This window comes from Electrona antarctica, assembly GCF_951216825.1.
Source record: "Electrona antarctica genome assembly, chromosome: 11".
In the NCBI taxonomy this organism is placed as follows: domain Eukaryota; kingdom Metazoa; phylum Chordata; class Actinopteri; order Myctophiformes; family Myctophidae; genus Electrona; species Electrona antarctica.
The window spans coordinates 16,388,408-16,611,060 of record NC_136792.1 but is presented as its reverse complement, the minus strand read 5'-3'; the positions used below and the strand labels follow the sequence as shown (position 1 = coordinate 16,611,060).

Below are 222,653 nucleotides of genomic sequence, written 5' to 3'. Positions count from 1 at the left end.
GTAGGGACTTTGACGGTACATTTAGGTCTAAAAACTGTTTTATTGAAATGGACAGGTGGTTCTATGGTCAATATTGCCCTGATGATTATGATGATGTTGTTGTCATATTTGATGTTGAGGGTTGTGTTGCCGCTCATGACTGTGAGGTGAGGCTGGGGCTCCGAGAACACAGGAGATGCATGCAGACAGAGGAGAGGAGCGAAAGAAGATGGGAGAGCTCAAGAAAGAAACAGATCAAAGACACCTGCAAGCAGGTCTCATCACCCCCCTCAAAGTAGGCCTAGCACACATCGTAACTTTAATCACTGACTGTCGGCATCCAGTAGCGCTAAAAGCATACAGACTGATTCCTCTCTAAGGGCCATAACTGGTCCTTAGAGAGAAATCAGAGAGATTAATTAAAAATACACACAAGAACAAATTAAAGCTGTCTGAAGCCACAATACTTTCACTCTATGACATCATATCTCCTTTCAAATATGTTCCCATTCATTTGTTAATATATTAACTTCAAATCATGGTCAGAAAAATAATCCTCAGAGCTGCTCCATGGGCTGTGTCTTAGACAAATGGCATATTGACAAAATGAATCGCAATAAACTATAACTACAACCTAATGAATACTTGAAAGGAGAGCGTCTACAGTAGTTACAGTAAGTCTACGGTATAGCAACATAGTAATATCTATGCGCAGTGGTGTAAAGTAAGTAAGTACATTAACATTTACTTAAGTATTGTACAATTTTGAGGTATTTCCACTTTACTTGAATATTTCCAATTTCCAATACTTTTACTTCTACTCCACTACATCTCTGAGGAGAATATTGTACTTTTACTCCACTACATTTATTTGAAAACTTAAGTTGATTATTATTACAAAACTCTTCATAGCCCTATATACATTTCGGCCATTTGAAAATAGCCGATCTACAAGTTCACAATGTTAGATTTGTTATTTTCAAAGATTTGTATTTGAAAACTTGAAAATGGCACATTCTGCATATAGTGAGTACTTTCTACTTTTGGTACTTTAAGTACATTTTGATGCCAATACTTTTGTACTTTTAATCAAGTACATTTTTAATTCCTTCTACTTGTAACAGAGGAGTTCTACATTGCAGTATTGATACTTTTACTTTTTACTTTTACTTTGTACTCAATTGTAAAACAATTGAGTACTTTTTCAACCACTGTCTATGGGGCGACTCACACCTTTGCATCTAGCATACAACATTGATGCATGCTAGATGTATACAAAGGGTGTGATACATCTTGCCCCAATGCATTTCCAATGGAAGTCACATGGTTTGACACAACATTTGTGTTGTACGGCTTTCGGCTGTGTTTCGACTGCCCCCCTCCCCCTCATACAACACAAATGTTGTGTCAAACCATGTGACTCCCATTGGAAATGCATTGCGAGCTTGCATCAGCTATACATCTCATACAACAAGCATACATCAATCTGTTGCGACCGTGTGAGTCGCCCCTATGCGCGCACGTGTGTGTGTGTGTGTGTGTGTGTGTGTGTGTGTGTGTGTGTGTGTGTGTGTGTGTGTGTGTGTGTTTGATTGATTGAAGTATTTATTAAAGCATTACACTTGTTTACAAGAGGGTCCACCGTTTTCAATTCATCATAACATTTAGAGACATACAAATATACACTTCTATATAGCCAAAAACAGGAAATCATCATAAAGTAGGTAAAAAAGGGGAAAAACATATACAGTGAGGGGGAAAAAGGGGTGGGTGGGGGATTTAGATTTTACGGAATCTTGTATCGAATGTGTATCGAATCTTGTGGACCAGACCCATTGCAAGATGCTGTACTCTGTCGCCACCCTAAGCCATTCCAGCCTGTCAAAGTGGGCAGGGGTGAGGTGGGTTCGGGGGGTGAGGCCCAGTAGTAGCCTGACCAGTTTGTTTTGGGAAGTCTGGAGCCTTGTTTTAAGGGCCTTTGCGGTGCTGTGGAACCAAGAGGTGCATGCATAGTCGAAGAAATCTTGTACGAGGGCTCCTGTCCTGTTAGGGTCTTCAAGGTGTTTTTGTTGACCAGTGAGGAGATCCTGTATAGGAATCTTGTTCTTTGGTTGACTACGTTGAGTACGTTGGTGGCCATTTTATCACCAGAAAGATTTGCCTCCAGGATGGAACCTAGGTAGGTAAATTTATCTTTTCGTGTGATAATATTGTCACCCACTCTAACCAAGAAGCCATATGCCTTGCTGAGATTACTATTTGATCCAAAAATAATGGATTCAGTTTTTCCCATGTGTAAAGATAGTTTGTTATCAGCGAGCCAGGTGCAGATTCTACTGAGTTCAGAGCCGAGGGCCTTTTCAACCTGCAGTTTGTTCCTGTCCGAGACCAGCAGTGCTGAGTCATCTGTGAACAGGAACAAGTTTCAGTCACAAGCTGATGTCATGTCTCACTGATGTGCTATCAAAACCAATTGCTTTTAGCTTAACCTGTATGGAGTGGTTCACGGTATCAAAAGCCATTTGGAGGTCCATCATGACCATGCCGCAGTATTTGCCAGCATACACCTCGTGTTTGATGTGGTCGCTCAAATAGAGGAGGCATGTGTCAGTGGAGTGGGATGTTCTGAAGCCGGATTGAAATTCGTACATGATTTTTCTTTGTGGTTTGTGGTAAGATACTTTTCAACCTGTTCTTTCCATTACTTTCGAGATGGAGCTAAGAATAGAAATAAGGCGGTAGTTGCCGGGGTCTAATTTGCTCCCTTTCTTGTGCTTTCTTGTGTGTGTGTGTGTGTGTGTGTGTGTGTGTGTGTGTGTGTGTGTGTGTGTGTGTGTGTGTGTGTGTGTGTGTGTGTGTGTGTGTGTGTGTGTGTGTGTGTGTGTGTGTGTGTGTGTGTGTAATGTGTATAATGATAAGAAAGTGTGATGGAATCAAATCTAGAAACCACCAGATAGGTGGTCATGAAGGTCCTCTGATATAGCTTGATTACAAGTCTCCAGAGATAATGCGCACCAATTTGTGTGAGTTTTGGAGAACAGTCTCAGGCCTTCGGCCATCCGGCCATACGATCGACACAATAAAGCTAGTTTGCAACAGCCATTTTAAAATGACTACTGTATACTGTCAATGTTTTGACAGTATACAACTGACTGACTGTTTTTTTATGTCTTTATGTAATGAGCCTACTTCTACATTTAAAAAGTGCAAGATGCTTGTGGTTCAAGTATTTTAATCTGAAGTCAAATGCCTTTCATTCCGGTTTGAGTTCAAGCTATCTGAATCTATGTGATCTGCTAGAGGGGAAATGTCTGGGGTCACAGTACAGTAATTAGTGTGGTAATTTGTTCATCAGGATATTTTTTGGATAACCATAGCAACACTGTCCTAGTTTTAACAAAATCATGTCACTAATTCATATGCAAATGTGCCTTAACCCAAATAAGTCTTAACCCTGGGCAGTGTTTTAGGCTGAATGAGCATGAGGATTCTTGTATTCTTGTATTGGCTCTTGGCAAATTTGGTGTAACATCTTCAATTACATTTTTGTTTCTTAAAGCTTCCATCTATTATTGCTGCATTGTTAACCCCTAATACTCCGAAGTCCTTCTGGTACTTTTAATTCATATTAAAGTGCACGGACAAACACAGCAAACATGGACACGTTTCGGCATCAAGCCATCTTCAGCTAGCCTGGCTAATAAGCCAGACCGAATCACACACTGTTGTGCCGGCACAACAGTGTGATTTGAGTCTGGCTTATTAGCCAGGCTAATCTTCAGCATGTATGACAATGTCAACATTTGTTTTATAGGGGGGTGCAACACTGAAATCGTCTGTCAAAAAAAGGCCTCCACAAATAACTACACAATATGTATGCCCACAAACCCCTTTTGACTAGAGGACTCATAGAAACATTACACATAAATACAAAATACCAGTAGAAAAGTTAACAAGCCCAAAATGCACGCACGCACGCAACACACGCACGCACGCACGCACGCACGCACGCACACACACGTACTGTCTGCAATGCTATCCCATTGGCTGCAATGCTATCTCATTGGCTGAGAGGCAAAGTGTCTGGTTGTCTAGAGACGAGGCAGCCAATCAGGATGATAGGTAGTCACTACGGCAGACAATGAGAAAGATAGGTCGCTACAGCAAGTGGGCGTGAAAGCCAAGCAGAGAAAACATAGACCAGTTGTTCTTACACAGCAGCTGGTAACCAGTTTATGTAAGTATGCATTCCCTTAAAGGAGCATTCAGTGATTTGGGTGATTTGGAAAACCCCCCGGTCCCCCCCGGTAACAAGATGTGCACATGCACGCACTACAGTGGGGGGACGCAACAGGCCAACAGCACACACACCAAGGCCCGCCCCCACTCGATCATGATTGGCGGAAGGCCCCTCTCTATCCTGATTGGATGAAGGCTGGGCCACCTAGCCAAAAACGAAAGGTTTTTTGACCCCCCAGGGGTTAACTGGGGACAGGGAGGAACTCCTTATATGGTCAGCACACTATAGTAGGGAGGGTTATCACAACAAAACAAAAAAAGAAGTGATATTTTTTTCTTTTTTTAATGCAATTGTGAACAATAGCCAAGTAAGATAAGATACATAACATATCCATTGGCCAATCAAATCGTTCACTGCAGCTCAACAGTCAGTGTGAGGGGTGGTCAGGAGATGTCTATGAACTCTGTGTTTAAAGGCTTAAAGACCATTGTCTGTGATGGAGTCCACTACATGCTCTGGCAGGCTGTTCCATTGTCTGTGATGGAGTCCACTACATGCTCTGGTAGGCTGTTCCATTGTCTGTGATGGAGTCCACTACATGCTCTGGTAGGCTGTTCCATTGTCTGTGATGGAGTCCACTACATGCTCTGGCAGGCTGTTCCATTGTCTGTGATGGAGTCCACTACATCCTCTGGCAGGCTGTTCCATTGTCTGTGATGGAGTCCACTACATGCTCTGGCAGGCTGTTCCATTGTCTGTGATGGAGTCCATTACATGCTCTGGTAGGCTGTTCCATTGTCTGTGATGGAGTCCACTACATGCTCTGGCAGGCTGTTCCATTGTCTGTGATGGAGTCCACTACATGCTCTGGTAGGCTGTTCCATTGTCTGTGATGGAGTCCACTACATGCTCTGGCAGGCTGTTCCATTGTCTGTGATGGAGTCCACTACATGCTCTGGTAGGCTGTTCCATTGTCTGTGATGGAGTCCACTACATGCTCTGGCAGGCTGTTCCATTGTCTGTGATGGAGTCCATTACATGCTCTGGTAGGCTGTTCCATTGTCTGTGATTTTGTACAGGACTGTAGCGGCGGCAACGTGTCTTCTGTGGCTAAGGCTGTCGATGGAGTGTTGGCCAGCAGACCAAGATGTGTTGGTGGGGCACTCATCCAAGTGAGTGAGGCGTACTCCATAACACTGCGGACCTGTAGCTTGTAGACCGTAGCTCGGCTCTCTGTGGTGAGTTTACTGGCCACTCTCCTCAGTGCTGCCAACTTCTGACCTGATCTGGTCAGGTGTTTCGACCAGGACAGCTTGGGGTCTATTTTGACACCCACGACGTCAAGCTCATTTGTGGAGGTCAGCCGGTGCCCATTGAATTGCAGGTCCAGTTGTGATGGATCTTCTTTCGTGAGATTGTCATGAACTTGCACTTCGATGGTTCAAAGGTGGTCTTCCATCGATCTCCCCAGATGGATATTTGTTGGAGATCCCGGTTCAGGCTAGCCTTCACTTCAGCCCTATGTGCTGGAGATCTTAGGCGTGCATAAAGGGTTGAGTCGTCGGCGTACATCAAGGGGCCAGTGAGGCTATTCAACGTTGAAGCTCTGGGCCCTAGTGGTAGGAGGAGGGACTACAGGCGGACCTGTGTATTCATGACCGGGAAACCCTGTGCAGCTGGGCTTTAACATGTAGGACCATCACTCCCTACGTCACCCCGGACCTCAATTTGAGGTCCGGAGGAGGTACTTCCGGCAGTCTTCCGGGTGCTTCAAAACGCCACTGAGCAACTTCCACTGACATGAATAGCTGGGGGGGCGGAGCTTCGCGCCAGTTCAGTCTCTATCCTTTTATATACTCTATGGCGTACATGTACAGTTCATCCTCACACAATTCAACCAGGTCATCGATGAAGATGGAGAATAGGAAGGGACCAAGGATTGAACCCTGTGGTACTGAGGCATTGATGGAACAAGGTTCTGAGGCCTGGTCTGACAGGACAACTCTGATGGATCTGTTCGATAGGTAGCTTTGGAGCCATTGGAGCAGCTTTCCTGACCGTGATGCCACACCTTATAGAATGCCCCCTGTATGTCCAGGGCTATGACACAGACTTCCTCACTCTTGTCCAGGTAGTTGTTCCACGTCTGGCCTAAGATGTTCAGGAGGTCAGCAGTACTGTGTCCTGGTCTGAATACAAACTGTCTGTGCGATATGAGGTTGTTCCTAAACCTCTGTTGTTCATAAACCTCTGTAGCTGTTGGTTCACAACTGCTTCCATAACCTTGCTGATGACTGAAAGCAGGGATATGGGGCGGTATTTGGACGGGTCAGCTTTGGAGTCTTTCTTGTGCATTGGTGTAACAGAGGCCATCTTCCATTGGCTTGGGAAGATTCAAAGCTCGGCACTACATTCCTTAAGGACTCTGGTGGGGATTTGATCTGGTCCCGAGGCTTTGTCTGGTTTGAGGCCTTTCAAGAGCCTTTTGATGTCCTTTGGCTTGAATGTGATGTTTCCAATTATTGTGCAGGAAGAAGATTGTTTGATGTGGGGTGCCAGCGCAGATGCATCTTGGAGATGGCATTTTTGAGCAAAAGCCGTGCAGAACACTTCTGCCTTTTCTCGGGCTGTAATGTGGGCTGTGTCATTGTGTATGATGACAGGTATGTCAGAGATAGCAGCTCGCTAAGGGAGTTAACAAGCTTCTACCATCTCTTGCCGGAGAGAGTATTGTCCGTGAGTTCCTTTGTGAGTTTGGCGTTATGGTTCCTTTTTGCTTGCTTCTCAGCCTGGTTGAATGTGTGTCTGGCCTCTGCAAACTTCTGCTTGTTGGTTGGGTTGTTGTTGTTTTTCAGCTGTCGGAAGAGACGCCGCTTCTTTCTTGCAGTTTACTGCACTTCTCATCAAACCATGGATTATCTCCTGGCTTCTTGATGACAGTTTTACTGGGGATGAATTGTGCCATGGCGGTCTGGATGATCTCTGTGATCTGGACACATTATGTTCTCAGGATCTTCCTCAGAGAAAACCTTCCGCCAGTCGATGCGTGAGATGAAGCCTCGCATTCCCCAGTAGTTGGCTTTGTCATACTGCCACACTTGCAGGGAAGGCTCCAGGGGGGGGCAAGGGGGGGCTTTAGCCCCCTCTGGTGGAGGCTTAGCCCCCCCCTAAGCTCCCCCTCAAAACAAGCCCAATTGACTGACTTCTATGTAAACCAAGATTGTTTAGCCCCCCCTCTAAATAGCCCCCCCCCCCCCCCCCCCAAAGCACCCCCAGTCACAATTTTCTGGAGCCGTCACTGCGGCTTGTCTCTGTATGCGGGCAGGTTAAGTCTTACTAGGACTGGATTATGGTCAGAAGTTCCCAGGTTGGCAGATGTAGTGGCAACAGCTGGAAGGTCAGTCATGATGAGGTCTAGAATTTGGTCACCTCTGGTTGGAGTAACCACAATCTGTTCAAGGCCTAGACAGCTTGCAAGCTGATGGGCCCGGCGACAAGCTGCATCCGTTGTTAATTTGAATTAAGTGAAATCACTGAATATATACCTTTAACATATACTGTCATAAGCAGGAATGCAGTAACAACAATAACCCAAATAACACAAATAAATACACCAAGTGGTAAACTTGCAACACTCTGAATACACAACAGCAGACTCTTAACTCCAAACTACATTTTAATTATAATTATTCATAATTAGTCTATAAAAAAATCACACCTGTGTGAACTGAGTGGTGCAAGGTCTTATATAGCCTGATCAGCTGTGGTCTGACGTAATGTCAGTGACCATAGTAACCATGCTCATTCTTTTGGGCCCCACGTACAGGTACACACAAACACGGATACAAACAAAGCTGGTTGTTGGAGTGGTTTGCACCACTCAAAAAACAGCCCAATAGCAGTTCCTTGTTTAACCCTTTGGTGTGTTCCATCTGTAGGTTGTGTATCCAACAAGCTTCTCTTTGTAGGAGAAGCTTTACTATACGGCCTCTCTAAAGGTTGTACCAACCTCGATGCCTTGGAATCTCAAAGAACACACCTCATGCCCTGCTGATTTAAAGTGTCTCGCCACAGGGGATTTGTCAGCCCTATTTCTAATGGATTTGTGTTCATCTATTCTTGTCTTAACTCTCTCTCTTTGTTTTGGCAACATAGCAGAGTCCGCATGGACATTTTAACAGATAGTCAACATATTTTGTTTTGCATGCAATTGACAGATTCGGATCCAATCACTTTAGTTGCTAGTTTCTGCTATGGCAGATTGCACTTTTTGAATGATTTATTGAAAATTCTCTGTTGTGAATGTGCAACAACGAAATGCCTTCAGAGAAAGCTTGACTTGACTTGATAAAATGTTTAGTTTTTGTGTTGGAAGCAATCTTAAACAGCCTGCATTTTCAGTTTTGTACTGTTTCTATATGATTAGTTCAGAGATAAATGCATTTGAAGTTTTATTTTCCATTTAACTTTTTTTCTGCTGGGCGTACATACCCATGCCATATATCCTCTGCTGATTGGCCGGGCCCAAAAACCTGCCCTCTGCTGATTGGCTGGGCCCAAAAACCTACCCTCTTCTGTTGGCCGGGCCCTAAACCTGCCCTCTTTTGATTGGCTGTGCCCTGAACCTGCCCTCTTCTGATTGGCCGGGCCCAAAAACCTGCCCTCTTCTCATTGGCTGGGCCCAAAAACCTGCCCTTTTCTGATTGGCCGGGCCCAAAAACCTGCCCTCTTCTCATTGGCTGGGCCCAAAAACCTGCCCTTTTCTGATTGGCCGGGCCCAAAAACCTGCCCTCTTCTAATTGGCCGGGCCCTAAACCTTAACCTGACTCCGCCAGATGGGGCAGCAGAGAGTACACTGGGTTCCCCCCTCCTGCTCCCATCTGGGAACTATCAGGCAGACTTGATACTCCGGCCACCAATCAGCGGCAGCTAGAGGCGGGATCAAGGCATACACAGTGCTGCCTTGATCTCTATAGGCCATACATGGGCAATTGGCGGCCCGCGGGCCACATGCGGCCCCCACCTTCACTTAATGCGGCCCGCAGGTTAATATCACAATACTGATATATTATTGATTTCAGCTGTTACAATTCCAAACATGACCCACTTGAATTACTTGTACTAGTATTAGAATGCTATAGTTTTTTTTATGTTCATAAAGTTAACATAAATAACCTAACTAAATGCATTTGAAATTAAATAAACATGTTACTTTTCAGGATTTCAATTCAAATATAGCAAAACTAGCAGATCTACAAGCTCAATGCGACGCGTTTTGAGCTTGTAGATCTGCTAGTTTTGATAAGACATTATATATGCAATGTGGCCCTCTGGAGTGAGTTTGGAAGTATAGTGGCCCTCTCCATCTTCAAAGTTGCCCACCCCTGCTATAGGCCATGCTTGTTTTCCTTTATTTTAGAGTAAGGCTTGTAAGTAAGGCTGCATCAACAATTATATGTTTGAAATTTGATAATATCCATCTGGAAATCCATATACTGTACATCATTATTCTTTCAGCCTTAGAATCGCTGACTCCAGGGAAGAAATTTCTACACCCAGAACAGGTTAAAAATTAAAGACCTGGTGAAGAATATTTGATTTTGTGGATCACTGGAAGACAAAAAGGTGGAAATGGGTCATTTCCACTCTTGAGCTCCAAAATGGGTCAATGTGGTCAAATAGGCAGAGCACAATACTCAATATTTTTCCAGAGAGAGTACAATAGACAAGATAAAAAGGAGCAATATTTCACTTAGAGGGTAGAGAAGCACGCTCAGGTCACGCTCAGGTACCATCAGACCAGTGCAGACCATATTTACATGAGTCTTAGTGAACTCTAGAGTCTATTATGGTTATGTCCGAGTCATAATGAACGCTATATGGTTATGTCTGAGTCATAGTGGCAGGGGCCCCACACACCACCTAGGCATTATACGGTAGGCAATTTAATATAGGGTGGTCACTGGGAACAGCTGATAACCGGGCAATTTTATGAAGTGGGCACGGGTAAACTGGGCTTATCAAGTGGACAGAATTGGGCATTTTAATCACATGGACCCTATAGAATACTATTATTATTGTAGGCCTATCTATGACTATATTTTCTCTAACTGTTGTTTGTGTGATGAGAACAGCAACGCAGAATGTTAATATTATGCACTTCACTGCTCATGAGCATGAGAAAGTCTTTGAATCTTGAATCTGCATATTGTATTGTCCAAAAGCACCTTTTTCCTACAAAGAAGCATTGATGTTGGTATAGGCCACTCAAAATTGAGTGGTGAGGCACTCGACTGAATTTGGATAACTGCCCCACCAGTCTTGTGTGAATGACCCAGTTTAGCAGTAGTTAGCAGTAGGTAATAAATACCTATTATGGAAACAAACTCATTTTTGATTACTTATTTTGCTCAAGTTTGGTTAGTAAAGAATTAACTACATCAAACATACATTATTTGACCAAAGGTGTATTTTGAGCTGAGAAAATGTGCAAATCATGCCTGTCCATCCGTCTGTCTGTTATTATTACACTGACTAAAAGCTTGACCGTCGAGCTCTAGCACCATGCCAAAAAAAGTCTGTACATTATTATTATTAACTGATTAAGCTACAACAATGCCTCCATTGTTAATGAGTGAATAGAAATGGGTTTTATAATGTAAAACATGCCACAGCTCTCCCAGAATAGTGCCCATGCAGTTCTCCCTCAAATATGCCCATGCAGTTCTCCCCCAAATAGTGGCCAGTTCCCCCCAAATAGTGGGTTCCATCAAAATAGTGTAGTGTAGATTAGAAAATAGTGTTCTCCATCCATCATCCATTTTCAACCGCTTATCCATAGTTGGGTCACGGGGGCAACAGCTCCACCAGTGAGCTCCAGACTCTCACATTAGCAACTTCATTCTGGGGGCCCCTGAGGCGTTCCCAGACCATTTTGTAGATATATGGGGCTATATCTTGCGCCACCCCTTAACCCTTATCCCTAAACTAATTTGCCATTTTTTACTATTTTAAAATAGTTCAAATAGCCGATCTACAAGCTCACAATGTCTCGATGTAGATCGGCTAGTTGAACTATTTACTTGCGCAAGCAGAGCGTGCAAGTAATGTTTTTTGTCCGGTGCTCCGATGCGTATGTCCCGTGGCAGCGTATGATGTAATGATTAATTTGTGCTTGATATGGCATTCGTGTCAGATAACATACATGTATACATAGGGGCATTACCTTTAATCCACTCGACACGGAAACATATCATTATTACGTCACCATCGAGAGACAGTTATACCCTGGCATTGGTACATATCTTCAACATGTCATATGCTGCTACGGGACATACGCATCAAACAACCCAAGTAACCACAGTATACTGCTAATCAACTTACACATTACATATACTGTACAAGTGTACATATATACATAGAGGCATTTCCTTTAATCCACCCGACACTGAAACATATCTTTATTACGTCATCATTGAAACCCATGCAGCCATTATTATTATTCCAGGAGGAAAGGAGGAAGGAGGAAGAGGAATACATAATCATGGTGAGTGGATTGCCTAATAGATTACCACCTAAAATAATTCAATTTCCGTTAATTTGATTGATTTCATAGGGGGGGGGGGTCTTAATTTGCAGTTCTAATCAAGTATAGCATGAGAAGCCTGATGAAATTCGTTTATTCTATTAGTTTCACTAGTTTTCTCACTAAATCAAGTATATTTACTCACTTTCTGTTGATGGTTGTCACCTGTATTTGGCGCCTCATCTGCCTATATATATCTTGCTCATATACACATGGAGCTATGGTTGGCCATTACTACAGAGAATTCACATGAAACAGTTCAGTCATCTGATATTCCCATCCATTATTCATCCTGCTTGGGGACACATAAATGATGGGCTCGTCTTCTCGGAGAGACCAAGGAACCCTACTATTCTCATGAGCAAAGAAAATGCCATGCAGTGAAACACCGACACAGCAAAATTGAAGGAGAGCAAACAACAAAAGTTAAGATAGTTAAGATAGGGTATCAACAGTAATTGTTGAAATAGTCTATACCTTAAGTGCTGCGACTTGTAGGCTACACTTCAAGTAGCTACAACCCATGTGGAAAAGCAATGAAGTGGGGAATATAACAGAATATTGGCTATCAATTTGGGTTTCTTCCAGAAGTCGTCAAATTTGACACTGCACAATTAAAGTAACCTGACTGGTTGTGTTTGTGGAGACACTGCATAAGTGGCAGGCAGAACTGGAGAACTGCCACAGGTAATAACGTCAGAAACAAATGTGATGTGTGGAATTCAAGCTGTAGTGTTATAGGATTTAGGAATAGCTGCACCATTTTAGTGAACTCCTATAAATGCTATCTACTGATGAGGACTGACATGAATTCTCAGAAAATAGATTGTGCCATTAGCAGCAGTGCTGCTTTGACACATAGAAAGGAAAGTAGATTTAAGTGTGCACACTTAATTGTGACACTGGCTATTTCAGATAGTAGACCTACTGCCTTTACCAGTTGGAGATCAGGTATAGACTACGCTTACAGGAACACGAAGAGAAATTGCTGATCTTGTCCAGACTATAGTCAAAGTTTCAACACATTAAAGTATATAGTCTGAATGGTGTTGAGACGAGAAGTTGGCTATCCTATATCAACACTAACTGAATTGCACTGTCGTGCCTCATTCCATGATTAGAGGGCGCTGTAAACATTACAATCGTTTTACAGCTTTTATAGCATATTGTTTCTGACAAACTTCACTTCTTCTTTTTAACCTTTCATACATATAGGATAACAAAACAACACAAAAATAAGGTGTGGTCAACCACAATGAATGAATGAATGGCTGTTGCATATATATAGGTCATTATTATTATTATTATTATTATTATTATTATTATTATTAATAGTATTATTTGTTAAGTATGGCCACATATAGGCTATATATGCTAATAGCCACAGTCAGATTTGGTAATTTACTGTAGGCTATTATAGGTATAGGCAGTAGGCTAACTAAGTACAAAATAAAATAAAATAAAATAGGCCTAAATAATGTACAAATAATTGATTTGAGAACATCCTGTTTCTTAAACTTACCTTCAGACTAGGCTAGAAAATGGATTATAGGCCTAGATGTCACTCAGTCACTGTAAAACGACACAGTCTAATATGATCGAAAGGTTCCCTATTGAGCCCTCCCTCCGCCTCTCTACATTTTCATCCCATGGCCATCTCTAGGTGATTTAGCGCCGCCAGTCTCAAGCAGGTGTCCAACATGGCGATCACGGGGAGCGGATCTCTCACTATTTATATGTCTGTTTTCGTGATTTCAGCGGCGTTTCTTCTGAAAGGTAAGTGTTTTGTTGTGCATATAGTTGCTATATCAACAGCAAAAGCTCCAAAACAGGACCAAGGAGAAGTTGTGGAGCGTTTGCGCGCGGGATGCGCACCAGCTTCTCTCAAATCACAGCATCACTTTCTTGGCTCTGATAGGCTATATATGCCTGCCTTACTTAAACATATCTGTAGTATGTTATTACTCCATAGTATTGTATTGGCTAGATAGTTAGGGCACTTGTAGCTATACTGCCGTTTTGGTATCGGTATCGGTACCGTGGAAGCCTGGAAGGGCGAACGATCTTAATGCAATAAATGACGGACATAGAACTGCTATAAAAAGTAGCGTAAACTAGGCAGAGAGTGCAGCACATTTGCACAAGTAACAAAGTGTTGCAAGTAGCCTAATAGTATGGATAAATCGACGGCATGCAGACCGTTGGATACATTTGGCGGTTGAGGTGTTGTTTGTGTCCAACATGCAAAAGCTAAATAAGCTCTTTGGAACCGGTTTATGATGTTACACGGATTTCGCTTGAGGGCTCCTATCTCATGGTTTACAGTTACAATTCGATCGGTAGACAAATCTCTGAAGTCTGACTGACTGCACTTCAGGTGCGCTGTAGAAAAACACGCAATGCAGCTATGGTCTCACACAGTGTCCTCTGCCCGCGGTGAGCGGAATTAGCCCCAGAACTGCAGCATCTAATGCCAGTGTAGCCTACAACCCGCAGTCTTCACTTCTGTTGTCAGTAGCCTATATAAGCTTGTGTTGATTCGGACTGACTGGACGAAAGGGCTTGCTATACTACTGTAACAACTGCCATGAACCGCAGAACCGGTGGCAATAACGTCGTGGCCGATGTATGCATTTCATAGTCCGACAATCCTGTCTTTTGACTGTACAGTGAATAGTATAGTTGCATGCTCCATAATGTTTTAGATGAAAACTGACAATAACGAAACACCAGGCAGAAGCTGCTAAAATGTCAGTCAGCACTCGCGTTAAATTCGGCTCTGTGATGCTCCTCGGGATTCTCCAGTTTAAAAAATAAGAATACTTGCAACAGTTGTTTTATAGCACGTTTAAGACTGGCATTGGAAATTCGACACGATTTACTTTTCTGTTTGATTATTTATTTATTTGCGTAGCTATGGCCCAGCCAATTTCATCTGCATAGCCTATCAACAGGTCTGCATAAATAATGTGTGCATCTGTCTGGCACGCGCGCGCGCTTGTTGTGATTGCGTGCGCCTTGTGATTGCGTGCGCCTTGGCGCGCGCATGTTAGAGCCTGTGCGGTCTACACTTAAAACACGTTTCAGACATTGGAATTGATTTTGTATGGCTCACTGCATACAAGGATTCGTTTCTCAGTTTCTCAGTTGTTGAATTGATGGTTTTGTTGAAAAGCAGATGAATGACATTTTCTCTAGCTTATCCCTGTCACCATTAATTTAATTAAGCTCTCACTCAAATAAAACGCCTTCAGGACTGCACAATATAGCTTACTACTGTACAATATACAGAATGCAGCACTTCAAGGCTGATGCAGTGTCGGCAGGTGCAATTTCAAGCCAAGAATGGCATGGTCTGACTGCAGATCTTTCATGTGTTGCCATTGGGAGCAGGGCTATATAGTTCTAGAAATAACTGACAAACCACTCGTTGGCAACTCCCCCATATTGTTTTGTTGCTTGTTATTGTTGTCAATCCTGACACAATTAACTTTGTTTCAGTGCTGTGATGAAAGAAGAACCTACAATAAAATGACCTTTCTGCACAGGATCTGTTGTACAATACCATGTGTCACCAAATAAATGAGGATGAAAGAGATGAGGAGAGAGACACGAAGAAAAGATAGGATTTATTGAACATTTCAAGAAAAGACACGTGCATGTCGGCTCATTCTTGTGCAACATTCAGCATGCGCAACGCATTGTCTGCCAAAGTGATGGGCTGTGTATAATAATACAGCTGTATTTCTGTCCTCTCTCTTGTGGCAAGGCATGTTAAAACATACGAGCTGTGATCTGATGGTAGGATTTCAGGAGGTTGCATAATGCTGCTTACTGTCTCTTCAAACTCATTCATCAGGAGTGAGTGATGGTGATGCGGATCAATACAACCTGCCATGAAGCGGTAAGACACTGCTGAAAGACTGATGCTCAAAGAAAAACACACTTGTTACGGTGTTTGTGGTTGACAGTCAGTACGTGACAGTATTAGCTGATGATGACTGGTGAGGTGCTTACTGCTCATTATTGTGTTGAGCTTTGAAACAGTTAGGTTATTTGATTGCTAAGAGATCATCATGTGTTTTTAATCCGGTCTCTTTGCCAGAGGTGCCTATTGAGGGTTACTGTGTATGTGTACACTCACTCACTCCTTCATATCTGGTGGTGCTGAATGCAGAAGATTCTGCTGTAATGAGGGCCAGGGTACCATAAATATATAAATGGTGCTACTCTACTGCAAACTGAACATCTCTTCCCTACATCTTTATAGAATTGTTCTGTTTCAAGTTGGATTTAAAGCTCTTATTTAATGACCCACTGATGCAGTTGTGAAGTGTTTCATTGCCTATACGTGGTGTTCACCATAGTGTCATTTGTAACAATAATATTCTCTTCCATTTAAAGAAATTGAAATTATTGCTCATTAAGTTTACATTAAACTGCAGTTTAATAGGCCTCACCATAATTGCTAGATAATGTATGGTACTACTTTATGTGGTGGCAGCTAATCTCCCAGTTATGGAAGGGCTGACGGAAAACTGGCATTTCTTTTCAATACACCCGAATGCATGTAAGGAAATGACCCATTGAGATTTTTATTTTATTTTATTGTTATTTTACTGAATGGGTTCCCATCTGGGGCTACATGTCAGAGTCTGCACAAAGCACATTAAAGGGGCTGTTAGTGATATTATTTGGTTAATTTTTTTATAATATAAAGTTAAAGGAGCATTCAGTGATTTGGGTGATTTGGAAAAAAACCCGGTCCACCCGGTAACAAGATGTGCACATGCACACGCTCTACAGTGGGGGAAGTACAACAGACCAACAGCACGCGCACCAATGCCAGCCACACTCGATCATGATTGGAGGAAGGCACCTCTCACCCTGATTGGATGAAAGCTTTGCCACCCAAAGCCCAAAGCGAAACTAGGGTTTTTTGACCCCAGGGGCTCACTGGGGACAGGGAGGAACTCCTTATATGGTCAGCACACTTTATAGTAGGGAGGATTATCCAAAAAATAAGAAAAAATAAGTGATAGTTGAATTAAGTGAAATCACTGAATGTACCTTTAAAGCTCTATATTCTGATAGTAAACATTAGTCATGTTTTTTTTGTTTGTAACAGGGGTGTTTTTTTTGTAGTAACAGGGGTGTCCCCGTCTCTCCAGCAGAGACCACATTTATCAGCTTCATTTATCACAGTGTTCCAATTCCAATTTTGTCTGCAATTGTTTTTGTTCCATCACTTCCAATTTCACTTGTTTATCATGTATCCTGTTTGAGTTCTCTCTCCTGATTCAAGGAAATTGGTACCCCAATCTGAAAATGTATGTTCTGTTTAGAGAGCTGGAGACACAGGGAGACCCTGTTATTGGTGTGGGTGGCCATAGTTGAGTAGGTAGAGAGGCTGCCTGGGAAACAGAAGGACCCCGGTTCATGTACCGGCCCAGTCTATGTGTCGAATGTGTCCCTGAGCAAGACATTTCGCCTCTAACTGCTGCCTGAGTAAAGACCATGCAAGTAGTAGGAGAAACTAGAAAAAGTGCCCTTCAGGGCACAGGTCTCCACCATGGATAAGAGCATTTTTGGAAAAATGTCAAGTGGCACTTCTTCCTCAGCCTAGTGGGAATATGCGCAGTTTCACTGACGCTGTGTTCATGATTTGCGGCCACTCCTGAAAACGTTGAAAGCCAATCGTAGCCAATCAGGATGGAATATGAGAAATCATTTTCAAAGGGCATTTCTTCCTCTGCCTAGTGGGAATGTGTATGACAAATTACCCTCAAATTGCATTCTGCGTTCATGATTTGAGGCATTTTGTTCTAAACGGACCAATCTTGCAAACTTTGGAAGGCAATCTTAGCCAATGGGGATGGAATATGGGGAAGCGGACAGGTCCGTGTTGATCACATGACCATAGAGATGGTGTATACCGATTTGCGTGATGTATGAATATTGAATACAGTGTGTACGAGTAATATAAAGAAATGTGTTTTGCAAAAATCTGCCTCATGGTGGCGCTATAACAGGCCATTGTGGAAAGATTGGAGCAGAGGTTTGTCGTTGGCATCCCGGGACAGGGAGTGTGTGTGCATAGTCTGGCATCGACCGGGCCAACGGTGCTAGAGATTAGCTGCACTGACGGACAGACACACGGACGTGCAAAACATACTCTCCCCGCCATGCGTTCGGCCTGGTGGAGACAATAAGGAGATACAGAGTGCTTCCTGACTACTGTACCACTCACTGCTCCTATAGTAGTAATAGGTTGGGTTTTGCACAGGACAAATTTCACATATATGCAAACATACAGTCTGTCTGTAGCCTACACTTCCTTATATTAACCTGACTCCGCCAGATGGGGAAGTAGAGAGTACTCTCTACTGCCCGATCTGGCGAACATCATTTGCTGTTCATATATTCAGAACGGGTAAGGACTAGTATTTATAAATGTATAAATTATAATTACCAAATTAGTAAGACGATATATCGCAATGATTGTTATGGGAATATCACAACACCTTTAACACGAGGGTTTTACAGTGTAGTCTAGTGCGTGCGTGCGTGCGTGCGTGCGTGCGTGCGTGCGTGCGTGCGTGCGTGCGTGCGTGCGACACAGATGCACATATCTTCAGTCCATGGTTATGTAGATGTGTGGATCTTTGTTCACATGTTTTGTGAAACTTTCCCACTTTTTCACAGAGAAACCAGAAACGCCATGAAAAATATTTGAGCACACAAGGACCTTGCGGTAGTCATTTTAGGACTGCAAATAAATAGGACATTTTATTTATTTACATTGTATTTGGTCTTCTAAGCCAGCAAAGTTTAAGGCTGACTGACATTGTATATTGGTTATAGAGAGCAACACTATTATTATAGAGTTTGTAGAGAGCGATGCTGGAGGAGGCATAGAGAGATCTTTTCTATCACTGGCCTTCAATTCTTTTCATTTGAAAGACCCCAATCTCTCTTAGAAGCCCCACCTACAGAAAGTGCAAGGTCTCTGTCCACAGAGTGGCTTTCAAATGAAATAAGTTGTTATGTCAAGGTTAAATGAGAGCTATTGTTGAAATAGTACATTATCATTCATGGAGCAACAAGTTTTCTTCTGAAATAACATTGAATGACAAAATACATGACAAAAATTGCTGTGTTAAAATGTAGCAGTCAATTAGTAGCGATAGACTGATGACAGCCTCTTTTATAATCGTGAGGACAGAAGCCTCCATTCATGGCAGTGTTGTGTTAATGAGGAGGAGAGCTGCTGTCTCCCTGTTATGAATTTGGCATTGTTCTCTCCGTTCCCTAGATCTGAGAGACCTCACTCTATTAGCCACGTTGCCTGGGTTATGACAATCAAGTCCACGATGAGAAAAAGTGGAAATACATTGGTTTTTGTTTTGAGAAGGGGCATAGAGTGCACATTAGCATGGCTGATGGAGCAATCATAAGCCATCATTAATGAATGTTGCAGAGCTGCCGCAACACGGCACCTTCTAGACGAAGACATAGGCCAACTTCACAGCACAGATTGTGTCAACGACAAGTATCATAACATTCTAGAATATTAATACTAAATATATATATTTGTAATATTCTTCCATATTGCTACAGTAAGAAATTGTAGTTAATCCATTCAGCTACTGAGAGCAACCTCAGCCATTATGAGCAAATCACTCAGTTTCAGCCCAGAACCTACAACCTGAGGGCCCTCAGTTTCCCAATCGTGACAGAATCTCTAATCATTTCTCTTAACAAGCCCCTATTGATCAATAACTTTGTATCAATGTTAAGGGATTTGCCCTTCATGCAACTAGGTTGGTAAATACATATAGATACCATACTGTATTGTCACATTTGCTTAAAATCACATTCCATATACTGCCCTCCTGTTGGCATGCTGTAGTAGCAACAATATGAATATATGAGCCCTTCCAAAATACTTTTGTGACCCCCCCGAGGGGTCTTGACCCAGGTTGAGAACCCCTGCACTACATCATAGTACACATTTTATGACATAGTAGTTAGTGCTCTAACATGGTAGTTACTAGTTACATGGTAGTTCCTGTTGTCTGATGGAAGTACATGCTGTAATATGGTAGGAACATAGTATTATGTCAAAGCATGTAATTGATTAGCATTAGCATGTCTGAGTGTGCATTCACTGTTGCTCTCTCCTGACAGACAGACAGACAGACAGACAGACAGACAGACAGACAGACAGACAGACAGACAGACAGACAGACAGTATTTAACATTTAGTTTATGTTCTTTTTAAGTTTAATAATAATTGAATATATTTATATATACTTAATTAAAGTTCAGTCAGACAACTCTTCGAGTGAATTTAGAATATCTATTTATTGAGCATAATTGAGCATAGATATATGAAGCATAGATTGGCGTCAGGGCTCTGTCCCTATTCATTCCCTGTAACATTAACATTTAGTTAAGTTATAAGCCAAATAGAATTACGGGGAATGAATAAGACCCCCATGCAGGTGGATCTAGAAACAGAGCCTACAGGTGGATGCTGGGGAGGTGGTGGGATTTGCAAAAACTTCATGAGCAGCAGGTTAGCAGCAAGCGAGGCAGGGAGACAGCAGCAGCAGCAGTGGCGCACGTCCGCACAGCAGGAGAGAAGCCAGGAATGAGCAGGTAGGCAGATATGTTTAAATAGCCGCTCTGATCAGGTAAAGAGTGCATGAGACTAGTCACCTGATCAGGTAGGCGCGCTCACAAGTTGTCTGCCTTGAACTATCTACGCAAGCTTCGCATCATGTTCAGTGATTGTTTTTTAAATAATCCTCCCTACTATAGAGTGTGCTGACCATATAAGGAGTTCCTCCCTGTCCCCAGTTAACCCCTGGGGTAAAAAAATACTTTAGGTTTTTGGCTAGAGGCCCAGCCTTCATCCAATGAGGATGAGAGGGGCCTTCCTCCAATCATGATCGAGTGGGGGCGGGCCTTGGTGCACGTGCTGTTGGCCTGTTGTACTGTACGTCCCCCCACTGTAGAGCGTGTGCATGTGCATATCTTGTTACCGGGACGGACCGGGGGGTTTTCCAAATCACCCAAATCACTGAATGCTCCTTTAAACATTGTATTTGGGCTGTACAGTTCCTAATGCAAGAAGTTGCACTTAGGAAGATTCATATCGGACAGCAACAAGCATTTATGTGAGAGAAGCTGGATTCACATGTTTATGTTGATCTAAATGTGTCTCCCGCATCAGTAGAGAATAGGCCCGTACCAAACTTCATCATCTTTGTGGCAGATTGATGTCAACAAAGTTGCAAAGGAAGTTTGCTTTTAGTTTATGTAAAAGACATCACAGGAGTGATGATCTGTGCGTTTCATGACTCACTTGCTGTGTCGGGCAATGGCAGTGAAAAGAACAACTTTCTTAATGCTTTCTCTTTTGTCCTAAAATAACTCAATTTCAATGCTTGAAAATGTCACTCAAAGATAGTCTAATAGCATAGCTCTTCTAAAACATGTGCCATCACCACTAGTGTGTTGGAGTGCCAGATGTTAGCAGTTTGATTTGGGTAACATGTGGCGATGTGTACAGAGAATAAGATTCTCCTATTTCAGAATTCTGAAGTGAGTGCGCGTTTAAAAAACAAATATGTTTCTTCATATTATATTTGATCAATGTTCAGAATTGTTCAATGGGCCATTTCACGTTTTCCTGTGGGCCACCAGTTGAATAGCCCCGTTTACATCCTTTACACATTTGGTAGTTTTACAATAATGTACTGTATATCAAGGCTCATATAGCGACAGAAGATACGTTATTCCTGCCTGAATTAGCAGCTGGTGCAGGCATAACCTTGCAACACTTCTCAAGGTCACACATGAGAAAATTCTGATCCTGTTTACACGAGAGAGAGCTGTTGTTTGACAGGATGTCGCTGCTCACCTTGGAGGCATCAAGCACGTGAGTTATTATCCTGACGATAGACCTATCTTAATTACTCTCAAATACAGTGCTATCATCTGTCATTGTCAGTCTGATCAAGACTGTGCAACCCAAGCACTAATACCCATTCAACCAAACCAGAAGCGTATTGATTACTTCTCATACTTGAGTCATTGCATTGCAGAGGGACATGGGAGGCAATAGAGCTAATGGAAGTGGGAAAGTCAAAGTCACATTGCTTACATCTAAGATGACAGGTAAATGTATTTGAGAGGAAATATGGGTCTGATCCATGGGCTTCCTAATAGCAGTCTGTCTGTACTTAACAAGGAAAGTGAGCTTACTGCCAAACCATCAACTGGCCCAAGGTCCAGTTGTCATGTTGTAATGTTTAAGCTGCTCTACCTATACAGTAAATCACATCCAGTGGTCTCTTTGACTTTGGTACACACAACTGAGATCTTTTATGTAAAACATAATTTTTCTGACATGCCAAGGCAGTGGACAGTGGTCAGGTCACCGTGCAGTGGCCAAAGAGGGGAAAACCCTCTCGCAGGATTCTGTGTGTGTATCCTGCTTTAATATCCGTTTGTTGTGACCGCAGGTCGCAGTCAACTATATGAAATTGTGCATTTCCCGTTAGTCAGCTGGTCACGCCCCATATATGGTCATGCCTCGTGAAATCACGTGATGTCATCAATATTAAGCCCATATATGGAGATCCCTGATGTCATCAATATTGGCCAGCAACTCTACATCTCACCTCAAACCTCAAACCCTTAATCTCCATATACTGTATGGAGCTGACCTGTTCTGACATTCCATATGTTGATCCTTCCCCATCCATCCTTCCTCTTTGATGTCTCCCTTTTGACTGATACCTGTCCATTTAAACTCTAGACGGGCCTGCCCCAGAGTTATTAGTGCAGCCGCCACACCTGGCAGCCGGCGAAAACTAGAGTTCAGTCAGATAACTCACGAATAGATTTAACCAATATTTTCCAGTAAGATGCCTGAGGGCGATAAGCGACCTCGCCCTAAAAGGCGAGGTCACGTGCACGCATCTGCCTGGGGGACAGCAGACTGCTGGGTGAGCGCTGGTGCTTTGGAATGGGGGGTCAGATCAACATATCTGCCTGGGAGACAGCAGACTGCTGGGTGAGCGCTGGCACTTTGGTATTGGTAAATTGGTACATTTTCGGGCCTGTTAAGAACTCTAGTTTTTGCTAATAACTGGTCAGCTCCATATATAGAGATCTAGGGGTTAGACGTTTGAGGTCAGATGTAGAGTTGGCCAATACTGATGACATCAGGGATCTCCATATATGGGCTTAACCCATTCAGGACGGGAACCCTTTTTGGTGTTTAAAGCATTATGTCATACTTTAGCTCACTGAGACAACATGTAGTCCAGGAAGGAAGTGAGTCCAGTGTCCATGACATCATAGACCCTTTGAAATACTACAATATCTACAAACACATTTTATTACCAACATAAAAACCCCAGGAAAGTGTTTCTTGTCTCCCAAACATCATTACCCCATTCAGGCCTGATGTCGAAATCTAAAAAAAATCTTCTAAATCATGACAATTTTCTGAAAATGTCAGTGGTGCTCAATATTTTATGTCAAGGACCCCAAAAAATATCTGTAATTGGCCGCCGACCCCATCAGAAAATATGTTATTCCAGGAACCCCCCAGATGCATGTTTCTTCATATTATATTTGATCAATGTTCAGAATTGTTCAATGGGCCATTTCACGTTTTCCTGTGGGCCACCAGTTGAATAGCCTCGTTTACATCCTTTACACATTTGGTAGTTTTACAATAATGTACTGTATATCAAGGCTCATATAGCGACAGAAGATAAGTTATTCCTGCCTGAATTAGCAGCTGGTGCAGGCATAACCTTGCAACACTTCTCAAGGTGTACAATATCTACAAACACATTTTATTAACATAAACACCCCAGGAAAGTGTTTCTTGTCTCCCAAACATCATTAGTATTGATGACAAACAGGGATCTCCATCGCTGATGATGTCACGTAATGTCACATGCTCCATCCCTGATGATGTCACGTGATGGCACGTGCTCCATCCCTAATGATGTCATGTGATGTCACATGCTCTCTCACCCGACCAACACACAAACTGACGGGAAATGCACGATTCTATAGTTAACTGCGACCTTCAGGCGCAATTATAGAATATTATAGAATATAATATTTTCTTTATCTTGGCGTTCGGCTCTACTACATTTTACTCCTTGCTCGAACACAATTAAACATCATCATTGAACATTAAGAGCAAGATAGATAGATGTACAATAACAACCCCCCATGGGGAACAGAAATAGCAGAGCCCACCGGTGGTGCTGGGGTGGTGGTCGGAGCAAACATCACATAACAACCAGGAACCATATGCAGAAGGAAGGCAGGAAGAAAGCATGCAGTCTAGGTGAGCTTAATTACCGCGCCCAATTGGTCAGCTGACTGCCACATCAGCATGCGTGGATGCGTGCACGCAAAGTTAGCTTCTTGCCCTCAGGCGTCTTACTGGTATTAATGTGTTTGGTATTGTTGATGACATTCTTATTGCAGCTAATCTCATTATCTGTACAGCAGTGTGTGGAATTCTTGAAAGTGATGTTCCCAAAGGGCACCAAATTATGTGGAGAGAGGACAGTGCCAGTGCAAGCTACAGTACCACCACAATCACACAGTAAAATCAAGTGTTCATTTAACTGTGAGAGTATAGAAATGTAACCATGTCCATTTGTTTCCATCTGTACATTCTCACTTAAATTAACACAAACAGAATGTTATACTGTACACAAGCTTAGATAACTTTAATAGTACAGTACAGTGACAGTCCGGGGTGCTTTTGCCTGCAATATGTTGATAAAGTAGAGCACAAAGCTGTCACAAAGGCATCTCTATGCCTACACACAACTTAACAGTGATTAAGAATATTTATGAGATAATACAGATACTGGCTGGGGTGTACCTCCCCATCCCACGCAAACGGCAGGTCAGAGGAAGGTGAAAAGCTAAAGTCTCACATTATAATCGAAGTGTTCCTTTCTGTGTTAAGGAAATACAGTACATTTCAGAGATGATGGGAATATATGCTGGTGCTGCAGTTTCATTCTGTGGTCTAAACTTAAACCAAATAAGAGGGTGCATTTTTGTCTGCATAAGCAAAACATAGGTCTGTGCAGCGTGTCTCTGAGGAAGACTAACTAGGGATGTCATTAAAAAGAATAGCATGTCTAGACCTCATAAAACCAAAACATATTGTTATTGGGGGAGTTGCAGGAGTTATTGCCTGTGAGTACTACAGTGACATCCATCAATTTAGGGTTTTATTGGAAAATGCAGATACGCTGCTGTGGGAGATGTAAATGATTTTGTTTAGCATAAAGTTTTGCCTGAACAGCCAGGAAGATGGTGTGTAGTTAGTGAGGGCAGGGATGTGTCTGTGCGACAAAGGGCACGCTGAAAGCCAAAGCTGATTTACTGAGCCTGAGAGCATGGTTATCTAAGCATGAGAAATAGGTTGGAACTGAGGAAGGTGGATTATTCTGGTTTGGATGTAATTAGACTTAAGAAATGGAATGTCCCTGTAACAAGAGTGTCATACAAAATGCTATTCTCCAATCTTCAGTACAAATGTCATAGCTGATACTGCTATAGTTTGAGACCAATTAATTTGGGCAAAGGGTGTATTCTTTGTTTCCATTCTGTGCTCATATACCCAGGCTCATATACCCAGGATATACAGCAGGATACCACTGCATATTACTATAGATACATTCTGACATAATATCTGATTATGACGGCACCATTATTATTCAAGTCTCTATATTTTCCACTACTAATAAAACCCATTTAGACTTGAGACCGATTCTAAAAACACCTTCTAAATCCTGACCTGGGTTTACTGATTAACAAAAATGTTTATTTTTTTGCTTTTAATGTTACAAAAAGGGGTTACCGGATTGAATGTTATAACAACGAATTGGTGTTCCATGTATATAACACGTTTAGGAGTTTGTGTATATGTTATAATAATTATTATAAATTGAATGTAAATTATTTCAATTTCAGCACCAATGCACCGACAATGTTCAGTGCTGAATCAACTGAAGCCACTGGAGAATATTTGGTGCATGGACTTTTGTAATCTTCCAAGTCCTAATTTTTTCCAAAGTTCCAAAGTTGTAAAATATTGTGCATTTGCATGTAGTTGTGTATCATTTTGACATGCTGCCTCATCTTACAGTAAATCCCAAATCTACATTTATTCAAATGTGCTTAGTGCAGTGAAGGTTGACACTGTATAATTCATTAAAATGCTTTTTTTAAAGGATGCTGGTGTGCACAAATTGGAAGGATCAGAAAGAAAGTTTTTCAACTGATCTTTCAACCTCATCTCACACCTAAATCTATCTAATCACCTATAAGTTAAAAAAAATCTATGTTGAGACTACCCTACGGAATATCCATAAGACAACATGATTATAATGATATATTGTCATAAAATAAATGAGGTACAGTAATAATATGAATTAGTTCATTTATGCTGCCATAGTTGATGATCAATCAGGGATTTATTTTTCTGTAATAAAAAAATACTATATTAACCACTCCCCCCCCCCCCCCCCGCCCAGTCATTTCCCTCTACACCAAATAGCTGAACATCTCTACTTAAAGAAGCAGAACAGGGACGTTAGGGTTCATGTGCTTAATATTTCTGTGTCGTGGCATTTGTTTTGATTATGATTATTTCTTTATTGAAATCAGAGCGAATGAGCAAGCTTTTGCTTGAACCGATTGCTTGCCACATGTGGTCTGAAACGCTGCAAAATGAGATTTTTATTGGTACAAATTTGGCACGTTTCTCACTCCCTACGCAATAAAACCCTCTCAGTGTTGATTTAATTCTCTGGGAGTGTAAAAGTCAATCCAAGTGGACCTGTAAGGGTCCTTGAGGATTTTACTGTGTACCGTTCTGCTTCTGTCCTAAGTCATCATTTATACAGAAGGCACAGATTTTTGCAACATGAATATGAGGATTTAGTTCTGTGCAGGTTTTCTTCTCCAACAATAACCTGATTGTGGCATATATTAACACATTTTGGGGCGGGAACCCCTTTTGGTGTTTTAAACATTATGTTATAATTTAGCTATTGAAAAATAGCAGATCTACAAGCTCATAGCGCGCCACCGAGTGGCGCGCTATGAGCTTGTAGGTCTGCTATTTTTGAAAAATCGAAAAAATGTGGCGCAAATCTTTGAATATATATTCTTTCAAAGTGAATGTTTTTAACTCGGGTCTAAATGGGTTAATTTACAGTGTGATTTGGATGCTGATCTTTGCCTCCTTTAAGTCCTTAAAGTGTTTCTGTTACACCTGTCATTGTCTGTGTGCATGGCAGGACTGTTGATGGGGCCTTCACTCGTTGGAGGGTTTATTCAACGTCTTGACCTCTTTTTGCCATCTCATCAGGATGATGGAAAGCCTGGCTATGGATTCATCTCATTTTTCATTTCTTGCCATTGAGTCCATTCCTTTCGTGTTCCCTTAAAGATGATTTATACGTAGTTGAGTTTTGGTGTTGTGTGCCAAAAATAGCAGATCTACAAGCTCACAATGTGTTGCATTGTGATCTTGTAGACCTTTAATTTTACTTAATTCATCTGAAACCATTAACTGTACGTTCAGCTGACGATTATGTGCAGTTAGGAGAGTGCCAGACTTGTCAATCCATTATAATTCATACAAATCTTCATACAAATCCTTTCCTTGTTGTCAACGTTAATGGTAATATAAGATCACACAATCTATTAGGCTGTGTTTACTGTTGTACACAGATGTCTGTTTTAAATGTTATCTCAATTTATGATACAGTAGCTACAGTAGCTATGCATACTCAATACTCAATATTCAAAAATACTAGCCTTGCAAAGTTATTCATTAGACAGTAAAGACTTTAAAAATACATGAAAAAATACATTTCAGTATAAAATATAAATCTAATAATAATGTAACATCTTGCCTATTTCATTACATAAAAATAAAGAGTTGCACACAGAATTTGTAGTACTACTAGAAGTGCCACGCCACGCCACGCGTCTATGTGGCAGTGCGATCTGAGTGAGACACACACACAAACCATACATTTTTAACGAATGCAGACAGCGCTGGGTAGGTTTTGTTGTTGTTGTTCCATGTTGTTGTTGATTCTCTGTGAATATCATGTGTCCACTGTCCGTGTATCTTGTTTTAAGCGCGGGGTGCCGCGTTATGGATCTCAACGTAGTTCTAGGAAAGCCCCGCTGTGATTGGCCAGCAGTCGAACAGCCACAAAGCTGGGTTGAAAACGCAGAGGTAAAGTCATTAAAGTCAGTGACGTATCATGGCCACAAAGCACAGGCATAAACGGCACTTCCACATACTCCACATACGTCACAGTCTATGACTTGGCCAACCGAACCACGCTCAGAGCGAAGTTCTGCTGTTCTCAATTGTATACTGTATAGATAAGACATGGGACACAACATCTTAACTGGCAGGAGGCTCCTTTTCCTTGTGTATATTTCATAATTGGAATGCACAGAGAGGTACATGTGGAAAATTTGAATCAAGCGTCATTTCATGGTGCTTAAGTGAAGGTCTCACATTTTCCCTGAACACCACTCATGCTGCCATGTTTTCTTATTGATCCCAAGTCATTTCTCTTGATTAGATACAGTTTCTGTGGCATTGAAGCAAAAGCAATCACCTTTTCTGCTAGTTTGGTTCTAGAGTGCTATCTTGTATTTACATTGTCAGCTTACTTGAAGCTTTGTACAGTACTTTAACAAAGCTCCAGGTGGAATGAATGAAGTAGGCAATGATTATGCCTCAATTTAGTTACTTTTGTTTTGTCGCTGAACACCTGCAGCTAGAGATTACTAGAGCATGGATTACAATATGTGGCCTAGAGGAGGCAGGATTCACGCAGCACTTATCTTCCAGGTGTGTAGAATGTCCCACAGGGATATATTCAAGCCATGATAGCAAATATGTACTGTACGAATTGATTAATTTAACTAACAATGCCCCAGACCCTTAACAGAAAAACCAGTATAAAGTAGTGCTTTATTTGTCACTCTGATAACATCATAGAAGTGCGGATTGTCATGATGATGTGAATATTATAACACCTCCAGCCCATGGCTGACTAACTATTGAATGACAGTTTGCGGTCCCCTATCGAGGCACCTGCCTGTCAAAGTATAGGGTAATTCTAAGTGACATTATTATGAAAACATTGTTGCCATGCGCTGCTGTAAATCCTATCACAAGTGATAGATTCACAGTAAACAAACTATTAGAAGTGATGGATGGCATGTTTGGATGGCAAGGTATTCCTTGTCCACTGACTGTGTATAATTGTACCTAATGACTCCCTAGACACATAAGGACGTCAGCCACAGACTAAATACATGTTTGTTTTTGCCTCCTGCCATTACTCTTTGTGTTGAGTAGGTCACGTCAGAATATTCATCACTTCTCGCATGTCATCAACACTGTCGCAATCTGTGGCAAAAACATCTGTCCTCTTTAGACTGCTGTGTATTACCAGCCATGCCAGGCTCGCTATAAGACATTTACAATAGCGTAACTTTGGAGCATAAAGTCATCACAATGACATATCAGTCTGACAAGATACTTGTTTTACTCTTTAAGAGTTTCAGAATTGCCTGTAAGTGTTGATGGGTGATTTTGGAGGAGGATGAAATTATTAGAATCGGTATTTATGGGACCAATCAAGCTTCTAGTCAAGAGGCTCGTTTGAAGGTGACTCAGGGATGCAGCACGCCATATAGCAGCCACTGAAAAAGCCTTTTAGACAAGCTGTCTCCTCTCCACACAGCATTTTAAATCATCATCAGTCTACTCTAGACAAAGGCGCGCTAGTCCGCCTGGCATGTCACCGTTTTATAGTTGCAGCGACACCCGCAGAGAGACCTACAGCTAGTGATGTTGAGTCTGACAAGTGGTCTCTAGTTTCAAACACCACGGTGGCATATTTATGCCACTGCTTCTCCTTATTAACCTGTCTATGTGATGCTGCTGTATTAAAAGTATGCACTTTGTGCTGTCACTGAGCTTTTTAAAGCTATCTCCCTTATCCCCCTCTATTCCCCCCACGCATCAGTGCTGCGGAGGGTTGAAACCTTTGCACGGTGCCGTGTTTCTTTCAGCTATTCAGAAGAACTGCTTGTTAGAATGTAGTTTCTGATTCCGCCGCTGCTTCTAGACGGCTCTCCCAACAGACAGATGCCATTCAGCGCTCACAGTCCTCCCTAGCCTGTCATAATGTCGAAGAAGGAATGATGAGGAATATGCCGGAACATTCCATTAATACGCAGACAGCGTCCTGCGTTCTCCCTTCGTCTGCTTCCATTCCTACACAGCAAGATCTTGAGTGTTAATTACCTCTTGAGAGTTAAATTAGCACTCCAGGTTTTGCTGTGGATTTCACTTTCCATTCACTTTCTCTTTTTTCATGCACGACAGAAAAGGCCCCAGAGCCCACTGTTAGAGGACAGCTGTGTCATGCGTGTCTGGCCCCATCTGGGTGCTATACTGGCCCAGATTGTCCTTGGAACCCAATATCTCTGTTTTTACCCTGGCTGTTACTGTAATGAACCCATGCATCATCATCAGTTATTCTTAAAGCTTCTTCTCAAAATGATTAATCCAGTCTTGATTCAGAAATACTCAAAGGCAAAACATCAAAGCATTTTAAAGGGGTAATTACACACTCAATTATAGCTATATGTATGACAAGGATATTTGCCCTTTTGGCATTAGAAAGAACTCAATTAATCATAAACAGGTATGTCACCAAAGGCGATGATGAAATATATATCTTGTCTTCTTGACAATCTGTGAGATTATTGATGAGAATAGAACCAAGCTGTCACCAAATAGCACAATCTCCTCTTGATATATGGTAGCCTGGAATATGTTTTGGGTCATCTTTACTAAGACCATATTTCTTCCCATGGCCTGTGTTGAAGTCATCATTATTAATCCATGACCTGGTGTGGAATATCTTCCCTCTAACCCCCCCGATGTCAACGCATACAGCTTGTTATCAGCAAAACAATCGAAACAAATGATCTCACCGGTGCACTAAACATGTTATTCCCCAACATATTATGAAGACGGCTCTCCCGCCCCTCCCTCTCTCCCTCTCGGCCCTCCCCGCACCCACACTTCTCTTCTCCCATCTTCTTGGGTGATCTCCCCAGGCTGTGAGGACACGACAGCAGAGGAGAGGATAAATTACAGCCACACAGCACCGAGCTCTCTCTCTCCGATGCTTTCATTTGCACCAGCAATTAATCAGCCATCACTGGAGAGCGCCTGCATGTCAGCCTGAGCATTTTATTAGGGATGTCCTTTATGGGCCTTAATGAGACTTACGTCTTCCTTGAGTATTTCATGCGCAGCACACAGCCAGGCTGCTTGTAACCTTGAGGTGAGGAGCTTTCCACAACGGTGGGGCTCAGCTGTCCCCTCTCTGAAAATTACCATTGCTTTTCGACATTTTGCAATTAAAGTCGCTATAAGACCTGATTCATTTAACGTTTGTTAGGAATGAGAGAGAGGGAGAGGGGGAGAGACAGAGAGAGAGAGAGAGAGAGAGGAGAGAGAGGGAGAGGTGTGGAGAGAGAGAGAGAGAGAGACAGGCAGACAGAGAGAGAGAGAGAGAGAGAGAGAGAGAGAGATCCAAAACCAACCAGAGAAGCGGTATTAGTTCTACCTGCAGCAATGCGTTGCAGGGTATCGTCATTTTTTTATGGCAATGATAAATAGGCTGGCCCAAAGACATTGTTTACCTTTGAAAGGTCAAAGTTCAAGGTCATAATAGAGGTTATGATTAGCCGACATAATCGATCGTAGTCGTAACTATACACCAAAATATGTTGGTGTAGGCAACGTTTATTTCTTTTTTTGCTTTTGGCTGCTTTTGGCTGCCATATACAGCACCTGTATACAAATGTAGGAAAGGATCCACTCTGATCAATTACTTAACCTCCACAGCCATCGTTAGCTTATAGAATGGACAGTGCTTAGTTTTCTGAAAACCCAGAATAGGAAATGCTGATTGTTCTCCCCCTTTTTGTAGTTTAGTATTAAGGTGTGGGATATACTGTATGACTCTAAAGTCTAGTACTGTACTGTTTGGTGTGCCCCCAAACAGCAATAATTACAACTAGAAAAAGTGACCTTCTGGGCACAGGTCTCCACCAGGAGGATAGGAGTGTGTGTGTGATGTTTGGCAAAATGTTTAGGAGCAATATAAACGTGTGTGTGTCTGTGTGTGTGTGTGTGTGTGTGTGTGTGTGTGTGTGTGTGTGTGTGTGTGTGAGACGCGGCTTGGCCTGTTGTAGCGCCACCATGAGGCTGATTTGAAAACTGTCAAGTGGCATTTCTTCCAAAGCCTAGTGGGAATATGCATGCACAGTTTCACCACAATCGGACGCTGCATTGAGTAGTTGTGGCGATTTGTACAAAACGGGTACGGGCCACTCCTGAAAAGTTTAGAAGCCAATCGTAGCCAATGAGGGTGGATTATGAGAAATCAAACAAACCCGTCTTGATCACATGACTATGGAGAGCATGTGTACCGATTTGCGTGAAATTTGGATAAAATCTGAAGGAGTAATATTAGAAAATGTGTTTTACATATGTCGGCCTCCTGGTGGCGCTATAAAGAGCAGATGTGAAAAATTCCAGGCAAAGGTTTTTCCTTGGCCTCTAGGGAGTTGGCATACAAAGTTATCCACAGATCCATGCAGTTAGAGGTAAAAACACTTTTCGGCCAGTTATAGCGCCACCATGAGGCTGAGTTGAAAATGTTCATGTGGCATTTCTTCCTCGGCCTAGTGGGAATGTGCGTGCACAATTTCACGGAAATCACACGATGTGTTCATGATTTGCAGCATTTTGTTTGAAACTGAGCACTCCTGCAAACTTTGGAAGCCAATCTTAGCCAATCAGGATGGAGTCTGAGAAATCTGAAAGACCCGTTTCGTTGAATGGCTCTAGAGAGACTGTGTACCAATTTGCGTGATGTTTGGACAAAATCTGTAGGTGTACTGTCCAAAAACTGGTTTTCCACAAAGCGGCCTCCTGGTGGCGCTATAACAGGCCGTTCTGGAAATTTTGGGGCAGAGGTTCATCGTTGGCATCCAGGGAGTGTGTGTGCAAAATTTGGCATGGACCGGGTTAACGGTGCCGGAGATTAGCTGTTCACAGACGGAAGGACGGACGGACGGACGGACGGACGGACGGACACACGGACACACGGACGGACGGACGGAGTGCAAAACATACTCTCTCCCCATGCCTTCGGCCTGGTGGAGACAATAACAGAAAAACAAATACTTGGAAAAGGAGTGTCCGTTAACCAGTCTCGAACCCTTAACCACAGTGGCAGCGAGTGAGAGGATATGGAAACCATCTGTTTGCATTTTTTACAGTATGGTGCAGCAGTTTGCCCATGTGTGCAGCAGAAAGGGTCATACGACGGTCATAAAAGTCTGCGAGTCAGCCTCTGAGGACAACGATATGAATATTCTCATTCTATTTCCATGCAGGGTCAAATATAGGCTACTAATACAAAGTGCAGGACCACATCTGTCATCTGGTTGAGCAGTACTATGACCTTTAAGAACATTTTAAGGTTTTTATAAGTTGACTTTGCAAACTACACCAATTCTAGCAGTGAAATCAGGGGGTTTGTACAGGCTTTGTACAGTAGCAATTGCAGTGATCTTGTTTTAGTTGTATAAGGCCTCATTATGTAGGCTAATACCAGTCTTAGAGAGTATTTAAAAACATTTGTAAAATTAGAAAATGGAGCATATACTGTACCTACAGTACAGTATATTCCTATTATATTCCTAAATACAGTAGCCTATATTCCTATAATGTTGATACAAACAAAAACAGGGATAGCAACACTAAATACCAGGGGCTGCACTGGCATTGAAAAACAAGGGACAACCATAAATTAAATCAAAATGGCAACTTGTTATAGGCTAGTTATGTCAAGTGGAACAGAACATTAACACCATGGAGGCCCGGGGCGGAGATCTCCGTCAAGTTCAAGGTCATGGTCAAGTGCCCAAGCCGGAGATTGATAAATAGGACTGAGATTAATGATATCAAAACCGATCGCTTCGCTCCACAGCCTAGGAGCGCTTGTTGCCCAATCCGATCACGTGTCAAACAGTGACACGTCATCGAAAATGTTCCCTGCTTGTTTAGCTGACGAAAACGAAAATCTTAAAACGATCATAACTCCCGATCTAAATCATCCCGTCTAATTCTGAAAAAATATCCTGTGTTAGACGGCGCTCCGCGGTCCAGTCGCTAGTCGCGATAGATTTATTCTTACCTCCCCTTGTTGTCGATCGACTCTAGAGTGGTGTGGCTATTGTTAGCTGCTACACAGACATGCACACCAACTTCCGGTGCGCCGGTAAAAGTGGTCCGGGCGCTATAAATGATGGGCACATGGATTAAATGGATTAAATAGTTCCGGGCAAGCAAGGTGTTTTAATCAGTCCTCAAATACAATACATAGACCTACAGTACAAAGAGCTCACCTTGACAAATGGAGTATAGTCTGAAACTGAGTCATAAATATTCTACTGCAAAGGCAAGTAACTTAAACGTTATTTTTATTCAAATAGATCCAACATACTCTGTTCTTGTAATTAGGAAAATATCACTCAACTTTCATACGCCAAAAGTCCAGTTACTGTTTTTTTGGGGGTTTTTTTTGCATGCGCAACCCAGATCCCACCCAAAGCCAGAAACCAGAGAACTAATAGTTACACACTGATGGCATCAATGTGTACCATCTGTTGCTCCACCACACTAAAGGGCAAGTGACTTTGAGACCCCACTGAAGTTTTTAGTCCTAAACCAACTTTATAATCATGATGCTGATGATGAAGTTTATAACCAGAAAAGAAACCCCTGAAATGTCTGAGTGCTTCCATAGGTCACATTTAACAAGTCAGTAAAATACAGTACAAATCAATGTGTTTCCATCAACTACTTTTATGCAAATATAGAGGCACAACACAATTGCATAATCATAAGAGCACCAGCCAGACGGATATTCCATTTGATTTACAGTCTATATGCACTTAACTCGCTCTTGGAAGAATTAGCACAACAGCCCTCTATCAGGTATCCATCAATCATTTTTTATCACATACCCAGCCTTTATTTGCCCTGGGTGATGGAGAGGGATGAAAGGGGTAATAATAACCGAGGGGTTATAAGTCATATTAGCCCTTGGGATTATAATTGTTATCAGCCCTTGGACCGATACAGCAGTATCTGACCAATACGAAATAATGTGTCATATGTGTGCTGAAATGTCACTGTGAGTGACCTTGTTGCGGAACTCAACATGTCAAACATTGACGAAAATCAGCTGCCAAACATGGACATGGACATGTGGTGGAATTCGTAGTCATTGGTTGAGGGGACACTTTAGTCAATATGGGCGAAAGAGAACCAATACACAAAGCAGAAAACAACTAGTGACCAGTCACAGAATGGCTTCATAACCAGGGTGAGGCCCACCAGTTGCACCTACTGTGTCAAATTATTAATTAAACAAATAATTCAAATAATTCGTCATTTCCCTATGTATGTATCTTAGGCGCCACTAAAAGTCTAAACCTGAGACCTGAGCATGTTTTGATCCACGTTTCTGAATTTATTTTTATAAATAAATTACATTTTAAACTGTCCTTCACCTCTGCATCATACTGAGATGGTTGAGTGCCTGCCTACAGCTTGTATACTGTACTTCTCGATGCTGCAATCAGCATACGTACTGTATGTCATTCAGCCAATCATGACTAAACTAAACTAAAATGTATGGGGGAGAAATTGTAGTGAAAGGAAAATACTGAGGCATAGCTAATCAGGATGTATGCATTTCTTTTCTCTAGCGATATTAAATGCAAATTGCAAGAGATGGAATATAGTGAGCAAAGGCCAACAGGTGCATCATCAGTGTGGGGTCCATTTTTGGAACAAAGTTTAACTTTTTGGATTTGTGAAGACCTCTGTACCTAAGGCAACGGGTAATACTATTATCTATATACAGCATCGCTTGCTGCAGACCATATCAGACAGGCAGAGAGGGCATGCAGTGGCCTATTTAATGAGGACTGAAATGTCTATTGCATTGTGGTGTAATAGTAGTAGCCTAGCTTTGGCCAGACATAGCGTGGATTCACTCACCCCTCCCCGGTATGAGGAAGCGTTAGTGAATCCACGTTATACGTCTGGCCAAAGCCAGGCTATAATAGTAGATCCCCAGAACATCATAATTCAATGAGATAATTCCCTGTGATTTATTAAGCTCAAATGTGTTAATTTTGGCTGTGACTGAAGTAACATCTGAACATCATAATTGTGGTGTGCAATTAAGCTACTGTTGTGTGCTGCCTAATATTGCACTCTACGGTAACTGCAGAGTGGATACTGCATTCCATCCCTCCTCAAGGGGAGGAATTTAGAATTCATCCACTTACTTGGCAACAATAGTTTATGGTAAAAAGATCTTAAATTTGTATAATTAAATATTCCAATGAAAATTGTTGCAACATGAATATTTCAGCCAAAAGACAAACGGTACAATGTCTAATGGCTGGCTTGTATTTCTAGATCCCTGTTTAAAAAAAGGGAGAATTGGGAGTCAAGAGCCAATATTATAGGTGTGCTATTTAATATGGTTTTAAATGTCTGGGTTCTGTTTAATTTGTCTGCAGGGTAAATATATGAGCTTTCGCCTCCATTATTGAGCTGCAACAGGGCCCAATCTAAAACCTAAAAGGTTGGAAAAGGATTTCAACCATTTTTGAGGGGTGCTGGCTATAGCCCCTCCTATGTCCAGCTTTGAGGGTGTGTGTAAACACAAACATTGTCCTAACACAAACATGAAAAGCCATTGACAATGAATGGCCAGCTTTGAGTGTTTGTGTAAACACAAACATTGCGTAAACACAAACATTGAAGACGAAGGTGAGGACACAAATTCTAATTGGCCGGACTGAGATGTATTATCCGTGTATGATGATAAGAGCGCCCCTCACTTCACACAGATGACAGAAAAACACTAAATGGACACATGTCTATAGCAAATATTAATATAGTGAGCCATGCCTTTTACTCAAGTATTCTCCTTCACTGTGTCATTTCTGCCCTTCCCATTAAAGCAAGTAAAGGAATTTATAACTTACTGTAAGTAACAGAGACATTCTTATAAAAGGGAACCATGCAATGTCTTACAAGATTCAGAGTGAAAATGAAGGATGCAGAACGAGTGAGTTTTTCAGCCCAGCCGCCCACCAGCTGCCTGAACAGAAATAGTAGTATATCATTATGGCTGTGCCGAGGGGAAACACCCTGTGTTTTAGTTCTCTGTGGAGGTCGTGTGGTAAACAGTGGGTGTGCTCATATGGCTCTCGCTTACAAAAACATTCTAAATTAGACCTTTATGATAGAGCCACACAAACCCCCTGGATCTTACAAGTCCAGTCATGGTGATTTTGGGTTTATTCCAATGCCTTCTTCCTTTGATTTTGAGAGTATTTTTTGTTGGGTGAGGTTGATTGCATTGCCACTGGATTCTGATGAAGTTCACCCTGATTTATGTACTGGTTATTTATTTTTCCATGAATATAAAAGAGGTGAAACTGTTGAAACCAAAGTGATTGTTGGGGTAAAGATGAATAAGTCTTTTTTGTTTCCTTGCATATGTGCTGTTGCAGGTTTGTCTGCAATGGGCTCCATGATCATTCAGTCGCATGCCCTCAAATGATGCAATGTACCGCAACTCTATATTCTTTTGATCTTTGGCTTTCATGTCAGTCTACCAAATGTTTCTATTTTTGTCATTGTTTTGATACCTTCCTTTGCGTCTTTAGTTTAGAAGTTGACTCAATAGAGTGTCAATTGGGTATTATTGGGAAAAACAAATACGAATACAGCAAATAGGATATGGCCGTGCATCTGTAGCGGCTGTTGACCCTGAATATTATTGTGCTGTAGTTTTGATAATTACATCTGATGAAATTTTAATGACTTTATACTGCAGAGTATCATCACGATCTGAACGAAGACACAGAATATCACATGTTTCATTTGACTGCATCTCTACTATTGTTAATTAAGTGTCAGAGGAGAGGAGGGTAGTATTGATTTTACAAGGCGATGGTGCTAAGAGTGAAACTGGAATAAGAGGTTTGAGGTGATCAAGTTCAGGTTTAGGGTTTCTTCCACAAATATAGTATAATGTAGTTTTTAGACCTGTGCCTGTGTTCTAAACCAGTCTTCAGAAATACTGTATGGTTCCGCAATATGATTGTTTTTACAACTAAATATAAAAAGCAGCACTCAACACAGTGAATAATAACTGGTGCTGATCTGTAATGTAAAGCATGCACGCACGCACACAGTACAGTATTACTGTACTGATGAATACTGTATCTGATTCATTATTTAACTCAAAATCAGTATGCTGGCTGAATAAAATGACCCTGACTTTTTGGATCATGCCCTTCTTCACATTTTGCAAATCTCTGATATTTTGTAGGCCACATTTAAATCTTCATAGATTCTCAAGTACACCAATCCTCAAGTCTCCAAGTGTCACTAATTTATTGGGATTATATCAGGAATAGTTGGTGGTATATACGGTATTCCTTGACAGAATGCTGAGACATTCCTGAAATGCTGTGGGAGCACTGGTAAAATATGCAAGGCTGAGAATGATATATTCTCTCTAAATGAAACTGTGTGGAAAATGGTGATGAGGTGTTTTTGAGAGACTTCTCTTAAGAATGTTTTTGGAAGTCTGTTTTCCGCTGGTAGCTTGATCAGTTTTGAAGGTGCTTCTCAAACCATCCAGTTTTCCTGCTTACAGTGGCTTACTGCCAGGGTTCATTTAAAAAAAAGCTATTGGATAGCTATTTTAGGCATTTTTGAGTGGAAAATAAATAAAAGAAAGTGTGTGCCCAAAATAGGGACACCAGGGTTATTTTATACTTTTGGATATTCAAAACTAGCAGATATATAAGCTCATAGTGTGTAATTTTGTGCCAGGCTATGTGCTTGTAGATCTGCTATTTCTGAAAAAACGTTTGAAATCTTTGAATTTATATACTTTTTAAAGCGAACATTTTAACTCAAATCTTTGCTTCTGGGGGGGCAAATACATATCATCTGGAGGATCATTGACATGAAAACGTTTGAGTGCCACTGATTTAGCAACATACGTTTTTCAAAAAACCGAAAGACATTTGTAGAATAGGCCTCAGGTCTTAATGGGTTAAACAAACATAAATATGAAATACTCCAGTAAGTCCAACCACACCATGTCAGTGAATGCAAAAGGTTCCTCAATCCTCATAATGTTCATGTAATAGTCAGATGTGTTGATATAATAATAATTCCATTGAGCTGCTGAATGCTCCATATAGTGGCAATACCAGAGATTGTGACCCTAGTAGCGAATGACCATGTGACTGACTGTCGTCCAACCAGCAAAGTCTAGTGATTTACTCTCTCCCTCTCATTCTGCCAAATTCTGTGCAGTAGTCTTTAACGACCTCCCTGAACCTCTAATGGCCTGTAGGGCCATTCTGAGCAAGCCTTTAAATCTGACTGTTGTCCACTACAGCCTCATATCGACCCCTCCTGAAATGAAATGAGCATGTTCATAGAGTGTGTTTCATCTCTCTTCAGGTTTATGTTTATCTTAGCACCGGTCCTTCTTTCCAGACCCACATTAGACTCTGCTGTAGGGCTGCATTTATATTATTAAAAGCGCTTATTGTTCATAATCGATTAAATCAATTAGTCTTATGTACCGTCCATCCGTCTGTGTACAGCTAATCTCCGGCACAGTTGGCCCGGTCGATGCCAAACTGTGCACACACTCCATTGGATGCCAACGACGAACCTCTGCCCCAAATTTTGCACAACAGCCTGTTATAGCGCCACCATGAGGCCGATTTGTAAAGCACACACCACACACACACACACACACACACACACACACACACACACACACACACACACAGATCTTCATTGTCATAGAGAGAGAGTTTTTGTCTGGCCCTCGCCTCGTTCTCAGCGCGAAAGTACAGTAGTTGAAATAATGAATAATGTATTTATTGACCCGCAGTGAGATCATATATTAGACGACACGCTGCTCCGTGAATGAGTAAACATTGTATACGCTAGAGCTATTAGCATCGGGTGCATGTGTTTGGTCCGACGTAGCTCTGGTCCATAGCCTTAAGGACTTTTCCTTATTAAGGCTATGTTACTCTAGACTTCCTGCTGCCGCATGAAAACTGCACAGCCTGTCGACTTTTTGTCCAGAAAAAAAAAAAATCACCGGAAGAATGAAAAACTAAAATTGTCAATAGAAAATCCCATTGACAAGATTTTTCCTTCCAGTGAAATATTTTCTTTTCTGACCAAAAAGTGCATTTTATACATGTGGTGGGGGGCTCAGAGTGCGTCCACTAGAGAAAGTAGGCTTTCACCGCCAAAAAAACGTCTTTGTATTGGTGAGTAGCGAAATCTTTCTTTTTCTTTTTGTCGACAGGTTGTGCAGTCTTCATGTGGCGGCAGGAAGTCGAGAGTAATAGCCTTAAGGTGAAGTCCTTAAGGCTATGGACCAGAGCTAGGTCCGACGTACTAACAGTCCAACAGGCATTAGTCCGACACCCTACCCAAAACCCAAACCATAAACCTAACCTCACAGGAAGCCACGGGTTAGTTTGAACCTGCCACGGGTTAGTTTGAACCTTCCACACATGTCAGGAGCCACAGGTTAGTTTGAACCTGCCACGGGTTAGTTTGAACCTTCCACGCATGTCGGGAGCCACAGGTTAGTTTGAACCTGCCACAGGTTAGTTTTACCCTGCCACGCATGTCGGGAGCCACAGGTTAGTTTGAACCTGCCACGGGTTAGTTTTACCCTGCCACGCATGTAGGGAGCCACAGGTTAGTTTGAACCTGCCACGGGTTAGTTTTACCCTGCCACGCATGTCGGGAGCCAGTGCCACGGGTGAGTTTTAACCAGCCACGGGTTAGTTGGAACCGGCCAAACATGTTGGGAGTGACGGTGTTGTCAGACTAATGCCTATCGGACTGTTAGTATGTCTAACCAACGTATGCACCCCATTAGCATCAAGATCTAACACAATGTGGATTGGAACAGTGCACGTGTCAATGTGCCACTGTCTGTCGGTATAGCAGGGTGGTGGGGGAGGGGGTGGGGGGGTAAAGGTAGCCTGGGATAAGGAGTAAGACTGATTCACTACGTTCGGCAGATTTTTTTTTGCTCACTTCGAAAACAAAATCAGCCGAATGTAGCAATCAGTCTGGATCCCAGGCTAGGGTCAAAACTAGAGAAGCAGACCTCTCGTCTGCTTCTGATGCAGGAGCAAGCCTAGATACATTTGAAATAGAGATAACATATTCTCAACTTTCAATTCCTATAAGATTGGCCACATTGGCAAAAGACAGTCCACTTATTATTTTTGAACACCAAGAACAAGCTGTAGAAATCTTCATATTTCCCCTTCTTTTTTGTAAATTATTGCCCTACTTTGCCATACTAGAGTCTCCATGCAGTGCCACACGAAAGTAGCAAAAATAGCCAATCTACAAGATCACAACGTGTTGCGATGCGAAGCATTGTGAGCTTGCGGATCAGACATTTCTGTTATTTTGAATTTGTCTAAAGTGAATGTGGGATCTGGGAGTTTTATAAATATTGATCCAATGAAAAGTATAACAAGAACTTATCGCTATAACTGCATTGGATCTATTAGAACACAGGTTCGTTTTCCATTTTCTGAAAAGTATCAGTTTTGGACATGTTTGCCACGATAACCTTGACGATACACAGAAAACAGAACTATAAGCCAAATCTGTGAGAGACATCAATAAAACAGATACCTGAACCTCCAGTGCCTCCACCATAGATGATGATTGAAGTAGGAAGGAGAGCTGCTGGCTATATAACACGCTGTTGCAGCAGAGTTACTGCGTTTCATCATGAAAATAAATCTGGCAGCCTGGCAGAACTGATTAATACATTTAGCATGGCAGTGATTGCCATGACCGCTGTCTGTTCTGAACAGTGTGGCGAGCAATAGCCAATGAAATTTGTATGCTAATGAATGAAGTGTTGTTCATTTAGTAACAGTACTGCCTGTTCACGCCTGGGCGCGAGGGTCAGTGGAGTGGACCGCATTGACATACTGGAATATTATAGAATGCCAAAATTCTCACTCAGAGAATCTGTTTAGATAGAGCAGGACTTCCCAGGTTTTTTCAGCTCGAGACCCAAAAGAGAGATTTGGAGTTTTGCAAGGACCCAAACTGACAAAAATACATTATAAACTCACCCATTTGTGCCCACATTGACGCCTGGTGCAACCTATACGTTGTTCTACCTTCGATGCCGGCGCACCCTCTGTGTCTGTCAGCTATTTCTATAGACGCCTTAACAGACGACGTCACACTGATAAGCAACAGCATGCGTGCGCATATTGCATAACGGCAGCAGAAGAACCCTTCCTCTCATAAGATGCAATGGAAAAGTTCAAATTTTCTGCACTCACGTGTAGAAAATGCCCCATCAAACTTTCAGATGCTGTTTTTATCATCCCAGTGTGGAGGAAGAATGATTAGGATTTTTATTGTGATCTCTCGCCCTTGAAATGAACAATAATAGCAATTCAAAGCAGTTGTCCTTAAAACCACACCTCCAGATCTGTGGAGAATTGATTACATGAAACAGTCACCCGTGCGCCCAGTCCCAATGTTTGTAAACAAATAATTGGTCTATACATGTAGCAACATAACTATTTAAAAATGTTGAATAAGAATTTGTAGGTTTTCAGAAACCTTAGGCCAGGCCCTAAAAGGCGTTCCCAGATTCGGCCTCAGGCATCAATGGTTAAAGAAAAGTGAAAATGTGCCGATCTAACTCACAATGCAGCACATATTTTCGCTAATTTCATAAAGCTGTGAAACTTTGCACGCACATTTCCACTATGTGGAGGAACAAATGCCACCCTTTTAACCCTATTAACTGCTACTAATATGATCACTCGATGCCAAACAATGCACGCCCACGTTCCTGACCTGGAGTGCTGTGCTCTGAGGAGCACTTGGTTCATGGTTGCCCTAACAAGGCAACCAGACTATTGTTGTTGTAAATGAGCGATACTTTGCCGCGCTACTCCTCCCACAGTTTTTTCCGCACACACTCGAGCCATATGTCAAATCGACCGGCTTCGTGTGCTTGTATTTTGCTAAGAGATCCGTTGTATAGTTTAATTGATATTAATTAATTCGTTCTCCATAGACTTACAATGGGAAGATCGAAGACTAATTAAGGCTCCAATTTAAGTATTTTTTCCCTCGGAGACCGTAAGACTTGTCGGGGAGGTTCATAATAATTATGAAAATTAATTGGAAAGGAATTACATCAGTCGGCCTGATGGTGGTGCTATAACAGCCCACTTTACGTTTTTCCCTATAACTCTTGAACCGTAAGTCGTAAAATCAAATTTTATTTTTCCATGGATTCCTTGGGTCATGACACATCTCCCCATATAGGGCACCAAATTTGAATTTGAACACACTCTTTGCTCCTCCTCCTTTTTGATTTTGTCCAAATCTCTCAAAAATTGGTACACATGATCTACGGACCTATCCGATTAAAACACCACAGGCAGAATTTTGATAGTGCGTAATTGCGTATCGTTCGGCCGTAATCGGCTTCCGAAGTTAGTGGGAGGGGCTTATTTTTCAAAACATGCCACAAATCATGAACCAAACGTCCAATCCACCCCGCATTTGAATCAGATTTCGTGGATGGTTTAATCAACCAAAGAGCTAAAAGCAATTCCATTTCCATCCATAGGGGAGTAAGTTTTGGGGGATAAATCCCCTCCGAATTACTTACACATGATCACAGGGGTGACTTGCCATTGTAATTGGCTAGCAAAATGAGTGGGAGGGGCCTATGTAAGCGATTGCGGCAACCACACTTTGCAATGTTTGCGACCTTTCTAGTTTTGTAATTCTACAAAGTAACTAGTAACTAAAGTTTTCTTTTTTTTTCAATTTACTTTTTATTGAATTGTAATCAAACATACATGAAAAGTAACTAAAGTTTTCAAATAAATGTAGTGGAGTGAAAGTACGATAATTGCCTCTGATATGTAGTGGAGTAGAAGTAAAAGTATTGGAAATTGGAAATAGTCAAGTAAACCTACAAATACCTCAAAATTGCACGTAGGTACAGTACTTACTTTACACCACTGTCGATCGGCTATATTCAGCGAAAGATTTCCCCACAATAAGGACGCTGGGCTTTAAGTGGTTAATGTGCAGAAAAAAAGGAAATACAGTTGTTTGACTGTTAGGCTACTAAGTGTAACATTGTAAAGTACTCAAATAGGCTACTGTACTAAAGAACAAGTTTTAGGTATTTTTTTAAATTTCTTCTGTATTCAATACTTTTACTTCACTTTACTTGTAGAATTAAGATTTTGAGTATCATTACAAAACATGCTATAACCACTTCAGCCGTATACATATTTCGGCCATTTGAAAATAGCAGATCGGCTAATTTCAAAATATTTTTTTAATACATTTTGACAATTATGAAATGGGACACAATGAGTACTTTTACTTTTGGTACTTTAGGTATATTTTTTGCACTTTAGTACTTGTAGTCAAGGTTCGACTCCCGATCCCGACAGCCTTTACTGCATGTCAAAAATATAAATATATTTTTTTTGCGGCGAAAGCCGCAAAGAATCATTCTTCATCTTGATAATCTAATTGGTGGTTGCTCAGGTGGAGGTTATGTAACTCGATGGAGAACACCAGATTGATCCATTTTAAAAACAGATTCTTCATCTTGATAATCTAATTGGTTTAAGAAGCATAAAGGAAGGGAATTTGCCATTAGTGTCTCTTTGCCAATGAACAAATAGTACTCTACCCTCGAACTGGCCCCGTCCAATCACGCCGGTCACCGTGTCCAATTTCCTGTAAACAGACTTCGCAGTGGTAGACGGTAGACGGTAACTAAAGTGCATTTACTTGAGTACTCTTTTGAATACTTACGTTGTTGTTTTTTTAGCATGCACTTCTATAACAAAAAACATCGCATGGATGCACCTGGGACGTATCCTCAGTGATGTATCCCAATGTCATCAGGGTTTCGGGTCTGTCGAACATCATACCCCTCGCTCAGGCGACCCAGCCAGCGGTGATCAAGTCCCGACTTACGTCCCAGTAGCTACTGTACCCTCGATCAGTCCCATTAGGGAAAGACCAGGGCCACACAATCCGTTGGAACTACTCCAGAACTACTCTGCCAGGGCTGGGAGGTACGCTTCTGGCGCATGGAAGGACTAGGCTCTGTGGGTTGACTCCTGTCCAGGCCCCTCCTACGTCTCACCAGGTCCACTCCTGCTCTCACCAAGCCCAGGACCTGTGCGTTGCACCAGAGTCCCAGCACCAGGCACTTCATTCAGGAGTGGTGGATTCCTAAGCCACAATGTAACATGTAAGCGATTGCGGCAACCACACTTGGCAATTTTTCCAAAATTGCGACTTTTCTAGTTATTATTTATTCTTTTATGTATAAATATTTTTGAAAGACTTATATATCCCTATCCTGCGCCACCCCTTACCCCTTATCCCTAAACTTATTTGCAATTGTTGTACTATTTTAAAACATTTTAAAATTGTACAACAACGTTGTGAGCTTGTAGATAAGCTATTTGAACAATATTTAAATGTTTTAGAATTGTAAAAAAAACAACTTTATGGATAAGGTGTACAGGGTGGCACAAGATATAGCTGATCATTTTGTTTGTAGGAAAGCATAAAGAAATGGATATTTACTAAACAAACTGATAACAAATGCCCATACAATATCCTGCAACATACTGTAATCTGAAAGCAGGTGATATTTTATTCACTGCTGTACAGTATATCACTGTTTTGCTGCTTACCCTACATACTGTAAATCACATCGATAATATAAAAAACATTCTATGGATTTAGGAACAGAAAAAAAACAGATTCTTCATCTTGATAATCTAATTGGTGGTCGCTCAGGTGGAGGTTATGTAACTCAATGGAGAACACCAGATTGATCCATTTTAAAAACAGTTTCTTCATCTTGATAATCTAATTGGTTTAAGAAGCATAAGCGATAATATCAAAAAAACATTCTATGGATTTAGGAACAGAAAAAAAACCTTGTTCATAGATTACCATCTACTCTACACCATGGGTATAGGCAAGTGTTTTTCCTTGGGCTAATTTAATTCTAAGCCATTAGATCAGGGGTTCTCAACACGTGGGTCGCGACCCCTCGAGGGGTCGCCAAATTATTTTGGGGGGTCCCCAAATTATTTTTTTACCAACTGAATGGCTGTAAAGTGGAAATGAAGAGTTTACATATAGTACACATAGTACATGCATACACCTTCCCTAATGATTATGGTTTCAGTCTTTATTTATGGTGTATTGTCTCTATTATTAAGGTTATTGTAGCAGTCAATTTATATTGGGGGTCAGGAGGGGGCGGGGCGGGGGTCCCGAGACGTTGCCAAAGCATTTTCGGGGGTCCCCGGCCAAAAAGGTTGAGAACCCCTGCATTAGATGACTGGTCAGAACACAAATTTAGGAACTGGAACATTCAACAAAGTAATATATTGGTGTAAAAAATAATCGATTCGGTGTCAACAATAATCGATTCAGCAATGCATCGCGATTCAACCATGCAGCAATGCAATGTAGCAATTTCTCCAAAATTGCGACTTTTCTAGTTTTTATTAACCATGCAGCAATGCAATGTAGCAATGTGACATAATAGATAATCAAAGCCTAAATATATAATACATAATATAATAACCAGTAAGACGCCTGAGGGTAGGGCGAGGTCACGTGCATGCATACGCCTGGGTGACCGCTGGCGCTTTGGAATGAGGGGTCAGATCAACCTATCCGCCTGGGTGACAGCAGACTGCAGGGCCGGGTTTGAGGGTTTCTAAGGGTTTGAGGTTTGAGGCCAGGGGCTCCATTTTCGTCACCGCTAAAGCCCTTATCCCTAAACTTCTTTGCCTTTTTTTTTTTACTATTTGTAAAAACATTTTTGAATAGTTCAACTAGCCAATCTACATTGACACGTTGTGAGCTTGTAGACTGGCCATTTTAACTATTCAAAAATGTTTTGCAAAATTGTTTAAAAAAAAAAGGCAAAGAAGTTTAGGGATAAGGGCTTTAGCGGTGACGAAAATGGAGCCCCAGATGTAGAGTTGCTGGCCAATATTGATGACATCAGGGATGTCACGAGGCATGACCATACTGTATATGGTCATGCCTGGGGGTGATGAACTAACTAACTAATTGACTGACGGGAATTGCACGTTTTCATAGTAATGACTGATGAAACATTTGCCATGTTGTGCAGAAATATAGAAAAGTGCGATGCATTGCAATGCATCGTAGAATCTAATCGAATCCTAGCAGTGCCAATGAATGCACACCTAATAACTATATAAGTTCATTAATAAAGATGTGTGTGGTACGTATAACTGCATACCGAACTAAAACGTTTGGGAACCACTTCTGTTCTTGCCCATGAGCCGCCTGTTGCCTACCACTATTCTACACAGTAAAATCCTCAGTGTTAATTCATTTATCCTATCGTGGGTGCACAAATGTAACCAAATGGACCCGTCCCGTATGGGTTCATTTGGTTACATTAGTACACTGTCATAGTAGTTAAATGAACACAGAGGATGTTACTGTGTACCGTTATTGTTTCAGCAGCATGATAACCCCTGCTGGTTGTAATGAATAACCTCTTTTATGGCTGTATTTGGCTGAACTTTAACATTAGAATAAGCTATATTCAACCTATCCATCTCCAATTCATTCCCAGTGGAGCTTATACATGTATCTGACATTGATAGATTACATGAAAACACACACACACACACACACACACACACACACACACACACACACACACACACACACACACACACACACACACACACACACACACACACACACACACACACACACACACATTGTACAAATGTAACCAAATGCACCTGTATGGGTATGATTGTGCACTCTCTGAGTTACACATGGATGAATTAACACTGAGGAAGGGTTTTATGTAACGACATCTCCAAGGGCTTGAAGTTTGCTTCACTGTGAGACACCTCATCTCATATTCAGCATGTATCTTCCCTGGGATTATAAATAAAATAATCATTGTTTGCTCAATGAAATTTCTACCTCACTTCCCTCCACTGATGATTATCGTGTTGGAAAATATATCGGCTGGAAAATACACTGTAATTTGAATAGCAATGATTCCACCAAACGCGTCGCATACTTTTGTTTGCTTTTATTGCATTTGTATCTTTTGAAATGCCTTCACAGTTTCCATTCAGAGTTTAGAGACTGTTTGAAATGTTCAATTAGGGAATACGTGCACCTTTGAATATGACCTTTATTTAACACGTTTTGACTGTGTGATGTGAAAGTGCATGTTTATTTAAAGTGTGAAAATGGGTTAGTAACAAAAATATAGAAATTCTGTGAATGATTACCTGTGGTTGGTTCTAGGTTGTAGATCTGCTATTTTCAAAAGACATTCTCCATAATAATAGAGTACTTTTACATTCCAGCATTGATACTTTTACTTAAGTACAACATGATATTGATATTGTTTGATAGATATCATTTGATATTTTAGATAACACCATAATATGGGCTAGTTGTTAACAATCAGAAACATTAGTATGCCTGAATTATATTACTGAAATATTAATTAAATAAACCTGTACCTGTGGCGTAATATTGATAATTAATTTCAGACCAAAAAGGAAAGAAAATAATAATAAGAATAAATAATAAGAATAAGAATTACTTTTGAAATTGTTTTTTTTATCATCTAAACAAATTCATCATTCAATTCAAGTAATTAATTGACATCTAATTTACAAATTAAATTTTCGGTGGATCCTTCAAAATAAGGGTTTAACTGAAAAATCCTGGCAGTTAACAGATAATTATTTTATTAATAGCTGGCAGTGAGTGTGTTAACACAATGCTGTGTTAAACCCCATTTGACACTTGCTTTGGTAATGTAAACGTATTTTTACTCATGCCAATAAAGCTCCTTTGAATTGAATTGATATTTGATATTCCCCAGGTTGGTGTCTACCTGTACATGTTACCTACAGTATGTGTATAGATCGTCGCAGTCTCGCACCCTCGAGAGACTCGGAAAAGAATTCCCCGTTCATTTTCCTCATAGACTTTTCAAAAAGTATTTATTTAAAGACGTTTACGCCGCAGACAAAGCCAACTCTTGTCGTGACAAATCATGACAATAAACACAATGTTTTGGGCCGAACAAATAATTAGAAAGAAGAAAAAAACGGCAGGTTACAACCCTTTTTTTTTCATAGACTTTTCAAAAAGTATTTATTTAAAGACGTTTACACCGCAGACAAAGCCAACTCTTGTCGTGACAAATCATGACAATAAACACAATGTTTTGGGCCGAACAAATAATTAGAAAGAAGAAAAAAACGGCAGGTTACAACTTTTTTTTTTCTTCTTTGTAATTATTGTCACGACTCGAGTTGGCTTCGTACGACGCTTAGAAGGTATTTAAATAAAACCTTTTTACAGTATATTGTATGTGTGGGGGAGTATTGACACTCGTTTGCTCTCTCTCATTCACTCATTCCCTGTATTTTGCGAAACAAAACAAATTGACGGAATAAATTAAGTAACAGCCTTTACTTGTTTCAATGGTTGGTTAGGACCGTTAATAAATTACTGTGCATGTAAACAATCAATCAAAATCAATTCCTTCAAAATTAAGTGACCTTAACTCAAAACCAATATCAAAATATGACAAAAAGGGCACAATGGACAAACACGTGATTTGTTTGCAATACATGCTTAATGCATTTTATTGGACAAAACAAAGTCTCTTACCAACCAAGTCTCTTGGAACCAATTTTGTCTTAAAAATAAACCTAAATATTCTGTCTCTGACTAGGAAAAGTCTTTAGAGATACAGATATATTTATGCACAAATGTGGCTATTCTTGACAGACAGATCTGCCATCACAGGGATACCAAGTGTTCAGCAGAGCTTAAAAACCTTTTTTTATTTTTCCGTTTAGTCTAAATAGATCTGTAACCATATTAGTAATCATGTCATTTCAAGCTACATTTCACTTAAATGTCAGAGCTTAACTCGGCATGTAAACATGACATAATTGTATTAATGTCTAAGTGTAATGCTACTGTATGAAGGTAAACGGGGAAATGTCTGCCCTTAACTACCTATCGACACGAGTCACGCTATTCTTTACCGTAAATAAGTACAATCCAAATAAACATTACGGAATGGTGGCCTCAGCAGCCAGAGATTGGCTAATGCCGTATGTACTAGGGCTGACCTCGATTAGTTGAATAGTCGACTAATCGATCGGAACGGGTCTCAGTCGACTGACAACCTCTCAGTCGATGTTCACAAAAAAAAACAAAAAACAAAACAGTCGGGACGCATTTTTTCTTTTGGGCCGGGTGGAAAACCCCTCCGTTATAATGGTATGCTCCCAGTCCCCGCACCGCAGCATCGGGGAACACTCTGGCAGCCAGAGTAAAGGCTGGGAGGGACCAAGCCGAGGGAGGCTACTGTACTGTAGCCTACATGTTGTTTATGCTCCGGAGTCCAGACCCATGCAGTTTAATAATATACAGTCACAACAGAATGCACACTGCTGTCTCGTGTCTCATCACAATCCCAATGCGCCACCCGTGAAGTCGGGGGGAAAATAAAAAACAGGCTGCTAGTGTTAGTGTAGGGTCGGGGATCGTTATCTTAGCGCGTAGCTACTGATTCAACCCACTGATTGAACTTCATCTCCGCCTGTAATCTAGGTTATTTTTTTATTGACAACGTGAACGAACCCCGACACCAGCGCTGCAAAAATAGACAGATCTACAAGCTCTCAACGCGTAGCGAACGGCGCTGCAAAAACAGGCAGGACGCGATGCCTTGAGAGCTTGTGGATCAGCCTCCCCGACGGTGCGGGGAGGCAAGAGTTCTCCGGGGAGGAGGAGAAGTTACCAGGGCAGGCTACATGTTGCTGCGGCTAACAACACTGTCACCAGCCAGTGGTTGTGATGTTAGCTTGTGCAGCTGCTTGTCCGTTCCAACTTCACTTCATCTCCACCTGTAACTTATTTTTTATTTTGTTACCCTGGCTGCGCAGCTGCGCTGCAAAAATAGACGGATCTACAAGCTCTCAACGCGTAGCGAACGGCGCTGCAAAAACAGGCAGGACGCGGCGCCTTGAGAGCTTATCGCCCAACCTTAATGCAAATGTGTTTTTTTTGGGGGGGGGGGGGGGGGGGGGGTGCAGGGGGGTGTTCAGTCGACTATCAGTCGACTAACAGCAAATTTATTCATATTAATTTCGACTATACAAATCCTTAGTCGGGGACAGCCCTAGTATGTACTGTACTGTACTGTACTGTACTGTACTGTACTGTACTGTACTGTACTGTACTGTACTGTACTGTACTGTACTGTACTTCACACACATTGTGAAGCAGGTAGGTGCGAAAGTATACTATGTAGACTTGTAGAGATGGACGGAGTGACGGACGGACTATATGTGTGCGGGTGCGTGTGTGTGTGTGTGTGTGTGTGTGCGTGTGTGTGCGTGGCCGTCTGGAGAGAGAAAGTCGTGTGTCCTTCTGGACACGCAACTTCTGGACACGCAACTACGCGATAAGTGTGTGGTCCAGTTATGGAGTATACAGTTTAAGGTGGATGTCGTGCGGAGTGAGTATAGCGTTGGGTCCCGGACTGACTCATTTGCGATGCGCGAAGGCTGGTCAGAAGTTAAGGCAGAGACGCTGGCAGTGGTAGTGTGGTGTGGGGTGGGACCATCCTGATTCTGAGCAGCAAGGTACGCTGTTGACGGCGCCAGGAGCGTAGGTGCGTAACACCGTTACGGTGTGTTGTATTAGTTTCGGTCTGTTGTATTGGTTGCGTAGACTGCGCCATGAACGTAAGTGCGTGATTCCGTTACGGCCTGTTCTCAGTTGTATATAATAAGTAAATAATTACACACAATGACAGTGTAGGCTACAAATGGAACCAAATGGACCCATTTGGGGTATTTTTTGGCATGTAAGGTACAGTAAATGGCAGTTGTGATCTTCACTTTTATAATAATAATGCTGCACGAATAGCAGCATTTTTATAATTTAGGCTATACTAATACCCTGACCCCAGAATGAAATAGGCTGAGCCATATCTCAAAAACTAGTGGGTCAAACTGCACAACCAATATGTCAATTTGAAGCTATGATTCCCTTCACGAAAATGAATAATTGCACAATGACTTAGCCTCGGTCAGAAACGGTCACAAATGCACGCACGCACGCACGCACGCACGCACGCACGCACGCACGCACGCACACACGCACACACGCACACACGCACACACGCACACACGCACACACGCACACACACACACACACACACACACACACACACACACACACACACACACACACACACGTTAGCATCATTATTCCGACGGCAAGTTGGTCCGACTCGCCCCATTAATAACCCTGTCCCTAACCCTAACCGCACGCGAAGCCACGTTGTCAGACTAATGCCCCATCGGAATTACGAGTGGATCCCCCCCAACCCCCACACATACACGTGTAGCTCAAGTCGAAAGATGTTTTTCAGTAAGCCGTGAGTCATGGACCCCCAGCGAATTCCCCCCTCCCCCAGGTGTGATGTGTGTGTGACAATCTGATGTGGCATAGGCCCAGATTCCAGAGGACGCGGGGCTGTAACCATGACGACAGATAATCCCAATAGGCTGAACTGCCAATCTCTGCTGATTATACAAAAACGCTAATAAACAGCTCACATTTTGGAGCATATGCTAACAATCAATGCCTGTGTGCAAGTTGAGATCAATTGCTCAAGCCACGGAGGAGAAACATGTGGGACAGAAGGTCTTTCCATGTGTGTGTGTGTGTGTGTGTTGTGCGTGCGTGCGCGCGTGCGTGCGTGCGTGTGACTGACTGACTGACTGACTGTCACACAAAGTGTACTGTATACACTTTGTACCACCATGCCTCTCCTACTCTTCTTACAAAGGCACTTTTGTCTGTGCCAGGGATCCACAGCACACGCACTGGAGTACCTACATCTTGTTGTCTCAATGTCTGTGCAATATAAAGGATTGGCACAGAATTTATCCTATTAAAAATGTACATACATGCATGCAGTATAACTAAACAATAAGTCACAATAATGGACATTATGTTCATTATCTTATCTTATAGCACACAACAATGGACAGCAGGCAACCTGTCTTGATATGAGTGCCAGTTGTTCTCATGTCTAAACAATCCAACATCATGATGATGATGAGATTTCATTTGAGTAACGAGGTGTCTATAATGTTAATGGAGTGGAGTAAAAGTATAATTTTCTTATTTTAAATGTGTTACACCACTGGTATTTCTGCATGAACTAAATCAGGGCACACATGCACGGGCACATTGACGACCACTGTGCAACAGAGGTCAGGAATCCAACTGGGGACGTTGCAGGGACGTGTCCAGCTAGCAATGCCTCTGCCTGACCTTCCTCCAGAAATAGGTTTTTAAGTGCAGATATCAAATAATGTTTGTCACCTTTTTGGACACCAGATGTGTTTGTACCTGTGTTTGACTGTCAGGCTCCGGCTGAACTGTATATAAAGTCATATTTCCTATAGTCTTATTTCTAAATCATTTAAAGTGTTCCCAAGCATTAAGCAATAGTAATTACAGTACTCACCAAACCCCTCCAGTACTTTAAATATAGTCTGCTGTAACATTCACCTCTACAATGTATTGTTTGGTACCTACTTTCAAGATAATTATATAATAGAAATATTGAGTTAAGACAACTTACAGTACTTCAGTTCTGCAATGAGAACCCTGATAACTGCCCTGAATCATCTACTGCATAAGCTCCTATTTTAATCCATTCTGTCACTGGGCCGGTTGGCTTGAGTTTCCGGAGTGAATTAGACAGATGGTTATTCCTGGGTTTTCAAAGTGAAGATTGAAACTAACGCTTGCCTTCGCCAACTCCCATTCTTTAATCCCAGTGAGTTGCACTTAACGAAAGCAGTCCTTGGTTGTCTTAATGGAAGTGCACAACAAAAACAATGTGCTGACTGTCACTACTCAGCACATCAGCCTGCTTGGGTGCAACACCATGCTGAGCAGAGCCAAGTGAAGCAGCCTTCTGTACTCTGCTGCTTCTGCCTTCGGGCTGGAGGAGCCTAGAGTCCTGAGAGGTAAATGGATGAATGGAGGCTTTATGGAGATGAGGGAAGTGTAATGGCACTCTCTTCCCAATCTCGGCAGCCGGAACAGTAGCTCTCTGCGTCTTTTATCAGAGACATGAAAGGAAGACAATAAGCTGCACTCCTATCAACAATATGGTGTCATTTGAACCAGATTATGCCACTGTTGAAGAGACGAAAAACAAAAGACAGGGAAGACAAAGGATGAGAGTTGAGAGCCAACGTTTCTCCTCCCCTGAGGAAATCCTTCATGGAGCCTTATCTTATTTCAAAAATCTAATTTGCCAAAGTGCCCACTCATTTTTATATGAGGGAGAGCTTATAGCTTTCATTTGTCACATAAATGCAAAAAATTACTTATTTCAGGAACATCTCATGAGTACCTTAATGCCCACCCCGTTAGTTACTGTCACTGAATCAGATTTGTTCGTAATGGTTCTGCTAATGCCCAATCAGTGTTCTCCATGCCTGATAATACTGATGTACAGTATCGTAATAACTAAGTAGGTTGAATGTTGTTAAACTGCTGAGAGTATGGAGAGGAAATCACAGCTATCTTTGGAAAAAAGCAGACTGTATGTAGGCTGTAGCAATGCTGGACGGAGTGTGCATGGCACTGTGCCTAGATGAGTGCATCGTATAGCAGTGATTCTCAAATGTTGTGGTGAGGTATAGCCGTAGGTGCAATGTGAATGAGTTTACAGTAGTACATTTATTAATTTTACAAAATGATGAGAAACTCAATGTCAAACACATTTCTTGTGTAAGACTCTAACCTATTTGCATACAGGATGTATATATATATATATATATATATATATATATAATATAATAAGTTTCAGCAATGTTTTCAAGTTGATGCAATGTTTTCTACTGCCGCCTGCCTCTACTGACTGGAGATGACATTTGTCATGGCTCATGTGGGTCATCGAATATACGGAAAATGACTGATTTGGTGTTGAATGAAAATGTGCATGAGGAACAGTTTGTCTGTACAGACTGTACACACCTGTGTGAATTAATGATAGTAAGGGAGAGGGTGGGAGAGAGTGAGAAATAAAGACGACGGAGAACTAACTGTTGGGATCAAGCCAGATGCTTCAGTCTCCATAGAAACTCCAGACTTCACTCTTCTCTATTTTCCCTCTATTTATTTCCTTGTCAGTTCTAGTATATAACTTAATTAAAGCTGAGGCAGGCTAGCATGCTGTGTGAGATGACAGGAGGCCTGAAATGATTTGTGATGGATTACTGCATATTTATCTTCTCTTTATTTACTCAGCTGAAACACACTGGAGCTTGTTGTAATGGCTAAATGAATATGTGATAGTGTTTTTGTGTTTGCTCAGAGTGAACCGAATCTCTGCAAATATGAGCCTCTTCTATTTTATTGTATGCATAGTCTGTTTTTGTTTTGAACTGGTGTCCTGCTGTCTGCGTGGATGGAAGCACTGGCAGTGGTAGCTAGGGTACCTGGGAAAACACCACAGCAGAGCTCCACTGACAAACACAACTCCTTAATTGGATCAGATCATAACGTACATAAGAACATTGCCTGGATTATCAACAATAATTTAGTCATCCTTCCATAACTCCAAATTTGTTTAAGCCGGTGTTATATACTTACTCCAACATGTAAGACTCTTAGTAAGTGGACAAATGTTTGCAGTCGTTGAACTGCTGCAGTAAGTTGTTGCGAGTGACACTTTTGTTTCACTGTTGCATATTAAAGGACCACTTCACCACTTTTCAACCTATCTTCATATAATAGGTCCTCGCTAATAATCATGATAAAATGGCACAATTTTTTCTACTCAGTCTGTGTCTCATAGGAGGGCTGTGGGCAGTTCAGAAACCCGTCCACCATCATCGTTAGGCAGATTTCTTTTAAACAAGATTTTTTTACAAAAATGTTTAGATTTTTATTATCGTGAGAACGATGGCTTCCATTTTCGGACTAGAAAGCCTGCAGTTTCTATTAGCTTGGATTCCCCATCGATGATGTCACTGGTGGACGGGTTTCTGAATTGCCCACAGCCCTCCTATGAGACACAGACCGAGTAGAAAATAATTGTGCCATTTTATCATGATTATTAGTGAGGGCCTATTATATGAAGATAGGTTGAAAAGTGGTGAAGTGGTCCTTTAAGTAAATGGACCTTTTGACACTTGACAACATAAACATCCAAGTCCAAGTTTATTTCCTGTTTCAGTGTTTGTGAATATCAGTAGCTGTCTGACAGGAAATAAACTTGAACCCATGGCTGTTGTTCCCTAGCAAAGCAATTCAACTGACAAGCTTATACTTGTTAATGTCTGAGATGTTCATGTTTGTGACCTTTAGTTGGATTTCAATTCATTATATATGCACTTTCTATCCCCTCCTCTGACTGCTGCTCTGGAGTCAGTTGGCTACTTAAAATAGTAGAGTCGTTTTGCTTTAGTTGATCTTTAGCCTCTGCGTTTTTATTGAGCAGCTCTCTCCAAGCTTGGGATTCCATCATCAGAAACCATGTGGGGTACAGAGATGGCTAACTAGGTCATTTCCGCGCAAATTTGGCCCAGACCAGCCCACCACAACCAGCGCGCAGATAGCAGAAACTATACCGCCCGCTCCGTCGAGGCACACACAAACAAACAAGCCCTAATACCACCACTTTTACAGAACAACATAAATGATACAAACCAACAGACAACTACACAACCCTTTGTTGCTTTCACAAGAATGACGCTGGCAAAAGGATTCAAGATAGAAGAGGGTGTATTTGTCACTCACTGATACAGGTACAGTGAAATTATCTTGATGGCACTGGCAGAATGGCTGCAGGCCTGGACCTTTCCTGGTGGCCTGCCGCCTATTGGCCTGCCTGCCTGTCAATATATATACACGTATATATTTTTTTATATCATGGCGGCCCACCGGGAAAATGCCTGGTACGTCCTATAGTCAGTCCAGCTCTGTTTTCTTTGGTAATATAGCATACAGGGCTGCCACTCCTACAGAATAGCACTTAAGACAGCGTAGTGGAGCTAGGGCTTTGTGGTTTTCTCTTCCTGCTAATGGACTGTTCTCAGCCAGGGGTGCTATCCATCACATGCACTACCTGAGGTCTGGCGCTTCCATAAAGATTAGAACTGTTAAGAGAAGATGGATGGCCCTTGTCAGTGCTAAGCATCATCCCCAAATGCCCAAATTAAATCTCGAAATTCTCGTGGGGAGTTTTTAGATTAACCCAGTAATAGTATATGTGGCAGAGAACACCCAGAGTCCAGATATCATGACGGTGGCACATTGTGAAATATTTATGATAATTGTGCCTTAAAGAACGTCTTTAAGGTTATTGAAAGGGGGCATAGAGGTGGGGTGAAAATGTCACCTTGGTTAAACTCCCAGTGGGTGCTGGGTGGTGTAAGACGTTTCCTCAATAGACAGAAGAAAAGAGGTGAAGAGTCCACTACACATAGCTAACTGGCTGTTTCCTTACCCCTGCCCACCCCCTATCGTTCTGCCTCTGGGAATTAGTCAAAGAGCGAAGCAATCGTTGAAGAAAGTCTATATTTGATTGACCTTTGTTCCTTCGCTAACACCTCTTTTGGTCTTCTAAAAGGTTTGTTGGTCTCGTGGCCTTTTAAAGCCAGTGGTTATGGATTTGTTTCCCTTCATTGAAATGGTGAGACGAAGGTTTTGCCTGAGGAGAGGCCTTTTTTAAATCTTCATTTAACACACAGCATTTTGTAGACTGAATGAGACCATGCAATTTGTATGTGTTCTGCTTCTGCGTAATGTCCTGTGTTGTATTCACTTTCATCCATTTAGTAAGTGCGCCCTGCATTTTAGTAGCTAGTCTGCATTGGCTTACTATATATTAAAAATAAACACTGGAGCTGCATTGTTATCAAATGCTATCATGGAATGGTGTTTGTGCACAGATGAGGCAGATTTTACTCTGAAAATCCCGCCTTCCATTTCCCCGCAAAACCGGGAGGTATAATGTTCCATTACTACCTCGCGCTAATAAGTCTGATCTCTCTTTAGAAGCCTTAATATTCCAAACGAGATGCTTGGTTAAGTCAGAAATTAGGACAGAACATCGGCATTCAGATCAAAACCATGGTGAGCGCCGTAGATTCAGAGATAATAAGGAAGATTGCTGGCCTGTTAACACTAGCACGTCTAAGCGGTCCGTCTGACCGATTTTGAGATTTTGAATTGGATTGGATTTGGATTTGGATTGGATTTTCTTTGCCCATGAAGTTCTGAGAAAGTTCCCCTTGCATGACTTTTTCTAAATATTCGATTCAAATCATCTCTGTTTTTTTTTCTCCATCTGAAACGTTTTGTAAATATGATTTTAGGCATACTTATACTTACTAAATCTGCTCTTTTTCGCCCAAATGACCGCCGTCACCCTTTCTCCCCCGCAAGCAGTGAAGTTCACACCTCCCTCCCAGCTGGAGACGAGCTGCCACGGGCATTGTTCAAGCTAATGGGTCATTTGCATTCCAACTACTTCCACATGTAGGCAAACTTACATTACGAATGTAGGCTACTCACAACATAGACTAAATGTTGTTTTAGAGGTTATATTTGTTATATGCGGTTTGCAGAAATAACAATGTCTGAAAAAATACATGGTGAAATATGGTGTGTTGACTGACTGGTGTATTGTTTCCACCAAGGCTGTTTCAGGCTGTTTTCAATATACCCTGCAGAAGGAAACCTGTTTGCCGAAACGTTGGAATAATAAAGTTTAAAGCATCGTGACTACGAGCTGTGCATGGTCGGTTTGACCCGAACAAAACATTTCCTTTCCTTGGAACGAGAATGCTTGCCGATGCGATTCCAAATAAAAATGACAGTGTTTGAAATCATTCCACCCCGATGGACCTACCGAACCTCTAAATGTTTTGTCAGTCAAAAGATAACAGTTGTGTCCGTCCTTCTTTGTCTGTAGACTTTTCTGCAAGCGACCAGTGGAACTGATTTGCCTGCACGCACGCACGCACAGCTCTTTCCTTTTTTTTCTCTCTCCCTCTCTCACGGATCGAGGCATGAATCCAAGTAACTGACCTCACCGTCACCGTATGCGGAAGTGCATTTTAGATAACGCTGTAGCACTATTTGTGGCGGTGATGCGTCACATGACTTGATCTATCCTATGGTATATAAACCTGCTGCTGCTGCTGAGATGCGGACCTCTGGCGCTGGCACAATCAATCAAATATATATTAATTACATCGATGCGCCCTTGCCCTTTACCCATACACGTGTAGCCTATGTTTCCCCCTCTATATAAAAATGACAATACTGTAGCCTATATAACTCTAATGTCGTATTTCGTCTGACTGAGCAATGCGCCCCTACCTCCTGACCGAGCTGACGCACCCCAACGCCCAGTATTGTATTTGTTATTTGGTCTAAAAGGATTTATAATCCGTTAATCACACAATCAAAGACCAAATAATTTGCAGGCAGTTGGCGTTAATTACCTCGCGCTGCGCAAGGGTATTCAATATAGCGCTCACACCGTCACTATAATTATAGTTTCAAGGTAAACTGAAATGAAAAAGGAAAAATAAGTCGAGTTGTCCTGTCGAGTTGAAACGCTCGTCAACCCCCCGCCGCGGGTGGGAGAGGTGTGAATTAGAAGAGATGCAGGGAGAGAGTGGCCAATGGAATTGCACGAAAAACACGGTCATCCTGACCGTTAGCCGTCAGTATATGAGTTGAGTTGAGTTCAGACATGAACTCAACCTGGGCCTCCAACGGGTGTAATTAAAGATGTCTGGGGACGTCTTGGGCAAAAATAGTGTTAATGGAGTGGGCGTGTTCTATGATTCATTTTATGCAACTGTCAGGTTTCTCTACCTATTTGGCCATGGGGAGTGTTGCGCTGTCAGTCATTTTCTAATTAAGAGGAATTTATCTTACACTATTCCTGCAGTTTGTTTACAGTACTTGTAAGTTGCCTTCTCAGAGTCATTAATATATACTTTAAACATGCATTTATTTAGATATTTATTTATTTTTAAGCCAGCTGTGTAAGACCCCTTTGTGCACTGTCTGGATGCTACAGTACAAGGTTGGTGACAGGTAGTACACGGAGCCATAAAACACCCTGTTTGCCCCTGTCCAAATGAGAGATGTTTCTGCTCAGCTCACCACTGCAGGTGTTTCCTAGAGTCCGGCGGTGATACAGCACACAGAAATATTGGAACTGATTCTCTCCGGTGTTCTCTTTAGTCCTTCTAGAACAGTCTCATTATTGTCATTGTGCCTCAGACTCTTTACCTGTTGCCTTCTATTTAAAACTGTGACGAATGCATATAGAATGTTTATGGTGGTTTTTACTTGCAGATATATAGCATATAAAGTTGAGTAGTGGCAACGAAGTTGGGCAGCGCCAGTAGGGGGTAACAGGCCAAGATGTGTCGGGGAGCATACTGTTATTATCTGTGATGAAAATCTATGCTATGCTGACGGCTACAATTAGTGTCAGCTGGAGTATTGAGTCTTTAAAAAGGACTCCTGGCCTTTTGGCTCCCAGCCTGTCTGGCTATAGATGTCTCTAATGAGTCATTAGCCGCATGGCCTCTCCTCTCACGAGTCCAACCCATAATGGCACACCTTTCATCTATTTTACAGAGAGGCTGTCGTCGGTCATTAGTACAGCTCTGAAGTCCTATTACCTTTACGTCAATGATGAATGGATGGAATACGGCTGCCAAGCACAATATCTCTTCATATCCTGTGGTCAGCCTCAACTCTTTTATAATTCAATTTCTCTTCTACCATTAAGTTTAATAGGTAATTGATGTGGTATCTCTCAGTTGTTTGATAATTCTGAGAGCAGCAATATCATCATATCTACTGTGTACTACCGGGTCTACTGACTCTGGCTATCTCCTCAGCAGTTGTTAAATGATGACTCCACATGATTGTCCTCTGTAGGGATCCATAGTTATTGCACACCTCCTACATCTTACTTACACCTCCTACATCTTACTTACAGTCTGTGCGTTGCGATTGCAGCTGAAACACAATTTGGCTTGAATCCTAGCATCCCTATTCTGGAGCTAATGGTAAATAAATGGTGCATTTATATAGCGCCTTTATCCAAGGCGCTTTACATAGATTGTGCATTACATTCACCCATTCACACACACATTCATACACCGATTGCGGCGGAAGCCATGCAAGGTACCAACCAGCACATCGGGAGCTTTTTTGGGTTCAGTGTCTTGCCCAAGGACACTTCGACATGTAGACAGGAGGAGCCGGGATTCGAACCGCCGACCCATGGATCATTGGACGACCTGCTCTACCTCTTGAGCCACAGTCGCCAACGTTTGGATAAAATAGCAGATCTACAAGCTCACAGCACATACAACATGTTGTGAGCTTGTAGAATGTGAATAGGTGGATTGCTATGACCTGCAAAGATAGAGCAAAAACTGGAAGGGTCCTAGTATGGGGCCCTCAGGAGTTTGGTCATCTAAGTATAGGGTTTAAGTTGTTATCTTAGCAGTATTGACCGACTAGCTGCACTCTGTTCTCTGTGAAAGAGCCCGGCTGACATGTCAATGTGGCCTGACATCCCTATGTTGGGCATGGGCATTACATGACCACTTGGGATAAATTGAAGTTGACTATTACATTGGGATCAGCATCTGACCCAAAAATCTGCCATCGGTCGTGATCTACAAATGATCCAGCTTTTAATAAATGTTTTTCATTCTCTCCATCTCTTTGTGTTTGATGCAGGTGTATTAGGCCTATGTTGCATAAAGTGCTCCTGTAGAAAAGTGAATGACTCAATGACTCCACACCCACCTCTGATGTGACATTTAGATCACAGTTTAATTTCTGCAGGTTGTGTAGGCATGTGTGTAGGCAGTACAAGAAATGAGAAAATAAACAGCATATTTATAGACCGGTAATCAGTATACAATCAAATGTATAAGCACTGATCTACAAGATCTCACATAATAGGCTTTGAGTGGTAAAACTCTAGCAGGCATTTAGATCGAACATATATGAAAACATCACCTTTTGCATAACCAAACACACTTACTGTCAATGGACGCACAACCTCTCACAACAACTCTGCAGTGAAGAATGAACTGATCACTTGCATACTGTGTGGCTTGATTAACTGAATGAAATACACCTGCTGGTGTCATAGTGACCTAATTAACTCAATAAACTTCACCTGCTTGTGAAAGCAACCAGTCTAGGAGGGGGGAGGGGTGAGTGTGGACTAAACTAACTGGCCTTTTTAACAGCCGCCCCAAGATTCCTTTATGGAATATGTACAGTATGACAAAAAACAAAGGCCAGCAACAATACTCATAACAGTCTCAAGAGTCTGTAGGTTTGCAGTGTCCGAACAACACTTCTGTCGTGTCTGATACCCAGGTAGGTAGAATTGAAGCTCCTCCATAAGTGGTCAGTCAGGAGTTGGCTGTGGTGCCACCATTGTCTGCTGAGGAGTTGTGACTCTGGGTCCACCACTTGTGACAGTGATGCATCCCGCCGCCCCATCAGCAGGATGTGGGGTGTAATGGAATCGGATGACTCCTGTATCTCTCGCCCCCCTCCCTTGAAGTTTGTGCCTTGGGCGAACACTGGGGGATGGACAAGGATCGTAGTGGGGCGTAAACGCCCTCCTAATGAGCTGAGCATCCTTGTCAAACCCTGGGGTGAGAGTAACAAGACTACTCAGTAGTGGCTTGTCCGCCTTCAGCAGCTGCCAGTCAGTGGGGAAACCCTCCTGCTGCTCACGCTTGAGCAGGATATTTGCGGCGTCAGCTGACAATGGATGGTCAGCCGTCCCGTGCAGGGACTGGGCAGTGTCCTCAGTCAGCTCTCTCCAGGTATTGAACTGCTCTGTGTCAGGAATAGTGGGGAGTTCCGGTGCTACAGTGAGACCACAGAACGATGCCTTACTTACTTCTTCGCAGTCTGCAGCTATGGCGGTCATGTGCGGCTGCTGTGGCCACTGGTCTGAGCTCTTCTCAGTGGCCCTGAGTTTAGAGAGGACTGTCTCATTTGGGGTCAGGGCCCTGAGTTTGGGCATGTTCTTGACCAGCAAGAGTGGGGTAGCGTATCGCTGGACACCTTCCCTCTCCACTCCTGTTGTCCTGTTCTCCAACATGGCTATGATATCTTTATCCTGGTGAGACCTGGTACAGGCCTTTTCTCTTTGCCATGGTTTCTCTACGTGGCCGTAGATATCGGCTGGTAGTGACGAAATGGAAGTGAACAAACACTGCTGCTCTGACAGACAATGTCTCAGCCTCTGTGTTGGGCCCTGCAGTGTCCATCCAAGTCGAGTCCTCACCGCAGCTGGGCTGGGAGAGGATGAATGAAGCGACGAAAGCTGGAGCGCAGGTCATCGTGACACATGGGAGCCACACTCAAGTTCAACGTTGCCTTTTCTACCCAACTGCTCCAACATGCCCACTAAGGAGCGCACACGAAGGGCAAACATCCGGAATGCTTGGATGTCGCCACTTGTAACATTGGGACCATCCATTAATTCAGCGATCCTCTGCAAGGCCAGCTGATGAAGCTGTCCATATTGCAGGGTGAGAGCTGCCATGGTGTCAGAAAAGGGATGACGTGAGTGGCTGTAAGAGTCAGCGATTAATCATGTCTATTCTGCTTTGAGATGGTCAACAAGGGAGAAGGTTGTCTAGAGCAATTCTTAGACAGTGGAACTCTCTGGGGTTTGGGTGGCTCATGTCAGGAATTGTTGGTGTTGGGCCCCTGTAGAACCGCTCCTGTCCACCTACTGGGCTTGGCGTTCGGTGATGGGAGTGACGGTACCGGTGGGTTTGTTCACACCTCCTATAGGGTGTGTAGGATGGGTGACAATTTCCAAATGTACTTTGTCAATGAATTTAGCTTTCTCTCTCCATTCTGTCATAAACTATAGTAAAACCAAACCAAAACAGGGCGGCGGTGGCTCAGGGGGTAGAGTGGCTGGATGGTAACTGCAAGGTTGCCAGTTCGAACCCGGGCTCCCCCAGAGTTGGTGTCGAAGTGTCCTTGCACTATATATTTCTAAAACTATGAAACATTTCAAAGATTTCTTTTCAGGCAAACATGTCCACCGTAAGATGAACCTAAATAGGTTTGAATGGGGTTTCTAGGTGTAAGTATGTAGGACAAGTAGCATGCCAAAGTTTGTGTAATTGCCATTGAGAATGCATTGGGCGTTTAAGTTAAATAACTCCGAAACTACAAATCATTTCAAAGTAAAAAGTTCCAGCATGTGTCTCCACAGTAAGCTGAATTATAAAATGTGTGAATGGAGTTTCTAGGTGAAAGTGATGTTTTGACGTGCCATAGAGCTGCCATTGAGCCCCATTATAAATTTCTCAAATTTGAAAGCACTATATTTCTAAAACTATGAAACATTTCAAAGATTTATTTTCAGGCAAACATGTCCACCGTAAGATGAACCTAAATTGAATGGGGTTTCTAGGTGTAAGTATGTAGGACTAGTAGCATGCCAAAGTTTGTGCTATTGCCATTGAGAATGCATTGGGCGTTTAAGTTAAATACGGGGGGGGACATATTTTGACAGCAGAAACTGCCTGTCATAATTTCTCCCTATTCCAAAAGCCCCCCCAGGTACATTATATATTTAAACTATTTTCAGCAATGGTACACCTATTTTTTCAGTGGGTAGATCTTGTTGAGCTGGTCATTTTGAAAGTAGATCTCACGTCATAAATGTGTGGGCACCCCTGTCCTAAATGAATCATCGAGCCCATGCGACCGTGAGGTTTGACTTCGATATGATGCTGACCTGTAATGGCGGTAATCAAAATCATCACGTGACAGTGCGAGGTCGGGAGGGGTGAGTGTGGACTAAACTAACTGGCCTTTTTAACAGCTCCATTCAAAACAGAGGGCAGTAGCACCAGAGGCATAGCCTACTTTGCATAACATTGCCAGTGAAAAATATCCAACCAGGTCCTTAAAAACATTTGCAGCTTCACACTATAGGTTCAGTGGTTCTCAAAGTTGGCTATATATATACCATATACACTGTAGCATCAAAACCAGTTCAAGCATTTTAAACCTACAGTATATACACCGGCTATTTGAACATTGAAAAATATATAATAATTTAACCATGTAACCATGTAATGTTGGGAAAAGGTTGAAAAAGTTTGATTGTAGGTTCCCTATAGAGTTACATGTCAGCCTTCCTACAGTACAAAGTTAACCACATGCCTAACATCTGGGGTGAATCTTTGGCAAATATAGTTGCTCTACACACTCACAACGTGCTGCGAGAGTGTAGATTGGCTGTTTTTGCCAAAGACGATTAGTATAGACGCCTAGTATAGACCCCTGGGGGACTGCGGTCAACTAAGTAAATCACTGTTAACAGTGATCATTAACATTTAACACTATCATTAACAATGTTCATTTACTGCAGCTCATCGTTAAAAGCATAGTCTTACCACAGCTGTGCATTATCACGTCTGGAGGTACTTATCTGCAATCATATATAGCCACTGTTTTAGGGTTTTTAGGGAACTATTTCATTAGATTACTATAGTTAATGAGCTGCTGCTGCTGCAGTAAAGGTGTTAGCAGACAGAGTCTATAGTTGCCATCTAATTTCTTCATTTTGTAAGAATTATTATACACTACAGCATTGGTTCCCAAACGTTTTCACATCAAGGACCCCCAAATTGACACTTAATTAGCCCGCGGACCCCCATTTGAAGAGATATGCTAGTGACCCCCATAAGAGAAGATTTTTACGGCTCTCAGGATCATCAGTTTGACATGCATTAGGCTACGGACCCCCATGTAATGCCATTTCTATCTCTGAGACAGTTGAGATTGTAAAATCAATGTTAATTTAACTCTGAGAGTGTCTGTTTGGTTCCATTTGTACACCCTCAGAGTTACAGACCCATAAGGGCCCATTTGGTTCCAAACTATCATTTTGCTGGGGATCCCCTGAAAGCCTCAAGGACCCATGGGGGTCCCTGGACCCCACTTTGAGAACCACTGCACTACAGGGCAAAAAACTACATGTCTACAAAAATAGAACTTTGATAAGTTATGGTAAGGTGGTTAGTTTGCATAGCAGCATGTTCATAATAATGTAAAAAATAATAATAATAATAATGTTGAAATGATCGTTAAGATCTGCAAGACAACTAAAATAGTTCCTACATTTGAATTACTACTGAAACAGTAATACCACTATAAATATTACAGTATCAGAATAAAGAATTATCATTAGTGTAATCATAGTGAGTGATTGCTATTATTATTATTTTTTTAAATGTTTTTTTTTGTGGCTTTCGCCTTTATTTTATACTTTTTATGGAGGGACAGACAGTAGCCTGACAGGAAATGGGGGGAGAGAGATGGGGGATCGCGTGATTGCTATTATATCTGATGAAGGTATAAAAAGCTTGTGTCCAACTGCTCTCTTTCCATATTCATGGTTTATAGTATTTTATTTTTTATTTTTTTTGTAATGTTCCATAAGTCTGTAAGTAGTTTGACCTCAATAGGCTGTGGCAGAACGCCATGGCTCCGTGCCACATCCCACTCTGCTTAGGACTGCTCCACATTGGACATTTAGTTGGTGGTTCTTCACTTTAGGTTGTTTCAGAAAACCACCAAGTCAAAGATTTGGGTTTATGTTTAGGATTTTAGTCTGTTCATAATATTACAGTAGTAAAACGTTTGATTGCTTATAATTTAGCCATTTTCAACGATCAAGACAAAGCAAGATAATTGCCATGAAAAAAATCGAATGTGATTTATTATCCGCATTTGAGCACAAAACACTTTAAACAAAAAAATATGTACCCATCAGGACAGCCGTCAGGAAGCTGCAGGGGGAAATAGTTCTTAAATTTAAGTGTAGGAAGGTTTTTGAGGTACGCTATATAAAGGCCCCTCAACATAAGGATGTTGGATGTTACGTTATGCAAAGGTTTAAAAAAAATGAGATAAGAAATAGGCCCTGCCCTGCAGTGCCCACACATTTGTGAAGGCAATTCCAGGCAAACGATATGTAATTTAAATAGCATGTTGTGTAGTAAGATGCCAGGTCATTATTGATCTGGCATTCTATAGCATTCTATAGTGTCTATAGTTTCAATGTACAGATATTCTACTGTTAGATGGATGATAGTTTACTTATGGCCCTAGATGACTATTTCGATGCATTTGATGAAAATACCTTGTGTTGTCCTTGCTTATTGTAAGTTATGTCTAAATTGTAAATAATGGCATCAAAAAAGTCATTGTCACGTGACTCACAAGGTCATGTGTGCTTTTCTCAGAATCATAAACAATCGGAATTGTATTATTACATCAGTTTACAGGTGTAAATAAGTGGGTGAATTTTTTGTTTGTTTGAATGCCATCATAATTTTGGGGGGAAAAACAGTTTCAGCAACAAACAGTGACATTTGTAGCAGTGCCACTCCCTATGGATGGAAGTTTAATCACTTTTGGTGTGTCTAGAAGCCCTTCGATGTGTGATTCAAATTTGGGTTAGATTGGACGCTGCATTCAAGATTTGTGCAACACAGGCCCCTTTGCAAACTTTGATTGGCCAGTCACCTCGTAGCCAATTGGAACAGAATCTGACATATCTAACTGACGCATGTTGATCACACGACTCGAGAGATACATTTTGTGTTTTGAAGAAACCTCTAAATGGCGGAACATCTTGACAGGCGGAAATGGTGGCCTGCATTGCCTCAAGATCCAAGGAATCCAGAGGATTTTGTTTAATTTTATTATATGACCTGTCCTATAGGCTAAAATGTGATGAGGCCTTTGAGCGCCACCATGAGGCTGACTTGGGCTGCTGGGAGTATGTGTGCAGAGTTTCATGCAGATCGGTCCAGCAGTGACTGAGATTAGCTGCAGGCACGTGCACGCACGCATGCACGCACGCACGCACGCACGCACGCACGCACGCACGCACGCACACATTTGAGAAACACAAAACTTGTGTGCAGTCTGTGTTTTTATTTCTTTATTGCACAGCTGCCCCCCTTTGCATTGTTCTTAATTAACTTTTAATCTGCTTAATCAATGACCTCTTCCATACAGGAAAGGATTCCAAATAAGCCAGCTGGCTTCTTCCTTTCCTTGCATTGTATTTTTGTTCTTTGATATGTATTGTCTATTTTTTATACTATGTGCTAAATAAATAAACCTAAACCTAAATGATAAGAGAATCAAATAAATAAGTTCAAAGTTGGACTTTGGAAATGTCATCAACATGCCATCAACCGGAACCCTCTCGATAGGGTGGTTAGGATCAGTGGCAAGATCATTGGGAGGGACCAGGAGTGAGGAGTCACTCAGCAGCATCCATAAAAAACTGACAATAAAGAAGGCCTCACAAATAGTTGAGGACAACACACACACCCTCCAGAACCACTACGAACTAATGCCCTCAGGCCGGCGATACAGAGCATCAAAACTCACTAAAAGGGGCTCAGCTAGCTTTGTGCCCACCTCCATCAGACTCTTGAACGCCTAGGCTGAACCCCCCCCCCCCCCCCCCCCCCCTCTCGTTGGAATCTCTAACAAACAACCCCCCCCTTTCCACCTGATTGAATATAGTGGACGCATAGGTTGCATACAGTATATATTAGATTATTAACTATTAGTATTTATATAACAGATTTTTAATATATTATGCTTTTAAGTAGTTTTTTCTTAAAAAGTCGTTTTTTATGATCTTTTATATAGTAACTGTGTATGTGTGTACTGTGATTTCTTGTTGTCTTTACCACTGCACAAAAGGAAAAATAAAGTTATTTGAAGTTGAAAGGACTATTGGACAGTTGGCATGGCCAAATCCAGACAACATCTAACTGCTACTAGTGATGGTTGGCCTGCAATGTGCTTAGACTCATTATCAATAGCAGCATGGATGCATTTGATTTTTATTCTTAGTACCACTTGGGTCTCTAATTCAAATTTCAATGATGCACCTGGAACAGCAAACTGGGAGGGACACAGGTGTTGTTTTTGTCCCTGCCATATAGCTCACAGCTTCGCTGGTTTTGTCCCTCTACTCAGCCCTGCCCTCAGCTTGTTACGACTGAGATAGATTCCTCTCATCTTTCTATTGTTTTTTGGTGAACAGCCTTGTTCACCTCACCCTTGAATTCACTTTTATTTGTTGCTGTTCTAGTTGTTGTGTTTTTTCACTTTGCCACCTTGTGTTAATGACTTGAATAATTTATGGAATCAAATGGCTAAATCCAGTTTCTCTCCTTTGTTTCTGTTAAGCATAATGGGTAGCTTTTCTGTGGTTTCTGACAGATTCCTCTGGATTTAAGTAGCAGATGTGGCATTACCAAAGTTTAACACATACAGTAGTATCCTATATAATATATACAGTATATGGCCTGGTATTGTCATTGCTTTTCATAATTCAGGGTTGTGAGGTCCTTGATTTTGAAAATGTACAGTCTAAGAAATGATTGAGATAGTAAGAAGTCAAACTGTGTTGATAATAAAAATGTAAATATTGGGAGATATATAGGCTACCATTTCACTTTCACTGTTGATCACAAACCACTTGATGCTTTGTATACAATACGATTATTTTGGTCAGGCAGACAGCCTGACAGCCTTATATTCTGCAAATATTAAGACTGAGAATGCAGAATCTGAATATTTAACCGCAGTTTCCTGTAATTAGTTACAGTATAGTTCCCCCTAAATAACATTTTGACATGCGCACATTAGTATATCATTTGCACTGCTGTTGGTAATCACCATTTGTTTTTCTCAGAATGTCTCATATGTAGTGAGCTCCCTCTTTCCCCATACTTAGACACATGAAAAAATGCTGAGCACCCGAATGTATACGGGATAAAATCCACTCTCTATTTCAATTGAAGTTTGAGAGGGTAAAACTCTCTGTGGCAGTATACTGTGCAGAGGGGAGATTGGCTAATCTGTGAAAGTGAGTCCGCTGCTCACTAGAATATTATATTCACTGATTTAATGCCCTCTATGTCTTTTCTCCTAGGTAAGCACTTTCTGGCGCCTGTGTAAGGCATGGGGGTTGGTTCTCTAGTTGTGACGGCTGCCTATGAGGGCTTGGATGACTGATTGAGGTGATGTACTCTACCGATTCACAAACAGACCTGCTTGTAACATTGTTTTCATCACCATGACCATGAAGCATATAGACCTCTGGCCTGCACTGTAGCATCGGAGGTCAAATTCAAGAAATGCAAACCCTTACACTGACTACAAGTCGTAAACCCCCTTAAACTGTAGGCCTACTTGTCCCACCATAATCCACACATCCTTCTTTTGCAGTTACTTTAAATTTGAAGCAGTCACATTTTATTTAGCATAATGTAGATGACAATGAGACTTATATGCTTTATATAAGTCAGTTAAATACTAATATTTATAGATTATAGTACATTACATGTATTTTTTTTACTATACAACACAACAAAAAACAAACAAATTCAAAAAGTAACAGTGTGCAGTGTGCAGTCATCCTGTAGCCATGTGTCCTATTATATAGTCACATATGCTGTGTTGATGCTGAGATACAAATAGAGGTTCTCCTGCATCAATGTGGTGGTGAGGTTGTACTGAAGTGTGCTGACTGAGCCTCCATTATGCATGAGGCCTGACCACCCATCACCAGCTGTCACCGAGCTGACCACTGAATCCCATCTGGACCCTGTGGGACGTCACCGTTTTCCATCAGGGAGGCTGTAAGATGAGCCCGCTGACACGGAAACTCCCACCCTTGGATCCCACTTACTCTATCCATGCCTCCCTCGAGTTTATACCCACACTCCGGGGCTGCATCTCTGTAGCCTTTGGCGTCATGATGGGAGAGGATAACTGCTGCTAATCATCACAAACAAACTCAAATCACAGCTACAGGGTATACCACTGTGCAGATTCCTGCTTGTGATTTGATGCAAAGCCACCTAGTTTTATGTAACAGATTACGGAAGATGTAATGCTTTGACGTAGATCACTTTGGATGAGCATGTCATCTGGCAAAATCCCCTGGTCTTGAAACAGTTTCACCGACCATGAAATAATGTAAAACATTTCGCGGCTCCTACTGCGATAGAGCTAAATGTTATAGCTAAGTGTCTCTGATGTCATGATGGTGACATACTGTACACTGTGGGCAGTTGATTAGACGTACAGATGGGAGGCGACTCTGCCTAAAGGGACTTAACGGTCCCTCTGCTTGGCCTGTATTGATGATGTAACGGCAGTGATAATCCCAGTCAGTCAGTGTGGCCAGTATTGTCTATTCAGCACGTCTAAAAGTGGCCCTTTGGAGCAGATGGTGCCGGAGGCAGGAGACCGGCCCTACTCTCACCTCAATCTGGATAGCGCCACAGAGTCGTCACTCCAAGCCTGGATGGGCTGTGAAAGAGTTGACTGAGGCCAGAATTACCGGCAACACACTTAATTGCAAGACTAGCATGCTAGGCAGGTACAAGAAAGGTGAATACACAGAGTTTTTTTTTTAAAAATGTGAATATAATGAGAAGTATTATCGTTTTATAATTTATTATAAGCCTCAGCCTCGGGTTTCTATTTTTCGTTTTTGTTTTTAACAAGTACACCCTGCCATATGTTAACCCATTCAGGCCTGACGTCGAAATAAAAAAAAAAAGTTTTCTAAATCATGACAATTTTCGGAAAGATTTGAGGCACATTTTAACGATTTTTCAAAAATAGCAGACCTACAAGTTCATAGCGCGCCACTCGGTGGCGCGCTATGAGCTTGTAGATCTGCTATTTTTCAATAGCTAAATTATAACATTTAATAATTAACCAAAATGGGTTAATGGTTAATGTGGTTAAACGCTAACGTGACATGGATGCGTTCCAGGTCTCAATGGCTTAAGGGACACACCACTTCCATAAGGTCCTTGGAGGTCTCCTTATGTAGAGAGGTGTGAAATAATAATATACTCACACACAGACACATCACTAGTAACCTGTCATCATGGAACTGCCTGAGGATTAGCTAAGCCTTATCAGACCCTTTGTGTTCCAATGTCTGATTAAAGCAAACTGAAGGGACTCTTTGTTACCGCTGAACTGCAGCTGTACGGCTAATTAGAAACGTGAACAATTCTTACCAAACAATGTCTCCATTGCATTTGGAACATTAAGGTCATTCAGGATTTGTGTGTGTGTATGGGTGTATGTGTATGAATGTGCATGCGTGCGTGTGTGCCGTGTACGTACGTACGTGCGTCCGCGCGTGCGCACGCGCTTGTGTGTGTGTGTGTGTGTGTGTGTGTGTGTGTGTGTGTGTGTGTGTGTGGGTGTATGTGTATGAATGTGCATGCGTGCGTGTGTGCGTCCGTGCGCGCGCGCGCGCGTGTGTGTGTGTGTGTGTGTGTGTGCTACTGCAAATTGGGGTATATAAAACTGTGATGTAAAAGTGACAAATTTTTTCAACCAGGCCAACTTCAATTAATCTACACAGACTGACTGCTGTAGGTCACCATCGAGTGTTAAAATATGTTTCATGTCTGCAAGCTATTGAATTCAAATCTCATTCATAATTTTGTTTCTGATATCAAAGGTTACATTAGCATTTCTGTTGATAAGCAATTGGTATTCAGGGCTACAGAGGAGATGGTGCTGCAGTTGTTACTGGGTAGAATAATGTTATAAAAGCTTGATGCTGAGGTTCTTGGGAAAAAAAGATCAATTCACTTATATTATAATTATATAAAATATGTGTTTTTATTTCAAGTAACATTGATTACATTTTCAGACTAAATCTCCACATAATGTATAGCCCCCCCCCCCCCCGGTTGATTTTGTGTATAACCAGCATGTTATTTCGAATTTACTGTTGCCATCATCGGGTTGGAGAAACCTTTCGCTTGGATATTGAGTTGCTGTCTCAGAGTTTAGTTGACATTCAACACTTGACATTCCTTGAAAATAATTTCACCCCATGTGATTCATGACATTCCAGCCAATGTATTGAGAAGCTGTTTTTAAATGCATGTACTGTATCGACAATGTATGTTGACCTATGTCAATTAAAAAAAGAAAAAGTGTAATGCATGGAGAGTTAATAATATCTAGAGTTAATAATATCTAATACTTTTAGAAGAATTAAGAATAAAGTATTGTTAGAAACAATAGCTGAATGTGAATTAAACTTCTAATATGTTCATTCTCAATGGTAGCTGTCGTAGACATTCCTCATCAATGATGTATCTGTCCTGCACCTGCATGCTGAATGAACACTAATCCTTTACCCTTTATCTTCTAGTACAATAGATCTGGTACTTTACATTAAGATCATGTCTGCCTCACTTGTTAATAAACCTGCGCTTCTGGAAAGAGGGGACTGTGTACCTTAGCAGTAGTGCAGTATTGCTTGCACTGGGTAAAATACTTTTACAGGTATAAACTTAAAACATATTCTATAAAATGTGTGCATGCACTAGAGCGTGGGCTTGCACTGTGCGTGCCTTTGTGCATGTGTGCATGCATGTGCGACGTGTGTGCAAGTGTTCATGTACAGTAAGCAATGCTGTCACACTGGTTTGTGTTCATGCATATCTTTGTTTTTATAACCCGCAAGCCCATTTCCGTTAGTTGTCGACAGCACTAACAGTAGTGTCAGCAGCAGTTGATGGAGCTCTACTCTGCTGTATAGGGCTCTCTGATCTATCAGCCGTGACGTAATGCTGTCCTCAATCACCAGCCCTGGGAACAGTAAATCACAATGCCGCTACTCTGCACGGAGCTCAGATAATGCTTCCCACTGAGCTCATCTGCAGTCCAAACACTCAGAGAACAGTGGGATGATTGCTAGAGATTTTAATCATTACTAATGACCTCACCAATCAATACCACATTAAAAACACTTACAGTCAATGTAATAGCCCGAGCGCATGCTCAGAAACACCCACACTGAAGAACTGATGAAAATGAATTCTTAAAAAAAAAAAAAAAGACGCTGTTTCTTCATCTCCCTCATCATGTCTAATCACATCTATCTTTGATTTATGTTGGCAGCAACCGCAGCTATTACCTTGTTATAGCAATATATACATATTTAGATTATCCAAATCATTCTTAGATTTAATAGGATTTGGATGAACCTTACTGTACTGGCCTGGTACTAATCCCTAACTAAACACTGGGAAAAATATTGTTAGCTCAAATGATCTTGTTATGATATTAAACCAACACGTGAATAAGTATACAAGCCGGCAGCAACAAACTGTGATTACTTTTGGCATAATAGATAATACCAAATTATAGACAGCTTTGAGAACACATTACATTTGAATTGTCACACAAAAAAACAACCAAGAAATATCCAGTTTTGTCAAGCGGCTGCTTTAGCAGTTATGGTGATAGCATAGTGACAGAAACATCCTATATGTAGTGCAATAAAAGGAGGCAGGCAAATAGGTGTTTGCTGCCACTACAATAGCAAGCATACTGTAGAATTGTAACATGCTGCATTCTCTGGGTTTCACCAAATGCAACACAAAAAATGCCATAGGAAATCTGATGTTATATTATATAACCATAATTCTCATTTAAGAAACATTATCTTTGTGAAACAATCTATCAACACTCCTTCTCAGGGCAGTAAGGTCAGATGCATCCTCGCAGTTCAGAGAATAAAATGATTTTCAATGCCATATGTAGTTCAGAGCCTACACTGCCAGCAGCCACATAAACACAGGCTTTCAGCCCTTAAACACAGGGTGCTCGGTCTAGTGAGGCTTGTCAAAACACAAAATGTCCCCTAGCAAAGACAGTGGTTAGACATGATCGATAGCAACTGGAGAGGGCATTATGCTAGATTCTCATGAGTGACCTACACATGTTCATCATGCTTGCCTTGTGGGCTACAACATTTTTATTTTAGATTGGAATAGAATATTCCCTATGGTAATGTTGATTCCAACAGAGATGTTGCTTAGCTGTTTTGCAGGAGAGAGATTTGGTTGTTTATTGTAAAAATCCTGCTTGCATTCACCACATGACGTGTGGACAAATTTGCACATCAGAGAATGACTTTAAGCAGGATATATACAGTGTAGCTTCATATTATTTTCGCCATGGTTCTAAAAGGATATCAGCAGCTGAATAATACTCCCCCCATGTGTCTGCAACCATTTGACTTGTTATTGCAACAGGTGTCTCTGACAGATAAAGAATGTGGAGTGAGAAATATGATTTCAGGTGAAGAATGGACACTTCTTATCTCAGATAACCACTTTACTCCTGTCATAACCTATCCCCCATAACATGTTTTATATTTTTATTTATACAACATTGTGTGTGTGTGTGTGTGTGTGTGTGTGTGTGTGTGTGTGTGTGTGTGTGTGTGTGTGTGTGTGTGTGTGTGTGTGTGCGCGTGCGTGTGTGCGTGTGCACACGTGCATGCATGTGTGTTCATAAATGCTTCTTTCTTATACAACCTTTTCTAATGCTCAGATTCTATACATGTCAGCAAATTAGCAGGCCATTTGGTGACCCACATCTTGAGACTGTGAGAGATATTCAAACCAAGAGGTATTGTGTTGTTGTTGTTATTATCACGACTGAGTGTCTGTAACAGATTTATGTGGAAGCATCAGTAAACTACCTCTACGCAACTAGGTCTCCTGTCTCGCTGTTTCCTACTCCACAACATTATCATTTAAAATCTTATTTATGTTTTTTACTTGTTTTACTTCAATTTTGTGCAACTTATTATTATTTAACATGATGAAAATAGCTTGTTTAGGGAAACTTATAAGCCTATGGTAGGCTATGCTAACATCAGTAATAGTTGGTGCCACATAGACTACTGTACACTATTGTATACATTACTATAGTACCACAATGTGTTTGAGTTTTAGTACCTTTTCTACACTACCTAATGGCAGTGTTAATGTGTAGTAGGGGGAACCCTATAGGCAAAGATTCAACTTTTAACTCGTAAAATATGAGCTTGTAGATTAAGCTATCTTTGAGGGGCGCTACCCGGGCCCCTCATATATATTCAGCTATTAGTGTAGATTTTCGTCTTACACAAACATTAAATTCCCATTGACAATGAACAAGTATTTACGTCATATGTCATGCATGCAATATGTGGACGAGGTATTTTTGTCCTACACAAAGAATGGCATCTATCTATAGGCTTATTATAGCTTTTAAAACGCACAAAACCTCGGCAAAATCTCGCAATCCGCAACCACCCACAATCCGCAGGTGGTTGCAGATTTATAAATTGGAATAATTAATTAATGCGGTCGGATAACTGGCGGATTATAAATATGCACAAGCGGATTCGGGTGACACTCATCCACAGGTCTCTAATACATATTATTTTCTAATTTTCTAAGTAACCTTTCACGGACCGGTCAGAGTCAGCCAAAGGGCCACATTTGGCCCTCGGGCCGTGTAATGCCCAGGTCTGCCCTATATGAACATCATACACAAGAACCCCACACTAACAACAACATATACGTTACTGTAGGTATATTCAATATTTTAACCAAAATGGCCAAAATATAAATTAGATTTTTTTTCTTCTTCTTTTATTACCATTGAAATATATCTATCTATAAATGGACCAAGTCTCGTACGTCTGTCTGTGTGTAATCCACGTAACTCGAGAACCGTTCGCCCCACCGGCTTCAAATTCAACACACGTGCCACACACCACCGCAGGCGGTGCATTGCCCGGTGTCGAGTTGGTCGGACCCACGGTTGTCCAGAACCACCCCAAAAAGGCCTCTGCCCAGGGTCCATAATGGAGCTGGGCTGTTCTGACATCATTCTGACGTCTGCATAGACTCCATATTTGGGCATGCCTGACAAAGAACTCCATATATGGGCATAAAAGGGACACAGACTTAATATCTGGGTGGGGCATCCATTTCCAACTTGCATCGTTCCGAGTAGGCCAGTGCCCAACGGGCATCTGAGTGGGGCATGCATTTCCAACTTGCATCGTTCCAAGTAGGCCAGTGCCCAACGGGCACCGCTGTAGAGGCCCCACGGGCACCGCTCTAGTTTTCATAATGTACAGTATATTAATATTTTGAAATACAATGTCTTATATTGTAGGCTGCTGGACAAACATGTAAAGATTAAGAGACCTCTCAGTAAGACAGGTGCAGTAGGACGTCTTGTTCTGCATCACTAGTCTGCTGCTAATATCCAGAATAATAGCGTCAGTTTCTCTCTGTTTACGAAGTTGGCAGGCATGCAACAGGGCACAGTAGAGGCAGTGGAGATCTCTGATACTTGGCAAAGTAAACAGTACTTACAGGAAGACTCTTCATCATGGTCACAGTCACTGTCAGGTACCTGGGATATTGCCAGCTTTTCAATTTCTCCTGGCCCTTCTGCAGAGAAACAGCAATTATATTGCTAACTCTGTGTAATATTATTTGTTAAATACAGTTAATATCACACATTATTTAAGTCTTCAAAGATGTTATCCCATTTACCTGTAAGAGGTTACCAGATGGCACGAAAGCCACCAGCCAAATGGGGACTAACGTCGTTTTCGATGCGTTTCCCAGTTTGGCGGGTGCCATAAACTGATGCTACAGTACCCTTGGTTGGTGATGCCTGGCATCACCCTAGGACACCCTCAGATGGCAGTGTGTCAGGATGAGTGCAGCTCACTTGGAGCATGTCAAACGGCAACTCTGGGCTAATGGATTTCCTCTGTAGCCCTTGAGGGTAGCAGGGATGTGTCACTGTCGATAGGAAAGTGGCTGATGTCCTGCCATTCACAAACTGGGGAGCTGATAACATGGAGACTGGGAGTTGACATCGCCACGGTTCACCTGTCACTCTGGCTACGCTTCCGAATGGCCGTTGTTGATTTAGATGATTGGACACAGGCCCACTTAAACAAAGCGGGTTCACAGGTGTTCCGGTGAGACTATCACACAGGTAAAATACGTTAGTGTAACGCGCCTCTTGTTGACTCTAACATGGCAGGCATGACCTTTTGTGAGTATTTCAAATAACCTGCCGGGACCTCAGAGGAACTGGCTTAGGACTATAGGCTGCTGACATTAGTGGCCATCTGCTTTTAGCAGGCTGGACGGGAGAGCAACACTGTAGCCATCAGGGCTACTTTTGACAAGCCGTTTTACCTTTATCTCGGCAGACTTTGAACTAAAAAGGATGAAAATCCACAGTAGATAGCAGACAGAGACAGCAAGAGGAGAACGTCATGAAACACTTTCCCTCAGCCAAATCAAACCCAGCATATTTGACACAATTGATGAGCTGCCTCCATTGTATTCCTGTTATTGTTATTGTGTGAACTCAATTTTCTTGTGACAGATAAGATGCCATTCAGAACTCTCACTGACAAATTGTGTAGCCTATTAGTTTTGGTTTTCTACTTTCTAGTAACTTGTACCAAGTGACCCTGGACTTGGGAGTGAAAGTGACATTTGACAGGCATGTATTGTACAGTACAGTGTGCCATTCAAGCCAATATGGTAAAGTGTATGTATCTAAGCTAAAGACACATTCAAACAGTTTGAAGCTCTCCTTTCTAATTCCTTTAAATTCCATTGCAGATCACATCTACTGTATGCATCATTAAACCACCCCTAAGAGCGTGCGTGCGTGCGTGCGTGCGTGCGTGCGTGCGTGCGACCGTGCATGCGTGTTTGTGCATGCTTGCAGTGTGTGTGAGAGTGTGTGTGCGTGCCTGCGCACGTGTGCCTTTTATGGCTGTGTGTAATCAGGCTGCTGGCCTCCACTGGATTAATAATAGCTGTGATTTCACTGGGTGCTACTGTATCACCATGGCTGTGTTCCAAGATGTCATTTGGCCAGAGAGCATGAACCAGTAGCAGAATGAATGACTGCATATCCCATTACCCCCAGTGCTGGGGTTTGCATTTTGTCCTCTCACTTGGAGCCAAAATGAATGGCATTTCCAGAAAAATGCATCTAGGCTAGAGGTTCTTTAGAGTGCAAGCAAATAATGCAATATCCCCTCATAACCACCAATCCCCCTGCTTTCCAGCTCCTCTTCCTATACTTAAATGAGAATGACAGCTTATGAAATTGTGGTTATTGCCGGGTGCGTGGCTTGCAGCTGGAATAATGTAATGACATGTTCAGGTTCTGAGCTAAGAGTTTTGACCGGCGGGACAGCAGGAGTGACCCTTCCAGCTAGTCTCAGCTTCACACCATCTGCCTATTGTGTTCGCCCTTGGCAACCAAACATAGTTGCTGGTGGTGGAGAGTTAATGAGGACTGTGGAAAGGTTAAGTAAACAGGAGGGGCCAGCCTAACGGGAAAATTACTACTGTCATCATCACAGGCCGTCACTGTGCAGAGCAGCTAGGGCTGCTCTCATCATTATGTCATTTATCAGTTATGATTTTAATGATGCGCGTTATGCGGTAATGTTGAAGTGGTACAGTACAGCAGCATGCGCATGCCTGTAACTCTGGCTGGTAAAGCTTTGAATTCTAATTGGATTCCACATATCCAAGGGAAATGCGATGGTATACAGTGTGTTATTCTCCTTGGACGAACATTCTTTTCTATATACAGGTATGTAGGCAGCAGAGGGAGAGGAAGTCTGAACATTCTTATTCTGGTGGTGTTATCAGTGGCCCGTTTTCAATCCTTAGGGCTCTGTTTTGCACCACCCTTACCCCTTATCCCTAACTTATTTGCAAATCTTTACTATTTTGAAAAACATTTTAAAATAGTTCAACTAGCCATGTTGTGAGACACATTGTGAGCAGCTATTTGAAGTTTTTTTAAAGGTTTTTCAAAATAGTAAAAAATGGCAAATAAGTTTAGAGATAACTGAACATTTTTCAGCCAAAGCATAAATTAGGCTTTGGTCTTCCCATCCCTCCTAGTTTTGAACTGCTCCTTGGAACTCCTCCTCAGGACGACCACGGCCTGCCGACTCCCCACATGCTATGATGGATGGCTGGATTGTTATTCAGCATTCCTAGGCTCCGCTCTGCTGCCAAGCTGCTGTCTCCTCCGATGGCCATTGTTCTCCGGTCGGCTGGAAGAGTCACCTTTATCCGATTGAAATAAATGAGATATACTCAAACTGAGACATTAATTACAAAGTTTATCTCCCGGCTAAAGTACACTAATAAAGGACTCTAATAAGGCATCCATCATAGCTACTGTATACTCTGTGGATGTGCGGCTAAGGGCATTGGCCAGAGGTCACTCAATGTGATGAACGACAGTCATAGATACAACTATGATATTAAGAGACTTGTCCAACCTCCAGTCTTACCAAATTAGCACACGCACGCACGCATGCACGCACGCACGCACGCACGCACCACATACTAGACACAAACAACTGTATGCGTGGGCTCAGGCACATGGCGTTTGACAGATAGAGGGCGGCAGTGGCTCAGGAGGTAGACACAGGTAGTCTGGTAATCGTAAAGTTCCCTGGGTGCTACTGTATTCAGGAGGTAGACAGGTAATCTGGGAATCGGAAGGTTCCCAGTTTGAGCCTTGCATAATTTGAAGTGTCCTTGAGCAGGACACTGAACCCCTGACTGTTCTCTGCGAGCAGGTTGGTACCTTGCATGGCTGCCTCTGCCGTCGGTGTGTGTGAATGGGTCAATTTGACACAGATAAGGATAAGTTTGCATTCAAGTATAACATTGGATTTAGTCCATTTCCTTTTATTGAGTGAAAGCCAAAGTTACAGTATTTAGTTTTAGCGCATATGGTGGGTTTATACATAACTTGCCCAGAATGGTTGTTCGCGGTGGCAGGTTTGTAGCAGGACAATGGGCCATATTGATGCCCGTTGCCCGCAGGTCCCGCGGGTTGACCCGCGGGGTGGGCGGACTGGTCATGGTTTTCAGCACAATTATCGCGGGGCAGGTGCTGCGGGTCTCCCTCTCCTATTCTGTCTCTCTCTCTCTCCCTCTCTCCTGACCTCCGTCTCTCTCCTCCTGAAATCATTTAGCTTGTTCAATGTGTTGCTTATTTGATCAAGTATGCACAGCTGCCAATGATATCCTCATTAGTCATTATCCTGATATCCCGACCCTGGCCGCTGCACGCCAACTTTATATGTCCCATGTAGGCTAATGTTGTAGGACAGGAAACTCACTATAGTCATCGTTCAATGTGCTCTCATGTATTGTAAACAATTATAAAAGACATGGAAAATCTAAATATGAATTGTCTATCCTAAAACCGAACCATATGCATGGGGCTGATCGTGCTGATCATGGTTTTGGTTCGCTCCCATTTCATCAACTGATTGTAAACGCAACGCGCTCTCTGTCTCGCCCTAGTACCCTAGTATCCTATAGTCCTGGCTGTTCGGCTGTTGGAGAAGCCATGTGAAATGTAGCCTATATCTTTTGGTTATTTCAGTGTTTTGAATATAGTTAAACTCAAAAGTAAAGGAAGCGCTGTGTCAAAAATCACCACGTAACGACAAGCGCAGGGCATGATCCGTTGATCATTTCATTAATAAACAGCCTATTATTTAGCTTACTACAATATGACTTGGACAGATGTAAATTGATGGGAAAACGGCCCAGTCCTCACCCCCCCCTCTCTCTCTCGAAAGCGATAAATGGACTGGACTTGCTGTGGGTGTTGAAAAGCCGGTCGGTAGGATACTTTTCATTTTAGTGCATGGGTTGCGGGGCGGGTTGGCTCTCGTGGCGGGGTGGGACGGGTGGGTCATGAAAGAAAGCCGGCCCACGCATCACTAATGGACCAGTACATGAAGTGCAGCAGCAGGTTTCAGTTGTCCCGCAGACACATAAACAACATTAACCTCTGGCGAGTCTGGCGTGTCCACCTTGAGGCACCTCACCAATGTGATGCCTGCACACAAACCAGAGCAGTGGTCAACCAAGTAGGACAGCTGGATGTGAGATGGCCGGGGTTTTGATGCGGTGGTGTCAAATGTCATGTTGAACTTGACAACCTGGTCGGTGCAGCACCACTTCTTCAGCACCTTGCATGTCAGCTACTAGGCAATGATCTCTTCTTCAGCACCTTGCATGTCAGCTACTAGGCAATGATCTCTTTCTTCAGCACCTTGCATGTCAGCTACTAGGCAATGATCTCTTTCTTCAGCACCTTGCATGTCAGCTACTAGGCAATGATCTCTCCGGAAACCTTGTGATTCCCCTATGTATACAGAGAGCATTTTGAGCCGCTCCTCCAACTTTCTGTTCCAGTTCCAGAGCACTGTATTCTTGTTGTGAATGACGACCTCAAGTCTCATTCATTCATGGTGAAATAGTATGTTAATTGAGAGCAGCGTATGGCCATGGCTGCGAGAGGGAGAGCATGCCAAGCGTTTTTTTTATCATGTTGGGGGCTGCAGTGGACCCCTTTCAGGCTGAACGTAAATGGAAAACTCCCAAAGTTATTTTGAATCACAATGTCATGAAGACCATTTTAAATGAATTGAACAACACAAAGATCAAAATATTTCGCCGTAACCCCCATAACATAAATTAGCACCATCAACTCTGTTATACTGTACATCATGCTTCCAACTACAGTGAAATAATCTCCACTGAAAGTTCTTTTTAGACAAGGTCTAAAGGGTGAGCATTAGAGCCCAAATAATGCCTTCTTTGTGCACTTTACCACACAGGGAGGTATGTCAAAACTTAAATTCCTTTTTTCCAATTTCCCAGTCTGACCTTTTGAATATAATCAACAGCATGAAATCCTCCTCTACCCCGCAGACGCTCTACGCACCATATTTTTAAGAGATTCCCCCCCCTTTTTTTAATCTCCAGACATTTTAGAAATATTTAATAACTTAAGTCACTATCCTCCGGTGTATTTATTCAGTCAGCTGTAGTACAACCTCTGTTGAAAAAAATCAAACCTTGATATCTACAATTTTAGACCAATTTCAAAACTATCTTTTCTTTCAAAAGCACTAGAGAAAGTGGTTTATTCAGAATAAACCATAGTCCTTGGGCCAAGACCCCAGATTCCACATATCGGTACCACCTGGGGCGGCAAATTATAGTTGTGATTTTTTTATTACTATACATCCCTAGATTAGGTTTTGATATGATAGACCTTGCTGACTGGTAGCTTTATAGTATTTTTCACCTCAAAACCCCCTTTTTGGTATATGGCTCTGGCGAAATTGTGTAAAGACAAATATTAATTCACTAACATTACATAAATCGACATGGTAGTCTGAAATGTGTCATGGAGTATCCTGACACATAGGGGTAAGTAGCAGAATAGGATTTTGGGGCTTGCTACCATTGTATTTTTAAATATGACCTACATCATCCCCAGAAACACAACAAAAATAAACTGTTCGCACAACAAAGATGGTAATTTTCCAGCACATTATGGCGAATATCACTGCCTCACTTGTATAGAAAACTTCCCATGTCCCTAAGCTTCCATCTGACCCAAAGATGACTTTTCTATCTTGAAAATTACTCTTTCTGTAGCCAAAGGTTTGCACTATTACTCCAGGACCTGGCTAAGATGTATGCACTTCATTTAGCGGAGAATATCTCAATTGTTCTTGGCTAATATGACCTTGGCTGCGAACAACTTAGGAACTGTGAAAATGTCTCTATCTGGGGCGAAATACCCGGATACATATTATGCCTCATATCTGGCCAAAATAAGATTACACCAATTTGCGTGTGTGTCTGAGTGGTAATTAATCTCCTCACTCCGAGGTGGCTGTCTTACTGCATTAAACTGGTTGTTAGAGCGGTATATTGGGGTGTTTGAGCCTAAGATCAAAGTTGAAGACAGACACTGATTACAAGTGTATTGCACAAGAACACTGCAACTCCACTGTTGCTCTCCACTGTTGGTGCAACAGACAATGATATGTATACGGGTACATGTACAGCATACAGAGTTTGCATGTTCTCCCCGTGTCCCCTAGGGTAGGTACCCTCACAAAAAACATGCAGTAATCCTGGTCTCTACTGCCTCCCCCTGGCCAGCCGGGGCGCCTGATGGAGGGGAAAGGAACTGTCTGGAATAACGTGTTCCTTCCACGCGTTACGTCCAACCAGAGAAACTCTATCCTGTCAGGTGAAAAGGAGCATAGAAGGAGGCATGAGGTCAGTCCGTTGCTCTCCCCAGATTGGCGGAGGGAGTGTAGCGCCTGGAATTACATTAGATAATTGACACTAGGTGAAAAATGGGTTACAAAATTGTGGGATCAAATTTATAAATTAAAAAAATCCTATGTATACATGACGAGGTTGTTTTTTAGGGCAACATAGGGCAGCAAATCAGCCAGTTCAGCTCAGTTGACCATATTGTGGCTTTTGGCAGGGACTCAGAATGACTGTGTGACATCTCCACTGCTGCATCGCTAAGATTGTGCCAGCTGTCGTCCTGTTTGCCTTCTAATATCTTCTTTGTTAGCATTTTATCATCCATCTGATAGCAGCATAACTGGAGGGCTGGCTGCAAGGCCCACAGTACAAAGGCACCTGCTGCACATGCTGAGAAGCGGAGTGATGCTATCACTCTGATACAAGTAAGACATAAAAGAAACAGTAAATTCATTAGTAATCCCTAGGCCTACATAAATACATATATTGATAATCAATCGTTGATGTTGGGCAGAAACATTCTATCTCCATATTTCATTTTGTTTTCCTTCTCTTTTTTTCATAAATGAATACCCTATTTTATACTTTGTTGTATGACCTTCTCTTTTTTTCATAAATGAATACCCTATTTTATACTTTGTTGTATGACGGTGTCACGCAAAATAGGGACATCACACCAGGTTTAAATTGTAATATGTCTGTCTGTGGGATTTATAAATAATTAACCAATTTTAAAAGTAATAACAATGCATGGTTAACACCATGGAGGCCCGGGGCGGAGATCTCCGTCAAGTTCAAGTTCATGGTCAAGTCGGAGATTGATAAATGGGACGGAGATTAATGATATCAAAACCGATCGCATCGCTCCATAGCCTAGGAGCACTTGTTGCCCAATCCTCGATGACTCGCAAGAGTGACACGTCATCGAAAATGTTCCCTGCCTGTTTAGCTGACGAAATAGAAAATCTTAAAACGTTCATAACTCGCAAGGTGTTAACTACATTGATCTCTTGGAACACAAGTAGTTTTCCTCCATTTTGGACATAAGATTTCCAAACGACAGCAACGTTATAATTCTGTATTTGGATCCCCATTAGCTTGCTGAAGTGGTCAAATCTTCAATCGTCAGATAGCTTACAATGTGTGTGCAGAGGTTATACAACAAACAAATTAGCTGAAAGCCCAAACAAAACATAGTGGCAGATGGGATCATTTCTGGTCTCTCTCATTAGTTTCTGTTTTTGAGTGCATTTTTAAAAGAATCTGCTTTTAATTTGCTTGTATGTGTAGGTAATGAGTTCCACTGGCTGGGGGCTCTATAAATGGCAATAATATGAAATGTTCTGAAAATAATGAAAATATATATTTATTCATTTGCTATTATTTGCATGTAATACTACCCCTAATGGATTGCATATTTGTAATTGAAAGAATCAGCCATGGAATATCAGCTAGAGTCTAATGAGCTTTAAATGATTGCGTTTTTTATTATGAAAGCCCAGTGAGGAAAACATTCACTGTGAGAACAGTGTCCTGTGTAGGTATTGTGTGTGTGTGTGTGTGTGTGTGTGTGTGTGTGTGTGTGTGTGTGTGTGTGTGTGTGTGTGTGTGTGTGTGTGTTTATTATGAAAGCCCAGTGAGGAAAACATTCACTGTGAACAGTGTCCTGTGAAGGTATTGTGTGTGTGTGTGTGTGTGTGTGTGTGTGTGTGTGTGTGTGTGTGTGTTTTATTATGAAAGCCCAGTGAGGAAAACATTCACTGTGAGAACAGTGTCCTGTGTAGGTATTGTGTGTGTGTGTGTGTGTGTGTGTGTGTGTGTGTGTGTGTGTGTGTGTTTTATTATGAAAGCCCAGTGAGGAAAACATTCACTGTGAACAGTGTCCTGTGTAGGTATTGTGTGTGTGTGTGTGTGTGTCTGTGTGTCTGTGTGTCTGTGTGTCTGTGCGTGTGTGCGTGCGTGCGTGCGTGCGTGCGTGCGTGCGTGCGTGCGTGCGTGCGTGCGTGCGTGCGTGCGTGCGTGCGTGCGTGCGTGGATGGGGGAACTCTGTAAAGGGACAGACAAGACAGACAAGACAGGGCCATGAACCGTTGAGAATAATAAGGTAATCCTATTAAATCTGATTAAAACATCAGTGTGTTTCTAGTTAAAACTGCTCTTTTAATCACAAAGTGGGGTTACCTCTAGCACACTGCATCATAATGCAAAAACACATTCATCAGTTTAAGAAATGGCCAGCATACTGAAATGACTTACAATATGCAAAACAGCAGCTTTCCTCGCATATGCAAAACAGCCTTTTTACTCCTTAAGATCTATTATTCACTTGCTCGCTTGCATATCCAATTACAAAATGTGTTTTCCTCATTCCAACAATGATAAAACCTTAATGAAAAATCTCTATGGTGGCAATTAGTAACACCAGAGGGTAACATGGCCGGTCCTCATGCTACTTTATAATGTCGTCTGTCTTTGTGTCATGAAGCATGGCTGTGGTTATGTTCTATGGACTGTGATATTTAAGTAAAAATTCAGTTAACCTTTTTGTCCTCATAAGCTGGATCAGCTCAAACACATCTCCAGCCAGCTGCAGAGTCAGATACTGTACGTTGCTTGGAGACAAGAACAGTGTCTAGTGGGCTGTGTGCATGTGACTTTGTCCCGCATGGTGACTTATGCTTGAAATCGGCACTTCCTGCATGAAGATGACAAAAGTGCTCAGATCTGTGCTGGCAAGGAAATCTACCATGCCATGATGCCCACTCAGTTGTGTGTTATGGATGCAGAGGTTTAAAAGCACATGACTTTATGTTAGGGATGTCGTTCGATCACGTTTTTTTGCTCCCGATCCGATTCCGATCATTTGATTTTGAGACATGCCGATACCGTTTTTTCCCGATCCGATCTTTATATTTTATACAACACTTATGCCATGTGAGAAATGTATGTCACTCTAGTCTAGTCTGTTGCCTTTCAATTATTCAAAGGCAAAAATCTGTGACTATTTTTATTAGAACTATAGAAGGACTGTCATTGTGGATTTTTTATTGTTTCATGTCATATGAAAGCAGGGAATCATAGCAAAAATAATGATGTATGGATTCATTTGATTGAGTGAATCGTGCAACCACAGCTTATGGAACTGAAGTCAACGTTAAAACTCTTTTTGCATGGCTTTGGGCCTTTGGCTATCATCTGGAGATAGATAGTACTACATGACATTATCATAGGCTATCATGCATAGTGGGGGTTGCATTTATTTGTTTTCATCATGGGTCTATTTCACAGTACCTCTGTGACTGTCTTTGTTGCATGATCTTTGAGACCAAGGGCTGTATTTTGCGTGTCTAAGTACCAGGTCTTATTACTTAACTTAAGACCTGGAGGCGTGATCAATGCCATTTGGCTATTCTGAGTGGCCAAAGAGCCAAGTGTTTGCCACTGCTGGAACTAGTGCCACAGGAGGCCAAACATCAAGCATAAACAATGACAGTTTTCACAAAATATTGTTTTGAGATTTACATTAGACACAAGCCTACACACTATTTAATCGAAATAAAAAAAGAAAATCTCCCATTTATTTCTCCCGATCCCAATCATTTGAAAATGACATGATCGGCTCCGATTTCCGATCACCCGATCCGATCAGAACATGTAGAATACTGTACATAGCTCATGTAATTGGGCTTGTTCTTCCCTATGAGTGTGGTAGAAGCTCAACTCTGCAACTCATGCAACTCTGACCAAAGCCCAGAGCCAGGAGGCATGCTTCTGTCTCCTCTGCTCATCCGTCATGAGATGAGATGATGAGATATACTTTATTGTCCCACGAGGGGAAATTTGTCTTGGGCAAAAGTGCAGTAGTACATAACGCTTTTTAAAACAGACAGACAATAGACAATAGACAATACACAAATAGCAGCAATGTACAAGTACAGTATCACAAGAGTATCACAGAGATTAGTGCAAAAATGCAATCAGAGGAGGTATAATATAAAGTAAAGTACTAGAGTATTCACAGTTTATAGTATCACAGGTATAAGTGCAATAAATAACTGATGAAGGTCAAGAAATCCCTTCCCCACTAAGAACTATGAACTATGTGGCGGTTGTTTAGTAGTACAATTGAAGTGGGAAGAAAAGTGGGACCGCAAGCACGGGAGCAGACGCTAGTCCGACATGCGGATGAATGTCGGACTAATGCCCTGTCTGAAAAGCGTCCACCTCCCACGTCTCTGTACAAAAGTACAGTACGTCTGTGTGTACGTCTGTAATCCACGTAACTCAAGAACCGTTCGCCCCCACCGACTTCAAATTCGCTACACGCATTCCACACCACCACAGGGAGTGCAGTGCCCGGTGTCGAGTCTGTTGGATTGGCGGTTGTCCAGAACCGGCACAAAAGGCTCTGCCCAGGCTCTGGACAGGGCCCAGAATTGCCAATTGATCACACCTGTCCAATTTCCAGGCTCTGCTATGAGCCAATTGATTGCGCCAGCCTTATTCCCGACGCCTGGCATTTGATTACTTAGTCAGTCCACTTTTCACAGTCAGTTTGCACTCTTTAAACATTCTTTTGAATGTTTTTTTTTGTGGCTTTCGCCTTTATTTTATATTTTTGTATGGAGGGATAGACAGTAGGCTGACAGGAAATGGGCAGAGAGATGGGGGGGTGACACGCAGTAAAGGCCATCGGGATCGGGAGTCGAACCCGCGGCACACTGCCAGACTGGATTACCAGCCAAGGTGCCTGGACCGCTGAGCCACGGCCCAGGCCCTCTTCAAACATTCTACACACACGTTTACCACTGCACAAGGACTTACAGATCGACAGTTAAAACGGGTGCTAAGACAACGGATATTGCATATTATTAGGGTGGGGTGTTTACTGTGTAGTCCCGATTTTCATTGTAGTACTGTACTAAACTGTTTCTGTGACAACAGTGCCTTAAGCCTCGTTTGCCATGTGAGTTTTACCCTCTCTCATCCATCCAAGATAAAGGGCCCTATTATGCATGTCTTAAGTACCAGGTCTTATTACTTAACTAAAGACCTGGAGGCGTGATCAATGCCATTTGGCTATTCTGAGTGGCCAAACAGCATTGACCACGCCTCCAGGTCTTAAGTTAAGTCATAAGACCTGGTACTTAAGACACGCATAATAGGGCCCAAAGGGTTTAAACATCAGCCTCAAGTTCACAAGCGATGTTCACTTGACCTCTGGAATTTTATTGTGATCCTGTCAATAGCTTTTAGTTTATATTTAATAACGTTTCAGTTAGGTCAGGTATTGGACTAAATATCTAGCTTTAGCTTAAAGATTAGATGAAGCCTTGATGGAAAGATCGGAAAATACAGAAAGTGGCATTTTGCTGGTCTTCACTTTGCAACAGGCTGTTTTAAGTGTAGTACTTATAGACCAATTATTTGTTTACAAACATTGAGGCTGGTCGCAAGGGTTTGGGGAGCGCTGGTTTCAATTAATTCAACCTCTCTTGTGTGTTGGCTAGTGAGATGGGCTAGGAGACATTTATACAGTATTGCACGCAGAGAACAGCTGATATACAAGCCACTGTTGTGAGCGTAGAGGTCTGCGTGCGCGACACCAATGCGGGACGAAGCATAAATGATACTTTATGGGTTGCAGGTGCGCGTGCAGCTCCGTGCACAAATAGGCGCACATCCCGTTCTTCTGACAGCGACTGGTGGTTTTGAGGACAACAGACAACTGATTTGAATTGCTATTATTGTTCACACACAACAGAAACCAATGGATTATATATTTCAAGAGTGAGAGAATACAATAAAAATCCTAATCATTCTTCCTCCACACTGGGAGAAAAACAGCATCTGAAAGTTTGATGGGGCATTTTTTACACGTGCAGCTAGAACTTTTCCATTGCATCTTATGAGAGGTGTTGTTGTGCATGCGTGCACGTGTGCGTGCGTGCGTGCGTGCGTGCGTGCGTGCGTGCGTGCGTGCGTGGTTGGTTGCTACGCACCTCCCACACATAACAAAAGGCGATAAAACTGGGTGTGAAAGTCATCCCACTGCTATATAAAAACTGAGAACCTACAATAGAAACCACAGTGGTCAACAATTGTAACAAACACACAAGTGAAAGGCATGCAAGTGGCCCCGTGACGCCGTGACCACATGGTCCTCTGTCTGGCAGATTCAGGGAAAGGCCGTGCTGAAGAGGCGTTGAAAATGTCCACATAGGCCTACTAGAACCTCATCAGGGAGCACCAAACAAACACACTGTAAAATACTTTGGGCTGAATTATTAACACTGAATATTTGATGCATGGATGATGCGTGCCTGTCGACCACAGAACTTTTCAAAATGTACACACAATTGTACAGTACATTGCAGGCAACACAGAAACAGAAAGCTCAATATATTCTCACCCCCCACTATGTTATAGTGCAAAATCAACAAAAGTTGGCCATCTGGTATTATATTCATTCTCATATTCTCTGTTGAAGTCTGTGCATACAGTACTGTATGTTTCCATTCATACAGTATATTCATTGGTAATAAATGTACTGAATATTCATTAATATTTTCACTGTTGACAGACTGTTCAATTATATTTCTTATGTGACAAGAGTTCAGGACAAAAAAGCTGTCGTGCATGCTAGTGTGGCATATTCATTCCGGTCTATTATTTTATCACAGCAGTCAATGGACCCTATTTGTGAATTGTAGCCTTCAACACTATTGTTGTGCTTTATAAAGCTGGCTAGGGAAACTACTAAGCCATCAGCCTCAAGCATAATTTACACTTTATCGTATCACCTATAAGTACTGTATTAATTAGGCACCATTCGACTCCAATGACAGTGTATCGTCAGCTCCACCTTGTGAGGTTTTACAAAAGGCTGGCAGAGAGAATTGGCAGACAGATAGTATAGAACACAAAGAACAAATTCCACATAACTATATAAAAACATAAGCCCTACAGTACTCATCGTATGGCAAATAGCTTTGACTATTTGATAGCTTGGAATTTTTGCAATAGAACCCCAGCATAGCTATTCTGGGGGGAACATTAACCAAAAATAGCAGATCTATAAGCTCACAACACTGCGTTGTGACTGTGAGCTTGTATGTACTGTATGTGCTATATTTGACAAAGTGATTTGGTGTAGATGGGAAAAAAGCAGTCCAAGTACAATTGTAACTCACGTTTTTGTAAGAATAGAGGTTAGAGGGAAAGTGTGGATAAAAATGAGGTGGAAGATACGTATAGCAGGGGTCGGCAACCTTTTTGACACAAGGTGGAAGGATGCTTCCCTAGTGACTGAAAGGAGAGGAGAATAGTTTGATATGGAGGGAAACAAAGACACCATTGGGTGCATCATCCTCACTAATAATGCAAATTCAAAGAAACATTTACCTTTGTTAGGTAATTCAAATATAATTGAGTTTTTTATTTTTATGAAAGATTGCATGAAGTGAAATGTAAACAGGACCATAGTCTTGAGCAAGTAGTTGATACTAGATCTTTTTTTTATTTTTTTTTATATATGTTTCTTTTTGCGGCTTTCGCCTTTATTTTATATTTTTTATAGAGGGACAGACAGTAGGCTGACAGGAAATGGGGGAGAGAGATGGGGGAGTGACATGCAGTAAAGGTCGTTGGGATCGGGAGTCGAACCCACGGCACACTGCCAGACTCGGACTACCGGCCAAGGTGCCTGGACCGCTTAGCCACAGCCCAGGCCGTTGATACTAGATCTTGACAAGACAAATGTTTTCTCATTGGGTTCTAATAATATGTAATCAGAAGACAACAGAAGAGTTTTCCATCAAACTGTTGTGTTGATAGATTTGAAAAATTGCCCTAGAAGCTTGCTCAAACATTGCATTCATATAATCTTTCAGTATTACATTTTGTAAACAGTGTTTATCTGTAATCACCATCTTTTATTCTGACAAAGTGCAAAATATGTCTTTTTTTTTGGTTGAATTTTTTTTCTCCAACTGCTGCCTGGGATTCAGAGTTGAGTAAAGTGCTGAATTTGAGACTGTCCACAATGGTAAACTGTGAATAGGCCAGTAGGAGACAGCACAGCAACACACCTCAACAGCTTTGCTGTAGGTGGTGTTTGCCCAAAATAAAGGTGTGTCCTGATTCCTGAAGTCAAACCTGCCACTTGTTTATTTTCCACTGTGATGTGTAGGCTAATATCAGATGTTGTCGAGGAACGCGGTGGGTTTAAGTCTGTTGAATGTTGTGAGTTTCTGAAATAGGAAAACAAAGAATTGCTGCCAACATCTTGAGAGATGAATAGCACTACAGTAGCCTATCTATATTGCTCTTTTATTGCATCAGCACTTTCTTTTACCAATGTTGTCTGCTCTCTCTACTTGTTTTTAAGCAGCTTTGCCTCCGTTTTTTACGTGTCTATTGTTTTTAAATGTGAAGCGCCATGAGTTATGGAGAACGGTATTTTGCTGCCCTGTATGCCTACTGTGTATTGTGGAAGTGACAATTAAACAGATTTTGATTCTGCTAACTTTCTGTTTAGGTACTGTACATTGAAACGTTTAAAAGCAGTTGCCTGTTGTAGCCTGTGACGTTTATCAGAAAGACTGGTAATAAATGTTTGTACTTTAAGTTATACATCACCATTAATAGTCTATGGATGATTGACTTTCATTTGAGGTATTGTCGACTGGACTTCAATCAATCCTGACTTTAAAAGGGACTAAAACGCAACAATCAGTTTATCAAACACAGGATAAGATGTAAGTTTCCTTTGTGCAAGCACATACCTAAGAGTGTCGTCGTGATGAATGGTAGAATGTCTTGTTGTCATCTTGTCGTCTTGGTGATGAATGGTGGTGAATGGTGGTCTGCTATTTCTATTTAATGTTTGGAAATATATGAATGTTTATCAACATGGAATGACGATAATTGCGATTATCTCAAATAATTGCGATTAGACGATTATGTAATAATTGTGTGACAGGCCTATCAATGGGCTAAACATATGCCAGACCAGCGTTCTGTCCCTTTAAGGCTAGATGCAATTGTACAACACGACGCAAATATTAACACGGTCACGGTATTGAGAAAGTGATGTGTTTGTGTAAACTAGGATGGACAGCCTTACATTGATTCTGGCTCACAGTATACATAGAATATTCAAATGGCCTTCCATTACATTGCAGCATATCCCATATAGTTTAGGCTACATAGTAATGATCGCTAGTGCGTACATGTTCTGAATGTGCTAAGATTACAATAGATTCCATCTTATGAAAGTTTAATCATGGGTTATTCATCCTCCTTAAAAACAGAAATGATGCGAGTGCCAGAGCACTTGAACTTTCCCTCGTGTCTTTTATTTAAACAGGAACACAGTCCCCTTTGCAAGCACGCCACTTCTACCAAGAGGAGAGTACATTACATTAATCTGACTAATGAGCTATCACTTGGAATAAATAAATCTACAGGAACAATAATGTATTTTAATAAGAAATGCTAAAGGCCACTCAGATGAAAGATTGCCTCTCAGAAGTCTTAGCCTATAGAATAAATCTGATTTCCCCAAATTGGGGACTACGTTGATTGTAATAATTGATTACCAGAAAGTGCTGGGAGAGAGGTTTGCTGATAAGCAAAATAGTGGGTTTTAGTGTTTGAATCACAACATCCTATTGATCCATTTTGAATTCCATTTAGTGGAAGACTCACAGAAGATTCACCAACAATATCAGATCTGCAAGCTCACAGCGCATCACGCTGCAACACGTTGACATCTTGCAGATCAGCAATTTTCCTGCGCAACACCGGCGCACAACAAAGTATAAATCACGCATTAGGGATTATTTATGGTTGGTTGTTGACCTTAGCATTTCCCTGAGGGATTGTGTTTAAGTCTACGAAATTGATTGCCATAATGATAAATCTAAAGTGACGGCAATAATCAGAGAAGTGAGATTTAGCAGCGCTCAGCTTTATTTATTTATATTTTTCAGCAAAGACATACATCATCATCAGACCCAACTAAGGTGAAGCAGACTCACATCGCCACCCATCACCCCCCACCCCCCACCCCTGGACGGTCACTCACACCTACTGTGGTTGCACAACACCACTCTCATTTGTCATCTTCCATCCATCAACTATTCTTTATATGGGGAGTGTATTGTAAATAGATTTTGAATCAGCTGTAACCAAATTTCTTCCAAATGAAAGCTGGAAGGCAATTTTAAGGCCCTTTTTACATCCTGAACACAATTGTTAGAATATTACCTTCTTGTACTTGGGAGGAAGTGGATCTGCACATAAAGGGTTCATTTTAGTGGCGTGATTTCTCTGAAAGACGTTCTGTGGTGCTGCTGCAGTGCCATAATCAAAGTTGTCATTTTTCCTTTAGTATGCCACATGGCTCGCCTTTAGTCCAAACAATTTGTTGGCTTTTGGTGAAGTGAGGACGGCACAGTTGTGAAGAAAAAAGGAACAGTTTAAAAACATTTTTTCTATGGACTGGGCTTTGTTTGCCCCATGTGACAAAATAATATGCAGCACTTTGAGAAAAGAATTCCCGCTCTGTTCTGCCAAATAATATGTTTTTCTCATTTCTACTATGGTGGCACCAGGGCTATATGCTGGCTCATGATTATAGAATTCCTCTATTAGACATTGTACTCTGTTTCAGTCCAACATGTTGTTTGATGCCTTACAATTATGCCTTACACAATTTAGTTATGATGTTAGATGTTCCCATACAGTATTTTGCCATTTCCATATTGCAGAAATCACAGGTTGGGATATAATTACATTAAAACCTGTGATGACATAATCACAGGATTGGGGCCTGAAATAGACCCCAATCAAATAGACCCCAATCTAACACCTACTGTAAATTAATGGAATTTGAATATTTGGGGTTGATTGATAGTGATAACAGTATTAACATTTTAAAAATGTAGAATAGTTTGTCCATATACCATAATATGGTCTATGGACAAACTATTCTAAATGTTTGTGTGGCTGAGAGACATATTATGATGTCTCTCTCCTTCACAGCCTGTCACGCTGCTCACACATCTGTGTGTGTTTTCTTTGCATGTGTGAAAATGCACTGCTTCTATTGAGTGTGCAGAAAAACACAACCAGAAGAAGACAAGCCAATATTGTCTAACTTGTTATTGTTTAAGTTGATTATACAAACTGTCTTACATGGAAAATTGGTAAGCAAGTAAGTAAATAAATAAAGTTTGTGGCAGTTTAATGGAAAATATCTTCAGCAGCAAGTTAGTCTTTCATGCTATGATCGCTATACTGTCAATACAGGGGCTCACGTTTAAGGATACACCACCTACCTACCAAATGGAGAACAAGCTCTGTGTTTTGGAGCAGGCAATAAAAACAAAGCGCTGAGTTGAAATAATGAGACAATGAGTTGGACAGGGAAAACATTGAGGTACGTGCCAGTTCCCAGAATAGTTGTCACGATGAAACAGCTGCTGATGGGTAATGACACTGATATATTCATGAGCTGAGCCTTGTAGACAGAATTCTTCCTCTTGGTGTGCTGGAGCAAGACAGACGAACTAGCTTCAACAAAAACATATCTACCTGGAGATAAAGCAGCTGCAAGTCTTTGTTGCTAGGATCACATTGGAAGTGCAACGGCGCCAGAAATGGATCAACTTTGCCTTTGTACATCTCCGCATTCAATAAGGTCCGCAGATGCATGAAATTATGCAGTCGTGGTGACTGAGTATTAACAGTGGATTACAGGTGTAGTGACTACGGCTTCTTCATATCGTCTCCACGACACCCTTTGAATTGGCCCAATCCACTTTGAACTGTCAGTTTGGAAATATCTCCGTCCTTTCATGTCTAACCATGGGTGTTTGTGTTGTTGATTCTCCCCCCCCCCCCCCCCCCCCCCAATGAATGGAGGATTTTACGCCATAGTGTCTGAGCAAATAGGGATAGCGTCTATTTTACGTCACAATGATACAAGCGCCCCTCACTTCACACGGAGGTGATCTTTTATTTTTGGGAAATGAAAGCATCACAGCTGACAGCAAGTCACAGCATCCATCAAAGATTGAAAAGTCAGAGAAAAATTGTCACATGTCATGACTAGATTGTTGAATCTGAGTCCAGCCTGTGAGTCATCAGAGTATAACTGTGTGTAAAGTTTGATCCGGGCAGCTTGATCCTGACACAGCTACTGTACTGTATATACCTTGGTGCCCTGCTGCTGAAGTTGATTGACTGATTGTGTGCTTTGCAGCAATAATGAGCTTTACAGTAAGCTATGTGTGTAATGTGTCAGTGGCCAATTCCTATGCTGGATGATTGAGCTAATTGTTCACATTCCTTCCACATCCCCCACTCCCATGGCACCTCTGATTTGGGATTCATTTAGCCTTTATTTTACCTCATTATACAAGCCTGTGTTATTGCCAAGGCGGTATGTGTGATATTTTTTCTTTGTTGTAATTGACTCTGGTAATCGTATTAGGGAATGAAAGCTATTAGTCTACAGTACACATTATTCATTCATACAATATACAACAGCAAGGAGACATTTGGAAAAACTGACTTAAATAAATAATCTCTGCCCTATGATCATTGTCAATAAATAAATAAATTATTATTATTATTAGCCTCAGATGTAATTTGTATTTGCTACTAGATAGATTATTGCATCTTGCATCGTCTCAACTAGCCAGTGAACCACGCCTCCTTCCACCTTAAGCACATACTTTACATGTAGCCTACTATGTATGAGGACAGGTTATGATGGCAATTTAATATCCAGGAACAAAGTTGGCTTATATAGCACTCTGAAAACCAAGACTAGGCAGAGAGACATACAACTGTGCTTCAACCGTGTCTGTTAGCCCTGCTTAGGATATAATGCTGATGCTCGGGTTTGGGATGGAACCAAGCAGCAGCACAGAGCTGACGACAACACTGAGTATTTATACAGACATCCCAGTGCTGGCTCCCAGTACTGACTAAACACTAAAGCAAACAGCCTTCTATCCCTGATCTTCTCCTGGAGCGCGGCTAACCCTCCAAAGGAGTGTTAAAACAGACAGTCCTCCTGTGATTTGCAGTATTGTCATCTCACTGGAGATATATTCTGGTCAGGAGACCAGTGATTCATACAGTAGCTGCCGGGGAGTTTTCCACTACTTGTGTCTGTGTCAGTGTCATCAGCCCATGGGAGCGTTAAAGCTTCAGACACTTTCTCTGAAGATTTCCCCAAATTTCCCTTGCTAATCCTCTTCCCTCTCCCTCTCCCTGGCCTCTCTCTCTCTATTTCTCTCACTCTCTCACTGTGTGCCTCTCTGTCTCCTCTTTGGTTCTCTCTGTGTGTGTGTGTGTGTGTGTGCGTGTGTGCGTGCGTGCGTGCGTGCGTGCGTGCGTGCGTGCGTGCGTGCGTGCCACGTTCTTCTGTGTGACTCCCACTGCCCTGTTGACAGGCCAATACATCCCTGAGGTAACATACTATCCCCTCCAATCAAGCTATAGCGCTGAGCGTGTAGATGCAGGATTGATTCCAAATGAGAGGCGTGACTAATCTGTCTATGTGTCAGCAAAGTTGTACCACAGATTAGCAAATTCTCCCTCCCTCTCTCCCCCTCTCCCTCTCTCTCTCTCTCTCTCCCTCCCTCCCCGTTTCCCCCTCTCTCTCCTACAGCTCCTCTTCACTTGGCCTGAGAATTGCAGCATGTAAACTACAACATGAAAAATATAAGCGTTATTATGAAGATCATTATTATAATAATGATATAAATAATTATAATTAAGAGTAGTAGTAATATAGCAATTGACTATTCACGGCCATTTTGCTCTCAGGTCATATTTGCGTGTTGAGAAGAAATGCAGGGTGGGGATAGCAGTTAGTGCATAGCCGTGACATAGGGTACTTTTGTGCCTTGAATATACTTGAAAGGCTGAGTGACAGGACCCATAGAATTTCCCTGGCTGGGACAAAAAGAATCTCTCTTTATTTTGTGCTGCAGATTAGAGAAAAAAAGGGGGTCAAAAGAAAGCTTGACGCAAGTTGGTATACTTGGTCATTTCTCGTTTAGTAGTGGTAATACTGATAGAAGCAGAAGTCCATAATAAAAAAGGATTAGGCTAAAATGAGTCAAACATCATTCATCATAGAGTTCAAAGGTTAATTATTGGTGTGCCACTGTGCTGTACATGTTTTTTTTAACGTTTATACCAGTCCTTGTGAGACATGTAAACACCCAAATCATTTGTATTTGGAAGGCTATAGTTACAACACACCTGAAAATATGCTATTTCCACCATGTGACACAGACATACGACAGAGTACGTCTTTCAGCCTCGCATCTTGATTTAGGCATGTAATTATGGGCAAAAAATAACAAACATAGCAGATCTACAAGGTGACAACATGTCGCATAAACGGAGTACATAACATTTTAGTTGTTAAATATAGGCCTATAGGCTATTTCTGAGAATTTCCGCATACAATAATAACATGCCCAACATAGGAACAGGCTCAGCAGTGTTAATGTGGTTAATGTTTATCAGTGAGTGTGGCTGTCTGAATGAATTATGTTCCAGTGATTAAGTACGCTCTCAAGACTGGCTGGCTCAATGCCTGCCATGTCACATATGGTACCAGAAGCACACATGACATCTTATTATCTACAGAACATGACATTTCTGCCAAATTTCTTTTGACCTTAAATAAACGGTTATATCATATTTCTGCTGTCGGGCAGAAACCACCTAACTTTCTTTTTTTAACAAAGTAATACTGCCTCATCAAAGTTGGTATTGTGACTTTATGCAGTATATTGTCAGATACTTGCATGTGTCATTAACTGGATCAGTGCCAGTGCTATAGTGGCCACTAGCGCGCCAGTGCCAGACGTTTTTGACAATCAGTTCTGGTTCAAACAATAGCAAACTTCCCCTAGCTTTTTCACAGGTCAGGAGGAGAGGTGATCCGATCGGGGAATAACTGTTTTTGTCACATCTAAGTCAAATTAAGCTCTAATCAAGCCCCGAATATCGCATTTTGAGCATTTTATGATCCATAATGCACATAAAGAACGCGCTCGTGCGTGCATGCGAGTATTTTGGCCGTTTTTAGGTAAACGTCACGGTCCGTTAGCATTTTCCGTATTTATTTTTATTTTTTTCCCTGGATTATGGGGAATAAAACAAATCTCGGGATGCCTGGCATGGCATCGATTGCAAAGGTAAATCAATCTCGTTTTCTCGGGCCCTGTGTGGAACCAGTTAATATATTATCACCACTTCACCTGAATCTAGCTCGAGTGGAGTTAGGAGTTTTTCCTCATTGATAAGAACAGCTGACAATGGTTCTCCAAGCTCACAATGCATCACAACGTGTGCAAGAATGCCCTGATGCTTCATGACACTGCTTATATAGGCCTACAACAATAAACTGGACTTTCAATATTAAAATAACCTCAGGTTCACGGAGACAGAGTTGCCGTTTCAGTAGAACTAGTGAGAGAATTCTATATGAACTAATTTCTTGTCATATTGCTCTACACTACACAGAAAGTTATTTTAGGAATAGATTTAATTGTTGTTGTTTTTTTATGTTTTTTTTGTGGCTTTCGCCTTTTAAAAAACATTTTTTTATGGAGGGATAGACAGTAGGCTGACAGGAAATGGGGAGAGAGATGGGGGAGTGACATGCAGTGAAGGCTGTCGGGATCGGGAGTCGAACCCGCGGCACACTGCCAGACTGGATTACCAGCCAAGGTGCCTGGACCACTGAGCCACGGCCCAGGCCTAATTGTTTTCATAACATTAGCATCAGTCAAGTTTGATAAACAGAATACATTACGGATATAATCACTATTGTCAACAACAGAATGTGGAGGGGTGTTGTCCATTGGGGTTTTTCTTTTTTGACTGCTAGTTGTTTTGTTTTGGTTTTTTGTTTGTTTTTCTTGTCTCTTTTGTGTAAGTCATGTGTATTTTGTATGCTTTATTGTAAAATCATTAAAAAAGTTTGATGACAAAAAAAAAAAAAAAAGTTTGATAAACAGGTACTGTTACCTGCGTAGCTAAAGTGTGTTTATCTTCCACTCCGAGTCTGACACTGCAGCAGCTCTGTGGCACAATAGGGGAGCTGTGCATGGGGGTGATGTTACTGTAGGTGGTTTTGTAGACAGCTCGAGGATCCAATGGAGTTGTTTTTTCTTAAAACACAGAGTGAAGGGTGTTCAATAGCGTTGAAGTATATTAAAAAAAGAAAGAATAAAAAATTTAAAAAAAGAGTTGAGCAGTGGTTTCTGCCCGACAGCAACGCTATGCTATATCAGATGTAGCCCCAGTATGTTCCCTCAGCACTACGCTCATTCTGTAGCTCCGAGATGAGGTCACACCCACGGCAGCTCCCACCGCGGTTCAGAAACGGCGCATGTTTCCACAAGGAACGCTTCTTACCCTTTTTTGCACAATGAATCCAAAAAGTGAAGGGCTACTAGCGTGCTAAACTAATTTTTAAACTTAGGAATGGCCAATAAAAGTTGAAAAGCTTTAGCGCATCCCTGGCACCTCCCCTGGTCGAATGTGTAATTAGATTTCCAACTTCCACTCGACATGCACACGCACACGCACGACTTCCTTGATAAACATGGCAGCGGCTGACTAAACAACCGATTTAAACGCTCGTTTAACCATTTAAACTTGGATTTTCTTGGATGCTCCTAAGTTTGAATTAGTGTCAAACGTTCGTAGCCCTTCACTTTTTGGATTCATTGTGCAGAAAAGGGTAAGAAGCGTTCCTTGTGTGGAAACATGCGCCGTTTCTGAACCGCAGTGGGAGGTGCCGTCTCGGAGCTACAGAATGCTGAGGGAACATACTGGGGCTATATCAGATGCAGTACAGCATCTGATAAACAGCACATTTCATTTTACAATGCATTAGACTGTAGTGTTGCAACAGTTAATCACACTAATTGATAATCAATGCTTCAATAAAATAATCAATTGATTTTGAGCATGTCATCTTTAAGAATGAGCGATTGCCCCACCCTCGTCCTTTGAGTTCAATAGACATGTGCCGCCGTCTTGTGAGGTTTTCAGCTATTACTTTCAAAGGTGATGTTCTCTTTATACTGTACATGCCGCACTGCGACATGTGAGTGTGTATATCTTCTATTTTCACCACTTGTGTTACAACACAAGTATGTTTCCTACACCTGTAGGAAACCCCACCTGAACACAGGTGGAAACTCTTCAAGCCCAGGAACTTCATGCTGTGAGGCAAATGTGTTAGTCACCGAGTCATTGTGCTATCCAATCCAGACGGCATATTGTAGTGATGTGAATTGAAATTGAAATGTACTATTGCTGAAATTGAAACTGATACAGCACACAGAACCACAGAATTCACTGCTATTGCTGCAGCCTAACAGTTTCACTTTGAAACAGTTGGGATTTGTGTCAGAGTCAGCACAGCACATTTCATATTCACATAGCATTACCAACAGACCCGTGGTCTCCTCATTTGTGAATTACTGATATTACTGGTGGTTATATCTCAATGGGGACATGTTTGAATGATGACACGATTTGCGCTGGTAGTTGTGCTGTTTTCCCTCATTTCAGTTATGAGTTTGCATGTGTCTTTCTGGGCTGTCAGAGCAGCACATCAGCAGCAGTAATGGGCTGTCCCAGTGGAGGGTAGACTGGCAGGCAGGTAATGATCAAAGAGCCTGTTTCCTGTGTTTCATGTTGGGCACAGAGAGAGATGCATCTGTCCCCCTGTGCCTCTGCTTTTTAACAGGCTCGGTGTGTAGGCAGCACTCACTCATCACACTCATGCATGCACGCATGCACGCACGCACAATACACATAAATACATAATCAGCAGTAGTTTTTTGATGTTTTTCCCCCTCACAACACCTTTATACAGACGCAAAGCCACATTCGTTCACTGAATATGGACTCAGTCAAAGGCAGTTTTTGCGCACGCACGCACGCGCACACGCACACGCGCACACACACACACACACACACACACACACACACACACACACACACACACACACACACACACACACACACACACACACACACTCCAGCAATCTTGAGACACCTACGGGTTGGCATAATGACATGCTCACAAACTTCCCACATTTGCTGTCGTCTCCACCTCCCTCACGTCTGACACTAACCCAACCAATAAATTAATCACTGAACTCTTACCACCTACCTGCCTTCAGACTACAGGCAACACAACTACAAAACAGTCAAGTGTGGCCAGCTACATTGTCGCAGAGTGGCCCTTCAATGGTGCTCGACCACGACCAGACAGCAACATTTACCATAGTTGGCACCAGCAACTTTCGGGAGAGAAGGCAAGGGAAGTGGAAATGGTAAAACCACTTCCTCTGAACTTGTGATTGGTTTATGCCTCCAGTATAGCATTGGAGCTTTTAAAAAGAAAATGTTGAGGGTCCCACAAAATGTATGATGTCTGTCCTGCACATGTGCCGGCCATATGTCTGCAGCTTCATGTCAGCGACTTAAGGTGTGTTCAGACTTGGATGGTTAGAGCGGCGAGATTGCATACGAAGTCAATGCAAAGGCTAGAAGTTGCGCGAGCGCCGCGAACAGGCGCGGCGCGACCTGGCGCAGCACAATGGGACGAACCGAGGCGAATATTTAAATTAGAGTCTGAACGCACCTTTACAGTACAGTGAAAATGACATGGTGCACTGTTTGCTTTGTCACCGGAGATCTGAACGCACAATTACTCAACCCAAGCTCTTGTCACTCACACCCAATCACACACCATGCAAAATGGGCACGAGAGCTGTACATGCTAAAAGGTTACTATTAACATACGACAGTGTCACTTGATGAAGATCTACAAGCTAACAATGTTTTGCATTAGCCGATCTCCAAGCAATGTGATGCATTGTGAGCTTGTGTATTGGCTATTTCCGGCATCATTGTACGACGAAGAATAATTCAGGCATTAGCGGCCACACTGAGTCTCGTCTTGCTAGCAAGCAGGACTATCCCTCTGACTCAGGTGCTGGGCCACTCAGAGATATCTCACCCTGAATCTTGTGTCCACAGTCGCTCGACTCTACTTTGCCCTGCTCAGCCTGCCAGAATAGTTTCGTTTTAATCAATTGAGGCAATTAGAGAAGCCAAATCTCATCTCAGGTTGTATGTTGTTGGAAATGAAGTGGAATGGTTGTAAAAACGATTTTACTTTATCTGGAAGATTAAAACTTCAGGGCCACAGTAATCTTTCTTAATGAAACCGTCAAGTTATTGGAGAATTTTTAAACTCTATTTGTCTCATCGTCGCGTGTGTGTGTGTGTGTGTGTGTGTGTGTGTGTGTGCGCGCGCACACACACACACACACACACACACACACACACACACACACACACACACACACACAGAGTCCATAGATACATTCAATTTAAACGGGATGATTGGCAGTCTATTTAAAGGCTATATGTGGTAACAACAATGCCATAAAGCATCGCTCTCTCTCTGTGCATAATTTCTTCTTTGTGTGTGTGTGCGCACGTGTCCGTGTGTCGGGTTGTGTGTAGATCTATTCATGTATAGGTGGAGGGTTAGGCTATAGTAGGCTTTCTGCCATGCATTGTGTGTGTGTGTGTGTGTGTGTGTGTGTGTGTGTGTGTGTGTGTGTGTGTGTGTGTGTGTGTGTGTGTGTGTGTGTGTGTGTGTGTGCGTGTGCGTGCATGCGTGCGTGCGCGTGCGTGTCTGTGTGAGTCCATAGATACATTAAATTTAAACGTGATGATTGGCAGCCTATGTAAAGGCTATATGTGGTTGCTATCAAGGGTAAATTAGCAGTGTTAAGGTAATTACTTCCAATCAAATGAAACCTACTTATAACAGGTGGGGGAGGAGGGGGGGCAGAAAGGGCTGATTTAATTACTCCTGCTTTAATCTCTCGTCGCTTTAATGTCAAACCTTTTCATTTTGACGAAGCAAAAGTGTTTCCCTCTGCAATGATGTCAAATGCATATGATATCTTATGATATCAGACCTTATAGACTTATAGATGTACTTATATTACCGGAAAGCAGTTTTAGTTCTAGTTTAACCAAAAAACTTTATTGAATACCGGTACTTAAAGCTGCAGTGTAGTGGTCACTGTTTCATACTTTGCTGCTCATTCTCTCTGTATACACTGTTCTATTCTGCAGTGTACAATATTGTAGCAGAAGATGAAGCAGCTTGTTATACATATCCAAGGCTCTGGCAGCCGATCCTTCTAAAAGAAATAACATATATATACACACGCGCGCACACGCACACGCACTATCTGAAAGGGGATGTCTATAGCTGCCAAGAATGGCAACTTCAAATGATTGATAGCCATTTGTTTTGCAGGCTTTAATACAACATAAACTCCCCAGTGATTCATCACCATTGTGAGGGTTTTCCAGGTTGTCTCTGCAAAGCTCACTAAAAATAATTCATTTTCTGCGAGCCACGAGCCAGGCGCTAATGTTAAATATTCATGTGGGTCCAGTCTAAATGATGTGGCCATTGGCACACAGTTAGAGCACACTCTGTGTGCAAGGGAGGAAATGTCAAGCTGTGAATAAATGAAAGCACTGAAGCCATATATTACCCTGCCATTGTGAATTTACTATGGCTGCCATTTTGCACGCCACTTCAAATAGATCTCCCTTTTAATCAATGCACTCTGTAAAACACTACGGAGCGTATTGCCACGTCGGCATAAACCCGGACTAGCCTATACTGTGTGTTTGTTTGCGTGCGTGTCTTTTTCCCGCCATTTCCGTTTGCAGGTTAATCCATTGAGACCTGGAACGCATCCATGTCACGTTAGCGTTTAACCACATTAACCATTAACCCATTTTGGGGCGGGAACCCCTTTTGGTGTTTTAAACATTGTTATAATTGAGCTATTGAAAAATAGCAGATCTACAAGCTCATAGCGCGCCACCGAGTGGCGCGCTATGAACTTGTAGATCTGCTATTTTTGAAAAATCATTAAAATGTGCCTCAAATCTTTCCGAAAATTGTCATGATTTAGAAAACTTTTTTTTTTAATTTCGACATCAGGCCTGAATGGGTTAATTCACCTCACGTATAGAAACAGAGCACTTTGTATTTCGTCTGCGATAGTGTTCGCCGTGTCAGATGAAACGACGAGACTATCAAAAGCAGAGAGTCGGTTTCCTCTCCTCAAAGCCAGTCAGCGCAGCGCGGGCGCCTTTTGTCACGTGTGATCAATATGACTCCAGATAACAAGTGCCCATGCATCTGTTGTGGCACGCTTTCTATTGACTGAGAACATCAATCCGTTGTGCTCTTCCCGAAGGCATCTCCACTGGATGGTATATGCAGATATGGATGAGACATTGTGTGGCGGTTGTACAGTAATTGTGTTGTGACTCACTCGGTGATGCTCGTCTTGATGGCGGTACAGTGCCAGCACAATGCAGAATGAAATTAACTGTGTTGAATATCCATTTAGGAGAACTCAAATATAGAAGGCAATGTCAGCAGCGTATATTGCGCCTCATTTCGATGTTGTGGGAGTTGGGAAATGGCCTTGTATTGACAGACACACTGGGAGGGTGTGCATTCTTTCACACACACACACACACACACACACACACACACACACACACACACACACACACACACACACACACACACACACACACACACACACACACACACACACACACACACACACACACACACACACACACACACACACACACACACACACACACACACACACACACACACACACACACACACACACACACACACACACACACACACACACACACACACACACAATTTCCTACAATCTCTGGCTAATGGGGCCTGGGGCTGGAGATGGTTCCATCAAGAAACCTCCCCCCCCCCCCCCCCCACACACACACACACACACTCTCTCTCTCTCTATATATATATATTTCTCTCTCTCTCTCTCTCTCTCCCTCTCCCTCTATGCCCCCCCCCCCCCCCCAGCTCACACACACATACCTGATTGATAGCAGTGATTTGACTGAGAAAAGGGAAATGGGAAATTGAAAAATGGTGGTAGAAGATTGGAAACAGCATGCTGATTATAAACTCTGTGAGGAAACAAAGGGGCGCCCCACTCAGCCCTTTCTCTTATAGCACCGAGGAAGCAGGTGTGTGTGTGTGTGTGTGTGTGTGTGTGTGTGTGTGTGCGCGTGTGTGCGTGCAGTGTGTGTGTGTGTGTGACAGGTGTCTGATTGAGGCGCGTGGAAGACATTGCAACTCCAAACAAATGGAGATGTTTATTGTCCCTGGATGCGGTTACATTTTGGGCTGATCGATGTGATTGTGAGTATTATGAGCAGAGGCAGCAAGAGAGAACAGGGGCCCAGGTGCTGCGGAGAGCGGAGCAGGACAAAAAAACACCCATGTGTTATTGTTGTGATAATCATAATACTCCATCAATGGAATTAATAGCATGTCGTCACCAAGGTCATCAGCCGTGCATCCCCATGGGTGCTGTATTTAAAATGTCTCATGTTGTAATAGAGCCTCTCTGTTGGAAGCAGATGTACAGGACTTACTGTATAAGACCACACAGATTTATTAACAACACAATGCTGTAATTCTTGCTGCTGGGGCTGGATGTTACTATTTATTTATTTTTTGCTGTAAGTCAAAGAGCAACAAACACATTCAGTCATTTAAAAACAATGCCTGTGTGGGCATCATCATTTATTATGGCCATTTCATATGTTATGTTGTGAGAGCATAACGTTTCAGCAGCATGAATTAGTCACAACATCCCCGTGCGGAGGCTTGGTTGTTCCCTGTAAATGAGGGAACATCTTGGCTTAGGCCTCAGTGATTTAATATTGTGGGAGTGCTTCCAGACAGTGAGCGGTGCTGCAGCAGCTGGCCCTTGACCTGCATCCACCTTACTGACCAGCTCCTTTCCACTGGGCAGGCTGGGACACTGACAAGTCTGTCACAAGCTTCTCCCAACGTCCTAATTACCTCTAAAAAGCACACACATCTGCACTCACAGACACAGTCCACGGTAAAACACATGCGCAGGCGCGCACGCACGCACGCAGGTGCATTAATTAATTCTCTGCATGAATGCTCACAGGCACATACACACATGCAATCGTACATGTCATGTGGTATGCATAATAATATGCATTTGTGCAAGTGTACTGTATGCACAGACATGAAATAATTTACAGTACGCACATTAACATGCAGTGTACATATACATAAATACATACTGATACACACATACAGTATATACACAACTAGAAAGTGGCACTCTGCAGCATGTATAATTCCACTTGACTTTGTTGCTTACCAAGGACTGTGTAAGTCATGGCTTGCAGCCATCAGGACCCGAGGTTGTGGGGAGAAATAGCGTTTCTACGACACACGTTCAACTTTGTTTGACCCCTGTGGGCAGAAGTGAAAGTGTGAGAGTTGTTGGATGTTTCGTTCATGAAGCCAATTACAGACAGTATGGAATACCAAAATGCTTTTGATGAATATTCAGCAGTCACATGACTGCTGAGATTCATGTATATCCCATTCTGGTCTCCGAATGGAGGCGTGGGTTCAAATCCCACTTCTGACACCATGTCGTGTTCTCTGTAATAAGGGAATATCCACACAGGTAACGTACTGTTCTGTTGGCTTTATTCACACACGGTACATACAAAGATCAAGTCATGTGACATCCTACCGCACCTATATGCTCTCTGGTTGTCATAGCAACACATAGAATCACACAGCATAGAATAGATATCACCACACAGTATACCTAATTTGGTAAAGATTGGTAAGAAAGCTAAATATTTCTGCAACAAACATAACAGTGACATTTGTTGTCCGTGTGGCGCCCCCTATGGTTCTAAGTGAAATTTATTTTGAATTGTCCATACTGAAAAATGTGGAAGCTAATAGCCAATGGAAAGCAATAATCTGTACGATTCTTCAGTTTAGCACATGACTCGAGAGATAATGTGTAGTGATTTTGTGTGAGTTTTTGGACAAAATCTTTTTGATTGAGGTTGAGATTGATACAAGAAATGTGATGCTATGATCATTCCAGTGGTTTGCGAGATTAGCGACACACACACAGATACGTACAGTAAGACAAGCACGTATACGTGCTCATAGTCACATGGATGTGCATGCACAGTTGCACACATATACAGTACACCTACATGCACACATCCACACCACAGCTTCCGTGAACATAGCTTGTGTATGCGAGTTCCTTTGCACATCGTATAACAATGACTCCAAAACCATGAGAATTTAGCACACAGAACACTTTCCCCAAAAGGCTTTTTTTTGGAGGGGGCGGCTTTGATTTGCAAAGCTCTGCATATTACGATGTGGGCCGTGTGAGTAGATGATTCAGACGCTCCGTCTCCTACCGTGCGGTACCACATTATGCACCTGTCATGGCTTTCTGTCCACCCAAGGCTGGGCTCCAAAGAGGCTGGGCCATGGATGATGTCTCTCAGAAGGAAATAGTCTAGTAGCCAGCCAGAGGCTGGATAGCTGCTGCTGATTGGCCAGGCCGTTTTGTGGCCGGGCATCAAGTCTGCCTGAGAGTTCCCAGATGGGAGCAGGAGGGGGGAACCCAGTGTACTCTCTGCTGCCCCATCTGGCGGAGTCAGGTTAAGCCCATAGAGCCCCATTGTGAACCCGGACATGTTGAGTACACCAAGGTTTTATGTTATAAATGTTTAGTATGGGTCCCCAGCATGTAGAAACTGCCGGATGCTAACTTGCATATGTTGAGCAATTTTCATAATTGGCATAATATGTGACCATACCAATTACAACCTATATAAGGCAAAATATTCAAAATTTCATCATGCTTTATGTAGCATGTGACATGTCAAACTAGGTTTTCATGATGCTGAATCCATTAGTTTTGCATAAAAACACTCATTGGGCTAAAACGGCCAATGCCGTCATCACAAATTGATGATGTCAGCACAAGTGGGCCAGGCCGTTTTAAGCCCAATGAGTGATTTTTTGCTAAACGAATGCTTGGAATGGATTCAGCATCATGAAAACCCCCTAGTCACATGCTAGATAAAGCATAATGAAATTTTGAATATTTTGCCTTCTATAGGTTGTTAATGGTATGGTCACATATTATGCCAATTATGAAAATTGCTCAAAATATGCAAGTTAGCATCCGGCAGTTTCTACATGCTGGGGACCCATACTAAACATTTATAACATAAAACGTTGGTGTACTCAACATGTCCGGGTTCACTTTTTGGCTACTAGGCTAAAAAACAAAAGAGTCATCGAAAGAATGACTGAATATGTCTGAATATAGAGGAGGTCAGAGGTTAAGCTTTCCCCGAGATCTGTTTTATGCAGCCATGTGCGGGTTTGTTGCACACTGCCATCCTGCTAACTGAACACAGTGGATGATCTTGTTGCACACTGCCATCCTGCTAACTGAACACAGTGGATGATCTTGCCTACAGCAAAAAAGGAATGTCTTTCTAGCTAGCAACAAAACTGACCAACTATGAGATATATTGGGCCATTTAAGTTATTGCCATTCCTGGAAATCTGTATGACTTTGAGTGCTTGAATAGTAATGCTTCTGAACGAGGCTCTTAGAAGGACACGGCTTGGTTGAATGCTGGATTCTGATTGGTCAATCGCTGAATTCAGCGGGGTGTTAATTCTTTTTTTATTTTCTCTTTAAAAATGTTATCCTATGATAAAAAATTTCACCCAGTGTCAATTATCTTGTATATAATAATGTTCTGGGCGCTAGACTCTCTCTGCCAACCTGCGGAGACTGACCTCGTGCTTCATTGCGGTGTAATTTCTTGATAATTTCTCTATATCAGACCACTGTCTAATCAAAGCCTCAGAGCACCTGCTGCGCTGCTTGGATGTTATGCTGTATCCAACATGACAGCCATGTAAAAATACTTGCACACATCTTTTCAGTTTTTACCTCAACCAAAAAAATACATGAATCGAACTTTGTTTGGTTGAAAAAAAATAACGCACTGTCGCAGCCACATCTGACGGTATGTCACTGTATTCTTCTGTACCATGACAACTTTATTAATTGTTTTTTGTCCTGAGAGATTAGAGGTTCTTCTTACAATGTAAATATTTTACACTAAATGGGAGATGACACTAAATGACACTGAGATTTGTTCCTATAACCTGCACCTGTTGTTCATCAACTGCTATACGTAGGTATAATATACTATGACAGAAAACATGCTACCTACCATATGTCCCTCGATCCAGGCACATGCACCGATATGGCTTAAGGGGGTTTGAGGCCCTGTCCTCGTGACCAATAAGTGCCCTTTTTTGTTAAGTCTTAATGGTATTTGCTTTGTTTTAATTGATCCATCAAATTTAAGGAAGGAAAAATACTCATCAATATAGTTCTACTTTCTTTCCCTAGGCACCAAATCTCTTTGCTAAAAATAGCAGATCTACTATACTGTATAAGCTCACATGCCGCAACGCGATACGATTTGAGCATGTACAGTAGATCTGCTATTTCTGCAGCATGTTCGCCCCAGAATTAGGGTTCAAGTGGTGGCCTAATCTGCTCTGAGTCAAACCAAGTGGTGGCCCACTCTGCTCTCAAACCAAGTGGTGGCCTACTCTGCTCTCAAACCAAGTGGTGGCCTACTCTGCTCTGAGTCAAACCAAGTGGTGGCCCACTCTGCTCTCAAACCAAGTGGTGGCCCACTCTGCTCTCAAACCAAGTGGTGGCCTACTCTGCTCTCAAACCAAGTGGTGGCCTTAGGCCTACTCTGCTCTCAAACCAAGTGGTGGCCTTAGGCCTACTCTGCTCTCAAACCAAGTGGTGGTCTACTCTGCTCTCAAACCAAGTGGTGGCCTACTCTGCTCTCAAACCAAGTGGTGGCCTACTCTGCTCTCAAACCAAGTGGTGGCCTACTCTGCTCTCAAACCAAGTGGTGGCCTACTCTGCTCTCAAACCAAGTGGTGGCCTACTCTGCTCTCTAACCAAGTGGTGGCCTACTCTGCTCTCAAACCAAGTGGTGGTCTACTCTGCTCTCAAACCAAGTGGTGGCCTACTCTGCTCTCAAACCAAGTGGTGGCCTACTCTGCTCTCAAACCAAGTGGTGGCCTACTCTGCTCTCAAACCAAGTGGTGGCCTACTCTGCTCTCAAACCAAGTGGTGGCCTACTCTGCTCTCAAACCAAGTGGTGGCCTACTCTGCTCTCAAACCAAGTGGTGGCCTACTCTGCTCTCAAACCAAGTGGTGGCCTACTCTGCTCTCAAACCAAGTGGTGGCCTACTCTGCTCTCAAACCAAGTGGTGGCCTACTCTGCTCTCAAACCAAGTGGTGGCCTACTCTGCTCTCAAACCAAGTGGTGGCCTACTCTGCTCTCAAACCAAGTGGTGGCCTACTCTGCTCTCAAACCAAGTGGTGGCCTTAGGCCTACTCTGCTCTCAAACCAAGTGGTGGTCTACTCTGCTCTCAAACCAAGTGGTGGCCTACTCTGCTCTCAAACCAAGTGGTGGCCTACTCTGCTCTCAAACCAAGTGGTGGCCTACTCTGCTCTCAAACCAAGTGGTGGCCTACTCTGCTCTCAAACCAAGTGGTGGCCTACTCTGCTCTCAAACCAAGTGGTGGCCTACTCTGCTCTCAAACCAAGTGGTGGTCTACTCTGCTCTCAAACCAAGTGGTGGCCTACTCTGCTCTCAAACCAAGTGGTGGCCTACTCTGCTCTCAAACCAAGTGGTGGCCTACTCTGCTCTCAAACCAAGTGGTGGCCTACTCTGCTCTCAAACCAAGTGGTGGCCTACTCTGCTCTCAAACCAAGTGGTGGCCTACTCTGCTCTCAAACCAAGTGGTGGCCTACTCTGCTCTCAAACCAAGTGGTGGCCTACTCTGCTCTCAAACCAAGTGGTGGCCTACTCTGCTCTCAAACCAAGTGGTGGCCTACTCTGCTCTCAAACCAAGTGGTGGCCTACTCTGCTCTCAAACCAAGTGGTGGCCTACTCTGCTCTCAAACCAAGTGGTGGCCTACTCTGCTCTCAAACCAAGTGGTGGCCTTAGGCCTACTCTGCTCTCAAACCAAGTGGTGGTCTACTCTGCTCTCAAACCAAGTGGTGGCCTACTCTGCTCTCAAACCAAGTGGTGGCCTACTCTGCTCTCAAACCAAGTGGTGGCCTACTCTGCTCTCAAACCAAGTGGTGGCCTACTCTGCTCTCAAACCAAGTGGTGGCCTACTCTGCTCTCTAACCAAGTGGTGGCCTACTCTGCTCTCAAACCAAGTGGTGGTCTACTCTGCTCTCAAACCAAGTGGTGGCCTACTCTGCTCTCAAACCAAGTGGTGGCCTACTCTGCTCTCAAACCAAGTGGTGGCCTACTCTGCTCTCAAACCAAGTGGTGGCCTACTCTGCTCTCAAACCAAGTGGTGGCCTACTCTGCTCTCAAACCAAGTGGTGGCCTACTCTGCTCTCAAACCAAGTGGTGGCCTACTCTGCTCTCAAACCAAGTGGTGGCCTACTCTGCTCTCAAACCAAGTGGTGGCCTACTCTGCTCTCAAACCAAGTGGTGGCCTACTCTGCTCTCAAACCAAGTGGTGGCCTACTCTGCTCTCAAACCAAGTGGTGGCCTACTCTGCTCTCAAACCAAGTGGTGACCTACTCTGCTCTCAAACCAAGTGGTGGCCTACTCTGCTCTCAAACCAAGTGGTGGCCTACTCTGCTCTCTAACCAAGCGGTGGCCTACTCTGCTCTCAAACCAAGCGGTGGCCTACTCTGCTCTCAAACCAAGTGGTGGCCTACTCTGCTCTCAAACCAAGTGGTGGCCTACTCTGCTCTCAAACCAAGTGGTGGCCCACTCTGCTCTCAAACCAAGTGGTGGCCCACTCTGCTCTCAAACCAAGCGGTGGCCTACTCTGCTCTCTAACCAAGCGGTGGCCTACTCTGCTCTCAAACCAAGTGGTGGCCTACTCTGCTCTCAAACCAAGTGGTGGCCTGCTCTGCTCTCAAACCAAGTTGTGGCCTGCTCTGCTCTCAAACCAAGTGGTGGCCTGCTCTGCTCTCAAACCAAGTGGTGGCCCGCTCTGCTCTCAAACCAAGTGGTGGCCCACTCTGCTCTCAAACCAAGTGGTGGCCTAATCTGCTCTCAAACCAAGTGGTGGCCCACTCTGCTCTCAAACCAAGTGGTGGCCTATAATCTGCTCTCAAACCAAGTGGTGGCCTACTCTGCTCTCAAACCAAGTGGTGGCCTACTCTGCTCTCAAACCAAGTGGTGGCCTATAATCTGCTCTCAAACCAAGTGGTGGCCTACTCTGCTCTCAAACCAAGTGGTGGCCTACTCTGCTCTCAAACCAAGTGGTGGCCTATAATCTGCTCTCAAACCAAGTGGTGGCCTACTCTGCTCTCAAACCAAGTGGTGGCCTACTCTGCTCTCAAACCAAGTGGTGGCCTACTCTGCTCTCAAACCAAGTGGTGGCCTATAATCTGCTCTCAAACCAAGTGGTGGCCTACTCTGCTCTCAAACCAAGTGGTGGCCTACTCTGCTCTCAAACCAAGTGGTGGCCTATAATCTGCTCTCAAACCAAGTGGTGGCCTACTCTGCTCTCAAACCAAGTGGTGGCCTACTCTGCTCTCAAACCAAGTGGTGGCCTACTCTGCTCTCAAACCAAGTGGTGGCCTACTCTGCTCTCAAACCAAGTGGTGGCCTACTCTGCTCTCAAACCAAGTGGTGGCCTACTCTGCTCTCAAACCAAGTGGTGGCCTACTCTGCTCTCAAACCAAGTGGTGGCCTACTCTGCTCTCAAACCAAGTGGTGGCCTACTCTGCTCTCAAACCAAGTGGTGGCCTATAATCTGCTCTCAAACCAAGTGGTGGCCTACTCTGCTCTCAAACCAAGTGGTGGCCTACTCTGCTCTCAAACCAAGTGGTGGCCTACTCTGCTCTCAAACCAAGTGGTGGCCTACTCTGCTCTCAAACCAAGTGGTGGCCTACTCTGCTCTCAAACCAAGTGGTGGCCTACTCTGCTCTCAAACCAAGTGGTGGTCTACTCTGCTCTCAAACCAAGTGGTGGCCTACTCTGCTCTCAAACCAAGTGGTGGCCTACTCTGCTCTCAAACCAAGTGGTGGCCTACTCTGCTCTCAAACCAAATTGTTTTTCCCTATCAATCAATTTACTGTATACATACATCTTATCTGGAAAGCACCACATCCCTCCAGCCACAGTTTGGTTACAGTGAATGATATATCACTCAGGTAGACAGTGTGTTAATTAGGAAACCAAAATAACATTTAATTACATTTCATGATATATGTACAATATATCAACACAATCTATTCATTAGCTCGGTAAGACGATGTAATTCCGTCATTACTAGCCTGTGTACTCTTGAGCAACGTCTCCTGCACGATGTTGTCTCCACCATGCAGGAGATCCGAATTTTTTTTGAACCAGGTAGTTTTGTTTTGTACAGTATAGTCAGTGATGGGGGAGTGCTTTTTTTTTTTTTGCTTGAGCGACAGCTGCAGTGGTGGAAAAAGTACTCAAATGTTTTACTTAAGTAAAAGTACCAATACTGCAATGCGAAGTACTGTATACTACTTGTATACTATACAAATCATTTGAAAATATTGTGACGCAATGTGAGTTTGTAGATCGGCTATTTTCAAACAGCTAAAGTAGGCCAGTGAAGTCGTGCATGTTTTGTAATAATAATACAAAATATAATAATAATAAAGAATAATTAAGAATCTACAAAGTAAACAGTGACTAAAGTTTTTAAAAATTGTAGAGTAGAAATAAAGGTAGAAAATGGAAATGGAAATTCCTCAAAGTTGTACTTAAGTACAGTACTTGAGTCCATGTACTCCACCACTGCCCAGCTTCCCCCATTTTCACCTACAGTATGGTTAAGTCTGTCTATGGTTTTTAGAAATATGACTAAATAACATTTGATTCATTGGAACAAAGTTTCAGCCCAACCAAGATGATTTCTATAGTAAATCTCACAAATACAGAGCAATTTAACACATTAAGTGGGAATGCTTATAGAAATCCCCAATTACTGTACATATGGGCGGCTGTGGCTCAGGAGGTAGAGCAGGTCGTCCAATGATTCCTGGGTCGGCGGTTCGAAGTGTTTCTTGGGTAAGACACTGAACCCTACATTGCCTCCAATGAGTTGGTCGGTGTGAGTTTGCCACCATTGGTGTGTGAATGTGGGAAGTGAGGAAGCTGGCATCGACTGTTCGCCGCTTCACCTCCCAATGTATGAATGAATGAATAAAGCAATTTGAGCACTTGGAAAAGCGCTATAAAAATGCAATTCATTTTTATTATTACATATAGTTTACTTACAGGAGAGGGGAACATCTTTGGCAGCTCTTGTAAGATTATTGATTAACATGTCTCAATCTGCTCAGGGGAGGAATTAGTGTTAATAATCCCTGTGGTGTTTTAGATAGGTGTTTTCATGGATATCTCACAGGCAGGTACGCAGCAAAATGTGTTAATTTAACTCCGATAGTTAATTTAAGCTCGCTGCGAGAGATAAATGAATTCTCTGCAGGATCTTGCTGTGCAGATACCTGCAGGATTGAGCTGTACTGTGGTGGTGGCTGAGAATAACAAAGGCAGAGAGGTTGTTGAACGGAATCAAAATGAAGGAAAACAATAGTTGGATGGCGCAATCCTACATTATTTTTTCAGTATTATAATGGAGGTCATACCGTTTTCGGTGCGCTTTGGGAAACAGGAATTAGCATGCTGCGGACATCACTTTCTGAACAGGTAGCAAATTAGTGGATAGACGTACGTACACACACGCGCACACACACATGCACGCACACACACGCACCCCCCCCCCCACACACACACACACACACACACACACACACACACACACACACACACACACACACACACACACACACACACACACACACACACACACACACACACACACACACACACACACACACACTAATGAATATGCATGGCAGACAGCCTACTATAACCTTCCACCTATACATGAATAGATATACACACAACCCGACACACGGACACGTGCGCACACACACGCAGAGAAGAAATGATGCAGAGAGAGAGAGAGAGAGAGAGAGAGAGATGCTTTATGACATTGTTGTTACACAGACATCAGTCTTCTGAAATATTATTCTGGCTCATTGACTGAAAAATAGCTTAGCGTAGATTCAACAATGAGTTAAACGAATGCCGTACTGTTGAATAGCTTGGTAAAACACTTAGATCTTCATTCCCTTTACAGTCTATTGTGCACCACAAGAGTCAAGAATCATCGGTTTCTAAGTGTTCACAATAACTGCATTTCTGACATTAAATGCAGCATAACTTGTCTATAGAAAGCAGAAACGTTCCACTTCTACATGTCTGGGCATCATATTCTGGCTCACTCTACAGAGCCTGTGAATGGGATGAGTAGGCTATAGTAAAGGGATAGGAGTGGAGGAGACAAGGGCAGACATTATTTGGAGGACGGGTTTGTCTGCCTGCTCTTATCCTGCGTGATTGACAGATTGGTGCAGTGGCCGCACTCGCACGAATGGCATCACACGCATTTCCCCTGAAATCTGTCTATCAATGCTGTCTAAGCAGAGCGACAGGCATGACATCTAATCACAGGCGAGCTGGCACCTCATAACTCCTACCTAATGTGCTGCAGGTACGGCGGGGCGGCAGGGGAGCAGCGCAGACACGCCACCTCAATGCTATTTATAGCACTCTCTCCGAGGCCACCAGGAGAAAGTGGATCATACTGGGGGGTTAGGGATGGTGTCACCACCGTCTCTCTGTTAAGATACTTGTCTCTGTTGACGAGCTTGTTACACACCGAGCCAGAGGCCGCCAGCAGTGTTATTGCTGCAATTCTCTGCAAAATGTAGTTAATTTAATACAAGCAACAACATGAAGAGATTTTTTATTGTTTAGTAACGTCAGGGGCTGCTTTAAGCTAATCAAAATCCTCACTAACTCCACCAGGCTGAAGGTTCTAGGTTTGAACATTGTTTTTTCATTGTGTGTGTGTGTGTGTGTGTGTGTGTGTGTGTGTGTGTGTGTGTGTGTGTGTGTGTGTGTGTGTGTGTGTGTGTGTGTGTGTGTGTGTGTGTGTTTGTGTGTCTCTGTATTGATTCAACTATATTGAATCGCGCGCCTCGTATGCAGTGCATGGCCTTTGTTGGTATACGTACTGTATACTGCCTGGACATTGTTTGGAATTTATTCTCCATCGTGTGTGATTTGTTGTCAGTTATCACTTCTGTCCTGTGGGGGATTGCTGACACATGAGAATGCACAAAGTAGTATAACAAGGACATATGCCATGCACTGCACTCTTATTACGCTAACAATGACAACTGAGACAGCCCTTCACTACCACATGCTGTAGGCCACCTCACATCGCATTCATACCTATGTCTTTCACAGGGCAGACAAAAGTAACAAAGTGGAAGTCTGTGTCAGTTGCTAACATGATAAAAATGGTTTGTGAGAATCACAATGCAGAAGGGTGTGCAGTGAGGGGGGTTCATGAATGTGGTAGGCACTGAATGATAGAGGCCATTCCCCAGTGGATAGGCCCCGAGCACTGCTGCAAGGGAACATGCCAGTCTCCCATGCCCCGTGAGATGCCGGTCTGAGCGGGCACTGTTCCAAACGGGTGCTCTCCTCTCCAGCGTGCATTTGTGCCCCAGGGGAGTGTCTCCAAGCAGGGGCTCCCCTAGCACAGGGCTGGCTGGAATCTCAAACAGAGACAAGGAGCAAAAACAAAGCCTGGATGTTCCTCGTGCTGTTGCATCGACAGCGCAAAATTGCGGAACAAAAAACTTTGTTTGATAGGCTGTAGATCTGGGGGGGGGGGGGGGGGGGGGGAGTAGAAGAATGCATAGCTGGTGTTATATAAATTTAATGATCATCTGATGCATTTAAGTATAAAGTATTTAAGCATTACTAGATGGATCCCATGCACTTATAACATAAAACATATAGCATTGAATTGTGGGTATGTGCTTATTCTGTCTGCTTACAACCTGTCTTTTCTCTTTCTCTCCACCTTGCCTGCAACACAACAGGAGCTGCTGAAACCATGACAGGTACAGTCTGTTTGCTGCTCACATTATACAGTTTCTGTCTGTTTCCATTGACTGAATGTTTATCTCTGTCTGTCCTTCATCCATGATTGATATTTACATGAGGTTACCATACGGTGTGTGAGAATACGGTGAAGTGTTCAAAGTACTGTCGCTTCTTATTCTGTATCAGTCTACTCTCTTCAGGCATCAAGGGATAATGTGAATGTGATGTGAATTATTAGTTATGGACTATATTTCTGTAAGACGAATTCCACAGACCTTATTATATCTGAAAAGAAGAGAGCCGTCCTCAAACATTTCACAAAAACTACCACCCAATATCACACCATGACATCAAGGACATAGGCTACATGCCACCACCTCTGGCCACATGACAAAGTCGAATGGACACACACGTGCGCATGCACGCAAGCGCGTGCGTGCGTGCGTGCGTGCGTGCGTGCGTGTACGTGAGTCTGTGTTTGTCTGTTCATATCCAATCTCACAAACCAGCGCTTCTTTTCTTGCGCTTCTTTTCTTGTGAACTCATAATCTCAGAACTGAGATTAGGAGTTCAATCCACATTATGGAGTTCCACACTGACATCATCAATATTACATCGTCGACATGACATCACAGATCCACAGGGAAACCCTGCCGTTATTAGATATATCTTGTTTGATGCTATGAGTCGAGAGAGCATCATTAGACAAGATGGAATGTGGAACTTGCAACAGAGTTTGTGTTTTGAACACGAAAGCCAGGGAATCAAATGAGTGGTTTCTGAAACTTGTGAAACCTCCACAAGCATAGGAAAGAAAATTAAGCACTAATTATGTCCACCAAATGTCTTGTGCAAACTGCCATATGCCAAGGAAGTAAATCCCAGAATAGCTTTTGCATATTATTTGTGTGTGTGTGCGAATATTTTTCCCACATTTTGTAAATTCATAATCGCAGTGTATCAGTGTCAGTGTGACATGATCATCAACATGATGTGATCCACAAAGAAGCCATGCCATTATTGGATCCTGTCCCGTTTTGTTTACTCATGAACATCTTTGGTGCAGAATTGTATCACGAGGACCAAACTGTGGAAGAGATTGATATAGCAGTGAATAGGGAGCATCAGGGAGCGAGAAAAGGGGACATTTCCTTGTTAACAAACACTATATTTGTCATGCTGCTATTGTTCGCTGAAAGGACAACGCTACTGCAGACAGCAGTGACTCAGGGGAGAGGGGTCAGAGTGCTCTTTTTGCTGCCCTTTTCTGTCTCCTGTCTTTTGTTATGAAAACAACAGGGGAACACGTTGAAAGGGAGAAGGAACTTGGTTTAATGTGTTCTAACCCAGGGGTTCTCAACGTTTTTGGCCGGGGACCCCCGAAAATGCTTTGGCAACGTCTCGGGACCCCCGCCCCGCCCCGCCCCGCCCCAATATAAATTGACTGCTACAATAACCTTAAACCATTTTGGGCGGGAACCCCTTTTGGTGTTTTAAGCATTGTTATAATTTAGCTATTTAAAAATAGCAGATCTACAAGCTCATAGCGCTACGAGCTTGTAGGTCTTCTATTTTTGAAAAATCGTGAAAAACAAATAAAGAAAATAAATCTTTTTTTTTTTTTTAATAATTTGGGGACCCCCTAAAATTATTTGGCGACCCCCCGAGGGGTCGCGACCCACGGGTTGAGAACCCCTGTTCTAACCTATATGGATGATGGACCTTATAGGCTATAGACCAGTTTTGTCAACATTTGATAAAATTTGCTAGAGATGGGGCTGTTTTGCATTTTGAATAGAGCTTATGTCAGACACAAGATTGTATATCTCCTCAGACAGATCTCTGAAGGCCGTCCCTTAATGTTTCTTTCAGTATGTTGTGATGCAGGGACAGGAGGGCAGCCATGTGTAGAAGATACAGGCACTTTACTCTCCCAGACAGCTGCTGGAATGAGTGTGAATTTATCAGCCAGTCATCTGTGCCATGCCTCTGCCCACACCTCAGCTCCCCATCTCCACCCTCCCACCACCCAGAATTAATGACTGCCTCTCCTCATTTGCACCCAATCACGACCGGGATGCCAAGGCAATTGAAACTGTTTACTCCGATCGCAGAAAACCCTCCATGTTCCACAACGTGGCCTGTTTTCACTTTGATGCAATTGCTAATCACAGTGATGTTATTTATGTGTGTTTTGAATTGGAGATGAGCCTACAGTATGCTGGGACATTGGAGGGGGACCAACTCTGCTTTAGGGGTGCAAAATCTTATGGAGAATGTATCTATCTCTCGGTCCAGCAGATTGGGCATGGAATAACCTTGCTTCTTTGAGGCTGCTGCATGTTGCTGGTGTGACTGCCAGTACCAAATGTATTTCTTTTAACATCACTGACATAATACAGACATCAAAAGATTTCCACAGAGCTTTTGGCTCCCCTGCTGTTTTGTTTGAGTTCAAGTATAGCTGGTTGAGCTTCACTGCTCCAGCACGCTTGGTTTCATTGCACACTTCTGTGTACATTTCATGCACTAAAACAAACATCAATTTGATTGGGTGCTAATCACTGAGCAAAGCTTACATTTACATATTTCTCTTTTTATGGTCCACTGTCTCCTTGAAATTAAAACTGAAGCTTACAGCTTTAAACACTAATGGCCTGGTGTGTGGTTTTCGGACATGTTTTCACCCATTACACTCTTTGTGTCAACGAACCAATATCTGCCTCTGGCCGCTATGGGGAATGAAATGGATTGTTCATTGCAGTAGACAGGTCTGAGGAGCTTTCCTCCAGAGGAGGTTCATTTCTTATTACTTGCACAAGCAAGTACTGCGATCGGCTGGGTATGTATGTCGGGGTATGTACTGTATGTGTCCTCCCTTGTTTAACAAATTTCGGGTGGGAACCCCTTTTGGTGTTTAAAGCATTCTGTTCTACTTTAGCTATTGAAAAATAGCAGATCTGCAAGCTCATAGCGTGGCACCGAGTGCCGCGCTACGAGCTTGTAGATCTGCAATTTTTTTTTAAATCGTGAAAAATGTGGCGCAAATCTTTGAAAATATATTCTTTCAGAGCGAACGTTTTTACTCAAATCGTAGCTTCCAGGGGCGTCCCTGGAACAACATATTTTCAGATAAGTCTGGGGGTCCTTGACATGAAATATTGAGCACCACTGATATAGAAACATAGGTATTTCAGAAAACTGTCATGATTTAGAAGACATTTTTTTAATTTCGATGTCAGGTCTAAATGGGTCTAAAGACCGTAGACCAATCAGGGACCAGCATCATTGGGTTACGTCACCATCAACAGCCAATAGGGGACCACCATTCTTGGTGACGTACGTAACTAAGGTACGTTTCAAGGTTGGTATATAAGGTCAATAAGGGGTCTAAAGGATTTAGAACACCAGTTGTATTAGACATTAGTTAGTAGCACTCAAAGTAGAGACAAAGTGGAGACCATGCCAGTGGTGAGCGCATCTCATGGCATGCTCTGCTTGTGCACAAGTAGGCCATACCATACATGGCCTACTTGTGTGCAAGGCGCAAGTTGGCAGCTCGACAGAGTGCATTTCTATAGTTGCTTTCTGCGCTCACAGAGATCATTTTTGTCAAGTGTTCCTTTGGCTGTCTATTCCAATTATCACCCTCAGATACAACATGTGCCCCCCCCCCCCCCCCTACCATGTTGTAAATGTCAAAACAGACAGGTGTCTAACAACCAGTGTTGACTACCTTTTTTCACTGACGAAAACTAAACAATAACTAAGCTATGAAGACTAAAACTATAAGACTAAATATGCCAACAAATAAAAAGTAGACTAAAATGTTAGGGGCGGTTGTGCTCGGGTGTTGCGCTCTGAAAATGGGAGATCTGCAAGCCTGTAGATCGGCTATTTTCAGCATGCAACCAAGTGTAAAATCTGCCATTACGACGCCATCAAGGCCAGACAAAAACATTTTTTTGTCGACAAAATCAACTGTAGATGTAGCTTAAAATCTTATATTTAGTCGACTAAAACTAGACTAAATCTAAAACATTTCAGATGACTAAAATATGACTAAAACTAAAGGAAAATGTATCCAAAAGACTATGGCTAAAACTAAATCATAATTTGTTGTCAAAATTAACGCTTCTAACAACTCAGGCATGCAAATGAGCTCATACTTTTTCCTTGAGCCATAGCCTCGTGCCTAAACATTACAATATAAACTTATATTTATACTAATATTTATACTTAAATATTTTAAAATAGTGTCAATCTACATCGACACATTGTGAGCTTGTAGATCGGCTAATTGAACTATTTTTAAATGTTTTTCAAAATAGAAAAAAACATTTAGGCATAAGGGCTCTTCTGCTGGCTTGAATCTGAGGTGTTTAAAAGCCTTTTGCCAACCTTCATATTTTTATTTTTTTCTGTTTTTCTTCTCTTTTTTTGGCCTGTACCAGATAAATATAGCATCAAGGTGACTTTTTACACTCTTCCCTCCTTCACCTGGAACGAAGGCAGGAAACAAAAGCATTTTGTCTGTGAAAACCGGAGGGGTGTAGTGTAGTGTTGAGTTGTAATGATGAGGTCTGAGAGCTGTCAGTGTCATCGCTGCCAAGGTGCAGAGTCTGGCTCCGTGGCTGAGAGCACCGTGGCTCCTGGAGACAGACAACAGAACCCGCTGAGCACACATTGGTCACATGGAACCTCAGATGGGGGGCTCTGATAAAGCTTAACCACCACAAACTGCATCCAGCCACTCATCTCCCTTATCGTGTCTCTCTCTCTCTCTGTCTGTTTCTCTGTCTAGACAGAGAAACAGACAGAGAGAGAGAGAGCGCTGTCTGTCTGTCTGTCTGTCTCTCTGTCTGTCTCTCTCTCTCTGTCTGTCTCTCTCTCTCTCTTTCCTTTGTTTCTCAACCTTCTGCCCAAATTGTCTACGTATCACCCTGTCTTATCGGCACATTCTTTGCCTCTCTGTGGGCAGTGGAGCTTGCAGCCCATCTGGCAGTGACTCACAGGGCCTACTCCAGAGCTGGGGGAGATCAATAGTGACAAACATTGCACAGAGCTCTTATATTAGAGGGATTAGACATGGCAAACAGACAGGTTTAATATTATTAGTTTTTTTGATCTAGGATCTGTTCACATTATGTTTACAACTAAGGTGTATGCCTCTTGTCTCTTTTGCAGGAGGGTATAGGACATAATTATCAAGACTTTGTTGCATGCACACCAGAAATAGCCGATCTAGAAGCTGGATGTAACGCATTGTGAGTTTGTAGATCGGCTATTTTCTGTGCACTGCAGTATCGTATGATGAATCAGATTCTCTGCTGTATTAGGCTACATGTACTTGTTGTGCCAGGTGTTTGAAAAGCATCTACATTCACTACTACCGTAGTGGACACTAGGGCTGTCACAATTCGCCTAATCCACGATTCGATTCAAAAATCGATTGTAAGGTCACGATTCGATTCGATACGATACGATATTCGATACGATTCAGTCGATATTTTTAAAAACCTCGTATTTTCAGCACAGAGCGCTATATGATTATTAATTTCGGCTAATGTTTTGATTTGTAAAGAAAAACACTTTTATTTGACTAATAACACATGAGAATGAGAATGACCAACAATATAAACTTTGGGTTTTATGCCCTAACATCATTTTAGATGTTTCTTTAAGATGATGAGATGACAACATTATTGTTAAGCTCTACTTTAAGTAACTAAATAAAATAAAAGTAAGTAAATAATTGGGCTGGGACTTTATTACTTTATTGGGGGGGGGGCACTAAGAAGAAGGAAGGGGCACTAAGAAGAAGGAATGAAATCAATAAAAACAGTGGAATCTAGCTGGGAGTTTTGGAAGGTGCAGTTGAGGCAGCAATTCCTGAACAGTGGAACATTAGAAAACATATATTTTGCTTCAGAGGACATAACATCCATAACAGATTTACCAATACCAACATTTTATAACTCCTACTTGGAGTCGGGATAGGTGGAGGAACATTATCGATGCATTATGCCCCATTGGGGGCGAAGAGCATAAGTAAGTACTTGGAGTCGGGACTCGGGACTAACATTAGCCCCACATGATGGAACCTCTCACTCCCATAGAGTTGTAAAGGAGCTCACTCTTCTATAATGTAGCAGCCTCTCAGGGAGAGCTTCCATGGGGCTGGACTGGCGTTAGCCTCCACGCCGGCTGCGTCAGCATGTCTCACACCGAACACAGATTTGTTCGCGCTGCAGTGATATTATGCTCGTCTCGATGCGAGACACGCCGAAGCAGCATAGCGTGTAAACCAGCGTCAGTCCAAACTCCAGGCAGCCCCATATGGAACGTGTCACTCTGCTATTGTACACAACTATATGCTTTTATCTACACTTTTCATCCGTTTTTAAATCTAAATGTCCCATCCACGGGACAAAAGCGATATAAACGGCTTCTTCATTGAGTGAATTTGGCTTTTGTTGTTGTCTGCTCTCTGCTGACTGCATGCAATGAGCTACAGGCTGCTTGGTGCACCGTTGTATCCGGTCCGACTGGCTGAAACTCGACCCGTGAGAAACGTTCCGGGGTGAAAAAACAGACGGATGTGCGCATGTAATAAAATATCGCGAGTCGGCTCGTGATTTGGATATATTATCGAACGTCAATTTCGATTCGATTTCGAACACCGAAACGTGAAGCCGTGCGCTGATTTTTAATTAGATGTTCATAAAGGAGAGCTTTCTGCACCTGGCAGTTATGACTCGTCATTCTTGTTTTTTCCTATACTTTGCCCATGTTGTCCACCCACCCCTACCCCCCGAGTTCAGTTAGAGGCCACTGTGTTCTGCAGTCTGTACTGCTGAACAAGGAAACTCGCCCCTCCAGTAATCTTGTTCCATTTTGCAGACGTTCAGGGACCATGGTGTAAATCTAGTTGAAGTCTGAATGAAAGTATAATGTAGCAGAACATTGCGAACATTTGTGTGTGTTCATCAAGGTTATTCATTATTAACTAACTATAAAAACGAAACTTCTAAATCTAGAAAACATTTTCAAATTAAAATAGAAGCAAGGCTTACAAAACTATCTAAAACTAACTAAATGTATTGAGAAAATGTCTTTTGAGCTGCGCAAGGTTTAAGCCCTGTTGTCAACATCTTTTACGAAATCTTCAAAAAGAGTCAAAATAGCAAATTTCCAGTCTTAGGTTACAATGCATTGTGAATGCAACACATTGTGAGTTTGTACACCGGCTATTTTCCACACACTGCACCGTCATATTACAAAATATGAATCAGGCATAAAATTATCTACTGTAGCTGCTACATTTTAAAAACTATTCTTTGTCTGTGTTGTAAAGATGAAGGTCAAAACCTGGCGACGGATAATGTGTCGGTGATCGAGGGAGAAATGGCCACCATCAGCTGCCGAGTGAAGAACAACGATGACTCAGTGATCCAGCTGCTCAACCCCAACAGACAGACCATCTACTTCAAAGACGTTAGACGTAAGTGCCAACACATGTTCACAAGAGGACGCCACCACGGCCGTCTGTCACTATGTTCTGTAATCACTGTCTCATTCACCCGCCATGTCTCCAGCTCTCCCATATGAAAGAAAGAATGACGATATTGACATCACGTCTAACGGTATCAGATGGCTCTTACATAGCTTTAGGTCAGATTGTAAACGTATCATACCATCTGTCCTTGACTTACGCAAGTCATTAAGCTAGGATTGGATGGAGATTAATATGAGATAATGTGCAGCATAATGGGAATACTTGCGTGTCCTTGTCATTATTAGATGTTATGATAATCTCTTAGATTATCGGGAAATTTGACATTTTTCCTCTCTATTTTTCTATGTTTTATCTGAGCCCAGATACAAGGTAAAGAAGAAATACATTGGTGTTTTGTATGTTTGTTACTTACCACTTAACCCCATAACCTTCTAAATTATTTGAAGATAGCCGATCTACAAGCTTACTACATGGTGTGACAGGTTGTGGGTGTGTAAATTAGTATTGAACAGCGTTGGGCAAGTTACTTTTAAAAAGTAACTAGTTATAGTTATAGCGCTAAAAAAGTAACTAGTTATTTCACTTTGCGCAACGTGGGTAATTTAATTACCCAATTTAAATCACAGTAACTATAACAGCGTTGGTGGCCGAACGGTTTGCGGAGCGGTCTTGATACCGGAAGGTCGCCAGTTCGTATCGCCAGACCGGCACGTTAAAATTACCACCGCTGAAGTGCCCTTGAGCAAGGCATTGCACCACTACCATGAAATGTTCTATGAGCAGGGCCTGGCTGTAAACAAGTATCTGATGCTTAGTCCAGAAAAGGTAACTATAGTTACGTTATTAGTTACCGCAAAAAGTAGTTAGTCCCAACACAGGTATTGAAATGGCCAACATTGGGACACCAGGAGCGGTTAACACATTGACTACATACATGTAATCCGCTAAACCCACATTTTGTTCCATTGTCTTTCCCTGCGTAATACGCTAAACCCACTATTTGTTTTATGTTTAATTCGGCGTTGTTTGATGATTATCATAAAAATCCGCCTTTGTCGCGGACATCGTGATGATGCTGACGCGTTATGATGACGTAACCGGAAATCGACTTATAAACTGACTTGCAAGGGGTTCTGGGAAACTGAGTCCAATGCAAGTGAATGAGGGTGCAAGGGACAATCTTGGCTTTGTTGTTGATCGCGTGGAGGAAGTGGGTTATGTGTCGACTGGGGAACAAACGATTTGACTATTTTCAGCCGGATTTCCATCATAAGGAGTTAGAATTTGACGCCTCAAAGGTAACTTTAAACAACGGCAGTCAACGTAACATGTTATTTTATGAATTACAACAATAAAGGTTTAACGTGCCTGAGGAGTGGGAAATAATATGCTCCATTTTCTCTCCAGAAAAGAGCACAATTGAGATCCTGTGTGCACATTTTTCATGCTTGCTTTCTGAAAGTAATGTGTGTGTTTTAGTGTTATATCCACTGTAAGGCTCACAGTGTACACAGTACATGCTTCAGTGCCAGTTGCACAATCCCCAGTCTGACATCAAAATACCCCGCAAACCACTCATCTATTCTAAAAATGTATCAGTTTATTTTTTATTACACCAAGCAACCATCTCTTCACCAGTGCAGCACGTAGTTGGACATAGTGTACAGTACGTTTAGCAAACATTTCAGTTTCCACCACGTTATTCCATTGAGATAAAGTAGTAGTTTTGAGTTGACTTACAACTTGTGATAGGCAGCGAAGGTCTTCTTGGCCTGTGGTTGACGTTAGAACAGTGTTTCTGCAATAGGGCCCTGTGAACCCCATGGTAATGCTATTCTGGGCATCAGTTCCTGGAGGACTGCTGCTCTGTGGGGACCCCCCTCCCCCCTACTCCCCCCCTGCCAGTTGCATTGTTACCTGTCAACGGGGCCTCTCTGCACAGAGACAGCTCTTTGTACACCAGGAGGTAAACAGTAGCGACACACACACGCGCACGCGCACGCGGGCGCGCACGCACAAATTGTATACTAAACACTGCAGAACAAAATGATGCAGCTTCACGGTGTCAGTACAGGTTCTGCTTGGTCAAACAAAACAAATGTATTTCACACACACACACACACACACACACACACACACACACACACACACACACACACACACACACACACACACACACACACACACACACACACACACACACACACACACACACACACACACACACACAGGCCAGTGACATCTGTAAGGATGATTAGTGGGAATATACACAAATAATACTTAAACTAACAATGTTTATCGAGGCCTGGGGAGCGTTTTTTCAAATGCATGTTTGCATGCTATCTAATGTAAACTCAAAGGTTATATAGGACTGGTCAGCGAACTGTACACATTGACATTACATATTCATGGAGTCCTTTGTCTAACATCTGTTTCTATCATTGACCATTCTACACTAGTATTACCGGTAATGCATTTTAGAAATCCAGGTACGGAAAGAAGTAGGTTCAAGTTTTGTGTTGGTGAGAAACAACTGTACAAAACGTTTCAGTTAAATGAACGTATCCAAAAACGGGCAATACGATTATTTTTGGTACTCCATAAATATGCAACAATTCCAGCATTTAAAGGAGACATGGGGTGGGACTCCTGTGAAGCCAGCATGGAATGCCTCTGGAATGGGCTGCTGGGTCTACCAACCAGTAGGGTGGCTATAGCCAAATATTTTATTGGGACCTGTCTGTAGAAGGGGAATGGGTCTCTGAAATATTGGATTTATTACAGGAATGTGGTCTGGAAGAACAGTACTTCCAAAGAATCACTGTGAATGTGGAGGAGTTTAAAAACAGAACCCGTGTAAAATATATACAAGCTTGGGAAGAAATAAGAAATCTACAAGACAACAAATCTACAAGCTCACAACACAGGATTTGTTGTATGACGAAGTATATAAGGCTGGCTTACATGGTTAACCCTGGAGATACCCATCATCATCCCTCTATCTTTCCTCTGAACTCGTTTGACTTTGTTGTGTGTCAAACTTTGTGTGTCAGATTAAAACTTCCTTGATTTGGTGTCCTGTGGGTAGATACTGTGCGTTTCTTCTTTATTACCGCTGCCGTCTTACGCAAGCAGCCTGCAAGTACTGTAATTAAACTGCCTCAGAGACTCGTCATCTTAGAAATGAAGGAATTTCCTAGTAGGAGACGTGCCTCTCAAAGTGTGTCAGTCATTGCCCTTTGAGGAAAGACTTCCAAAGAGCTCTCAAATAATAAGACAATTATTGAGCTTGAGTTCTCATGTCAACGGTGCCCCAATACCTGGATACTGATCAAGATGCAAATAGCATTTACCTAGCCATGGGCGGAATCGAGCTGAAAAGCAAGGCAGGTCTAAAACATCAAAAGGCCTCCCAATCAAATCAACTGAGAGTGTTTATGTAACACCGTGCTCAAGAGTTAGGGCTGACCCAAATGCTGTGCTGAGTGAAGAAGTTGGAGAGACTATGCTAACCTAGTTCGATTGCATTAAACGAAACTTCCATCAATCCATGCAGCCTGCCTCTCTCTACAGATTCCTGGCTACAACCTATTGCCAACCAACCTTACCTCTGAACCGCAATTTCATTCATTGTGTATTTTTGAATGCCTCCCCTTTTTTCTAGAATACTGTATATGAGCCTGACGCATCCATCCTTGACCAGCAGCAGCCCATTTGAAGACATCCTAGCTTGTTAGGAATCCTCATGAGCAGCCCTCACATTCTCCTGCCGCTGCTCTGTGGACTCTAAAAGCTTTATAAATCAACTTGTATGAATCATCCTTTACACAATTACTGCTTTACACAACTGCTTTGAATTGCTATTATTGTTCAAACACAACAGAAATCAAGGATTCTCAAGAAATTTCAAGGGCGAGAGATCACAATACAATTCCTAATCATTCTTCCTCCACACTGGGAGAAAAACAGCATCTGAAAGTTTGATGGTGCATGTTTTACAAGTGAGTGCAGTTAGAAGTTAGTTAGTGAGTGCAGTTTATATATATATATATATATATATATATATATATATATATATATATAGTGTGTGTAAAACTTCACAAGCTCACAACGCATCTCATATGCATTGTGAGCTTGCAGATTTGCCATTTTAGCTATTTTTGGAAAGATTTTGAAAGGCTTAAAATGAGAGGATGAAAGTGGATTTTGTTCTGATGATTTTATAAATATTTAACCAATAAAAATGAACAAGAGCCTGTGGCAAAATAAGAACTATACTGTATCTATTGGAACTCTGGTGCTTTTTTCCCCATTTCCTGAAAAGTATCAGTTTTGGACGTACAAGGTTTCCGGCCGACATGGACGATATTCTACATCCTCACTGTCTCCATCATGCATGTATCCCCTCAGCCCTGAAGGACAGCCGGTTCCAGCTGGTGAATTTCTCTGACAACGAGCTGCGGGTGTCTCTGTCCAATGTGTCACTCTCCGATGAGGGACGCTACGTGTGCCAACTCTACACAGACCCCCCCCAGGAAGCCTACGCAGACATTACTGTCCTAGGTACATCTAACGCACGTGAAACGTACACACACACACACACACACACACACACACACACACACACACACACACACACACACACACACACACACACACACACACACACACACACACACACACACACACACACACACACACACACACACACACACACACACACACACACACACACACACACACACACACACACGTCATTTGTAATATATAGTAAAAATGAAACAATGTCAATCTGTGATCCTGTTTATCTTTAGCAACTGAAACTAAATGTCAGCCAATTAGGCCCTCGCGGTGCTCCACAGCATAACAAAGCGGTGCAGATGCTATAAGTGATAGCTCAGACCATGTTGTTCTTTGGCAGCTGTGTTGACTCTGTGAAACTCTGGGAATGTTGACTCGGCTGCTCCAAATGATTCCTATTGAAAGTCAGCTGTGCCACACGTTGATGCCCGAGTGTTACTCTAGCTTTATAATACATGCAGACATCCTGGGGGATTGAAAGGAATTAAGAACACTTTAAAGTAATTACTCTAGTTATACAATCGAAACCTACAGTAGCTGCAGAATTTCTGAAATAAGGAGGCCATTTGAAAGCGCTCGAAATAAACATGGCACTGAGTCCCTGCGCCCCTTCCCACGCCACCCACCCCTAGTCGTCGTCGTCGTCGTCCCCCCCCCCCCTCCCGAGTTCAGGAAGAGGCCACTGTACTTCAGTGTGTACTGTGTACTTCAGTGGGCAGGAGACAAGGAGACGTGTCATCTTGGCCCATTTTGCAGACTTCAGGGACCATGGCGTTACACTACATTTTAGATTACAACTGATGTCTGAACAAAGGTTTAATGTAGCAGAATATATAGTGTGTGTGTGTGTGTGTGTGTGTGTGTGTGTGTGTGTGTGCACGTGCATGGTTGCCCCTGTGTGCATTTGCACATTTTCACGCCATTGTGTTTCCATCTCCGACATGGTGGATCAGTGCCACCAGGCAGCCCGATCATCGAGAGCCGTGAGGACGTGGTCAGTGAGGGGAACGAGACAGAGCTCACCTGCACTGCCATGGGCAGCAAGCCAGCTGCGTCCATCAGATGGATGAAGGGAGAGGAGGAGCTGGCAGGTCAGTTTGGTTCACGTACTACCAGGCATGTCCCCTTCAATACAAAGCCCAGTTCTCTGGAGGGTAGGGCTGGGAAATTAACCCAAAAATATATCGAAACCGGCATTTAGAACATACTTTATTGGCTGTACATGTACAGTAGGTTCATTGAACAATAAATAAGTAGGTTTTCTTTTTTCATCTTAACAAATGGACAAAGTTCCTGAATTATACTACTTTGGATGGTGTGCAAAAATAGTTGATCTATAAGCTCACAACGCGTTGCATTGTGAAGCTTGTAGATCTGCTAATTTCATGAAATGTATTTTTTTTAATGAATCTTAATCAAGTCTTGAATCAATCAAGGTTTGAAATAATCATATCACCCAGCCCTACTGAAGGGACTTAAGTGAACACATAAAACATGGGTTGGCATTAATAAGGCTGATCAATGTGTCCATGTTATATCCACGTTGTGATATTAGACTAGATATTGTCTGGGATTTTGGATATCATAATAATAATCATGATATATGTTGTGTTTTCCTGGTTTTAATCATTTAAGCCCTAATTTATACTTTAAATGGTAAATGGTGCATTTATATAGCAAAGGCGCTTTACAGAGATTGTGCATTACATTCGCCCATTCACACACATTCACAGACCTATGCTGGAGGAAACCATGCAAGGCACCAACCTGCAACATCGGGAGCAATTAGCGGTTCAGAGTCTTTCTCAAGGACACTTCGACACTAAATAAAACGTCTGGGTTTCCGAGGCTACTTCGACACTAACTCTGGGGGCGCCCGGCCCTAGCCTGGCTAATAAGCCAGACTCAAATCACACTGTCGTGTGGTATTTGAGTCTGGAGATGCTGTGTATAGATCTTGTTTCCCGGGGGGTGGGTTCAAACATTTTCTCTTTGACGCAATTGGTTAGAGGTACTGTCAGTCAAAGGTCTCAAGCATTGAATGTCACTGTACCAAAGCCCGCTCATATTGCATTCCGTGTCCCGATTGGCCACACCAGTTCTCTGGTGTAGGAAATGGCCGTACAATTGAGCCTCTCCAGACCGTAATCCGCCGGCAGGCAATTCTTTTTTGCCAACGGCTGATTCGGTCTGGTTTATTAGCCAGGCTAGCCCGGCCCGGGTTCGAACAAACGTAGCCTACAAGCTTATAACGCAATGACATGTTGTGAGCTTGTAATTCGGCTAGTTTAGCTATTTTAGCTATTTAGGAATAGTTACAAATATATACCTTTTTTTTATTTTTTTTACAATCCACAAAATCTGCTGTGCAAATCAGTGGTGTATTTACTCAGAGACTACTGTGCCATGGATTCACTGTTTTATTTGGAATCCCAGTTCTGCACCAAAACAGTGACTCATAATGGTCTTAGAACACACATGAACCCATTAAGACCTGAGGCCGTTCTTGTTTTGTGCCAGCGAATGATGTTGCACTTCCAAGCCCCTTGATAAATCTCAACTCGACTTTTAAACATGCACCTATAAAAGGTTAAATACATATTTGTACATCCAGCCTCAGCTGGAGGCTGCTGTGGAGAGGGCATCTGATGAGGTTTTGATTAAAGCTAATCAATTATTCATTATGTAGGTTACTTATACAGTAGCAAGAACGATATTCATTTCTCATTTGTCATAATATTTATTAGTAGTAGATATATCGAAGCTAGTCGACACAGGATTTATTGAGCTTGTTAAAACACAAAGCTAAATGCCATCTGTGCGCCTGGAAGTCCATTTCTGCATGTTTATGTGATGTTTAGTTCTGATAGAAGAGACAAGAGGAGGAAGAGACAACATGCTGGTTAGATCAGTGAAATGCCATTGGCGTACAGTGGTGGAAAGTAACAGAGTACTGTACTACAATTTTGAGGTACTTTCACTTTACTTGAGTATTTTAAAAATTCAATATAGCTGAACAAGTATTTTGGCTTCAGAATTGCCCCAAGTTGTAGAGCAAGCATTGATCATGGTGGCAGGTAGAAGACCTGTGGATTCTGGCTTGGGCCTCATTCACACGTACCAAACAAGCAATGTTTGGTAGTTTCTTTGTTCTTTTGGGCCACCACAATGCTTTTCCAATGGGAGTCACATGGTTTGATCAAACATTTGTGTTTGATCGCTGATTGCTCCCCCCCTCATCAAACAAAAATGTTTGGTCAAACCATGTGACTCCCATTGAAAATGAATTGGAGCAGCAATCAAACAGCAATCAGACATCACACACGGACCGAACATTTGTTGTGTAGGTGTGTACGAAGCCTTGGGAGAAGATCTCTCTCCAGAGGAAGCTATGTTTCTTAGCATAAATGACACCAGTATCATTTTACTCTTGGGTCCCCATTATAGTGTGGTGAATGTAAGGTAATGAATGCCATGAAGATCAAGTTCAGTAATCTCCTTTAGCAGAAATATAATGCAAATTAAAGAGTCGATGCAATTATACACTATTCAGATGCACAATTAAATCAGCTTGATCAATGAGGCAGGCAGAGCTAGAAACTGACTGGAACCTACAGTAAAGGTGGTTGCACACCGGCCGCGTTTTTCGGAAAACCGATGGAGAAACGCCACTAAATATCCGAATTCGCATCCGATTCGTGCCCGGTGTGTGGAGACCTTAAGTGTGTGATCAAGCAGCCTTGGCAGGATGCTTGATTGTGCTGGAACTGGTCATTGATTGATGTTCGATTAGACACGTCTGCTTCAAAATGTCAGACTCTTCTTCCTGATTCTCACTTATCCTTCCACAAACCAGTAGCCATTTTCCTGACTTGAGAGGTTTTGAATAGCCTACTACACAAGTATGTGTGTTATTGCATGTGTGCGACTGTGCGTACAGTAATTACAGTTCTGCCTGAGAACGATTATTGTTATTGAGCTAGGTTTCCATATCTAAATTACTTGAAAATGAATCATCACCAATAGCTAAGCAGTGTCTGATAAAAGAGATCTAATTAAATGTAAAAAAAAAAGTACAGTATATGAACAGAGAAAGAGAGAGCGAGAGGGAGAGACAGGACCTTGGGAAGTTTAAACACCCACTGTATCACCCACCGTCTGCGTCTAGGGCTTTAAATAGGATTAAATAATATTAAGCTATGTTCTAATAATACCCGAATTGCTGTTTTGTAAATCAGGATCAAATGATGGCACAGATCCAATTCCTACTACTATGGTCTTACATTCACAGATGCATACACATGCATGCAATAAAAAGCAAACATAAAGTGATTTCTGTGTACTAATTGCACATAATACCAGTGGGTTTTACATTCTGGCAGCTCTGACTGGCCAGAACTATATTAACATAAGGAGGACTATTACATTTTGATAGGAGGAGTAAAATCATTATTTGTACATATTGCAGGGCATTATTATTTCACAGATGCTGGAAGAGTGGTTACATTTAATTGCCCTTATGAGCGCTGACTATACTGACGAATCCCAGTGCTTTGACTTTTATACAGGCAGGTCTAAGGTGGGTGGGTGTGAGTTACGTGGGGTTAATAACAATCAAGAGGCCGCACTGCCCGCACATGTGTGAGCCGACCATCATTGTCAGTGGAACAGCAATGTTTTGCGCTCCTTGAGTCCAGCCCGGCTCCCCTGTGACAGGGCTGAAATGGAAGTGTGCTGCAGGTCAGCGAGGGGCTGTAATTATTTCCTCACTTCATTAAGTGCGGGTAAACCATCACACTCAGCACTGCAGCTAATGCGATGCGATGCCCCTGTGGCATTGTAATGCTCTCTAAATGAATGCCCCTCTGACAGCCAAAGACCTAGTGGGCAGTGGATTACTGCAGGGTGAGCCCCAACAACAGTCAACCCTCAAGCTACAGACACTCATTATCAAGCTTATACAACCGCCCTTTCTGCTCTCATCGAACTTGAAAGCCTGAGGCGAATTTGAATCCTCTTAAAGATCTTGCGGCTACATCACATCAGCAAATGTAATAAATACTAAATTGAATTTAAATTCAACTGGAAAGCGGCACGGCTCCAGAACAAGTCATGCACCCTGTTACGGTTAGCAATGGTTATTAATGCAAAAACTCTTTGTTTGCCTTTCTGATTCTTTGAAATCCTAGGCGAGTTGACGGTGGAGGAGGGCTACGACAGAATGTTCACCGTCTCCAGCCGTGTGAGGTTCTCTGTCTCCAAAGAAGATGATGGACTTCCAGTGGACTGTATCATTGACCATCCAGCTGCAAAAGACCTGCAGGCACAGAGACACCTGGAAGTCCTATGTAAGTAGACCACACGTGTTCTATTTGTTCACTGGTTCTTTAAAACCTTGGATACTGTAAATGAGTTTTCTTTGTGATACCAATAAAGAGGAACTATAGGTATGTTAGTTCCATTGATCCCAGCCAGATCATTAAAATAAACATGCCCACACCCCACCCATCAAACCATCCGACCACACGTTAGCCGAAAGGCAAACGCTTTTGAGGATTTCAAGTGGGCCCTAATCCAGAAAATGTTGAGAACCACTAGCCTGGAAAACAGACGAATCTGCCAGTGCAAAAAAATTAAAATAGCTCGGTTGTGATTGGATTTGACTGCCTGTGAAGTAGTGGGGCAACAATCAGGAACCAGTATGCAAATATGTGGCGGGTTTATCACCATTTTTTGGTAATCCGCACCTTGAAAATGCTTGAAAAGATTCCAGACCATTATGTACGATTGTACGCAGTGATATTAATCTGGCCATGTCAGGCTAGAGAACCACTGTAGTTGTTGGGAGCCCAGGAGGAGATTCAATATAGTGTTCTGACAACCGTACAGCCTATTGCATGATCATTAGCCATATGTATCATGACATCTTGCATTCTAAAAGGGGCGGAAATAGCTACAGTAGAGGTACAGTACAGTAGAGTGGTTGTCTGGGAACTTTCCAACTCTCATACAACTGGTTTGATACCGCCATCATGTCCTTGAGCAAGACAATGTAACACCTAACTGCTCCTGACAAGTGGGTTGGTGCCTTGCAGGACTGCCTTCCGTGTGGTAAATGATAAGGCAAACAGTATATTATAATGTTTTCAGTGATCAGAAGACTGGAAAAGCTCTATACTGTATATAAAATGCAGTAAATTTACGGTACCATATAAACTTGATCACTTGCATTATGACATTTGGGACAGGGTAAAATGTACTGCATCAGAAGTAAAGTTTTCCACGTGAGATTTTCAAAGAGGTAAGACTTTACACAGTGTTAAACATCAAAGAAAGGTTAAGGTACCCTTTTTGTGTTGAATAAAATGTTTTCATATAGGCTAGTGTTTTGTCTGACCTTTCAAAGTAGGACAGGTACGCTGAAATGAACTTGCTTGACATTTTGTTAATATTTGGCTAGCATTGATAAGAGAAAATAAATAATGTTATTGTACTGTAGGGAGGGGTTGCTGTCTGCATAGCAAATAGCAGATCAGTGATAGGCTCTTTGAAACATTTTCTCAAGGCCTCTGTCTGCCGAAGCTAAATAAAATTTTAAAAAAAATCACACCTGTGTGACGGAGTGGTGCAACTCCCCCCACCCCTCTCTCTCGCTCTCTCTCTCTCATTAGCAGGCAACAGTGCAGCACTATCTCTCTCTCTCCGTTTCTGGCACAACAGCACCACTTTTGCCCCTACTGGTACTCATAGTCACATAGTCACACACATAGTCACATAGGTTAACGCGGACATTGCTGTTCCTTGGAGTGGTTTCACCACTCAATAAAAACAGTAGACTGTATGTGCGTACTTTACTTATTTTCCCTACACTTTCATTTTCATGTGTCTCTTAGAGTTCCATTTTGGGTGAATCTTTACACTGAGTTTTATTAACCCTGGAAATGGTAGCTATGAAATGGAAATGGTTGTGTTGTTAAACCTCTAAAACCCTTTATTTTCAGATAAACCTGAAGTGAAGATAGTGGTGACATATCCTGAAGGTTTAACTAGAGAGGGAGATAACCTTGATTTGACATGTGTTGCAGAAGGAAAACCGCAGTGAGTATTCATATAAGTTAACACACAACACACAGCACTGCATGTTACCCGGTAACATAACCACGTTTTAACTTCAGATACACCCATGCTTCTGCAGAGGGCGGTTAAGCGTTGATGTTTATCAGCAGTGCAATTGATGGGTTCGCAAGTTTGACATACAACAGCAGAATCGATACAGCTGGCGTTAATGGATTAAAAAGGTGGGCCTAATTGAAAGGGACAACCCACCGCAAGAACACTGGCTTTCAAGGCCGTAGCCACTTTTGAGGAGGCGGAGGTCAAGACCTCAGTAAATTAAATTGAATTGCTACTAAAGTGTGCATCCCACCATTCCACTGCTCCACTCACCACACATCTTGTGGTGCCATGGAAGTAGGAGCAAAACATAAGCTAGCACACATGGGTCACATTTCATCATGAATTTGATGCATAGAAATAGCCTACTATATTTCAATCCTGCTCAAATAAATGCATTTCAAATGCATGATGTAAAAATCTTTTTTGAGAAGGGGCATTTTAAAGTTTCAAAACAAGCTATAAAACGACTCCATGTTTCAACACTATTTTGCTACAGTATGCCCAGTGTAATATTTAGATTATTATTTATATAGCCTATTTATTGTTTATTTTATTAACCGTAATTGACCAAAATCATCCAAGATTTTGTCCAGTTCCACTTTGACATCCCATATCTGTATACGCACGCACGCACGCACACATGCACGCACGCACGCACGCACGCACGCACGCACGCATATATATATATATATATATATATATATATATATATATATATATATAAAATTAAATCTAACAAAGGCCCAACGTGTCCAAAAGCTGGCATGGCCCTTTAAATATGTTAATGTATCAATGTGTTAATTAACTCCTTTTGTGATAATATTATTAGAGATTTTGAGAGGAATTTTGAGATTTTGAGAATAATGAAAGGGCAGTTGGACAGAGGGTGAATGGATAACAGGAGAGAGAGGCAATAGAGTAGAGGTCTGCGGTTGCGAACAACTGTCCTATAAGTGATTATTGATTATTGTTGCTCTAGCTCAGTCTAGTGAGGACAGGGATCATGACCTCAGTATTTCAAAATTCCCGTTTACAGCCCTTCTGGCTTTTATTAAGGGACCAAGAAGTCACAAAGTGACTTTGGTCACTTATTGTTTGTGTTTTTTTTCCTTCTTCTTCTTCTCCTTCCGCCAAAAATAGCAGTTCTGACTGAACCGTGCAGTCGGTTTTCGTGAAACGCGGGAATCTGGTAGAGGGCCATGCCAAACGGTGACTATACGAAGCCCATGACCATTGGCCAAAGGGTGGCGCTATAGCACTCGATTGAAAATGCAAACTTTGAACGTGCATATCTCATGAACCGTTTGACCGTTGGCAATGACACTTTGATACACATATGTGTCTCCTCATGCCGAACAACTTTCGTGTTCTGACTTTAGATCACCCGCCATTTTGAATTATATGAAAAACTGTTAAAATGTATCTCCTCCCAGGCTCTTTGATCAAAATGCACAAAAACTTTGGAGCTATACGAACAAAAAATCGTAGTACATTTCTTTTAAGTGAAAAATGAGCCAATGAGCCAATGAAAAGCCAATGAAAATTGCTGGTTTGTGAAAATTCTTCTTTTGTGTATACATGCAACGTCATATGCTTTTGCAACTGTACAGTATGGTAGAGGGTCATGCCAAATAGCACTGAAAGCAGTCTTACTCCAATAGGTCAAAGGGGGGCACTATGGCAATTCTTTGAAAATGAAACCTTTGAACAGGCATAACTCATGCCTCGTTTGTCCACATGGCACTTGTTTCCACTTGTTCCTTGACTCATGGGAACACATGTGTCACTTTGATCAGTAAGCTCTGCCCTCAGATTTTCTGCCACTTTGAGCAGTTTATTTATTTTTTAGCAATTTGCATGAAATGTTCATTGTCTCCGTGTAGCTCAGTCAGTAGAGCTCTCAACTTTGGACCACAAGGTTGTTGGTTCAAATCCGGGTACCGAAAACTCAGCTCGTCAGTCTTATTTGTGCATATTGTTCTTATTGCGTATTGTCTTCTTTCTTGGTCCCGCCTTATTGCTGCTTGCAGCTATATTTTTTCTTCTTCTGCCAAAAATAGCTGTTCTGGCTGAACCGTGCAGTCGGTTTTCGAGAAACGTGGTAATCTGGTAGAGGGCCATGCCAAACGGTGACTATGATAAGCCCATGACCATTGGCCAAAGGGTGGCGCTATAGCACTCAATTGAAAATGCAAACTTTGAACGTGCATAGCTCATGAACCGTTTGACCGTCGGCAATGACACTTTGATACACATATGTGTCTCCTCATGCCGAACAACTTTCGTGTTCTGACATTTGACCTCTGACCTTTAGAACACCCGCCATTTTGAATTATATGAAAAACAATTAAAATGTATCTCCTCGGACTTCCGGTTATGGCGGACAGCTGAACAGTCGCATTTCCGAAACGCTCTGACCAATTTACTTAAACTACCCGTTTATATATACCAACAACAAACTTAACAAAATAGTACACAGTACTGTAAGAAGTGAAGATGAGCCACCCAAATAAGAAAACATTATCAACCAGAAAAAAGAACAATCCAACTCCTCTGCCTGAGACCGGGCCCAGTGAAACCGGGGAATACGCTGACATTTTTAGCAGGCCTGCTAACACTAGCAATGAAGCTGCTATGCATCAACAACAGAACAAAGACAGCGAGATTCTAGCCGCAATTAATTCATTGAAGACAGAAGTCAGTACCAGACATGATGAGGTGCTAAAAGCGATACAAGGCGTTAAAAAAGATCTTAGCGCGTACGCTGGGAGACTGGATGAAGCCGAAACCCGCATTAGCACAGCAGAAGATACCATTACAACGCTGACAAACAGATTGGACAGGACGCAGAAGCTAGTCTCCACACTCACCTCCAAATGTGAGTCATATGAATCTCAAAGCAGGCGAAACAACATGATTGTAGTAGGACTACCAGAAATTGAAACTGAAGGAAAAGACGTGGAGATGTTCCTGGAAAAATGGATTCCAGACGTGATTGGAGATACAGAACCCCTTCCATCTGGGTCTGTAGAACGAGGACATCGCCTTGGAAAACCGAGAGGTACAGCTGCTACTAGACCCAGACCACTCATTTTGAAGTTTCTAAACTACAGAGATAAAACGAGAGTGATGAAGAAGGCCCGGGCTAAAGGGAAGCTGACGCACGGAACCCAACATATAATGTTCTTCAATGATTTCCCGCAGTCTGTGCTTGAAAGAAGAAAACAATATGATGACATAAAAGCAGCTCTCCGTCGCCACGGGATAGACGACTTCGGAATAATACATCCTAGCAGATTCCGTGTGAACCACGGTGGACGACGTCATTTCTTTGAGACTCCAGCTGAGGTGGGAACCTTCCTATATAACTTAAAGAATGTGGATGTGGGTCGTCGGCAGCGGACAGCAGATCAGGAGGAGGAGGGGGACCAGCAGAGGGCAGCAGAACCACACGGGGAGGGGGACCAGGAAGAGGAGGAGGAGGAGGACGAGTAAATGGGTGGATTACTTTTGAATACTCACGCACCATTGTTTTCTTTGTTTGTTTTGTTATTATAATCATCTATGAAGAGACTTTTTTTTTCTCTCTCACTTCGACCTGAGAACTAAACTGTTGCTGAACTACAGATCCTTGGAGGACATCCCCCCCCCCCCCCCCCCTTTTATTTTTTATTTTTTATTATAACTTTTTGCTCTACACAAGACAACATGGATATATTGTTAACTATCTGGAGCTGGGATACACTCCATCAGTGGATATGGACATTCCCTCAGAGTGAGTTGAAAGTTTGACAACATTCCAGAAAGGTAACGTTACGTTAGGTTACATGTGTAACTATGGTACTTTAGAAAAAATGACTCACTCTCACAGATATTGACTAAACATACAGAGTTCTTCATTTGTTTCCGTTATTGTTTCTAAAGGTAATTATTGGGACAAGGGGAATTTAATTTAATTTACTTTATATGTAAAATAGCTGAGGATTGGGTTAAACTTTTTTATTTTATTTTATTGAACCATATATTTGGGTGTGAATCATTATCTTGCCTTGTTTTTCAAATCCTCATTTGACACTCAGGTTCTAGATTCTCTACCTTTTATTTTGATTTATTTAGAAAATAATAATTCATAAACGGTGTTCTACAGGTCGTAGCAATTTATTTAGCTCATGGGACTAGTAAACTTTGGTGCTGAAACATGTTACAGTTCTTGATATGTCAAATAGTGGATTTGACAGAGTCAATTGGTTGTTGATAATACTTTTATTGATTGATTTTACTTTTATATCGGGTTAAAGGGAAAAAAACATTTTTCTACGGTTAGAGCAGGATTGTGTGTATTGTGGTTAGGTATTGTTCGTAACTGCTCCTCTTTGAAGGATCGGTTATTCATAACATAGGAAGTTCAGATGAGTGTTAAGTCGGACTGTAAAAAGATTAGGCAGTCGAGTGGAGTTTTCTTTCTTTTTTGTTGTTGTTGTGTTTATGTGAATATGTGTCTTTTTTGTTTTTCTTCCCATTCTAATTCATTATATGTATACAACAGAAAGGTCTTTCATCTCAAACTGTCAGATAATGTAGCAGTGCTACAAGGTCCCTTTTATACACAATATCTGTCAAATGATTGATGGCTTACAATAACTTTAAAATAACTAGCTGGAATGTGAGGGGGCTAGGGAGATTAACTAAGATGAAACAGGTTATGACCAGGATAAAACAAATGCAATCTAAGTTGGTGTTACTGCAAGAAACCCATTTGACACAGAGTGAAGAGTTAAAACTGAGGAGGAGATGGCAGGGGCAAGTTATAACAGCAAATTATACATCACAGGCGAGAGGAGTGGCAATTCTTATCCATAAATCCATCCCCTTCCAGATTAATAACATTTCTAAGGATACAGGAGGAAGATATATAATACTACAGGGAACATTATTGGGTGAGCACTTAAATGTGGTCAACGTATATGGGCCAAATAATGATGACCCACGTTTCTTTAATAACCTATTTTTGATACTATCTACATTAAGAGGTAATATTTTAATGGGAGGTGATTTGAATGTGGCGCCATGCCCTGCTATTGACAGATCGACGGGGAGGGATATTTCACATGCACAGGCAAGAAAAGTCGGACTTGGGCCTGTGTGATATTTGGAGGGATTTACACCCAGGCAAGAAGGAGTTTTCCTGTTTTTCTGCCACTTATCGCACTCACTCCCGCATTGATCTATTTTTGATTTCAAAGGGTCTTGTGTCAAATGTTATGGGTTGTTGGTATAATTGCATTGTGATTTCTGACCATGCACCACTGACTATTGACTATGCACCAACAAAAACGTTTAAAGGGCCCCCAAGATGGCGATTTGATACAAAATGGCTACATTATCCTGAGTTCTTACAATATTTGGAGGGGCATATAGATATGTTTTTTGAAATAAATACTACACAGACATCCCCTTCTGTTAGATGGGAAGCATTCAAAGCCTACATACGGGGACAGATTATCAGTTATACAAGCTCCAAATCAAATAAATTCAAGCGACAGATGTTAGAATTGGAAAAAGAAATTGGACAACTTGAAAGGGAATTATTTTCAAATGACACCCCTGAACTACAGCAAAAAGTAGCTGTAAAAAGAGCCCAATACAATGAATTATCTTCAAATAAAGCCCTTTCTGATTTGACTAGGCTTAGACAATCATTTTATGATCAGGGTGAAAAAGCAGGGAAATTATTAGCATGGCGCATCAAAGCTCTACAAAATGAGAGGGCCATAACTGAAATAACGAACTCGTCAGGAGTCTTGACAACAGACCCTAAAGAAATAAATGACACGTTTAAAGCCTATTATGAAAAATTATATACTTCTGAGCCTCCCTCAAACCCAGAGTTACAAACTACATTCTTGAATGATCTGGAGATTCCTAAAGTATCTGCTGAAGCGAAAAATGTGCTTAATAGACCAATACAGCTTGAAGAGATATTTGAGGCGATATGTGTGATGAATAGTGGAAAGGCACCGGGTCCCGATGGAATTCCTATTGACTTATATAAAACATTTAAAGAAAAATTGCTACCTCCGTTCCTAGAAATGATAAACGAGGCCTTTGAAAATGGTCTTCCACCTACATTACAAAGTGCCCTGATAACAGTTATCTTAAAACCAGGAAAATGTCCCTCCAAATGTGAGAGCTATCGACCAATATCACTACTTAACTCTGACACCAAGCTATTGGCAAAGACATTAGCATTGAGATTGGATAATTATTTGCCATCATTGATACATCTTGATCAAAATGGTTTTGTCAAGGGGAGACAAGGCTTCCATAACATTAGGAGAGCTATTAATGTCATTCATGAAGGGAGGGACATTTCAGATGCGGCCATTTTGTCTCTGGACGCGGAAAAAGCTTTCGATAGGGTGGAATGGCCGTATCTCTTTGAAGTATTGGCTCGTTTTGGACTGGGAGAGAGGTTCTGCAAGTGGATCAAAGTGCTTTATGATAACCCAAGGGCAGAAGTAATGACCAATGGTATAATATCTGTTCCTTTTACGTTGTCTAGATCTACAAGACAGGGTTGCCCCCTGTCTCCATTACTGTTCACACTCGCTGTCGAAATGCTCGCCATAGCGGTCAGAGCTCGCCCGACAATCACTGGTATCACAATAGGTGGTGTTGAGAATCGTCTTGCTCTTTATGCGGACGATATATTGCTGTTTGTGAGAAATCTATCTCAGTCCCTGCCGTCCCTCCTGGAACTAATCAGGTGTTTTGGTGAATTTTCAGGCTACAAGGTGAATGACACCAAATCCAATATTCTTTTCCTAAAAGAATCTGAAAGACTTAATCCACCAGTTAACACGGTTTTTCAAAACGCACCACAAGGATTTACTTATTTGGGAATAAAGATAACGCCTAAGGTAGGAGAGTTGATTCAATCAAACTATGACCCTATCATAACCTCAGTTACAGAATCAATTAACAGATGGACACTACTTCCCTTATCATTGATTGGCCGCATTAACATAATTAAAATGAATATTTTACCCAAATTCTTGTATTTATTCCAGTCACTACCCCTACAACCACCTCCCTCGTTTTTTTGCTAATATGAAAAAAGTCTTTACTAACTTTATTTGGAAAGAAAAGAAATCCAGATTACGATTGTCACTACTCTTCTTGCCATATGAGAGAGGGGGGTTAAAACTTCCCAATCTCTACTGGTATTATATGGCAGCTCAGATAAGAGCAGCAATGTTCTGGTTTACTGATAGAACATGCATATCTTGGGTGCAAATAGAGCGTAACACAACATCTTCCCTGCCTTTGAACCTTTATTTATATTCTGACTCCCTTAAAAAATTACAAAAAAAGACAAAGAACCCCTTTGTTAAGAACACGATTGAAGTCTGGTTTAAAGCACAAAAGTACCTTGGTTCAGATACTAAACTTTCACGTTTTTCTCCTTTGTGGGGTAACCAGAACTTTAAACCTGGGAGTCAGGATGGGGGATTTAAATCATGGGCAGACAAGGGGATTGCCAAGATCTCTGATCTGTATGAAAAGGATGTACGGACTTCGCAGAAAATATGATATTCCATCAAATCATTTTTTTAAGTACCTACAGATAAGAAGTTTTATTTCAAGTACCCAAGATAACTCAATCCAGCTGCCATCTCTATCAGTCTTAGAAAAGATTATTGTAAGTTATTCTAATGGTCGTGGTCAAGTATCTCTGGTTTATGATATGTTTGTGAGGTTGTCTGGGGAATCCTCTGAGGGTAGAAGATTGGCCTGGTGTAACGATCTAAATGTAGAAATAAGTGTTGAACATTGGGAGAGGGCTTGCTACAAAGCCCAAACACAGACGATCAATACCAGATACAAGTTACTACAATACAAATGGTTGATGCGAACGTATATTACTCCTTCTCTACTCAATCGTTTTGATCCTAATATACCAGACCAATGTGTAAAGTGCAACGTGGAGAAGGGTACATTATTTCACTGTTTATGGCAATGCCCAGAGATCATGAAGTTTTGGAAAGAAGTACTTGGTATATTATCTCAGATAATCTCAGAGGATATTCCTATTTGTCCACAACTGTGTATCTTGGGTATATTTCCTAATAATTTAAGAATTAATAGTAAAAAGAAGAGTATGATTACTTATTCTCTTCTACAGGCTAAACATACAATTGCACTCTTTTGGAAAAACCCAGACAAACCAGACATCAAGCAATGGTACAAAGAATTGTCAAATTGTCTTGCACTAGAAAAATTGACTTTAGCCATTAAAGGGAAATCTGATGACTTTCAAGAAATATGGGGACAGTTCATGCATTTTATGAACAGCAATCCATTAGGACCGGTATTAGATAATCCACAGTAATGTGGGGAGGAAAATGGGGACCATATCTGTTTTTATTTGTTTTTGTTTTTTATTGTTGAGTTGTTTGTTATGATTGTATTTTTTATTTATTTGTTGTCATTGTATTTGTATTGTATTGTATTGTATTGTATTGTTGTATTGTATTGTTGTATTGTATTGTTTTTGTATTGTATGTTTGTTTTTTCTGGACATTTTATTTAACAAAAGAGCTATAACTGTAATGTTTTTTATAAATGAAAAAGAATGTCAATAAATATATTGTTTAAAAAAAAAAAAAAATGTATCTCCTCCCAGGATCTTTGATCAAAATGCACGAAAACTTCTACACGTGAAATTTGGACCTAGTACGGACAAGAAATCGTAGTACTTTTTTTTTAAGTGAAAAAAGTGAAAACGTTTTTATGAGCCAATGAAAATTGCTGTTTTATAAAAATTCTTCTTCTGCCTCTAATACATACATGCAGCGTCATATGCTTATGTCACTTTACAGTATAGTAGAGGGTCATGCCAAATAGCACTGAAAGCAGTCTTACTCCAATTGGCCAAAGGGGGCTCTATAGCAATTTTTTGAGCAGTTTGAAAAATGCTTATAGCCTGGTTTTTTAAGCAATTTGCGTGAAACGTTCTACACGCAATGTATGGACCATTATCTGAAATCCCAGTTGAAGAAAAATTACAGCAAAACATAACCAGGACACACACTATTATCAAAAACACTGATTATCCTGTTTACAATGTAGTGACTGATGTCTCTGTGTAGCTCAGTCAGTAGAGCTCTTGCCTTCGGACCACAAGGTTGTGTGTTCACTTCAAATCCGGGTACTGACAACTCAGCTCGTGAGTCTTATTTGTGCATATTGTTCTTATTGCGTATTGTCTTCTTTCTTGTCGCTGCTTGCAGCTATATTTGTAATTTATATCACCATTTTATTTTTGGTCTGTGTCCTATATGAGTCATCCTACCCAGTATTTGTGTTAGGAATGGACAGAATAGTTTTTGCTGGTTAAATATAGCTGTCGTTAGTCAATATTGCTGACACATCACATGCACATCAGGATCCCTGGGGACAGTTTAGGGTCACACAGTTCTTGGGAATCTTGGCGCTGATGGGGTATTTTCACTATTTTGTTTTGTCTGAAACTTGGAGAAAGAAACCCTGAAGATGTGACACTTTCAACCAGTCCACTCCACATACATTTTCTTAATCTCAGAGCACTTCCATAACCTTTTTCTTTACATTGTACTACTACAAAGCCAACAAAGGTAACCAATGTTACTTTTGTAGACTCTCAGAGTTTAGACATTTACTGTGAACAGATCTGACCTTTATGTCTTTGCCGGGGGCGTGCAGCGTTTGAATGATGTGTGTTTTTTGTTCTCCCCTCAGTCCCCATCAGATCAGCTGGCTGAGAGTGGATGAGGACGTGCCGTCTCATGCCGTGGTCACTGGCTCTGAGCTCTACATCGAGAACCTCAACAAGTCCTATAATGGAACCTACCGCTGTGTGGCCTCCAACGTTGTGGGGGAGGCCTATGATGACTACATCCTTTATGTTCACGGTAGGTGTGGCAAATGTCATTGGCATGTTGACTTTAACCACCTGAACCCTAGCGTCCCTATTCTGGTGTGAACATTTCGTCGTCAAAACTAACAGATCTACTAGCTCACAACGCATCACCTTGTGACGTGTTGTGAGCTGCTAGATCGGCAATGTTTGGCAAAGACATTTGGTGTATAGTAGAGGGTATGCGCATGCATGAAGTGAGTGGCAAATCGAGTGGCAAAGTAGTTAAATTTAACATTGTTTAATGCAATCAAATTTTCAGTTTTTCTGTTTGTCAAGGCCAGGAAGTAGGTTTTTTTGCGTATATCTAATGTGCGGCTGAGCATAGACATGGTAATGCCCCGTCTGACTCTGATTGGCTTACCGTCACTGCCCGGCCTACCGACTGTCCTCTGAGATGCGAGGTTACTCCGTGGTGGGAAAATAATACAAGAGAATGACAGCTTGGCACACGCAACAGAATGCAGCCTTGTAACTAACTTGTAAGTTTTATTTTTGTAGAAGAGCCAAACTTATATTGTTTATGCCGTTTGCTTTGATTGACACACGTGTACGATGTACTATGATTTGATTTGGGAGTGTACTTCTAAATAAAGTACACTCCAACAAAACAATAATGTTTCACGTTTACACATACAAATAAATTACACGATAAACACTTTATTTAGAACACACCCAAATCAAATCATATTACGGCATACATGTTCAATCAATCATTCAATCAAAGCAAACGGCATAAACAATATTAGTTTGCCTCTTCTACAAAAATAAAACTTACACGTTACAGGCAGTTCTCTTGTATCATACAGATACCGTATACTTGTATTATTTTCCACCAACTCGCAGCAGAGATCAGACTATCCGGCATATCTATATCCACCTCAGTGGACAGTCAAGACGGGCAGTGTCGGTAGGCCAATCAGAGGCAGGCGGGGCGTTACCATGTCTATGCTCATCCGCACATTAGATATACGCTTTGCCACTCAGTAGGCGTTCCCACATAACTTCCGGGTATGATGATCATGTCATGAGCATACCCTCTATTGCGGACAAAGAGTGGACCAAGTACAGAGCCAACTCAGGGCCAGTTTATTTGAGTATAGAGGCCATGGTTTATGTGGTTAAGCATGTACGTCTGCACCTGCTCTGTGCTGCTGACACAAGCTGTGCAGATGTAAATACAGAAGTACTGTAGCTACTGTATATGTCAGTCTGATGACTGCACTGGAAATATTGACATGGAAAGACTTGTGAATGGTGTTGATTGAATTTAGCATTGCTGCATTTTGATTTTGATGTCACTGATGACACTGCTTTTAACAAGCATGGCTAAGGAGGGTATGCTTCTGTAACCGTAATTACCTTGACTGTCACAATGTATATCATTGCACAACGCCAGCATTTTAAGTGTGGTGCTATCACTAACTTCAACAGAACTGTTAATGAGATTATGCAGTGTCATTGAAGTGTTAAGCAGATGAGCCTAGACAGGTCTATGCTACTGCCCCTGACTATACCAAGGAGCTAGTCACTATCTTCTACTTTAGTCTATAGTTATATGAACAAATCCTGAAATATGTTTCTGAATTTCTGCAAAGAGCAGTTCTCTTCTAGCCTTTTAGCTTACTGTATACAGTAAATGAATGTTGACTAAATATTCTCTTCCTAAGTATTATTTTATTTATTTTGGGGGCTTTTCTGAGGCTTTATTTGATAGATGTGCGGTGGCGAGAGACATGAAACACGGTGCAAGTGTAGGGGACTGACATGCAGCAAATGACTCACTGCTGTCAGACATTAGAGACCGTGTGGTCCACACCCTAAGCACTCAGCTATCAGGTTGCTCCATATTATATAACTGATTGATGGGAAAAGAAAATATATCCCCTAATAATACAGTTTAATTTAATTTGAGAGATGTTTAACACAAAAAGAAAACCAGAATGTTATTTGGATGTTATAGGTCCATACACAGATTAAAGTGGTATAAATGCATTTCGATTGAGGCATTCTGTTAGAGATGGCCATCGGGGACACATTGAGGCATTCTGTTAGAGATGGCCATCGGGGACACATTGAGGCATTCTGTTAGAGATGGCCATCATTCTGTTAGAGATGGCCATCGGAGACACATTGAGGCATTCTGTTAGAGATGGCCATCATTCTGTTAGAGATGGCCATCGGAGACACATTGAGGCATTCTGTTAGAGATGGCCATCGGGGACACATTGAGGCATTCTGTTAGAGATGGCCATCGGGGACACATTGAGGCATTCTGTTAGAGATGGCCATCATTCTGTTAGAGATGGCCATCATTCTGTTAGAGATGGCCATCGGGGACACATTGAGACATTCTGTTAGAGATGGCCATCATTCTGTTAGAGATGGCCATCGGGGACACATTGAGGCATTCTGTTAGAGATGGCCATCGGGGACACATTGAGGCATTCTGTTAGAGATGGCCATCAGGGACACATTGAGGCATTCTGTTAGAGATGGCCATCGGGGACACATTGTACTTTTCAATGTTGAAAAGTAGCAAAGCATTTGTGTAGCTACTTTCAAAGAACAACTCATTTTAAATTGTGTCAAAATACTAAGATCAAGCCTACAGGCACTGCTAACTTTGCTAGTTAAATTCTATTTTTGTGTGTTTTTCTGCTGCAACAGTTGTCTACACAATTACACTTGTAAATTGCTCGGTATGAGAGCATAATCTAAAAGTCTAATAACATAACATGTTAATGTAATTCTTCCAAATTTGCCTTCAGTATGCAGCGATGGTGACAGCCAAAGATGTTTAGCTGTCACAGTTTTGCATTTAATATGCTGACAAGCCAATGGAAACACAAATAAGTTCTGTTCCTACCACTTCTCCGGGTGGATTAAAATGTTAACTGGGCCAATTAGCATCGCGAGCGGGGTGTCGTGGGTTGGGGTGGGGGGAGGGAACCGGTTTTGCCGACTTGCTAATGAGGGTCCGGGACCATTTAAAACAAAGGCAGCTTGCTGTGGTTTCCAAAATCACACCAAGCTAAAACCATAGCAGGCCTCCTTTCGTTGGCTACAACAGAAATGTCCATCCATGCACAGGGTGAGGGGCTGCCAATGTCACTCCGAGGTGAGGTGGAAAGTCAGATCTCAATTGACTGGGCCCGAGTGGCCCAACATACTGCAATGAGTCATTGAGGACACACAGCATGTGTTTTTCACAGTTATTTGGCAAATGAAAAGCTGTTTGGGAAAAAAGAAAATACATGAGTTTGAGTCGAGTTTAGTCTTATACCGAGAATTGGAGAGAGTGTGTGTGTGTGTGTATATATAATATATATATATAAATAATGTATGTTGTTGCACACATGCACTTGCATATACTAGTAAACTTTGTGCGAGTAGAATGACTGGGTATAATCATTGCGGAATTGCATTGATTAGAATCTGTACTAGCTGAACGATGGCTGAGGAGTTCTATTGATAAGTACAGTGAACACATTCACAGAAAACCTTTCTTATCTGGACATATTTTGTTGACCACCAGGTCCTGATGGTTTATCAACCTGCCTGGTGGGCTGCACTCTCTGTTTGTAACCTCTATACTTTTTAGAGAGACTTGGTGACATGCCCTTAGCTTTGGCTTTGAACAGATATTGATCATGTACTGTAGGCTGGCAACATACTCCTGAGAAATGCCACCTCCATTATTGTGTCTGTGTGGAGCATGTGATGACATTGTTTTAACAAGAATAATGTCTTGTGTTATGATGTTTGAATTCTGGACTCGCAAGTTGAACTTTATATTATTTCTTCATGAAATCTGTGAGTGTGTCTCCCCGCATATACATAACCGCCTGACCCATCAACTTCAAACTGTTTATCGCCAGACCCAATGGCAGTGATGCGTCTGAAAAGTCAGCGGTAATTAATTGAATACCAGTATTTTTTTTACCTTGTACCATCAATAAATCTTCAAATCCCCATGGAGTACCCTGATTCTGATACAGAACTAGTCCATACTGTCATTATCATCATCTTTTTTTACGTCTGGAGACTCCCGTCCAGGCTTCAGACGCACCTCCTGCAGGAGACTTGGCTCAGATCAGAACCCATTTTATTTGACAGACAGATACACAGATGTCCATTATGTATGGGAATAAAAGGAACACAGACAGACAGACAGACAGACAGACAGACAGACAGACAGATGGTACATATGGGTATTGCATAACCGGAGGGGCATGCCAAGTGTGTAACAATAACAGGTTACCTGTGGGTATAAAATAGTGCATGAAAGAGAGGTGTAAAAACTGGTTATGGTCAAAAGTGCAGCAGGTAACTATATCAGATATAAAGTACGGGTTTATAGGAGGGAAAATGTACAGGCTCAATGCCTCGTCAGCAGCCTGGTTGTCCCTTTTGAATATTGTTAAAGGCATTTGAGACTGCGCTATCGCCTGTTGGCTTAACTATTAAAAGTAAAACAATTAAAATAAATAAAAACAGACATCTCGTACGGTGCCACCTTGCATCAGTCCCCACAAGCAGCTTGTGAGAATGTTGACGAGTCAGGTGATGTCTGTCTTTGACAAAAAGAAATAGCCTTTATACTTGAACAACACAAGTGCAATGTTGGCTTAACTAAGAGATTTGCCTAAAACAATATTTGTCCAGTACGTGTCACAACTTTCATGCTCTTAACATACTCTCACTCATAGGCAGATGTTGTGTATGTCCCTTTCAGAGTATAATAATTAATTTAACCATAAATTTGCATCTAAAAGTGGGACATCTGCCTGTGAGGCAGGAAAACTCCTACGTCAGCTTTGGAAGCAGAATGATTGGCTAGAGGTGAAATAGTTGCATTGTATTTTGATTAGTTGGGTCACAAATGGGGCTGATATTATGCACACAAGACAACTTTGTGTGTGCTTGGAGTTGCTTCTGTTTTGTGGTATCATGCATGTTGATTGGTGCACATTTGAAGGGACAATACACAGTACTGAATCTGAATCAACATTATTGTCACATCACAGTCTACAGGCGTAAAAGGTGGGTGGGATTATAGTTTTTGTCCAAGCTCCATCATTTTTGTTACTTTCAGAAGAAGAAAAGAAAAAAGGGGGAGCAGGGGGGAAGAGGGGTTAATAAATAAGACGGGTAAAGAAGACATATCAGGAGAGGCAAATATTGTCTTGAAGCATACAAAGAATGAAGAAGCAGAAAAGCTTGTGTATTTTGGCTAAAGTGGGAAATTTGGTATATCGTTTTTTTAGTGGCCTAAAATATTGTATGTATATAGACAATCATTTAGGTCAATTAAAAAAACTATACAAAATTACATTTCCCACCCCACCTCAGCGGCTGCCGGACTATGAGTTGTTGTACCAGTCGTAGCTATATCCTTAGATACCAGACAAGCTTATCAGAGTTTATAAGGCTGCAATCTTAAAATGGAGTCTATAATACACCTGTGTGAAGGATGCCAGGATAGAGGAAATATGTTCTACTTTATTTGTAATAGTTTGAAGACAAGCTGCTGCAGTCTAAGTTAGATTTGATAAAGGCATGATATATTTATGCTAAGATTATGCTAAGCTGAGAGCAACTTGATTGCTTTGACATTCTCGTGAAAGCAAGAAAACACATTGAGGGAATTTCATTTGGAAGAAATATCCACTTGGACTTGGATTAGATTTTGGTAGTCAAAAGTCAACGTAAAAAAATAATAATTTGGATCTTGGGTTCCACATGGGAGTGGTGTGGCTCCCTTTTGGATTGTGGACTTCATGTGGCCAGCCTGTGATGTCAAATGTCAGCTGTCTCTGACATACAGTATGACTCAAAATGTTGCTTTCAGCCCAATTTAAGCCTGTATTGACTGACATTATAAAGTTAAATTAAATTAAATGTGAAAAAGAAAAATGCATGGATTTACTTAGTTATGGTAGTGTGCATATGAAACTACATAAATGTAGATGGTGCCGACATATGGGGCGCCGACATATGGCGCCGACATATATGACGCTGACATATGGAACCCGACCGACATATGGGACCGACCGACATAGGGGATTTACCGACCGACTAAGTCAGTCAGTAAATTCACCTCGCTCCTGCTGTCAATGTATATTCTGTATATGTTTGGTAGAAATGTAATGTATTCATGCATTATTTGTTGTATATTAAAATGTTCTGTATATATATATTTTTTGGCATGTCTCATAGGTAGATATGTGTAGGAGCCAAAAAGCTCAACGCCAACATGAGCCAAAATGTGCATCATAACTAGAGTTCTCAACAGGTCCGAAAATTAAGGCCCGGCCCTACCTGGGCCAAACCCTGTACACTCAAGGCACTGCCCCCATGCACTGCCACCCTTAGATCTCCATATATGGAGCTGACCTGTTCTGACATTCCATTCAAGACACACTCCTTATATGGCCAGTACAGAATTCATTCCATATGTTGATCTGATCCCCCATGCCAATGCGCCAGCGCTCACCCAGCAGTCTGCTGTCACCCAGGCGGATATGTTGATCTGACCGACCCCCCATTCCAAAGCTACAGTGCTCGCCCAGCAGCTGTTGTTACCCAGGCGGATGCGTGCACGTGACGCTTCTTGCCCTCAGGCGTCTTACTGGTGGTAAGCTGTATTTAAGATGTGTAACATAACTGGAACAAGTGTATCAAAATGTATTTAAATACGTCAATGGAGGGAATTGCTCTGATTTTAGAAAAAAGAAGCATTTATCTTGAAAAGTTTCAGGGATAACATTATGCATCTGTGGCACATCTGGTGACATTATAAAAGGACTCTGGGGTTCTAGTGATTTGCTTCAATAAGATAAAAAACGGAAGATTAGACATATTTAGCTGTCTTTACACATCAGGCACACTTACTGGTGGAGCAGAGATGCACAGGTCTGATTTCTGTGTGACAATTTCAAGCCAGAGAAAAGTTGGGTAAAAGTAATTCTGACCCTCAGCACAAAGGAGAAAAGCCAGAGCTGATATGGTGTTTGTATCATCTCATAGGGTTCCACAACAGCACGTGGAAGTTGGACTGTGAATGGAAAACTGTCAATTGCATTCATTCAAGTAACAGACAATTGTAATGTGAGAGATAACTTGCTAATAAAATCGCTAGTAGGCTTGAATGGTCAGCAGCGAGAGGGACAACAGCTGGTGAAGGATTTGATAGTTTGATAGCCTACAGAAAACAAAACAGTTTGACAAATGACAGGACAATGAGAGAGACTAATAAAATGTCTACCAATCTACTATATAAAGTACTACTCCACTGGCAAAGAAGGCCAAGAAGCATTCTCTCTTGCATTTGGTTTTCCATGCGGGAGAGCCGGGTTCAAATTCCATGTATTACAGTTGCACTTACCTACAGTATCTCCAAAAGGAGGACACAAAACTTACGCTTTAAAGTTTTTTTTTGAGAGAACCCATTTATAAGTCCACATCACTTTCACTGTGATTTGTATGAGATACGTAGCTTGTGGAGTTAGTTCAGTCAGATATACTCGAGCGGCTTCATGCTATGCTCAAGAGCGCATACATATACTCGAGGGGTTAATATGCTGCATTACTATGTGGGTGTATACAGTGTTTGCAAGACCCACATGTCATATGTTGATGTGGCAGTCAGCTGACCAATTGGTCAGGGTATTTAAGCTCACCTAGACTGCATGCATTCTTCCTGCCTTCCTTCTGCATATGGTTCCTGGACTCCTGGTTGTTGTTATGCAATGTTTGCTCCCACCACCACCCCAGCACCACCGGTGGGCTCTGGTATTTCTGTTCCCCATGGGGGGTTGTTATTGTATATCTATCTCCCTGCTCTTAATGTTTAATGATGGTGTTTAATTGTGCCGAGCAGGGAGAAAATGTAGCAGAGCCGAACGGCAAGATACATATTATTATTATGCACACTTGTATTCGCATTTTATTATTAATATTGGTTAAATCTATTTGTGAGTTATCTGACTGAACTGAAGATTTTCATAATTCCTTCTACTATACCTAGTGCATTTGACCAAGGAGTAAGGACAGCAGTGTAAAAAATGGCTTTAGTTCAGATTGGATATACAGATGCAATGATGATGAATGATGGCAATAATGTGTTTAGCACATACCAGATGTCTTTATTCACAGAGTGATATTTGATCAACACACACATTTATTTAGTAATGTCAACAAGGAACTGTACTGGCAAACAAAATGGTACTCCCACTGGGATTTCCTGACAGTGTGGTGAAGAAATTGGATGAGAATATGGCAGGTGCTGCTGGCAGGTCTTGTCCTTGTTGGTACTCAGCCATACTGAGAACTGTCAAAGTTCACTACATTTCTATTTTTTTGGTTTCTTGCCCAAACATTGTTTTTGCTGCTGATTTCTGCCCATGTTTGACATGTTGGGTTCTTTACACAACAAGGTCACAGCCCTTTATCTTGCACTGATTGATGTAGGGATAAGGGTTTGTGTGCAAGTGTAAATACATTTTGGCCTAAAGGTGGGGCTGGAGGAAAGGCCATGGAATCAGCCAAATCAGAAGGGTCCATCCTTCAGCGAGCATGAAGGTACACGCACGCACACGCACGCACGCGCACACACACGCGCGCACGCACACGCACACACACACATCACTAGCACAGCACTATGATAATCCAGCCTGTAGTGTGCCTTAAATGTTATCGCACCATCAGACCTTGTCACTGTGACAGAGGTTTCCTGTGACACTCATAACTCGGCTGTTCCAGGGTTATTCGTCACCGTGCTCTGCCAGGCAGATGATGGCATCTGCTTGTTCCTCATGGACCCCTAATGATCGCTTCCAAACTAAAAGGACGACACATACTGTATGCTGGCAAATAGCACGCCAGTAAGACAGGCTTAAGGCTGCCATGGCTAAATTCCCATTTCCATATTCCCATATCCAAGGTACTGCTCGTCTCTCTTTAGTGCAATGAATGCGTTTAGGTTTTTAGAAAAGCATTTCCTCTTTAGATAAGATAGAATAACACCCACAATGGACGATTGGCACGGAATAGTCCTGGATATTTTCAAAATGGAAAAATTAACATACATCCTAAGAACTAGACTAGACAATTTCTACCAAATTTGGAACAACTGGATAGTACACACTGACCCTCTGAGAGCTGACTGTGTGTGATCTCACTGGTCCTAATAGCCTGCTTTATGATCTTTGTAGAAAATGTTTAAGACACCCTTCCTCTTCTCATGGTTGTAGTCCAAAGCTGTTTTGTTTTTGTTCCCCTCAGCAATATTGTATATACTTTCGTTTCTTGGTTGTTGTTGTTTTTTTATCTTTGTCTTTTTCTTTTGTCTGCCCACTCTCTTCTTTTTCTCCTTCTGAAATGTACACTCTGAAGCGATGCCCTTTGCCCCTGTTGACTTGAGTTGACTTGATGCCATAGTAGTCCTGAAGAAAGCAAGGTTACAGAGACACTGGAGATGGAGTCACTTGGAGGGGGGAGGGAGGGAAGAGGGGTGAAAAACTAAATCCTGGGAACTGCACTTGTGTCCTATGTATACATAGACATGCTGTTATTGTACTGCTTTTTCCAAATAAAATAAATATTATAAAAAAAAAAAAGATAAGATAGAATAATTGAGAATTATACAGAAAGATTAGAATGGTTATACATGATATATGCTGTTTGAATGATACTGTACTGCACACACAGACTGCACAATGCAGGACTGAAATTGAAACTATATACTGTACTGTATTCATTAGCAAATGTGCTGTACATCTAAGCACTCATGTTTACTGCTTAGGAAAATGTGAGCCCCTTATACAATATATTTAGCTAGCTGGTTTACCAATCTTAGGAGTTGTGTGTGATGTGATTTACACTATTAGAACAAACCATCTATCCACCGATTGTACCGCTTCCCATTAAGCTCTGAATCTCTGGTGTATTAGTGTTGGAGGCCCTGAGAATTTATTTTGTTGTAATGAGACACAGGAGATTGGTAAAAAGGTGCTAATAACAGTGTGTAATTATGTTGAGATCACCATTCCTATTTTCCAGAGGATTAAATGCCAGATGAGATCGTGTTGTGGTCCATATGAGGCTTTGTTTTCCCAGACCAATCATTCTGGCTACAGTAGCTTAATTAGTGTGTTTATAAACATGGGTTGGTCTTAGCATGATAACCATTATGCATTACAGGTGCATTTGTGCATGATTAAAGATAAAGGCCCTCCCATTACAGGTGCATTTCGAATTTTCAAAAATAGCAGACCTACAAGCTCGTAGCGCGCCACTCGGTGGCGGGCTATGAGCTTGTAGATCTGCTATTTTCCAATAGCTAACGCATAACATAATGCTAACACCAAAAGGGGTTCCCGCCCAGAATGGGTTAAAGAGAAAGGCCCTCCCATTCCCGCCAAATCCTGCTCCCATTATCAAACATAATCTTTTAATATAACCTGGCTTGGCTCGTTAGTATTGTGTGTTGTAATGTATGCAGCACCTGTGACCTGTCTAAACATTTTCTTCCTTTGGATGTGCTTTGTTTAACCAGCAATATCCTACGGCGCCACAGCTTGTTCAGATATGTTCAGTGTTGCCCCAGATACATATTTTTCGTTATCAATATCGATAGAAACATTGTGAATTATTCACTTTCTTTGGTCTCCCACTACTGTCATAATATAAGTCCTTTGTGATGAAGATTAATCATTCTCACCCAATTTGGTGTGGGGAGTGTAAATCCATGTCAATTTGAATCCCGCTTTGTTGCCTTGCCTATATTGTATTGGGTTCACATGGCTGAGAAAGAGGACAGTAGAGATGAAGAATGCCAGCACTCATTGTATGTCCTTTTGCATGATTTTATTTACCTCTGACTGAGACTGACAAACGGACGCGTTTCGGCCTGTATGGCCTTCCTCAGCGTTTGTCGACAAACATAAAACTAAAGACATACAATGAGTGCTGGCATTCTTCATCTCTACTTATATCTTCGAGCCTTGCACCTATAAGGATTTAGTTTGAACCTGCGGGTTGTCTGCTACAGGCAGTACTATTCTCTCTGAGAAAGAGGACATTCTACTTGTTCTGTACTTTCAGCAAACTGTGAGTGGTGCCCCTTGGCGGAGTGAGGTGTAGGAGTAACAGCCCCTGTTCTGACCTGGTGCTATAACTCACACCTACTGCCTGTTGGCAGAGGAACAATACTGCCTTTATAGTTCTGTGGTTTACACTGCAGTTGACTCTTTGGCCTGCACGTTTCCTATAGTCATAAAGTCAGCGATTCCCACAACTCATCTGAAGTTTGTAGCCTTGAAATTCGGGTTCAGATAGGGCTACACAAGTATCTCTCAAGTGCACTAATTCGTTTTAATGAAAAGCTGTACAGAAAATGTGACGCTGATTAACAAGGTCTACTAAAGTGTGTGTGTGTGCGTGCGTGTGTCTGTGCTTGTGTGTGCGTGAATATAGCAAATGTATATGATGTATGTATGTATGTATGTATGTACGTACAGTATGTACTTGTACAGTGAATGTATTTATACAACATTGATATTTATTTTTACAGGACACATTAGCCTAGAGATAAGCAACATATGCAAAATATAAGCAGAAAGCTCTGACCGCTGTATCTGCAGTCAGGTTTAAGCAGGCGTGGATTAACAATTTCTCCTACATTGTTTCACTGGTTAAAAATTCTCATTTCGAATTCCACACAGGTACAAATGCTCCCTGAACATATAGCCCCTCCGTAATACACTCATATTTCAGTTCTCATAATGTTGAGCCCAGAGTCATCGAGCCTGGAAATTGCCCATGGAGAATTCTTGTTCGCCTGGCTATTATATGTGCCACATCCTATCCAGGACTTTATGAAGACCCTCTTCGCTGATTGGCCAATTCCCCTCTCCCAGACACTGACATTTCAGCTATCAGACTGCCTTCGGTCACAGGGAAAGAAATCGAGCGCACCCCCCTCTTCAAATACTGTCAGGCGAGAATTTGTTCCTGATACTCCCACACCACTACCACCACCACCAGGGCCCCCCCACCATAGTCTCTGTCCCCGTCGGCAACATTATGCTGTCCTTGATGTTTTATCATTAGTTTGGAAGTGTGTGGTCCCATACTGTGGTCTTATGATGGAAGTGTAGACAGTAAAGGCATAGAGACAGCCAGCCAATTTCCCCTGCTGTGACTCTCATCCAGCAGGGACTTGCTATCTGTCCCTGAATCACTGACAGACATATATATTCCCCTGGTGAGTAAGCGCTCAGGCCGCTTGGTAACGTTGGGTACCTGGATTGGCCTCCGTTTTCTCTTTCTCATTACGTTAGTCAGGCCTAAACCGTGTACTAACAGCAGAATGCTGCTATAGTTTATAATGTGTGTGTGTGTATATATATATATATATATATATAAATGGTACATTTATATAGCGCCTTTATCCAAGGCGCTTTACATAGATTGTGCATTACATTCACCCATTCACACACACATTCATACACCGATTGCGGCGGAAGCCATGCAAGGTACCAACCAGCACATCGGGAGCAATTTGGGGTTCAGTGTCTTGCCCAAGGACACTTCGACATAGCCAGGAGGAGCCGGGATTCGAACCGCCGACCCATGGATCATTGGACGACCTGCTCTACCTCTTGAGCCACAGTCGCCCCCATATATATATATATATATATATATATATATATATATGTGTATGTGTATGTGTATGTGTATGTATGTGTATGTGTATGTACACATACAACATACTGAGTGTGTGTGTGTGTGTGTGTGTGTGTGTGCGTGCATCAAAACCAAACACTAATGCACCCTAAAATAAGACCCTACTAATATTTGAACGTAGTGTACACTGATAGCTACACTTACTTGCACCTCCTCTTCAGTGACCGTTGTCTCTTTTTCTTAACTCTTGTCTTTCCTTATTTCTTATACATGTTCTTTTTTATTTTTTTTATTTTCCCCATCTAGATGCTCCCACTACTATCCCCACACCCACCACCAATCCCGACAACATCCAAGGTACTGTATGCCCCCACTACTGTCCCTCTCGCCAATCATTTGTGTGTGTGAGTGTGTGCCTGTGGCGTGTGCATGTGATGGTGTGTGTGCATGCACGTGTGTGTGTGTGTGTGTGTGTAATCAGGTATGCGCATGCAGAGAGTCTATGAGAGACTTCAGAAAGCCAGCCTTAATCAGACAGTGGCGGACAGCCAGCCCTAGGCTGTCAGGGACACCTGTCATGGCCCCTTTCCTCTCACACGTTTGATCTGGAAAAATGTAGCCACTCTGCTTTGCTGCTCAGCTATCTTATCAGCATCTGCAGCCGTATCTCAACCGGTCCATCCGTCATATTATAATGCCCTTTACATCTCCCCCTACATACAAATGCCAGTCACATAACAACATCTGTGCAGGTCTGAGAACATCAATAACTATTTTCTCAGAGATCTATGAAACAAATGAAAGGCAGTTAATGTGCAGTGTATCTTTTTATCTCACATTGAAGCACAATAATGTTGTACCTCGATTCAGCTCACACCTACAATAATCATTTCAAAATGAATCATAAATATAAAAAGCACCCTTATTCCAACAGCACCGCTTAAAGGAGCATTCAGTGATTTGGGTGATTTGGAAAAAACCCTGGTCCGCCCTGGTAACAAGATGTGCACATGCACGCACTACAGTGGGGGGGGCACAACAGACCAACAGCACGTGCACCAAGGCCCACCCCACTCGATCATGATTGAGGAAGGCCCCTCTCATCCTGATTGGATGAAAGCTTTGCCACCCAAAGCCCAAACTGAAACTAGGGTTTTTTGACTCCAGGGGCTCACTGGGGACAGGGAGGAACTCCTTATATGGTCAGCACACTTTATAGTAGGGAGGATTATCCAAAAAATAACAAAAAATAAGTGATATTTGAATTAAGTGAAATCACTGAATATACCTTAAGATCAACAAAGCGGCAGACCTGGGAGTTGACATTTGAATATGTCTTTAACGACCATATCAGTCTGTACATAAGTTCATGTAGTGTACTGTATAATTGAGTAAATCTGAAGTAAAAAGAATAAACATCATTCACTGCCATTATTTCACATTGAAATAGCATGGGAAAAACTGTACGAGACGTTGAAGTTGCTAGTTATAGGCAATTCACCCTTTTTATTTGTAAAATCAGTATGGCGTTTAAGTTATGCAAAATCACTGTATTACTCTAATATAGCTGTTTAGCAGCATTTTAATATGCCCAGAAAAACAGCTCCTTACACGCGCTGCATTTCAATGTCAAATTATAGTCTAAAGAAGGCTTTTAACGATACAATGAGTTAATGCTGAAAACAGGCACATTCTATAATGTTTCTTAATATCGACGAAACATAAACAATATCTAATAAATACGTAATTTGGGATGCAAACCATGCGCCCGACTTTAACCCTTTAAAGTTCACACCGAGAAAGAAGCAGTGGAAAAATTATTTCTTTATTCGTTTCTTTATTTTACTTCCTTTATGCAATAATAACAATCAATTTTGTTTTTAATAACATACCCACCGACAAAACAAACAATATCTAATAAATAAGTAATTTGAAACTATGACCTCGATTTTAACAATGGACAAACAAAAATAGGCTACTAACACCGGTATGGTCCTTTGACTTGACATTTACATGGCAATGTCCATTCATTGTATGTGCTAGAACAGCCGAACGGCTGGTAACAAATCTATGCCTACAGGCTACAGCTTTGAAAACCAATCCTGATACCATGAAAATTTCCATCCAGTTCTAACCCCTACATCAAATGTATATGTCACCAGATGTTAGTAGGCGGAGATCTCCGATCGTCTGACTAATAGTGCCTCAGTACTGTGAGTAGGGGGTAATAGGAATGAGAATGTCACCAGCTCAACAATCAAGATACTGGGTATATTCTGACCACAACCAGAGCCCCCTTCCTCCAGCTCAGCCAGTCACAGGGGCACAATAAATATGCTGTACAGTGCATTGCTGAAATTTGGCGGAAGTAGCGGGATTTTGGCGGAATCACCGCTCAAGGAAATGACGTTGACGCTTTACAAATCTGTTGTGATTGGTCAAAACAAATATCGTATCAGGGGGATATACATCTGACGGATGTTCCGGACTGACACTTTCCGACTATGCACTCTCTGCCTTATATTGTGACCAGGCTTTTCTCTTCGCAGATGAATAAACCTGGGACTGAGGCTACTGTGAGCTTGTAGATCTGCTATTTTCACTACTGTATTGCGACTTGTACGATGAAGTAGAGCATTCATTTATGAAAACATAAATTGAAAAATGGAGATATGAGGTTTCTGCCCGACAGCAACGATATGCTAGAGAAAAGATGGATACTTGATAAAATATGTATGACAGATGTCATGACAAAACTCTTGTCGTACATATTCCTTTCTATAGACACACATTTCTGTGCCGTCACTGCCTTTTCCACTGCGCCACCCAAGCACCATATAGCATTTGTGGGTTGTGGCAACATCAGAAAATATAAGCAAGCAATTAGTAAACCGTTACAACAGTGTTCTATAAGCATTCAGAGTTACGTACACAGCACTGCAGCTTCCTTTGTGTTTCCTTACCATAATAACTCCTCAGTCATTTCCAAAAAGCAGGCTTGAAAGAGGATTTATGGTGATTTATGAGCTACATGCTGGGAGGATGTAATTGAGCTTTCTTGCAGTTCACTACTTTTCTAAATACCTTGTCACAGGGGCACTGTTAACCTGCCCTGCAATGGATCGCTTTCCACTATACTACCCTAATCAGCATAACTGCACAGTGTGGCATTTTGCTCTTCCCACAAAGGACACACTGCACACTGTACTTTCTCTTCACTCGTTCCTTATAACCACTTGGTCCTGTAACCGGCACCATCAGCAGAGGGCTGTCATCGTAGAGGTGACTGTTTTCAAGACCTGTGTGATCATGAAATCTCTGCTTCATTGAGGCATATAGTTCTATAGTGAAACTGCAAAGGGTTTCTTCCACCTGAATGAACAGGCACATCTTTCAAGTTCTCACTCAGTGATCCACACTAGCTGCAGGTCCTGCATGTGGTATGTACTTGTGCGCTTCAGTGAAAGTTGTTACTACACTGCTTTCTTTTCTTTCGCCTTGGAGTTAATATGGAATATAGCTTTTAATGTACAATGTGATCCTTTCACAGTCTGCTAAATTTTCACTTGATAGGCTTTCTTTAGCCCTTCTTGGTGTAGCCTAGCAACTGGTGTAAAATAGCAGCTCTCTTAGACTTAACGATGGTTTTCTAGTAAGGAGGAGAAAATGCCACGGTAAGCTGTTCATCTCCCATTTAGTTGCATCTGTCATTTTGGAATTAAAGGATGTTTTCTAAGATTTTAGTTTGTATTAACAAGAAGACAAGTAGGCTATATTAAAATATGTGGGGCCTGTTAGGCCTCTAGGGAGAGATGAGTGATTGTTGTTCTGTAACAATCATTTATGTGCTTGAAGTTTTCATTGTTTTGTTTTGTTTTAATGGTCAATAACAATTGTAAAATACATGACAATAGCAATGTTGACTGACATATATTTCAATCACTGAACTTTAATATTTTATCCAGTTACCTTGAATTAAATAGAAATCTTTTGCTATTGTGTTTTTCGGTTATTAAGTGCTTTATGCAACACTTTTCTGAATGTGGCTGTGCTGTAGTATATTGCATTATTACAGCATGATTGAGCATTGAGACGTAGAACCATTTAAGTCCATGATTTATTCTGACCCCTCCCCAATCTGTCCTGACCCCTTATCCATAATTAATACGGATAATTATTATGGACTTAGATGGTATTTTGCCTCAACACTTCAGTATACCGTCACATAAAATATGTATGCCATATCTATTGCATTTTTTGCTGCCAAAAAAGGAAGAAGAAGTTGTGTTAGTGGTTAGTATTGTGCCAGCAGTCATGTTTTCATTGGGCAGAGGATAGGATGTACCCTGATTCTCCAGCTCAAGGGGAATAAAGGGAGCCTATAGCTATAAAGCTCCAGCTCGTCAGAAGCTCAGATGTGATCCGAGGCAGGGACATCATATCCCGGTTAAGCCTCACGTAACCCCATATCACCCTTCCTGGCAACAGGAGGTGAGGATAAGATATGTGTACAGTATGATTGTCTGGACTGGACTGGACTGGAAGGGGCATTATGGATCTTCAGATCTTAGGCTATAAGAGTTAATTGCTGTTAAGACACATCAGGTAGAAAAAGGTCATGAATGTCATTAAACCCATTAAAGCTGCTATAAGCAATAATATGTCAAAATGATGAATGACTTTGTTTTATTTTTATTTTTTGGTATTCAGACAGCCAGCAATGAGTAAAACGCTCCCAATTTTTTTTTTGCATTCAAAGATGTTCCTAGAAGCTTTGTCATTGGTCGAAATGACTAACCAATCAGGAAGTAGATAGGCAAATCGACCAATGACAAAGCTTCTAGGAAAATCTTTGAATGCAGATCGTGGCCCCTAGATGTGTCACAGAGACAAAACATTTTTGGGAACGTTTTACCCATTGCTGGCTGTCTGAATACCAACAAAAATAAAAATATAAAGATCATTAAAATTTATAGCAGCTTTAAGGCTTTAGTTTTGAGGTTTTCTTAAGGTTTGAGTCTGAGTTTACAGATTGTAGGAATCCTAAGGTTGATAATGTAGCAGTCCTCATCCTTGTGCTGCCAATGCCCTGCCAAAGATGAGTGCCCCGGAAAACAATTAAAGACATTAAGCATCTGTGTGTGGCGGCGGCCCACATAATAAGCACTTCAGAATAATGCCCCGAACTGGGATCGGACAACCATGCTAGCAACCCGCTGCGCAATTAGAGATGAGCTCGATTGGCGGAGCAGTTTTGGGCGGGTTTCTTACTTGCTACAATACCCGCTCCTTTCGTTAAGCGTGTCCTTATTGGCTAAGTGCGTCCTCACTCCTTAAGTGCTTTACAGAGTTGAACGTAATCGACGCAGAAAGCACGGTGGGGGAGAGAAATTTCGTGCATCCAGTCCGTCCGTCCCTTATGTCGTCCGTCAACCTGGGAACAACCCCCAATCCAACGCAACGCAAGCAGCGTTCCTCGACGCAAGCAGAGAAAAGTACCCCTGGCGACCTTTGGCAGCAGAGAGCAAGGGTTTTTTTCCTCCTCTGTTCCTAGCCCCTCCCCCCCCCTCCTTTCTGAAAGAGGAAGCCACTTCCGCCGGCTCCTTGAGTTGTAAATGTAAACGTGGAACGGCATGGATAGATCACATACTATAGAAACATGACATCATCGTCAGCGGAATTACAGCGGAGAACAGAGTGTGTACAAGCTCTGATAGTTGTGTATAATTATTGTCTCCTATGCTTCCATGGTGACAATACAGACACGACCTACAAACCGTGTTTTCCGTTGCAGATGATCATCTTTATATGGTTCCTTTTCTCAGCCTCTTCAGTTGTGTATATTTGCATGATCTTGAAATCCCAGGCAGTGGTTTTGTTGACAGCCTGATAGCTTAAAATAAACGCTGCTGTTTTACAATTATGAGGCCTTGACAAAGTTATTATTGTTCTTCTCTCTCTTTAAAAACAAAACAAAATGCAAATAAAAAAGAATCACCACCATTGAATATGCTGTACATTGATGACTATGAATATATATCTTCCATCACTGTTATCTTTTTTAAAGTTTGCAAAAATAGTTGACTATTACACTTCCAGCAATAATGTTACATTACTTACAATTCAAACCTTTACCTTCAATAAATGTTAGGCCCAAGTTAGTTTCTCTTTTTTTTTGTCAAACGTGTTGCAAACTTGTATATCATCAAGGCTACTATTTTGACAGCTCCCATCTTCATTTCCGTCTCGAAACACAGTGTTGCATTCTGGGAGAGCGACATACTGTAGTGTCACAGCTGCCGTGGATTAATAGTTGATTGCACATTATAGACCCATGCAAGTCAACAATAGCGACGCAACTCAACAATAGCAACGCAGGGGACTCTGTATGGACACTAATAACCTTGCATGTATTGTGTGTTTTCTCTCAACCCCCAACTCAAGCCAAAACTGACTCTGTCGAGGTCTTTAGCTGTCACCTGGGGGGGGGGGGGGGGGGGGTCAAACTGGACATCTGAACAATGTAATGCATGGTTCACATAAATGTACACAAGCTTAAGAAAAAAACAAGACATAGGCTACAGTAGGCCTCTAGTTTGAGGCACTTGACTAATGACACTGTAATAACGCTGCACTATATTTCAGAGTTCCACTAAGGATCTAACAAAATCTCCCATCTGTATTGTGAGCCTAAACTGTTGTTGTGGATGTAGAGTTCCTGATGTTCCGCTGACATTGTGCAAGTTTGATTCATTACAGCTACTAGACCTGTACGTGCCCGTTGGCCACCGGCCACTTGGGAACGATGCAACTTGGGAACCTAATAAGATCTCTGTAGTATGCAATACCCATTTAACTGTCTGTCTGTGTCCCACATGGAGATCTGTGTATGTGACTGTGTGCCTGTGTCTGAAGAGTGCAAACTTACTATGAAAAGTGGACTGGTTAAGTAATCAATTGGGTTGCCATGGCAATCAATTGGCTGAGGCAGAGGCTGGAAATTGCACAGGTGAGGACCTTTTTAGGACTTATTTAGGCCCACTGGCAGAGCCTGACCAGAGCCTTTTGTGGTGTTTCTGGACAATGGTGTATGCCACCGACTCGAGGCCGGGCACTGCACTCCCTGTGGGGGTGTGGAACGTGTGTGTCGAATTTGAAGTCGGTGGGGCAAACGGTTCTCGAGTTACGCACATTACAACCGTACACACACGTACGCACGCAGACAGAGACGTGGCGCATTTATAGTTAGACTAGACCTGTACGTGCCCGTCGCAGTCGGCCACCGGCCTACTTGGGAAAGATGCAACTTGGGAACCTAATGATATACGTTGTCATAGCACCCATTTTAACTGTCAGCCGGTGTCCCACATGGAGATCTGTGTATATGACTGTGTGAAGACTTCAAACTGACTGTGAAAAGTGTACTTGGCAATCAATTCGGCCCACTGGCAGAGCCCAATTGGTTGAGCCTCAATTGGCTGAGGCAGAGACTGGAAATTGCACAGGTGAAAGGAGTTGGCCTCATTAGGCCCACTGGCAGAGCCTGGCCCAGGTGAAAGGAGTTGGCCTTATTAGGCCCACTGGCAGAGCCTGACCAGATCCTTTTGTGGTGGTTCTGGAGAACCGTGGGTCCGACCGACTCGATACCTGGCACTGCACTCTCTGTGGGGGTATGGAACGCGCGTGTCGAATGTGAAGTCGTGGGTCAAACGGTTCTCGAGTTACGTGCATTACAACCGTACGCACGCACACATGTACGCACGCAGAGACGTGGCGCATTATATAGTAGTAGATATCTAACCAGCAAACAAGCTATGTCCCTCTTCCGCTTTATTTTGAGAACTATTTTGGCTGAATTGGATGCACAGACCAATATTGAAATGACAAAATAAAATGCCATAAAAGCAGGGTTCTTATGGGTTGTCCTCTATTGGTGCAGAATTGAATTGTCATAATCTTCCAAAGCAGCTCAGTTGTGCTGCCGGTGAATATTAACAATCACTCTCAAACTAGAGCTACAGAGTCTAATAACACATTGCCATTGGCCATTAATAGCAAGTAATTACTGTAGGTGTGTAGGTCATCAACAAATCACTAGCTTCAGTGCAATTTGTGGTGTGTTTTTGCTCTCTGCTGCACAACAAATTATCACTTTAATTGCTGTTTTATGGTAAGTAGGCTACCGGCTATTTTTTTGTGATGTCATCCATGTTGTTAAATCGTATGTGAAAGTCAGTGGTAAAAGCAATGCATCTTATATTATTATTTGAAGCCTGATGATGAGGCTCTACAGAATTAATTTGGTAAATAGAGCACAGCTATAGAACTAACCCATATAACAAAACAATGCAGTGGAATAGTCTTTTAACATGATGCTGGGCTGGGGTGGAAGAAACCTCCCTTTCTCCTGGGGCCAATTAAATTGTCACATTAAAATATGTGTTGCTCTTCAATTTGAAGATTGTTGAAAGAATTACAAAAAGGCAAAAGGAGAGAAACCCCAGTGTATTTCAAGTATGTATAGATAAATAAATCGAGAGGGGGGGAATTACTCTTAATTCCTCAAATGGTGTACTTAAAATGTTAATGATACACGTGAGAGTAAGGTTTTCTAGTAGTGGTAAACGTATAATGGATGTTATATTGAAAAAATAAGCTCACACTGTAGCAATCTTTGTCAAAGTCAATAGTTTACAGCAGTGTTTCCCAAACTTTTTCAGGGCAAGGACCCCCAAATTGACATCGATTGAAAAAGTATGTCAAGGACCCCCATAACAGAAGATTTGTACGGCTCTAGGAGTGATTTTCAACCATTTTCACCCCAGTTTGATGTGCATTAGGCTACGGACCTCCATTTAGTGGCATTTCTATCACTGAGACCCCAATTTATATTGTAAAATCAATGTTAATTTAACTCGGGGAGTGTGGACCCGTTAGGGTCCATTTGGTTCCATTTGTACACTCTCAGAGTTACAGACCCATAAGGGTCCATTTCCAAACTATCATTTAGCTGGGCAAGGCAAGGCAATTTTATTTATATAGCACCTTTCATACACATGGCAATTCAAAGTGCTTTACAGAATAAAAACAAATACAGAGTGCAACAGTGCACTTTAAAATGAATACAGATTATAATAGATACAATTAAAATAAGATATAGGAGCATATAAATTACAACAAATACTCCCACCTTTGATAGAAACAGAAGACACAGCTAATTTAAAGCTCAGGCAAGACCTAGCTGTTATTAGACATCACTGGGATAGGCAATGTTAAATAAATACGTTTTTAAATTGGACTTCAAAATGGCTATGGTTGGGGATTTCCTAATGTAACCTGGAATATTATTCCAGGTTTGTGGTGCATAATACCCCCTGGAACTCCCTTAAGGACCCCTGGGGGGTCCCCGGACCCCACTGGTTTACAGAGAGACAGGCTTGAATCCTGCCAATATCTGACGTTTGTTTGCTGAGGGAAGCAGCACAAAAGAGTAACTTCTTTGTCCTTCTTGCAACTGTATTATTAATTCATCCCTCAAGCATCATCTGGCATGAAATCAGCAGCTTCTGTTTAAATAAGACTTTGAACATAGCATATTACATGTTGAAACACTATGTAAACACTGGGTGGTGTACTTGCTGGAGGTGTGCGTGCGTGTGTCGGGGTCCATGCCTCTGCTTTTCCCTCAGGTCATTCATTTGTATGTTTTATCTCTGCTTCTGGTCAGACTTAAATGCATGCATTGTCTTTTGGGGAAATGTAGGCTGTCTGAAGTGTTTCATATTTGATTCACTGCATGTTTGATATATTTGTCAAAACTCAAAATTACACACACACACACACACACACACACACACACACACACACACACACACACACACACACACACACACACACACACACACACACCCCCCCCCGGTGGTCCGTGGCCGGGCGTGGGCGCTCTCGGCCGGGCAGAGGACCCACGGTGATGCCCCTGGTCCCTGCCTGGCTGTCAGTATCTGTGCCTGGGGCATGGAGGTCTGGGTACATGTTTATAAGGCATCATAATGTTCATAATGGTGATGGTTTTTATTTGTATTTACAAATGTATCCCTGCATGTACGGTAGATCTGCATGGGAGGCAGGAGGGAGCCGACAGGAGGTTAGAATAGTAATAAAGCAGTTACAGAAAGTTTGCCAACTCAATCCCTGGGAACGGCATGAGGGGAAGGAGTGCAGGAATGTTGGCCTCTGGTGGGCTGACAGAACCGACCAACTAATGGGACTCCAGAGGAGACCAACTCATTTGGAAGTGTTACACTAGTAGCTGAGCGACCCCACTAAGGGTGAACAGTTTTGGAAGAATATCCATTTGTGATTTTTCAGACCAATATTGTGATAATGTACAGTTTTATATTCACTGTTTACACTGTAAACAGTGAATATAAAACTGTACATTATCACAATACTTTTTATTTACAGCATGGCTCTTCAACAGGGGGTCTGGGACACCTAAGGGGTCCTCAGAGTTGCTACAGCTAAATCTTTCTTTGTGTGAACTTTCTGAGGGGAAAAATAGCAGTACTAGAAGCCTGCAATGCATTGTGAGCTTGTAGATCTGCTATTTTCAGAGCTCTGGTGCAGAGGGAAAAAGAGAAGACCTCCAAGTACAGAGCCAATGGTTAAGTGGTGCTAAGTATTGAGCACAGTTGTTGATTTAAGCACAGCGGATTGTCAGGTCGGGTCAGGTGGTCACCAAACCGTCTGGGCATTAAAAAAAAGATTGTGGTGGACACGAATCTTAATTCACACACCCTGTGCGTGCGTGCGTGCGTGCGTGCGTGCGTGCGTGCGTGCGTGCGTGCGTGCGTGACCTGAATGCGACCCAATCAGCTGCAGGGGTCAATGGGTCATACTCAGACATACAGAGAGACATTAAATGTAAAGCTATATACATGTACAGTATCAGGGGTCTGCAACATTTTTAGTGTTCCATGTCAACATTAATTTTAATGACACCACATCAAAACTTCCAAAAGTCAGAGTTCAGAATTAAAATATATGTAGAAATATGTGCAGGATGTAATTACATAGAAATGTGAGGCACATTTATTTGACCAGAAAATCAAACCAAAAATCATCTCTCTCACACCAGTGTGCCAGTGATCACCCTCTTTGGTGCCTAAGGTCGCCGACCCCTGCCTCTATATTGTCTCCCTGTCTCTCCTTTAATGAACAGAAAATACATTCAGTCAGGACAACTCAAGAATGGATGGAATATATATTTATTGAATATAAAATGAGCAATATATTTATTATAGTTTGGCGATGAATTGGATCTGCTTTTTAGGTATAGGTACTGAGATCAAGCGCATCAGTCCCAACCATAGGGACTCCGAAATCCCCGTACCTAAACAAGAGATCCAAAACGACAGGTAGTAGCTGGGGTGGAGGAGGGTGAGCAGCAAAACTTTAAGCAGGCAGCAGCGCAAGTTTAAATAGCTGGTATGAAGATGGAATGAGTGTGTGATTGGATGAAGTAAATCATGTGAATGAGAACGTGATGCTGAGGCTGCCCAATTAACGGCCAGCAGCAACTGCACTGAGTTTCCTGACTGAACATGCTCTGCGCATGTCTGTGACAGGCACGATGCTCATTTTTCAGGTGGGTTGCAAATGTCAGCCAGGAGACAGTTCTATTGGGTCATTTTCATGCCAATATTATTTGTATTCGTGAAAAAGAAATGTATATCTGTAAAAAGATTTTGCATTCGTAAAAAAAAACGTGTGTTCGTAAAAACATGTGTGCACTAATCACACTATTACACTAATTACACTATTACCCTAATTACACTATAACACTATTACACTAATTACCTTATGTATTTCTCTTATAAAGCACAGCCCCTGAAGGGGGCTGGAGGGCTGGAGACAGGACAGAGAAATGGTGAAAATGTTACATTACTACCTCGCGCTAATAAGTCTGATCTCTCTTTAGAAGCGTTAATAGGCCTATTCCAAACGAGATGCTTGGTTAAGTCATAAATTAAGACAGAACAACGCCGTTCTGATCAAAACCATGGACAGCGTAGATTTAGAGAGAATAAGGAAGATTGTTGGCCCGTAAACTAGATGCACGCAAAACATGTCCAGGAGCGCTGAGCAAGGCATTGCCTAGCAACGGCCGCTAGGCAACGGATTTTAGCGATTGCGTTTTATATCATTAAAAAGGACCTAAAGACGTGTATACAGGACAGGTCTGAGGGAACTCCGTGGTTTTATTTGAGAGGACATGTATACACGTCCTTAGTATTTTAAGTCTTAACATGAATCCAACATATTAATAGAAAAGGTAATGTGTAAACAAAATCACACCCGTGTGAAGTGAGTGGTGCAACTCTGTGTGGTCCCCGGGTGTCCCCAGAAGTTCCAGACCCACAGGATACCCAGGTCCCTCTACTGTACTGTACTGTCACTGTACTGTACTGTACTGTCACACCCGAAATCATCATATATACAGTTAATATCTATGTGTGTGGGGGGGGGGGGGGGGGGCTGCGCAACAGTGACACTTGGTGGTGAAAACCATCCAAACGCTATTTTTGTGCTCGGACAGACAGACGGACACAGCCAGCCAGCCAGGGACCCAGGGACACACATAGCTGTCTATAGGAGTGGTTGCACCACTCAAAAAGCATTAATTTACACAACACTGATGATGGTGGAGCTGTCAAAACAGTCTATGAAGCTACCTATGACATCTATGAATCTATGTTTCAACTGTATACAATAGTGGGGGATCTCGGTCTCATCACTCTCAGCTAATGTGTTCTTGACCTGATTGAAAAACATTAGTGATGCACCGAATATTCGGCCGCAGAAAATATTCGGCAGAAAATGGCTAAAAATGCATTTTTGGCCTATTCGGTTTCGGCCCGAATAGGCAGAAAATATATCACAGAATAGTGTATGCAGTTTTGCATTCAAAAGAGCTGAATAAATGTTTTATGGACCCATAATAGTGATTATTATTTAAGTTAAGTTTTGCCATAACCATTTATTTTTGCCATAAATCAGGTAGCTTTAAGGTACGGCCATGACAGCAACGGTAGGAAAAAAGATATATAATATTAATCATATTCGGATATTCGGTATTCGGTTTTCAGCCAACTGTTTCCTATATTCGGTATTCGGTTTCGGCCAAGAATTTCCCTTTCAGTGCATCCCTAAATTTAAAACATTGAAAGTCTCCTGGTTTACAGTATAGCCCCCACAACATTAGACACTGTCAGTGTGTTAAAGGGTTAGAGAAGCGGGTCTCAACCTTTTCCGGATCCGAGCCCACTGGAAAATCTTGAAAGCGTTCAGGACTCGCCCATCTGATCAGAAGGTTACACGTTTGCATTGAAATATTGCAGTATACTAAAATTCGTGTTGCCTGTTTAGGCCTCTAGGGAGAGAAGTTTTCACCAGTCATATTTCAAAACATTTTTAAAAACTGCAGATCTACAGTACAAGCTTTGTAGATCAGCTATCTTTATGTGACACTGTTGTATGACTAGAGCTAATTGAATCGATTTGTCTCTTGTAAAAAATATTTGAATGTTTTTTCATTTAAACATTTAAATAATAATAATAGAAAAATCTCTCTAGATTGACCAAAACGTTTTGGAAGTATACTTTATAGAATTATGTGATTCTGAAAACTGTAATCCGAAAAAGGCCATCACCGTGTTTTCACACGGTTTAAAATTCATTGAAAACCCAAAGCACTTAATCCTCATAGCAGGACTATTCTGTTAGAATGTGAGAACCTTCTCCCTTGCCTTGATCTACACAATAGGAAATTGTTTTGAAAAGAGAGCGAGGCTGCACCAAAAAAGGACCTCAAAAGACAGGAGTGCTGGCTTTTGGGTAGAGGTCATTTTTTGTCGATCTCCATTTTCTTAGAAAGGTGCAGTAAAGTCACGTTCAGACTTACTCTTCTACAGCACTTGAGCTTGTTTGTTTAACACTTATACCGCCATTGCCGAAGTCCTTTGTCAATTGAAGCCTAATTTTGATACTGACGCTTAACGCCATTGCCGAAGATCAATGACAATTGCGCTTTTATAGCTGTTGTTGTCACAAGACTCCGTCGCCCATCTTAGATCATCGGCACCATAAGAATCCATTCTATCCCTTTCTTTCAATCGCCTGTATCTCCTATTCCTTGTCCCACAAGGAATAGGACAACGTTTCTTTGACGGCACAGAGCCGACGATGTGGAGCTCTCCAGAGCTCCGGTCTGGATTCACATTGTAAACAAGGCCTGCCCAGCTCCGTGTAGATTTTTCAAAATAAGAGCTCAAATTAAAAAAATGGGATGTACGTAGACTCATTAGGTCCACTGACAGAGCCTGACCAGAGCCATTTGTGGCGGTTCTGGACCACTGTGTATCCGGTCGACTCAAGGCCGGGCACTGCACTCGTGTGAAACGCGTCGAAACGTGTCGAAATTCTCGCGTTACGTGACTCAGACTCACACTCTGTGCGAGTGTGAGACTAGACTTGTAAGACTATAGACTTGTGCCCACCGGACTACTTGGGAATGATGAAAGTTGTAGCACTGAAGTAGGATTTACGAAAAAACTAAAAGTTATGGAGTTATGAGGTTTCTGCTCCCGAGATCAACGATGTTCAAGAGATTACCTGTTGCCTTTGCAAACTGCTACTGAAACAAACGTTTGCAATTCAGTGCTATCGAATGACTATTGATAATTAATGCTTGACCACATTTTATAGCAACCTCCACCTTCACTCACCACTGCCTGGAAAAGGGAAATGTAAAGGAACCATGTCTGTCTGTGAATGTGTTCCTCCATCAATGCAAGAGAAGAATCGTTTCAATTGCATCATCCATGTAATTGCATCTGTAAATTGAAGTGTGTGTGTGTGTGTGTGTGTCTGTATGTGTGTGTCTGTGTCTGTGTGTGTGTGTGTGTGCAATGCTTGATGGAAATGCATGCGTTTTGAGTGTCTCACACGTGCATGCAAGATTGAGTGGTAGAAACATTATGCCATCATCATCCTCCTCCACCTCCACCTCCTCCTCCTCCTCCACCTCCTCCTCCTCCTCCTCCTCTGATAGTGGCACTGCAGTAGGCCTAGTAGCAGTAGGGGCAACCATAGCTGAGTGGGTAGAGAGGCGGCCTGAGAAACAGAAGGTCCCCAAATCACGTCCCAGCTCCGGTCTTTGTGTCAAAGAGTCCCTGAAGACAAGACATGTAGCCCCTAACTGCTCACTGAGTGCTGTACTAATAGCGCTCACTGCTCCTAGTAGTTATACTAGGATGGGTAAATGCAGGACAAATTTCACGTATGTGCAAATATACAGCGACAAAAACTACACCAAAGTGGGAACCAAATTATTATCATGTCCTTAATGGCACTTAATGTAGGACTAGGAACCTATGCACGCACACGCATGTGTATATTCATGTGAGTGCTCATGTAGGCCTACAGTAGTAGTTAATATGTGATAACAGGCAAAGAAATAGGCAGCTGGCAGCCAGTCTGACAGTATGTCTGATTCTTGCAGGGCCTGCACTGCAATTAGTCATTGTTGTACAGAGACAGCGAGGAGGAACCATAAAGCATGTGGCAACGTAGTTCAGTCAGTGGAGTAGATCTCACCGCGGGACAGAGTCATGAATCGGTTGCAAATCCTCTTTATTTCCCCATAAATCCCCACGGCTGTGCACATCCTGTCGGGACTGAGGTGTGGGCATGTCAACACGCCTTGCGCAGTGAGCAGCGCTGTGTCAGGACTATGGAGACTAGTAGATATCCACAGTAATGACATAATACAATGCAGTTTAGGATATAAGGATATGAAGCCAGTTCTAGTTGCACTTGCACTCTTTCTTACCACAACAACTAAACATTGTGGGCATTTAACTGGAAATGTATTGATAGTCCTTTAGAACCTCTCACGGACTTAATGTTGCTCATGTTGATTAATTTTTTTATATGTTTTTATTTCAATGAATCGACATAAAATAATTTGGATGGATTTTATATAATCGACTATTAAAATCGATTAGACTGATTAACCACTTAAGCTCTAAATTACACAATTGTACAATGGTGGGAAAATAGCAAAAGAAGCCAATAAAATAATCGTTCATTAATCATAATTGATGCAAAAGTTTGAAATAATTCAAACATTTTGATCTGAAGTAAGTCATATCACCCATGCAGCCCTGCTAGAGGTTGATGAATGGCTGCACATCATCAATAAATAAGTGGGCCCCATGAAACATAACATAAAGGATACTGTTACAGAAGCCACAGATAGATGCAGTCAGAGTTTCTGCTGGGTAACTGTTTTAGCAACTGAAAATCCAATCTTAGACTTCTTAAAATCAGATTCATTGACAAATCATATTTTACAGGGTATGTCCTCAGGGTGTGTGTGTGTGTGTGTGTGTGTGTGTGCGTGTGTGTGTGTGTGTGTGTGTGTTCGTGTTTCATTAGCACCACCACCAGGAGATGAACTATGCTCAAAGCTTCCGGATGGTGGTGCATCACACAAATACTGACACAAAGCAAAGACCACTCATCCCAGTTCCACTTACATCACAAGTTCACCACATATTTCTGTTGACTCTGTGTGCGTGCGTGCGTGCGTGCGTGCGTGCACTACTGTACTGTATGTCTGTCTGTCTGTCTGTCACACATAGTACAGTAAACACATTAAAAGTTAATTTCGCACTGTAAAGAAAATATGCACCCACCATTTGTCTTTTATCAAAATGTTCAAGTTCAGAGCATGACTTGAGAGATTGATGGAGAATAGAGCTGCTCTCTCATGCAGCAAAGACCAGCACAGACATTCTCTCCCCTCCCCTCTGTCACTCTAATGTGCACAGATATGGGCTATTGATAAATGCTTTTGAACTATTCAGAGGCTAGAGAGTAGAGACTTAAAAGTCTTCAAATTGTGCCTCATTCTTTTGTGGTGGACAGATAAATCTGGCTAAATGGTGGACAATGACAGTCTTTGACACCTGAGGCTGCAACGTATTTCTTTGTGTGGAGACACTGCGCTCCGATTTATCTCCAGTTTTCTGTCTACTTCTGATGATTGAAGTCGAGAATGTCTAGATATTGCCTCTTATAGCACAATGTATTACAGTTTTGTGGACTCTTTCTGTTTAAATTGTAGAGTCTGTCTAGTGGATCATTGTAATAGATCTGCCTTAAACCATTTCCCAAAGCCACCCATTTGCAGGAGCTCAGGCAGGAGTTTTGGTTATGGTATTTAGCTCCCCATTTAGTTAATTCAGTATGGAGGTTTTCTTTGGGAATGCCATGTTTTTTTGCATTTATTTATATTAGACATCGAAATATTTTTCTTTTAAAAAAGATCCCAGTCTTGTATTGCAGTGTAAAACTGTGCTATGAAATTAAAATTGATGAAATTCATAGCCAAAGAACACAAAAGAGATCTGGATCTGGATTACACAGAATGTGTAATGCTGCTGTCGAGTGGAAAGAACAGTATAGTTCTTTCCACTCGACAGCAGCATTACACATTCTGTGCAGTTGAGGCACCATTCAGAGCATTATCAGCCCTATGTGGATTGAAGCATCTATTTGAAGTATTGGTAACTGTACTGTAATACTGTATGATGTGCACATATTGAATGGTACCATTATATTATATAAGAACTCAAAGGTGCTCTACAGCTACAATGAATAATTTCAGTAAAGTGTTCGGCAGCCGGCGAAAACTAGAGCTCTCAACAGGCCTGAAAATTAAGTCCCGGCCCTACTTGGGCCCTCATCAAACCCTGTACACGTAAGACACTGCCCCCGCTGCCACACTGGAGTTCTCATCAGGCCCGAAAATTAAGGCCCTGGCCTAACTGGGCCCTCATCAAACCCTATACACTAGTGATGCATGGGCCGGCCCGTTGCCCGCAGGTCCCGCAGGTTGACCCGCGGGGCAGGTGGACGGGTCAAGGTTTTCAGCGCAATTATCACGCGGCGGGCGGGGCGGGCCCCCCCTCCCAAAAAAGGAGAAAAAAAAGCATTCCGGTGCTCTCCTGTCTACTCCTCCTGCTGAAACAATCAGCTTGTTCTGTTGTTCATCAATGTGTTGCTTATGAAAGGGCACTTTAGACCCTGCCTTTTTGACCATTGGAGAAAAGTGCCCTCTCCGTTCTGAGGCTCTGAACCTGACCGCCATCAGCGCAATGAGCACATCTGCACCAAATCTTTCTTAATTGAGCACGGTGCTGTGCAAGCGTGCACACACACAGAATTATAGCAGATCTACAAGCTCACAACGTGTCGCAGGCGACGCGTTGTGAGCTTGTAGAGAGGCTATTTTGGGTGTGCGGTACCGCCGCCGCACAACGAAGTTGAAGTATACACAATCAAAACTAAAATGAGCACATGAGATTCATTCATTTCGAGCTACACTGCTGCAGTGTGCAGTTTGCGCACACAACCCAAACGAGGTTGAACCGGTCCGAGACAGAGTATGTCATGTCACGTATGTGTAAGTGTTATACTGTTCATTCAAATAATTTGTTACGACTCACGGACTCACACAGGAAAGAGGGACGATGTCGTCTCTCTCTCTCTCTCTCTCTCTCTCTCTCTCATAACGAGCGACCTCCGCTGGGTTTTTCATACAGTAGTCCAATGTCATTTCACAATTTCGGAACCACACAAACTTTCTGACTGACAGGAATGTAATTATGCGTTCCTTAATAACCAGTAATTTGGGCTACAGGGCAGACTGGTTGGGTCATTTCCTAGTGTTTAAAATGAGATATTACTCTAAATCTGGGTAGAAATATAAAAGGTGCCTCGAATTCTAGCCCCTGCCCTTCAAATTCCCTCTGCACGTCCCTGCCCCCTCCCTCCCCTCTCGCTCTCCAAAGCAATTGAATGGACTGGACTTGTTGGGTGTTGAAAAAGGCTACTTTTTGTTTTCGCGGGCCGCGGGTCAATGATTAATATATTGTTTTGTGGGGCGGGGTGGTGCGGGCTGGCTCCCGTGGCGTGGCACGACGGGTGGGTTATGAAAAAAGCAGACCCGCGCATCACTACTATACACTCAAGACACTGCCACCCTTTGATCTCTATATGGAGCTGACCTGTTCTGACATTCCATATGTTGATCTGACCACATCAAACCCTGTAGACTCAAGACACGCTCTATATATGGCCAGCACAGAATTCATTCCATATGTTGATCTGACCCCCCATGCCAAAGTAGGGCTGGCCAAATGGAGACATTTTATTAAAGCGCAAATAACATGCATTTTAAAACTGCTTTTAATATTTAATATCATATTGTCTATGTCCATCAAAGTTATTTCTAATGGTTTGAGCCTCAATCACCACTCTGATATAACCAGGCCTTGTCATTTATTTCTGGACTTTGAAAGCAGTTTTAGCTGCAGTACCACAATGTCCTGAGGTGGTGGGGGTGCTGACATGCAGATTGTTTAATATTTGATTCATTATAATACTGATGCTAGATAAAAACAGGCTTGTTTCCATTCCATGCCAGCTTGGAAAATCAACAATGGTGGACATTGTAAACAAAGTGGAAATGCAAATTTGGAACTGAAGACTGAAGAAGAGGAGGAATTATACAAAGTAGGGTGACATTGATGACATCACGATGAGGCCAAAATCAGTTGAGCTGTTCCTGAGAGCAATTTCCATTAAAACACCCATATGATATGAAAGCCTGATTGTTCAAAATTGGTTATTTGTGGGGATAGAAAACACATATGGGAGCCCCAAAAACACAAAATAAATTGAAAAAGTTGAATTTTATGTTATAGGTCCTTTAACCGGTAACCATCAGGCCTTGCTGGCAAATTAACCGTTAGCCTTTAAGGAAAGAAAAGCGCAATTTAGATCCATTAAAAAAGGACAAATAGCCGGCTACAACAGGGTTTTTCGAGTCCCAGTCCACCCCATAGAGTTAGGGTAAACCCGGACGGGGGAATTAGCAGCCATCACAAGCCCACAACGTTACGTGCATTATCGTGAACACATGCACTGTGATGCACACACTTTCCCAGTAGCCTAATAGCCGATCTACAAGCTCACAATGCGTCGCGCAGTGTGCTTGTGTTTCGAGACCACAAAATGTAACGAGCGGGTCCATAGTGGTTACACCCCCAATGTTAAATTACTGTGTACTTTTTATTATATCAATAATATATAATCCACCACTCGAGGGAGGGGGAAGACAGCTCAGCTACAGATCACAGCATGACCGCCCGGTCAAGAGTGAGCTGGAGTTGAAATCTGAAAACTCACCTTCACAGAGACACTGGCTGAATGAGCTTTCATCATACTGTACTCCTGAAAGGATACTGTAAGGAGAAAGCCTGCTACTTTTGAAAAGTTATGGGGTAGGTTCTTTGAGGTTATACTTTCAATATCTCCTCTGGGTTGATTTTGTTTTATTTATTTATCCGAGTTGATGTTGTCAAATGGTGTTGTGGACAATACAGAGTAATGAGAGCTGTGTAGTTTACCTTTCTGGGGTTGGGGTGGGGGGTGGGTGGGGGTGGTTGTTTTTGCTGTTTTGTTTTGTTTTTTGAGTTTGTCTTGTCTTGTTTAACAAAAAAAGAAAATCATGATTCTGTAATTCGTTGTTTTGAATGATGATGTTTGCATTATCATTAAATAAATCTTAAAAAAAAGTGAGCTGGAGCGAACGGTGGACTTTTTTTCTTTTTGTTTTACCAACGATGACCTGCGCGACCAAAGTGCGACAGTGGAAACAAATATCTTCAAATTTGAACACACCTTCAGTTCCCAAGCCTGAGCCTCTAGCCTGGTTTTGACCATATTATAACGTGGATTTACTCTCGCTTCCTCCCCGATATCATAGCGGGGAGGAGGCGTGAGTGAGTTCACGTTGTGTCTGGCAAAAACAGCTAGGCTATACCAAGCCTCCTCCTCCAACTCATCGTTTAGTTTACCTACCAGCCATGTTGTCTGCACTCTGCAGTGTGTCTGTCTGTCGGGCATACTCTGATAAGACGGCTGAATTAACGTTACACTCCTCGCCAATATAATAACATAATATTAATATAACAATAATATAGTGGCACATAATTGAGCAGTTGAGACGAATAACAGTCTAAGTCCAAAATGTATTCTGACCCCTCCCCGAAAAGGCCTATCTGTCCTGAACCCTTATCTATAATTTATACATTATGGATAATTAGTGTGGACTTCGTCTCAACTGCTTAATTGTCAAATAACTAGTCTGTGGTGAGTCCAACAGTCGAGCCCCACATACGTAAACTCCAGTAGCCAGTTCATGAGCGTAAATACCATGACGCAGACAGCACTATGGCTGCCATCACGTGCCGTCGGTAAACTAAAATTATTAATACATACAGAGATGCAGTTAAGTTTACCAAAGTTTGGCTAAAGCCCGGTGGCTGCTGCTAGCAAACACTTGCCCTGCCCCCAAACAGCTCTGGAGTGTAGGCTAATAACGTGGAGGAAGTTAGAAGGGTGCCCTGTGGGCTTTTGTTTTTATTTTATCGGTTCACCATTAGCCGCTAGTATTCGTCGGTTACGAATTTCTTAACGGCTAACGGTTAGCCACCCCTAAAAGCGCCAGCCCTCGCCCAGCAGTCTGCTGTCACCTAGGCGAATGTGTACACGCGACCTCGCCCTACCCTTAGATCTCCATATATGGAGCTGAACTGTTCCGACATTCCATTATGTTCCACATGGCAAGCACAAGTGGTGTTGCTTTACAAAATTGTTTAAACTAGACCACCGGCCTACTTGGGAACGATGCAACTTTGGAACCTAATGATATACGTTGTCATAGCACCCGTCAGCCGGTGTCCCACATGGAGATGTGTATGTGCCTGTGTGTGAAGACTACAAACTGAAAAGTGTATTTGGCAATCAATTCAGCCCACTGGCAGAGCCTGATTGGTTGAGCCTCAATTGGCTGAGGCAGAGGCTGGAAATTGCACAGCTGAAAGGAGTTGGCCTCATTAGGCCCACTGGCAGAGCCTTAGCAGAGCCTTTTGTGGTGGTTCTGGAGAAGCGTGGGTCCGACCGAATCGATACCGGGCACTGCACTCCCTGTGGGGGTGTGGAATGCGTGTGTCGAATTTGAAGTCGGTGGGTCAAACGGTTCGCGAGTTACGTGCATTACAACCTTACACACACACACACACGTACGCAAGCAGAGACGTGGCGCATTTATAATAGGATTGTGATTTCCTATTGTGATAACCTATTTTCTTTTCCAGAAGCTTAGGTTAGGCTAAAATCATTTGCAGTCCTTTGAGCATTGTTGATGTAACGACCCGTTTACAGTGTATTTACTATTCAAGGACTGTATGTGGCAGTGTTTGATGAGTGAATGGATGAAAGGGCTTATTGATGATAAATAGTTCTTGTTATTGTGACTTTCAGATTCCAGAGCTGGCGAGGGGGCACCACAGAAAATTGACCACGCCGTCATCGGAGGGGTGGTTGCAGTGGTGATGTTCGCCATCCTCTGTGCACTCATAGTTCTTGGACGGTACTTTGCAAGACACAAAGGTAAAAGGCCAACAGTATACTTCAAAATATGACACATAATACAGGTCTAGTTTATACACTAAACGGTTACATTAAAACTCTTTTTTAACGTGATTCTCTTGCAGCACTTGGTTGGAACAGCTGTTAAACGGACTCTTCACTCTATTTGTATATATGTTATGACGTTTAGAAGATTTAGAACACTTTCCTGGGGTCTTTGTATGTGTAATATGTGGTTTTAGATATTTTAGATTTTCAGCAGTGTCCATGATGTCATGTCACTTCCTTGACTACCGTTATGGGAATTGCATTATGGGAATTGTAGTCCAGGAAGGAAGTGAGCCCAGTGTCTAAATCTTCTCAATGTCATTAACATATAGTTTTTTTTACAAAAAGGGTGGAGTGTCCCTTTAAGCAGAGAGTAGAACAGGGAGGGACAATGGGCCTCATTCAAGAAGCGATATAAGAACAGATTTTCTCTTATTTTGTTCTGATCTGGGATTCAACAAAGCTTTCTTATTTTTGCTTTTCACTTATGCAAGAACACATTTATGAGTGGTCGAGAGCACTCTTACTGAGATAAGAGAAAACACGTATCTCTTATCTCGATATCATTTGATAAAATGTTTCAGAGTAATTTGATTGGATTATTAAAATCATGAGCTAAAAATACTATTGGTCCATTGATCCCAATAATAACTAGTATAAACCCCTGGATGATAATACATGTGTTCTGCCCCTTTTTAATTTCAGTTACGTGCCCTTTAAAAGCATGATTTATACTTCACTGCACAATGGTGTTGAGCAGTGAAATTTCAAATTGGGGGTTGGCAAAGTTTGCAGGGTGACAATGCCATCCTACGTGACCATGAACACTTGTGACACTCACACTACTAATTTGTATCTCTTCCTGTTCAGGCACCTACTTCACGCATGAGGCCAAAGGGGCAGACGACGCAGCGGACGCAGATACTGCCATTATCAACGCAGAGGGCGGGCACAACACCTCGGATGAGAAAAAGGAATACTACATCTAATCTGGAGAGGCCAGGAGAGGGAGCGGTGGGAGGACCTGTAGGATCACTAGATCTAACTGAGTGGGTGGGTGGTGTGTGGGGGCTGTGGGTGTGGGCGGGCGGTTGGGGGTGTTGCAAACGGAGCGTGGAACTTGTGTGGTAGCGGGGCACAGAGCTGAGAAGAAGGAGTGGAGATGTAATGGATCAGAGGACTAGAACCATGCTTTGCCGTGTGAAATGTCATCGGTTCTCCTATCTTCAACCCTTCCTGGACTGCTGGGGCCGATCTGTACAGTTCAATTATTTTACAGACAATTTTGTGCCTTGTTCTATTTCTTTAGTTGTGGGTTTTCTTTTCTTTTTTTCTTTTCTTTCCCATGCGTGTCGACTTTGTCTGTGTCCTCCACCTGATCCTTTCAGCTGGCTTTTCGAAGACAAAATGGCATGGTGTGTCTGTGTGTGCTTCAGCTTGCCAATAGCTATTGTACGGGGGCTCATAGAAGCACTACTTACCAGAAACCAATGGGTCCATGCTGTGCATTTCGGTATTTTCAGAAACAAAATCAACAAACACTTTTCTCAAAATCAGACATTCCTGCCAATTCTAAATCTGCAATCCCTCGATTCTGTACATAGATGCCTATTTTGATTGTATTGGATTGATGTGGCTCACCTGGATCTTTGAGATCAGGTTCAGCTACTGTATGTGGAGACTTATTTAACCATCTTCATCCCCAAATTCATCACATCCCGTAAAGTGAAGTACCATGGATGTCTGTGCTCCTAACAGCAAGCAACACCTGGGGCCATTATGTATCCAATTTTGTACACTAATGCGTCACACACATTTCCTGTCAGATGTAGCTGTATGAAAAAACACGTGTGCCCTTTTTCAGTGTGATTCATGCACATATCCACTCCAGTATAATATATTATATATATTATGCATTTATTTTTGAGCATTGAAGTCAATGGCAAAATAATCATGTGGCTTTGTATGTCTGTCCACCCCTCCCCCTGTGACGCCATGTAGCATACAATACATCATCATTATGATAAAAGGCACTGCTCACTTCACACGAGTGTGATCTTTTTACCCCTATAGAATAATAATAATTTAGCTTATTGTGAAATTAAAATGATCTTATAATAATAATCATCATCATCATCAGGGGCACATATGTCGGTTAGACATGCCAACAGTCCTACAGTCAAATCACCTGTGGCTCCCGACATGCGTGGGCGGGTTAAAATTAAAAATCACCTGTGAGGTTAGGTTTGGGGAGGGTGTCTGACTCATGGTGTGTCTGACTGTTGGTATGTCTAACTAAACACATGCACCGATCATCATCATCATCATCATCATCATCATCATCATCATGTGCAAATATAGTTGGTTAAGAGCAGACACTATTTTTTTAATGTAACTGAGGCCTAGAAGTGTATCAGTGCCCACGAGACAAATGTCACAGCCACTGAAGCAGGTGACGGGACTGTAGGGCTCTCTTCAAAGGACCAGCGCGTGCGTGACTGGTATTCTGGGCCATCCTGGGATGTGGGGCCGAATGGTGCAGAGGCCCTGATGATTAGAGCCTGACCGATTTATCGGTCTGGCCAACATATCACTTTATTATATATATAACACTTTCAACCTCTCTGTCCCTACATTTTGGGCAATTCATTATTCAGAATTAAAAAAGCAGATCTACAACCTCAACGCTTTTGAATAGGACATAAATAACTTTTATCAAACTAATTCGAAAATGTTGCAAAAATATCGGACAAAATCGGTAATCGGTCTATTGATAATGCTGCACACGTTTTCTGGACCCCAAACAGTAAATGCCTCAAACCTGCAGCATCCAAGCAGAGCCACCTCCCTTTCCCAGTTCTTCGCTCTACCACAGACCGAGTACAACCCTAGTATGTTATTTGGGGCTATGCAACCATGTGCACTGATGAAGATAACTTTTCAATTTTTGTGAACTCGTATCACTCAATTAAGACTCTATTCGTCATTTTTCTCCTTATGGGTTAACCAATTGAATTGCACTCGGGAATTGACCATTGGCGGACCGACAAAGCCTGGTTTTCATTGGCAGCGACTGACAAATATCTTTTGTGAACCCTTTACTCAATTAAGACTGTCCATCCTCATCCATTCTCATAAATGGTTCTGCTCAGTGGGTCAGTCGATATGAAATTGCACATTTGCCTGCTTTTTCATTTAAAAAGAAATCTGGGACCCGGGTTGGACTGAGCGTTAATGGTATGTGCTCAGCATGATTTTAAATGCATACACAGCCTTGATACATATTATGGCCCCTGGTCTCTCTGTGTTTGTTTGTAAAGAGCACCATATCTGGATATCATCAGATATGGGGGGCTAGTTCAGTATTTGTAGGACTTATTATAGGACTTTACGGAAGGCATTGTCATTCTGCTTTCATCAGGAGGGAAATTACAACATAGGAGAGATAAGATCCCTATTAATATCATTAGTGATGCTTTTTTGTTTTGTTTGTTTGCGTTTGTTTTCAATAAGGAGTCATATTAAATGCAGTCCGATTCTTTATCTGTATGACAAATTTATGTTGGTGTTTTGATCATAGCTTGTAGTTGAAAATGGCTCAGCATTCTACAATGATCATCTCAACCATTTTTTAAATGCTATCTTTGATTCAATGCTGGTACAGCCCCTTACTTCTCCTTAAAGGTCAGCAATGGACCAAATACAAACGCTGTGCTTGTATATGTGGGCAAATATGTTGCATATTACCTACGGTACTGTAAGACTTCCAGCACAGGTAAAGATTCCACTGTACAGGCTGCTCCTCTATACGGTTTTATTTTGTTCCTGGTCTTTCTTGGTTCTTGGTCTTTAGTAATATATTGAGTTTAATATATTGAGAATATTTTTTGAAATTTTACATAGTCATTTTGTTATCTTAGGTATTTATCTTTTATGTGATTGTAGTGCGTAGGGATTAGGGAAGATAAAATGTTATACTTTGAATTCACGTTTCATTTCAGTGGTGAATTAAGTGTCAAGTTATGTCAAATTCTCTGGGGTCATCAGAAATCCATGCTTCAAAGTATTGGATTATTTTCATTGTTGTTTTGTTGCCCTGATGAATTGTTTTGTGAACTGTGGTATACAAATAGAAACAAAACAAGACACACACACACACTAAAGCCTTTTTGTACTTGCCCGGTGGTTGTCTCCACCGAAGTTAGATAACGATCTACCAGCTAACCCTTGTAGATCGGTTGTTTTCGTTCACGACACTGGCAACTAAGTATATATCAGTAATTAAGGCATTAAAAGCCACAAATACGAACCAGTTGTATTAACTCTCTCTCTGTGATGACATCTTACCCATCGGCTGTCTTAGAGTCACGTGGGCAGAGAACCTTTGCAAGTTATATTTGCTTCGAGTCTGAGACTGGGTATGGTAAAGGTCATTTTCTTACTGTCATCCTCCCTTATAGATCTGTCTACCCAAATTAATTTCCTGCTTCGGCATGAAAAACCAACAGATCCTCGCCCTCACCAATACATGTATGCACACACATGTGGGCCTAGTGTGCATGCTTTATGTCCATGACTCGAGTATAGTTCAAAAAGGGGCCACATTCAGTATAACATTAGTTTGTTTGGAAGTTAGGGAGTGATTTCATTGTATTGCTTGAATAGAAAAAATAAATAAACTAGAAAATAATATGGCAAAAAGGACAACCACTGCCTTAACCGCTGTCATTTATAAAGCAAAAGACTGAAGGACTTCATTTAGTGCCTTCTTTGATAATGAGGCATATGGTAACTGTCATGTCATCCTCTAAGACGTATCATGTACAGAATATTTCTATACACTAGAACTTACAAGGCCTAGGTCAATTGAGGTTGTCTATTTGCCATGAATGTCCACTATTATGATTATAACCTGGAAAGATAAGCTACAATAACCGTGATTTGATTTTAACGTTGAAAATATATTTATTTCTTTTATTTTTATCAGCATGTTAACGGCAACTTCCATAGAGTACAATATTCTATTTATTCTGAATTACCACATTCCCCCCACAAAATATTATGGCCATAACTATATTATCTGCATTGCTCATTTACATGGGACAAGGCTGGGGACATACTGTCGGAGAGCTAATTACATTAAAGCTATATGCGATGAGAAGCTGGAACAGAATTCAATTTATTTAGGATACAGAATATCAACAAGTGCCATGGAAGTGGAAAAATACTTATCTGCATGATCAATTTTGTTTTGCGATTTCATATTTATGTAAATGGAACATAACGCTGTCGCTATCAAGAAAATATAATGGATCGTTGGGAATCATAAAATTGTGTTCAACACTTGATATTATTATGTTTGTTTTCACTCTCTCAGGTTCACGAGTGTTAATAGTTGTTGTTTTGCATCTCAGGTAGAATGCAAATTATTGGCCCCAAGTGTGTATACTCTAGTACAGTACCACAGCTATTCAACGTGACAAAACCAGAAGGTGTACATGTTTTTTTCCTCAGTTGTACATGTTTATGTGTTCTTATTAATATGGTGCACTGTTACAGTAAACGTTAATTATTTTGTATAGTCCTAGTTCACAAAGAAAGAAAACTAGATTTGTTAAGCAGCCAGTATCAATTTATGTACAGTTTAGTGTCAACTAAATCACAATGATGTTGATGAAAGCTCACTTCAGATAGTTCTCTTTTGTCGTACGTTTTTGGTATCAGCTGTTTCTGATGGATATTAGAATGTGACCACACAGTACAAAATTAAATGATGGTTTACTTGAGTCAATATACATTCATTGTCTATTACATTTTCATAGATGAAACAATGTATTTACTGTGACAAGAAGTTTTTTGAATGATCAGTAACGTCTTGGATATTTGGTTGAAACACATCCTAGATGCCTGGGGAAGTTGCTTCTTTATGATCTCACTTAGTTGTTTTGTTTTGCCGTTTAATCTACAATTCTGTGCCCAGGCAACTTTTTTTGTTTTTGTTTTTGAAGAAAATGTTCTTCATATTACCATACATATTTTGTATTGGTTCACAAAACATTTTTACAAAAAAAAAGGGAAAAAAAAATCAGATGAGTACTTGTCTTAATAAAATATCAATGTTTAAAGTTTTATGGTTGGAATTTCTCATAGTCAAAGTTAAATACAGACGTGAATGAAGCCATTTCTTTATTTTATTATTTATCTATTTAATATTTCAGATTTGTATTGAAGGGAAAGCTCCTTGTGATGCAGCATCTCATTTTTGAGGGGGTCCCATAAAAATATGAACAACAGACATAATTCCGGTACAAGTATACAGATACATTCATGCACAGATAGCTTGCTCACCCTCTCCAACCCACCCCACCAACCACCATGCAATCAGTTGTTAAACAGAAGACAAAAAAGGGCACAGTGCAAATACATCAGTGTATGTCCCTATAGGTACAGTCAATATAGAACATAAACAAATATATATAGAAGCGTATATACTTGAACTCAATTCAACCATTTCTTTTAAAACTTCAATTGTAGTGCCCACTGCCTGGTGGCGCTATATATATATAATATGAATATAGCCGTTCATTGAAAATTTCATCGTTGGCATCCAGGGAGTGTGTGTGCAAAATTTGGCATCGACCGGGTTAACGGTGCCGGACATTAGCTGGTAACAGACGGACGGACGGACACACGCACACACAGACGGACGGACTCATACACACACACACACACACACACACACACACACACACACATACACGGATGGAGTGCAAAACATACTCTCTCCCCATGCCTTCGGCCTGGTGGAGACAATAACCCAAAAGACAGCTGGCTAGGGGAAACACTGCAGCAACATGACAGTAAACTACTCTTAGCAGAAACAGATGTGTTCTCAGCAAAGCTCTCTGATGGACCTGTGGATGCTATAGATTTGACAAATGTATATGCATTTTCAAGTACAAGAGCAAGACCTACTGTATTTTACAACCATTCTGTCATAATTCTGTCAGTGCAGCCATTTCCCATTATTTTAAGTGATCCATTCCAGCTAAAGGTCAATAACATTATTCAAGCTTTAATTGGAATCGTTTAACCTTACAAACCACCCACTTTTCTCCCACATTCGCCCATAGAGGAACATTAATACCTCTACATTGTAAATCATACAATCTTGCTACACTAATTGAAAGGGGGTTGACCGTTTATACATGTACGTCTGCCTTCTCCTACCAAACCACTGTTTGCACAAATCTCTCCATGCACAATACCTACTGCATGCCATAGGAAACAACGCACTGTTGCATCTACTGTATGCAACTGTCATAATTACCGTACAGTGTGCATTTTAATGAAATACTATCTTATCGCGCAACATTTCACTATGATACTATGCTAGCGTACAGTACAGCATGGCACAGTACAGTACGGTACAGTACAATATAAATGGTAAATGGTGCATTTATATAGCGCCTTTATCCAAGGCGCTTTACATAGATTGTGCATTACATTCACCCATTCACACACACATTCATACACCGATTGCGGCGGAAGCCATGCAAGGTACCAACCAGCACATCGGGAGCAATTTGGGGTTCAGTGTCTTGCCCAAGGACACTTCGACATGTAGACAGGAGGAGCCGGGATTCGAACCGCCGACCCATGGATCATTGGACGACCTGCTCTACCTCTTGAGCCACAGTCGCCCGGTACAATACATGGTACAATACAGAACAGTACAGTATTTTACAGTACAGTACGGTACGGTACAGTATGCTACAGTATGGTACAGTACAGTACGCTACAGTATGGTACAGTACTGTAGAGTACAGTACGGTACAGTACGGTACAGTAACCATGTCATTACACAACAAATGCTATCTTATTTCCAACTACTTCCCATCTGCATTTACACCCTATTCTCCATGTGCATCAATCACACTAATCATACTCACACCAACACCTTCCTTGCTCACTACATGTAAACAATTTGCAGTGCAACATCGCAAAGGAGAAAATGTCACAAGAAAGCCAACAACGCGTGGTGCTAGAATCGAGGCCGGTCGAGTTTCTAGTTGACTCCATTTTAGATTTTTGTTAAGATTTAACCCCTTCTATTTCAAACAGAATGTATTGGTGCATACACTGCCAAACGTAATATGAATCCATGAATATAGAAAGGCAATGTTTCAGTTACAGTAGATGCCATTAATTATATGTAACTGTTCAATTTTAATCTGTCCTTTAATTATATGTAAATGTTCAATTTTAATCTGTCCTGTCATGTTTAAGCATAATTATCACAATGGGGAAACTGAGATCGAATGAATGTCTAATGTCTAATCATGGCTCGTTTAGTTAGTAAATTGATTGATTGAAATTTATGGCATGTATCACTTGACTTGGCTCAGGTGTAATTAAATGACGTTGGAATAAATGGCATGTGGGCAAAAGGCAACAGGCGACAGGTTCTGCCTAGACTCTCACAAGTTATAATATTACATCCTAAATGGCATTCTTTTAGGCTGAATTGTTTTTAAATAGATTTTAGATTCATCAGTGTGGGTCAAATTATAGAAGGAAAAAAATGCAGTTTTAGGGAATCTTGAAACTGTCATAGTGTATACGCCAGATCTGTGTGCCAGTATATTTTTATCTAACAGGTACGGTCGCCCCTTTTCCATCTCGCCCCACTACTCTACCTAGCTGTAAATAACAAACATAATTCATGTTGGTGATTATATAAAAAGGTATTATCATATTAATTTATCATTGTTAAGTTCACTCTGTATATCCACGGGCATAATAGCATGATAATGTCATTACAAAACATGGGCTACATGGAAGAAATGTGTTTAATAAAAACGAAATTAACTGCTAGAAGGTCCTAAATTAACTTAATTGCTTGTTTTTCTTAATTTAGTATAGAGATCGACTACTATACATTAGTAATAGTATACAATCAAATAAATCTGTATACAAGATAATTTCAGATTTCAGAGAGGGAGGGAAATACTAAATGAACTGTTAACTACATTAAAACATTTCACGGGGGCGAGTTGGTAAAGGGGCGAGTTGTTTGGTATTCTATTTTTATGGGACAGTAATGGCAGAGTTCAAGGGGGGTATTGACACTGTCAGGAGAACTATACCTGTGTTGTAATTACCCCTACATTTGCCCGGGCACGTGTTGGACTTTTAAAGGTCATGGGGGAATGTCAAACCAGTGAAAGAGTTAAAAGAGAATAAACCTAAAAATAAACCAATTAAAAGCCATCAATTCCTGGCCAACCCACAAGCAGTACCAGCCACTGCTCTTAAAGGACCACTTCACCACTTTTCAACATCTCTTCATATAATTGGTTCTCACTATGATAAAACACCACCATTTTTTTCTTACTCAGTCTGTGTCTCATAGGAGGGCTTTGGGCAGTTCGGACATCAGTCCACCAGTGACATCATCCAGGGATGTGCTGGGCCCATAATTCAGCCTGGGAAGTGGAGTTGCGGAGGCCCTCTAGCGAACTGATGGTGCGCGGCGCGCCGGCGAAATGAAACATCAAGGGCGTGCGAGCGCATTTTAGGTCCTACAGTGACCTAAAATCATTGTCCATGGATGTCATGTTTATACCTGCCACAGAAGACAGTGCTGCATTGCGCGACACGGCCGACACCACAGTACCACGAAGCCTAAACATGTGCATCTACCCACAGTTGTAGGCCGTATAGTTAATTAGTCTGCCTCGGCCCGCCGTGTGGAGTGTGTACTGTGTGACACCGACAGGCTGCGCTGCAGCCAGGATGGCTGAGGCAGCCTTGCTTTGCACAACATTATGTCACAAAGCAACATGATTATATAGGCTGTTACCTTGTTAAAAGATATTGTGTATCTTCGAAATTAAACATGATTTTTTTTTTTTTTACGGCTGGCCCAGACCGGCCTGGACTGGACCGACCGTTCGGGAGTTGTCCCGAATTTCCCAATGGCCAGCACGTCCCTGACATCATCATTAGGCATATTTTTTTTTAACAAGATTTGTTTTAAAATATATTTAGATTTGTATTATCGTGAGAACGATGGCTTCAACTTTTGCATTGCAACTTTTCAGGAAAAGAAAGCCTGCCGTTTCTATTAGCTTGGATTCACCATCGATGATGTCACTGGTTGACGGGTTTCTGAACTGCCCACAGCCTTCCTATGAGACACAGACTGAGTATGAAAAAAATGGTGGTATTTTATCATGAACATTAGTTAGTTAGGACCAATTATAAGAAGAGAAGTTGAAAAGTGGGTTAGGGTTAGGGTCCCTGAAGTGGTCCTTCAACAGTTTAGAAGGGTTAAATGCAGAGGACATTTTCTACATACCTGTAAGTCAAATGTATTTTAGTAAATACCCCAACTACAACATGAGCTGCCATTTCAGTGACTGCGGTTATGGCAGCAAGACTAAGAGATCATTGATTAAAGGGCCACTACACCCCTTTTGCAATCAGATCTTATTGTAATGTGTTTAGGACCAGTGGCGTGCACAGACATTTAGAGGGACAGGTGCTCAAGTGAAAAAAAGGGCACCTTGTGCAGTGCGTGGAACCGGCCGGTTGCCTTAATAGTGTGAGATTTATAGATTTTGGGGCATAAATAATATATTAGAAGCTTTTTTTTATCAAGAATTGATCAATGTCACCATGATCCACATACTGTACACTGTACAAAAGGGCAAATTGCTGTCCAGAGGGCAAGGGCAGGTGGTGCTCTAGCACCCCCTAGTGTCTATCTGTGCACGCCACTGTTTAGGACAACACTTTCTTTTCTTTTCAAAATCTTTTTATTCAGGTTTTTCGACAATAGCCCAGGGGCAAGTATTAGACAGACACATAAAATATAAAAATAAAACTCAATCCCCTATCCCACCCTCCCCCCACCCACAATCCCAAGGATAGTCGGAACAGTCTGGAGGAAATAAAATAAATATATATATATACACACACACATACACAAAATACATGCATACATAATTAAGGACAACACTTTCATGGGGGTTTTTATGTGTGTAATATGTGTTTTTAGATATTTTAGTATTTCAAAGTGTCAAAGTTCAAAGTATTCCTTCCTGGACTACATGTCTCAGTAAGAAAGCCTCCCCCTCTACACGAGGAGGAGCAGTAGACCAAAGCATTATGGTCATTGTAGGAATTCAGCAATCAAACGCACAGACTTCATTATTTTTCTGGCCATAGGGTGCAAATTTCAAATTGTGCTATACTGATAGCTACTACAAATACTATTAACATTGAGTGAATGCAGTTTCTTCCAGTGTTGAAATGTCCATTTAAGCAACGTTCGGTCATAGACCTTATTCAGGCATGAGATGCCTGAAGAAGGTCTATGACCGAAACGTTGCTTACATTTTAATAAAAGTGTGGGTTAACCTGAAAAGTTTACAGAAAACACTGTACATTGTGCCAATTTAAATCCCCAAGAAGACTTCCCAATCACTTTCCATGAAAAATAAGTCAGTTGTTTCAAATAACGTATACAACAAGCAACTAAACCACAACACAATTATCTTAGAGGTGTGAATGAGATAAATCTGCATTAATTAAAGCACAGCCAGCCTGTTAATCCGTATGCAAGTGGCAGACAGAGGGGTCTTTGTGTTATGTGGAGTGATTAGAGTGTAAGTCAGAAAGATGCTGTGAGCAGCATTATGTAGGCTACTCTAATGTCAGCGATGTTTGATGCTTAACACTGGTTCCCCATGGTGCCTACTGCGTTTTAATACAAAAATAAATTTCAACTTAAAATAACGTAATTGACGAATTATAAATTAGGCTTCACGACCAGAAGGAAATCAGGTGGCTGTTGAAGTGGAGGTTTTAGGTTTGATAATGAGGACATTTTCCTCATTATCAAACCTAAGATATGGAAATCGGTTAGGCAAACCAATTTCCATACCTCGTTCCACTAACTGTTTAATGTTTAAAGCTACAATGTGTAATTAAATAATACAACTATAGCAGCATCCTTCAAAGATCCCTCAATTTAGTCCCAAGGTGACCCTGTTCTGTAGAGGCAGACAGAGAAGTTTCCTTTGCATTTTATCAATTTTACAATGATGTTCTGCTTCATAGCCACCAAGACACAATAGGCAAGAAACATCTTCCTAATCGTGTTCCCTTAATTATCTTTTATTCTGGTATTTCATTGGATTATCTTTCTATCACAGTCGGGCTTGTATAGTTACTTCAGGCATAATCAGTTTTCATTTCAATTAAAAGTTTAATATACTTAGATAACAGTTGGTGTTATTCCACATTACCTTGAGAGACTCGAAGACGCCAATGTTAACTACATTAACATTACATTATTAGGCCTACCTATTAAGCGATCGTTATTATAAACAGTTTCTGACATGCATGAGACTTCATAGATATTTATGATTCATCAAACATATAATTTGCATTCCAAATGTGTATGAGTGTTGCAGCATATGCTGCAAAATGCAGCCTTCAAGCAAGGTACGCTTTGGTGAGCTGCTGCATGAACATTGCCTCAATCATTTATCAGTCAGTCAGTCAGTAAGTCTATTTTCAATTATTTAATTAATTACGTTGGTAATTAAAAGTTACATGTTTTAATTAATTTAACATGAATTCAAATGCAGGAAACAAAGGCATTATGGAATGCAATTCATTATCTAGCTTGAAAACTTTAATTGAATTTAATTTGTGGGCATGTGGAATTGTGGATAAGTTATTTCACAGTGTAATTGTGACTGGTGCTGTAACACAAAAATAAAATAGCTGTAAAAGTGTAAATATTATATAGGAGAAGGGCACATCCATGCTCACTGCTGTGCTGAAATTCAATTCAATTAAATAAATAAATAGAGCCAAATAACTACAAATAAATTAACTTGTATTAACACTACACAGGATTTACACGCTATTAAACAGCACACATTTAACCTAATACAGGACCTTTGGGGTCATTCTACTGTATTTACATGAATGAATACGGCCATTGTCTGACAAAAAGTGTGAAGATAATAACGCATAGGTTCAACTTCAAGCTCAGGGACCCCCTAGCTCAGGGACCACTGGGCCTGGGTTCACTAGGGCCGGCCCTTTGGGTAATCCTCCCATGTGAATAGTCAAATGTTCCATTCTGAGGTGTTAATCACCATTAATTACTAAGCATCAATTTTAATACTGATTGTCTGTTTTTAGAAACCTTTGCTACAAGTGAAAGAAAATACATAATTGGCTGTTTCAAGCATTAACAAGGTTCTTTGGGTTGTTTCATTTTATATTGTTAAAGAGATTAATTAACCCAATTATATTTGTCAGATGAAAACTATTTCCAAGATTACTATCTCCAGCAGCAACAACAATAGAACACACATTTATAGAAGACACCAAAATAGAAGTAGATAAGTCTGCAATGCTGCATAGTTCACCAAAGCCCTGAAAAGTTGTACATTGTAAGTGAAATTGCATAATTAGGTGTTGTTAACACCTGGAATGTCATTTCAGTAAAAATAATGGACATTTGTAATTCAATCAAACTGTATTGACAGGAAAGAGGCAGAGAAGGAAATGGTACAATCTGTGGCAGACAGAGTGGTGCATCAGGCCACTAGCCTCAGGGAGGGCATATTATTCTGACGGTCAGAAGGCCAAACTGAGGGGCAACAGCAGCCATGGCCTTCATGGCCTCAATGAAATTCCTGCCCTGGGTGTTACCATAAAAAGATGCAGCATGTTTACGCACACAATGCTGACTGTTCTAGTTAAGGCAGATAAATGGATAAAATGCTTAGATAGTTTGATCCGAGTAGTTTGCCATTTTATTTATACCATGGTATCCATACAATAGACCCATTATTTGGTCTGAGACCAAATAGTAGTATAGTAGAGGTACATATTATAATGTACCTCTACTGTACTGTTTTGGATTTGGACAAGACAGAAAAACACAAGCAAGACCCGGCCTAACCCTTCCGTGTGGCGTCAAGACATAGACGTACCATGTACCACAAACAACCCAACAACACAATCTGTTGGGGAACGTACAGCAACCATTTTCATATAGAGCTACATGACAGCAACAAGTCTGAAAAGCTAAATGTACCACATTTGTTTCATTCAAACATGGGTCAATATGTGGCACAGCAACGAGAGAGAGAGAGAGAGAGAGAGAGAGAGAGAGAGAGAAGACCGAAAGAAAAAGAAACAGAACTGTGACACAACTGCCAGGGGTGGCCTGTCACAGATCACAACCTTCAACATCAACCACAACACAGCAGACATACTATAGAATCCACATCTTCCATTTAGAAATTAATATTTGGAATCGATGGCTGTTATGTCAAAGCCCAAAACCTACTTAGCTTGAACTTAAGAGGAAATAGCTAACTCACACGTGACATAAGACAATTGAAGTGACCAAGAGCCACACACCCACACACACACATACTGTTCCCGCTTATACAAACTCACTACCTTCCACGGCAGACACAACACAAAACAGTAGATTCACATCAGTATTCAATTCCAGAGCCAGAAATAGTCACTGAACATGTTCGGACAAGGGTCCCAAAATGACAGCAGCAATAGCACAACAGCTTGAATCACATTTGTATGGACAGTAGCATACAATACAATCAGCAGCAGCAACAAACAAAAAAGCTTTCTACCTTGAGCCGTCTTCTACTTGACTTCATCACATTGTGTAGTGTCATATTTTGGAACCCATGGATAGAGATGGAGCCACCCTCATCCCTGCATGACCCCGGCAGCAGCGTCTCCGGTCACGTCAATCCTCCTTACATCTGTCTAGCTCGCCAGCACTTTCCTCCCATGCTGGGAGCTCCCTCCTGGGGGCAATAGCAGTGACCGTCTGACCAGCCCCATTCTCCCAGCTGCAATATTCTCACTCACCCTTAGTATCCCCCACACAGCTTGTTGCTAACATGTTCATCCTAAGTGATATTTAGTACTGTACAATAGTATTCTAGTGTAGCACAGTGGCCAGGGACTTCTGTAGAGCAGGCTTCAAGGTCCAGCATTCACAGCTACTATACAGGATTGACAAGAAGCTAAGCTTGATATGGTGGGTGGGTTGGCCATTCAGAACGCTCCATGCGAGTGATAGGGTCTGCAACACCCCTGCAGGATTCTTGTACCTTCTTCATCTTGTGTATAGGTATACCACATCAAAGATGACATGTTACCTGCCTCCGATGGTGGTCTATATAGAGGACAGGTGGTGACACTGATTATGTGGTTGACTCGGCAGTGTGCAAGAGTCACATCATACATAGTCATATACGTACAGTATAATGTACCCAGCTGTCACAATAATTAACTACCTTCAACAAAACATGCACAGCCTCATAACATATACATTCTATATCCTGTCACAACAGAGACAACATACACAGCTAGCCTACAGCCTCAAAACCAGACGACTGCCACAGCTAAAACAAATAAAACATATATAGGCATATAGCCAGTATAGCCCTGTGCAGAGACAATATATTATGCAGTGATATTAGTCTGGCCATATGCTAGCTGGGCTAGTAGCCTATACTGTAAACCTGTCACATCACAACATACACAGTATTCCAGTGTTACTAGGGGTCACCAGGTGTAACAAAATGGATTCCCTCCTACCCAGTTCCTAATTTATTTAACAGTTTAACAAAAGTTAAACATTTAAAACAATTGACAGTAGGCTACCTCAGGGACCATTACTTCCAAAATACAAAACAAATCCTACTCGACAATGGACTCGAGGCCTAGATTGAGAAGAGTAGCCTACGTGGTAGTTTATACGTAGCCATAGACCAGGCCCATATAGGATATGACTTAATTGTCCTTCAATTGTCAAGTGACAAGGGTTGTAAAATCATACTTCTTCCAGCTCAGAAATATATTTTTTTTAATATAATTTAGCCCCTGAAAAAGTCATTAGCCTATATGCTACTTCAATTTCACCAAACAAAATAGTAGGGTTACAGGGTAGCTATGTTGAATCTACCAACCGTTGACAAATATGCATCCAAACAGAAAAGTCCTAATGTGATTAAACGAAGTTAAACTAACTCACCAATTGCGGCTGTAGGCCTACAACGGAAAGCTATGGCTATGCAAAGTGTTTGTTTCATAACAATCCACCATAGACAGCTCTGCTACTTCTGTCAAGAAATTCCATGCAGGTGGTAATTTGTGTTCGAGTTTGGAAGCGCCGCTGGAAATCACTAAAGCCATTTAAGATCCTGCTGGCAGGACCTTGCGTGTGTAAAAACGTATGAGGTTTCATACAGGGATTTATGTCAGGTAGGCTATAATTCGAACCAACAAAACAATGTTTATCCCTATGATCTGATCATTTCTGTTCCTTCCAAATCGCGCAAACACACACACACGAGGTGACACGCAGTGACACGCACGGACACACACACATAGTGTCAAGTCGGTAAGGTGACCAGATCCAAACTGTTTATTTGAGGGACAGATATGTTAGCCTGGCTAATAAGCCAGACCGAATCAGCCGTTGGCAAAAAAAAAAAGCCTGCCGAGTGTGATTTGAGTCTGGCTTATTAGCCAGGCTACAGATATGTAGGCTGCTTGTGTTTGGGACAGGTGTACGGGACGGGGTTTAGCAACTTATTACTAAAATGCCTTAATGTCATGTTCAACCATAGCCTATAGGCAGTGGTGGAAAAAGTACAAAAATATTTTACTTAAGTAGAAGTACTGATTCTCTACTTGACAATTACTTAAGTAAAAGTACAAAGTACCCATTAAGAAAGTTACTTAAGTAAAAGTAAAAAAGTACCTCAAATTAAATGTACTTAAGTACAAAAAGTACCCGTGTAAAAATGTACTTAAGTATAAAAGTAAAAATTACAAAGTACAAGTACAAAGTACAAAATACAAAGTACCCGGTGTAAAAATGTACTTAAGTATAAAAGTAAAATTACAAAGTAAAAGTACAAAGTACAAAATACAAAGTACCCGGTGTAACAATGTACTTAAGTATAAAAGTAAAAATTACAAAGTACAAAATAAAAAGTACCCGGTGTAAAAATGTACTTAAGTATAAAAGTAAAAATTACAAAGTACAAAATACAAAATTATTTTCAAAATGAATACAAATAAATGAAGTCCTAAAATTGTCCTGTCAAAAGTGGCTTTATTCCAAAAAATGAAATGGCATACAAATAATTAAAATACAGAACCCCCAACAGCATACATCAATAACATACAGGACCAACATGCATAATTAATTAACACAAGAGCTCCATGTTGCGTTGCAAAACAGACGAAGCCCAGTTCCCCAGTGCTAGTTGAACCTCTGCATTCTTGTTTATGAAATGTGCAACTTTAATGCATTTGGGTTTGAATGGAACATGTCTCTGGACAAAGTGATGTCTCCAGACATCACTTTGAGAAACACTGCTGTACTATAATCACGAGCCGTGAATCCGTGAATCAAAAATTCAAACAAGAATTTGCCCACCCATTTCGTAATTAACGCGCAAATTAGGGGGGTCTGGCTCATGGACTAATAGTGCTCAGACCCAGCCAGCCAGCCAGCAATCCACACACACATAGTGCTCAGACCCAGCCTGCCAGCCAGCAAGCCACACACATAGTGCTCAGACCCAGCCAGCCAGCAATCCACACACATAGTGCTCAGACCCAGCCAGCCACACACATAGCTCCGTAAGGGAGTGGTTGCACCACTCAAAAAATCTTCAAAAAACTGAAGAGGCTACTGGAGATTGGAGAACCTGATTTGGACATGATCTGATGCAGGACAATGTCACTATGACAGAAAGAGAAGATGGGTCTGGCCACATTCATTCACCCCATAATCTCAGTGGAAATTGGGGAATATGTTGTGAAATAAAAAGTCAGAAAACTGGAATTTGGGAAAATGCCTTATTTTTAATTTCCCCATGCCCACACATCTGTGGTCTCTCTCTCTCTCTCTCTCCCCCCCCCCCCCCCCCCCTCTCTGAACAGAACTATAACGACAAGTTGCGATGCGGCCCCTCCCCCTTCACACACACACACACACATACACACACACACACCCTATAATGTGCGTAGGCTACTGGCACCGTTCCTCATATCACGCAAGAGACGCCAGTCACGCCACACACCAGTATAGAAGAGAGATAGTCACTTGTGACTTACTTTGATTGATTGATTGATTGATTGAAGAATTTATTAACAGTTTGCAGAATTACAGTACATTTCAAGCACAAACTCAATACAAAGGCTGTTAACTGTGAGTGGACGACCCAATTAAGCATTACACTTGTTTCCAACAGGGTCCACCATGTTCAAATCATCAAAACATTTAGAGACGTACAAATAGACACTTCTATAGACAGAACAGGAATTCATCAAAAAAGAATTCATCAAAAAGGAGGTAAAAAGGGAAAAGAAAAATATACAGTGAGGGGAAAAAAAAAAGGGGGGGCGGGGGGGGGGGATTCACGTTCAGCTCCGTTAAATTGTTTGTTTTCCTTGGAGGAGCTGCGTTGGGTCCCCAAGTCGGCTCCGTGGCCGTACCTTGAGTTGGCTGTGTGGCCGTGACCATCTCTTGTGTTGTCCTTGCGTTGGGTCCCCAAGTTGGCTCAGTGGCCATACCTTGAGTTGGCTGTGTGGCCGCGACCGTCTCTTGTGTTGTCATTGCGTTCGTGTTTGAGGGATTCCGATTTTACAGGGGCCAGTTTCGAATTGCAGCCGTCCGTAGGTGCCCTTTGAGAGCGGTTTTGAAAGAGTCAAGGGATTCGCATGTCTTAATGACAGTTGGTAGGGCGTTCCACATTTTAGTGTTACTCACTTAATGTAACTTAATTACTCACTTAATGTTGTAACTTGTGGAGGCTATATTGTCTTCCATGAAAAATATTTCGATGCGATGTTAAACTCTGCATGGCTCATTTCCATGCGTCACAGTCAGGGACCCGGCTGACGATTTGGTGGTCCACTGCCTGGTTACCCTTTCTACTGCATATAACAGCGCTGCATGATCTCCTGCAGATCGGCTATTTTGCCGTTTGTGAGGACGCACACATGGGCGCGCGTTGTTATAAAATTGTTATTATGATAGCCGGCTTGGCTTTTTTGGCACATTTTATGCCCCCCTCGGCGTGCGTATTGTGCGTGCGTGAGAAATGAGAGGTGTGGCGTGGTGCGTGGTAAAAGGTCAAATTGCGTGACTCTCACTCTCAAAGCGTGAGACTTGGCAGCCCTGCGTTCATCCATGTTGAATGCGTGTGACAACGTGTGTGTGCGTCTTGCCGTCTTCAAGCAGGCCAGGCAGCAGAACACAACTCCGCCCCCCTATTATCTGAGAGTGGAGCGCAGCCCTGTTGTTCTGTTCTCAACTGCGCATTATTTAATTTGTAGCGAGTAACGAGGTGTCAGATTTTAAATATAGCGGATTAAAAGTACGATTTTTTCCTTGTAAATGTAACGAAGTAAAAGTAAAAATACAGCAAAAGAAAAGTAGTCAATAAAAGTACAAATTCTCCAAACTTGTACTTAAGTAAAGTAACGAAGTATTTGTACTTCGTTTTTTTCCACCACTGCCTATAGGCCCATTATTGCCTATACATTATTAAACCCCTCTGTCTCACATTTTGTTTTAAAATATTAATTTTGGTTATCATGGGTGGTATGGCCGACTTGGTAGGCTACTGTTGTCTGTAAACTAGGGGATATTCATTTTTAACAGAGACAAGAGCTTTACAACAGAAAGTCAACTATTAGGGGACTAACTATTAGGGCAATTGAACACTGATGCCTGCCAGTCACAATGTGGGACAGGGTCTCAGTTTGTGGGACTCCTGAAAAGCCTTGGAAATGAGGGACTGTCCCACGCAAAGGGGGAAAAATGAGTCGGAGACTCAGAGTCCCTGACAATGACAACTAGAAATGCACTCTCTCGGGATGCCAACTTGCGCCTTGCACGCAACTAGGCCATGTATGGCCTGCTTGTGTGCAAGCAGAGCGCGCCATGGGGTAAGCTCACCACTGCAGTTACGACTGCTGCTCTGAGTCCTAAAGCTCTCTGCTGTCTGTCTGGGTACGACTGCTGCTCTGAGTCCCTATAGAGCTCTGCTGCTGTCTGGGTACAACTGCTGCTCGGAGTCCTAGAGCTCAGCTGCTGTCTGGGTATGACTGCTGCTCTCCTAGAGTCCTAGAGCTCTCTAGCCTGGCGGGGCCAGAATCATATAGCGTGGATTCACATAGGCGGGGAGGAAGCGTCAGTGAATCCACGCTATGAGTCTGGCCCCACCAGGCTAAGAGCTCTCTGCTATTCTAAATCCTTGAGACCCGTTATTGACCTTATTAAACCAACCTTGAAACGTACCTTAGTTACGCCTTATTGGCTGTTGGAGGACACCAACATACATACATACATACATACATACATACATACATACATACATACATACATACATACATACATACATACATACATACATACCCAGCCATTCGCAGTACTAGCGTGCTCTGCTTGCGCAAGAAAAAGTGCCCCAGGTCTCTACCAGGCCAGGTCAGGATGTTATAGCGCCTCCTGGTGGCGCTATAATAGGCCAAGGTGAAAAAGGTGCCATTTCTTCTTACGCCTTTGATGGCATTGGGTGATTTTTTTGAAGTAAAAAATGTGTTTTACAAAAGTCGGCCTCCTGGTGGCGCTATAAAAGGCAGAAGTGAAAAATGCAGGTCAAAGGTTTGTCCTTGGCCTCTAGGGAGTGTGCAAAACATACTCTCCCAGGGACGGCTCCCCCTCTAAATAGCCAGCACCCTCATAGCACCCCCAGTCAAAACATTCTGGAGCCGTCGCTGCTCTCCCCACGCCTTTGGCTAGTGGCCAGACAACCATGCCAACTCTACTCAACGTCCATGTGGACAGTTACATGATTATTTATGTCACTCTTTTACTAGCAAGCATAACGGTTGAAAACTTGAACAGAACTTGATAGAGAGTTGGAGACACCGAGTTTCCGAGCATAGTTTCACTTTACAGTATGTGTGAGGAAGGGGACGGGGCAACCAGAGATATTAAAGAGCCCACATGATGTTTTGTTTGTTTGTTTTATTGTGGTTGTTTGGGTTCTATTACCTTTCTTCCAGTGAAAACTTGGAGGACATCACTTTATGTAGGCCTACATGCGCAAATATAGCAATAAGGAAGTAAATCAATCAAAACAGATATGGCATAGTCAACTTTATCATTTCTAATTTCTAACTAATTAGAGCAAATCACGTCATGATGATAAGAGCGCCCCTCACTTCACACCGGTGACCAGTGTGATTTTTCCAAGTTCAACATAATACCCATACTTAACTTATACCCACCATACTTGATGAAATATTTTTAGCTTGTGTGCAGCTATATACACTATACAGTAGCTATGTAACTGGTTCTCAAAAGTGACGTCCCTGAGGGTCTGTTCCCATATGGTGTTTCATGCAAGAACAGTTTAAACACTTATCTTATCGGCTATTTGAAAATAGCCTATACAAGCACATACATTACAAGTGTAAAATATTGCCAAATGTAATGCTTTTCTCCAACAAACATTTGACCTGAACCTACAGTAAGAAGCAATTCTGTAGACCTGTATTTCCATCTGGTTCTACAGAGAACTGTGAACTGAGGCCCGGTGGGAGAGGCTTGTTTTGAAATTGTTACTTTTCTTATCCAGGGTGTTTGAGCACATGCACACACTTACAAAAAACCTTTAAAGAAAACTATCAGGATTACACATGGCCAAGTAATCAAGTGGCATAAATATACAGTAGACTAGCTGTATTAACTGGGTATTCTTAATCCCTTTACCTGAAACAGGTTTACATTCATGTTTCTGAAATAAAAATGACTGCCGAAAGTGAAGAAAAATTATGAGATTGCATGAAAACACACATGTCTAGGCCTACCGTATAAATACATTTAGCTCTAGCTAAATCCTTGTCCTTGTCCTCACTGGAACGCTATGCTGATGTACAGTATGTGGATTAGACGTATGCATGTGCTGCAGATCAGACATACATTTCAACTGTGACTTGAAATACAGAATTTATATAGCCTACATAAGTATTATGGAAACATTGTTAGCTACTGTATAGTATCAGGGACATATTTTGAAATTATTGCAGCCACACTAATTAGCCTACAAAATGAGAAGAGATAACAGTTTGGAAAGGATGTCATAGAAGTCCATGTGCACATGTTATGTCAGAACTCACTAACCTAGCTTTAACACATTCTTTTAAAGAAAATAGTACAGTACATAATCATGAACATATCAGCAACTGAACCAATATAGTCCTATGAGTAGGAACAGTAGGCTAGACCTGTCACACACAATGAATGGCAAGTTTTGAGTGTTTGTGCAAACACGAACATTGAATGCCATTGACAATGAAGTTTCGAGTGTAAACTTGTGTAAACACAAACATTGTGTAAACACAAACATTGAAGACGAAGGTGCAGGACGCAAATTCTCATTGGCAGAATGAGCCCCTCACTTCACACGGGTGTGATTTTATTTATTTATTTATTGTTTACCGTGGCCTCATTCAGGGCTCTGGGCAGCCACAGCAGGGGACAACCTTCTAGCCATGTCGAAGGCTGTGAGACATTTCCAGTCTGCATCAAACAATCCATTATTGGGATGGTTTGTCCTCCATAATCCTTTATGTTTTTGCCCTATAGAACCTGCTCTCGTATTGCCTCCTGCAGGGACGGGAGAGCTCGCTGTCGTGCACTCAACCGACCTCAACGCCTCTTTAGCACTCACAGACCTGATTTGGAGAAGTCACACAGAGACTTCTGGCGAGACAATGCCTGTACATTACAACCTCAAGCAGCTGAAGATGGTCCTGAAATCTTTCTACTCTGCTACAATCCATGAGTAGGGCAAAAAGGATTATGAAGGACAAACCATCCCAGTAATGGAGCTTTTGATGCAGACTGGAAATGTATCACAGCCTTATAGAGAGTATGCGCATGCTTAAAGTGAATGGCACATCGAGTGGCAAATCGAGTGGCAAAGCAACAGGCAAAGTGAGTTTAACATCGTTTAATGTTGTTTAATGCAATCAGATATGACTTTTCTGTGTGGATGTAGTGAAAGTAGTTTTTTGCCACTCAGTAGGCGTTCCTGCATAACTTCCTGGTTTGCTGATGATGTCACGCGCATACCCTCTATTGTGCTCAGGCTTAGAAAGATTTTCCTTGTGGCTGTCAAATAAAAATAAAAATAAACAGAACAAAACAAGGATAAAACATAAACTTCATTCAAAAGTATGAATCCCAAGCAGCTGCTCAAAAAGTTACCTCCACAACATGTATGGGTCAACCAATTGGAAGACAGAGGGACGGGGGCTGTGACGCCACATGCGTCAATACATCGTCATCGAGTAGAGTCGAGCCCACAATATTTCTTCAGGAACAGTATTTTCTAGTTAAAGTAATGATAATTGTGCAGTACCTACCTTATTACCACGTTAAGAAGACCCATGCAGTACTAAACAGAGTCCTCCAGGAGTATATACTAAGCCTCCCTCATTTCTGTCTCTACAATAAATAAATATATTTGCCAAAAATAGCCAATCTACAAGCTCACAAAAGGATAACTTACCCCTTTATCATTTACATACTGAGGTGTAGGCCAGTCCCATTGCCTAGCACCTGCTGCTACTTGGCACCAGACCCCTGATAAATTCCATTTCTAGCACTGCATCTGGATTATACACCAGATGTTCTTGAATAATGCTGATGCTCTGTATGGGTGCGAGTTCACGCCTCCTCTGAATTAAAGTCAACTTGCTCAACCTCCCTTTATACCTTCAAATGGATTGCCCCATTTCTTCTTTTTTTGGGTGGGAGAGCTATTTTTTCTTTCATTTAATTTGCACCCTTGCTGAGAAATAAGACTCTAACTTGAACTTGAAAGGTAGCATGTCCCAAATACATCACAATGTCCAAAGGGCAGATGGCTGTCTGCCAGGGTACCAATTCAACCCCAGAAAAGCTGAATAATACATGCATATCTTGCTGTGATCCAGCGAATTCAATAGCCTATAGAAAAGGATTGCTCTCAATGTAAACCATTTTGCTAGAGGCCGTTCTCTTTCCCCAGGTCCAGTCTCCCATAAATAATTTGCCTTCAACCTTCACATGCATAAAAATTGCAACTTGTTGGTTATGAGAAAGAACAGTGCAGATGCACCTTGAATGCCAATGTGCAGATGAATAAACAATGTCTCCCTGCTCCAGGAGCAATGCAGAGCTCTGCCAGGAGACTGCTTTGGTTCCACGGGTTCTCCTAATGGGTTTTTACCACAGAGCAAGTCATTCAGTCAGCTGTGAATGGAGGGCTGCCTATTTTGATGATTTACTTTAATACTTTTTTTTTTTTTTTTTTAACTAAGCACCAATACAAAGCACCAATACCCAAGGACAACCTTGACTAATGGTTTGTGATTAACCTTACAGCTCGGGGTGACCGAAACAACTTGGTATAGTAACACAGTATAGCCCAGAGGTGCCCACACTTTTTTTTTTACTTGAGCTAGAGCTACTTTCAAAATACTGTAACAAGCTCAACAAGATCTACCCACCAACAAAAATATTTGCAATAGTGGCAATGGCATTACATATAAGACTAACGCACTTGGAATATATAACATTGGCATAGCATAATTATTATGAATATTGATTATTAAACGACACTTCCTGGGAAATACAGGGGGAACCTTTGAATTGGTAGGGGTTTCTTGTATATAACTTTGTAATGCTACTGTTTGTGATACAATACCTGGCAACAAAGTCTTATGCACACCTGATAGGCGTTGAGACGTGCTCAATGTGTTCAGAAAAAATGCACATAAAGTGCACAAGAAGGTCTTTGACCGAAACGTTGCCTAAAATTTAAATAAAGTGTTCATATTGCAAGTGCAGACGATGTGCGGGTCATTGTGCACTTTATGTGCATTTCTTCTGAACACTGTGATACAATACCTGAAAACAAATGGTATTGCATTGTGGGTTTGAGCTGAGGCCCTTTTTGATGTCAATCAATCAAGTCACCTTAATTCAAGTGGCAAATACCTTTTTTATTTTTTTATTTTAATATATATTTTTAGGGCATGTCACATATATTTTTAAGGTCTACCTGCACAGCCTTTGTGATCTACTTGGGCGGGCACCCCTGGTCTATAGCTTATCCTTTGTGATCTACTTGGGCGGGCACCCCTGGCCTATAGCTTATCCTTTGAAGAACAGCCCAATTTCATCCATTGTGTGAGCATGTGCAAATTACTACTACAGTAAGGCAGTGGTGATAATTAAAATAAAGTAGGGCCTAATCGTCAATAAGTTAAATTATTTGTACAACACAAGTGGCCTCATGGATAGACACACAAAAGCATGATTAAGATGGAAAAACGATATTGAGGCATGGCATCAGACATGAAATAATAGTTCTGTCCTTGCTCTGTAATGGTTGTGGTACTACTGTGCCACCTGCTGGTGTATCTAAACATCTGCACAGGCCATTCAGTTTGAACAACCTCTCAAGTGAGAATATTTTGCAATAAAGAGAACATCAAATTATAATCAGATACACAATATATGTCTTTATTTTCTCTTTACAACTCTCCTTAAAATAAAACATGAACATGTCCCAAAAGTATATCCTTTACACTTACAGAACTGAAATTGAAGTATTCTCTTAAACATTTAATAACATCACCATATTATGTACTGTAAATCACCACATTGTTAAAAGATCCCTAAAAAGAGAAGCAATAATTTTGTGACACACCACAATGTCATACCAAATTGCCATACCATACTGTCCTAATGATTGCGTTAATCATTTATGTATATTATATCTCATACTATGGTTGCTGTGACCTTCACAGAAACCATAGCAAGCCATTTGTTCTTCCCAGATTTTAATTAGTGTCCCTTTCACAAGAGATAAGTGCAAGTTAGAGACAAATAAATCACTATCTTTGATTTGACCACCAAAAGTGCTTATTTATCTACAATTATTCCAAGCATTAAGTAAATACTAATAGTAAAAAAACAAAACAAAAAAAGCTCTATGTATATGAGGTCAAATAAGACATTCAGTTTGAAACACAGTTACCCTTAAAAGTGCATGAGGCTGGGTTGCCTGGTGGCTCAGCCAGTTAGTAGTGTCACCTTCCCACTAGATGATACCGGCTCAACTCTACTCGACTTTACTCTCCTTTTTGTTTTTTCCACTGGGAAAAAGTAGTTCCTAGAACCTGGTACTTCTTTTTGACATCACCTCTGTCGTGTTGAAGCGATACTGAAAACACTGCAAACTGCAAACTGACGATTGGCCAGAGAGAATCAATCGTCACTTGCAGATCACTCCCCCATCGAGCATGGAAGCAGAGATTGAACAATGCAGACAAGTCGGCATTGTTCTTCAGAGCACTCTTACACAGAGGGGTGGATGTTACTACTAGTCGCGTTGAGACACTACCATGTAGTGGAAAACCACACATAGACCATATGCTCCCACTGAGCATGAGGATGCAGGTTAGAATCCGAACCCTGCCTGGTCTCTCGCATGTCTCTCCTCTCTCTGCTCTAGTTTCCTGTCTCTCTACAGTACACTAACCTACAGTATCTGAAATAAAGCATAAAAAGACCCAAATAAATCAAATGCATGTGGCTGAAGCTGGCTTCGTAATGATTTGGTTAGCTAAAATAATATACATTACACTAGCCACATATTATATGTAACACATGTATTGCTTATGCAAATATAGTTAAAGTGAAGCTTTTATCTTACATATATACGTTCATGTAGGCCTGTTTTAAAAATATTATCACTGACGTAGTTGTTACTGTACCTTTTCGTTTCACATTGTTCATACCAAAAATAAATATGAGATATGACTATCATCCACCTTTTTCTCAACATGTTGAGTACTTTAAATCCCCAAATGCTATCAACTCTTGCATATCATAGGATATGACAGGATTCATTCATTCCTTATGAACTCCCTTTAATAGAATATACTACACAATTAGCACTTCAAACAGTATCAATGCCTTTGTCACTCTTCTTTCTGTAGCTTTTATAAGGTTAAACACACAATGCCTTCAGCTCAACAGTCAGTTGGTCTGGCAGGGGAAAATGCTGGTCTCTTTTGGCCCCAGTTGGAATCAGAATAAGGTCAGTGGTTACTCGTAAACCCCGGCTTCTGATCTCAGTCCAGTCTGATGAAAAGCCCCATGACCCGGTCCCAGGGCCTTGGAGAGCAGTCTGTGTCTGTGGGGAGACATGCAGCCGTGGCTAGGCAAATATCCAGCAACAGCTTTGCCAGATCTGATGGGTTTAGGTTTTGGAGATGCATAATACCCTTCCATGTGGTCGTAGTGTGTGGGCCTGACTTTGGTGCTCTGTGTCCTTCTGTGTTCCTTCTCTGGATCACGAGGAGATTTAGTGCGATAATGGTGGTAGTGACGATGCTCTTTGGTGCTCTGTGATCGACCTGGTCTCCTCTGGACGTTGGGCTTCAAGTGGCTGGAGTAACTGTTGGCAGCATTCGTCATCATCAACCTATCCTGTTCAAGAGCACGTGCACTTCTGTTATTGGCCTCAATGTTCTTCAGGTTAGAACACCTCTCTGGAAGTGAGGGGATTTTACGTATCTGAGGCTGCTGCTGTGACTGGTGTACGGGTGGGGAAGCCTGTTTGACCTGAATCCTCCTGGGTACATTCTCTCTCCTAGGTGGGATTAGTTCCTTTTCAGGCCAATGTCTGCTCTGTTGCCTGGCGACCTCAGGGTCTGTCTGTTGGTGCCCTGGGGAAGTTGGGGATGTAGCAACTACTTTACGTTGACTGTCTACCTTGTCGATGGAAAGAAGGCAGGCATTCCCTGGGTCTGACTTGCTCCTTGTATGCATTATCTCTCTACCTTGATAGTCGATAGGAGGTGAAAGGGGGTTTTCATAGGGGGACATAATTGGACTAGTGGTCCTATGCCTATATCTGTTTTCTTGTGGGACTGGTTGGTAGACAAGTCTATCAAAACCCTCTGCAACTCGTCTTTCATAATCTGTGTCCTTGCTCTCTAACAAGATTTCCTGGTTTGCTGATGGGACATGATGCGGAGGGCAGTAGTAGTAATCAGACCTTCCACTATCCCTACTGGAGCGCAAAGTATAGGACTGACTATGTCTGATGCTGCTTTGGCGGTATGGGTCAATATAATAGTGAGAGTCATGTACTGGTCTTGCATCTGAGTAGGGATTGCAACGGTACTGAACGCGTCCATTCTCAAAGTATGGCTCAACAGGGTGGAGGTCTGGCTGAACCAGCTTGACCGAGGGCTGATGGACGTAAAACATTGTGTCAGGCGGAAGGACTTCAGTCTCTGCGAGTTCATAGTGACTTATCTGAGGAGCGTGGAAGGAGTGGGATCTACGGATCACTGGAAGCCCCACTACTCTATCACTTGACCTTTGCCACTGGCCCCATGGCCTGTGTGGGCCGCCCATCAATGGATCATCTCTGAAGGGACCTCTATTTTGAGGTGATAAGGGCTGCCTTAAGCCTAAAGTGTTGTAATGGCTTTCAGGAGGAACCTTGTATACGCTCTTCTGCCCTGAAAGGCGATGAGGCAAAGCCCCAGGTCGAGGATAGTGCGGTACAGGCATCTGTGAAGCCACATTGGTTCTGTGGTGACTGTAGTCATTCTCAACTGTGCCCAGACCTCTGTGCTCTTCTGGGCTGTAGTGGGCTAAGGATGGTTGAGACGGACGTGGCAGGACCTCCTCAACCGAAGCAGGCATCGAGGTCTCAGCCAAAACAGTTCTAAAGTTATAGACATTGACAGAATCAGTGTGAACATAGACAGCAGAGTTTGATGGGCTCTGAATGGAGCAAACTGGCTGGATGGGGGTTGAGACCCCAACATTATGATAAGTAGGTTCTGTCTGTGTGCTATTAGGTCTGAGAAACTCCAGGGACTGCTTTTTCTCCTCTCCATGTTCCCTCATTTCTGTGTTAGCCTCGTCCAAGCTCCCAGAACCTAGCGGGCTGACGTTAGGGGTGAAGTTACTCAATGTTTCCTGTCCATCATTCACTTGTAATGGCTCTGAGCTTAGATGTGCAGGAAGAAAATAAACAGGTTTAGGACTACAATGGCTCTGATTAGGGGTACGAGCTTGGGGCATCAGCGGGGAAATAGAAGTCATCGGAGAGTGCCCCTGAGGGTACTCCTGTAGATTGAGAACAGTGGGCCGATGAGGTCTTTCCTGCGAATGTGGAAGGTGTGGTCTGTCGAGAGCATATGATGGGATGTGCATGCGCATGCTTCTCTTCTGGGAGCTATTGCTGGCCTTCTGGGCAGATTCGGCCAGAGCCAGAGCCAATTTGCGTGCAGCGCTGGTCAATGGAGGGTGAGGAGGCAGAACAGACACTGAACTCATAAGTCTATCTGCTCCTGGGGAGGCATAAGACAAACAACGCTACAGTATGACAGGACAAACAATGCTATGATAAGACATGATGGGACAAGACACAAAAGCTTTGATAAGAAACTATAAGAAATTATAGCTGAAGTATAAAAGATATATTACCGCTACTACTAATAATGATTTATTTCATGCAAACATGTGGAAAAATATAAAAATATATTTTCAATTTGAGTGTTCATTTGAGTATTATGACAGTATATTTTAGTACTAACCTGGATCGGGCAGGTTCTGTGCAGACTGGCTAAGGTCTGATAGGGCTGAGGCCTGGCTCAGTGTGCTGGGTGGACTGCCACTTTGGCAGGAGGCTCTCTGCTCCTTCCCATTTGTCGGCGGAACCTCAAACCTTTCCACTGGAGGAGAGGAGGAGGGGGCAGGTGGAAGAAAGGAGGGTGCAGAACCCCGAGGGTCAGACACATTGCGTGATGTGGAGGCAGACACAGCGTGCACATCTGTTTCAGCCACAGGGGGGGACTTAAAGGACTTCTTCCTGAGTTTAGGGGATAGCGGTTGTGACGCCTTCTTTCCCCTTTTCCCACAAATTGGACTAATATCCGGTGACCGAGAACTGTTGGTGATTCTATTAGGGGAGGAGATGAGTTCTGATTCACTGGAAACCCCAGCACTTTTCCTCCACCTGCCGCTCTCCCTGTTGTGCCGAGGTCCAGGTATCGCCAAAGGAGGGCTGCACTGAAATGACATGGGGTCAAAGTCCAAGGTAGAAAAGCCTTCAGCTGGAGGGCAAAGGTCAAGGTCGTCCTCCTGTTGTGAAAGCGAAACGTGTGCTGAGGCACGTGCGGGATCGGTGCGGATAGGATCAGCGCTGATATGGCTCTCATTCCGTAGGTGACTGTTGTGTTCACCTTTGTCAACCCTCAAGATGGTGGTGATGGCCTCGCTGGTGGAACGAGGTCTAGTAGGACGGTAACTCTGCGGCTCCCCTGGTCAGAAGGAAACAGAGATAATGCAGAGTGAGACATTTAAAGGTCAAAGAATATCATCTTTAGAAAATAAAAAAGATCAATTCACCCTTTCCTAGTCTCTCAGACGGGCAGACAATTTGCACACACACCTTTTGAATGATTCTGCCTATCAGTCAACAGAGTAAGCAGATGTCCCCCCCCCATGCAGCCGCATAAATAAGCCTACTCTAATTCAAATGAGTCAATTTGGACTAGCTTGCTGCTTAGAAAAAACTGAAATTCTAAACTTTTTTTTAAAGATTTTTTTTCTTTTGCCTTTTTTCTTTTATTTTTTATAGAGGGATAGGTATACAGTAGGCTGACAGGAATTGGGGAGAGAGATGGGGGGTGACACGCAGTAAAGGCCGTCGAGATCGGGAGTCGAACCCGCGGCACACTGCCAGACTGGATTAACAGCCGCAAGGTGCCCAGACGGCTACACCAGCCCCCCGGGCCAATTCTAAACTATTTTAAAGATATTTGAAATAGTGAACGGAAATGACAAACAGATGACAGCTTCCATTTGCAACTTTCAGGAGGCATAGATACAGACTCTCTGTAGTAGCTCTGTAGGAGCACACTTGAGGAAAGTAATATGAACACATTTTCCTGATGTCAATCAATACCAGTGTAGAAGTGCTCAAATTCTTTGTTCATTCACTTTCTCACATCATGGTATGTTAGGAATGGGTGTTAGAGCTCTGCCATCATAATACAATTTGTGTTTTTATTGCGAACATAATTACCTTCCACATTGCTGTGCAAAGAGGTGAGAGATTCCTCACTTTTGGTGGAACGCAGTGTACCACAATCTCCTCTTCCACCTGCACATACAATATATGCACAGCAATTAGTTGTGAAAGAAACCTGCCTGTCACCTCTCATTCAACAGTTCCCTGAACAGTTAATGTGAAACAAAAACTACAAAAAATTATTTTGGCAGGCCTTGATGGTGTCCTAATGCCTGATTTTACACTTGGTTGCATACTGAAAATAGCCGATCTACAAGCTCACAATGCGTTGTGAGCTTGTAGATCTGCTATTTTCAGAATGCAACACCAGAGTGAAACCAAACATAAAATGACTTGTCTTTCAGTTCTACTTGATCACTTATCCAGTCCCTCCCTAACATTTTAGTGTAGTTTTTATTTGTTGACAAAATTGTCAACATATTTAGTCATAGTTTTAGCCAACATAGCTTAGTTTTTATTTAGTTTTCGTCAGTGGGCATAAAAAGTAGTCAACGTTTTTCATCATAGTTTTAGTCGACAAAATCAACATTGCTTAGCAGTGTTATGACCTGGCAGTGCGATGCTTTTGATCTCAGTGGGCTCGCTGGGGTGACGCTTCAGCTTCCGTTTAGAGCCAGAATGGGACTTGCCCAGGTGGAAGAAGGACCGCCAGTTCCCCACAGGAGACTTCTTAACCTTAGCAGGAGCCCGCTTGCTGCAACAACATGGAAACAAAACAGAGACCTTCGGTCAAAGGATTAAGCATTCCCCCTAAATTCATCAATTTATGTAAATAAATACAAATTACAACATGTAAAACATGACCAAGATATTAGGCATTAGTATGCAGAGACAATGGCAAGAATGGCATGAACGATCAGCAGTGATGTAATGTGAGCTCAGTAAGACCATCTTAAAAACTGTCAGCTCAAAGGAGAAAGCAGGAAAGATCACGAGACTCAACTCATAATCTCGGCACCTGCTTTTAATGTCCTGCCCTCAGGCAGGAGATCTACTGCCTCTTTATTCAAGAAGAAAAGGGCAGTGCCAATTTCATCCCCTTTCTAATCTAACATAATCTAATCTAGTGACTTGTTTGCAGACGATTGGATGATGATTTGAAGATTCTCATCAACTGTAGTGCCGTGAATGAAAAGCTGATTGCCTAACAGCTGATGAACGCTTGACTTCCGTGTTTTGTCTGAGATAACGCAAGGCTACATCTGTGTGACACAAGTAACACTTTTACATAGTGGTAAACACACAGGTCTGATGGGTTTGTTTTAGATATAACATATATATTATTATTATTATTATTATTATATAGATAGATAGATAGATATATGCGTTAAACCAATCAGATTACCTCTCCAGAGGAAGCTCGATGACTGTGTGGAACTTGCCGACCAGAGCCCCAGGTCCTTCCCCAACCTCAATAAAATCGCTTTGCGTGAGGGAGGGAGTGGTGGCAGGGGAGCCCAGCTGGGCCTGGGTACGAGCCTGGGCCTCCTCCAGTGACAGAAGCTTTGTTGAAGGCGAGCAGATCATCAGAGACTTGGGCCTGGCCAATGTGTTGTTACCTAAAAGTAGAAAAAGTACATTCAATAAAGACACAATTTGTTTAACGTGTTTATCACATACATACGCAAAGCTGTATGTAGTCATTGTTTGACATAGTGAGCTCCTTAAGGTCACTCGCAGTGCCACCTGCTAGCTTGCGCTGACTGGTCAGCTGCAGTATAAACTCTAGGGCTGATATGGCAGCTGACCAAGTTCAACACCCTTTCTGTATTTCTGTATCCCCCCCCTCACCTAGGGTAAATAAAGACTGGGTATGTGATAAATATCTAAATATATATATAATGTACCCACCACATACACTATACAGTACATATACTGTATACAAATACACACACATGCACATCCTTTAAATGAGGAGTGGTCCCACACCTGTGTTCTCCCGTATGATGGCATTGAGTTTAGCGCTAAACAAAGCCTCCGTGTTGTTGAGGATGAACTCCACCACCACCGACTGGATACGCACCTCCATAAACGCTGCTGTGCCACTAAAACAGGCTGACTCAATCTGTCTGGACCTGAAAGACACAGTTACAGCACACCATGACCTATTTCACTGCTTAGAACCACTGGGACATGCTCTAATTCACTGTCACAGAAGGTCTAGAAGGAAACGCTATTGTTGGTGCGGTCCATATTTCATATTTTACACATAACCTACATGGCTAATGGAAAGTTTTGGCGGTAAAGGTTTCACCTGAGCAAGTTGGGGGCCCAAACGATTGCCAGGTTTTTGGTGTGCATGTTAGTGATCGGGCTGAAGGTGGCTAACGTGGACAGATGTCTCATGAGGAACTCCAGAGTCCTGTGGATTCAAACAAAATACATGTGGTGTTATATGATCTATCCATCTTGAATAAATACGATACAAATGGCGAATCAATGAAGTAGGGCTGCAACGATGGATCATCTACTTCAATTACTTTTTAGATTAATCAAATAATCAAGAAATGTTTTTTTTTATGCGTATATCAATGAATCAACATGGAAAAACATCTAATCTATAACTGTTGCACGCACCGTACAATAAAATAACTTATGAGTTCAGTGCTGCTCTAGTCCAATATTGTAGCAGCAGATGGTGTTGTACAACTGTACAACTAGTAAGTTCAATACCAATATCAGTTATCTATTACCTGACCCATTTAAATAAATCTGTTTTGGCCTGGGCCTAGCAGTCCAGGCACCTAGGCTGGCAATCCGAGTTCATCTGAGGTAATTCGAGTCCCGCTCCTGACGACCTTTGCTGCATGTCAGTGTGACACCGCTGTGTGGCGAAGTATGAATTGGGCTTCAGACGCACTGCATCATTTTCTAAAGCCATGCGCTTCCACTTCTGGCCACCAGGAGGCAACAGTGAGCTGCTTCAAACCTGACCTGTAGTGTGGAGGGGGCAGTTGCTGGATGACATTGTGGATTTTGACCAGCCGCTCTTCATCTGTAGCTGCAGACACAGCTTCCTGTAAAGACAGAGCTGAGATCAGAGGAAGCTATTTCTAATTGGCATTCACAGTTTTATGTCTCCTTTCATTTTCAACAATAATTAATGTGGATTGTGCAGGCTGCCTTTGCTTAAGCCTGATACATAGGGTACTACTTTGGCGTAGGACAGTGTCCGTAAAACGGATTATAAATTAAGCATTTATCTTATTTGTTTATACATTATTTATATTTTTGAAGGATTCACATTTCTTCCTATTCATAAAAAGCTTAAACAAAGAAACATTGCTAGATTGGAAAGGATTCCCCCTCCACTATTTCTTTACAATGGCTGTTACAATACCACCTTCCCATCCTAGTAGATCCCCAAACACACACTATAACAGGCCGTCCATGCCTCTGGCTGTGGAAACTACACTATTTTCAAGCTCACCATTTATTTTAGATCTGCTATTTTTAGTTTTAATATTTTTGGCCAAAACAGGGACACCTAGTTGAACGTGGTTAAACTGGCACAATAATATTATAAACTGAACAAAATTGAAATTATATTAAAAACAATATATAGTATCAATGTCAGCATAAAAAATAAATACAAATAAATGTGTAATATTTTTACAAAGATTTTAACAACACAAATCTGGGGTTCCCTGGGACAATTTTTTTATTTCAGATTAGGGTGAGCAGCAGACATATTAACCACTTAAACCCTTTATTTTTTAGAGAAATGGACTTCAGTTACAACAACTGTACTTGGATCCCCTTTTCCCATTTACACCAAATCTACGTTGTGAGCTTGTAGGCGTCCCCCCTCTATAATACTCCAGATTGATTTCCTGTTCCTTACTGAGAATCTGTCATAGAGTTGGTAGGTAAGCAGGGGGTTGGGAAGCTCTCTGAAGTACAGTTTGCACAGCGAGCCCACTGAGTGGATATCCTGCTTGAACACATCTCTAGTCAGGTCTGGGATCTGTTCCGAGTCAAACTCATGCCTGTATAGAGATAGACAGAAGAGGTATGCAGGGTTTAGTACGTACCGGTAAGTATTTATTTATGGAATCTGTCGGCCTATCTGTCTGTCTCCTGTATATCTCAAGAACGTTCCAACTGATCAACTTCACTAATCCAATCCACGACCTGAGGGTGTGATATGCTGAGTGGGAAGTTGGCTGGACCGGCAGTTGTCCAGAACCTAAAATCCACAATTCTCTATATTTATGCGCAAGTATAGTGGCTAATTGCTCTCTTGTTTATGGACATTGCTTTAAGTTTTTATACAATTTTATCGTTTTTAATTGTGTGTTTTGTGTGTCTTGTGTTTTTATGATATTGAAATTGCACAAACAGAGGGGCACTATTCATTTTGTTGTGTGCTTCCTTACAATGACAATAAAGGGATTCTGAATAATGGAGACCCCTGATGTCATCAATATGATGTTATAGTACCGACATCATAGACTGGCCTCTTTGTACTATGATAAAGGGTACTACACTAGGGGCTCCATTTTCGTCACCGCTAAACCCCTTATCCCTAAACTCCCTGGCCTTTTTTACTATTTTGAAAAACATTTTTGAATAGTTCAACTAGCCAATCTACATTGACACGTTGTGAGCTTGTAGACTGGCCATTTTAACTATTCAAAAATGTTTTGCAAAATAGTAAAAAAAAGACAAAGAAGTTTAGGGATAAGGGGTTTAGCGGTGACGAAAATGGAGCCCTAGGTACTCGGGTATAATGGGTACAATAGGTACTGCTTAACTGGAAGGGCATCGTTCTCAATGGGCATCGGCCTAGTTATTCTATTATATACAATTATTATTATAACCAGAAAAAACTGACCTCAGTTTTTGGATGTTGGAAGAGATTCCAGACAGTCTGTAGATCCCGTCCACAACTCCATGCTTCTCTATGAATTCAGCACAGGTCCTAATAACCTGGGGGACTAAGGAAGAGTTCACATGCATGATTAAACCAATATTGGATATAACTAAGTTGGGGCGATGCACATAACATTATTAGTGTGGTTGCCTTAAGGGCCGCCAGACTATAGTAATTGCTCAACTTTATTATTTATTTATTCCATATAAACATTTTAGGGTCCTGTGACGTCATGTGGGTCAATACTGTGCTGCATCAATCATCACACACATCATCATCATCATCATCATCATCATCATCATACTGTACTTTTAAGACTCAAAGTTTGAAATTGTTGGTGCAACTACACTTGTAATTTCCCCGAATTGTGCTTTTTGAGTGGTGTAAACCACTCCTACAACTGGCTTTGTTAGTTTACGTGTCTGTCCGTACCAAAGAAAATGAGCATGGTTGCTATGGTCACCCAGTTCACACGGGTGTGATTTCATTACGTCCGACATTACGTCAGACCACAGCTGATCAGTCTATATAAGACCTTACACCACTCAGTTCACACGGGTGTGCTTTTTGAGTTTACCTTCATGTCCTGAGTTGAGGAGGTGTTCTCCCAGGTCACAGCCAAACACCCTCTCTTTGAGTATACCACGCTGACGTAGCTTCTGTGGGGACGGCCGTGACTTCATGAAGGTTCTCAGGAAAGTAACCAGCTTCCCATGCTTCTTACACACTGAATTAAACATATACATTTACTTAATGACCAATTTAAAATCAATTATTAATGTGCATATCATAACAAGCAGAAGAGAGTGGAATGGACCAATGTAACAGCAGACATTTTGACAGGTAAATGTTTCATTAGGTGTTTCTGTATGCTAGCAGGAGCTGTCCATGAAGGCAGTAAATTAAACACACCTGCAATGATTGTTAATACCTTTAGCTGTTTTTACCCACTGCTGTGCAAAGTGTCCACAATAGCAGCTAGCCTAGAACAATACCTGGCTTTGTCACAGAGCTTGGAACGCATGGAGGAATCTTCTCACTTATCAGTTCAACACAGTCACAAGGGAAGAAGCCTACCTACAGTACAGGGAGATAGATAGAAAAATGTATTAACAGTTTGTAGACTAAGTTCGAGGAAAGCACAGGTCAATACAAGTCTACTAAGAGGATTGAAATACCCAGAAAAGCACAATGACTTGTTTACATTGGGGTCCCAATAGACAGGGATTGTAAGTACCATATCTTGATATGATACAGTGAGGCAACATAAGAGTTTCATGGGATGGGATCGGGATGTAAAAAACTAAAGGTCACATAACTGTTGGAGACACCTTACCTGAAAGCCATGTTTCCCTCTCCACCAGCCAGTGTCTTCTTTAGGTGGCATGTCGATGACTGACACAATGTCCCCTACCTACAACATGAACAACATGCAATGAAAAAAAGTTAAAAGGACATTAGTGGAGTTAATTTCACAGCTGGCCAAAATAAAGCTAAAACTAGAAAAGGTCTCCGCCAGGCCGGGTTCCCTACCCAGGGCCAGCATTGCAATCTTTGGAAAACACTAATGGAATGGAATGTGAAAAATCGGACTGATACATCTTGATCACGTGACGAAATTTATATGAATGTGTCTTGAAGAAAAAGCAAGATGGCAGAAAATGTAGTCTGGCACAAATGGGTGGGGCCTATATAGGGAGTTGCGTCATAATCCGAGGAATCTAGGGGAACACATTTGATTGTACGACCTACGGTTCAAGAATTATAGTCAAAAAAGTGAAGCGACCTGTTATAGCACCACCATGAGGCTGGTTTGAATTTGGGGAAGAGGTTCTTCCTTGGCCTACTGGGAGTGTAAAGTCTCACGCTGATCGGTCCAGCTGTGCTGGAGATTAGCTGCTCACAGGCACCCAGACAAAGAAACAAACTAAGAATGAAAGAGACTCACAGAAAGCGGTGAAAACATAATCTCTGGCCTTCAGCCTAGCCTGGCGGAAATAAAAAACGTATCCATTATGTCCATTAAGCTGCACCAGTTACCTCAAAGGTCAGCTCATCTGCAGCCTGGGCAGTGTAGCGCTTGGTGACGTGGGCAGCAGCAATGGCAGGAACATTAATTGAGGAATCTTCAGAAACTAACAGATGGTTCCCCTTGTTATCAATCTGTAACAGAAGAAGATATTTACACCCACGTAATCCAGTATTGAAAATATAAAGTAGTGAATTGAATAGATTAGATTAATCCAGTCCTCCTAAACAGCCTACACTTAAATAATGTAGAATGTAAGAGAACAGCTGATAAGAAGCTACCTCCATCCATGTTAGAACTGGACCACAGTTGATCTTGTTGTCAGCAATGGCTGAGAAGTGAGACAGGTAGGTGGCCAACATCTTGGTCACATCCTGTCAAGGTTTGGTTTAAATTCAGGAAATTTCAATTTAATTTCTCATGCAACAAACAAAACGAAGAGAATACGTTTATATGTACTAATCATTTGTGCACAAAATGCCCACTATTATATTAACTTCACTTCTACCACTGTGTTTCGTTTCAATAGATACGCTACGTAAGAGTTAAAAACTGAAATTCTACATTACCTCAACTGGGTCCTTCAAAACGTCATGGCGTGGTAGCTCCGTAAGCTGGGAGAAGCGTCGGTCAAAGATACACAAATGCAGGTGTTTGTCAAGCACCCGGAAGTCTTCATATGACCGTGTTACCAGCCAGCTTCGACTCTAGCATACACAAAAACAAAGATACACAAATGCAGGTGTTTGTCAAGTAGTCAGAAGTCTTCTAGGACCAGCTTGTTACCAGCCAGTTTTGATTATAGCATATAAATACCACAAAGTACTTTTCATATTCTATTCATATTGTAAACATGACAGATTTAGCTAGAGGCTAACACACACACACACACACACACACACACACACACACACACACACACACACACACACACACACACGTGCGCACGTTACAATGGGTGCAGTACCTAGTTTAGACAGTACTTGGTTTAGACTAGTCATTGGTTAGACCAGTCATTAGTCCTACAACTACAACCTACTTAGTTTAGACAGTTTTTGGTTTAGACTAGTCATTGGTTAGACCAGTCATTAGTCCTACAACTACAACCTATCTCAAACCCTAACCCTAAACCTAACCTCCCACGGGGCAGCACACCTAAACCTAACCTTAACCCATGTCTAACCAATGACTAGTCTAAACTAAGTATGCACCCCTGTGTGGGTGTGTGTGTGTGTGTGTGTGTATGTGTGTACACAATATATAAATGAATAAACCA

General features: G+C 41.9%; 2 protein-coding genes across 2 annotated transcripts in view; one reads left to right on the top strand and one right to left on the bottom strand.

The window, feature by feature from the left end:
- Positions 1 to 13,504: 13,504 nt before the first annotated feature.
- Positions 13,505 to 184,178, top strand: cadm1b (cell adhesion molecule 1b; the record flags this gene model as incomplete). The annotated part of the gene is made up of 11 exons (XM_079515085.1): positions 13,505 to 13,580; positions 118,645 to 118,665; positions 126,006 to 126,152; positions 130,578 to 130,730; positions 131,702 to 131,839; positions 135,938 to 136,096; positions 137,750 to 137,846; positions 147,705 to 147,877; positions 160,882 to 160,932; positions 183,034 to 183,162; positions 184,060 to 184,178. The coding sequence occupies 11 exons, from the start codon at positions 13,505 to 13,507 to the stop codon at positions 184,176 to 184,178; spliced, it is 1,263 nt and encodes a 420-aa protein (XP_079371211.1).
- Positions 184,179 to 210,456: 26,278 nt separating this feature from the next.
- LOC306932245 (rho GTPase-activating protein 32-like) overlaps positions 210,457 to 222,653 on the bottom strand; it is a 27,139-nt gene continuing 14,942 nt past the window's right edge. The window contains exons 7-22 of the mRNA XM_079513959.1: positions 221,947 to 222,084; positions 221,659 to 221,751; positions 221,389 to 221,511; positions 220,685 to 220,762; positions 220,344 to 220,425; positions 219,926 to 220,075; positions 219,310 to 219,412; positions 218,317 to 218,461; positions 217,407 to 217,489; positions 216,727 to 216,834; positions 216,402 to 216,547; positions 215,818 to 216,031; positions 215,021 to 215,166; positions 214,467 to 214,544; positions 212,974 to 213,699; positions 210,457 to 212,727 (exon numbers count right to left, since the gene is read on the bottom strand). Coding sequence (XP_079370085.1) covers positions 210,461 to 212,727; positions 212,974 to 213,699; positions 214,467 to 214,544; positions 215,021 to 215,166; positions 215,818 to 216,031; positions 216,402 to 216,547; positions 216,727 to 216,834; positions 217,407 to 217,489; positions 218,317 to 218,461; positions 219,310 to 219,412; positions 219,926 to 220,075; positions 220,344 to 220,425; positions 220,685 to 220,762; positions 221,389 to 221,511; positions 221,659 to 221,751; positions 221,947 to 222,084 — 4,680 coding nt within the window. The 3' untranslated portion in view covers positions 210,457 to 210,460. The remainder of the gene's footprint in view (positions 212,728 to 212,973; positions 213,700 to 214,466; positions 214,545 to 215,020; positions 215,167 to 215,817; positions 216,032 to 216,401; positions 216,548 to 216,726; positions 216,835 to 217,406; positions 217,490 to 218,316; positions 218,462 to 219,309; positions 219,413 to 219,925; positions 220,076 to 220,343; positions 220,426 to 220,684; positions 220,763 to 221,388; positions 221,512 to 221,658; positions 221,752 to 221,946; positions 222,085 to 222,653) is intronic.